Genomic DNA, 234,613 nt, shown 5'->3' with positions numbered 1-234,613 from the left:
TATTGTGTTCGTGAAAGAATGAGATTCTGAAACAGTTCGACGTATTTTCAACCGAATTTTGGAATTTTAAATATTTGACGAAAGTTAGGATTTTTCCTTTGGTCCCCCGTTGCCAATTTGGTTGAAATTTTGTATTTTATCAAAGTATGATTTTATGTGTTCAAATGTATTGTTTTGATGAAAGAATGAAATTCTGAAGCAGTTCGACGTATTTTTAACCGAATTTGGGAAATTCAAATATTTGACGAAAGTTAGGATTTTTCCTTTGCTTCCCCGTTGCCAATTTGGCTGAAATTTTGAAATTTATCAAAGTATGATTTTTGTGTTCAAATGTATTGTGTTAATGAAAGAATGCAATTCTAATCAATTCTCTGAAGAATTTTGAAGTATTTTCACCCAAATTTTGAAATTTCAAAAAATTCACGAAAGTTAGGATTTTCCCTTTGGTCCCCCGTTGCCAATTTTGTTGAAATTTTGTATGTTATCAAAGTATGATTTTGTGTGTTCAAATGTATTGTTTTGATGAAAGAATGAAATTCTGAAGCATTTTAACGTATTTTCAACCGAATTTTGGAATTTCAAATATTTGACGAAAATTAGGATTTTTCCTTTGGTCCCCCGTTGCCAATTTGGTTGAAATTTGGTATTTTATCAAAGTATGATTTTATGTGTTCAAATGTATTGTTTTTATGAAAGAATGAAGTTCTGACACAGTTCGATGTATTTTTAACCGAATTTGGGAAATTCAAATATTTGACGAAAGTTAGGATAGTTTTCCTTTGCTCCCCCGTTACCGATTTTGCTGAAATTTTGAAATTTATCAAAGTATGATTTTTGTGTTCAAATGTATTGTGTTCATGAAAGAATGCAATTCTAATCAATTCTGAAGCATCTCGAAGTATTTTCACCCCAATTTTGAATTTCAAAAATTCACGAAAGTTAGGATTTTTCCTTTGGTCCCCCGTTACCGATTTTGTTGAAATTTTGTGTTTTATCAAAGTATGATTTTATGTGTTCAAATGTATTGTTTTTATGAAAGAATGAAATTCTGAAACAGTTCGACGTATTTTTAACCGAATTTGGGAAATTCAAATATTTGACGAAAGTTAGGATTTTTCCTTTGCTCCCCCGTTGCCAATTTGGCTGAAATTTTGAAATTTATCAAAGTATGATTTTATGTGTTCAAATGTATTGTGTTCGTGAAAGAATGAGATTCTGAAACAGTTCGACGTATTTTCAACCGAATTTTGGAATTTTAAATATTTGACGAAAGTTAGGATTTTTCCTTTGGTCCCCCGTTGCCAATTTGGTTGAAATTTTGTATTTTATCAAAGTATGATTTTATGTGTTCAAATGTATTGTTTTTATGAAAGAATTAAATTCTGAAACAGTTCGACGTATTTTTAACCGAATTTGAGAAATTTAGATATTTGACGAAAGATAGGATTTTTCCTTTGCTCCCCCGTTGCCAATTTGGCTGAAATTTTGAAATTTATAATGAAACTCTAAAGCATTTCGACGTATTTTCAACCGAATTTTGGAATTTCAAATATTTGACGAAAGTTAGGATTTTTCCTTTGCTCCCCCGTTGCCAATTTGGTTGAAATTTTGTATTTTATCAAAGTATGATTTATGTGTTCAAATGTATTGTGTTCATGAAGGAATGCAATTCTAATCAATTCTGAAGCATTTCGAAGTATTTTCAATTGAATTTTGAACCTTCAAAAAATTCACGAAAGTTAGGATTTTTCCTTTGGTCCCCTGTTACCGATTTGGCTGAAATTTTGAAATTTATCAAAGTATGATTTTATGTGTTCAAATGTATTGTGTTCATGAAAGAATACAATTGTACTTGATTCTGAAGCATTTCGAAGTATTTTCAACTGAATTTTAAGACTTCAAAAATAGACGAGAGTTAGAATTTTTTCTTTAGTCCCCCGGTTGCCGATCTGCCTGAAATTTTAAAATTTATCAAAGTATGATTGCATGTGTTCAAATGTATTGTTTTGATGAAAGAGTGCAATTGTACTTAAACCTAAAACAATTCGACGTATTTTCAAAATTCAAAAAAATTGACGAAAATTAGAATTTTTCCTTTGGTCCCCCGTTGCCGATTTGGCTGAAATTTTTAAAATTTATCAAAGTATGATTATCTGCGTTCAAATGTATTTTTTTGATGAAAGAATACAATTGTACTTGATTCTGAAGCATTTCGAAATATTTTCAACTGAATTTTGAAACTTCAAAAAATTGACGAGGATTAGAATTTTTCTTTGGTCCCCCGTTGCCGATTTGCTGAAATTTCAAAATATATCAAAGTATGATTTCATGTGTTGAAATGTATTGTTTTGATGAAATAATGCAATTGTACTATCTAAAACATTTCGACGTATTTCCAAATTTCAAAAAATTGACGAAAATCAGAATTTATCCTTCGGCGGTAGGTTATTTTAGATAGATTGTAAAAGTTTTCTTGTGTCCAATTTTTTTTCCGGTCCAATTTTATTTCTTTTGCCAAAACATTTTTCATTTAAAATTTTTTTCTTGTGCCTCATTTTTCTTCGTGTCAAAATTTTTTCTTTTGCCCAAATTTGACAACTTTTTTACTTACCTTAATTTTTTTTTCACGAAAATTTGACAGGGTAATTTTCTCGAAATTGAAAAAAAATATATTTTTTCACTTCTTTAAAATTATCTTAGAGATTATAACCTATTTTGATATCAACCTCACAATATATGTGTTATTCCGGTGGCCCAGTGGTTAAGGCTACGGTTTACCAGGTTGTAAGCGTAGGTTCGAATCCTACATGGGAAAATTTCGATTTTTCCCACAGAAATTACTATTTAATTTAAAATTCGTCGAAAAGGATTAGGTCAAATAAAGAACAATAGATTTCGACAAATGATGTGGTGGTCTAGTGGTTAAGGCGTTCGTCTCTCAAACCGGGGACAGATGTTTCAACTCCTGGCAATGCACACAAATTGGCCTGAAAAATTTCGGTGTGATTTTGGAAGCCTTAAAACAGTTAAAGGACTTCTCGGCCTTTGCGAAAGACTTGTAAATTGAAAAAAATTTGAAATAAGAAAAATGAAAACAAGTTCTCGCGTTCAAAAGTACTTGAAAATTGAAAAAAAGCACAATTAAAAAAAGTTTTAAAAACACGTGTCTTCTAAAAGGCTTGAACTGAATTAAGAAAGTCAGACGGAAAAAAAATTAACAATTTCCCGCTTTTAAAAAACTCATGTTTACTTACCTTGATTTTTTTTCATGAAAATTTGACAGGGTGATTTTCTCGAGACTGAAAAAATTTAATTTTTTTCACTTTTTTGAAATTCTCTTAGATTTTTTTTTCGACGCGAAAGTATTTTGTCTTGGGCTACCTGTGTCAAGCTAGACACAGGTAGCCCAAGACAGACACAGGTAGCCCAAGACAAAATACTTTCGCGTCAAAAAAAAATCTAAGAGAATTTCAAAAAAGTGAAAAAAATTAAATTTTTTCAGTCTCGAGAAAACCACCCTGTCAAATTTTCGTGAAAAAAATTAAGGTAAGTAAACATGAGTTTTTTAAAAGCGGGAAATTTTTGATTTTTTTTCCGTCTGACTTTCTTCATTTTCAGGCTTTTTAGAAGACATGTGTATTTAAAACTTTTTTTTAATTGTGCTTTTCTTTCAAATTTTCAAGTACTTTTGAACGCGGGAAATTGTTTTCATTTTTTTTATCTCAAATTTTTTCAATTTACAGTCTTTCGAAAAGGCCGAGAAGTCTCTTTTAACCGTTTTAAACATTCCAAATCACATCGAAAATTTTCAGGCTAATTTTGTTTCATTGCCAGGAGTTGAACCGTTTGTCCTCTGAGTGAGAAACGAATGTCTTAACCACTAGACCACCGCATCATTTGTCGAAAGCTATTGTTCTTTATTTGATTAAATCCTTTTCGATGAATTTTAAATTAAATAGTATTTTCTGTGGGAAAAATCGAAATTTTCCCATTCAGGATTCGAACCTACGCTTACAATCTGGTAAACCGTAGCCTTAACCACTGGGCCACCGGAATAACACATATGTTGTGAGGTTGATATCAAAATAGGTTATAATCTCTAATATAATTTTAAAGAAGTGAAAAAATATAATTTTTTTCAATTTCGAGAAAATTACCCTGTCAAATTTTCGTGAAAAAAAAATTAAGGTAAGTAAACATGAATTTTTCAAAAGCGAGAAATCTTTTTCTGACTTTTTTAATTTTCAGTGTTTTTAGAAGACACGTGTTTTTAAAATTTTTTTACTTGTTGCTTTTTTTTTAACGCGAGAATTTTTTTCAGTTTTTAGAAGTCTTTTGACACTGTTTAAAGCTTCCAAATGACGCCGAAATTTTTTAGGTTAATTTTTCCGCACTGCCAGCAGTTTAAACGTCTGTCCTCGGGTTGAGAGACGAACGCCTTACCCACTAGGCCACCACATCTTTTGTTGAAACCAATTGTTCTTTATTTGACTAAATCGTTTTTGACGAATTTTAAATTAAATAGTAATTTCGGTTGGAAAAATCAAACCTTTCCAATGCAGGATTCGAACCTAGGCTTCCAACATGATATGCCGTAGCCTTAACCACTAGGCCACCGGATCCCGTATGATTTTATGTGTTCAAATGTATTGTGTTCATGAAAGAATGCAATTCTAATAAATTCTGAAGGATTTCGAAGTATTTTCAACCCAATTTTGAAATTTCAAAAAATTCTTGAAATTTAGGATTTTTCCTTTGGTCCCCGTTGCCAATTTGGTTGAAATTTTGTATTTTATCAAAGTATGATTTTATGTGTTCAAATGTATTGTGTTCATGAAAGAATGCAATTCTAATCAATTCTGAAGAATTTCGAAGTATTTTCAACTGAATTTTGAACCTTCAAAAAATTGACGAAAGTGAGGATTTTTCCTTTGGTCCCCCGTTGCCAATTTGGCTGAAATTTTGTATTTCATCAAAGTATGATTTTATGTGTTCAAATGTATTGTGTTCATGAAAGAATGCAATTCTAATCAATTCTGAAGAATTTCGAAGTATTTTCAACTGAATTTTGAACCTTCAAAAAATTGACGAAAGTGAGGATTTTTCCTTTGGTCCCCCGTTGCCAATTTGGTTGAAATTTTGTATTTCATCAAAGTATGATTTTATGTGTTGAAATGTACTGTTTTGATGAAAGAATGAAATTCTGAAGCATTTCGAAGTATTTTCAAATGAATTTTGAACCTTCAAAAAATTGACGAAAATTACAATTTTTCCTTTGGTCCCCCGTTGCCAGTTTAGTTGAAATTTTGTATTTTATCAAAGTGTGATTTTATGTGTTCAAATGTATTGTGTTCAAGAAAGAATGCAATTCTAATCAATTCTGAAGAATTTCGAAGTATTTTCAACTGAATTTTGAACCTTTAAAAAATTGACAAAAATTACAATTTTTCCTTTGGTCCCCGTTGCCAGTTTAGTTGAAATTTTGTATTTTATCAAAGTGTGATTTTATGTGTTCAAATGTATTGTGTTCAAGAAAGAATGCAATTCTAATCAATTCTGAAGAATTTCGAAGTATTTTCAACTGAATTTTGAACCTTTAAAAAATTGACAAAAATTACAATTTTTCCTTTGGTCCCCGTTGCCAGCTTAGTTGAAATTTTGTATTTTATGAAAGTATGATTTTATGTGTTCAAATGTATTGTTTTGATGAAAGAATGAAATTCTGAAGCATTTCGACGTAATTTCAACCGAATTTTGGAATTTGAAATATTTGACGAAAGTTAGGATTTTTCCTTTGCTCCCCCGTTACCGATTTGGCTGAAATTTTGAAATTTATCAAGGTATGATTTTATGTGTTCAAATGTATTGTGTTCATGAAAGAATGCAATTCTAATCAATTCTGAAGCATCTCGAAGTATTTTCACCCCAATTTTGATCGTATTTTGTGGAAGCGTGCCACGACAAATGATTTGGTCAATTATCGTAATAATCTCTGTATAGCATTACAGCAGATCATGCTTAGTGAATTTGATGACATTAACAACCTCTACAATTCAGTTTTTGGCAGCAATAAGAAATGCTGATTTAACATTACCAAGAGCTAAATATAGACGATTTCTGAAACCGTATTGGAATGATGAGCTGAAGCGTCGAAAAAAATTGGTTTCGGCCGCGCGATCTGAATTAATTCAAGTATCTGGGATAAATTCAAGTATTACAAATTAATTCAAGTATCTGGGATTATTATCAGGTCACATGGAGGGACAAAATTAGAACGAAGAAACAACTAGGTATCTATACGAGAGTTCATCCATACAATCAACAATCTCATGGGTGGATCTTGGCAAAAACAAGAAAACGAGTTAGAAACCCTGATGATCATTCAAGCTATTGTCCTCGATGCCAACGATGCTCTGAGAAGCCAATACATCACTCTTTGTTGTATTGCCAGGGATCGATCGACGAAAGAGAGAAACTTTGGGAATGGACTAATGACAATCTTACAACAACTATAAGCGTGCATTTAGCAAATTTATCGGATACCGACATTTTTTGCTGTATATTAGGGGAAAAACTAAATATTTTTGAGACAGACTTAGACACATGGTCAAAGTTTCTTTTGCAGTCAGCAAGTTATGTTTCTAAATGTTTTAATTCTACTATGTTAGAAATTTAATTTTATTTTTCATTAACTTGTAAAAATTTCTTAAGAAGCTCTTCAGAAAATGGAGGTAATAAAGATCTAGACGTATTTTCAACCGAATTTTGAAATTTCAAAAAATTGATGAAAATTAGGATTTTTCCTTTTGGTCGCCCGTTGCCTCGCGGAAACATGACCGGATAAAATTAAAAAAGCCACCAACGCTATTAAATATATGACATTATTAGGGAAATTTAGCAAACACGACGTGACGCCTAAAATGGCGTGGATATGGCCACGTGATCACAACCATAGATGGAAATATATCACGCCATTTTCGGGACGTCGTAGGCGAACGTCGTGTTTGTAAGTTTCAGTCTATTGTGTTCGTGACAACGTCTGAGGAACATTTGCAAGTTTCAACGCCTCTAAGCGTTTCTTACACGGATCCGATCCGCATATTTGATTGATGATTCGTGAGGATAATTGTAATTTTGCCAGCTCATCCATCAAGTTTTTATCTCATGTTGTCTCAAGTAAAGGAATCCGACCTGACCCAGTAAAATAATAATTCCTTTTATCAAAGTGATCTGTCCTTTGCATCGAGTTGTTCATGTAAACCCCTGTACATGTTTACACTACACTTAATCTATTGGCACGGCTAAAATGGGTCACCCGTACGGCCGTATCCAATTTTATTATTGCTCAGACTAACAAAAAAAAGGGTATCTTGCATTTTAGCTGTGCCGTGTCAAAAAATCGAGTGTAGTGCTTAAAACGTACTTCACATCATTTAGTCCTCCACGCCTTCACAAGTCTTAAAAGATTATATTTTCTGTCAAAGTAGAAAACCTGTGTAAAAGTGCGAAGAAATTTTGCTGATTCTTACCGGCGTTCGCGCCCAGAAAAATTATAGTAACCTGAATGATTTATGACGTTTTGCCGTTAAACATATTACTATAGATTTTTTTGAAAAGAAAACACTATGTCTTTGTGCAACACAGCAACACCATGATTTTGTCAAACAAAGATATCTGTGCATGTTCTGTTCTATTTCAATTACCACGTACGTAAATGTCATTTTCTAGACTGTAGGAGTGTTTTGAAGTTCTGAAATCATACCAAACGAAAGGAACGATGTCGAATAAGGAACTAAACCGACGGAACCAGTATCTATCATCACGCCCAAACTATTAGCCCAAAAGTGGTCCTAATTAGGCTGATAGCAGACTTAATTCATCATAAATTTAAAGGAATTTCTTGTGCAAAATTGTGTCATATTCCTTTCAATGCAGAGCAATCTCTGCATGCATGGTACTTGGGTAAAATAATATTCAGCCTGATAGGAACGTCACTATTTATATGTTCATTAGTTAATTTTAACTAATTTTATGCCAGAAAAGACGTACCAAATCTTCAAATTTTATATAAATATCATTTGAATGATTTCAAACTTTTATGTGCGTGTATGTACGCGCAAAAAACTTTGCGAGATACAGGGTGTATCAAAAGAATTGTAACCTATAGTCTGTTATAACGAGTGTTGAATTTCAATAGTCTTTTACATCCGCAGAGATGGAAATATGCGATTTTCATCATGATTTTTAATCAAGGTCGTATTTGCTTATTTTTCTCCATATGCATGGTACAAAAAATACGCCATTCGAAAGTCTAGATCTATCATAACATAAAAATCTTACACTTCAATATAAAGTAATTTATCATATACCCTTGTCGTAAAATAAAATATATTGGAATCTTGCCTTGCTCTTTCCAAAAGTGAGATAATTGCATATGGTTTATTATTTGAATTAATATAATATTGTTTAAAGATCAGTTTAGCTCCTAGCTTGGCTAGCTGCATATACATTTCCCGCCTTCTCGTATAACGAGCTTTAGGTATCTCATTACGTTTTGAGCAAAAATGTGTTTGCTAAGCATCAAAACCTGCTTTGAAGGCGTATGTCAAACTCCTGATGCAATTCTATAAGTTCATGTTAATTTGATCTCATGCAAGTTTTAAAACAGTTACATAACCTTGTGATTTTTTTCCGTCTGGGGTTTCTCGTCCAAATTTTCCCTTCTAATTCCAGTCTAAACAGACGGGTAAGTTGGACGGAAAAGGTGATAATAAAACTGTAAAAAACCGTCTGCGTGAATATGAATTGGAATGAATAAAATGATGAGTCGGGTCAAGTAATCTGCATGATTTTTAAAACAGTTACATAACCTTATGATTGTTGCTTTTTTCCAGCAGAACATCACTGAATTATTCATTTACTCTCTCATTGTGAAGTACAATAAAGGAATTACATAACTCAATACGTGATTGAAAGAAACTGGTGATTGAGAAGTTCCCGTCTGTTTAAGTTATATTTAAAAGTGAATTGACTTCGGTAATTCAGCTTTTCGGAGGTGACTGGATAGTTAAAGAGGGACAAAACTACATGTCTCCTAAAATATTGACTTGTTTTGATAACCGGATATTGAGTAAAAAATCTAGACCTCCTGTCATAATCCTTCCCCTCACCAATTTCACATCTCAGGCTTGGGACTGAGCAATGGCTGGTTTAAAAGGAGGAAGGACAACTACAACAAAGATGACATTTAAAATAAAAAGCAAATTCCGAACAAACAAGACATCTTGAGAATCAAGATATAATTCAAACAAGACACAGATTGAGACTGTAAATTTTCGACTTTATTACAAAGTCATCTTCAGACAGAATGAAATACAATACTTTACAACACATATATATACAACACAGAGAGAGAGCGCACGTGTCAGTCCAGCATGTAGGCGGAAGGCCGGTAAACCAAGCAGAGCAAAACATGATAAGGTTGTGAATAAAACTAAATATGTATGCTATATTTACAACAATATGTTAGATAGATTAATTTAAGGAAAGAAAGACCCGACAATTAGAATATGGAGAGATTAAGTGAACAGTTGTAGTTCTTTGCTGGCTTTAAGTCCAGTATTAAGGAAAGGTTTGTTGTGTTTGATTAAGAGTGCTTCAAGAAAGGCGAGAATATGATAGTTATTCGATTTAGTTATGTGTAGAATTCTATAGTTATTGAAAACTAAGTTCTCAATAGGAGAAGGGTTATTCAAAGATAATGATATATCGTTGAGTAGTGAGAACTGGTTTTGTAGTGTGGCTAAGAATTGAGCATGCTCACACTCAGAGAAATGTTGGCCTACTGCACTGGAAGAGAGCCTAGTGGAATGCTCTTTGCGTCATGCCAATATAGGTTTTCCCGCAGCCAGGGCAAGCGACTTCGTATACTAAATTGCTACGAGATAAAGAAGGAAGTTTGTCTTTGTTAGAAACAAAATAAGACAACCTTTTAGTGTTGTAAATAGTGACGAATTTCACCGGTTTGGAAAGAAATCTTTGTATTTTATTGAGACATGATTTAAGTAGAAAATCGCCCCGATTTCCGAGATAAGGTATACGGATCCAGATTTTGGGCAATAGATTATCATCCGCTTCATGAGTAACTGTATTGACAACAGGAGTGGAATTTGGAAAATACTTAGTTTTGAGTTTATTTAGCGTAGAGTATATAACATTATTAGCATAACCATTCCAAGACATGAAAGATTTGATGATTTTAATTTGACTATTGAAAAGCTTTTCCGAACTACAAATTTTAAAAGCACAGTGGTAAAGGGATTTCACCCAAGCTGTTTTGCGGTAGAATGGCTCGAAACTAGAAAAATGTGAGTACTGACCAGTGTGAGTGTCTTTACGACAAACGTCAGTACCATCGACCGTGATTTTTATGTCTAAAAAATGTGCGATACCATCGGGAAAAGTGTCAACTGTGAAATTGAGGTTAGGATCGAAACTATTAAACTTTGTTAAAACACAGGAAATATCGGAAGGCTTAATTAAGACAAGCGTATCATTAACATAACGTTTGTAAAATTTTATAGTGTTATCAGCAATTAATTCAGAAACTATTAATCTCTCAAACTCCGTTAGTATGATATTAGCTAAGACAGGTCCTAGTGATGAGCCCATAGAAACGCCGTCTTTTTGAACATAAATTTGGTCATCAAAGGAAAAGGCTGTTTTGTTGCAACAATCCAAAGTGCGTTTTTGCATAGTGGTGTTACTAACAATTTATCTTTGTAAATTCGATCTAGAATGATGTTGACTGTGCGGGAAAGGGGAACATTAGTAAACAAAGACTCAACATCAAAAGAAACAAGTTGATAGCCATCTTGAAACAAATGTTTAGGGATGTTGTTAATAGCATTCACCGCATCAAATGAATCAGAAAGAGAATAAGAGTTTAAAGTGAGAGGATTTAGTAGAGACGATAAGAATTTGCCAACGTTATAGTGAGGAGTGTTGGTAGTGTCAAGGTGTCTCCCACTTAATGCTCAAGGTCTCAAATTACCATTAATAACAACCATGAGAGTGCTCAACTCCCGAAGGAGGGGCTAATTATATTTCGGTATGTTTAAGATATTGTTTGTCTAAATTCACGGCTGCCGGATCTACTAGATAGCTTTCGGGATAGGAAGCGAGACATGCGCAAACCGTACCGACAACGACTAGATGGCGCAAACCCTTTTCCCCGACATTGCCGCTAGGTTGTTAGTTGAGAGTGCTCAACATTTAAGGAGCGAAAATATTGACTTGTTTTGATAACCGGATATTGAGTAAAAAATCTAGACCTGTCATAATCCTTCCCCTCACCAATTTCACATCTCAGGCTTGGGACTGAGCAATGGCTGGTTTAAAAGGAGGAAGGACAACTACAACAAAGATGACATTTATTCATTTAGTTCATTCGAGGTGTCTCCCACTTAATACTCAAGGTCTCAAATTACCATTAATAGCGAGCTTAAGCAAGTGACGTTTTTGACAACACGTACGTTGACCGGAAGTAAAGTTTTTATTTTTCACCAATCACAATTGTTGACCCAGTCTTTTGGCGTTACTCATGCCGTTTGTGTTGTCAAAAACGTCGCTTGCTTAAGCTCACTAATAACAACCATGAGAGTGCTCAACTCCTGAAGGAGGGGCTAATTATATTTCGGTATGTTTAAGATATTGTTTGTCTAAATTCACGGCTGCCGGATCTACTAGAAAGCTTTCGGGATAGGAAGCGAGACATGCGCAAACCGTACCGACAACGACTAGATGGCGCAAACCCTTTTCCCTGACATTGCCGCTAGGTTGTTAGTTGAGAGTGCTCAACATTTAAGGAACATTAGTTGAAACTCGTCTTATTAAGTAAACGGAAATTTTTGGTGACATACGCCCCGTGTGATATACAGGGTGTCCCAAAATAAACGAAAACTATTGAAATCACTCATTGTTAAAATTTGAAAGCCGTGTTCACGAATTTCAGCCCGTGGGGATTTAATGCAACTTATAAAATGCTAAATGCTTTGTGTTGCTAGAGAAAGGGGACATGTCGAAGTTCATGGTCCTTGAAATGCACATTTAAATAATGTTATCCATATTTGTAAATTGTAAATATTGTTAATAAATATCATTTTTGCGAACAAGCAAATTTGACTGCATCATATGCATGCATAAAAATGCTTATGGCAACCCCGATTTATACACTTGTGGGCCCAACAGAGTGCTTAGGCATTCAAACTCTAACAAAGGCATTGTTATGGGTGATTTCAATAGTTTTCGTTTTTTTTGGGACACCCTGTATAGTTTCATGCAGGTGACAAAAATCAACAGTATGTCAACAGTATGTAGTGATGTCTGCAAATTTTCATCGACAATGTTTGTTCATGTAGTATAAAAATGTTAAGTATATATTTACCTTCCCACTCAGTTTTTGGTGTGGGAAGGTTTTGCTTTATATCAAACGGCATTATACAGTGAGGGAAACGTGCATGAGTCAATCATTGTCTGTTTTGTATAAACCAGGCTACTCACAAAATAAACGTGATCCATGCTCTTGTGGGAGGAGTTGAGACGTGCGTGGGAGAAATCACGGCAATACAGGGTGAGTAAAAAAAAACTGACACCTTTGAAATTCAAATTAGCTGCAATGTGTCTGTAATAGGCTGTAATGAGACAGAGGTTGCCTAAAATATCTTATGGGTATAGGAAGCATATCAAATAAGTGAACCCATTAATTAAGTAGAACATAAGTTTGTTCCCTTTGGGAGTTAAAATGCATTCTAAGCTCTGTAATAAAAAAGAACGCGGAATTAGTTCAATTGGTTTAAACACTTTTGCATTAATTAACCACGTTTAGTTGATTGTACACAATGGGAATTGTCAAGTTCCAGCCATAAGTTCGCGGCTAATTTGAATTTCAAAGGTGTCAGTTTTTTTTTACTCACCCTGTATATAAGAAGTACGGCAATGCCAAGGACCACAGAGTTTATTGCAACTGGCTATAGGAGCAAACAGCAGAAATACGATGAATATTCTCAGGAAGATCTTGGTTCTCATATCTTGTCTAGTTTTTCTGTCTGCAATTGAAGGTATGTGGATGCTACTGCTTGAAAATATTCATCCCGCGTAACACTCATGCAAACATTTTATTTGCTTTCTCCTAATTACTGCTTAATATTAAATCAATAAATGTTCATTTTCTTACATAATTTCAACATACTATTGGCATTGCGCTCACTCCAAGCATCATTTTGTCGTTTTTCCAGTCCTAAAAAAACGTTTGCCGTACGTGTTTTTTCTACATATAGCGAAACGTCTAAATCTCGGTACTTGCATTTTTTTACAAGCCAAATTTATGGACCTGGCTATATCTATTTAGCCACGACATATTTGATAAGTATATTTATTGCTTCATGCACGCAGCTTTACTGTTAAGCAGTTGTTAATGAAACGAACTTCGTAATTATTAAAACCAGTATCGTTATTAAAAAGAGCATTAGTGCCTATAGTAGTCCCTGGGACATAAAGTTGTCCTTGTTATGCATGTTGATATGATGTTTGATGTGATTTAGTTTTGGTTCTCTAGTTTTTGCCTAGTTGCACATTGCATAGTTTGCGAGTGATTTTTTAATCTGACTTGCTTAGATCCTCGCAAGCGGCTCTTTAACCTTAGCTTAAAAATATTGATTCATTTTTTATCGATTTAATAGAAATCAGCAACTTTGCAGCCAGAGTAATTTTACAATTTTGTTTAAAATAACTTAATTATAATTTACATCAATTATATTATTTATATAATACTAAAGCCTACAATATTTTTATGTAAGAATTATTGAAACAACCTGCACATAACAGGGACAAAAGAGTTTGCATGAAACTCTATTTGTATTAAAACATTGGACTTCAAATTGACGTTGGTTTACTTCTTAGACAGCTTCACCAGCTTATGGTCCTTTCATTTTTTCAGAAATCTCTTTGTTTGTAGCTTTAGCTATCACTTTTTTTTAGTTACCTCAACACAGAGATTAATGAGCCAAAACCCCATTCAAACCCCAGGGTTGATTACCCCTCTTCCATAATTATACCTCATAATAATTCATATCCAGAAATAACTGCATGAAGTGAACCAGTTTTTGTTCACAAAGGAGTTACGACTTATAAAATTTTAACATTACAAACTGGTAGACGAATCTATTAATAGAGCAACTAGTAGATAATTTCTAGCTATATTCTTGTTCGTCGTATTTATTCATCTCCTTTATTTTAGGGAGAAAAACGAAGAGATATTCGTTCTTAGTTTCAGAAGGAATATCCCTTGTCGCATTTGGAAAGATAGATTCTCCGGAATCAAACTGTCAAACTACTTTCCAATGTCTTACGTCTCAGTCTTTTATATCTGTTGGCTTGAAAACAGGAGTTTTAAGTCTGAGAAAAAATCCTTGTTATATTCGGAAACAGTCCAACGGTATTCGAAAGCTCACCATTAAAATAAGAATCATTGCATGTCCTAAACAACAACATGATGTTTTGGTAAATTTATTTGTCTTCCCACCCAACTTTGGTCCGGCGAATACGATACTTAATAGCTACAACGAGCAGAAAGTAAGAAGTATGGTAAAACAAGACCGAATATTAGGCACAAAAAAAAGTATGGCAAACACATTACACAGGATTATGCGAATGACCAGAGAATGTGACAATCCAACAGCATATAGAACAAATATGGCATCTGCTATGGTCAGGGAGGCCTTAACACAAGTAATCGATGAGCTTGTAGCAAAGTTTGTCACAATTCCAGGTATTTATATTTATTATTCTTCCGATCGACTGTCGGTAAAAGGCAAATAAAAGACACAAAATCACTGGCGCACTAGTTGAGGTCATATCACTTGACGATTCGCTACGATTTCGCTACAATATATTATAAACACATGTCAGATGTCAGCTATTTTGGCTACAGACCATAGTATAATTTAAAATGAGGAGAAATGAAATTCTGCCACATGTATATATATATATACGAGGGTGGAAGAGATTTATTTCATGGCTTTATTGCATCGAATAAACTGGAAAATATGAGTGTTTAAGTATGTAGATATTACTGCACTGATTCATAACTACTAACACATGCAAGGAAATGAAAAAAACTATATTTTTGGTAGCAGTTATACCAAAACCTAGAAACAAAAAACTATGCTCATGTTTCCCTTTTTTTCTTATAGGCGTGGATGGAAAAGTGATATCTCATCTGTCCCTCAATACGTTATTTACAAGTGCTAGTTTGAATTCCTTGGCGAGTAAAACAGAATGTTATACTCCAAAAGCTAATAATTGCGACAGAAATTCTGTGTATAGAACGATCGATGGCAAGTGCAATAACCTCAACAATCCATTGTTTGGTTCCGCCTCGACTGCACTTACTCGCTTCTTGCCAGCACAATATTTCGATCTCGATGGACTGAATGATCCTATCGGATTACCAGGCCAAGTTAATGTCCCAGATATTCCAGCAACATTCAAAGTAGTTCGTGATTTCATTGTAAATCAGGAGAAATATCAGGAGCTAAACACTCAGTTCTCTCATATGTTCATGCAATATGGACAATTTTTAGACCACGATCTAGATCTGTCACCAGAAATTGAGAATTCTGACAGATGCATGAACACAAGGTATATACGTCGTATCTTTTGTGATATGACAGGCAGGAACCGAAATCGAATAATATAATTATATATATATATATATATATATATATATATATATATATATATATATATATATATATATATATATATATATACCAACACGTAAATCTTACATTTTTTTTTAAACTAAACCAACTGTATGTTATCACTTCAAACGTATTTTGTAGGTGTGATGGATCAAAAGGCGATTTTGTTGAGCCATGTTACACAATTCTACCACTGGAACCCTGTTACAGGTGTATACATTTTTCACGTTCGGCGACTGTTTGTCCCATTGATGGGAATGGTAGAATAACCAAACGACAACAAATCAACGTGAATACAGCATTTGTGGATGGTTCACAGATTTATGGCTCCGATGAAAAGCTTGCGAAAAGCTTGAGAGATTTGAAAAGTCAGTATTAGTAGCTAGGAATTAAGCACGTTTGCTCCCCCAGAAACCCCGTAAATTTTTGTAATTTAGGAGATTTTTATCGATGTTGAATGTGATATCTTGCATTCCCGAGCTTAAAAAACACCAGAAATGATTATTTTGACCTTTTTGAAACGAGGATTATATACTTTCAGGTTTTTTTTAACAGTTTTTTCAGGGTAGTAGTATTTGTATGTAGTATTTCAGGAGCCCTGTAAACCTCCCGCTCAGGGCACGCCCCAGTTATTAACTATTCAGTCAATCAAACTCAGGAGATTAGCCTCCTAGCTCCTGTCTCTGACATAACTGTATTGTAGAAATTATTCAGTTATTCTTATCAGTACATGCAGTTTTGAAGACCACTATTTGAAAAGGTTAATTTTTCAATGAACTAGATTTGGTCCATTCCTACCATTCAGATATGAAATGTCATAAAAACACTAGAATATTTCCATGCAGTGATATGTATGCATTTTTGTATCTCTTCAAGATGGTAAAGGATTGCTCAGAACAGGAACTCGTGTTCAGAATTTTGGTGATTTTTTGCCTGACAATGATTGCAGGCTCACGTTCCCATCTGATTTGTGTCGGCTGTTAGGCGGATGTTTTCTTGCTGGTGATGGTCGTACTAGTGAACAGATGGCCCTCGCTTGCATGCACACACTATTTCTGCGAGAACACAACCGAATTGCTGAGGAATTAGGAAGACTTAACCCCAGCTGGAATGGAGATAAAATCTACAATGAAACAAGAAAAATAGTCGGTGCTGTGTTGCAAAAAATTACCTACGAAGATTTTTTACCTATTATTATTGGCGACAGTCTTCCAACATATAACCAATATGATCCCAGCGTTAACCCGGGAATTTTAAATTCTTTTGCTACAGCTGCATTTAGATTTGGACACAGCTTAATAAGACCAACATTTGATAGATTAGATAAAGGTTTTAATCCGACGGGTAAACCTATTCTTTTACGTGAGATGTTTTTCAACAATACGTTTATAAGAAAAAACGACATCGATCAATTACTACTTGGCCTACTTGGAAACGAGTCACAAATTGTCGACCGTAAGATTGCCAATGGAATATTAAACCATTTGTTTGAACGTCCAAATTCGCCTGGTTTGAATCTTGCTGCATTGAATATCCAGCGTGGCAGAGATCACGGCTTGCCAGGTTACAACGCATTCAGAGGTAGATGTTCTTTGAAGAATGCAAATTCGTTTCAAGACACAGCAAATGAAATCCGTAACCCCCGTAACAGAAAGCTTTTATCGCAGTTGTATAAGGACGATCCAGATCTTGCTGATTTATGGGTAGCGGGTCTAGCAGAAGCTCCTATTTCTGGTGGAACTGTCGGAGAAACGTTTGCATGTATTATTCGCGAACAAATGAGAAGGGTAAGAGATGGGGACAGGTTTTTTTACATGAACAATGTGTTTTCAAACCAACAGTTGCAAGAAATAAGAAAAGCGAGTCTGTCAAAGATTATGTGCGATAATTTGAAAAACATCGTCTCCGTGCAACCAAATGCTTTTATGGCTGGTTCACAACGAAAAGAATGTAGCCAAATACCTGGTATTGACCTCAGCGCGTGGAAAGGTTGGTTTATGATTATCACTTAACCATATCGTGATTGTTGTTGTCACCATTAGTGATGTTGTTGTGGTTGTTGTTGCTGTTGTTGGTGGTGGTGGTGATGTTGTTGGTGGTGGTGCATGGTGATGTTATCTTGTTGGTGGTGGTGCATGTTGATGTTGTTGGTGGTGGTGCATGTTGATGTTGTTGGTGGTGGTGCATGTTGATGTTGTTGGTGGTGGTGCATGGTGATGTTGTTGGTGGTGGTGCATGGTGATGTTATCTTGTTGGTGGTGGTGCATGTTGATGTTGTTGTGGTTGTTGTTGGTGGTGATGTTATTGTTGGGGGTGGTGATTTTGTCGATGTTGTTGGTTTTGGTGGCGGTGATATCGTTGTGGTTGTTGTTGTTAGTGATGTTGTTGTTGGTAGTGATATGTTGTTGTGGTGGTGATGTTCGGTTGTTGGTGATGTTGTGGTTGTTGTTGGTGGTGATGTTGTTGTTGTGGCCTTTTTGTTGGTGGTGGTGGTGCTGTTCTGTAATCCTGCAGTCTAATAACCGTATCATAATAAGCAACTCACGACTAATCTTTTGTAGGGAAGACTGTGACGTCCTGTGCTACGAAAACCTCTGATGGTCGTTGTTGTGTTTTTCCATTTACTTATAAGAACAAGAAGTATACATCATGTAAACAAAGTGACGTTTATGCATACAGTAAATGGTGTGCAACTTCGAGCACATATGTTAGTGGCAATAATTGGGGATATTGTCAAGGTAATCCTTACTTCAGCAACTTTATAAAAATTATAGCTCGAATATATACTGCAGTGACATTGTGGTGTATAATATTAAATCTTAAACGATGATCATGCGTTTTATTTTATTGCTATGTTTGACATTAGTTTAGGCTTCTTCACTTAGAATGCAAACGGCGAATATTCATTTTTAAGCGACTCACGACTAATCTTTTGTAGTGAAGCCCTGTGCTACGAAAACCTTTATCTTTGATGGTCGTTGTTGTGTTTTTCCGTTTACTTATAAGAACAAGAAGTATACTTCATGTAAACAAAGTGACATTTATGCAAACAGAAAATGGTGTGCAACTTCGAGCACATATGTTAGTGGCAATAATTGGGGATATTGTCAAGGTAATCCTTACTTCGGCAACTTTATAAAAATTATAGCTCGAATATATACTGCAGTGTGGTGTAGAATATCAAATCTTAAACGATTATCATGCGTTTTATTTTATTGCTATGTTTGACGTTAGTTTAGGCTTCTTCACTTAGAATGCAAACTGCATGCGAATATTCATTTCTAATCGCGGTTCTGTTTTCCACCTAAACAGAAGCACCATTGGTGTTAAACAAATAGTTAAATGCTACCAGAGATTTAACAGACGCAGTAATTGCAATGAGGAATATATAGTTGGAACCATATTAGCTTTGTTTAATTAAACGGACCTTCAGAATACAATTATTAAGTCGAGGATTTAGTCACCGCGCAGTTTGACCCTCGGAATTCAATCTGTACATACAGACGTGTTAACAACTGCAATTAGCCCATGACGAATATGCCGCTATTTTTGGGGTATTTTTTTTCAAAACCAAGAGCGTAAGACCTCGAGTCATAACAGCAACAATCCTTATTTTTAGGCTGGTTTATTCTTCAAATGGTCTGTTGATTCTAAAAAAAGCCTATTTGAGTAAATACTCCAAAAAAGTACCCCAAAAAAACGTCATCATGAGAAAGACCAATTAAACCACTTTTCAGTTAAAACTATTTATCCTGTTAATGCATTTTTTATCACCATTTCTTTGTTCACGATTTCTTATTTTTACTCTATTTTGCAGCCACTGGTTGATATTCGTATACTTTGATACTAAAACATGAAGAATTTGTTCCGGGAAGAAAAATTATAAAACAGAAGAAAGATGAATTGTTAGAAAGAATAGAACTAATGATTATGATCCTTATACAATATAATTATTTGTACTGTTTTGTTAAACAGATGTCTAATATATATATGGAAACATCTGTTATATATGGACTATTGTCTATACTTGTATAGCCCCAAAGACACTCGCCAATTTTTAGTCCCATGACCATGTGTCAATGACACCACCAAAATGGGGGGAAACATGTTTTAACCATCAGTTTTCAGATTGCCCTGGCATTGCAATATCCAATAAATATGCTTTAGGCAACCACTAGAAATGCAGCCAACAATCTTTAAAATTGGCACAATCATCTGGCAAAAATTTCCAGACACTGAGATCGTCCAGCAACTAAAAAACGTTGGTTTTTATCAGCATTACAATCCACGGATGTTGTCTTTTTCATCTTTCATAAGTAGGAAACAAACATCTTTCATAAGTAGGACGGCAATGCACGTCACAAGGAAACAAGGAAAATTGCATCTTGTACAACAAGCACAATACTTAATCTATGAAAAGGCATGGCTAAAATTGGTGGCTAATATATACAAATCAAAGACAAGGGGACCGACTTTAGCTTCTAAATTAAGTAAACTGAAACTTAATCCGAAGCTGACAAATTTTGGCCATTCATGTATTCACCCACCTAAATAAGCCAGGAAAATCTCTCCGCGACGATTTAACAGATGAAAAAAGAGTAAACTGTGTGACTTTGTTGAAATGTCGAGAAACTTGAGTTACTGATTAAGCTTAGTTTTTGTGATCGTCGTGAACAAGTCATTTTCACCAATAAGAAATAGTCCCGTCTTCGGATGTAAAATTTGTCTTTATTTCTGGGTTCAAAACTGTCATTGTTGACTACACACAGAGTCAGAGGAATGTTCACGACAATCACGATTTAATGGAAACCAGCAGACACGACTTTTCACCAGGGCGCGCAGTCGCGGACTGGGGTCAAACCCGAGGTTGAGCTGGGGTTAGTGCGGTACCATTTGGCATTTGCAACTGAAACATGAGCAATTAGCAATAACCACTGGTAATGGGCGCCAAGGAACATAAATATGGGGACGCAACGCGATATTCCCCGCCGGTATCCCTGTGGGCCAGTCACCCACTGCTTTTCACTCCAGACGTTAGGCAACGAGATTTGTCTAGCTCACGATTTACACTTAGTAATACCTGTTTTACATTTGATCTTTGTTTCTCCTGCATCTGGTTAGCGAAACAAACGTCAGACAGTGTTATATCCAGACAGGCGAAGACTTGGCTGCTGCCTTGTTCGGCTGTAATTAAAGCGAGTGCGACTAAAATTATCGCGTTTACCGGCAGGTTTAAACTCGGAAAATATAAAAAATATTAATTTTTCTTGGCTGTGTTATTTCGATCGTAAATATTTGATAAATATTTTTCGATCAAGGCCGTCAGGGTGCGATATTGGGAAATTGGAATCCATAAATTTTATGGCCAATTTGGTCGCTCTGACGTCACGTGAAAAGCATCGATTGGTTAATTTGTAAAACTGTGGGTGGGCAAAAAAAATGGTAATGAGGATAAGCAATTTGTTGAACTGATTGGTTGTAAAACAGTGCGGACGTCTAAGAAGACAGCGTATAATGATTATAATATCATGTTACATATGCACAGAATGATCCTCTCTTGAGCATAAATAACACAAGAATAACTTCTCACTTCATTCACAAAATCTCCTCTCTCAAATCTACAAGTCGAAGTAATCCGCAAAACACAAAATGTCTGGACGTGGTAAAGGTAAAGCTAAGGGAACCAAATCTAAGACCCGTTCCTCGAGAGCAGGACTTCAATTCCCCGTCGGTCGTATTCATCGTTTGTTGAGAAAAGGCAACTATGCTGAGCGAGTTGGCGCTGGTGCACCAGTTTACTTGGCTGCCGTTCTCGAGTATCTGTCTGCTGAAATCCTCGAGTTGGCAGGAAACGCTGCTCGTGACAACAAGAAAAGCAGAATCATCCCAAGACATTTGCAACTGGCCGTACGAAATGACGAAGAATTGAACAAATTGTTGTCTGGTGTTACAATCGCACAAGGCGGTGTGTTGCCAAACATTCAAGCTGTCCTCTTACCAAAGAAGACCGAGAAGAAAGCGTAAAGTTGTTCAAGCTCAACTTAAAAAAAAAAAACGGCTCTTATAAGAGCCACCAAATTTACAAAAGAAATTAACGATATCTCGTGCAAAGTAGTCTTAACTTTTACCCGCCATGAGCCTATATTGTTCCTGCCGGCTGCCTACGAAACGATTATGTCGTTCGATAATGTATTGGTTTTTCAAACTTCATAGACACTAATTTCTGCCTGTGTCGGTTGACCCAAAAGTGCGTTTGAGGTTATTCCCGATGTTAGGTTGACTTCGGCATAAACCAATTGAACGATTCTGAAACGCTGATTCTATACTAATTTGTTCTAAGACTAAGGTGTAGAAGAATTTAATATGCAAACAGATTATTCATACATCATTTTTATCATGTCTGTTGTTTTTTAGTGTTTCTGAATAGGAATGAACTGTATCAATAAATATTTTTACTTTCTCCGGTTCCATATCCGGATATATCCCATGACCAAGGTTTGCGATGTATTTATTCGTACCAAATGAACGAACCATGCTTTTTGTTGCTCTAATCAAGTCATCCTGTAATGAAATATTGAAGGCGATCAGAGTTCCCAAAGACGCCTTCAACTCTGGCAAGCAACTCCAAGAGCCTAACTTTCCCTTGGACCTTCGTAAATAATAAACCTGATAACTTCTTATTTAAATTACTGCATATATCAAACAGTTGCACGATCGATCAATCCCTGTTGGAGGGCGTGGTGAGGAATTTGCCTTAAAGAGGCCAACGGAATACACATGCATATATGGGACTGCTTACTCAATTTTTATGTATTTTCTCGAGTTGGCCCAACATTTCATCACATGCAGGTGCTCAGTGGCTTCGCCCTTGATCTCGTTATAAAATGTAGCATGCATGCAACGTACCTTGTTGGCATATAACCCACAAGGGTCAAGATTGCCTTGCAGAACACAGTTTGGTGCCTGTAACCTAGAAAACATACAACAAATACCTTCGACGTCTTAACTAATTCTGCTGTGATGTCAATTATACACGCAGGGTTTTCTCTCAAATCACATATACCTTGCACACTATAGCTAAAAAAGACATTCACCTTGCATTCTCCACAGGAACGGTCCAATCTAATCCAATTACGTCATAACTACTTTGTGAAAGTTCTCTAATGGCATAACTTGCCCCTTTTGCAAACACAACCTGTCAATATAAAATTATAGATATGGAATTCATTGAATCAGCGCTCTGCTTGAACACAACAAGCTCCCTTGAAATATTCAACATACCATAGGCACAGCATCTTTTCCAAGACGCTCTTTTACTTTAGCAGCAATTTCTTCAAGATGGGGAAAAGCATAAAGTTTAAACAAGTAAGGACTGAGGCATCCTGCGTGTGATTCGAATACTTGAAGCATCTAGAAAAAAAGGAAATCTTTTATACCGTTTTTGACTTGGGTTATGTAAAATCTAGTGGCTGCATTCATCTTCCATGGAGATAACACTTCAATAGATATTGCCCCACAGCAGAAGTCTTTTAAAATATTTCCACATCTTAAACTACTTGACTTCAACACAAGATAGTCCGTTGCAAGCCATCCTCATAGTGTATTATCTTTTGTCTCTTGCGATAATTACGTAATGTATATATTTTACGAAAAAAGGCCCTGAGCCCAAGAATCAAGATAAGTAATTATAATTATAATTATATAGTGAAACTGTATTTCTAGTGCCAGGACCTTCACTCGTGCAACAAACCTGTGCGCCAGCCCGCACTTGGGCAACAAGATAATCAACAATGACATCTGTCAGTTTCTGTAGTAACAATGATGTAGCTTCACTGTGTTTATATAACCATTTCTTAGCAATTGACATTGTCTTACTACCGCCACCTTCGATCATGTAAGCCATTAATGTCCACTGCACAATATTCATAAAAAAGATAAGAAAACAGCAACATGTAATAAAAGAAATTTTATCGCTTTCATTTTCATCCAAATACGGCTCTGTTAGGGCAAATCTTCCAACGTAACTTTCCATTTCATCACACAAAAACTTACTGGTGCTCCCGAAAATCCAATCAAAGGTACTTTCCCTTCTAGATTATGCCTTGTCAATGTAATTGCGTCCATGACATAACTTAATGTCTCTTCAATTACTACTTCCTTCTTTAGTTTCTTCAATAAAAAGATAAAAAGTATCTGATAAGACAAACAAAGAATCTCACCACACTATTAAAAAATTTATGATTATATCAAAATTTATTTTAATCTATTCTGGCGCATTTTTCAATTCCAATTGGCAATAGCCTATAATTGAATAATTTCATAAATTCACTCACTATATCTGGCACTTCTTCAAAACATCAAGAAAATACACAAGACGGGCGATCCTATGCAACGCATGCAATATTTCCTTTTTTGCAACCGAAGTGACGAAAATAACATCTCACCTTGAGATCGTCAGGTTCTCTCAAAGGCTCTGGGAAATGAGGTCCCTATATACGCAAGAAAGATAATAATAACAATGGTATCTATGTGTAATGTTGTGAACTTACTGTTTTATTGATTAAAGGAACTATTTACTGCATGGTAGTCAAATCTGAATCTCGTTATAACTTACTTTACCCTTCACCATTTCACATGTCATTCCAAGTGCCTGAAAATGTAACATTCACTATGAATACTTTGAACTTTGAATCAGGAAATTGTACGATAAAAAAAATATAATTAGAGTTCATTGAAGTTAGTTATACCTGGGGAATTACTAAAATATCCGAAAATATAATAGCAGCATCCAATTCAAACCGTCTTATAGGCTGGAAAATACAACAATACTTGATTAGTTATTTTTCACTTCACACAAATGGTGAAGATATCACATCAGAGCCGCGGAAGAATGAAACGCTCTAAACCAGCTCCTCTTTATGAAGATTGTTAGGAGAAAATACGAAAATGATCTGTCCCTAAACCTAACATTTATGATCCCACTGATCTTCTCTTGAAAAGTTATTACCTGAAGTGTGATTTCACAGGCAAGCTTTGGTGTTTGAACAATATGAAAGAAGTTATTGCCGTGTTCTTCTTTAAACTTGAGGAACTCTAAGAAAAAAGCAAAGGTTCTTACGGTTCTCATGCATAGTGTGTTTTTACTGTCATGACGTTGCTCTATATGATTCCTCAACCCCGGCGGTGTCTCGTTTAGTCGTAATTATCGTGATCAATTCATTTTCACGGATGAGAAGAAACAGTCCGGTTGTAAGTCTTTATTTCTGTATACAAATGGGTCATTGTTGACCATAGAAATATTCTATTACATCTGCCAACTGATGTACCTTGATATGTTCACGACACTTACGACTAAAAGAAAACGAGGCATAAGCGGCCCCCCATGAGGTTAAGCACTTCCTTTTCCGGAATAATAGACCAAAAGTGAGGTCCTTTTAGGGTAAAGAGCTTGAGGATTGGGAAAACACTTGACGTCTTTTTTGCACTTTCGTCTTTGCTCCCTTGCACCTCACTTGTAAAGTTTTGAATTTATTAAAAATTTAGCTGCGAAATCATCTAAAGTCCCAAACAAATTCGTGATATATTTAATCGTAAAAGGTTTTTCCTCAGTTTACCTTGAATTAAAACATCTTAAATTGCCAAACCATGTATAAATATGATAACTATTTGATTGACGGAGGAATTATTTTATTAGTTGTACTAAAATATGCAGTTGTAAAAGTCTCATTTTAAAAAGTAAGAAATATGAATAGTTCGAATCTCTCAAAATTGACAGAAAGCAATTTCGTGAGATGTTGTCCGTAGAATCAAAGACTGCTATATAATACTCGAGAATAAACTAGTCCCAAATCTGAAAATTTCCAAAACATCACTCGCATGCTATTAATAGTCAAAAAGTCTGCGTTGTGAACTGGGAGTATATTTATAAAGATCTTAAATCTCTAGGTTTCATAGAAATGAAATTCATTTTTAAATTTTTTTGACACCGGACATTAGTCATGAGACCTGTAATCTTGTAAATCATCAAATGACCTTATTGACCTGATTCCGTTATTGGCTGAAATATGACAGATAACAGCTCGTCATTTATCACATTATTCACACCGTTGAACATCATTGATGGTGCATCACTCGCATGATTTAATAAAGCAGATAAAAAGTCATGTAATTGAAGTAAAATATGAAATGTGAAATTAAGGAAATCAATATTTCCATGTAATTGTTAGCTGTTTCCTTTCTACTGTGGTTCGCATATTTATACGATACCAAATTCTTGTATCAATATCGCTTTCGCATACTCTCCATAACTAACACAAGTGAGGCGCGAAACTAATTTATGATATGATTGAAGAACTCGTGGACAAGATTGTAATGGTGGTTGCAATTATTTTCTCTTCTGAACCGTTTCGGCAGTTAGCTTCACGTTTGGTCAGACATTCAACCAACCTGTCCGATGATGAAGATGTTCTTGATAACGCGGAAAGCTCTGAAGTATTGATAAGTGTTGAAAATCAACATCCAGTCAACACGGGTGAAAACCATGAACAACCAGGAGAAACCAAGGATGAAATACTTGGCAATACGAAAGTTGATAGTGATTATGGAACGATTCCTATCAGCGCCCTGGACGAACAACCCAAAACATTGTTCAGTTCGGGAAAATCTAGTTTGTGTATGAGTTTAACAATCACTGTTGCTGTAATTCCTATCAGCCTAGTAATGGTTTTGGTATTAATTGCAGATGTAAATACCTCGAGTATCTGTTACCAACGCGTGCTGGACAACAAATCACTTCCTGAAGAAGTTATGAAATATGTAATTATTGGGCACGATATTGAAGCTATTGCCTTAAATTTCTGGTTTCAACTAATGTTAGTCTTGCTGTTTAGTTGGAAGAGATTCAGATCATTCCTTTTAGCCACATTATTTCTTGGTTTTCTTCTTGGTTTTATAGTTGCAATATTCAAAACAACTTTGTTCCTAGCGAATGTGGACTTCACACAAATGAAATATAGGTATCCAGGCAATGCAGTTTTTCTCTTTGGAGTAATATACTCTAGTTATCTAGTGTCGAAAAAAGTATGTCAAAGATATTCTTCTAATACCAGACGGTTGAAAAAACGAGACGTTTTTGCCATTGCCTCAACACAGTTCTTCCTGGGGTCCCTAATAGCAATGATGTATAGATATGTGTTTGTTCCATGGTTCTGTAGTGCAAACAGTGATATATCACAGGCATTGATTGCAATGATTACACCAACATTAATTATTCTACCAGTTGTAATATCAGAAAATTTGGCCCTAAAAAGTTTACCATTTACTGATGCAGGTCGCATTTTCGTCTTGGTGTATTTTGTTAATGGTGTCAGCATATGGTTATACTGTATAATGCAGGCCGGAGTAGAAGATCTGAGGATTTTTATTGGACTTTCTGTATTCCGCGGTGTGTTACAGGTTTTCCAAACAGCAACAGCAAAATTTAGACAAAAAATTGTCGCTAGGATTTGGAAATGTTTTGAACATAAATGCACAACATGTCCTACAATTGAGGAACTGGAAGAATCAAGAGAACATTGTCGTTTGAAGGTTGACAAAGAAATTCAGATCATGCTTTACCAAAGTATTGCAATAATACTAGGCCAAGCTTACTTGGTACTGTATTTAACTGGCAATTACCATGTTAAAACACAAGAGATTTTGGAAGAAATTTTCATGAAAAGAGTATTTGTTGGCATTGGGATAAGTTTCACTGCAAACTTTGCATCAATATTGATACACATTCACTTTCATAAAACTAAACTGATTGAAGTATGGTATGATCATTGGAAACTTCACTTATCTGCTGTAACTTTAGGAGGAGTGATGTCAATATGTTACTTTACAGGAGTTTTACTCAGTGTTTTTAGAAGCTTTGCTCAATCAAAAAGCTACCACATCAAAGATTGCACTGATCCTTTTAAATAAATAAATAAAATGTATCTTCAGAATCAAATCATAATATGAATTATATGTTCGATGAAGTGCCCTCAAAAATCTGTTAAACTGTGAGGCAATTGTTGAAAAGTTAGACAAATGAATACAAGGGACCTTCAACCTTCTAGGCAGAACACTGTTTAGCAAAAACATGTACAGATACCGTGTTTTGTAAGTATGTCCTACTGTACGTAATACAGTTTCAGTCTCAATATAATTTATGGAGATATCGAAAAGAAAATTGGTATTTATGAATCATTATATTACCCACAATACTGTACCACCAAATAGTTTCTATTATACTTTGCAATATTTCAATGAAATTATCTTATATTAAGTATAAACAATTTGTAATTAGTTGCCTAGTCTCTGTAAATAGTTTATATTTTAAAAAGTCTGTGTATAACAAAAAAATATTGTTTTAATCTACCTTATATTTATATAACACCATATACTTTTTTGTTTACCCTTTTTTTGGCAATTAAAGTAATCTCTATTATTTTTAGCATAGTAGTGATTCAAGTGAGTCTGTGTGACAAATCAATAACAAATCAATACTACTCAGAAAAGAATAACAATGACTTTCTGAGAGTTTTTTATTCTGTGCTATATATGGCACTATTCAAAAGGACCCCCCCCCCCAAAAAAAGAAAAACCCCACAGGCAATACAGCAAAGGATTTGAACACTTCGCAAGTCTTGGAATCCTGCTCAAAACGATTGAACAACAACCAACTAGTGCATTACTTGAGAGATATTTAGCAAACAATACCCGGTACATGACATTTTAATAGATTTTAGATCCTCTATTGTTGAACCTTTTCACTCAGGTACAAAAAATTATATAATATGTTAAAACAATTTTCCCACATTTCACCACAAGTTGTGCTGCGAAACACAGTGCGGAAAAAGAGTATTATCTGCTGTGAATATATCTAAAATAAGTCAATAAAACAATTGTGTAAATTTCAATTTCTTACCAGGTAGATAACGTCCGGCCTGTCTCATAATCCATACTGGGACACGTTCAACTTTCTCTCCTCTGGCTGTGCGAAGTATTAAATCATTTTTCATTGGAGGGAAATCTTTTTGTATATCTTCATTCATTGCTGTAAAACGATTTACAGGTTTCGTACAAACGAATGAAATGTTAAAATCTTTGAATTAATGAAGTAATTCCCCTCATGAACTGAATCATCAATCATGGAAATTAAAGATCAAAGTCTTCAAAGAACTCGAGCCTGAATTTAAGGGTGACCCGGTGGAAAGCCCGCGAACAGACAATCATGAAATAAAGGGCTAAATTTACAAGTAAATAATTTATGGAGAATTGCGAATTACGGTGCAACATTCCCCTTAAGCGAGCTTCCGGAATTAGCTTTTTAGAAAAATACAAGCAGAACAGTCAAGCAACCGTCAAGGCTGCCGGAGCCACGGAGGAATCCCTGGGGCGCGGCGTCCAGGGCTGTCCCCATTGCCCGCCTGCTATGGGGGAAGGGAAGGCAGAGAAAGCCCTGTGGCTATTGCTACCATATAGCAATATCATACATTAACCATTTGGTTAACTATCGCCATAATTATTTTAATAAAACTAGGTTATTATTGCGCGTGTTCTTGAAACTGGCTGAAAATACGTTCTCCTGTGTGGATCTGCAAATCGGGCTACTTCAAATTTTTATTAGAGTGGTGACCATGGTTGCTAAAACACTTTTTCAGGTTCCCCTACCAACTTTACTTTCGACAAGTTTTCGTGCCACAACTGACAACAACTCTTCTATGAAATTAAAAATCTATAATAAGGAATTCTACATTAATCATTTAATCTAAGGAAATTTGAAGCTCCCATTAAGGAATATTGTACTTTGCTCAAAAATGGCGACTTTCAGGTTATTGAGAAAGATTCCAAAAAGTTTAGTTTCTCAACGCTTTAACGTCGCTGTACGATGTCTAGCGAGTGAATCTGGTGCAGCAACAATGCCATTAACATTTGGCTCACCTCAAACGGTAAATGAATGTGATCATTATTAAAACTGTATGGGCAAAAAATTGATGTAAGGCTGTAGCCTGTAAGCTCATTGAAATCCAAAATATCAAATCTGATTCAAATGTTTTTTAATAATATTAGGCTAGAGACCTACTAGAAACCTATGCAGGCTTTTGAGTCAATTGCCATTGATTGTAGCAAGAAATTTAAATACCTATAGAAAATCCTCATTTGTGATAAATACAACCATATGGTCCGATATGGAAACTGTGAAGTGTTCTGCCTTTGGGATAAAACCCATATAGAAAATATATTCCCAACAATTGGATTTGTATCATAGTATTCATACAATATTTATTAACTGGGAGTTCATTTTTCCTACATCAGGCATATTATCATAACGTTGATGTAAAACAAGTCGATGTTCCATCTGGTACAGGCACATTCGGTATACTCCCCAATCATGTGCCAACATTAGCTGTGTTAAGACCTGGTGTTCTCACTGTTTTTGAAGATGAAGGAACAAGGAAATTCTTTGGTATTGATATTTGTGTCACACTACTTTTGTTTTCTGTTCTTTTTTGTAGTACCAGTAACAGTTTTGCATTTCCCCCTCAATTTTATAATAAAATATCACAAAATACATTTTTTAGTAAGCAGTGGAACTGTGACGATAAATGAAGATTCCTCACTTCAGGTTTTGGCAGAAGAAGCAGTTCCATTGGAACAGCTTGATATAAGTGTAAGCTATTATTCATTGCCAAAATTTGTATTTTAATTACAGCCTATTGTAAGGTGAGGTTGGTGGAACAAAATACTTTGGAGAAAACATAATTTGTAATACAACTTATAGTATTTACTGTAAGTAATATGAAGACCCGAGTATGAAAATATTTTAGTATTTTTTATTTATTTTATTTCTTTATTCAAACAGGAAGCAAGGCAGGGTTTAGATTCTGCTCAAAATGCTGCAGCAACAGCAACCAATGAAGAAGATAAAGCAGAGGCACTAATCGCAGCAGAATGTTATGAAGCTATTATTAAAGGCGTGGAAAGTCATTGACACCCATAAACACTTTGTATGTTTATAGCTCTTTATTCCACACTAATATGCACATTGCTTATAATTGAATATTGTAATGCACAGAATATTTTGTTCGTATTACATTCTACTTATTCTTACTCCCTGACAGCACACATGATAAAAATTTTTTTTTTTGCAGATTGTGTGATCAAGTTTTTATGTTATATTAAGGATATTTGCTAAATAAAATCATATCATTTATGTTTGAATGCCTTTGTATTGTCTTAATGAAAATCAGTTGCATTGCTATAGTTATTACAGATCTTCATCCATAGTGGAAAACATAAATTTAGGCTAGCATATTGCAGCCAGATTAGTAAATTGGATAGGTCCGAGTTACTGAAAAGAACTAGCTCTTTCACGTGACATTCAATGAATAATACAAGAAATTATTAGACTACGAGCAATGGAATCTGCGTAACGCGGGACAATCCCCCCCCCCAGTTATTCTTGTGAACTGAAAAAACCTGTACAGGAGGAAAAGTCGGTTAAGGAGCTTTTGATTTGAATAATACTATAACCTCAAATATAATATTTTGTATAGAAACACAATATAATTTGAGTTAATTTTCCCACATTGTTACTCGGTTTTCTACCATTAGTTGTTTATTTGTATACAGGCTATACGCGCCACAATCATTGGGCTACTATGGCCTCGCCTGCAGCACGGCTTGCAGCTTTCACTTTTCGCCAATATATACGCCAATCGATTGTTTTAAATGCGTTCGGCGTCTGAAAAATGCAACAGTTATGATTTGGTATGGTTTAATACCAACAAACAATCTATATACACCATACATTTTATATTTCAATCTTTATAATTACGGTTATGAGATTCGCCAAAAGATATTCATTTGAAAGTTACAAGTTTCTAACATACTGTATGCAACTCAATTACTTTAGGTAATTAATTAGTTTTTACATCATATTTACATAAGCAATTAACTATAACTATGTATGAAAATATATACACAATTCATGTTTTCTTCCTGAATAACGTAACCACGGTTAAGTCTTGGTTGAATTCATTTATATACAATATACGATATACGATGGTCCCCAATGTAAACGCCGATAAGTCGTCCGGATAAGTATCATATTTAATTTATTTAGTTGGACATGATCGAGGACATGATGGCCTCTATGGTATGTTTTAAAATTTCATAAATTGGTAGCAACAGAATTGAGAACAACTTTTCTGTTACTTTATACAACCTATTAACAGTTTGTCCATTCTCTTCATTCATTTTTTGATGACTTTTCACTGAACAACAATATGGGATGACTGGTTATAACTATATCATTGCAAGTGAAATTATGTTCGCGGAGTCAGGTTATGACTGCTTACCACGTTTCTAAATGACGATACGGGAACCTATATTATATTATATTTACAATTCTGATAGAAATTCGGATCGTTGCTTGTTTGGAAGTGGCCAGCACCGTGAGACAATGATTGCACCTTTTCATTCGAAGCACGTTACTTGTTTGTTGTTCATGATGTTTGGTCCTTAAAGCGTACATAAGTCTAACAAAAACATTGAAAACAATGTACCCTTTTAAGAATTGATTGAGTTCACCTAATAGTTCTACATGTGTACCATTGTGTCTTGTATAAAATTTTTGATTTATTGAACTCATAAATCAATCGGATCGGGGTCTTTTGAAAACGGCTCCTAAAACCAAAAAATATTTTACACCATAAGGAGAAATAGTACATTTTGAACATATGTGTATGAAGAACATGCACGCAGCAGATAGTTTGTAAAGTAAAAAACAAATTCCGAATAAACAGGGCATCCAATAAGTGCGAAAATAAGCCGTAACCCTAAAACGTGGCTTCCAGGCCAAGACCGGGAGCCTCAATGGCTATTTCCATACTTATTTGTCAAAATGAAGTTATTTTTCATGTATTTAAGGTGGTCCTAAATTTATAAGATAATGTTGTGACGTAATTAGGGGCTCTTGGATCAACGGTATATATATAGTTCCACAATATCAAGCTATACCACCAACATACCTTCTGGGGTTTTTTTCTAGTTTTTTCTAGGAAACCAAAAAGTTTAACCATTCCTCCATCATATTCATCTAAGGGTTTCGTCGTAGGTGTATAAACTGGGTTCGCAAACGTCAAGCCAGCACTGAAGAAAAAAAAAGTTGTGGCGGTTTCAACTATCATCTAATACTCAGTCCTAATCCCAAAGAAGTATATTTGATAGTGCCATGCAGTATCAACAGAGCCAGTAAGGGTTTAGAGATAAAATGATTGATCTCCATGCAGCTCGTAGAATAATAATTAAACTCACTTGTGTCTCTTTTGAATTCTTTTATAAAAGATAAAGCCGACCATTCCGAAAATGATGAAGATCATTGCAACAACTCCCACGCTTATTCCAATAGTAACAGCTAGAAGTATATAACGAAATTTGATTTCTTAAACATATTACTAAATTATGACATGTAATTTATCATGCTTCGTTGATCTCGATATTTTGAATCAACATTCAACATTGCACGTACCGTTTGAAAGATTTTTGTTGGTTTTCCCGATTATTGATTCTTTTATTTCATTCTCACATCGAACCCCAGAATAGCCTTCCTTGCAACTGGATTAAGACAAAATAAATAATGCAATTATTTGACGGCACATTCTAATTCCATATTCTGTTTGTACTAGTTTGCACCTGCTATTCTAGGTACGAAATTGCAAGGTGTAAACGAGAGAAGTTAGAATGAAAACTACAAGAGTAATTACTGCCTTAGGGCTGCATGATTTCCACTGTCACGTTTCTTGCACGTACGTACACGCACGTAAAAGCTTAAAACCTTCTAAGTTGTTGTATAATTAACTTTATGCCAGAAAAAACACATCAAATCATCAACAGAATCCATGTTGCTTATTGCATTAGAAATGTTCGTCACTGATAATACCGTACACCATCGTACGGAAATATCAAAACAAGCATTAGGGCTGCTTTCTACTTATGCGTTTTTTATACGCACGTACATGCACCGGAGATTTGAAATGCTTCTAATTTTTATTATTTAACATTCAGGTCTACAAGTGCATACTAAAATATGCGGAAAACTAAGTTCTTTCGATTTGTTTACTTCGTTCTTTCAAAAATAACATATATAAGGATTTACACTTTTACGTGCGTGTACGTGCGTATGAAAAACGCATAACTGGAAAGCAGCCTTTAGGATTTCGTAAACTGATCGTACGACAACAATTGAGTATACTTACACACAGTGTGGACCACGAGCAAAATGTTGAAAAACGCATGTACCATTGTTACAGCCTCCCTTCTTACATGTGTACCCTAGAGCAATAATTAGTTAAATTATCTTATTTTTTATGAAACACTTTGATTCTTGCATATAGCGACACAAAAATAAATACGCTGACTCGCAATGATTTATTTACGCGTAGTCTAACCCTTACAGTATCATACACCAGGACATAATAAGAGATATTGCGTTTTATTTTCAAAGTTAAAATAAAAAAACTGATCTAAAACATACCTGAAACATTACAACTTTTGTTATCGGCCAACAGGAACATTCCTTCGGGGCAAGCACAGGTATAGCGTTGTGACTTACGACGTTGAGCAGATAATAAGCACAAATGACTGCAACCACCGTTAGAATCTTGGCAAAAGTTGAACGCTATACAAAAGAAAAACAGGAAAAAAAATTTAGCTTGGGAATGCATTGCTTTTTTCTAAAATTTTTTCCACTAAACTTTGGGAAATACTTATTTTGTGAGTTTACTAATACTTACACGCTGGTTGTCTCTGAGGATGAATCATGCTTATTCCCATGGTATGCACCAAACCTTCTCGTAAAACCGTAACATTCTTCCCGGTAAATTTATTAGCCTTGTATATTGCAGTTTTGTACCAATCACTCCAGTAAACGTTGTCCTCGAATACGGAGATTGAGAATGGATGAAATATCCTTTCAGCTAAAATAACACGTCTATTCGAGCCATTCAGATCACAATGTTCTATGAGATCAAGCTTGGCGTCTACCCACCAAATACTGTCAATGGTATAGTCAATAGTAAGAGCATTAGGCCACAGTATCCGTGTTGTTATTATTGCTCTTCGACTTGCTGGATCGCCATTCATTCCGCATTTCTCAATCTTCGGATTCTTCCCCCAATCCGTCCAAAACATTTCTCTGAATTATAAATTAAATATAACAAAAATATATACAAGTTGTAAGAGAAGAACTGATAGTTTACCAAAAGTTGATCAATATTAACTTATAAGTAAATTAAAATGAATGTATATAATGGCCGTTTCACTTAAACGGTGGATAAGTCAAAATTAAATAACACTCTTACATCTCTCTCTTGAATGGATAAAAAACAGCAACACTTAGTACGCTTGTTGAATAAAACAATAGACTAGTTATCTATTTTGAGCTTATCCACCGTTTAAGCTAAACGGGCTTGATACAACCGGCCCCAGACTTAAATATTGTATAGAATAGAATTAAACTAACCCAAAGTTAGGATGTAGTACTATAGCTCTAGGCATATCAATATCAGTTGTGATCAAGGCACGTCGATGTTCTCCGCGCAAGCTGGCAACTTCAATCGTTTTTTTCCAAGCATCAGTCCAGTATAATTTCCCAGTAACCCAGTCAACAGCGATGCCATCAGGCGCCTTAACATCCGTGATGATTGTTTCTTTCCTAATTTTCGTATCTCCATTTAAAGTTGTACGTTGAATTGATGTATTCTTGCCATCCGTCCAGTACATTAAATCCTCACCAAAATGATAATCCACGGCAATCGTCCCGGCCAAGTGGGGAACAATACCGAAGAATTCAGAGTTGTGAAGCATCAGTTTTCGGATTGAATAATGATCAGAAAATACCAGGTATGGCTGACGTTCTGGATAAAATAGAATACAGGATTATAGTAAAAGCGTATCACTGTATTTAAGTAAATTATATGAACAACAAAGAAATTGTCAATGATCACTGGACAGCAACTGCACATGCAATAAGGAAAGTGTTACTGTGTTAGGGCAGAAGTTGGGAGCATGGTTTAGACTCTAGTTATAGGATTAGGTAAGGAGAAATTTAACGCTTGGATCATATGGTTCAGGAGGGATTAGATTTTAAAGCTAAGAGTTTCCAAATGACTTAAAAAAAGACTCCACCTAAAATGTGACAAGTTTCCTTTTAAAAAAATGGAATTTGGAAATAACTCCAGAATGATTTCCACTAACCTCTAGCTTTACATGTCCTGTGATCCTTTGTTTCCAAATGATAACCGGCTACACAACTGCATTTGTACCTATCACCTTGTAAAGGCTCACAAATTTGACTGCACTTTCCAAATTCTTCACACACATTTATTTCTACATGAAGTATAGATTAAAAGGATGTAAATAAAACTGCCTTCTACATTTTTATGTAATTTTTATATAGTATGCATGAATTGTATCAACTGATTGTTCATTAAAGAATAATGCCTAACCAATGTCCTAATCAATTTTTATCTTTAAGAAACTTGTCTTTAAGAAACTAGAGAACAACAGAGGGAACATTTGTTACATACTTTGACAAGTTTTTTCATCATCCCCAACTTTATATCCAGCCTTACAAAGACAGCGATAGCCAATCTTTTTATCTTCACATCTGTGCTGACATCCACCATTGTTTTTTGAACATTCATTTACATCTAAAAAAAATGTATCTTTATCAACACATGCACATTGTCTACGGTTATAAAGTTCCCCCACGAAATAATATTCATCAGCTTACCACAGAGTTTCCCCTCGTCAGTATTATCACCACAGTCGTTTTGATTATTACACACCAATGAATCAGGGAGACATTTTTTTGTCTTTTCACATTCAAATTCATTTTCCTTGCATGTAGAATCTAAGGATAAAAAACATGTTAAATGCCAAATTAATGTTCGTTCACTTTACTTGTGATGGGATCACCATACCACAATTGTTTTCATCAGAACCATTATCACAGTCTTGTTTCCCATTGCACTTGAAAGACTTTGGAATACATTGGTTTCTTTCACTTTTACAGCTTATTTGACCATCAGGACAAGCTATATCATTAAATTGATGAAATTAGTAATTATTGTTATCACCACAACCTCTAAAACTGTCCTTGTTGTACCAAAATACAACTGTCAAAGTGATTTATTGTTAAATAACACCTTGGTACATAGGGGTAGAAAAGAAATCAAATCTATCATATTTACTCTTATCTGCTTTATTATTGTAACCACACCTCATCAACAACATTGTCTTGTTAGTTGTTACCAAACATCCCTAGTTGTACATTTATTGGAGTACGGGCTTCATGCACATAGTAGCCAACATGCATCTCATTCAGATCCACCACTGTCACTAATGTCTAGTTTAAACATACTTTTGCAATTGAATTCATCATCTTCAAATGGACAATCTACATCACCATCACAAACCCACTCGTTTGGAAGACAACTTCCATCTTTGCAAAGAAAACGATCACCGGGACATTTTCTTATATGTTTAGTAGTCAAAGTGCAATTAGGTGACTCATCACTGTTATCATCACAATCATAATGATTATCACAAAGTGCTTCTTTTAAGATACACCTTTCATTTTTACATTTCCATTCAAACCTTGTATCACATTCACGGAAGGCTGTAATAGTAATGTTTATATCAATGGTAATTTATTGTTTAATGAGATTATTACCCAGGACACAATTTAAATAGAATCAAATTAATATTGAGCTGACTAAGTACTTACAGCAACCCTTTTCATCAGAATTATCACCACAGTCATTATCATGATCACATTTCCAATTTATGTCAATACATTTGTTATTTGTGCATTGGAATCTGTTTGATGGACATGGATTTACAGCTAAATAACAACATTAGAAAAGCATAAGACAAAACAGATGTAGCAATCTAAAAAAATATTTGCGCAGTTAAATTACAAGCAACAAATGCCAATAACAAAGTTTCCTTTATTTCTTTTAAAACATCGTAGAGCTACTATAACCTCTCTGTCTATAAACTATGGCTCACATCATGCTAAATATAACCTACCCCAATGTATATGCCCACTATATAAATATGTGGTACCACACCAGAAAATCAATCAAGCAGGATGTAAATAATTGTCATGAAGCATTATTTTTGGATTTTTATTTTGCCTTTTAAACACTCACATAGAATTTTTTTATATAAAAGACAGTTTTGCATTCATAATATTTTAGTAATCAAAACTTTAAAGGATTTATTTTAAACTGTACTTACAACAATTTTTCTCATCACTTCCATCTGCACAGTCTAAATCATGATCACAAACCCATGACTTCAAAATACAGTCTTTGCTTTTGTGACATTTGAACTCACATGACACATTTGCTATATTGAGAAAATAACTTGACTTTAATTCATCATTCATTCTACAGTACACTATAAGCTGACATATACTGTATAAACATTGTTTCTCTCAAAGAGACATTTGGAAAATATTGCAAAATTATAAGAAATCTAGTCAAATCAAAGGTATTTGTACAGTCTATAATACTACAGTATTATATACTTTCCAAAACGATGGACATAAGATAAAACAAGGTAATAAGTTCTAATAACTAATATTTTAGAAAATAAGATGCTGAGGATAAAATATTGATAGATAGATCAAAATTATGTTGTTTGTGCCAGTAATCTGTTTACTAAATTCTTAAGGCATGTACATGATAGCTTACCACAAACTTCTGGTGACTCGTCAATTTTATCTTTACAATCTGGTACACCATCACACACCCACTGTCTTGATATACATGTCCCATTACAAGAAAATTCATTCTCACCACAAACATCTGTAATAAATGAAAGTTTAAGGAGCTAATAAACGTAACACCATGCACAATCAGCAAAGAAGTCAGGTCCTACATAGGATGAACATGAATGCTTGCTGAAGAACAGTAAAGCATTTGCAGCTTGTTTTCCACCTTAAAAAGTAGGGGGTTGTTGGGTTATGTGCGACTTTATATACATATACTGTCTTTACTTCAGGTTGTTCTGCGCATTTTATCTACTGTGGGTGAATAAATAACACACGTAAAACCATGAGAAAATCGCTCTAAAAACCCGTTTAATTATCCTAAGGGATTGTGATACGACTTTGAAAAAAAGTCCAAGTAACAAAGCGTTCTAGTCCGCCCTTGTAGACCACAATATATGTAGACCCGTACGCAAGTTCCTCTCCTACGCGACATGAATTTTTAATTTATACAAAAACACTAAACGTAAACAAATAATTCATTGCAATAAATGAAAGGTTACTACGGACTTACTACGGATCTATTTCACAAATTGAACAAATATAACTCAAGTTGAGTTCCTACTACCCTAATAGTAAACGAAAGTGTAAAATAAAAATGCACATACCACAGTTCTTCTCGTCTGAGCCGTCGAGACAGTCATCTTCCCGATCACATTCCCAATTCTTTGGAATGCATTTTCCATCTCCCTGACACTTAAATTTTACTTCGTCTGTCTTACACTCGTAGTCTGTAAAAGTACAAAACACGATATAAAATATATCACAGAAGAAACTGTTCTTGTCTTATACAGCCAGACATAAACAAAGACAGCTGATACGCAATAAAAATTTATAACGATATTGAAAATCGGCTTAAAAACAAGTGCTAGGCAATATATTTCATGATTTCTTGCCGTAATTCCACTTTAAACTTTGACAGAAAATAAATGCTGTTTGTATTTACTACTTGAAGGCTCGTAAAATTACAAATAGCATAAAAAATATACCAGGAAACAAGAAAGCAAAACAACAGCAACACAAACATATAAATTTACACACCGTCTGCTTTCGTCGACCACTGACAAACCACTGAAATAACAAAGAATATATGGAGCAAGACACACGGTCTTTTACTTCTACTGCTCATCAGCAACATTGCACTAGCGTAATCAATCCGATCGCCTCACTGGAAGAGATAAACCATTCAAACAATTAAATATCGTTCTTGTTAAAACCAACATGGCGCGAAATCTTCCAAAACAAGGAAACAGCGGCCGAAAGTAGATATTTCTCCTCCCGAATAGTAATTACTTGGTCATGTGCTCAAAACAAACGCGCTGATTGGCTAATAGGATGACGAGACGCGCGTAAACAGATACTACGTTTTCATTCATGTAACATGTAATCGATAAACCAGTTGTATTTCACGTAAACGTCTTTCAAGTTTTACTCTTCGCGTGCTTAAAAATGTGTCAGATAAAATCGAGATAAAATCTCCAGTTTTTGACCCATGAAAAACAATTCAACAATACGATATGAATTCCAATTTTTGACATTTTTGTAAATTTAAAACGTTTGTGTTCAGTGTTTATGTTAGCCTGCATGGCAGGTGATGTATGTAAGCGGTCTCGTCCTCACCAATTTTTGAAATTATAAGATAACATCATTCTATTGTACATCATTCTACAATCCCAAAGAATGAAATGAGACTTTCAGGACTTTAGAGTCTTTGTACTGCTCATATTAACGCATTTCTAAAATAAACGCCCTCTTAAGATCAGCCATCATCACGTGACGTTACTATTCTGTACTTATTTTCTCAATATACTTCGCTGTATTACACGAAATTTGTTCGATTGTGTTCAGATTTTGTGGCTTTATGGTTATAGTTATGATTTTTAACACAAACGCTTTTCTCTAATATAAACCATCTCCTTCCAAACTATAAAAAGATATATGGTGTCCTTGGGCAATCCAAGGACCTTACACTATTATTTGTCTGCCATACAACAAAAGATTAGTTTTCATCAGGTTTTAGTTGTAGTTTGTCTAATGAAGACTAGAATATTCATCACTTTGCATTAGATATAAAATATCTTTCACACTATTATCAGAATCTCTCAAAACATACAGTTCCAAATTCAAAATATAACTTACAGAACAAGGATCCTTAGTAATCCTAAACAATCCACAACCTATGGTATTAGACGTACTCGTCAAAACAAGAATGCAAGTTTATGCAAGTTAATGTGTGTTGAATGTTTTGCTTCAGTTTGACTGCTAATGACTTCCCTTTCCAATTTGTGCCAGTTTAAATTTCAGGCAAATAAGCAAGAGTTGATAGAAGTTGTCAAGCATTTGTGGCCTAACTGGCCAAACTCAAACACAGCTTACAACTTGCATCAACACACATTCCTGCTTGCCTGGGCTTCAGTCTTTTAAAAAACCAACTATACCTATATAATTTTATAACCAAACTACCGTATTCTTTCATATTCATATTTTAGTCAACAATGATTATTTTTCCTTGATACAGATGTATTCTATAGACATGTGCCAACATGCCATCCTAGGTTAGGCATTAGACAAATTGGTGTGTTAGGAAGGTTCTGCTAACCCCCCTGTGTAGAATATATATTGTATCACATATCCTTCACAATCATGTAATCTTTCTTTATTAACATATCCAACAATGCATCATGTATGTTATAATAGCTCCTAAATTCTTGAAATTTTATCAGGCTTTTTTTCCAGAATTGTTTCACCCCAGATGGTTTATCTCAATGTCTCAAATGCCTATAAAATATTTACTTCAAATGGATAAGGCCAGAGGTTCCAGAAAACTTGAAAGATTGCTCAATCTAATGAGCAATCAAAATAGAAAATGTGGGCTGGTAGAGTGGTAATGTGTTTCATCTATCAACGATTTCAAGAAGCAGATTCCTGCCCAATACCAACTGTGATGCGTTATTTGGATATTGTTGTCCACAAGCTGCCAGAAATGTCGCTCAAAGCGTTTATATTTCGTAAAATACGAGTCGGTTTTCACAAACATATAAAATATTAGAACTTGTGGGGTTTTATATTCAAGAGGATGTATATGGATATATGCACAATAAGTTACAAACTACATATTCAATTATAAATTTGCACATTATGTATGTCCTATATTCCTATTACGTTTAAAAATTCGTTCACTATATATCAAATACAGGTAACTCTGAAAATAGAATTCGGGTATATATAATATATCAGAAACATCAACATTTGACACTGCAAGGAAATGACTGAAAACGCATTAATACTTCTTGCGAAATAGCGATGACTTCGAGGAAGAAAAAATTAATTTGATATTCATAGGAAATATTCAAAACAATACTGGATACGTGGTCGACATTCGAGTTGAAAATCGCTTCGCATTCAAAGATTTCGTATCACTACTATTCAATGCAATACCATAGTATAGTATATAACAAAAGTCCGTCATCCTGTTCAGTTTAAGTGAAATAACACAAAAATGCTTTGAAAAGCTTTATTTCCCGTGTTGTTAAACATGCCTGCTTGCCATGTGGTATTAATACGACACGACAAATCCCTACGCAATAATTTTAACTTACCTCAATAGTATTTCAAATTGAGAAATCCTTTAGTCTAATGTTATCAAGTTTCTAACAAGTGGTAAAATGGTTTACAATACTAGTGTTTGAGCCAAAATCAAACTCGTCATTCAAACACGTAAATACTCCAAATCAATAGTTCGAGTGCTTCACCTTTGGCTTCTATTCCGGTCCATACGTCATCAGTCGCTGAAGTGTTGAACGTGGGCGATGTTGTAAGTCGCGGCTTACAGTATTGTATCTATGGTATCAACCAGGGGCCGGTTGTTCGAAAGGCGTTTAGTAAACGGTGGATAAGCTAAAATGGAAAACCAAATTATCTATCTATTGAACAACTGAGTTGAAATATTTCGATGTAAATAGTTTAATTGTCATTGGAAGTTATTTTTCCGTAATTAGACTTCCCAACACTGCAAAAAACTATTTTACTGGGTCTGCGACATTGAGTGAAGACAACGATCGATAATATCATCAATCAATACAATAAATTCCACAATCGATACAAATCGATTCATTGAGATAATTTTTTCCTTTATTGGATATCCCAATGATTGTCACGTTCCCCCCTTTCACGGTAATTTATACAATAACTGATGTGATGGTTGCGTATATATATGATGAGGTCCACTTTTGAACATGGCCTTGAACTGCCTCGCCCTCGGAACTTGTTAGAACTGAGTATGCAGTAAAAAATCGTTGTTAAATTGTTCATTATTTAAACGTCAAAACTTTTATTTTGCCATCAAATAGTCCAAAAATTGATAACCGATTATGGTAATCACCAGACTGACGAGATGTTTTATATCACTCACTACAATTAAAAAAAACGGGAAGAATGAAAGTTTTTCTTTCATTAATTGAACATTCACAAATCTGCTATAGATAATATGCTATATATATTTATCTACATTAAGCCACATTAGAGGAAATTTGATAAGTATCCAATATCGAATAATTTCACCGTGACATTGAAATCCATACTTTTTTTAAAATTGCACCGAACATGCTCAGCGATGGTGTTTCCACCATGTTTATACTGTTCTCAGTGTTGCAGGCATGTATGATTACCATATATGAATAACGTTACATGCAGTATATATATATATATATATACAAGCCTATTGTTTCTTGGCTGGGACAACCAAGGTCAAAGAGAAACCACATGTTCCTATGCGATGAAATGAAATAAGAAAAGCTATGTAAAAACGTGACCAGAAATGGGATGGGGAAGTGTTTATGGAAATAACACCGGGTTTTTAGTAAATAGTAGATGGAAAATCGTGCTGGCTTTTACTTTTTAAATACCTAACACTGCAATAGCTAATTGTCAGCAATTATTAGCGGATATAATAGCCCCCGTGGTTACGGCGCCCCTGACTCGACCATGGTCTAATACGCCATTTTCCGCCGGACTCGACCATGGTCGAATACGCAATTTTCCGGCGAACTCGACCATCGTCGAATACGCCATTTTTCGGCGAACTCGACCATGGTCGAACACGCCATTTTCCAGCGAACTCGACGCTGGTCGAATTAGCCGTTTTCCAGCGGATTCGACCATGGTCGTATTTGCCATTTTCCGGCGAATATGACCATGATCGTATTTGCCATTTTCTTGCGAATATATGATTATTGTCGTATTTACCATTTTCCTGCGAACTCGACCGTGGTCGTATTCGCCATTTTTCGCCGTACTCGACCATGGTCGAATGCGCCATTTTCCGCCGGACTCGACCATGGTCGAATACGCCGTTTTCCGGCGGACTCGACCATGATCGAATACGCCATTTTCCGGCGAACTCGACGGTTTCTTTCCAAGGCATATCACGATTCAGCTGATTCAAAAATGTGGTCTTCCCGCTAGTACAAACTCCAAACCTTTCTGAATATCGTTGAGACCAGCCTGTATATGATGTACTGTTTATCTGGGTGCTCAGGAACCCACGAAAAGCTTGTTTTCTAAGACCCAGGTTAAAGTTGGGGATGATATAAAAAGTCAAGCAGTAAAGCTAAAAACAAAATCACACACCCGTGGAAGAAGCATGGCGATAAGAATACCATGCATGCCCGTTCCCAGCAATGGGGGGGGTGTGGGGGGGTGCTTCACCCCCCCAATAATTTGTTCAAATCGGCCGGAGTCGGCAAATTGCTACGATAATGTTAGGCAAGTCGAACAAAATCGGCATTCAGTGAATTGTTAAAGTATCGAAGAAACTTAGCAATATGTAGGCGTTGAAGCAATAACTTCATTTTTGCCGTATTTTGAAATACTGTTTGTACAAATTGTTGTCTTACAATATTATGCTTAAACCATATTAGTTTAATAGTTTTGATTAGTTCATCTCAGTGTCAGAAGTGTCGTCATTTAGTCGTCGAAAATCGGCGGGAGGCTGAAATGTGAAACCCACGTTTACTTTATAAATTGTCCTCAGGCGTGATTTTTGTTTGACTGTCAGTTCAGCCTTCACTGAGATATTGGAACTCTAGCTCCCCTGTCGGGGAGAATTTTACAATTCGGGGAATGAACAGGAGATACATTGAGTCGCCCTCTATTGTTTTTATTTCTCCCAAATAAAACAGATAAACTGCTTCAAAATTTAACTTAGTATTTTACATTGTACATGGTTTGTAGCATAAAAATTTTCATGAAAAAGTCCGCGATAAGACTCTGAAATGCTAATTTCCAAAGATCTAGAGCAATCAAATTTCAAAAATTTTCTCGCTCGGCGCCAACCAAGGTGGCGCCTCGTGAGCATAGGCTCCAAATCTAAGGCATGGGACTGAAGCAATAAACCGAAAACTGTGCTTCCTTACCTTTCTACACGTTAAAGACAACCAGGAGCTCAGCCCCCAACCCCCTGTCGGGGAACTTAGCCCCTGTGTCGGGGAATTCCTGGCGCCACCCCTGTCTTGAATCACTCGGTATTTTTACCCCTGACACCCCCCCAATCCAAATCACTTCGCGACGGCCCTGCATCGCAGCATGTTATTTCTTTCATTTTTGTCTTTCAGGCACCCTGTAAAGACTAAGAAGCATGCAAAGAAAATCGCATTCTTTTGGTGAAACTATGATTGAAAATAAGGACGTATAAGTGTATAACACGAGTGAGAACACACAAAGACGTCAACCATTCGAACAATAGGCGGGACGACTTAATTCAAATTGGTTGGAAAGAAGAGCATTTATTGTAACATGTGAAACCTATGTCCACCCACTGATTCTACTCCATGCATTCTTGGGCTAGATCGTCAGCTTCAATGGAACGTTAACTGATTAGTTTTATATATATAGTGGCAAATTTGAATAGCAAAAGTGCAAAACAAACATTTATTGCTGACACACACCGCTAGCTGTAATGAAGCTGACAGTGCATGTGGCATTATTATATCAATGCGCGTATCAAATTACACAGTTTACACAAGACCTTGTTGCTGTTGTGAAACAGTTTAGAAAATGAATAATTAACTCTTTTTATTATAGGAAATGGTAAAGGTTTTCGTTAAGGTTTTGGAAATATTACAACTGTAGTGACTAGTCAACGTATTAATTACCTTTATTAAAAACGGCTGACGCAAAAAGTAACCCTCCTAATCCTATACTCCCCGCGAGCCCGCTCAAATTAAATATTGATTATTCAAAAATTTTTAATAAAACCACATGTTGCGACGTCGAATTCTTGTCAACAGCATGCAGCGCCCAGTAACGACAAGCATGAGAGGCAAATTGTGGATAGTAAGACGCAATGTCTTCGCTCTATTTCTACTATCATTGATTCATTGGACGAAACAGGAATCTCTTTGTAAAAGTAAGTGACTTCTATACCACTTCTTGGAAATAATTATTGGTGCTTGTCTTTGCTTTCGAGTCTCGTTGACATGTAACCACATGAAGCATGGCTTCTTTCGCTTCCACACCCGGCAATCAATGGAAATAATTTTCAAGCATCATTATACAGATATATATGGTCAAAATTATGACGCTAAAACACTTGCCACCGATTATATATGCATGTATATGTATAGTGGCTATATATGCAGCAAACTGCTTGGCCCTAGCTGTATAATCATTATTGATTCAGCTGCAAATTTGCTGAAGTCCATATCTACAATATTACACAATTTTATTTTACCTGCTTTCACTTGTGATTGAATATAAACACACCACTATATTAGACCAGAGCCAGTGAAGTGAACAAGAAGCGTTATGAATACGACCTCAGGCTCAGAATAGCTACAACAAGAGATTGTTGATATGGACTATAATTCCTGCAATGTTTCTTATATAAACAATAGAATAGATGTCAAATATGGAAGTGTTCAAACCTTCTCGACAATCTTATCTTTGTTCCAGTTATATTGGAAAACCTTGAAGTCATTTTCCACATGCGCAGCAGCACAATTCGATCAATTTCGCCTAAACTGTGGAACGATGCATGAGTTTTACAGTCAAAAAGCTGAGTAAGAGTAAGTGATGCTCGGGCAAGGCTCAAGTAAGAACGATAAGACTATAAAGGGTGTGTTCAGGGTATTTTAGCCGCTATATTTCGGCAGAGTGCGCAAGAACGGGTTCTTCCTCGTGAGGAAATACTCAATACTAAGTACTCAATCATGACGGCACTGCTTGTAAGAACCATTTCGAGCTTTAGGTACAAATGCCGGCAATTTAGTATAAACCCTCAACTCTGTCTGATATATTGGCCAAGTATGAACATTTGACACCTCAAATGTTTTAAGGTCTGCATGTGCATGTTCAGGCTGCCAGTAACCCAAGTATTCTTTGGAGTAAATAATAATTTCTATGATTTAAAAACATAATATAATCCAATCTGCCGGCTCACTATATCTACTAACTGTAGTTATGGTATCGTCAGTCGTCACAGTGTGGTATCGTCATAAAAAACATTCCGCCGCATAATCATGGCCAGAAATTGCGGACATGGAATATGCAGATTGCCGTAGCAAATTTGCATATCTGTTCAAATATTATTCGTTTGCAGAACTATAAATTATATTGCGCATTCTTAAATTTTGCAAAATTTAAGAAAATCATTGCATCTTTGCTATTTGCCCTGGTTGTTTCTTGTAACTCGTGTCATATTGAAGATCCTGAGGTAATATTTTGCTGGCAAAGGTTTATGTCGGCTCTGCATTTTTATTTTATTTCTACGCTATTACGGTTTTCGTTTTATATGGTATTCAACGTGATAAATGACCAAAACTTTGTTTTGAAAATGCAGGACGAATACTGATAAAACATTTTGAAATACTGTATAAAAATATTAAGATTAACTTGCTCTGCAACGAGCAATTAAGGCAAATTATAATTGACCTACCTAAAGGTGTATTTTTAGCGTTTAGTACTGTGCACATTACAGTTTACTATAAACTCACGAAGCTTTATTTTGACACCATATGCAAATTTAGGCGGAAGTAGAATGTTAAATATGTCCGAATTTTCTGGCCATGTTTCATGTTTCATTCAATATCGAAGACAAAGCGGCCATCACGTGTTGTCTACAACATTATTTACTGAATTTTATTTAATAACTCCGTGATGAACACCTCTTGTCTCTAGTTTATAAAAGTAGAGTTGAATAAAAATAACTTGTTAATTTAACAGAAAGAAGTACAAGTATATATATATATATATATATATATATATATATATATATATATATATATATATATATATATATATATATATATATATATATATATATATGTAAAACGATTTGGACTCATAGCCATAGAGTCACTGCCGAAATATTACAATAATCTCATAATCAGTTCGCCAGATTTGAACAAGATTATTACCCTCTAATCCACTCAGTAGCCGTTATTTCAGAAAGTAATATTGAAAGTTACCGATATATTTTACCACATGCTTACACGAAAGATATTAGAAACTATATTTCGGAAGATTTTTATTTTTATAAGACATATAATTATAACTGATAACAGCAAAGTTTTAAAATACTTCCCTATTTAATATCGCTTAATAATTTAATTTTTGAGCTTTTATAGTTATAACTGAGCTAAAATTCTATGATTGAGCTAAATTTTTACTTATACTATGATGCTCATACAAATAAGATGCCCCTCTATACACAAAAATAAAAGCTGACGACGTGTTGGTCTTTTAAAACTATTATTTTGGGGATGAAATTTATTAACCGCGATATTGATTTAACGATAAGGATACTTGAGTCTTGACATTCCACGAAGACCAGCTAAACGGAACACTTCACCTGAAAACGTCCGACTTCCGTTGTTGGCCTTCATGTCTATCATGCTGTACAGTTCATAAAAATATTCTTGTAATTTTGTGGGACGAACGTTTAATTACTACTCAGTATAATAAACTGCTTGCTTATTATTTTTACTGCAAAGTTTTCACTTCGGCTTCGGTGTTTTACTAAGCATAGTTTTACGATTTCAACGTCCCTTTGTTTTTCAGAGAAAGCCCGACCTCCACCGAGTGGATGCTGTCCAAAGGAATATTCAAGATACTGCTGTCCAATTGCTGGTGATAATGAACTAGTTAAGCCTTGCGAGAGACCAAAAAAACTGGTTAATAAAACATCACCCGTGAGACCTGTAACGCCGAAGTTTAACGCAAAAACAGACTGCGTTCACCCCTGGCGTACTCAGGCATGTGCGGGTGGGTTTTACCTGCATGCCGGTGATGGAAGCATAAAGGCTTGTCCAAAAGGTATTCACGTGTTCGTCGAGTTCCAAACTTCAGATTATTCGTCAAATACGCAGTTTGAGACCTTTAGCTCTATTTTGAACTTATTTTACTTTTCAACCCTGTAAAGCATTATTTTTTTGTAAATTAACTCTCATCGTGTTTTTGTTTTCGATGACCATCCTCACTTCTTATTCTTTCACCACCTGGATTGTAAAAACCGTGCACTTGCACAAAATTAATTCAAATTTCAAATGGCACATAGTTTACCCAAGATTGGAAAACAATGAAATAGGATCACTATTGCAATAACCGCAAATTCGGCCATTATTGCTAGATTTCTGTGTTTTGCAAACCAATGACAAACTTCGTCATCTTTGCGGAGTTAGGGCATGTAATATTTCTGTGTCGTAGCTATTTTCGCTTTGGCTGAGTAAAAATAAGCTCTCCTTTTGCTTTGTTGCGAATTGTAAAAACGTCAAGCCCACGTCGTAACTCCGTGTATATACTTTTCAGCATTGCTCAACATCATTGCGCAACGCTTATAATATTCTTTGTCCTTGATATGCCAGAAATCAATTTGGGGATTACTGTAAAAAATCATTCGTCAGGCCATCATTAAACATTCTACGTACGCGGTAGACAGCTCAATTTCATTGTTTGTCCATTTACGTCATGTTCTTAGGACTCAAACGAAACCAAACTATAAACTATATCTATTATTTTCGATACAGGTTTCTATTGTCCTCCTCAAGTGCTGTGTATTATTCCGTGTCCGTCTGGTGCTTATTGTATTCCAAAGCAAAAGAAAAATGGAACTGTAAGTTTTATGAAGTTATACTTTTTATCTTGAGAATGTGACAAAAAATATGATTGAAAAATTTGATAACCAAATGTGATAACCCTGACCAGTTGAACGCTGAATTCGGGCGGGATTTCAGGAAATGTTTTCATAGAAGCGGCATCAAACTGAGAAAATTCACCTGGTCTGGTTAAGTATCGTATGCGTGAGTGTATATTTAGTGGACAAATGTGAGGCTACGTTCACACGGGACAGGACGCGGATCGTGTCTGAATTCGTCCGGTTTAGGTGTTAACTCGGTAGAAAATGATAAAATTTTGACTGTTTCTACATGTTCGCACGAGTATACTGAACGAATTCCAATTTCGTCCGGTACCGTGTGAACGAAGCCTGAGAGCGAAGACATGGAGAATCGAGGGAACTTTGAGTAGGATGTGAAAAAATAAATATTTTGCATGCATCGTTAAGACTTACAAATTGAAAGCAGAGCAACTTAGAAATCCTTGTATCTATAAGCTAGAACACAATCGTATCTTCTACCAAGCCACGATATATTTTTCCTGAAAGTTAGGGCTAATACGTCCTAATCTTTTATTATTTATTTCTAATCGACAGAAAACAAAGCAGTGCGGCTTCGATGTCTGCTGTGGTGATAATTACGATCCCCCACTGCTGTTAAATATAACTGAAAGAACATGTAACGGTCTCAATGATTCTAACTGTATCTGTGGTGGCACAGATGTACCCAAACCATGCCCTCGTGGTTATTACTGCCCAAAACCTGATGTTATGAAACCATGTAAATCTGGTTATTATTGTCGTCCAGGAAGCACAGAACCTGATCCTTGTCCGGTAAGTAATTTAACACTGGGTAAATATATTAACAATCAAGGAGCAAGTCAGTATACTACTACTACCTTTGGAGGATGTTTTATCATGCCTGGTGAAAATAAATTTGCCTTTAACGAAGTGGATAGAAAAAATAAAGAAATTTTCGAAATAAAAGTATAATAAATTGCTTTAAATAACATCCGACCGTTACGTATCATAAATAACTCCGCTTTTTAAAGGGAGGGGAGATATTTTTGCCCCATAATATTAAAAATTGGAGGACGCTTCCCCCATGCACCAACAGCCGTGCTTGAAGGAAGATGGAAATTGTGTTACAAATATTAGCTAAGTTCCGCTTTATTTTCTTGATTTCAGTGGCTAACGAAATGCAAGGAGAACAGCTCAGCTCCAATTTTCAACTTCATTGCTCCGTTACTGGATCTCCTCGTCTTATTAATTTTCATTGCTTTACTTGTTCTTTATCACAAATGGGAGACAGCCAAGTTCTACTTCAATGTCTATTTCACGAGATTCACTGGAAGAGAACGATCTTCAACTAAAAGTTTTTGTGTAGATGCCGGAATAGCTAACACTACTGTCAAGCTTGGCGAGTTTTCAGACACTGAGGAAGAAATCGAACGAAAGTCGTATACAATTGACATAAGCTTTAAAAACCTTGGATTGACTTTAAAAGGAGTATGTTTGTATATTTTGGCAATTATGAAGGCGCTTGATTGGTCACAAGTGACAGAAGTGGTCACAAATACACTCAACTTGATTACCAAAGACGTAATTTAGGAGTGAACTTACGTCCAGATCATTTTTCAGAATCTTTCAAAACTAACGAAATCCTCCAGTCCGAAAGATTAGAAGAATAATTTCCTTCGTTTGCCTAAGAGACTATTTCATTTCTTTTCAGGGCGATCAAAAAGTTGTTTTACAAGGAGTGACCGGTCACGTGCGTTCGGGTGAGGTAACTGCGGTCATGGGGCCTTCTGGGGCGGGAAAGACAACGTTCCTCAACACATTAAGTGGCAAAGCGTACTATGGGGTAAATGTTTGGGTTTCCTGCGAAACAATCTCCTCTTTAGCTCCATTATTTCTTAAAGAAAAATGAAATTGCTGAACAATTCTGTTAAATTGAATTAAACGGTTCTGTCTTTTAGTAAAACTTTACTTTTAGTTGGAATCCAATTTTTTATGGAAGCCGAAAAGTAATTTTAACCGCAGAAAATTTTCACTTCAGGATGCAAATGGAGAAATATTGTTTAATAATGAAGTGGTAAAAGGAATCAAACAGTTCAGATCAATAACTGGGTTTGTTCCTCAGGTAGGGTATACGGAATTTGTTATCGGCTGGATAAAAACTGTTTCGGTATGCTAAATAATTTTATAGATTTTTTATATGATGTTTCAAAATAATATTACACCTCTTATTTGACAGGAGGACACGATGCACAGAAATTTAACTGTTCACGAAGTCTTGTATTATCAAGCTATGCTTCGCTTACCATCAGGAACTGATACCCGCACAATAAAGTATAAGATACGACAGGTATGAATTTAAACTGTTTCATGCAGTATTACGATGCAAAGTGTTTTTTCAAACATCCTTATTTACAGTTGGAGGAATGATTTTACAATCAGCATGGTTTGTCCTGACGTAATATAGGTTAATGCACCACTTCAATGCTTCGCTATATACAGTATACCCTGCATGGACTTTTAAATTGTTCTTTCTGTTTATTACATTTTTCTTCATCTTTCAGACTCTCAATATTTTAGAGATTTCTCATGTCGCTAACTCACTGATTGGTGATGAAGTATGCATATATTTCTGGATAATTTTGATTTTTGAGGGCACAGTATCTTAGCAATGTCTTATTTCAATGTGATATCTTCAAATCAAATCTGCCTGTGTAAACGGTATACTATGAACTGTACATGTACATGTTAAACTGTACTTAAACTGTACATGTTTATAATTCTTGGATTAATATGATTTAGGAAACAAGAGGCATTTCCGGTGGACAACGAAAAAGAGTTAACATTGGCATGGAGTTAATTGCTGATCCAACTTTGTTGTTTCTTGATGAACCTACAAGGTATTAAGCGAATGTTTACTTTTACATCATGGATAAAAGATTACTGGTAACGAAAGTGAGATTAAATATATGAAACGCGTTTCTTGAATTCAGTGGTTTAGATAGCACATCAAGTTTGTCAGTATTGAAGTCGTTGAGAGCTGTGGCTGAAAAAGGAGGATTGACGGTTTTGTGCGTTATTCATCAACCACGTTTTGAAATTTTCAGTAAGTGAAAACACGAATTAATCTATGACAGAGAAAATGCTGTTTTCCAGAAAGTATTGGCACACATGAACTACCTGCATGGTTTCATGCTTATGATTACGTGTTTGAACGTTCTTCTTTGCACAGGCTTAGTTGATTTCATAAACCTCAGGACATATCTAAGAAAATTCTGCCCAAAGTGACCTCCCCATGCATGTGTATGACGTCCTAAAACTCGTTGCTTTATGTTAGATATGTTCCACAACATCTTGCTCCTTGGCCCTGGTGGTAAAACAGTTTATCAAGGAACCGTGTCTGGCGCGGCCACTTATTTCTCATCTCTTGGTTTTAATACTCCCGCCAATGTCAATCCAGCTGATTATTATATGGATGTTATTGGAGGATCGGTAAAGACAGGAGAAGAAGACGTAGATCTGTTCGAATCCTGGAATAAAAACTCTGCTGGGGAAGGAGAAACGTCTGAGGACGGGATGAAAAAAATAGATAGTTCTGGACCGGAAGGTAGGAAATTATGTAGAATGTACGCATCGTTTTGTAGAATACATTTCTAGTATGGTGACCAGTATGAAAATTCACCATTACAGCAACCATATAGTAGCATTCACGATATATACCGTATTGAAAGCAAGATAATCTTAAGCAACAGCTAGAGCAATCGCATGATATTTGTGGTAAAATATTCAAATGTACGAAATTAACCCGTTAAACCATTTGTTTTTAGAAAAACGTGTTCTACCGAACCCGCTTTATCAATTTTTCACATTCACTAAACGAGAATTTCTGCTTCAAATTCGTCTGGTAAAAACTTTGCTTATTGACGTTTTCTTGGTATTCTTTGCTGGTGGTGTTCTTGGGGCCCTGTACCTTGAGGTAGGACGCCAATTTATTATAGTTATTTGATTTTATAAAGCACACGCATGCAGAGTTTTAAGCAAAATAGACTTGCAGTCGCAAGAAAGGTTTCACTCGTAAATATCGTTTATTGATGCAGGTGAAATTAGAGAAATTCACTGGGCTCTGTCGTATGAGTGGGATGGCAATAGGGTTAACATCGATGTTGGCATCTCTGAGATGTTTTGGGAACCATAGAACTACATTTTGGAGGTAATGTTTTCAAACTTTCCATTCGGAATACGGCATGCAGGAAAAAATAAAAAATATACGCTTTATATCCGCATCTAAAATTTCTTTTTTATCTTTTAGGGAAAGTGCTGCAGGTGTGAACCGAGTTAGTTATTTTCTGGCGGTAAATTTTGCTCAGTTGCCAATCTTGGTAATAATGCCTTTGGTTTACCTCAGTCTTCTCTACACTCTGACGTCACCACGATGTAAGAATATATTATTGCATAAACCATAAAAAAACCATTTGACATAGTTAGATATAGACCATTTGATATAGACCAAATTAGTAAATACGAGTAGAACATTTAGTTTGTTATATAATTGTTAAACAAATTTCTTTATATATTTCAGCATACTTCAGCTCTCATTATACTGCAGTGTTTTGTGCCCAGTTATGCTGTTCTGGCATTGGCTATGCTGTTTCCACGATTTTTAACCCCAAAAGTTCACAAATGGCGTCTGTTGTGGTAGTTTTGGTAATGGCTATGCTGTCAGGTCTGTATATATTGCTATAGTATAGTAGTAAAAGGCTTCATAGACTGTTGATTGGGCCGGAACAGGCGTCCTTCTCCGCCAAAACTCCAGTTTGGTTAAATAATATACACTATATACAGTTTGTTCACTAACGACCAGGCACAATATAATTGTTTAAATGCATTCTTAATTCATGCAGGGTTTTCACCAACATTGTGTAAACTTGATGATTTGGATTTCTTTGGACCTCTTGGTTACAACTTGTCCTATATTCGCTGGTTTGTGGAGGCTCTGTTTGAGAAAGAAGCTTTGCGATATCCTGACGTTGATCGTCCAATACGTGACAGAATTGCCTTCCCTGACCATTATGCTTTAGATGGAAATTTTGCTTTTTGTATGGGAATAATTATCATCATGGCTGTCGTGTTTCGCTTGTTTGCTTTAATTTTCTTGCTCTTTACCAATCGTGGAAAACAACAGTAATTCACTAGCTTTTAGTTGTAGTTTTTGAGACTGATATATATACTCATGCACACAGGAACATTTGATTTCAAGCTAATTTGATTATTAGGGAACTAATAATCAATTAATTTTCGTTATAAAAAACTTGTGCATGGACATGAAAGAAAAAATTAGAAATCTGAAAGGAATTACAGTTCAATGCATCTTGCGCTCTTACAACCTGGCTGCTTTTAATCATTTTCTTAACGTATACTGTATTGAGGTATAATAATAAAGCTTTTTAGGTAGCTATATGAGTGTTTTAATTCATCAGAGTGACACATATGCATATGTTGGTGGAACACATCAAAACTGGACCTAGAATTGTTTCACTTATATTTCTCTTTAATACTCAGTCACAAAGCCTTCCTCACCTCCTGTTGACTTGAAGTTATTCACCTCATTCTCAGCTCTGAATTCTGAAATTCCTAAAAGACTCACAAATAGTTAATAACGGAGGCCTTTATGTTGCAACGTCGAGTTGTTGGAAAACTGAGCTGCTTCGCTGCTCTTCAGTTATTTCGGAAGAATTTACTTTAAACAAGTTGTTATGAAGGCATTCAGCCTAAGGCCTAAGCCATATTTATTTAGCGAATAATAATACTTATCTTGCTGGAAAGTATGTTAATTGGCACTATATTGACTATGAATTCGTATACATAACATTTTTACGTACTTTTGCATCTGCATGATTATAAACTTGATGCAGGAAGAGGATGATATAAATGATGCCAACGTATTATGATTGGCGTGTATTTAAATAGTAATTTCAATATATGTAAACTTTAGTTCTATCTCGTCTGCTGATATATTCGTATATTAATAAGCTGTACTTAAATACTTCATCCTATAGTCCTCTCAGTCTACACGTTTTTTTATCTGGCAGAATTAACATCTCATTAGGACAGCGGCAGCTGTAATACGGAGGTCTGGGATTGAGTAAACAAAGATGGCTACAACCTTTCTTCTTTCTGCCGCAAGGATTGGTTTCTAAAATGAAAATTATTCGGGAAAAATTGATATAATTAATTGCAGCCAGAAAAGTTGTTGTTTGAAAACATAAAACACATACCTCTAGGATACATCTGTTCGTGCACGACTCTGATTCCTGTTGGTCGAAATGATCCAACGCCTTTTGAAAAATAGATTTTTCCAGCCAATTTATCTGCCTTGAAGATTTTATTAGCCACCCAGTCCGTCCATATTATAGAACTGTTATAAACTATCAAACCAAATGGATGAATTGATTCTTCTGCAACAACGATTCTTCTTAATGAACCGTCCAAATTTGACGTCTCAATTTTATCCAACATGGCGTCTGCCCACCATAACTTCTCTTCGTTATAATCAATTGCAAGTCCATTTGGAAAACCAAACATTCCTTTAACCACAGTTTCTCTTGTAGCTATATCACCATTCATTCCGCATCGTTCAATCTGAGCATTCACACCCCAGTCAGTCCAATACATGTATCTACAAAGAAGAATATCTTTAACGACAACAAGAATCACTTGCATTTAACTAATTTTCACCTCTGTAAAAAGGTTGAGAGGTGCGTAGATTGCAGTCATAGGCAATGAAAGGAAATAGAGGAAACGATGTCAGGATAGATATCTTTTTAGCCGGGGAGTTATTGGATTTTATTTCATGGCTTAGTGAAGAAAGGGCATTATTCTTGTAATTTTGCGTTAGTGAGAACGACTGTGGCATTTTCTTGTTTTAAATATATAATTTTGTCGAAAAGCTTCACCTTGTTTTTGGGTGTAAAACAATCGCTCTTGGTTTGTTAAGATTTTCATCAATCAGAGTCAATCTTGAGTTTGGCTCTTCAGGGTCGGCAACCTCAATCACCCGTCTTTTCCCATCTGTCCAGTACAACTTTCTGTTAACCCAATCATAAGCTATCCCATCCACCGACTCCAGATTATCTGAAATGATCGTTTCGACGGCACCAATATGACTTAAGGAAACACGTTTTATGGTATCATTCACGACATTTGACCAGTATAGATATTTTTTCTTAAGATCAACATCAATTGCAGCGGCACCACCAGCAATTCCGGCTAAAACTGGACTGATGTGTTGCAAATCAACATTTGAGTAGAATATTCCAACACTATTTGCAAACAATATGTATGGAGGACTGTCTGTAACAAAACAAGATATAAAACCATTTTATTTCTTTTGCGAGGGACACGATTTTCGAGACTCGAAAAAAAGAAAATATAAACAAACTAACCTTGTATTGTACAGGTTTTCTTGTCTTTCCATAGTTTCATACCAGTAGGACAGAAACAGGAATACGACTGTTTTTTGTTTGGTGATAAAAGACAAAGATGACTACACTGTCCATTGTTTAAGCCACAAGGATTACGTTCTATGTAAAAAATGCAATGACCTCACTGATTAGCATGCAGTGTTTAAAACGGTTTTTCATTTTTATAGTTTTTTTTTGTCTGCTACGGTTAAGACCGGCCTATCAACAAAGCTTGATTTGCGAAGATACGTAAACTAAACCTGACAAATTTATATAGAAGGGTTTCAGTAACGTACGAAACTCCTACCTTTGAGTTGCTGATGTGGATGTACTATCTTTATATCCATTGGAAGCAGGTCTTGTACACGTTGCGCAATTGTTATTCGTCCGTTTGAACCTTTCTTTGTTTCGTAAATACATTTTTCTGTCCACTCAGTCCAGAAAATACTTTGCCCAAAAACTGCGACAGAAAACGGATGTTCCAGTTCTCCATTCGTGCGACTAATCTCAATCCTTCTTTCTGTTCCATCGAGATTTATACTTTCAATTCTATCCATCTTAGCATCCACCCACCACAGCCGCTCCACTTGGTAATCAATGGTCAAACCATTCGGCCATGAGATATTACTACTTACCAAAACCTCTCGTGTGTTAGGATCTCCATCCATTCCACATCGTTCTATTTGTTCGGAACCCTCTTTCCATTCTGTCCAGAATAACAATCTTAAAAAGTAAATTACAGTTGTGTCGATGCCTTCTCCTGCTCATTAATAATAATAATAATTATAAGTTGTAATATATATATTGTATTATAGTTGTATATTGTCATAGCCGAATGATATAACGCCGTACAAGGCGATAAAAAATGTAAGACCAGTGACCTCAACCTAAAAAAGCTAACATCATTTGATCATCAACAACTTTAAATCATTCAAGCACCTGTCATGTGAACTTCTCTCAAAAAACTAACATCAAATTAACTGCACGCCATTAAACGCAATAATTGAAAGATGATGACTATTTTATATAAGATGTTAGATTATTTTGTGATCTTAAAAGGTCTTTTCACACGGTCCATTTTTGTTGGATTAACAACAGACTACATTCCGTGAACAGACCTTAAGTGAAATAAATTGTAATCTAATATGTAGCACCTGTATTTTGGATAAACAACGATCGCTCTTGGGTTTTGAACGTCTTCACCGACCAACACAGCACGGTTACGTCCATCCAGTTCAGAAACTTCAATCTTTCCTGGAGTTCTATCAGTCCAGTATAGCTTACTTCCAACCCAGTCCACCGCTATTCCTTCAGGACTTGCCAAATTGAACTTTATCACAGTCTCATAAGAATTATCTTCTGCTTCAATTTTAGCCCGGTGTAAACTATCGTGATGTATATCCGTCCAGTACACCATCTCTTGTTCAATGTCAAAATCAATCGCTACAGCATTTGGCAGTTCATTAAACAAAACTCTAGAACTGTAGTCATGTAAATCCAGCCTGTTAATGCTATTTTGTGTACTATACAGGATGTACTCTATACAAAAGCAAAAATCTACGTCATTTTTGAGACCCAATTCAAAAAATTAACAGCAAAAATTTGAGTAGCATATGTAAATACACTGTTTTATGGAATAGGGCCTAGCCTCTCCAGTCTTTGTCATTACGTTACTTAAAATGCAATATATCTTTACGCTTACATTTTCATCTTAGACTTAATTATATAACAAAATCCCCAGAACGTTTTGCTCCATGATAGTATAATGTAGTATAGTGTATATTGAAGTTAAGACACATTCCTTGCTGACATGCGTAAACCGCTCGTTGAAAAACAAGGAATGTGGTGTAGTTGGAACTAATAGTCAACCGTGGTCAAATTTTTTAGGTGCATGTGACGTCTCATTTATACATATTTCATACCTTGGCATGCGTTTTCATCAGACCCATCCAAACAATCAACGATTCCATCACAAATCTTATTTCCCGAGACACATTCTTCACCACACTCATGTTCATCTTGACGACATCGAGAACTCAACAGTGGAGAGGTACCTTAAGAGGATAAAATGAAAAAAACGATTTTTTATGGTTTTGATAAAGCTGACAGTTTGTCGATGCATATCAGAGCATTAATATAAACTTAACGTTATTTAAGCGAAAGGAGAATGAAACCAGAGAAGGACGTACTCAAATCGAAGTGACATGGTCAAGTTCATAAAAATGACTCATTTCGAAACCTCGAAGAGTCACAGTCATTCCAAGCTTCTTAAAAGTTAAAACTCTGGTAAGAGAGATCATGCATACGGCCAGCCCGGCTGCGGCTGCACTGCTTCTGGACTGGCACTCAATTCTTAGCGAAAACCGGATAGGCAAGGCACTGAAGGCTGTCGCAGTTTTTTCCATTGCAACATTAGATAGAATTATTACCTTAAGTTAGTCCAGACATGACAGGTTTTTATGCATACAGAATACGTTTCCATTCGCCGTTTTTTCACTTTTTAAAAATACGCACTTATTCTCTAATAAGCAATTTAACTTGCGTGTTAGCAGAGAAGCCCCTACCGCAGTTTCTTTCATCAGAACCATCTCTACAATCTCTGTCACCATCACATAACCACGAACTATGTATACACCAGACATTGTCACACAAGTGGTCATCCTTGTTGCACATTTTTGGGGGAACTTGACCTTGAGGTTCTGCTGCAAAGAAATGACGACTTACTTTGCAGTATACCAAATGACTTGGCAATTAATATGGTAAGAGAGTATGGTTGACACTCTCGTGTCAATGAAGAGATATTACAAAGTTTGGCAACTACAATATGACGGCAACGACAAACAAGGGCAAAGGGATTTAATTTTGTTTCACATCCACACACTTAACTCTTTCTAAGCTGCCGTCGTTTTTAGTGAAATTTTTAGTGAATTTCAGACATGTACACCGCATTTGCACAAGACAGGGTACTTTTATTTATCACTCTCAAAGTTGCATATTCTCTGCTTCCTATCAAATAAAATGATAAATTTGTGCCTATTTGCTATTTCTTTATACAAAACATTACCTTCGCATTCAATTTCATCTGATCTATCACTACAATCATATTCGCCATCACATTTCCATGGCAACGGGATACACTCGCCATTATGACATGGAAACATAGAACTATCAGCACCACATGCTGCGTATTCTGTAAAAAACATTTTTTTGAAACCAAAATTTAATTAATGTTACAATAAATCAATCCAGTCCATAGTTAATTCATTTATCACCTAAATAACATTAGCAGCATAAATAACAAGTAAAATATAAGTGAATATAGATTTACCGCAGTCTCTTTCATCTGATCCATCAGAACAATCTTTATCTTTGTCACAGATCCACGATTTTTTTATACATTTCTTGCTTTCGTTACATTGAAATTCGTCTGTTAGACACGATGTTTCACTATCTGCACATAATTCAAAGTTTTTAACTCCTTATCACTTAAGTATGTTTGTAAATGTATGGTGTTTCTGCATGGGGAGACTAGTCGATTCGGAATAATATGCGATACACTAATTATGTCTACCGACACCTGATTCAAAATATTCATGCAAAATTAAAATACCGGCAATTGGTCGCCAAATGTTGGCATGGTTGTTATGCCCTGCGGGGAAGGAACACTCTGGAAGACAGCTTATGTCTGAACTCACCACATCCCATTTCGTCACTGCCGTCTCCGCAATCATCATGATTGTCACAACGCCATAGTTTTGGAAGGCATTTCCAATTTCGACATGTAAAAAATATTGAACTGTTACATTTGTGAAAGCCTTAAAAAGAAAGTTGAAATGAGACCTACATATACTGCACTCAATTTGAAATATTTTGCGTCTGTGAAAAAGGGGGTGGGGGTAATATACTAAACCCCTCCTATACACCCCCAGGGTTGTTGATTTTGGAGGAGACATACAGGAATCTCGATGTTCATCTGTATTATCCCCACAGTCATCATCACCATCACATGTCAGTCTCCAGGGAATACAACGTCCATTTGTACAGGCAAAATCATAGAAAGACGAGCATGGTTTTATATCAACTGTAAAATAAGGAATTTAAAAGTAAAATTACAAAAAATAATGGAGCAAGTCCACTCAATTTTTGCAAAATTACGCATGTAAAAATTTTTAATGAAAACGCGGAACATACCACAATTTTGTTCATCAATACTATCAGCACAATCGTTATCCATATCACAGACCCACGCTTTTGGAATACATTGGGTTTGTCTGCCTTGGTCAATACAGGTAAATTCGTTGTTTGGATGACATTGGCGGTCTGAAAACATATTAACACCAACAAAAGTCCAACATTATCGTTACCAACATCATTAGAGTATAAATTCCCGCGCTCAAACATAAGAAAATATTGATTTATGCGAGCCAGGTACGTAAACCTAACTATATACTTACTATAACTTAACCTAAGCCTAGTTTAGCGACCACTGCATAAAATGTTTTGTGTTCGTTTTTTATAAAAAAATGTTTCAAATACAACAAAATTAAATTCGGCGCGAGAACAACGTAATATATTCTTCGACACAGAGAAATTATAACAACATTATATTGCGGTGAGATCTATGAAACTTTCTGAATCATTTACCTCAATGCAGTCAACATATAACTCTGTATAGTCGATAACAGATTAATTGACATTCTTTCAACATATTATTTAATAAATAGCGTTAATTCTGATTGAATTGAGGACATTATAAGTGAATGGCCATTTCCTTCATTCATACTTGATTTTATGCTGAATGATTTGAATGATTTATAATCGCGCACCCTGGTGTTTTAGTCAAGTTCCTTTAGTCATAATCAGCTTAATATGTTGTCTTTTTCATGGACTCACACAAAGGCAAACCACAAGAGTTAGAAACAGAAGGAAAAAAACAGATGTAAGACGTTGATGGCTGCAATGTATAGTTATCATTACATACGATGAAACAGTTAATTGGTCTAAGATTGAATGTATTAGGACCCTGTGTGATAATTTCCTGGCACGTGAAAATTGACGGAGTCAATTAGGTCAAAGACACGACAATCATGATTTATCATTCATCCAATAATTCATTGGCTTGCAAACAACGCAAAACTCCGTAGAACCAGGTGACGTAAATTACTAAAACTTTCATTTCTTACCTTCGACATTCACAAACAACTCTTTTCTTGCTACGCCATATTTATTTCTTGCTTCACAGATGAACCTTCCTTCGTGATTATTTTGAACGGGATCAATGCTCAAATAATGCAGTCCATCTTGTGTCATCATCTCAGAATAACGACTTTCAATATTATCTGCTGTTACCCAAGTGACAGTTGGCATGGGAGAACCTTTTACTTCGCATTGTAAAGTCAGCCTGCCATGTCTTGTTGCAGTTACATTACTGCTCATGTTTACAATGACAGGTGGATACGTCACAGTTAATCTTGCTTCACTTATCAGAGGCTGGCTCATGTTATTGGTGGCGATACATGTGTAAACACCATCATCCATGATCTGGACATTAATAACCTCTAACGTACCATCCTGCAGAACTTGAATTTTACCAAAACTTTCGCCTGGTTTTAAATACACATCGCCTCTTCGCCATAATAATTCAGGTTTAGGACTACCATCAGCAAAACAGTAAAATGTGGCAACGGTACCACGACGAGTGATCACATCTACTGGTCGTTGAACTAAGTACAAAGGAACTATACAAAAGGTAAAAATATTATAAAACCCATATTCGATGCATTTTTAAAGCCTGATAGCGTATGTATAAGCATGTATACACGTCAATGTGCACAAACTTCATCAGTGTGCAATAAAACTACAGCTAAAATATTTTTTTAAAGAATAAAACGAGTCGTATGAAAACAAAACAACAAGACAAGGCATACAGGTTGAATTTACAATGCGAAGTAAAGGGTTCTCCCATGTCCTTACAATTCAACTAGTGCAGGTATGCATCAGTATACTTGCACGGAAGATGCAAGGAACGACATATACAGAGAATATATTGAAATATTAAGTCTTACCAAAGAGGATGACAGCAACCACTGGGCTTTGTCTGAATTCTCCTTGATGTATCTCACAAAGGTAATATCCCTCATCATGCGGCTGGAATTTCATGATAGTCAATGATCCATTATTATTATCGACTACAATGTTTTCATTATCTGGGACAATCTCGTTATTCTTGTACCATATTACTGAGTTTGGCCGAGTTTTATTAGTGGTTGTGACGCAGGACAGATGCACTTTCGCATCTCTTTTATAATAACCACCTTCAGGAAGAACTTTTAAACCCTTGCCTATTAAAAAACAGATGTTAAAATATGAGAACATCGCAAAAACAAATATAGAATAGAGGCAGTGTTCAAAATCTTTCGTCCTGGATTTCTTTTTTGAGTAAGTGAAATAGCTTACGTACAATAGAAATCCGTCGGTCAAAAGTGAATATATGAGTAAATACCCCCCCCCCCATCCCTTCCCACCCAATTATCGTTCTAGTTACGCCCCTGTCTATCCCTCAATGTCTCGGATAACAACATCGTTAACTATATTGTTAAAACTATTAAATGGAAGTGAGATGAATCAAATAAATAATGATAAATATGTATTTGAATGAATCTGGTTGTCTTTATTATATTTACTGTCTTAATTACTTATGCTATATACCTTGGGCAAGTATTGCATACTGTGTGATTAGGAGAACAGCGACACTCAACCATGACCAAAACATTGCACCAAATACACTTAATAACGGCAGAAACAACAACTCTGTAGAGAAACAATAAATACCGAATTAGTTATCGAGGCTTTCTTTCATTTTCTCATTTTTGTGTTCACTGCACCACCATATCACGCCATATAAAATTACAATTAACAGTTTCATGATAAGAGTCATTGTAATAGTCGTCAATCGTCATATAGACAAATATAAACTATTTTATATCTAAAATTATTTGCATTCTGTACATTACCTACTGTACTACACTACAGAATCTATTGCCGCAATAACTGACGTAGTATTTTTGCAATTCTAGAAACGAAGTAGTACAGAAATCGCGGATTTTTCGGATTTTTCTGGTAAACCTTTATAAGCTGTGGCGTTTAAGATACACGATCTCTTTATCCAAATAATTTGATTATTTTGTAATCTTTCCTTATTCGGGTTTCTCATCGAAAACAGCGAGATACAGATTTGACATCCACTACCGCACTATTTTTTTTTACTGTGTGATTTGTCAATCTGTCCTCAATGGATCTCGGGTTTTTCAAAGCTTTGCAAGAAAGGTATGAAAGCATTCTGCTTAACAAAACCTCTCTACATTTCCCAGGAAAAAGTGTTGTATTTATATATATATGTATACAATGTACCTATGCAGAAACAGGGTGGCAGTCGTGGATATATTTATCTGTCTTTGCACTTCACAATTTCATCACCTTGAATATTCACTGAGTATTGTTAAAATAAGCATTTGAAGTGATTTCACCTGAAGGTGACGCTGTCTGAATGCCATGCAAATAATGGCTAATAATGACATTGTAAATAATTCTCGAATCATGGGGCATGTCAACAATTTAAACTATATTATAATCTATAATAAAAAACCTACTAATGCTGATGGCATTTTAAATTCTTGTATTAGATTAATCAAAAAAGACAGGATGGAGTGGTTGACATTCTTACGCGCGTATCAGGCACTGTATTAACCATATGTTAGTCAGTTAGTAGTTATATATAGCGACAGAATGTCAAGGAGTCAGACGGAATTAACATCGTTTCCAGAGCTATGCCTATCGACATTACTTCACGATAAGAATTAAAATTTTATCGACTGACCAAAAAATATAATGCTTTTCTGTATTGTTGAACTTGATAAATAAAATTTATCAAGCAAACATGAAAATAATGAACTGCTTTTAAAAAGGTTTCAAATAAGCTTTGTCCGCATTGATTTAACTGGGAGTACAATTACGACATTTTTTTTCCTGTTTAACACCTGCTACATAAAGTGTAACTGTACAGGATTTGCCCAAAATAATGTGATCGATAGTTGCTTAATGAAATGTTCTCGTAGTTGTACAATAGATTTCATGCCGTAATCAAATCTAAACGTCTTTATAGGCATCCTAATAGCTACGACGTTTCAGGCATTGGATGTTTTTGCAATGACTACATGATACGTAAATATCAACTTACATGTTTTTATCGCCCACATGCGGCTTTCTAACTTAATATTTCCTTGAGCGGCGAAATTCCAGCAAGAATGATTTCTTTCTTCAATCGAAACAACAACTTATTTGAAGCAGGTAAATACGTATTTAAATGTCGAATGTTTGGCGAAGTATAGAAGACAAGTACAATTATCGTATAACAAGAAATGATGAAAATGAGATCAAAGACAAAGAACAAATAAGTCAATGACCTTTCTTCAAGTGTAGAGCTGTGTGTTCGCACCTATGTATAATTACAATACATTCCAATACATCTTTTTAAATCATTTACCATTAACACGACAATAAACTCCGGAGCATCATCATAAGTATGTTACATCCTAATGCAAAATTTATGACCATTACTTTACTATAAATAAACGGAAATGAATTTTTGAACACATTTCGCATTATAAATACGACTGGCTATGAAGTCGATTTGATCAGCTTTAAAAATCTCACAACAGAAAGCATTTTATTCGTACGACGTGGTAAGTATACGAGGGGTAATCGCATTGTTTAGGTGAACTTTGTATAAACAAACAAAGCTCTCATGTTTGCCCTCGAACATGTGTTAAAAATGTCGAAATGCTAACACAAAATGCATGTTCGCGCAAATAATTCTAATTACATACCAATAATGACTCGCGCGATCCTCCTTTCAAGTTTGCGTAGACATTGCCTGTGCGTCCTGATATTTGTAGGTTTGACCGTCGTATAACGAGACTACAGTGAGTGTGACCAGACTGCTGTGAAAATGCACTGCGAGTATCGTAACTGTCAATTGATAAGCATCGACGCCCTGGGATAATCCGACCCAAGCCAATACTAGTCTTACCAGTCTCTTGCTCCTTGCAGTGGCAATTCTAGAACACAAATTATCGCGCAACTGTTTTTACTAGGAAGCTCATACTATTTTATCACCATTCATACAAAGTAAACCTAATTTCCTTTAATACTGAAACAATAATACAATCTTACTATGTTATCTCCAGCTATCTCCAGCGGTGAATAACTGTGGCAGCACTTGCTTGTCAGACTCACAGTCACAGTGTGTGATACCGCACTGATATATTCGTCACAGTTTCTCCGCCGTTCAGCAGGAGTTACAACGCGTTATTCTCATGATTAGAAATTGGAACTTCCTAGCAAGATCAGATCGCTGATTTGATGAATATATATATATATATCACTTTTTAGGTAATCTCATTCTGAAAAATTCACAATCAATGAGTCAATGTTTGTCATATTTTTCCCCTGTGGTGACAAGGGACGAAATATGACAAACGCCGCAAAACATGAATGGATTTACAAACATGAAAGCGTGATATCTGCGCCCGCATACCAGTGGAATTCGAAATGTGCAGCATTCAAGGACGTCGTTTATAGCAGCGAGCAGTGGGAAATCATGGAACACGCTGTTGTCATGATGCGGTATCGAGCTTTGATTAAATAACAGGATTACTTTTATTAGCAAATTAAAATTTGTGACAATGATTTTCACGCACTTTTCGTCATCCGCTTATCGTGCGGCTGCGCTCATCCGCGGAGCTTGGTTCCAGTCTTAGATAGCGCTAAATAGCTTGAGACTGGAATTATAATCCAAATACTCTATTAGTTTATTGTAATTACCATTGACCTAAAACACTCTGAGTCTCCGCCATGCACAGAGGCTTAATTAATTATTAATGCTTGAAAATTAGGCTAATAAAGATATAATGCTAATATGTGATTTATTTGCTTGAGAGACGAGTGTAACTAATAAAACCGTGATGAAAGGATCTATTAAGAAATCAGGATGCACAGTCGCATCAAAAAACCACATCGTTGCCCAACTGAAATCATGCAATAGAAGCTAGGTCACAACGTACTGCGCATGGCGTAACAATTTGAAGGAGTTCAGATTTAGTTGCTGGTGTCCTGGCCCCTGGGAAACATCTTAACTCAACAAGGCAGCTGACTGGCAGCATGATTGTATTCCTATTTATGAAGGCCCAAGAGAAATTCCGTACGAAAATCACAAGAATTTTTCCCACTAAAACGAGGTCATAAGGTCTCAGTTTATAAACACATAAAGAATGTTTATTTAGCGGTGTTTTTTGAAATAAGTCCTATAAAAGTTCATCAACAGCTTTTAGGCATGTCTCGTGCAATTTGATTCAAGAATTTTGCAGAAGCAGGACAAGGTGGTCAGTGAACTGCGAAGAAGTGATTTTGCTTACGTTGCTATCGTTGCCGTTTTTCTGAAAGACTGTCGCTAATTAAAATATTCTATTTCCGAGGTGCATGGCGCGTAAAATACAATTTACATTGTAAGTATTAAATTACAATTATTACAGTGGCGTTAATACCTTTGTCCCATTTTCCTGGATTGTTATTATTGTCTGTGACTCTTCGCAAAAAGGTCAAAATTCTCCGATGAAAGAAATGCTCCAAAATTGTACAGGCGTGGATTTGGTACTATAATCCAGAAAAAACATCTGCACAGCATCCGAATCTCGTTTCCAGGGTTAGTGAACTTTATCGCAACAAGCTCTTTATCGTGGTAAAGTTCAACCGCGCAAATTATAGAGACAAATAGACAATGTCTGATAAACGGTGTTCCTTGTTAAATTTGCAATAATTCCATCGCATTGCAAATCAACAGGAACAGGGGTATTTGGTTTGGAAAGAGCAAGAGCCTCAATTCTTAATTAAGTTCACTAACCTGAAGCACTGAGTCCAAAGCATATAAAGTTTTTTAAAAATTTATTTTAAAAATTTATGAGTTAAGCATGGTTAAATTAATCTCGCCCCCCCCCCCCCCCCCCTTCAATTATATCGTAAACACTTTTACTCTTCTTGATCTATAGCACTTCAATTCATAGACTTTCGACCTCTACATTGTTGTGGCAAAGTGTTTATATGTTATGCAATCGCATGAAATACGAACACCTCATGACATTTGGACGTAAGAGGTTGCCCATTCTGCATTCTGGTTTTATTACAGCTCATAAATTTGAACGTGTCAACCAAGTAAATTCCTGAAAAAAATTATTGAATTGAATTAAGCCGAGCGCTAAGTTCATGTTATTTACTCATTTCAATGCCTCAAAGTCATCTCACGCCTTGTTGAATCTGGGCTGAGCTGGATCATGTAAACAGCCCCTTAATGTGCTCATTTAAGTTGGGTCTTTCGGGATTTAGAAATGTTTATGAGCAAACTGGGGTATTGTTATGTTTTGCACTAACGTTGGGGAAAATAGCCTTATAAAAACCCAGTACACATGCTTGCACATACCTGTTGTTTCCTCTGCGAAAAAGGATCTATCATGACATTGATGAGCGATGCTTCATTCGTTTTTTCAAATGCTTCCTTCAGCGCGTGGTTTAGCTCTTGTGGTGTTTTTACAAAATATCCAGTACCTCCAAATGCTTGGATAATTTTTTCATATCGTGCTGATGGTGACAGTGCGGTTGGTGGAGCACTAAAAATGCATGCGATCATTTCATTATCATCTAATAAAAGATTCGCACTCAAAGGGTATTTCGTGCTAATGTTCGGGCTGAAATGACGTAATCCTATATTTGTCCCAGAGCATACGACTCACAATTATATCGTAAGCTGATTGACAAACCTTATTGCAGCCCCTTCGGATGAACTTGCAAGATCTTTCCAGCTTTCTTCATCCACGCCATTATAGATTCCGTTGTTGTTTAAAATAATGAAAACTATTGGTAAGTTGTATCTGAGAAGAAGTAAACAGAAATTATTTTCTCACAAATATTGAGTATATTTTCTCACCCACGAAGGTAGTAAAGGTCTCGGTTTCCGTGTTGTGTGATTTACAAAGACAATTTATGTCATTTATTTAACAATTAATATGCATAACATCATGGATGGACAACTATTGTGACCACGTAGTATTGTGACCGCTTGTATTGGTTTATTGATCTACCTGAAAACAGTTTCCAGTTCCATTCCCGAGAAACCAAAAGCGCTATCACCTTGGATACAAACCACACGACCTGCCGGAGGATCCAACCTTTCATCTTTATATTTCACCAACACTGCTGCAGCAATCGCAAAACCCAGACCTACTCCCATTGTACCAAAGGTTCCTGCATCCAGTCTGCAGAGGAAAATGTAACCTTATTAGGATCTCGTAAACTATGTTAAGCTTTGTTTCCATTTAGTCGTAATTGTCGTGAACACGGTCAAGGTGGCTGAGGTCAGTGAGGTGATAGAATATTTCTGTGTATGCTGTCATGATCATTATAGCGACAGTAACCTACCTATGTCGTGGTAGATAACATGGTAAAACTGTTCTGCCAATATCCATCGTATTAGCTCCTTCGCTGATAAGAATACAATCTCGTGGTACAAATTGCCGGATCTGAGGGAAAATGATGCTTTATTTTTTCCATTAATCTCATTTCTCGCTGTATCGCAAGCAAAAGAGCGAAATGTGAAATTTACCGGTCCAATTTAAGGTTTACCAATTGTATTTACTTAAAAATAAAAACAGTGTCTTTAACAGCCAACAGCATCTTTAATTAATTCGCTTGTTTACCAAGTTGTTTGCGCACAATTTCGTCGTTTGCATTCGATGTTAAGATCTGTCAACATACCTCTTTGTATGCTCTGTAAAAGTTCATCGGAATTGAATCATCATTTTCAAGTTCCTAAAAATAATGCATGTACCGTAAACTTGTGCCCATTTTGAACGTATAAAATTTGACACTTGATGGTGAAAGAGAAGACTCTGGCCTTAAGACCATGATGCTTTGGCAAAATTTATATAGTTGAAAAGATTATGGACCAAGAATTCTAGTTTTATCAGTTAAAATGGCATGGTGCAGGCCTGGTAAGGTCTGTTTCTGATATTTTAAAGTCTGACAGTGGGACTTCTCTATTTTAATTTCAAATCCAAAATATACATGCGCATTATAGGCTACTCTCAGGCGACTTTTTTGGATATTTTTTTAAACCTGCACCAATATGGCGAACTTCTGACGCCGAGATGAGAATGCGGCATCAACGCAGCTAAACCCAGTGGCTAAACCTCGTTGGTATTTCACTGAATCACTAGCTATCGACCTTTTTAGATTGAACGTTGGCAATCATCTTTTTCTTCAACTCATTTCTCCAGCTTGGTAATATTGTAAATTCAGTTTCTGTTTTGTGTTGTGTACTGGAGTTGAGCTAAAGGAAAAATAAGTTAATTTCGATTATTTCTAACAGAATATAACTTCACATCCCGAGCGTAAATTGCAGTCACTCCATGTTTTACATCTTCAAACACACAGTTTTCCGCCAAAATTGCTCGTAATGCATACAACCCCTCAAAATTGTCATTTATACCATTTTCATGACAAGTAAAATCATCTCTGCATGAACACATTATGAGGCAGAGTGGTTCTACTGTATATTTCGTACACCGTGCATTAACAACAGGACGTTAGTGTAGATGAATGAAAAACAAATAAAGAAATGTGTAAAGCTTGCCTGTTTCATAATTGAACATAGGTCACCCAACAAAGCGACAGCTGGTTTCACATTGTTTCCAAGCTCTTCAGGAGATATATCAACCTGAACATCGTAACAGAATCATTATACTCAAATATAAACAGTTATAGGAAAAAGCCCACTGAATACTGTAATGTGTATGCCATGCTTATATTTGCAGAAATAAAATGAAAAATTCGCGAGGTAAAAAGAAAAAAGCAGGCAATGCTAGATTAGCAGCTGAGAGAGAGTCTCGTCTAGCCGTCTAGTATCGACTCCTTGGGCAAATCTAGAGGCCTAATTACGAGTTACACAAAAACAAGTTTTATAAAAGTTTTATGGAGAAAGCTAGGAACCTGCAGCCTCTAGTTTTGTCTGAGGATATAAATTCTGTACTAGACTGTGCCTGAACATTAAATTCTGCATGACAGTGTCTACATTTTTAAATCACTTTCCTCAAAACTAAAACCTGAATAAGCAAACCTGAATAAGTTTGACTTGAGAATTAAATCTGGGCGGAAGACCAAAATGAAGAATCCAGTTCATTCTTGCTCCAAGTAACAATACAACATCAGCTTTTAGCAAGGCTCTAGAAAATATATCACATTTTCACGATTCTCACCTTGTTCATCATTATGAAAAATTCCAATACTTATCAATCGGCAACTACATGTAAATGTATATATATATATATATATATATATATATATATATATATATATATATATATATATATATATATATATATATATATATATATATATATACAGTAGGAGGCAAAAGTTTGAGTCCAGTGACTGTATTTCATTGTTATAGCAGCATATATTAATATCCTACAGAAAACCTTACCGATAAGTGAACTAAAAAAAGTAAATGAGTAAACAGAAAAATACATGCTGTACAACAACTATGAGATGTTATGATATTCATTTTACGTATGTTAATGTGCAAATATGCATTACATGTCAATGCTTAGTGTCCCTCTTTTTTGCTCTTGAAATGACCTTTATTCTTTCTGGCATAGACTCCATAGGTTTTTTAATGTCGCACGTTCAATACCTTGCCAGCATTCGTTGACCACTTGCCTCAAGTCATCCTGGCTGACGGGTCTGTGCCTCGCCCATTTCCGGTTAAAACGGTCCTATAAGCGCTCCATAGGTTTTAGATCTGGAATTTGAAGAGGAAAGCCATGAGAACGAGATCACCAAAACCAATTTGCTTCTAAAAGATTTCTGGCACATAAAAGATGTGCATGTGCTTAGGGGGATTGTCATGCAGTTAGACGCACGATCATCTTTGTACCAGACGAAATTCCATGTCCTTGAAGAATTGGATGATACTTTTCTTTAATTAGGATCCTATTATATCTTTCAATATTGCCAAACCGAGCATGACCGAAGCAGCTAAAAGTTTGCTTGAGTAGGATTTAGTTTCTTCGAACCTCTCCAAGGTTAGTTGCATACCACCTTTTTAAATTCTCCCTTTTTCTGCGATCTTACGAGGAAAGAATCCTTCAATACTTAATACAACTATTTGTCCTTGTGCACCATCACTTTGCTTTTTTCCCCACCCATCTTGGGCAGTGTAAAGGAATAAGAACTTTATTTTGTTATAATTTAGATCATTAGGACGAAAAAAGTGTGCAATTAATATGGTTTACAGTACTGAAACACTAGCGCGCATGTCTTAACTCGAAAACACTGCCAGGATTTAATACTGGAATTCTACAACGACTGGACTCAAACTTTTGCCTCCTACTGTATATATACATTTTTTTTTGAGGACAAGTATAATCTTTTCGGAATCGACCTTTCACGATGAGCTAAGATCCTGTCATAAACTTTGAGACAAGGTACAGGGAAGAAGGTTTGCGGGATAAATGTTTTTATGTGTTTTTAATTATTATCTGCTGCCAAGACGAACTTGTAATAAGGAGAGTAAAGATTTTCCTTTGTCACAATTTAGTTTCCCTCTCACGTCGTTTCTCAACTCGTGCATTGGGTGCGTGGGTTGGTCCTGGTTGGTCTAACCAGGCTCAAAAGAGAAAACATCATTTATCACCTTGATCTTGCTGCAGCAACACACAGGGGGTGCTCATCTGAAATCACACCTTTCCCCATTGGCGTCGGTAGAAATGGTAATTGAAATCTCTCCACAAACTTACAAATTTCTTTCTCCGCACGACCATATCCAGCACCTTTAACAGCAAAATTAACTATACAGATGAGTAACTAACCAAGTTAATTCAGCCAGCTTTTGGTGTCAATACTTCCCGCTGAAAGTTAACATTAAAATAGGACTGTTTCATTTCTGCTTGGAAAAATATTTTTCTCCGTTTTCATACGTTTACTGTAGGGGAAAAACACATTTCTTTGTAAATGGTTTAAGGCATGTTTTATTGCCACTACGAGGGGCCAATCAATCCACGCACCTTTTCCAATGATAACTAACGGTTGTTTTGCCGATTTCAAGATGGCCAGAGCGTGTTCAACATCAGTTGGATCTGCCTGAGATGTTGGCGGCGGCAAGCAATCTGGGACAGCACTAAAATTACAGCATATTTCGTAATTTATTTAAGTGTGCATTATTCCGAGGTCACCGCAGTAGCAGCCACAAAAACATGAAGTAATGAATATGCAAATATATTAAAAACTACAACACCTTATAGAGTCTCTTGTTGTACCAAGCACCATGTCACCTGGAATGTCAATATAGGATACACCAGGACGACCATAAATACTGCTACGAACAGCCTGGAAAGAATTAAAAGAACTACTAATGTCAAAAAAGATTTAGTTTGAAATTATTCAAATAAAATCGACAATTTCAAAAGCGTACAATTATTACCTCTTGATTCTGCTATACTGGTACCGGGTAGTCCCCATTCATAATGGATAATATAGCACGAAATACTTCCAACATAAGCATACTAATTTTTTTCATGAAAAAGATAACCTTTCTACTTCAACAATTACCTTTTCAATGATAAATGGAATGCTTGCGACATTGTTTGGTCGACTGGCGTACTTAGTGTACAGACGAGAGCTTTCAACCTGGAACATACATATATTAAGAGATGATCTAAGGTCTTCGGAATCACCATCGGATTTAGGTTTCACCTACTTCGTCGCATGAAAACAAGCGCAAAAAATGCACCAGGATATATACATAGCAAATATAGTAAATACAAACCTGGGGGAATTCTTGGAAGGCTCCTCTGCTCTCCTGGTCTCTATCGCTACTACCACCAATGACTATCAATGGCCTGTATGAAAAATACCAGAAGGTAAAAATTTCAGACCATCACCACTACACATTCCTAAATATTTAACATCAATATTTTCTGTGAAATTATGCTTCATGTTCTTTGCACACATCTGAGTAATCACACCATGTTAATATCTCTATGGATAAGAAAAGTTACAACATATTACCAGCAATTAACCATTGCATTTGCCATCCCACCTAGGGCATGGAGCAGACCAGGACCAGACACAACTAGACAAACTGCAGGTCTATAAAACAAACAACAATTAAGGATTTCTGTTGGTTAGAAAAATGGCAGATTTGAGATGTTAAAATTTAAAATATGCTACCTTTGTGTTAAATAGCCAATAGCAGATGCTGCATAACATGCCTGAAAAAAAATAAAAAATAAAAAAAATTTTCAGCTCAACTAATTTGTCTCATGTTGATTTGAAAAAGTCATGGAAAAAGCCCTAATCCTGTCATGTTGAAACAAAAAATTTTGAATGGAAATAATCATGAAATTGGGTCTACTTACTGACTGTTCATTTCTCATGCCAAAATATTTTATTCCTGAAGCTTGTGCAGCAATAGCAATTTCAATAACTGGTATCCCAACAACTCCAAACATATATTTGACTCCCTGTTGAACAAGCGCTTCACAAAGAACTTGACATCCTTGAATGGAATCCATCTAGAAGGTTTTCAGTTCTTTACTATAATTTATAGAGAATACAGTTGTCTATTATAATTTATATAATAACCTAAAGAATTCAAGCAATTTCATTGGTCGAGAGCCATGATCTATAAAAGGACAGACGCACGGAATGACGTCACAGCGATTTTCTTGTTTTTAAATTGCAAACAAATAATTCAATTAATTTTGGATTTTTTTCAGTTTTATTATATAAAACAAATAGATTACAATGAACCGTTGTCTGTTCAGTTATAGATACACGGTATGACGCCATATGTGATAAGAACAAAAGAGTGTTCGCCCCGGCGGCTCGTGGCCACTTTTTTTGTTCTTATCACATATGACGTCATACCATGTATCTATAACTGAACAGACAACAGTTCATTGTAATCTATTTGTTAAATAGCTGTAGTTAATAATAATATAGAGAATACAGCTGTAGTTGATAACCTGATCAGGAGCAGTTGAGAAAAATGCAGCAACTATCTAAATTTATTTATCCAAATCAAACTCCTATATCTGATAGGGAGTCAATAAAGAAAGGATGAACCTTCCCTCATTTCATTATGCAATGTAACCAGATCTGGTAATATTTGGTAATATTTATGCTAGATTCGGTCAGATGCACATAAAACAGCACCACCTGATTTTAATAATAATTAAATTTAGTCCAGTAGAGGGCAGTCTAACTAGACTTGAGCAGCTTTGCTCATAAAATGTTCATATCTGCATGGTCACACTGCTCCACAATGCACAAACGGTTAAAAACATTCATGAGGCAGGGTAAATTTGCCAATACCAGCACAGAGAGGATACGTAGCCAAGTACTGCTTTCCACTTAAAGATCGAAAAAACGCAGGGATTCGAGTTGGTGCTCCTAAATAAAATTGATTCCAATTTGCAGAATGCCCCTTGGCCTTTAATAGTAATAATTTACGAAGTGGCTAGACAGCCGGCAGCCGGCTGTATAGTTTTTACTTGTCAAGCCTAAATAACCGGCAGCCGGCCATATTGTTGCTTGAAGTCAGCTTGAAATACTAAACGGCCGGCAGTATTCTTCGTTTGCGATGGCGTAATTTCGGGATTTCAGTTGGTGTGCAAGTATGAAGAAATATATTTTTGTAAGGCTTCTAGTCAATATCGTTGCTGGAACCAAAAATTATGTAGTGCCAGGTTTGGTTAATATTAAAGTATGTATATAGACTGTATAGACGGGTTGCAATGTTTGTGTTGGAGGCGGAAGTACTTATTATTAAACTACAAAAATTAATGATTGGTCGCTTGATGTTGTTAAATCTATGTTAGTGAAAATGATTTATTGATTTCTCTTCTGCCTCCAGTGCAATCTAAACAAATTACGTCACGAGAAATCCATCTTTACATCAAAATGTGTAAATATGATTTTAGTTATCAAAATATTATTATTAAGTATAAGTGTTCATTGTCTTATATACCAAAGTCTAGTAATTAGTGACCAGTTTTATACGTGCTTAGCTTTGCATTTGCTGCAAAACCAATTCCTTGTCTTGGGTGGTCTTTTCAGTGAAGTACATTTAATATGATACCAACACAGGCACCTTTCACATGCTACACTTTCATCTTTGCTGCTGATTGTGGTTGAACATCCAGGACATATCCACTTTGTCTTGTTCTTTTTTTCACTGACATTAAGAACAACTTTCCATGCATTGGCAACAAAATATTTCTCAATCCTATTCAAATCGACATTCTCTTTGTCACGAATCATGTCTGGAAGCTTAAGAGGATTTGTTTCGACTTCTTCTGGTGGTATTAAATCACCACTTTGGATTGCGTTGTTAGCAACTGAACAACGGACAAAGCACTCTAAAAGAATCCTGTCCTTTTCTACTGCTTTCACCTTGCAAAATGGCAGCAACCCTTTCTTTGCTTTCTTTACTTTGGGTAGCCCAATGACAGTTAATTCCGCTCCTTTGGGCCTTCCTCTCTTGAGCATTTTCGGTGGCATTTTTATGTTTTTAAGCTCTTTCTGCTTGCAATCATTTTCTTTGCTCTTTACTTGTGAAGATGTACCAGCAGTCTTAGACTTATCAGCGAGGATGGTGGGAGAAGTTTTGGCAACGTCACCTGGAACATTTGATTTGTTTTTGTTTCTACTGGCCTTCTTTTGATCACGGGGAATGGGACCAAAATCTCTTTTATCATAGGGTATGTCATGATCTTTGTTACGAAAATGTTCGTTTTGGGTTTTGGTGGGCTTTTCTTCATCAATATTTGTTGTGTCTTCAGTGTTGCTGCATCTTCCAAGACTGTCTTGTGCTTGCCAAAGGTTGAGAATTTGTTGCAGATCAGCCATTCTACTGTCAAATGTCTTCATTCCGCCTTCACTTGCCAGTGAAGCCAGGGTTCGTGCCACATTCATTGCCTTGTGGAATTTCTGGGCTTGCGTCAAAGTGGTAGATTTCTCTTTACTTTCATGAAGGACATCGACGTTGCTGATGCCGCATGTGGTTGGCACATTGGCTGCCTCAGAAGCTTTATTATAGTATTCAACGGTCCATCTGGCAGAGAGGAGGGAAGGATCAAATCGAGATAACTTAAGCGCAGTTCTGGCTTTAAGGATGTGTCTACATGGAAGTCCCATTTTCACAGGATACGTGCATTGGCAAGTGTTACCTGACACTGTTACTTCACCATAGGTACAACTCTTTATTAAAACTTTGTTCTCGGACAAAACCTGTTGTACGGTTAAACGTTTGGCAAGTTCAACTTGACGCTTAAGGTGTTTGAAAGCGTATGGTGTTAGAACTTCAGCATATGTGCGGATGTCCTCCTCACACGATTCAATTGATATGGGCTTGCGTAATGTTGCCATAAATTTTCTGGTGTGTCCTTTCATTCCGCAATGTTCCAAGGAGTGCAAACATTTCTGTAAAAAATTGTAAAAGTGTTGCATAGCGAGAGCAAACACTTTTAATCTTCGCATTAGCACTCTCTAAACGATTGTTGGTTGTTTCACCAAGGTTAAAAGTTGAATCCTTAAAACAAGAAACCCATTGCTCTTTTATAGGGTGCCAATTGTCAAAGAAATAGTTTCTTACAGCTTTTGATTTGGTTTCCTTTAACAGATTTACGTTTTCTTCATAGGCTTCTTCTGTTTTGGAATAAATTATTGCGGTTAATATCTCAAGAACTCTGTCCCGTTCACCTGACGTTATCCCCATTTTCTCAACTGTTATCTCCCTTCTGAAAGTTCGAAGTGTATGATAAAGGCATATAAGTAGGGATGCGCTGGGAAAGCATTTGGCGAAGGCTTGACGTTCTGTGAAATCCTTGTCGGACATGATTACTGTGTTACATGTACATGTGAGCTAAAATATACTATACAATATGTCATATGTAGTACACTAATAAAGTAGTCTACTCTGCTAGTCCATGCATGCACATGTCATACATACACATAGTGTCCAGTGTTTATCTTCATTGATAGGGAACATGAGCAAGTCACTTAGAACTGAACTATCCTAAAAAATACAAATAAATTATTATTTTTTCATATGTAATTAACAGTTGACTATCTAGCAATATCTTGTTATTTCTCAACATAATTATAGTGTTGCAACATAAATAATGCATACAATTTAGAGCAGTACTACTTAATTGATCGAGGTATTGTCAGTCACTTTTAAAAACAGAAAAAATGTAATTAACACATGATTGTTTTATTATTTTGTTTATTGTTTTACCACCTACAGAGATGCACCATTCCTTTTTAGACTTTCGGACTAGGCAAGTTAAACAGTATAGCTTAATCCCCTACTACTTTAAAAAAAGGGGTAAGCATTTTCCACACAAATACAAAAATATAAAAAATTTGCCAACATCACAGGGCTATATATTTTCTGTATTTTACATGTTTTTTCTGCTGTACTGTTAACTTTCGAAATTCAAAAGAGGAATGGCGCATTGATATTATTAATAATATAGCCTGCAAGCAGGCTCTCCAGTTGCTACAGGTGTACCTTGTCCATCCATCTAGCAAATGAATTGGAAAATTCCTCTTTTTTAAACTTTGTGAAACAGAAGCTGTTTTTAATTGTGATTGATACATTCTGTAAGAGACAATATACATATATATACCAATAATTAATTAATCAATCAATTATAACATTAACATATACAGTAAACCTAGCAATGCTCACCTATTCTAATTATTATCAGAGAACATGCAATGGAATATATGATCAAGACACATATAAAATTCATAACACATGTACACTATTGTGTAGTAATACCATACAGTGCAATATCATGGGACACCATGGTTGCCTTGAATGTATGCATGGTTTTGCAATTGGCCATGTATTCCTCAACAGCTTATAGTATAATAGTGTGTTTAGACATAGCATCCTTGATTAATTGATTATGAAGTGCATGCATGTATGTAGCATAACATAATGAATCATATACATACAGGCATCTTCTGTGCGCATTCTTGTAGAAGATTTCCATAGAAATTTATTATCTAGAAAGGAACCAAACAATTAATGATTATAAATTAGTAACCTCTAAGGAAAGCTTGCCTTATCCTTAAGCTGCAAAACTCTCCCTTAAATGAGTGTAAGTTCATCTGTTGGACAGAGTATAAATACCATACAGTAAACTAGTAATGTGGCAATGCATTGTAGTAATCAACAGTGGGTCAAAGTACGGCCCACCATAGAACTCTGCACCGTAATGGGAAGCACCAACAAGAACAGAATGATACAATACTGTAGGGATGGTACTGGCTGGATTATACAAAGCGGATTTAATTCCTTAGGGGTATATTTAGTCAGTTGGGGAGGGGGGGGGGGGGGGGCTAGCAAATGTGTGGATGACCATTCGATGACCACTTGCACTATGGTTAGCTTTGCCATTGGGATTTGGGAAACAGTAGCCATACGCCAAATGGATTGTATAAAGCTTGTCTTACCTCGTCATTGAGCCACTGATTATTAGATACCTGTACTAGGCTTAGGTTGATATTTGCTGCGATCTCTTCTGAACAAATAGTTTAAAATTTAGTAAATAAAGTAAATATTTGAGTTTGAGCAAGATTTCTAAGTGTATTCCAATTTACCTTTACTGTTTTCAGCCATATGGATACAATCTTGGAAATTTGTATTACAAATTGACTTGTTGAATATTCCAACTTCCCGCCATCTGTATATACCGCGTAGGCGCGCAATAGCGTGTCTTTTTCGCGCGTCGCGCACGTTTTTGTTCCCAGGTTATTAGGGGCCAGACAGCGCTTTTGCAATAATACATATAAACAAAAGCTTCTGAGTAGTGGTTTTACTGGTTTATACGAGTCGCAAATATCTTGTACTCGAAACCATTTTCTTCAAACAGAGAATAACAAGTAAAAAAAGGGGAAAATATTCGGATTCCTCATGTATGACGGCTCAATTACTGCAAATTATTTATAAAACAACACGATATATATACAATGGCATTTAATAAACTTTATTCGTGCGAAAATACGAATTCTTGGCATTTTGTATTAGGATACTCGTGTAGACAATACGTGGATACTGCAGATTAGATAACTGCCGGCCGTTTAGTATTTCAAGCTGACTTCAAGCAACAATATGGCCGGCTGCCGGTTATTTAGGCTTGACAAGTAAAAACTATACAGCCGGCTGCCGGCTGTCTAGCCACTTCGAATAATTTAGTATTATGAATTTAAATCAATGTAGTTAATACCCCATAGGCCATTGAAGCTTGAATATAATAGAAGCTTGAATATAACAAATGCTTGAATATGAACAAATAAAGAAAAACTCGAGACTCGCCTTTGATTTATTAGTGAAACACCACTTTCTAGTTTTTTGTCTGTGGTTCAGTGGTTGCTGCGGAGCGAGCGAGCCTGAAGCGAGCGAGCGTAGCAGCAGTCTAATTTGTGCAGAGAGGGGGTTCTGAACTAAATTTTATTTAGCGCAAGGAATTGTGGTCGTGCGCGTTTTTTATGCGTAGAACACACAGGATCTTCAAATTTTTGTTAAATTTCAAAGCTTCTGTTCTATTTTGACTATTCAAGGTAAGATATTTTCATCTTTAGTTCATATGTTACGTTTACAGTTGTTTACAATTCTAACTGGTATATTTATGAAACGCTAAAAGCATACAATCGATCACAGCTAGATTCATGCTGTATATATACGAACTATATAAATCATTCTAGAATATTAAGATGTACTATCCAATTTGCTAATTCGCTTTACTTTAGCAGTTGAGCTGTCAGTGCTGTGAAGCAAATCAAGTCTTACATACAGATGCTTTAAAGTCTTTTTTATCCATTGACATTTGTATTCTTTTGCTGATTTCCATATTTTGCATCAAATGATGTTTTAAGTATGCGGCTTGACGCTTGCGAGTCGTGTTTAATAACATGACACAGTCGCAGATAAAATATGCAATTGAATTGATCGTCTAAATTGCCTGACTGAATCGCTCAGATTCGTGAAATGTTTGACTTATTTAAAATTAGGTTACTGTAAGCATAGGCATATGTTTTTATTCCTATTTTACAATGAGCTAAATGTTTTTGTTATTTAGTGCTTTTACCGGATCTTCACGTGGTTTCTGATTACACGTCTTCTCGAGCGCGTTCAAAGTTCAAAGCATTAAGTGATGTTTTGTTACTCTTCACATGAAGTCAAACATTTACATGGATACAACAAAGACACATAGCATATTTAAAAAACAAATATCCATGTTACCAAAAAATGTTCTATTTTGTTAAACATGTGCTACTGGGCCTGTATTTTCGCTTTGTTGCGGGAAAAATGTCGCCACGCGCGCAAAATTCTACCTAATATTACTATTAGTGTTAATACTCCTGTTGTGATTCGTATGTTAAAATATTTTTAAAACTAGCTGCTTCTAAAGACTTTGAGACGAGCTGCAACTCGCAAGGAAGACGAGCTGCAACTCGCAAGGAAGCATTGATATAGCATATATTGACCTAAATATTGACGTCATTGACAGTGTTCTCGCTAATAGGTGTTAATTCATGTACAGCCCCAGCGAGTTATTGAGTTAACGCTCAATAGAGGTTCACTTTGCGTTTTTTAAACCTGCTATTGCTATTAGTTAAAACGGATTTAGTTTACTAACATTTCATATAACAATTAACTTGGACCCCAAAAATGCTCGCAGCAATCTCTTCCTTGCAGGTAACCTAGTTATATGGGTTATATGGTTCGAAAAATTAATCGAATTTCGACGTTCTATATCTTGAATTTCACCAAATTTCACCAACACCTCCCCCCCCGGCCACTGCCAAGCCGCAACTAAGGTTTTAGCTTACAAGCGCGCAATACGTGAGGGTAATTGGTTATCAACTTTTCATTGCAATGTTTCATTGGACCATGTAAAAGCCTGCAAATAGAGATTATAACATTGAACTTGATAAAAACGATTCAAAATATGGCAGAAAAATTATAAAGGTTTGCTGATACAACCAAATTGGAAAGAGATACCGTGGAGCTACCCTTACAATTATTCCTAATTCTGTTCTTCGGACTTCAATAATCCAGGCATTTAAAAAAATATTTTTATACATAACAATCCTTTCGTACCTCTTTGAAGCTGGTGTTACTGTGTTTGTTCATGACTCTTATCCAGTTTATTGTAGCCTTGGGTATTTGTCCCAACCTTTTTGAAGGAGTAGGTGCAGCCTTTAAACCAAGAACTGGTTTTGGTGATGCTTTGTGTGCTGAGCAAGACATCAAGTGTCCAAAATGTTTGTAGAAGTATGTAATGGTCTTGGTTGTATCAGAAAAATTTCATAATTTTGCTGCCATCGCATTGGATTTGTTGATCTTTTACGCTCAGATCCATTACGGCAACTCGTGTTTAGCTATATTAATTTAAGAAGATATATTAAAAGAGCGCAAACATAACCGATTAAAGATCAATCGTACAGATCTACTATCGATGTTTACTGTTGACACTGTTCCCCTGCTCTTTGAACTCGGTTCTTGTTCAAGTATTCCACAAAACGACAACCTCAATTCCTGACATGATCTCAAATGCTCCTCCGTTTCTAAAGCTCGCCAAAGAAACATAGATTCAACGCTAACAAATCATCAAAATTGGTTGTGGCTTTAACGGCTAAGTGCATGTCTGTAATTTTACTTCGATTCAAAAACTTGTGAAATAAAAACTTGTGAAATAAATACATACAATTTAGGCCCAAAGTGTACCGGCGAGTCAAGCGGCTATACCGCTAAAACACAAAATTAACAAAACATTTTAGCAAACTAAGCCGTTCAGTCATTTATATTGAGTTTCCTTTCGAGTATGACGATTGTTTCAAAACACTAAAAGAATATCAAAGCACTAAAGTTTCTCGCTAAAAACACTTAAAAAACGTTTAGGCGTTTAAATCATGTCATTTCCAAGCGTGTGCCTTATTAGTCGTTTTCTATGCATATGCTTGTTAGAGACCGCCTCCCGAGACCAGGAAAAGCTTAAATACGTTAAATTTATCTTCGCTCTCAGGGCTAGCCACTGTAGCTGATTCGTCTATGACGCTAGGCTAGTGGCGATGCATACTCTGTTTCTCACTGAGACGTAACGGTTAGGTGCACATACATCATGGTCTGGGGGCCGTAGTGCATCTCCCCCTTAGACGGCCGTTAAGATGTGAGTTATGGGGGGGAGTTCTTCCTATAGCAACTGTCCTTGCACCTTTCGCAGTTGTAATCATGTTGGTATATTGCAGCCGGTTGTATCACCAGGTTAGATTGTGGCATGAGCTGGATGAATCTCTTTTGGGTGTTTTTAGGTTGTTTCCAAAAATTTTTTTTCTTTCCAAGTTTTTCTTTTACATGCAAAAAACACTGTTATTAAACATATATGGAACGGATATGGTTCGAAAAAAAATTATATCGACTAAAAACCACCTTGATTAACCCCTGAATACTCTCCCCAGTCTCTGCATGATATAGGAGGCAATGAATTAAACAATAGCAGAGTTCATTCATAAACATCAAACATTTACTGTATTATCAGCATTTTGATCAACCTTACAGCAGTAAAACAGCAACAAAGACATTCAGACAGTCAACTCTGCATTCTCGTTAGTGCATGCCTTCAGCGCGAGAACTGTCGATCAAAAGTCTGGATAAATCACCTGGCTTTCCCTGCGAGTTTTCAAATTCATATTTCAAAATATCTGCATGACATTGAAAACAACTCGAGATTTTCTACTAATTGTGGACTTGCTTTATTCATTAATGCTCCATGAGATACTTTGAACAAAGACTTCACCATTGTTGGGTATACCAGTGCAGTATGATAATCCAGGTAGTTAGATCCCAATGGTAGACCATGCATAATCTCGATGAATCACCCTGAATTCCTCTGTAGCTAAATTTCATTCCACAACAAGAAACACGGCATGTTTATGGCCATTTTAAGAGCACATTCAATTGTTATTCCCAATTGATTGCATATAAAATCCAACTTTGATTTAGTTTCAAATACATAACTTCGAAGCTTGGGACGGCACTTGTAGAGAAAGTGCATGGACAAACCTACTGCGACCATTCGAATCCTCGCCACAATGAATCGAACCACGCAGGTAACATAAGCTGAACCCAAAGTTATAGCCAAACTTAACATCAGCACAGGGGGTGCTTTTCAACATCTCTCCGCTCAATGAAGGCTCGTCGAGACAGTTAACCAAGACCATTACATACTTCTACAAACATTTTGGACACTTGATGTCTTGCTCAGCACACAAAGCATCACCAAAACCAGTTTTTTGTTTAAAGGCTGCACCTACTCCTTCAAAAAGGTTGGGACAAATACCCAAGGCTACAATAAACTGGATAACAGTCTTGAGGATTTGTTGATCTTTCACGCTCAGATCCATTACGGCAACTCGTGTTTAGCTATATTAATTTAAGAAGATATATAAAAGAGCGCAAACATAACCGATTAAAGATCAATCGTACAGATCTACTATCGATGTTTACTGTTGACACTGTTCCCCTGCTCTTTGAGCTCGGTTCTTGTTCAAGTATTCCACAAAACGACAACCTCAATTCCTGACATGATCTCAAATGCTCCTCCGTTTCTAAAGCTCGCCAAAGAAACATAGATTCAACGCTAACAAATCATCAAAATTGGTTGTGGCTTTAACGGCTAAGTGCATGTCTGTAATTTTACTTCGATTCAAAAACTTGTGAAATAAAAACTTGTGAAATAAATACATACAATTTAGGCCCAAAGTGTACCGGCGAGTCAAGCGGCTATACCGCTAAAACACAAAATTAACAAAACATTTTAGCAAACTAAGCCGTTCAGTCATTTATATTGAGTTTCCTTTCGAGTATGACGATTGTTTCAAAACACTAAAAGAATATCAAAGCACTAAAGTTTCTCGCTAAAAACACTTAAAAAACGTTTAGGCGTTTAAATCATGTCATTTCCAAGCGTGTGCCTTATTAGTCGTTTTCTATGCATATGCTTGTTAGAGACCGCCTCCCGAGACCAGGAAAAGCTTAAATACGTTAAATTTATCTTCGCTCTCAGGGCTAGCCACTGTAGCTGATTCGTCTATGACGCTAGGCTAGTGGCGATGCATACTCTGTTTCTCACTGAGACGTAACGGTTAGGTGCACATACATCATGGTCTGGGGGCCGTAGTGCATCTCCCCCTTAGACGGCCGTTAAGATGTGAGTTATGGGGGGGAGTTCTTCCTATAGCAACTGTCCTTGCACCTTTCGCAGTTGTAATCATGTTGGTATATTGCAGCCGGTTGTATCACCAGGTTAGATTGTGGCATGAGCTGGATGAATCTCTTTGGGTTGTGTTTTAGGTTGTTTCCAAAAATTTTTTTTTCTTTCCAAGTTTTTCTTTTACATGCAAAAAACACTGTTATTAAACATATATGGAACGGATATGGTTCGAAAAAAAATTATATCGACTAAAAACCACCTTGATTAACCCCTGAATACTCTCCCCAGTCTCTGCATGATATAGGAGGCAATGAATTAAACAATAGCAGAGTTCATTCATAAACATCAAACATTTACTGTATTATCAGCATTTTGATCAACCTTACAGCAGTAAAACAGCAACAAAGACATTCAGACAGTCAACTCTGCATTCTCGTTAGTGCATGCCTTCAGCGCGAGAACTGTCGATCAAAAGTCTGGATAAATCACCTGGCTTTCCCTGCGAGTTTTCAAATTCATATTTCAAAATATCTGCATGACATTGAAAACAACTCGAGATTTTCTACTAATTGTGGACTTGGTTTATTCATTAATGCTCCATGAGATACTTTGAACAAAGACTTCACCATTGTTGGGTATACCAGTGCAGTATGATAATCCAGGTAGTTAGATCCCAATGGTAGACCATGCATAATCTCGATGAATCACCCTGAATTCCTCTGTAGCTAAATTTCATTCCACAACAAGAAACACGGCATGTTTATGGCCATTTTAAGAGCACATTCAATTGTTATTCCCAATTGATTGCATATAAAATCCAACTTTGATTTAGTTTCAAATACATAACTTCGAAGCTTGGGACGGCACTTGTAGAGAAAGTGCATGGACAAACCTACTGCGACCATTCGAATCCTCGCCACAATGAATCGAACCACGCAGGTAACATAAGCTGAACCCAAAGTTATAGCCAAACTTAACATCAGCACAGGGGGTGCTTTTCAACATCTCTCCGCTCAATGAAGGCTCGTCGAGACAGTTAACCAAGACCATTACATACTTCTACAAACATTTTGGACACTTGATGTCTTGCTCAGCACACAAAGCATCACCAAAACCAGTTTTTTGTTTAAAGGCTGCACCTACTCCTTCAAAAAGGTTGGGACAAATACCCAACGCTACAATAAACTGGATAACAGTCTTGAGGATTTGTTGATCTTTCACGCTCAGATCCATTACGGCAACTCGTGTTTAGCTATATTAATTTAAGAAGATATATTAAAAGAGCGCAAACATAACCGATTAAAGATCAATCGTACAGATCTACTATCGATGTTTACTGTTGACACTGTTCCCCTGCTCTTTGAGCTCGGTTCTTGTTCAAGTATTCCACAAAACGACAACCTCAATTCCTGACATGATCTCAAATGCTCCTCCGTTTCTAAAGCTCGCCAAAGAAACATAGATTCAACGCTAACAAATCATCAAAATTGGTTGTGGCTTTAACGGCTAAGTGCATGTCTGTATTTTTACTTCGATTCAAAAACTTGTGAAATAAAAACTTGTGAAATAAATACATACAATTTAGGCCCAAAGTGTACCGGCGAGTCAAGCGGCTATACCGCTAAAACACAAAATTAACAAAACATTTTAGCAAACTAAGCCGTTCAGTCATTTATATTGAGTTTCCTTTCGAGTATGACGATTGTTTCAAAACACTAAAAGAATATCAAAGCACTAAAGTTTCTCGCTAAAAACACTTAAAAAACGTTTAGGCGTTTAAATCATGTCATTTCCAAGCGTGTGCCTTATTAGTCGTTTTCTATGCATATGCTTGTTAGAGACCGCCTCCCGAGACCAGGAAAAGCTTAAATACGTTAAATTTATCTTCGCTCTCAGGGCTAGCCACTGTAGCTGATTCGTCTATGACGCTAGGCTAGTGGCGATGCATACTCTGTTTCTCACTGAGACGTAACGGTTAGGTGCACATACATCATGGTCTGGGGGCCGTAGTGCATCTCCCCCTTAGACGGCCGTTAAGATGTGAGTTATGGGGGGGAGTTCTTCCTATAGCAACTGTCCTTGCACCTTTCGCAGTTGTAATCATGTTGGTATATTGCAGCCGGTTGTATCACCAGGTTAGATTGTGGCATGAGCTGGATGAATCTCTTTTGGGTGTTTTTAGGTTGTTTCCAAAAATTTTTTTTTCTTTCCAAGTTTTTTTTTACATGCAAAAAACACTGTTATTAAACATATATGGAACGGATATGGTTCGAAAAAAAATTATATCGACTAAAAACCACCTTGATTAACCCCTGAATACTCTCCCCAGTCTCTGCATGATATAGGAGGCAATGAATTAAACAATAGCAGAGTTCATTCATAAACATCAAACATTTACTGTATTATCAGCATTTTGATCAACCTTACAGCAGTAAAACAGCAACAAAGACATTCAGACAGTCAACTCTGCATTCTCGTTAGTGCATGCCTTCAGCGCGAGAACTGTCGATCAAAAGTCTGGATAAATCACTGGCTTCCCTGCGAGTTTTCAATTCATATTTCAAAATATCTGCATGACATTGAAAACAACTCGAGATTTTCTACTAATTGTGGACTTGGTTTATTCATTAATGCTCCATGAGATACTTTGAACAAAGACTTCACCATTGTTGGGTATACCAGTGCAGTATGATAATCCAGGTAGTTAGATCCCAATGGTAGACCATGCATAATCTCGATGAATCACCCTGAATTCCTCTGTAGCTAAATTTCATTCCACAACAAGAAACACGGCATGTTTATGGCCATTTTAAGAGCACATTCAATTGTTATTCCCAATTGATTGCATATAAAATCCAACTTTGATTTAGTTTCAAATACATAACTTCGAAGCTTGGGACGGCACTTGTAGAGAAAGTGCATGGACAAACCTACTGCGACCATTCGAATCCTCGCCACAATGAATCGAACCACGCAGGTAACATAAGCTGAACCCAAAGTTATAGCCAAACTTAACATCAGCACAGGGGGCTTTTCAACATCTCTCCGCTCAATGAAGGCTCGTCGAGACAGTTAACCAAGACCATTACATACTTCTACAAACATTTTGGACACTTGATGTCTTGCTCAGCACACAAAGCATCACCAAAACCAGTTTTTTGTTTAAAGGCTGCACCTACTCCTTCAAAAAGGTTGGGACAAATACCCAAGCTACAATAAACTGGATAACAGTCTTGAGGATTTGTTGATCTTTCACGCTCAGATCCATTACGGCAACTCGTGTTTAGCTATATTAATTTAAGAAGATATATTAAAAGAGCGCAAACATAACCGATTAAAGATCAATCGTACAGATCTACTATCGATGTTTACTGTTGACACTGTTCCCCTGCTCTTTGAGCTCGGTTCTTGTTCAAGTATTCCACAAAACGACAACCTCAATTCCTGACATGATCTCAAATGCTCCTCCGTTTCTAAAGCTCGCCAAAGAAACATAGATTCAACGCTAACAAATCATCAAAATTGGTTGTGGCTTTAACGGCTAAGTGCATGTCTGTATTTTTACTTCGATTCAAAAACTTGTGAAATAAAAACTTGTGAAATAAATACATACAATTTAGGCCCAAAGTGTACCGGCGAGTCAAGCGGCTATACCGCTAAAACACAAAATTAACAAAACATTTTAGCAAACTAAGCCGTTCAGTCATTTATATTGAGTTTCCTTTCGAGTATGACGATTGTTTCAAAACACTAAAAGAATATCAAAGCACTAAAGTTTCTCGCTAAAAACACTTAAAAAACGTTTAGGCGTTTAAATCATGTCATTTCCAAGCGTGTGCCTTATTAGTCGTTTTCTATGCATATGCTTGTTAGAGACCGCCTCCCGAGACCAGGAAAAGCTTAAATACGTTAAATTTATCTTCGCTCTCAGGGCTAGCCACTGTAGCTGATTCGTCTATGACGCTAGGCTAGTGGCGATGCATACTCTGTTTCTCACTGAGACGTAACGGTTAGGTGCACATACATCATGGTCTGGGGGCCGTAGTGCATCTCCCCCTTAGACGGCCGTTAAGATGTGAGTTATGGGGGGGAGTTCTTCCTATAGCAACTGTCCTTGCACCTTTCGCAGTTGTAATCATGTTGGTATATTGCAGCCGGTTGTATCACCAGGTTAGATTGTGGCATGAGCTGGATGAATCTCTTTTGGGTGTTTTTAGGTTGTTTCCAAAAATTTTTTTTTCTTTCCAAGTTTTCTTTTACATGCAAAAAACACTGTTATTAAACATATATGGAACGGATATGGTTCGAAAAAAAATTATATCGACTAAAAACCACCTTGATTAACCCCTGAATACTCTCCCCAGTCTCTGCATGATATAGGAGGCAATGAATTAAACAATAGCAGAGTTCATTCATAAACATCAAACATTTACTGTATTATCAGCATTTTGATCAACCTTACAGCAGTAAAACAGCAACAAAGACATTCAGACAGTCAACTCTGCATTCTCGTTAGTGCATGCCTTCAGCGCGAGAACTGTCGATCAAAAGTCTGGATAAATCACCTGGCTTTCCCTGCGAGTTTTCAAATTCATATTTCAAAATATCTGCATGACATTGAAAACAACTCGAGATTTTCTACTAATTGTGGACTTGGTTTATTCATTAATGCTCCATGAGATACTTTGAACAAAGACTTCACCATTGTTGGGTATACCAGTGCAGTATGATAATCCAGGTAGTTAGATCCCAATGGTAGACCATGCATAATCTCGATGAATCACCCTGAATTCCTCTGTAGCTAAATTTCATTCCACAACAAGAAACACGGCATGTTTATGGCCATTTTAAGAGCACATTCAATTGTTATTCCCAATTGATTGCATATAAAATCCAACTTTGATTTAGTTTCAAATACATAACTTCGAAGCTTGGGACGGCACTTGTAGAGAAAGTGCATGGACAAACCTACTGCGACCATTCGAATCCTCGCCACAATGAATCGAACCACGCAGGTAACATAAGCTGAACCCAAAGTTATAGCCAAACTTAACATCAGCACAGGGGGTGCTTTTCAACATCTCTCCGCTCAATGAAGGCTCGTCGAGACAGTTAACCAAGACCATTACATACTTCTACAAACATTTTGGACACTTGATGTCTTGCTCAGCACACAAAGCATCACCAAAACCAGTTTTTTGTTTAAAGGCTGCACCTACTCCTTCAAAAAGGTTGGGACAAATACCCAACGCTACAATAAACTGGATAACAGTCTTGAGGATTTGTTGATCTTTCACGCTCAGATCCATTACGGCAACTCGTGTTTAGCTATATTAATTTAAGAAGATATATTAAAAGAGCGCAAACATAACCGATTAAAGATCAATCGTACAGATCTACTATCGATGTTTACTGTTGACACTGTTCCCCTGCTCTTTGAGCTCGGTTCTTGTTCAAGTATTCCACAAAACGACAACCTCAATTCCTGACATGATCTCAAATGCTCCTCCGTTTCTAAAGCTCGCCAAAGAAACATAGATTCAACGCTAACAAATCATCAAAATTGGTTGTGGCTTTAACGGCTAAGTGCATGTCTGTATTTTACTTCGATTCAAAAACTTGTGAAATAAAAACTTGTGAAATAAATACATACAATTTAGGCCCAAAGTGTACCGGCGAGTCAAGCGGCTATACCGCTAAAACACAAAATTAACAAAACATTTTAGCAAACTAAGCCGTTCAGTCATTTATATTGAGTTTCCTTTCGAGTATGACGATTGTTTCAAAACACTAAAAGAATATCAAAGCACTAAAGTTTCTCGCTAAAAACACTTAAAAAACGTTTAGGCGTTTAAATCATGTCATTTCCAAGCGTGTGCCTTATTAGTCGTTTTCTATGCACATGCTTGTTAGAGACCGCCTCCCGAGACCAGGAAAAGCTTAAATACGTTAAATTTATCTTCGCTCTCAGGGCTAGCCACTGTAGCTGATTCGTCTATGACGCTAGGCTAGTGGCGATGCATACTCTGTTTCTCACTGAGACGTAACGGTTAGGTGCACATACATCATGGTCTGGGGGCCGTAGTGCATCTCCCCCTTAGACGGCCGTTAAGATGTGAGTTATGGGGGGGAGTTCTTCCTATAGCAACTGTCCTTGCACCTTTCGCAGTTGTAATCATGTTGGTATATTGCAGCCGGTTGTATCACCAGGTTAGATTGTGGCATGAGCTGGATGATCTCTTTTGGGTTTTATTAGGTTCTTTCCAAAAATTTTTTTTTTTCCTGAAAAATGTTTCTTTTAGATACAAAAAATGCTGTATTAACAAATATGAACGAATATGGTTCGAAAAAAAATTTATATTGAGTAAAAACCACCTTAATTAACCCCTGAATACTCTTCCCAGTCTCTGCATGACTGAGTCTCTGAATTAAACAATAGTACAATACCAGAAATCATTCATAAACATCAAACATCTTCATCAACCTTACAGCAGTAAAACAGTGACAAAGACATTCAGACAGTCAACTCTGCATTCTCGCTAGTGCCTTTAATTTCGAGAACTGTCAATCAAAAGTCTGGATAAGTCTCCTGGTTTTCCCTGTGAGTTTTCAAATTCATTGAAAACAACTGAAGATTTTCCACTAATTGTGGACTTGGTTTATTCATTAATACTGATCCATGAGATAGTTTGAACGAAGACATCACCCTTGTTGGGTATATCAGTACAGTATGGTAATCAAGGTAATATCCGAATGGTAGACCATAATCTCGACGAATCACCCTGAATTCTTCTGTAGCTAAATGTTCATTCCTCAACAAGAAATACCGCAAGTTTTTGAAGTTTAAACGAACTTAGCTTGTGTAATATCTAAAAATAGGTCTATTACATTTGTAAGGTTTGCGAAAGTGTTTTATAACAATTACAAATGGAACCTTACTCTGTGAGAAAAGTAAACCTATATAGGCGCGGTTTTCTTTTTTCAAATAACTCCATCAGTATTTTAAAACCGTATTTACAAATAACCCAAACATGAAAGAGGGCGTGACAAAACGTGCGTTTTGAAACGGCAAACGTACCTTTTGAAACATGAAAGCTTTAACGCAAATGGTAATAGTACTGATCTTGAACTCACCACTTACTTGTTCCCACGGCTTGTTCCTCTGTGCCCAGGAGTTCCCAGGAGTAACCACTGAGGTTGTAACCTCAAAATCCAGGTGGCTGATAATGCATTGTGGGACAGTTAATGATTATTCCAAGATGGCGGCTGAATACTGCGCTTGAAAATATAGCAATCTTAGTAGAATCGGTTTTACGGACAATTTCGGTAGTTTCAACCAGTACAGATTAGAATATTTGCCTATATATCATCCCCGATATCTCGAAATGGCAATAATATCTGATTTTCTTATTTTCGGGCAAGTATTTTATATTTGTTTACGTCAGGTACAAGGTTACGTCATTTTATCAGAACGGTTTTCCAAATCATGTTTTTGCTGTATTTTTATTTAATGACAGGACTCTTTTGGTGAATGCATGTGCTGTTCTAAACTTTAAATTGTGAGTATTAGTTATAAACTTATAGATTGGATATTGCACTTATAAAAAATGGTACAGCTGTACAGGAAAATACCTAAGCAGTAAACACATTATTTCCTATATAACGTACTATGTTATAACTGTCCAATCAAAACGCTTGACTTTTACCATATGATTAGGCAATTCATCAACATATTTAATATTACTAAGGATTGCAATTATATTAGGAAAAGAAAAGATCCTACAGAAAATTTTGGGGAGGAAGAACCTAGCTTGGGTAATAAACCTTGTAGTGTAAAAAAATTCATTGATTTGTGGCTTAAGTAGTTTTTATACTAATCTGACAGGTAGATTGATTTTTTACTGTTAACATATAGTGGACAAAAGTCGAGAATTTCTCCTGAACCTACGATTCTTCAGAACCTTTATTGGTATCTGGAATGTTGCAATAATGATATGCATGATCATGTGAGTGTTATATCAATCCATAGCTTATGCCTAGTCTCTATGACACTCCCTCTGTATTGAACCAGTTTTCTAATGATTATTTGCGACAAGAGAAGATCTGGTTAGAAATACTGTATTTGATGTTCTATCTTAATAGTGATCTGCAAATAAACTGGATATAGCATCTATACCAGTGTACCTATCAAGAACAAAACTGGAATAATGTCAGATCAGTGTGTCTAACCACACAGACCTTGTGGTTCTTTATGCATTTTCAATGTTATAACATTCTTTTTTTACTTTTTTAGTTTCTTTGGTTCTTGACTGTATATTATGTGTATCAAAGAATGTGTATGAACAATCCATATGTTGCGGAAAAAGTTTAATTTATTGTTGTATAGTAATATAGATACTGGAGTTAATACTAGACATAATAGCCCTTTTCAGCTTGCATGCAAATTAACCATTTCAGATGTTGTGATCATGGAATTGCCAATAAAACTTAACCATTTCTGACCATGATACTTGAAATGGGTTAATTTGCATACAAGCTGAAAAGGTCTATTATGTAAACTAATATTGATCAGCAATAACCGTGAACATCTTGCAAATATGTCGCAGTTCATATAATTGGCAAACATTCACAGTCCAATTATTTTATTATTGTATTTACAGTTCTGGGTCACTCAGTCTATACAAGATCATGAATATAAATTTAGGTTAACCTGGTCAAATAATTAGATAAAATTGTCTCCAAAATAAATAAGAGTTTTAATTATTATTGAAAGAAGAATAAAGAGAGAATGGGGTATGATGGATACACATTCAGCCTGGCTGTTCTGTTTTGTATACAATAGTGCTAGCACACAGTCTGTTTTTAGGAAAGTGTAAATAAAATTTTGCCAAGATATTTAAATTCTTTTTGCTAAATAAAAGCATGAAATTTAGCCAATGGCACAAGATGCTTGTGTGTGTTACTATGGTTACACTAAGGTGAAATGCCAGGATTCAACAGGGATGAAAATTGGTTAGGATTTTGTGGTGATAAATGGAATGCGTTGTTATAACATCTTTGGCATAACCAATAACCTGTTTAGGCTTGTAGGACAATCTGGTTCATGTCATGATTTTATTTTGGTTTTCAGACATTCCAAACTGTAGTGGTAATCTTATTCCAACTGCAGAACCCACAGCACTCAGCCAGGTTGTTAGATATAAAGTTGCATCTCTAAATAGGGAAAACAGTTGCATAAATATTTGTGTAGTTATTGTGAATTGATACCTTAAATAGTGATGTTATAGCCAGTGCAACTGATGTATGTCATTATGTATATATCCTATCACATTGAGTATACCATATCCCAGCTTCCTTCAGAATATCCAAGCCTTACTAGACTACATTTTCCATTTATACCCTGGTTGAGTTTACCATATATACTTGACACTTTTCTGTGAACCAATGGATAAGCAAGCGGGCTCTGGGAATGAGATTGTGACTTACCTTTTATGAACTGAGGTATTCATTAATATTTGCTTCATTAACTCAGCAGTATGACATGGATGAATAAGGAAATATGGTCGATGTAGAAGAGGATGTTCCTAAGAGGAAAAAAAAACAACCTTAACCATGAAAATATGTTCATCTGCCAACATTATATGCCACAATCATATATATCCTTCAAGTATAAGGTTACCTGCTGTGTTATAAATGACCATTTATCGTGATTCAAAAAATCCTGATGAATTTCTGATACTTGTTGCCAAATATCGCTTAGTGAAAGTAGTTTTCCATCTGTATTGAAAAGGAAAATTCAAACAAATCCTAAACACTATCTTAAAGACAAACTATTCAGAATAACCTTGGTAATAACCTTTCTGTCATCTTAAACTATAGGTGGATGTAATGAAGATATGTTTGACTTTTAGTATGCTGAAAATTTATAGGAGTAAATTACAAAGTACCTTGCGACCAGGCGTTAAAATACAGAACAGGTACGTTGTAACTAGAGCTGTATACCACATGATATTCAAATGTTAAAATCTCTTTCAATAGTTCTGCATGGCCTGAATATACCTATATGAAAAACATAAATGTACAAGCTAGTCTACTAGCAAAAATACCTAGATTCTAGAAAAATAGCTAAATTCTTTAAAAAGCCTGGCTAAAATAGACCTCTTAAAATTAATACAAAATTTATATACTTGTTGGTTTGACAGTGCTATGGTGGCAAGATGCAATTTCAGCATGATATAATCTTTTTTAAACTAAAATGTAATTTTTTTAGTTTCTTTTTATAAACTGTTAGGACTGACCCAGATAGCCTGAGATAGGAATGTATTTATATTGAGATAACACAACACTCTTACAGCATTATCAAACATTAATATATCATCCTCTAAATATTCTTTTGTGCCATCAGTCAGGTTTTCAGATTTCTCCTTATTTCCAACAATAGCAGCAGTCATTTGCCTTTTTACCAAATATTTTTCCGCAGGAGAACCCTACAAGATCAAATGAGCTTAATTCACTTTTGACAAGTCATTCTCTATCTTCTCAGCCTTAGCATTATTCATGATCAACCCAGGATATGCATGGCAAAAATCTCATGTCTTCAGATGCTGTGAGCAACATGCATTTAGTAGCCAACAAAAGATTTCTTGAACTACTTGTCACACATTATCTTTACCTTAGGTGACTGTTTTTTGTGTGTGGCAGACCTTAAAGGCAGATCCTGTTTTCATATTATAGGAAAATGCAACTGTCCTAAAAGTTGTGCAGATACAGTGAGACTCATAGACAATCAATCATAAGAATGAGGTTTAAGATTATCAGCATACTCTCATAGTCAAAATTTGGCTTACACCTTATCAGCTGGTGCATGCCAAACCAGGTGGGGGGAGGCAGACTTAGTAATATAAAGTCAAAGCTGTCAGGTAATTTGTACTTATATTAGACATTAAATTAGGCTTTATTTACCTCAACATGACATACACACCAGTTTTCATTAAAGGCTTTAGATTTTTCAACAAACTTATCAATACCAATGTTAAATTGTTCCCTGGTTAGACCACCATCATTCATTCTGCACCAGTATTATTGCCCAACACCAACACTACATCAATTGCAAGTATTGCAAGTCAGCAAGTGCCAATTTTGCAAACAGGAAGTTGACTGGGAACTAAGAGACATTAGACATAACCAAAGTTTATATCATCAGCCATCAATATATGTGTATTTTAATTGTGTATTTTATTTTCAGGACCGATTTTATTGTGAACAAAGTGTTTTAAATTTAGACAACTTTTTTAAAGGCAAACAAATAAACTGTATTAAACCAGCAGGGTATCAAAAAATATCGTTTGAATCCGCTTTCCAAGGATAGGCGAAGCATTTTTACCATAATTTTTACAAATGGTCGTTAAATTTTAAAGATTCTTGCAGTGTTAGAAACTCCGTTTTTACATTCCCTATTTATGCTGTATGAACACATTAACACTTGCATTCCTCTGATGTCTCTATGTCGACAGTACAAATCGTCGAGCAAATCGTGGTTTTATCGAGATGTGATAAACTTGCTCCTACTTCCTACAAGTGATTTGTAACGGTCGTCGATGTGTGGTAACACCCCAGGGTTTTGTAACAAAGAATTATTAAGCGTATACATTTTTGCTTACTTCACGCGGTGTTTTGATACGGTACACGCCGATAGTGGGCGACCTTGTGGTTTGCAGGTCAAGGGCAGTTCACGCATCTTTTCTTATCGATAATTATTGTAAAAAATCTCGGATTTTAGGTCCAGAATCAAAACACTATATTATGTAATACGTTGTTTTAAGACATTAGACAACGTTTTTCAGGTTGTTTTGTCTGAGAACTTTTTTAATACTTATACATTTTTGATATTGTGAGATATTGTTATAAAATCAGCTTAAAATAGTCACTGTTAGTTAAATATTAACAGCAAACGGTTGAAGTGACCCAAATATTCAAATATTGAAGCTTTTATACAAAATTCTCACAAAGCCACGTTCCTATCGCAATTAGAAGAATATCGATTACATTTTTGTTTAAATTTGTAGTTGGCATATCTCCCACTTGCCCGGGGAAGCCACTTGACTGCAAAGTTGTAAATTTCACACTTTCAAAAATCAATGTTTCTCGACGCTTGCCCCATTAACCCAAAATACAGCGACAAGAATAATTCGTTTAAAGTTTGCTAGAAATCAAATAGCAGAGAGCTTTGTTTTGCTGATAATAATTCGTTTTGTGTTCGTTTTTGACGGAAGCATTTTGTGTGTCTTTTGTTTCGAGATCACGATTTGTTCGAATGAACCAATTAGAATGTTTCTTTTGACAAGCGATCGTGATCGTTGTCATGGTAGATTGGCCTTGGGTTCGGCGGCGTTCGTTTCGAGCATGATGGAGCTATCAACTGATCCTACGTTGACAGGCAGGCACAGCATGTTCTCAAAAGGCAAGACGAATACAGTCCCGTCAGACGCTCAGGCGAGAGAAAAGTAAGCCGCATTGAAATTTTCTAATCACTTGAGCGAACAATTTCGATTCTGCAACATCGAAAAACTAGATGACGTGTTGTTGATAGTCTGGTTTTGTGAATTATATACTCTTGAGTGGATCGAATTATTCCCGCCGTATTGTGTATAGTTCAACGTTGCGTACAGTATTTCTTCAACAGTGTAGAATAAATATTGCTTTCTGTGTATTACTTTAGACTTGCACTGTATGTCTACGAATATTTGCTCCATGTTGGCGCACAAAAGAGTGCTCAAACGTTTCTCAGTGAGGTTAGTATGACTGCTAGTATTGCAAGCATATCTGTTTGTATTTGCTTTCTACTCACTTGACACATAGTGAATCATCTATATTTGTATTTTAGATAAGATGGGAAAAGAATATAACATTAGGAGAACCGCCAGGATTTCTTCATTCGTGGTGGTGGTAAGTTATAAATTTATTTGCTAGCTAATGTGTACAAGTGCCATTCGATATGTGTAATTGAAACATGTTTAATACTACGATTTCATACGCTGAGCCAAGGGTAAGTACTAGTAACAATGTATAACAGTTCATGTTTATAATGTGGTTTTAGTATATTGTAAACTTCTAGTAAACTTCTGGTGCAATATATTTTCATTCATTTTATTTACAACATGGCTTCTGTTTCAGTGTGTTTTGGGATCTGTACTGTGCATCGCCGGAACGGAGAGAAAGCTATGATCATTCAAGCGAGGCTAAAGCTTTCCATGATTATGTGAGTATTGGGGACAATTGCGTTTCAAGAAACCCTTACGATTCATTTATAATTTGTAATAAAATTTAAGCTTAACGAAAGGATGAATGCGAAACTACTTTACTCCCGTCCTTTGTTTGACCTGTCGGGGGAACGGAAGAGCAAAAATCCACGTGAATGAAGCAAAGCAGCTGGTTAATGCCGGCGAGAAGTATTATTTTTATTATTAAGTGCACAACAAAGTCAAAGCTTTGAAACGGTTTGGTCATTTAATAAAACAATATTATATAACAACAAAATATCACAGGTAAAAATACAGAAATGTAGTCTCGTTTATAGAGCTTTGGCCACAGGCCTATGGCACAACCGCTTTAACTTTTTTCGGGTCGTGTTTCGTACGATTAAAATCTTTCGTTACAAATGATTCAAGTAAGCGTAGCGATATTGTGGCGTTTAGAAAAGTCAGTAAATAGGGAATTATTTTCGCAACAATTTTGACAATTTCTGTACTAGTTTATAATCCGTCGTACTAAAGTACACGAACGGAAGTGAAAATTGAGATGCTCAAATTTCATTTAAGACAACCACTTGACAAACTAGGAAATAATTTATGATGCCAGCATTCTTATTAGACCATATAGTTTTCTATTGCCATATCTACAAATTAAAGACAGAAAAACCCGGGTTTTGCTTTAGTTTTGAAGCATGCATGCATACACATAGATCTATATACTCCTTGCATAATGGCCAACGCTTCGCCCTAGCTGGTTGAGCGAAAGTTTTAAAAATCTTGTCGCTGATGCACTATTAAATCCATCTGTGATTTATCTTGAAACTCAACCTTATTCACTTACTATTTTCTAATCAAGCTGTGAGTCGGTTGTAGTTCATTGTGAGCTTATGACTTGGAAATATAGTACAATAATTTTCCAATTTGCAATAAACTTTGCTTTCTTGGGCAGCTCATACTAATGCATATCTGTGCATGAGATATTTACTGGTAATATTATATTGAAATATCATTTGGCAAGTGATTAACAACTGTTTATTACAGTTTTCCCGATATATAATGTAAAATATTATGCTTAACTGGTGATAAGTTGTTGAAAGTTTATTATAATAAACACAGGTCAATGTTTACATCGTAAGTAGAACACGATATTTTGAGATGCATGCTCAAGTTTTGTTACAGTATAGGTACAATATGAGGGAATATCCACATTCCCAATTTAATGTTGTAGAGTTTTCCAGATTTAAATGCACATGTTTGATGATTTAGGGTATAATGTGTGCTTTCTTTTATATTCTTCCATTTGAATATATGTCAAAATCTTTTGTTCATAGCTTTATGTGGCAGGTGTTTGACTAGTGAAGACATTGTCTTGCATCTATTCATGGCTAGGCAGACCTTGGAATATATTGCCTTGGCTTTGCTGTATTGTTGAGTTATACAATATTGACACAAACATGATGCACAATTTTGTTCTTTAAAATATTATGAGATATAATACACATGGAAATCTCCCTAGTGTTTTTATATTCTCCAGTTCTTTAACATTTAATTATTCTGAGTTATGCAAATAGTTTAGGATGTTTGGCAGGCATTTATAGCATTGAATTCCAAGCTGGCTTTGTACATTAAAAACATGTAATACACAGTTTAATAAAATAGTTGTGTGGTAACATTAGTTTACAATTTTTACCACTGTGTCTGGTACGCATTATTGCCATGTTTCTATCGATCTAAAACAAAAACAGCAATTAATAGCAGAAAGTTTTTACAAGATTTAATTGTAGAAGAATAACACTGAGGTTTTTGCCTACCTACTGCTCAATTGTGCCAGTTTCCAAGTTAGTTTCAAGCTCTAATGTTTATTTTAAGTAATTTTTTGGTGGGATGACTTGTAAGGTGTTGACTATTCATATCAGATATTTTGCAACATCTCCCATTTTTATATAGGTGATTCCAAACCTACCTCCTGGGGCTGTGCCTTCACCTCCATTTCCTCAGATGACCAATGAAAATTCAGGAAATTTAGCAGGAATGCCTGGTTATTTTCCAGTGAGTTTTAATACCTTTCATTTTAGTGGCTGTTTCAGTAAAACAAATTTGCTAGCTGCATTACTATGTGCATTTAATTTTTCTTATTCACATATTTTTTCTAATGACCTAATTATATGTGAGTGGTGCATTTAGTGTTGTCTTTCTTTTCTATTCTATGAAATTTGTATTTCAACTGGGTCACATTTAATGGAGTCTTTTTGTTTCTATTACAAATAAATTTAGAATTTACATTCCATTTTAGCCTAATTCATCCCAAGGTCCACAAGGTCCGTCCCCTCACCATGGAGGACCTACACCACCTGGGTTTATGCCTGGACAGCCGGTATGTCGGATACATTTTCATTTCTAGGGACAGTTGCACTTATCATTTAGAGTAGTTATGACTAATTTGCCTAAATTTTAGTAGATTTATCCTTATGCTATTGTCTTTTTCTACTTTTTATTTATGCCAAAATGAAATGTTGTGTAATTTTTATTGCATGGGAATTAAGTGATATTTTTACCATGGAATTTGCCTTCTGCCTGCTATCTCTTTTGCTGATTTCTTTGTTTGTTTTAGAATGCTCCTTTTATCCCAGGACCAGGACCACAGGTAAGGCACATGCTTAATTAGCTTGTGGAAATAATAAAGAATAAAAATAGGATGCTTGTGGAAACACAATCATGTCAATCTGTACAGCTGTGTACACCACAAATTTTGCCTCATCATTCAGCTGCCCTTGTAAATGAAGAAAAATTTGGCATAGCTAAGTTAAACATAAACCATTGTTGTTAATCCAATGCCTGTTGTTTCTCCCCAAGTTGAATTTTACTAATTCAAAGAATTAGAAACTAGGATATTGCCAGTGAGTAAGTGTGTTCATTTACTGTATATACCACGTTCTGATGTTCATCAACTGTTGTACTTTAGAATTTCATACCCCAAAGATATCAATCAAGGTCATCTGTGAGAATACCTGGACAGGTAATCGACAATATATTTTCAAAAATTCTGCCATTTCCTGCTGTTAAACTGGTAGTTACCGTAATTGAACTGAATTTAAACTGAACTGCTTATTTCATATATATTATCAAAAGCACATATACAGAGAAACTATTATGCAATGTGAAATTTACTTTTAACTTGCTTTGTTTAGCCTGTTGGTGTTCCTGGGGTACCTGGTGCTCAACCTTTGTTACCAAATACAATGGACCCTAACAGATCTCAACCTTCATTTGGAGGTAAATACATTACTTTGTCTGTTTCACAGCAACCAGAACTTTGATAATCACGACAATTGCAATTTTGTGCACAACAACTGACCGACAGTAATCAAAATCCTAGAACTTTGTGGTTTATCAAAGGCCCTTTTTTTTACCAGGTCCGCCTATGTCTGTTCAAAGAATGGCACCTCGCATGCAAGTTGTAAGTCCAAATGTACGTTTTTTAAACATTCTAATGTAAACATTCTAATGTAATTAATTTGTAAACACTGAACATTCTAATATAATTAATTTGCTACAACAGCCCAGTCACCTTTTAAAATGTCAGTTGGTTTGCCCTTTATTTGCTGTCTTTATTACAATTTAGCATTTGATTGGTGGCTGTTAAGTGAACCCTGTGCATTATTTACTAGTTAAAGTTTTAAACTAGCAATAATGTTTTTCTGATTTTTTGAAGGTTTTTATATAGTTTTAGGGTTTTTATAGTCGTGATATTTTGTGTTTCAGGGTTATTCATCGATGAGACCAAATGCACCTGTTGGACCTCCAATGTCATTGTAAGTTTAAAACTCTTTCAGCTGTTGCTTTAGGTAGGGAGTTGAAAACAGCTAGGGTTAAATTTTTCTACTGTTTGTAAATACGGAAGGCATGCCTCTCAAGTCATTTCAAATTTTTTTCTTCGTGGAAGTTATTTTGCAAATTTCAGGTTTTCGTCTTAACATCAGTAAGATGTTGCGTGATGCGAGAATTGCTGAGTATTTCTTATCTTTTTGCAGGCCAGGTGGAAGAGCTTGGAATCCAACGACAAGTGCTGGGGTATGTTTGTGTTTAAGCTCAAATCCATGAACCATTAGGTTATCTATGTGAATTTTGAGTTCATGAAAACGGTTGTGAATAGTAAAGTTTTGTTTTTCTAAAATTCCGTTCATTTGTTCCTTCGCATTTTCTCTTATTTTTGTATAACCGTTTGTGTTTCAGGGCAACGGGCCTCCGGGTACTCCAATGATGCCCAGCACGCCAGGTTAGACTTAAGACACTTTTTTCATTTGTCTTAAGAATTGCTTCCACTGCACATTCTTCTAAAAATCCTGCTTAAAACACAGGCTTTGTAAAAGGTCTGTAGAGTGATAACTCTTCATTTGATTGGTCAAGATAATTCAGTGGTCTTTCGTTCTTTATCAGATACTCCGACACAAGCTGCTGATATGTATAACATGATGAAATCAGTACCAGGCGCTAGTTCCATGACACCGGTTTGTATTTTCATCGCTTTTTGTGTTTCCCTTCACGCCAAATAAAAGTAGTTTTATACACGAGATAAAATTGTATATTTTTTATTTTGATTTAGTTTGGTATGCCAGGTGGACCAGAACCTGGACTCGGAATAGGTAATATGAAATAACATGTATATATAACTTGTGTTCTGAATGGTCGAAGCCTGTGTTTGGATCAGGCCATCCAAGCACGGAAACCATAATTGTTAAAATATGCATCAGGTCAAGTTACTCGTGTATAAGTTAAGAGAACCTTTCCTTCAAAGTGAAAAATATCGTTTCGATTCATTAACCCTCCCACAACTATATACCCTCCCAACCTTAGCCGGTTGAGAAAGGACTTTACTGGAATCACATCAATGCATATTTGTTTAGATTCACAGCAAGATATAGATGGTTTACCGAAGGTAGGTTTGCTGTCAAATTATGCAAATATTCATAATTCTTTTGTCAGTTGGACTTAATAACGAAAAATAACGTTAAAAACTTGCTTTAGGAACCCCCAAACGACCACGGCCCAGGAACTCCTGGTGGTGAATCAAACGAGTTTGGTGGAATATTATCGTTTAATCAAGATGGGGTGTGTAATGTTTAAATAACTGACTACAAAACGTAAACTACAAACGTTGTGTTTGTTGCAGTAGCAGTTATATTTCATAGAAAAGTGCCTGTTACTTATCTGTTTGTTTTCGATTCTGTTTCAGGGATTTCCAAGCTAGAAATAATGCAGTATATCGCACGACCTTCTCGCGTAAGTTTGGTATATTTGGAACGTGTAGAACCAAAATTCATTTTCGACCTAGGGTGCCCTACAACGGAAGAGTGCACTAATTTCGCTTGGGCACAGCAATTCCAAACCAGAAATTGCATATTTTAAAACTGGTTACAAATGCTGAAGTTGTCTCACGAAGAACGAACACTGCTTATCAACAGGCACACGACGCCCATGCATTAATTGCTACATTATCCATTTTTGTATTGAAAAGATAAATCTGCATGCATGGCCATTTAACTTTTCAACTTTTTAGATCAAGTCAAAGACACGACAAGATTTCTGAATAGTACGTGGATAAGGTGATGACTATTGCATAGAATAAATTATTGAACATTTTATTATTATCTGTGCAAAGAACGAGAGACTTGGACTTTTTTAAGAAGATTTGGTTGGGAGAGACAGTTGGGTGAATATTCAAATGTGTTCATTCGTAAAACATGCAAGCCAAGCTTGATAATATCTCATTCGGTTAGATATGGTTAAATAGTTTTGGTTCATGGCCGATTTCATAGCACACATGCAATAATTCGTCTAAAACACAATAAGTTGTATCAGAAAGGCGAATCCTTGACCAGTGATTTAATTATGACCCGGCACATTCGTATTTATCGACTATGATGATGTATCAGGTGTGAGTCATACTGCAATAGACGATAGGTTTCATTGGTGGAGACTTGCATAAATGTTCACTGGAGTTTTAATTTAGTGAAGCAACTTTATTTTTGATCGGAAAATGTCCAATTGATAGTTGTTTCGGGTTCTACAGAAAAAAAATAGGCTTTTTTCGATAATTATCTGCAAAATTATTTAACCATATCAGAAACAAACCACTCTAGTTAAAAATCAAGATATTTTGCAAAAAAACCTCGCTGTATATAAATTTATTATACAAATTATATATCGCATAAAGTAACGAAATTTTGCCGTTGGTCTGCAGCTAAACAATTCTATAGAAGCATGATTCTCGAAACTCACGTTTACTGATTGAGAAAAGCAAAGATAAAAGCTGGAGAGAAGTGAGCTGGGGTTACCTGGTTAGTTTCTTTATCCGGGCCCGCAATCCTTGTGGACATATAACCTCCATCACTATGTTCAGCGGTCTTACTTTCTGAGGAAATGTTTACTTCCAGCCTTGACCTTTCTTACTGTAAAACAATGACTAGCCATAACGTTAGGAAATACGACATTGCTTCTGCAGGTATTTGGTTGCTTGGGAGCGACAATAATGCACATTTTCTGGACTGGTAAACGTAGTTCATAAGGCGGGAAAAGGCTTTTAAGTTTTTGTGTTTAGCTGCTGATCAAATGTATTCACTGCTCATTGAACATTCATCAGTTAATCATGGTGTGCCAACTGAACTCTCACTAAAACGAAGCAACCTCACACGGTTTTTAGAGAAATATAACCCTGTGTACAGTATGGAGACCGCCAATGTTCGTTTCAAATAAAAAGAGATGATTTACAAATATTCTCTGAATAAACACCAGATCAATCCTAAAAAAATATATTGGTAAAAGTTAAAAAAAAATTTTTAAAGAACAGCCTCTCCCGTATTTTATTTCGTAGGAAATATTATATTTATCCGCCTCTTGGCTTCAGATAACCCAGCCCCGGGGGCCAAAAACTCTCTACAACCGGACACATTTATTACTGATACTGATAATCATTAAATTCGACCGATAGACCGATTTAAAAAACTTCCGATGAAACTGATAAAAAATATTTGATTTAGAGATTAGCAATTTTCGAGGTTTCAAAGCAAAGAGGGACCGATGTAATTATGAAAAATGTGTACAATCTTGTGCATTTATTAGCGTTTTTAAGACAAGGCAGAAGTTGTGATGTTTTGTACGTCATTGTGTATCTTTGGTTTGAAACGTTTCTTGGTGTGTCATGTAAATAGCTGACTTTCTATAAACTCTGTAAATTGACTTTGTAGTGAGTCAAGTACATATTATTGTAAGGATTTCAATATAATCATTTTTGGTATCCATATTGTCTTGGTTTTTTATTACACCACGATTATACACGATCATTTGAATTTGAAGAAACTATAAACTTTGCAAGTGAAGGTTGAATATACTAAAATATGGTATTCTCGACCTTGGTAATAAGAAATTAGTGAAGGTCGATTATACCGGAATATGGTATATTCGACCCAGTATTTGACCATGGTTGAATATACCGGAAAATGACCTTGGTAAGGTCGTGTATATACCGTAATATGGAAATATTCGATCTTGGTGAGCTTGAAGATATTTTATAACTTTGATGCACGAAACAAATATGTTATAATCGAATATACCGGAAAATGGTATATTCGATTAAAATGGCACATAGCTTTACTTGCAACGGAGAATAGAAGTATGCAAAACATATTGCCATGAGACTACAAAACTTTGTTTGTTTCAACTTTCAAACGTGCTTGTCATGCGCCTAACGCATGAAAAACAGTTGCCTCCTTATGCGGTCGATTTCTAAATGAAAATACCAAATTCGGACCGCCGGTCAGGTAACCTGAAATTCAGGTTACTTTTGGAGGGTTTTTCTCCCGGGCACTCCGGTTTCCCTTCTTTTTGTTTGGCTCTAAAAACAGTGTCCATCAGTCCATGTCTGGGGCCAAATAACGTGTTGTCGAAGATGGTGAAAAGATTTCTTGGTTATTTTACAAAATCGAGAAATCCTATGTGTACACGAAGTGTTAAAAACGCAAGTGTTTGGCTTCTGGGTTCGATGCCCAGAACACTGGCGTAAAAGAACATTACATGTGAAGACCAGTTCAGTGGTTGAGACCATGGTGAGGGGAGTTATAGGTGTATATCCCCCCTGCACCACCAGCCTGGTACTGAATAAACCTTGGTAACGCCTGAATGCAGGCTGTCGGATAGCAACGCGTCACAATTTGAATTTGAAAAGCAAAAAATGTGCAGGAAAAAATATGAGAATTACGGGACAGGCAAGTAGTTTCACTTTAAACTTATTTTCCTTCAGAGATAAATGGATAAATATAATTTTGAATATAAACTTTTAGTTACTGAGGAGACGAAGTAGCAAGCCGTTGAATGAAGTACGCCATCTTGACCTTTCGAGCACCAATATCGGTAATAGAGATTAAAATTAAATAGAGATTATTGACAGGTCTAGCTTTTGTTCTTTTATTACACATACCTATTATTTGTTTGGTATATTACAGTGACATTAAATCAATTGGAGTTATGTCCGAAGTTGACAACTTTAATAGCGAGTCATAATCTTTTGGAAAGTGTTAATAATTTGGATAGTTGTCCTGAGCTATGGAAACTTGATCTTTCACACAACAAGGTAATTTTTATGTTGGAATTTGACCATGATCAAATAGATCAATGATTGCATATAAAGAGGGTTGTGATGAACGCTATGTGGGGTTTGGTGTAAAATTTAAATTATGACCAATTCAATGGTTTGGGTGTGGTTTTTTAGGCAAAGCTTTCAAAATTCATTCATTGTAGGATCAAATCATGTGAGGAACTAACCATCTACCTAGGACTCCACTCTGCAAATTATTGAAGTTTGGCACTCCAGGCCCCCGAACTGGACCATTTGTTTTACAATGCGATAATTTTTATTCCAGCTTCGAGACATAAATGGGTTGGGTCGGTTTTCTGTGCTTGGTTGTCTGATCCTTTCAAACAATTGTCTGGATTGGTGTGATCTAGAGGATATCCAACAAACACACATCCTGAATCTTAGTCTTCATGGAAACCCAAAGTTGGAGAAAGATCCTTATTGTAAGTTCATACAAACAACAAGAGTTCAGACTTTAGACCTTATATATAGTATAAATTATATAAATTGATTTCTGAGGCCTGAGATCCTCAAAACAAGTATAAATCTTTGTAGTCTTAGTCCTAGTCAGGTATATATGCAGCTTCTTTGTAGCCTGGCCTCAGATACGTGTACATGCACCGAGATGCACCATTTTTATATACATATCAGTAGCAAATCACCTATTCATAATCCTCTGTTTGACAGAGGAATATATTCCATCAACCTTTGATGTCAATGTGCTTAAAACCCTTTAATCCCTTTTTTATGGTATAGATCGAATGCATGTTATCGATTCCTTTCCTTTAGTATGGATGTTGGATGGTATACTTATTACTTGTAAGTTTGAGGATTAATTTCACTTATCCATATTTTATCATCAGTATATATTTACCAGATCAAATAATGACATAATGGTATTAAGATCATCATAATTATATACATTATCAAATTCTATAGCTGCAGAAAGACAGCAAGTTCAAAAGTTTTTTGCTGAAAGTGAATTAAAAGAGCATCCTGTGGTATTGATTGTTGCACTTACAAATAGCGTTTATAATTACCAGATCTCCAAAAACAATTACTCCACTGTTTGATTGTTGCACTTACAAATAGCGTTTATAATTACCAGATCTCCAAAAACAATTACTCCACTGTTTGATTTTTCTCACTTACCGAATGTAATTTGAAAGCATAACCATGAAATATTATTTTTTCTAGCGTCACAAAATATCAAAGAAAAAATGTTTTACTCCAACACCATTGCAGAATCTTTTGGTCAATGGTCCTTTTGGTGAAAAAGTAAATATAATTGATAATAAAGATTCTTGTTATATCAGGAGCAAGAAGTTTTGAAGCAACAAGCTGGGTTGATATATGGCCATGAGCCCATGACAAGACTTACTAATAGTGATTACAATGCATTTGCTTTTCAAACAGACGCAACATTGGATAAAAAGATTTCCTTTGCAAGAGAAATTGACTCAAGGTAGTGTAAAATTTGAAGAGTGAAATGTGTTAAATTTTGATTAAGTACTTTTATAGGCTTTAAGAGGGATCATCAATAAAATCTCTTAAAAACAACTACAAATCCCCTGTCAACAATGTAATTTAATGAGCGGGGCAGATTGTTAGGTTATTGTTGTACGTTTTTCTTTCTGCACTCAATGTGGTGAGCTATAATTTATTTTACAGAACTTGATAAAAGACGACTTTGTTACTTGGCATACAACTTTCAAGAGGAATTTCGGCTCCAGTTACAACGTTCTAAAAGTACTGAAAGGTATATAAGGATCGAAAAAATACTGGATTAAAAAAAAGTTTTATTAACTGACAATTGAAATTTTGAAAAGTCCCAAACGAGTGAAGACGTATACGCTGAATCTGTGTGTTTTACAAAAAAATGAGTCATGAATATGTTGTTTCTGCAGCGAAACGGATGAAGAATTGTTTATGGCAGTTTTTGATCAGCGGGAACGCGAGAAGGAGAAAAGTAACATGCTGTTGCTCCTTCTGGTTGTAAGTTCGAAATAATCAAATATTTTTCTTGAATATGTGTTATATGAAATACTTGACTATTGTTGTAAACAAAGCTAAGCCTATATCTCTGTCTTTAAAATAGCCGGATTGAATGTTTCTTTTTAAGGCCACTTTCGAGTTTGATATTTCTGAACACGTTTTGCAACAGACGCTAGATATCGCCAAGCTGAGCAAGATCGGGTGAGTACAAAACAATTATTAAACTATTAATTTTGTAGTACTAAATTTGTAGTCTATGGTGTGCCCAGTTTATTTGGAACCTCAATCTTTATAACTACTTCAGGTAATTTGGTTAATAACTTATTCGATGCTAAGAAAAGATATTAAGCGGAAAATCAAACTAAAACGATCGGTAAATAGTTCTCAATGATTTATATTTTATAACGCATCTTATTTACAATATATATAGCTATTTTCAAACTGATCAATTACGCTACACTTCTTGCAATAGGCAAATACCATTCTCATCATGAGTCACAACAAAGCCGGCTAAGTTTTTTTTATACTTCTGCTTATTTCCCGCTTTCTTTACTGCAACTAATGTAATTTCGTCATTTACTGCAACGGGGAAGTTACTCGAATCAACAGCGGTCTTTTGTGGTTGCCAATAATAAGGATGATAGTTGTTGAGACGTTCACCTCTCCGAAACGTTTTGCTCGTTGCTTTATTTCTTTGGAGTTGAGAAGCATTGTGTCTTCTGCGATTATGAAACCAATTCTTTGAAAAAAGAAAATAACATATAATTCAAATAAATAACTGCATATGTGATATAACTACAAGAGGTTATTGTTCATTTCCCTCGAAGGTATATAGCTAGATCACTGTTTTTTGAGAAAATCATAGTCCCGATGTATACTCACTTTTACTGTCGCTCGAGATAAATTCAATTCTTTTGCCAGCTTGTTCTTCTCCCCCGGTGTAACATATCTGCTCTTATGATATTCTTGAAGCAAGCGTTGTTTTTGTGTCGTGTCCAGTCTAGTAATCGTTCTCTTCTTCTCGTATCTTTGATTTTCATCTATAAAGAAATGAGACATCTTAGAATTTGTTTCCAAGATAGACGGGAAGAAAAAGATGCTTTGTCGATGCGATATTTATCGAAAGGTGTTTTGGAAAACATAAAAAAACAACTTACCGGGCAAACAGCAACAATCCTGATCAATTTCTGGTAAAGAATTCATAACTTCGTCAACCATTTGTCGTATGCTTCTGTTTCGTAGTAAATAGTTTGCGACGCTTTCCCAGTTATCAGCCATTTTGCAACTTGATGTGTTCACGATGGAATTTGTTCACGAATGAAACCGTAATGGTGGCGGTAGTTTTTATATGGTAGCTTGGCTATATGAATCATGTCTATTTTTAGACTTGTTTGTCAACCATACAGACCTCTAATGGAATGCCGAGAGATTCATTTGAATACCTTTTGTATTGAAGCTACCCAGAAAAACAATTTGACAGGACAAACGTTTTTGTGTAAAGCATTGCGACATGTATTTTCGCTAAATTGGTGCATCGTTTTTCAATGTCATGAAAGGAGACGTATCTATTCTGCATGTGTAACTCTATATTCAGTTACTTATATCAGTGTCAGTGAGAAGTTTAACGTAAATTTCGTTGAACGCAATTACTCTTGCTCTTCCCTATATTTATTTTTCGCTCAATTCCAATTTAAAATAAAATAAAATAATATATAGTTAAATTCCTGTATATCACGATACCAGAATCACATTGTCACTACATGACATGCACGATATCAAGTTTTATATATAACCATGTAATTTTCGAAATCGCAGAATTAACTGCGAAGCGCGATTTTTCAGGGTCATGATCGCGATAGCAACGAATTTTCTTGTGTTGTAAATCCTGACGTTTATTGGTTGAAACTAAATCGTATATAAATAGATAAACTTGGGTGAAAGTGAAACTTGGGTTCGAAGTTCCAACTTTCAAATTGTTTTAACTATACGTTGGTCTGGCTGCATCCATGTTATTTTTCTAATTCGCTGTGAAATCGTAGCCAAGTTTTAGGTGTTTTTTTAATGATTTCGTCCTATATATATATAAAGTTGTTTGTGTAAAGATCAAAATATCATCAAGGCACGCATTGTTTCGGCTTTCATTGTTTTGAGAGTGAAGTGTTAATGTTCCGAGTTGATTGTCCTGAGGAATGCATAAATTGCCGTTAAAACATAAGTAATTACACTTATTATAGCTTAGTATAAAATATATTTTAACAAAGCAAAAAAATATATAAGTAACTTTAGTTCATAAAAAATTATGTTTCCATGCACTAATTATTTTCCCACTATATCCATAATCTTCCTCTAACGGTCTGTTTTTTACATTGCCTGACAGATGTTATGACACAAAGAATATATTTCTTCTGCCAAAAAAAGAACAAGCCTCTATGGCGTCCTTACTTCTGTCCGGAGTTAAAATTGATCGCGATGCTAAGATTGTGAGTACTAGCTGCTTATGTAATACATTCAGAACGAGTCATCCCTTGAGTAATTCAGATCTGCCATACGCCTGTTGTCATATTCGCCCGCTTGTGTTTAAGAATATAAATACGAAATTAAATAGCGTGCTACAAAAAGTATTTGCCCGAAGAAACTTAGTTTAACTGTAATAATATTCTTGTAATTTTCCATGGTGACATGTAATAAGTAAATTAGTTTGTAGGTACACCACGTAAGTAGGTAAAAAAGATTTTGAAATCTTAAAAACGATTTTGATTTCTTATCATATACTTACGTGGTGTACCTACAAGCTAATTTACTTATAGTTTAAATGATTGTCGTTTATTCCTTGGTCAAATTTATATTAATAAATAACATTATTAAAGGATGACGGACTTTATGATTGCCTTTATCTGTGTTTGTGTGATCTCGTCTCTGCGTGGCATAAATTAACGAATAACCACATGGTATCGAGGTGAGCCTGAAACTGAATATTAATTGTTGTTGAAATGTATAGTTTTAAAGTTTAGTACAACCGACCCCTAACATCTCAACAACCAATCATCTTACCGGATGTTTATGTTTTAATTCAGACCAAGTGGAATAAGGGATATTCTTGCAGCTGAGATCGTCCAGTTGTTTTGTATCGTTCCCGCCTTTTTATTGCTTGTTCAAAAAGAAACAGGTATCTCAGTGGAATAACTGATCTTTTTTTATATAATAAATCCATATTTATTATGCAGCGGCGGTTATCGGAAAGACGATAGATATATTGTTCAGAAAATCAGTGTAAAATAATAGTCTAATGACACGAAATATGTTCTTCCCGTCTGTCTGCCTGTCTGTCTTGTTAGGCCAGGAACGCGTACGGTGTGGAATGTTTTTGAATTTTGTTTTTGAAACCAATGATTTTATTTAAAAGGCTTATTAGAGCTGGTCTCGTCGGCAACAAAAGAATCCGATATTGAAGAACAGCTGTACAGTGTTGTGATGAAGGCGAAAGCTAAAGGAGTAAGTCCATTTTTTACAAATCAGTTAATTTATCGCGTACCTTTAAAACCATGACTAAAATATCCAGTGTGACAGATCACGGTGGATGGGGTATCATATATATATGCTGGACTATCCAGTTAGAAATAGTTCCTGACTCTAAGTCGCCGGGACATCGATCATTCCTCGTACACATGCACATATATACATAATTGTCTCATTTTCATTCAAAGTTTCTGATCAAAAACTTTAATGATTCTACTTTTAATTCACGATAGACAAAACCCGATGAGATGTTACAAGGGATAAGCTCGTACATACTGAAGAAAGTTTACAGCAAATATAATTGTCAATTTGGCAAAGCTGCCGGGAATATCCTCCCCAAGGAACCAAACCCGTTTTTGAGGACGTCAAGTTATTCAAAACGTGTAAGTAATATAAAATCAAACAAGTGACATTTAGTTTGATGTTGCATAAAGAAAAACGTCGCGTGCATGTCTTAATGTCCGAAAATACATGAAATGCGGCTCCATATTCAACAAAAAGTTGGTTTCAAACGTCAAGACTCTCTGTCGCTCCTTATTTATCTCCATGCACTTCGGAATAATATGATTACTAATTCTTCAACTCATTTTATTTTAGATAAGCACTGGAGATGAATCACAACAATATCGAACTTCCTTTTGTTTAACAAGGACGCAAAATATACCCAAAAATAGACAGTGAGTTGATTCCTATGAATTATCAGAGTTATAACACATGCAGGGGGAGATCTGATTAGCAAGGTAATCATGGTAATCATGTCAATTGATCATGTTTGTTATAAATATTCATCAAAACATTCTGATCTGCGTAATATATCGTCGTACGTACCGGTACTTTATTTCTATTTTATGATGTTTTTTATGTCCTAGTGGCTCGACTGTGAGGAAAATAGGAAAGGCTTTGTCTCCCAGAGTAAAGTCGTTAGAACGGCTACCAGGTACGTAAGGCCTTCCAAAGTGGTCGTAGATAAAATACTTTTAGTTTAAATCTATTCATATAAATCTTTTCATCTGCAACTCTATCTATATTTTAGCTTTGGGAGACCAGTTTTTTACAAGTGACCATCAGGTAATTGTCAATTCTTTCAATTCTTTCTGCATGTACATCATGTATATATACTTTCCTGTTTTGCATACCACGTCATTCTATGAAAATCGTCACTTCAACTTCTTAGAAATATTTTTTCTATTAAGGTTTGTGGCCATATTGTGGCGATGCCGGAGAAGAACGTCGTGTTGGTAAAGTTGGATGCCGCCATTCCAGGTAAATTCTTGGATATTGTGCATGGACAAACAAGAAAACTATCTTGCTGACCTTAAAATTATTCATAATTATTCTTTTCTATAATAGTTTGTAACTCAGCTCGCGATTTGCAGCGCTCAAGTACAAGGATGAAAAGATCTGACAATGGTAATCGCTTCATTTATGTCAACACAGAAATGTTAGAGTGGAATTGTCGAGGTTACTGGAAAGTTCAGCAAATTACAAAAGGTTAGGAACATCATTAGTAACATTATACAAAGAAAATTAGGCAGTTCTTGTGCCACAATTGATGCAAAGTTGAAATGCTGTCATGCTGTTCCTTAATTCGATTTTTATAATAGATCATTATAGTACACGTCAGCCGAGGCAGTTATCAAAAAATGAAAGTAATTCTGTAAGTACAATTATACTTTTTATTTTATTCACTTTATATTTATATACGTTTTATTTTGTGGGGTACGTATTGAAAGATTTTTGCGAAGAAGATTTAGTATATGTCTTGTAGATGACAGGGCTAAAAATATATTTATTTTATCAGCTGCACGAATCCTATCTGGCCAATACAGTCAAGAAACAGCTCCCTGTCGAAGTTTGGATGTCTTTTTCTACTTTGGAAAATTCTCCTGGCAAGTCTGAAAATATCATGTCAGGTATAACATTCATTGTTGGTATCCGTACTGCGCATGAGCGGGAAGATATACGCAAAATTTGCTATATAAAGTTAACATACCAGATCACATAATTTTCTTGTGATTTGACTTTTATGATACTTGGGGTCAGTTTAGATTTAAAGAGGTAAGTTCATGCTTCTAAAGGTTTAGCATACGGCTTGTGCAGCAAATTTAAACTAAGTACCCATATTCATATGTGGTTGTATGATTTCTATATATAAGATTGTTCTTGTATAGATGGGAATGCTGTGTCACAAAATGTACGAGATTTGGTAAAAGATTGTTTAGAGCATGCGAAAATCACAAATGAAGGCTCTATTCATGAAAATCCATGCCTTCAAGATGAAATAACTATGGAATATAAAAAATCTCTTGAAAATGGAACTAAACAACAAAAGGAAGGCAAAGATTTTCAGGTATACAGTACTTGAAGTAAAAAATGATATAAGTTTATAATAATCACTATTGAGACCTGTGACAGAGGAAAATATTTCGTCTGTTAAATTGGAATTTTTCTGTATAAACGAATACAGCGATTGAACAGTTGAACTGATGATAATTTTACGTTTATAGCGTAATGGGAATACGTCAGCCCCTGAAGAAATGAAAGGTAAAATTAATTTTATAAAGCAACGCCTATTTGGTACAATTCATATTTAATGTATAGCTAAGAAACATATATACGAATACGCTACTTGCAAGTACTTTCAATAAATAGGACGCTCGTGGATCATTGTAGTCGCACATTTGTCTTTCGGGTCATTCCAAGACAGTCATGAACATTTGGGAAATTTTAAAACTCATGGACTTTTTAGAACATGCAGACGAAGTTGAAAGTGTGACAGAAAACGAAGATGATTCAAAATTGGAGTTTACAACGGACGATAACATGATATCCAGGACAGAAAACGAAAGACTTGAAGCTTGGAAATTTTTTCGAAATGTTAAAGGAGGTCTCAGTCCTGATAAAGTCACCAAGCTTTGGGCGTCTCCAGGGGTACCATGCCCTACTCCTAGAGTTGAGCCAGAACGAAATAAACATAATAATCACACTAAATCACGAAAACATCTTTCATTTCCACTGCCTGGTTGGATGGAAGATTTTCAATATAAAAACAGACAAGCCTCACGTGCGGTCGAAAGTGTTTGTTATGCGAGGTTGGTAATTCACATGACAAAGCTATGTACTGTAAGCGGGATAGAGTAAGTTAAAGAGAAGCAGACGTTTGTTTATCACTGTTTATGCAATATATGCAGGGACAGCAATTTTTTTAACATCTAGTATTGTCGTATCTATGGAATTAAAATAGATCATTTTCAAAAAGAAAATTGAATTATTTTGGTATTTTCTAGAAAATCGGAAAGAGAAAGAAGGTGGACCCCAATCATTTCAAATACCGCAAATTTCACATCTGGTAATGATATAATATTTTTGCTATTGGTTATGGATTTCCAAAGCCAATGAATATTGCAATTTCTAATGCAATTGCTTAGAGCTGTACTGTAGTAATTTATTTCAGGCTACCCTAGTCAGAGCTTCAAAAGTTTCAATGCCAATGGAGAATTGGACTTCAGTCGAGAACGTCGACCAAGACGACACCATTCTGACAATGTTCAGGTGCGAGGACATATTTGGAATGATATATTAAATTATCTGTATCAGAGATCTCTACCCTAAACCAATATAGTTATTATAGTATATAAATATGTATGTCTTTCACAAACGACGCTATATTAAAAAATAGGTATAATTCGTTTATATATATTAAACGTTTTTTCTTTTTCATGCATATAGGCTTCATTGAAATCAAATGGATATGAACAACGCTAGATTAAACCAGGAAAATGGTATTCATTATAACGCTTTATTTATTGAAATTTATTGCTATTATTTATTCATACATTCAAAGTAAGCAACCTTATTTACATTTTTACAAAAATGCATTCTCTGCTTTATTACTGCAACGTTGTCGAAGATAATGGCAACGCTGGCTGGTATACGAATTAGGTTAACCTAGAAATCTGTCACAATGTGCAGTCAATGACAAAGCGCAATGTATTCATCTCAGTGCAACAGTTTATACTTGACGTGGTAACAATTTTGATAAAAAATTGTTTAATGTTCCATCAACAACCGTAGGAAAAGTGAAGGATCCTGGATTAATAACACATTCAGTGGTAGGTATATGTGGTGTGTGTTTTTTCACTTTTACTGGGGTGCTCCATGACCATGTCTTGCAATTAAAAAGATCAAAGACTTTATTCATATAATCACATCACAGAAGTGTTTTCAATTGGTCCTGTATCACAATAACACACTACAATAGCAGTGTATCATGTACTACATAATATATAATACAACACACATACATAAATGAAACAATTCATAACACAGTAATCTATAAGATAATCTCCTCCAAATTCTAACAACCATATCCCCTTTAATAATGCTTTTACAAAAAAAAAAACAATTGAACAATACTACCTTCTAGACATCAGTGGCGTGTCTCTTTGTTGAATTATCATTTCCCTGTTTGGTTTCACTTAGTTTAGACGAACTAGCCCCTTTCTCAGTAAATGCAATGTAAGAGTATGCAATGCTACCAATAATACTAAAGGCATATAAAGAGAAAAAAGTTATTAATTTACATGCAAGTTTTTTAAAATAAATTAAGGGTACATTCACATAACATGGTTTTTAAAGTGACCTGCAATACCAAGAACACCTAACCTGATGTTAAGTCCAATAAAATTCCAAATACTGAATTTATAATCCCCACCAACAACCATACCAATATAGGCAACAAGAATATTCTAGAAATATTTCAAAGAATCGTATTAGCAAATGCTTACAACCCAGTTGTTTTTCCCGATCCAGAGACCTTAATTTTATCACCATTTGCAGTTCAAGATGGAGTGGCATATAACAGACAAAACTCACCTTTAAGCACCCAATTACAGTTGTTGTAAGAGCAGAGTTAACTGCGGTGCAAAGGACTATTGAGTACATCAATATGAACCTATGTTGATTAAGCATATCCTTTATATTGGAAATAAGCAGGATGTAATAACATTAATAATTTTATTCACATTACATCAGGAAACCAACCCCATAATACAAGAAAGTAGAAATTGAAAACAGAAAAATGGATTTAACCATTCATCGTATTCCATAGCCTGCAAATAAACAAAGAGAGAGAATTACAGTTACCTCCAGCCATTGCTATGAGATAACTTAAGAGAATGATGAATCAGTTTTGAACACAAAACAAACCTTTTCTATATCACCAGTATAATAAGCAATCAAACTTGCTGGAACTAACATCAATACTGCATTATAATACAGAAGACCATATTTGCCCAAGTCCTAATAATAAAATTGAAAGCTTTCATGTACTAGCTAAAAAGGAATATTTTAGTTTAATTCAACCGAAAACTAAACTGCATGTTACAGTATGAATGCAGTTTGTGTAACTACAAGACAATGCTTATCGCAGGTTTGGGAGAAGAAGAGATTCACCTGTACAGCACGAATCAAACCTAATTTGATCTGCTGTGACTACAGTTCATTTCTGTTTTAAAAAACCACACCTTAACATCCAATTTTTGTTTTACCACCACACCTGGATGAAATAGAAATAATATTCTAATAATCTGCATTTTTGGCAATTGAAATTTTCCCAGTACACCAAACTTACCATTAGCAGCTGTAAAGAAGTCATTAATTAACACGTAACTGTAGCCAACAATATTGAAGGATAGATCATCACTTAAAAAAAGTCAAATCAAAATTTGTTATTCTCCAGACCAATCTCAAAAAAATTGAACAAAAAAGCTTTTATGCATTTTACCTTGCAGCTACAATTGCTCCACCAATCATCATGAAAATAGTTATTTGTATTGAAGAAGAAGCAGTTTTTCTAATTAAAAATCGAGATATTACCCATTGGTACTGATTTTCTGGTATATGCATGAGCATTAAATATAAGCATGCTGCACACATGTATTAATTTATCTGCACTTACTTTAAAAGAAGCCTTTCACCAATCATTGTCATCCAAATGCTAAAACGCCTCAGGACTGTCATCATTGGAATACTAAAAAAAGTAGAAATTCTTTTAACTAAACCAGTATAATTAAGGAATCTTATAATAATTATGAAATAATACCTTAACGCTTTTGTACTACCCAAACCAAATACAAGGTTTCCAACATATATCAAAGGCAATGGCCATACCTATAAGTGAAATGCAATTACAGTGTAGTGTATTATAATATTCATGGTGTGGAATTGAGCTCTAGACAGTACAATTTACAAATGAAACAATACCTTAAATAGTACTGAAAGAGAGCAATCAGGAAAAGTAACTATTTTCAATCTCTTTGCAAAAAATAGAACAACTATTATTGCACACATCTATAAAAAATGTAAGACATGATTAATATTAGAACATATCTTCACTCTCGGCCTCCTGCATGGGTAGGCACTACCTTGCACCCCCAGTATATTTATTTCAAACATATGAAAAATATGGAATTAAAACTAAAGAAATTTGATTGCGCATTGTCATGCATGAAAACTAACCTGCCCTAGGCCAACGAACTGGAAGGACGGAAATCTGAAATCAATTAATTAACCAATTTAGCGATAATGGAATGTAATAAAACAAAAAATATGAACTGTCATCAAGCACCATACCCGTGTCCTGTCAACAAGTTCTTGTTCACAATAACAATTAAAAACGACGCTGAACCGTATAGTACAGCCGCATATATTTTGCTGGCTGTAGAGGCTTGATTTTGAGCATTCATCGTAATTTATAGTGCCATTGAATACTAATCCCCTAAAGTTCCTTCAAGAGTGATGTATCGGATTAACAAAGACTCTTTTATGCATCCACTTTCACGTTGTTCCTTTTATCAATTTTAAAGAGTGAAATTTGCTGATCTTTCATCCAGACACTGACAGGTTTGCAACGTGGACACTACGTGGAAATTTTTGTAATTTGTTCTCGAACCTTTTTTGTTTGTGTCCAAATTCCAATTATTCATAATCAGAACGAGACCGTGTATTCGTGAGTGCCCGTAACCGAACGTTCGGACATCGGGCTTTTAATTTTATTTTGAAGAAGAATTAAAAAAATTTACATTTTCTTTAAACTTGAAATGAAATTTTTTTTGCCAGTACTTGATTTCTATCATCAATGCAAATATTATCTCCAGTTTCACTGGATGGAGTCATGGAGAAAGCGCTGAGCATTTGATCTTGTGATTCTTTATGAATTATCAAGTGAAAAGGAAACTGAACAGAACAATTCCACAAGGTGGAAGCACCACTAATATTGATACACAATCATTTGTAAACAAAGAAAGTTATGGCGAAGCAAATTTGTTTTGTGTTTTTTCTCCTTGCGTTTTTCCCTTCACCTTCGCACGGACTGAGTCTCTTAACCGAAACTCTAAAATGTCGAGAATATTGTGAAAAAACCTATCCACTACATACCTATCCTACGGTAAGCTAACTATAGTTTTACACAACAAACAATGTTATAAAATATACGAATGATAGAAGTGAATATCTTTGCATACATGAATACTGCACAATGCACATGTAATTTTATAATAAACGACTGTGCTTGTCGTTCGCATTTATTTATCTTTGTCGCATTTATGGAACAGATAGGTAGTTTAAATATAAGACATGTAATGGATATTTGTTCTTTTTCGTTTCAAAAAAGGTAAAACATTTTCAAGCGTGTCAACATGGCTGTTACAGTGCAGCGAAACAAAAATCTTTGTCTAGCTTTGCTCGTAGTTTTGGAGTTCGCTTTGTTCACAATTGTTCTCAAGGTAAAGTGGCTTCACGTATTTATTATAAATTCAGCTTGGACCTGCTTGGTAGTGCATAGACTTTATAACAAAAATTGCACAGTATTATTCATTTATTCATTCTATGATAGATCATTTACAGGATGTGATTACGAAGGCGTAGGTCATCTAGTTTTTCCTGTTAAGCAGCTGATTATATTGCCATAAATTTCACCATAAACACTGCTAAAATGACTGGCAGTTTTTCAGCACACTAATCGTCTAATCCCAATTCTAACCATAATCCTCAATTCTTAATCAGTTATCTTATCCTAACCAAAACCTAACACTAGTCTTTACCGTGAAAGAATTGAAGGTATAGAAAACTGGGACCAATGATGATTAGTTATTACTCAGTGGCTAGGTTTCTAACCTCTAACTTGCCCTAAATTATTCTTTTATGTTAGAATGTAAAGATAAGTTTGCTGTGGGGAGCTATTATGCTTGCAAGTTAGGCTGTGCCAAAGGGAAAAATATTAACCTTGAAACAAAAACCCCAACTGTTGCAAGAAAGTCTACCCCTCCTGAAAATGTAAGTGTAGTAAACATATGATTGAAAATGATAAATGTAACTCGGTTCTTGAATAATTTCAATTTTTGAGGAAATTGAATTGATGTTTTCTACATGGAATGTGACTTCGTGCAATATTTTGTGATATTTAGGGACAGCATAGCACCATTGGAGCTATGATACTTCATCCAGTTCTTTTCTTGCATACTTATGGTCGTGGTATGATCAACAGACTCACGTATTACATACAATCTTCAACCTCTTTTTATTTCCGCTCTGATAATGGAGGAATGGTTGTTGTCAATATCCAGGTGATGTTATTGTATTTATAAAAACTGACAATGGTAAAACTAGTTCCTTCCATTCATTAAGTATAAGAGCATGAAGTTAGGTTTTCCTTTGCACAAAATATCCTCAATTCTACTAACTAATAAACATTAATAAGCATTCACAACCAAACTTCCATCATCTGATCCAATAGTTGTAATAGACAAGGGACATCTTCATGGAAGCAATATGACTGCCTTAAGAGATTATCTTTTTTAATATAAAAAGATGATAAGTTGGTGCAATCAACTTATGAATAGTATTTTTGTAGAGCCCACCACAGTTGTATGTTTCATCATCCAATTACAATGACCAGTATCCAGCACAATTAAATGATGAACAAGATGAAACAAAAGAACAAAAGAAAGATCAAAGTATGTTTATAGTGACAATGTTTTTTACTAAATAAAATTAAACATAAGCACTAAGATTGCATCTTTCCAATATTCTGTTCCAATATTTATAACATCATATAACTACCATGGAATGAACATACCTTGTACTTTGCTCAAGTGAATGTTTTACATTACAATTCATGAAGTCTGTGTTTGATTTTCTCCTGACAATGCAATTCCAGGCACAAACCATATTGTTGCACATTCAGCGCATTTACCAAATGTTCATGTCATTCTGGATTGATTATCACTTATCATGCTAATACATGAAGATTTGAACTCTTTTTTTTGTATCGCCAGCAGCAGATGGTTATAGTGAACAACATGAATCGTGGATAATTGTCCGTCGTGGTCACCATTGGCTTCATTGTGTGTCTCATAAATCCGGTGTTCCATTGTGGATCTTGAGCAGTATTCTATTTCTCTCTTCATTCTTCCTACTTTGGTTATGTTGTGCTGCAACAGTCACCAGTCCATCTGCAAAGAAATCTCACCCTGAAAAGAAGGTACAGTGTAGTTGTGTAGAGCTGGAACTATTATAGGTTGTAGCTAGTGACAGAGGATGCGACCATGCCCGCTCACTAATTGTTGATTACTATATTTCAAAATTTGTTGATTACTATATTTCAAAACTTGTTGATTGCTATTTTTCAAATACTATTACAAGCACTAAAAAATTCCATTATCTTTGTTTCTCAGGCATTCCTTATCAAGGAATTTTTGTCAGCATCGGAGAAAAAAGATGGTCAGGACGTTCCCTTGCTTAGTTTGGATGAGAATGAGAGACAAGCAGATCCATTGCCTCGCAAAGACAAATCTGCAGCTGTTATTTCAATTTAAATATTATTTTTTGCATTCATTTTAGTTCTGTTGTTTACTAGTTCTTAGCACGCAGGTTCTGTCAATATTTACGTATTGACTATTCAGTGTTATATTGTATACTGTTAGTTTGTTAGCGTTAGCGTAACATTTTCATTGGTTGAAGAATGAAGTATACTGACATCATTGTGTGTATGTATGCAGAAATAGCATCATGTATAGTTTCTCTTTATCTTCTTTGAGTTAGTATTCGGAGTCTGAAACACTATCAGACTATCTACATTTAAAAAAATTTTATTCTCAGCTTCATGCAAATGGCTCTTTCAATATATATATATGTATGGGGATGGTGTATGGTAATAATGTTGTACACTGTATATAAAAATAGGGATAAATAAACTGCAATATGCGCACTAATTAATCTCTTTTGTTAGTTTCAAGTGTCATTAGGACTACGGGTCTCTAGCAAAGATAAACTTTTTTTCACAAGAGTTGCGTTAATCTTTTTATCGATGACTTCGTCACGGATCTGTTTCAACTCTTTCTGAGCGTTGTCACGAAGCTACAGAAAATTAGAGAAATCCGTATTTTAGAATTTTGTGAATGTGTCCGACCTCGCAGCCGGTGATAAAATCCCTGCAACTGTATTGTATTGGCGTAATTATCTTGAAAGCAAATGGTTAGACTAAATCAGGACGCTGTAGTAGAGACCTTCATTTCTGATCCCAGTTTTATTTTTGCCTCCTCCACTCTACGTCTGAGTTCCTCAACTTCGTTTTCTTTTCGTGTCAACGTAATTCTTGCGTTTAACTATTAATTAGAAAAACATGTCAGACGTACAGTCTACAGAAAATACCACGCGGTACAATTCTGATTAGTCAATTATTTCAAGTTTACCTTTTGAGGATTGCCATCTTTATTTAAATATGATGACGCAGAGCCACGGTCTGTAAGTGAAAACAATAAACTGATATAAATAAAGCACGATTAATGATTTCATCTTATTTGCTAACATCCTAATCTTTATTTTGTTTCGTTACACCCTCATGATTGAATCATCCTCGATGAATTTTCTTTTCATCAACACAAGACACCCATGAATGCATACCAACCTTTAGCCGAATCACCAGCAGAGAAAATCTTCTTGTGAATAACTTCCACCTCGTATCTCAACTGATTACAACGTTCCTCAAGAGACACTGTCTTCTTTTTCTCTTCGAAATATTTTTTCTTCCACACTGTTTTTGCTATATAGAAGCAAAGTTGCATACAGAGTAGTCATTATCTTTGTAGTGACAGTAGACCTGTACATATAAAACGTCTAGGCTGTGACGTTTCTTTCTGATCCTTCAGGCTCGATCGGAATCACGGAAACTCCGTCATAACTAAATTCATAACCAAATTCATAGCAAATTTTATATCCCTGTTTCTTCGGGCCCAAAATATTTTTTGTTGCTTGAATTTCGCCTTTTGGCTAGAGTAACGATACCGTTCAATATTTTTTTAAAACTTGAAAATACGTCCAAGTGCTGTGAAGATATACATGTATATGCAAGCAAAGCTATTCCAATGCGTGTTTGATGCAGGCTATAACCTGATCCTGCGATAATCAAATATAATTTCAATAGTCAAAATCAAACCAGATATATATAATGCAACATACCTTGATTTCTTTTCTGATTATTGTGGTTTTGGATATTTTTCACTTTCTTTAGCAATTGCTCTCTGCTTTTCTCACTATCTGATCTAGAAACGAATCATATGGATCTGGGTCAGATGAATCTGGCCCTCTACACGCGCGCAGGGCCGTAGTTATAATTGTCTTATATGTCAGAATTATTCTTTCTACGGTCCTGCACACTTGACTTTGCGTTCCTCGCAGCAAATGCATCTATTGCATCGGCACAACTTAATGTTTTCTAAATCAAGTTTGATTGTAGATGTAAGTTGAAAAAATGAATAGAACAGACTGAGGTATATATTCCATACCTTTCACTTCTAACTGCATTCAGTTCAGCTTGTAACTGTAGTACTAAAATGATAAATTTTAATGGTAAAATATATAAAATGCATCATTTCGTTGGTAACTAGTGAATATACACTACTAGGTGGCAATCGAGGAAAAAAAGTTAGAAGAAATAGAGACCCTGATCTTGAATTCTAAAGTCAGATTTCTATCACCAAAATCAAACTCGGTACATAGTTATCTTCCATGCAAACCAACTTCAGATGATATAGTTGACATGATTATCTTACGATGAGTAATGATTTTTACTGTATGTAAAATTATTTTCTGGATTTTAACCGAATGCAATGTGTACCTAGATTCTCTTTATCAGCAATTGTGACACCGAAATCGTTTTTGCTCTTCTCTACGTCGGGCCTGTTGTTGTTATTATTTGACTGGCTTAATGATTCAAATCCACTGGATGCTACTGAATTATCTGCACTATGTTTGATGATATCTTTTGTTAAATCAACAACCACACTTGTCTCTTCGCAACCATCTTTTTCAGCGGTCATTCCCTTCTGATAACTGCAACCATCTTTTTCAGCGGTCATTTCCTTCTGATAACTAGTTTGGTTGATGCTTTCATCCTCCGAACCAGGATGATTAAAATTTTCTTTCGTCTTTTTTGCGACTTCATTTTCAATTTTGTTACTTATTCCCAAAGGATCAGGATATTCATTTGATATCAAATATTCGTTTTCTTTTCTACCATTCAAATTCTCTCGGAAGACTCCATCATTCACACTCTCGCTATTTATTTCTCTTGCATTTTCTGTTTTTTTACTATCTGCTCCTTTTTCAGTGTCCCCTTCATCGAAGTTCTTATTCTTCGACGTTTGAAATAAAGATGGAGCTGTTTTTGAATGAAGCAGGGGATTCTTTTTTGGTATTTTGTTTCTGAAATTAAAGCAACAAAAAGTTTAATCAAATTACAAATGTCATTTCCAAATTGATTCTGACTTGAAAATTGATCAATCCAGACTTGAAGAATTGTGTCCTATTAAGGCTTGTTTACTAAGTAATTGTTTATTTAAACATTTATTTAACAGAGGCATTCTCACCGTTTGTCATTTTTAGCATGATGTTGTTTATCATCAAAACTTGATGACATTTGTTTATCATCAAAACTTGGTGACATTTGTTTATCATCGAAACTTGATGACATTTGTTTATCATCCAAACTTGAAGGGATTTGTTTATCATCATGGGAATTCCTTCCGTTATTTCGTGTGATTACACCATTTACATGGTCAATCTCATCTTGGTTTCCTTGGCTACCATTGTCGTTTGGTAACTCAAAAGATATCCTCCGATTTTCACTGTATAAATTCTGATTATCTTGCCTACTGTTAGACATTGAACTCAGCTTATGTTGTGGTTCATCAGACATGTGAGGTTTTGTGTCTTGTGGTAATTCTGTTGAATGTGTTTGTTTGATTCTTCTATCAATAACAATATCATCAGGAGGATTTCTTTTCAAATCTTGATGTAGATTGTCTTTCCCTACATTGTCACTAGTACTGTGTTCAAAATGAACATGGCGTTGCATTGCATCTGTGTCAAAATGCTCATTGTTGAATCTTCCTGGTGGTGAAAACCTTGAGTTTTCATCTTTTTCTTTTGTATATGTAAGGTACTCTTGCACTATGTAAAAATTAAGGTATATTGCTTTACTATAGAAACATCTCTATGAAGTTTGCATGATCAAATCACTCCCTTGTAAAATCAAAGTGTGAAACACATTCGTAGATTGGTCCCCAATTAGAACAGCCTGAACACCTACCAGTCCCATAGTCTTGAAGATCCGAGCCAGTGTTAATAGAAGAAGCTAATGTTTGTGACAAGCTGCTGTGATTTCCATATAGAACAAAAATTTCTGGAGATGAGACCTGGAGTTAGAAACAATGATACTGCAATAAATATAATTGCTTTTTAATATAACAATCAAATAACAATAGAAGTATAATTGTTTATACATACAATAGGTGGAAGAAAGTGTTTCACTTTCAAAGACAACTCTTGGATTTTATTAACCTAAATTTATTTAAATAACATTAATCAAGTTTTTTACTGTAGTTGGCAATGATAAATGATATATAAATTATATAATTGTCATGCATTGCAAAACCATTAGAGAGGTGGCCGGGAAATTACTGGTGGAAATAATTAAAACAGACTAACAGAGGACACTCAACAATACCACAAATACTACAAAACAGCAAAGTTTATTACTATGGCTAAACATCGACCAACACAACGCAGAAAGACGTATTCATCAGGTAAAATACCACCACCATTCAGTTGTTCTCCAATTTGATTTCTCAAATCATCTAGAGTTTGTTGTGGAGGGACTCTACGACAAAGAAAACTAGCTTAAAACTATTATCCAGTTAGTTAAATTGGCATGTTTAGGAGTAGCAGATTGGTGAAATAGGGTTGGATTTTGATGATGGTACTATACTAAAGCAGTTAATTAATGGAAGCAAGGTATTAAAGTCCAAGCATTTTTTGATAATAATCTAATTATCCTTTATAAATCAAGAATGACCATCAAATACTGATATTTCAAGCATATACAACTATAATTCAATACATGGAATAATTAGTATAATCCATCCATTATTTTGCCATTTTCTATAGTCACCGTTTATGTAACCATGGTAACCACAGCTAATAAACTCTCTAAAATAAGTAAAATCTGCACAATTTACAATATTGTGAATACACGTTTGGATAGAATACTTATAGCAAAGAAAATTACATTATTATAAATAATTTTGTTGCTGCAAGATGAGCACGAGTATATATTTATTGTGTTAAGACACCGCAATCAGTCAAGTTGAGTCAACTGTCAGCGAAGTAAGCCCTTACGTTATGCCACCACCACTTACCTCACAAACCCCGCAGAAATTGACTCCAAAGTACTGCTATTATAAGCTGTTCGGTATCTCTCCATCCACAGTTCATACGGTACGACAAATACATGAAGATCAACAAACTAGATTATAAAGCGCATATTTGTACATGAGAATATATTAAAAACAGCGACAGAGTATGTTCGGTACACGCTACATACGGATACAGTTCCACTGTTTTACATACATTGTCAGACGACGGTCGTTTTTCTTGCTTTGGTTTTTTTGTCGACATATTCAAAAATCTGTAACTTTTTACTAAATATAACCACACTGTGATAAAACAGAACAGTCAAACTACAAGGTTTACGGTTTACCAACGTAACTAGTCCGCAACTTTAATACTCCATCCAGTCAATTAATCACGAAGAGCAACGTCAGTGGCGACACAGCTCGCCCAAAATATTTTAATGACAGATTGACAGTGTATACAATATCAGTGAACTGTAATAAATAACTGTTATAGAAATGTTATATTCATTTCACTACTTTTTCTATTTGCAACGCTGTTCCCTGGGGGTGTAATTACCCCCGACCCCCCTTCGACCTACCTTCGACCTTTTAATGATATTATGATAACTCATGGCAAACAAACAAACAAACAAGCAATCAAGGCGGCCAAACAAAACGGCAAACAAGGCGGTCTTCAGAATATAATAGAAAAATTTTAATTTTAAGGATGGCTTGCCCTAGATTGAATGTCAAGGCGATTCTCCATTACGTCCGCTCCGCCCGCGCGGGCGAAGCGGGGTTTTTTTTTTCAGACCCGTCATGGTCCCATGAGCCGATTTTCAAAAGACGCTTCGCCCGCGCGGGTAAAGCGGACGGTAATGGAGAATCGCCTTAAGAAAGGTTTGCCCTAGAATGTAAAGTGACAAACGAGATATACCATTACCCTATTTATTGTGATAAACACCCTGAGATTACGTAGCACTGGGTAGCACCCGTTTTAAAAGCTCTGAAGTCTCAATCACAGTAAGCTCTTAGAAAAATTAAAAAAGTACACGTGCAATGACTTTTTCTAAAGGCAAAAATCAAACTGTCCGGCATTAGTTTAGGCTTACAGTACATGAATAATCCTTATGTTGGTGACTGATTATTATTACAATGAATAGTCCTTATTTTGGTGAATTTCGGTTATACCGAACATGAAAAGTGAAGTAAAAGAAAGCCTTCCTGTCAGTGATATTAGATTCTACATATTGACCTTATACGTCCTTACTTAGAGTCTTTGATTATGGTGATGTTGCGTGCGTGTCAGAGCCTCCGACCTTGAATACCATCACGAGGAATGCCATCAAGTGATCTACTAATATAAATTATAGGAAAATGCCTGTGTCAGCGCTGTCAAAGAAAGAAGATTACTGTATTTAAGTGGTAACTTTCATAAGAAGTATCTTTCATGTCTAGACACTGTCATTTTTGGTATGTTCAACCCACTGTTTCCTCCTTAGACATTTTCGATAAGAGGACACCTGTTACGTTGGTGGGAACGACCTCTCTTTATTTAGAAAACGTTCCTTAGCTTTAGGGTATGTGCATAATGTCTTTATAATTATAAGAACAGGCAATTTCCTGGATTTTTTACAACAAACTATGTTGCCATTTTTTATTTTTTTTATTGCCATCAACCTTCATGCCATCAACCTTCATTTTTTATTTGCCACCAACCTTCATTCTGGAAAGCAATGTCAATCAATGGCTCACTGTTTAAATTGTCACACATAAAATGAATATATTATATCACACCATAACTACATAGTCATATGTTGTTATTTGCGTAGAATTATGATAATAGACAAATAGTGTATCAATCTAGTATTTCAACCATGCAACTTCATTTAGACGCCATAAGAGGAAGCTGTAATATTTCAAAAAGATAAGCCTACTGTGTTGACTGCTGTACATATATTCCGATAACGATCTTTTGGGACATGGCGCACTGCATAAAACAGAGCTATTTCTGACAAGAACATTTTTGTAGTATGATAGCTACTGCCCACTGGATGGATCTGAAGTAATGCGTGATTGGCAGGCAGTATCCTGTTGAATCAAATAGAAAATTATAGTCTGTATGATACGTCTACCGGAATTGGCAAGTCTAACAACTGCATACAATAGCTATATATGATTAATTTTATTTCCATCGGAGTAGGAGTAAAGCGAAATATTGGGGCACTTGAATTCAGCATGCGATCAGTTGTCCAAGATTCCGCTCTTTTATAATGATAAAAGAAAGACATAAAGTCCGGTTTGATAAATCTAAGGAGGCACGTGATTTTCAGTTCACTGCATCAGCCTGGGTTGTGTATTTCTATTTCATTATCCAGGATATTGGTTAAATGCTACAAGAAGGCCGCCATGCAGGGGTGGAACAACGAAGAAGCAAAAGTGTGGAGGGGGGGGGAGTACCTTCGTTAAGAGAGTTTAGGATTTACCGACGCAGTCAGCTTGACGCCACAGCCACCGCACTTTATTCTCAGTTGAAATAAATACACGACGTCGACAGTAATTTAACTGTACCGCCGCCGCCTTAATTTTCTAAAGCATATTTTGAAAACTTCACAAACGTTTCAATTATACTAAGAAAATCCGATATTGTTCAAATTACTTTATAAAACATCTCTATTGTTGCAGCTGCTTTTATGTTGTCGACACTGACCCGCGAAAATGCCTCATTTGAATGCGTCGTGAACGGCAATGTTGCGGCCGAGGAATTTTGGAACCACAAGCTATTAATGTATTTCCCCCCATGAAGTTCTTTGTTTTGCAAGCGTGTCGTCAAGCTGGCTGTAAAATCGTAAAATCCTTTTAATATATGACAAATTTGAGGCCATTACGAAAATCAAAGTTTTCAGATAGAGACTGATGCTTGTTGGGGGAGGAAATGTCGTAATCTAGTGTACTCTGTGTCTAGAACTGAGCAGATTGCAATTCTGTGTCACAGTTTACAGGCGTTATACGTATTCACCAATTTTCCAATTTTATGGATTTGGTAGTCGGTGCATGGTTTGTTTACGATTTTTTCTTTCAATTTGACCCAATCTCTGTATAAAGTGCTTTCGCGATCAGCTGTTTTCCTGTAACTAACACACTACACAGATATCTTCTTTGCGTTTTAAATTTCTCCTTAGTTTTATTCAATAATTCGGACATTAACTTCTTTCAAAGAGGTGCAATGAAATAACCACTCAAGGAAATGATTTTATTACCGCAAAAAGAACCACTAAAGAAAGAGGAATTTGTGATAGGCATTCTGATTGATAGTGCTCTCTGTGTGCATGGTAATGGCAGCACGAAAGGGATATTTTCTTCGTTGCAGCACGCACAAGCACCATTCAGTTGAAGTTTAATTTCATGCAGCATTTGGCATAGTTGAACGAGTGGGTTGTAAGCCGCGTGCACTAAAAGCTGAAAAGATCTTGAGTCAAATCAAAAGGTTTGGTATTGTTCTTAAACAGGATTTCCTTTTATCAAGTGTTTATACTCAAGGACAAAGTCAAACAACATGTTTACAACAACCGGTTAAGAGGATACTTAAAAACCACAAAACTGCCGGAGAGCCGAAGTGACTTTTAGGTAACCGCGCGCATCTTGTAAATATAGTAAGTCAAATATATGAGTCAATCAATAAATATTACTTTTGGGAGGTTCCCAGTAAGAATCGATCTATTTTATTTTCTGTAAATCTAGAGGTTGTAAACGACAGCTTAGAATCTATCAACTGAAGATGTTTGTCTTTGTTACTTAAATGGCCATATCATGTCTCTTGTTAGTCTTGCATGTCAGCAACTGACTGGTATTTTTGGAGTTTTTGCTGTTTTTACTCTGAATCCGACAAATCGACCCTGACTTAAAAAGTGGTATAAACTAAAATATACTTATATATTGCTTGTATTAATGATGTTATAAATAATATGACGAGAATCACCATTCAGTTGCATTCATGATGCACCATGCAGTATTAACATAAAAGCGTTACCATGTCCATGCCACGTGTGATGCATGCATGGCCAACATGGTCGCCAAATGTTTTTATCACATTTATTATTAAAAGTGGAGCTTAAACTGAATTACTAGCTTCTGATAGGAAGCTGGTTGATTACTGATTGCATTTTGCATGGGCAGGAAACTAAAGAAGAAAGAATTAGAGAAAAGAATTCCATGTGACATGACCGCAACTAACAGCATGGTTATATATTTTTTACTTTCTTTTGCTATTTTATCTATCTTCTAACTGTAATTGTAGCTGGGCATGTCGAAAATAACATGCACATTTGTTTCATAAAGATAAACTAGAAATTGCACAAAGTATAGATGCAGCATGACCTATGATGATGCCCTTTCACCTACAGCCTACTATATTGTAAACAATCTTATTATATTATAATTACTGCCTGTGCGGCTCGTAAAAAAATAAATCAGGAATTTCAATCATTCAATGCATGCGCCGCTGAGACCTTGACTGCACGTCGGAAGCTCTTTTAAATACAGAAGTACAACAACAACACGAGGTATCGTGTGATAGTACAAATCTACAACACAAATATCAATGTAAATTAAAATGCTGAGTATACTATATTATAGTCATTTTTGCTCACTTCAAGGTAATGGTGTAATTTATGTCATTTGGTAAAGGATGTTTAGTCTTCATGGGCCATGTTTCTTGTAATTAGCGACACATTTCATGCATTGCATTTTTTTTTAAGTCTAAACTCGTACCAAGGCACACTAGGGTTTGGCAATGATGCAGTTGTTTTGACTTGAATTAGGGTGATTCATTAAAAGGGGAACAATTGATGGGGGGAGACGCTGTTGCGAACAAGGAAAGATCACTTCATTAGAACCAATCAGGCTCATCTAAGGGGACCCTGCCCCATAATTCTGTGATTGCACATACATATTTTTAACTTCAGTTATGTACATATTTGGATATAATTTAATGTTAGGAATTTCAGTGATAAATTCCATGGAAAATCGCTACTTATAAACCACTTGTATGTATAATAAACTAATAGAAGTCCATGCATGATCATCGGGTAGCTAATATTCTCCACACCCATGCAATCACGAGATTTCTGTGTCTCTTTGCGCCAAAGCATATCTTTCTATATTAGATTCGATTTTCTACTGACCCATTCCTGACTCGCGGCAAATGCAAAAAGTATACCAGCCCTAGAAAAGTTGTTGCTGTGATTCCCAACACGTTTTCTTGCATGCATGGGATGATTTTTTCATCAACAACGCAATGTGCACTCATATAATATATTGTTTTCATGCATGAATTAGGCTTTGCCAGTTTATTCATGTGTTACGTTGCCAATAACAGATGTAAGATTTCTGTCAATGCGAGATATAAATTTAACTGAGTGTGAAGCTGGTTATTCACTCCATATCATTACTTCATTGAAAGCCGAAAGAAATTATCGCTGCTAAAATGACGTTTTATTTTTAACTAAAGGAAATGACCCCTGACTTCGGCTGCATGTAAAAATGAGAGCTTGCCGACGGAGCATTTCTGATGTGGTGAAAGCATAGCCTCGTACATGCGTGGGATTTTTAGAAGGAAAAAAAGATCGCATTAAGGCTGATTTAGGCAGTGATTACTGAGGCAGTGAATGTGATATATTGTTATTCTCATGTATTTAATTTTGCAGGATGGCTTTTTTTTGACAATCACATGCGCTTCACGATAATACAAATCATATTTCACGATCTGAAAATCAAATATTTCACATTTCTCACCAAAAAAATTTGGCCATGCAAGAAGCCCTGTACGGTTTATGAAAATATCCTTTACCAATCAAGGATTTATATCAGTAACGGTTCAGTCTGTTATTTCTGATGAATAATTATTATTTACAGTATAGATATATTTTCTCTTGGTCCTCACCAGTAATGTATGAATGTATCTGCAGAAATGCACACCCTCCCCTCTGCTAAATTATTACGCTACCCATATGTACCATGTCATTTACAGATCAGCGGTTTTTTCCTCATCCGTCTGTCCAAATATATATTTATAATTTTATATCCCCGTGAAATATGTATCCGCGTTAGTTTTAGGGATTAATTTGTGGGGGTTGTGTTGGAATTTTGTTTTGGTTTGGAAAACCACAAGCTATAATCCCGACGTACGTGTTTGGCTTACAAGCTAGGAATGGTACGATAAATCAGTATATGTGTTGAAAACCGCTAATCAATCTTCATCAGTACTACTTGAGGTGTTTTGGCTCCACTTTTGTGGCAAAGGGACTTCTTTTTTTTCATTATGTTTGCCACCAACGCACAGCTATATGATGTTCTTCCGTTGATCATGTTATACACGTCCATTACAAGTTAAAATAAATCATACTTCATGCATGCAAGCACGTCTTCGACGCCAAAGTGAAATTTAAGTTCAAATTTATGGATCGTTCATTCTTGTGATATCCAGTGAACTTATAGTCCTAGAATTGTGATAAAAAAACTTTTCTTCTATACAATAATCAACCCTCAAACCATGCTATCCAAGCAATACGCTAAACGCCAGTAAACATCAGTGCAGGAGAACGTGGAAACTGGAAAGAACTAACCAAACTCAGCATAAAAGTGTAAACTCGTGCCGCAAACTTAGGCCATGTTTGGCTATTTTTGAAATTTATAGCACTGCATGAGCCTTGAGTTACACATGTGAGAATGTGCATACATTTTTATCTATAACACCATATAACGCGTCAGTTGGAGCAAAACTAATCATTTAAAAAACGCCATGAATAAAAAATCTAATGTCGTCACGCAGCTATTTTACATAACTCGTTCAGATATAAAAAGAAATGATGTCGCATGCATGGATGACATGGCTGATGGCTGCTCAACAGAAATGAATATGAAAGAAAGTCATGCACGAAGGCACACCTAATTGAACATGATGCTATTGAAATTGAAAACGTTTTATTTTGAACCAAAATAGCAGTGACAAAAATGGTTAGCAATCAGATTGATCTTCCTCACTTCATGCCATGCACTGGACATCCAGGCTACATCTCATGCTTGCACTTAAGCACATTCGGAAGTTCCTATTTACGGAAATGCATCATTTTGAGGTAAATTTAAACTTTATCCTCAAATATATAAACGTTTGTTCCGCGTTTTGTAGGATTGTTATCATAATGAACCTTAATCCAATTCTGATCTGATCTTGAGTTCATTCCTAATGAATTAGATTGTTGTTGTCGGCTGAAACAACACAGCCATAAGCGACTAAAGAATTGGATTACCCATAGATCCGTCTTTACTCTAAAAACACAGACGCCCTAGGGTATTCTCTGCAAATGAACTCGCGATAACTCTAACTTAGGTTCGTTTTACAGTGTTTAACAGCCACATTTTATTCTTCACTCTACTTTCAAGGTGTATTCAGATTATATTCTATGAAATACGCGCCGTATGTATCGGTCCAATCTGCAAGATCTACACAACTAACGTTCGTTTATTTCCCATATTTTTAATAGCATGCATATTGGTACAAATTCACTGGTCAAAACCAGAAAAGCAATCTTGACGTTTGAGATATGAAAAGAAGAAGAACAAAGATTCATTTTAAAGTGATTGTCAAACACGATGTTTTTTTATTATTTAACCTTTATGGGTTTTTTTTGTTATTTGCACTTTTATTATTCAACGTTTGTATCTATTCAATATTTATGTCAACTATTCTATGTATGACAACAACCCCCGAGGCCTGATATCTTAGTCAGAGACGCACTGGAAAGTAATCGAATTCCTTTTGTAACTTACCTCAACATAGTACCAGTTCATTTACATTTTGAAAATGTAGAACTATCATGCCACACCGTTGCAGTAAGTGTTGCTGCATGTCAGATCGTTATACCCAACATAAAAAAGAATAAAAATATATTTTGATGTAAACAGCCCCTTGGAATAAAAGGAGACACCTCAATGGTGTAAATTATGCATGAAATAGGCTTTCGTGCAAGCGATTATTTCCATAAGGTCATATCTTATCATTGTGTATATAAATGCATGGCACTAACGCTCCTATCATTATTTTTTTCATAACAATAGTGAATAGCTATAGGCAATAGCCATGTATGAGATGATTTTTTTTGAAAATACAATTATGTCGTTGATTTTAAAATCAGAAACATTTGCTACGATTGTTTCGGAAATGAGTATCAGACACGTTTGAAATTACGAAAGGAAACTATTAAAACAATTGAAATTACTGGTATATTAAAATTCGGCTCTGCATCTACTTTGATTCTTTAAAAAAAGATGAAATTGTAAGCTTAAAAAGCGAACAACAATTGGTATATGATGAAGAGAAGAAGAGCAAATAAAACAGTGGGACAACCGACAACGAAAGGAATTTTCTTCTCGACCGGTCGACAAAGAAGACTTAATGAGGTTGAAGAGGATATCTAAACACTTATGAATTCTTAAACAACCTACTTTATGAGGTAATTTCGTTGACGCAGTTCTAACAAGATGAGTCAGTCAACTGTTGTGGTTTTAAAATGAAATTTTATTTCTCAGCAATTTAAACTCCACCCATCCTTGATGCTTGGTGCATGGCGTATCCTCATATTGTTCTGATATTAATTAACTGGTAAGGCGTGACAACACCTTATAATTCAAGTATATTCTATCCGTGCATTGTACATTAAATTTTGTTCATATGAAATCTGATACCCTCGAGAAAAGTAGCAACGAGAATACAATGGTGATATATTTTGGGAATATAATATAATTGAGAGTGATTAGAGGGCGGAATTGTCAGCGGAATGATGCTATTAAACACTGCAAACGATGCATTCAATTGTCTCTCAACAAACTGATTTGAAACTTCATTTTCTTTCTATCCCTCTTCTATTTATCAAACATCCATATCCCTTCATTATTTTTCGTTACAGGAATTTATTCGGAGCATTTTCGTTTCAAATAAATTATTCACTTGTCAGTGAGAAAGACAAATATTAAAAATAAGCATACAAAGTGTCTTTAATCTTCACTTCCGCCTTCTGTATTTGGACGTCAAAGTGACGTCAATTGGGTAACTTGATATTTAAAAGCGATCTCAAAACAACATGGTGTGACTCAATGAGACGATGCAGCCTCGTTTTCATACCAGACTATCTAGCGCCAATTGTGCACGTGATTGAGTGTTTGAAGTGAACTACATCTTTCTCGCTCAAGCTGACAACAGAGGGATAATGCCTTAGGAAAACACATCCTATGGGAATCCACAACGTTGTTATGGTAAATTGACTAATACACTTACTTATATAATCTTCGTATTTATGTAGATTTTTGAGTTCCCATATTTACATCCCTGTCACAAGTCACAAGTTTTTCCTTGTCTTGTCTTCTGTGTTGAAATGCGTGTGCGTGTAATAGTTATGACCTTCTAAACAACTTCGTAATGAGCTCGCGCCATTCACGCGTTTGTTGAGTCTGAGATTTCCCGCTATTTTCGGCAGACGTACTACCCACCGTCTCCCTCCAGGTGAATATAGTATTGTACATTTATCAAGTTTAGGCATATGTTCATAGTTTGAATGCATTTAACTGAATACACTTACGTTGTCGCGTCTTTTCCCGCTAGCGTTCGTCAAATGTTGTTTCATTTTTACCGAACAAACCAGCTACGCTGGAGCATGATTTCCAGCGCGTATTTTCGAAAATTGTGGTTATTACCTTGATATATATCAAATGTTGTATTCACCCATTCATTCTACACCATTGCACCACGCTCCTCATTCCTCACTACATCTTCACAAAAGTTGCAACAAATTATTTGATCAAAATACCTTCCACAAGCAATCTACAGAAGTCTCTTAATAGACTGAATTACTCACAATCTTACTTATATTAGATTAATTTTATTCACTCCTGCTTTCTTTGGCACAATTGCAAAAACAATCTTCTATTCAAAAATTGCCAAATCGGAAAATCAACATGTCTGGTTGTGGAATTAAAATTAAATTACATGTAAGAAGTTTGAACTGTATGCAGCGATCTAGGTTGTTCAAGAGCAGGCCCAGCGTAAAATAAATTTAACGATAACAAGAAAACTTATCGAGAAGATAGCATTTCTCAAAAGGAACGCAAGTGAAAGATAAAGTTATCAAGTAACAAGTTTCACCGCAATTGCCGGTGTAATTTGCCAAAAAATGGCGGAACAACCAGTCAAATCTGCACTCAGAAAAGTCTTGGATTGAACCGCATACTGTTTTCGTCCTGTTTAATCAGATATAAATTTTAATCATTTAGAGTACTGATTAAAACAATGAATATATAGAAAGTTGCAGTTGAAGTTTTTGAAAAGTAGGATACTGAATGTATCGATAGCTGGGAGGATGTAGACTGGTAAAATTGACATAATTTCACTATTTAACTCAGCTTCATAGGCTTTTAGACGAAGACGGAACACTGCATGAGACATAATGCTACGACGTGTCCCATGAAATCCGTCTCTCTTTCGCCCTGTTGCAGACACTTTCTAGCAGATCTGGGAAGCCTGCCATTCAGATTCGAGGAACTTCCGATGTTTATAAACAAAACTCCTAAATAATGTCGATCATTACTACCGCAATTGTATCATATTCCTTTAGCGCGGATAACCCAAAATATTTCTTCATCTTTTTAGTTTGATCACAGCAAACTATAGACGGTATTTTTATATTCAACATGGAATAAATAGAGAGATAAATGATAAATGAAAACAGCAAAATGCGATGCCAATGGTGAAATAATACGTTGTCAAATACCATATATATATACATGCATGCATCGCTACTCTACGACACTGCTTGTATGCATTCATTATGGTCAGTTACGTTTTATGCATATACTCTCCTAGATTTTGATGCCACGGTATTTTGTATGTCTTGCTTAAACCAAGAAAATGGCCGTAATTTAGTGGTTCCCTTTGCTGTTTTTGTGACTGATGATCAGTACTGATCTGAGAAACTCGTGAAAGCGCGATGAAATTTTCCCACGATTGTTGGATTAATGGTGGCTGCCTGAGTATATATGACTTAGAATTTACTATTGAACTTTTACAATTCATTAAAAATCAAGATATCGGTTCTACAGCAATACTTAACAACAATATAGACATGGGAAAAGCTTGCAAGTACGACTTGATTGTATGATCTTATTAGCTGTTATTAACCGATTGATATGATGTTCTCTTCGAAAGATAACGTTTTACGATTAGGGCAGGTCAGCAAAAATGCTTGTATGTACGTTTGTTAAACACCAGCAAAGTATGGCTACAGCCATACAGGATATATTTATATACAAATTGCTAATTCTTAAAATGACACTAGATACTCATATCATTTATAATGATGAAGAGGTCTTGTCTGTTGCTTTTACTGTGAGTTCATTAGCAATGCTGATTTTCTCAATTCTGATTTTAACACATTATTTCACTCTTAATCTTGATCTCCTTCATTTGCGGGTTTTCGTTTTAAAGAACATGTTTTTTACTGAAATTTTTCCGGATTCTGAACTGTATTACTAGCAATTTCGTATTCATGTTATATTTGACAGTCTTCCTTTTTTGTCTACTTTGTCTATGAGACATTCTACAAATTCTATAGCGACTGAAAAAATGTTGGGATATTGTTTCACAAGCATAACGATCCTTTGAAAAACAAACTCTTTTCGATTTAGAAAGGATGTTACACAACATGACCTTTGAAACACGATGTTGGAAAATTGAAAAATGAACTATCAATAAGCAAATATCAATAATCTCATAAAACAGAAAAAGATATCATGTTGACTTGTTTTTCTGTTTCTAACGAAGCCGGCATTCTTAGGTTTCTCCACCCACATTTTAACAAACTTTGATATCCGGTAGGATCAGGGAGGTGTTCAATCACACCCTTAAATCAAGCGGAACTATTCACCACAAATATGTGAACAACCTTTCATTTAATAAACGATAAAATACTGCATATCAGCGGATACCACAGAGGCTTTTGAGAATGTGATCGTTTTCTTTCAAATATCTCATCGGTGTCCGGAACTAACGAACTATGAAAAATCTTAAGATAATACTTATGGCAATCAATTCAAAGTTCGTTGTTGTGGTAAGGCAATGCATGCATGTCAAAGCTTGTATGTGCTTGTAGAGACGAGTACACGCGCAAACCTGTGGTAAATGAAACAACTAACTATAGGGCACCGGCCTCATTATTTTTAAACTCCTGTCTTTCACCTGAAAAAAAGAATAACAAGCAAAATTATCGGTAGAACCGTGACCATTAACCATTTAACCTGTCTACAAACAATAGTATTAGAGGAGATGACTGCGTTAAATAACCAGTGATGTTATGTCATTGACACCTGCTTCGTCCTAATTTTTCAAATGCAATGTCCTCTTTCTTTATTTCGGACAATGTATCTAATTACCTTGTCATGTGATATAATGAAAGAAACACCGCAAAATTATCATAACACTTTTTGTTCGCGGTTTGCATGTTTGATACGCTTGAATTCTGCCGACCAAAGACTATAATAACTTGATGATATGGCACTAAAAAGCGGCTTGTTCGTGTTGTCAGCTATGTTACATAAATGTCACGATAGAGTCTTGCTCATTAGCTGCAAAATGCTGCCGATTTAGCTTTGCGGTGTAAATTTGATGAAACTTTATTAAGTCAATAGTCTAATATTATTGACATGAAATATGGTACGCTTGTTTTTTATTCATAATGAACTTTAAAAGATGAAAATATAATGATTATAATGGCACTCAGTTGAAAATTGAATGGTCTCGATTTACATTGGTTATGCAACCTTATAAAACCGCACAATGACCGGAAAAAACACGACATGACTTGTCGCATAAACCCTGATATATTTCTCTTTTAAACATTCTGAAGATGCGGTGTATATGTTATATCGAGCTATCTTTAATATCTCGGCACATGTTTTGAAGATTGAGGGTTAGCGGTCAATTTCACTCGCACGAAATCTGACACACACAATGGCGCTCGCACTTGACACAATTTATACGTCAGTATCCGGACGCAGTGATTGGCTGGACGCTAATGACTATTAGTAGAATTGTTGTTACGTTATGAGGAGAGTGTAAACACTCCGCAATGAGCAAGGTACGTGGGCCCACGACGTAACGCAGTGAATATATCTCAGTGATCTCAATGAACGTCATTATAGACAAACCATGGTAAAGCACAGTAGTGTATCTCTGGATTGCAATCCAGCGCTGTCGTCAAATCTTAAACTATATTCTTCTTCTCTTCTCCTACAGGATGAACTTCAATTATTTATCGAGGCATTACTACCACACGTTAAGTCATTCGCATACACCTGGTTTAACCTCCAGGCACGGAAACGCAAATACTACAAACGCCATGAACTTCGTATGAGTTGCGAAGAAGAGAGAAAGTGTAAAGATGAATTGGAAGCGGAGTCTGCCGAAGTTAAAGAAAAATGGGCTTCACGTTTACTCGCTAAACTACGCAAAGACATTCGACCTGAGTGTAGAGAAGACTTTGTTTACGCCGTGACAGGACGAGATTGTTCACGTTGCGTCATTTCAAATCCTGATCAGAAAGGCAAAATGCGACGTATAGACTGTTTACGCCAGGCCGATAAGGTTTGGCGACTGGATTTAGTTATGGTTATATTATTTCGTGGTATTCCTCTGGAAAGTACGGATGGGGAGAGACTTGGTAAAACTAAACTTTGTCAAAATCGTACACTTTGTGTCGTACCAAATCATATCTCAGTCACAATCAGGGAATTGGATTTATTTCTTGCGAACTTTATATATCGACAAGGTAATGTGTCAACCTCAAGCACTTTTGTGTACAGTCTAGGTCGAAGTTACATCACGTTTATGAACGCAATTTGTCTAAAACTTTCAACAATTTATTTAAACTGCCATGTCATGTTAAAACTTCGTATCACTTCGCGAAGTATTAATTTACATACCAAGAGATCATAATAACATTCCCCCGTAACATTAATAATTCAATTAAACATTTCTTCCTTTCATAAATCTCTGTGTTATATAGAGAATAAAAAAGATTGTACAGACAGTCCCGCGAGAACAGGATCAGCCTGTCTAACCGATCAAGTTGAATTCTCAGGTACGTTTAGTATTCAACTTGTTTGTTGTTTATACGAATTATATCCTGACATTAAGATGGTCTTGAATATCAAGCGAAGGTCGTCAAGATTTTGATTAATTTCGGGAAGTTTACACAGCATTATGCCATTAAGCGCACAACGTTTTTCGTTAGCGCGTATTTTATAAACAAACGCACAATTATAGCTACGCAGAGTAACTCAAGACAAAACGTTAATATTTTCGCGTGCACGTGTTTGTCAGCTATCATGTCGCACTATCTTTTGATCTTGTGCTCCCGAAATGACAGCTTTAATAAGTTTTCGTGCCGATTCTGCTATTTTCCGCTGGCTTTGCTGTAGTGATTGTTTGTCCTCATTCGTTATTTGTTAAATATTTTTTGTGATAAAAATAATCATTATTCGCCTGCTGTTTATTTCACGTTTGTAGATGATTACCTCCCTTCCTTTCAAATGGTGCCCCAATTGTTTCACAGGAAACGCTAAGACAAAACCCACCAAACTAAAACACACCTTACATCTTAACATGCCTAATCCATAACACCACGCAGACAATGACATTGTTTTGCTTTTAGCATTTTATATTAAACGAAGTATTTTATGATTTTTTACTGTTTAAACGCGGTCACAATATGATTTAACACAACATCCTGTTATTGACATTTTCATGTGGTTTAACTTAAAAGACTTAACGTGTCAAACGAAAGTGATCATGAACCAAATCACGGTTATTTTAAACTAAGGAAACAACTCACAACAACGTTGCATGTCTCTATTATTATTACATTTCATGGCTGCATTTCGACAACTTAGTCAGTTTGAAGAGCTGGAATGGAGTGCAGGCATCAGGCGTAGTTTGTTCAATATCCCAGCATGATGTCCAAAAACCCCTTTAACGCTTTCGCACGGTATAGTTGCAAAATGAACGATTTGCGGTCAAAGTTTCAGGCCTAAACATTTCTTTTACTCAACAAAGAGAGTTAATACCAAATTTAAAATTCCAGTCATCGAGTGGCACCAACCGTAACGATTAACTTAACAGTTTAGCTCATTAGCATTGCGTGAGCAAACATTGGATAATTTAATGTGACAAACATCAACAAATACTAGAACAAAGCATGAGTAAAAATCATGTCATTTTCTGCACGCGAGGACAAAAATCATGTAACGAAGTTTGAATGCGAAGCCTTTTTTCGAGTGGTAATGACTGTGTAAAATTGAGATTAACCCTATCTTTCAAAGTGGAACGTAAAGTGAAATGCGCGCGGAAAGTGATGCCTGATGGCTACGGCTCTTGTGAATTGTATGACAATACAGTACTGATAATATTGCTGTATCAAACAGCATCGTTTATGTATAGATTCGCTTTTACTAAATCTAATTCTTTAATTCCTGAATTAGAATATCCCTGGAAAAAAAGGGATTAGTTTGAGAATGAGCGGCAACATGCAGTAACTGGCCGTCATGTGCACTTAAATTCATGCAAATGTGATTGTTGTATACAGGTCGATTAAACAATATTTGATAAGGCCTTCTCTCTGTTAGATTTAGTTGTAACTGTCTTTGTTCTAAGGTTCGTCATGAAATAGGAGTACGGTAGCGATAAAGCATACCGCTTTACTTTCAATTAAAATCAAGGGACCGATGTTAAAACGCTAAAACATATGAACTTGACTTGCGTGTTGAATTTTCGTGTCACGTTTTGATGAATTGAACTGCGCAACACAATATTAGATCTATACACTTCCGTTATGATTGTTGTTCCTGTTTCGTTCTCAGCACTCAAAGACAGTTTGTTTCTTCAAGGAGCGTAACTCCGTCAGATTGCTTTCTAAGTTAAATGCTGTAAAATATGTTATCAAATCAATGATAACAGGAACCGTCAAGTGTCTCATTGCCATGTGATAAGTATAATTGTATTTTTAAAATGCAAGTTGAGGTATTTGTATATACAAGTGTTGACGCAAAATGAGCTTATTTGGTCATTTTCTAGTGCTCCCACACCCTCGGGTGTGTGGTTTGATATGAAAATATCACAAATACAATAGACAATAGATTGGGTAGCCCTTTTATTTCCAACGGAACTTCATTTCCAATTTTTGGTAAATTGAGCCGTATATGTAAAAGATAAATCAACAGAAGCAACGGGAAATAAAAGATCTCCACCTTAGAATACATAAACACACAATTGGTTTATACATGTTGCACATTTGAAGACACACAACTTGAAGGTTTCTAGTGAAGTCATGTGGTTTGACACATTTACTGAATCATTATGATGTCACATCTATTGTTCTCTTAAACATCACACTGATCTAATTTCCGTCTGTGTTGATAGAAGTTGCAAATGTTCTGATATATTTAGATATTGTCAGAAAAACCCCAATAACACCACTTTTCTCTCCCCTTCTGAAGTTGCCAATATATAAAATATATAAGTGGTATATATTTTGGTTAATTTTAAACAGTCGTGGTAATACTGATGGTAGTTGAATTTACTGAGCAGCCGTAATTCCAGTCGCTCAAGGATTCTCGAATAGTCCGAGTTTTACACCGCAAGGCGATTGTGAAGCAAAATCAGTAGGTTTGTTGGTGTTGCAAGCTGTATTTTCCTTCACTCTTACATCGTCTACTTATTCTACTTAAATTGTGTAAAACTCTTGTATTTGTTGCTGATTTAATTCTTATTTCTATTTCAAAAATACCCAGTGTCTCGGCGAAACTTGAATTCTTTAAGATAGATTCTCTCGGGAAGCAACCTATGTTTGAATTTTGCTAGTATATATATAAGCAACATGCAATGATGCGGATAAACAGCGATGCAGGAATACTTCTATTACCTAGTTTTGTCAACAAAATCTGGTTTACGTATTTCACAATCGTTTTTACCAGAATTTAATACGTAATATTGTACATGGAATTTTAGTTGTCTCAGACATTAATACCATCCACTATGGTAATGACAAAAAGGTTTCCATATTAAGCAGATGAAGCCATATTTAGGTTTTATTATAAACTGACAGAGATGCGATAATATCGTTTGATTATGAGGATTTATGAAATGGGATTACTTGAAACATCATTTCATTCGTTGTTTACCAGATTTACAGGTATAAATGCGGAGTTGCTGATTAAATCGATCAGATGAAGGGCTGACCTATGTTTATATCAGATACACGCTGATTGTTTTGAAAGAGTAAGGACAGTTAAGGCACCTCAGGAATTACCTATTTTTGTCATGTCAAATCCACTCTATATTTGGCTCAAATTTATATAAATAAATAAAAACCAACAATGATGTCCTATTGGAAAAATGGTAAATAGTTGTGGGCGGAGAGAAATATTTTCTACAATTCTAACGAAAGTCAAACATGCGTTCATGCATTACTATTTAATATTCTTCCTTCATTGGAAGGAATGTCCAGTTACAAAATCAGTTTAACGACATATTTTTCTGTTTTACTTTTTGGGATATTCCCAGTTGAATATGTGACATACGAACAATTGTCTAGTACGTATGACGTCACAACAGGGCATAAAGTCGTACCCGGGGTTTTCAATCGGGTAAATATCTGATGTTTATATATTTTCTAATTGCGTTTAATACAATTATCACACATAAAAGTCCTAAAGTACCTGGGTCTAATCACCTCAAAAATAGGTTAATAGCAATGCTTTGTCTCCTAATTGTGATTTTCTGAATGTCTGTTGTAAACTCATGTGTCATGATCACCTCATTTATCAACATTTTAGCATTTCGTAATGTGAAGTAGTTAGTGTGATGTTATTATACATTGAGCACCGTTAATCGCAGGCGTTATTCTGTCACCAATGAAAAAGTGTCTTATAACTATATCGATATAAATATATTGATGATTTGCAAGGGCCAAGGTGAACCAAGTTGGTCCACGGTACCACATGCCGATCGTCAAAGACGATCTTGTGTCCTGCTGATGTTGTTCCGGACCATTGTCCCGGTCTTGTCTGTACAATTTCCTGATCCTCCCTCCGCGACCACAAGTCAGTGGCCGCCATCTTGAATGAATACTTTACATCCATTGTGTGCTCGTGCGGTGCACATGCATGATGCATGCAGAGTGTCTAATTCACACAGGCTTTTGTGAACATTTGTGACCGCTTTTGACATTGCACACCGCTGTTTTATGTAGTTTTAATGCATGAACTACAATCTTACAAACATGAAAGTCTTAAGAATTATATTACAATGTGGTAGTGAAATGTACCGATATCTAAATACCGATATCTAAATAATTAAATAATGCTACTACTATATATATTTAGCTATGCTATCCGTAAAATTCCATGAAGTTTTGAGAATTTTTTCTTGTATCGTGTAAAGAGTGTAGTATCACATATGCGGTGTTTCACAGTGTAATATTGAATGAAGATATAACGGTTTAGATCTTGGGATGATGATTTATAAAGAGGGACCTAAATTTGGTGTTTGCGTATAATATAGCTTTTGTCTTTTAAATTCATGATTAGCGCGCTCTTCGTGCCTTAAATTGAGTAATAAGAAATAATAATATGACTACTTTGAGAAGCGACACAATTTTCGCTCGCTAACGTCATTCAAGCCTCCTTCACTTTGAATCTACGTCATAGGAAATAACCTTAATTAATCTCCCACACTCCTCGTATGATAACAAGTCCACTGTGAGTTTTGAACATGTTGAAACATATTCATAGTCAAAGAAAGTCGTTTTGTGTATATCAATTTCTATTCTCTAACACTAACAATATAACGTAAAGAAGCTGACTAATTTTAGATTGTCGTTGAATAAGGGTGTCTTTGTCACCATCTTGTTATAAAGAATGCGTCAGTTGTTGTTTTCGCCACAGCGATTCGTTGGGATTTTTTAAATTAAAATGTATGATTGATTTTCGCTCTACCTATATAGCTACACACAAAACTGTACTACTATTTCATCTAACGTTTGTTTGCTATCTCGGGAGGGGAACATAACATAAAATATGATTGTTAGAAATGAACCAATCAGTTTTGTGAATCTTTGCGCTGAAATAGACATAATTAGATATAGAGATATCTATCATTTTACATTCATGTATTCACTAAAAAAAGTTTTGTGAAAGACGTCACAGTAATCTTTTGATGAATTAGAAGCATGCTTTATCTTACTCTCTGACAGATAACGTTCTTGAAATTTCTTTATGTTAATATATATAACTTATCCTTGAGCTATGAAGCACTTCAGTTAGGAGTATGATAACGTATGTTAGACCACGTAGCTAAATAATCTTGACCTTCAAAATATAATTAGTCGATTCTGGAAGTTCAAGTGGTCAGTAATTTTGTGTTGACGAGTGTCGAATTGCATGGCTAAATTTGAGTTTCCAACATGAAGAAAGCCTGTAATTAGGATCCACAGTATATAAGAAACGACCATGGTAACTTCAGTTTCTCTTCAGTCAAATGTGGCATATAACAACTGCGAACAATGTTTCGACCTTAGGACATTTGTCTTACTAACTATCCCAACGAATACACTTCGAAACGTCGAGAAGTTTTTTTTTGTCTAATTTAGGCAGTTGTTACACCATATGCAAATTTGATATACAAAGTGGTTTGAAGCCGACACTACAAGTCTACAGCCACGCTGCTCCCTTGGTTATTTCGAAATTCTCCATCATAATAATAAAGATCGACTTTAAATCTTTTTAACATCCTAAAATTTCTTAGTTGCCTCATCACATCTCTTCAAAATAACATTCGATATAATATTGCACACAAAATTGAATAAGTATGTTCTCAAAAAATAGCTTGTTGACCGTGTTAGAAATTGCAAATCACTCTAAATCTAGATCGTTGTGTTGGCGATGAATTTCTCCGAATTATTTTAAATATTTTCTACTTGCAATAACTACGTATAAAATATCAAAGCAGAAAATTAAATTGAGCTGAGTGATCTGTATTTCTCAAACTGTGTTAAGTAGCTTAAGGTCTGGTCAATTAAGACAGAAATTAAAATTGTTCTGGGTTAAGCACAACCTTATCCTTATTGACGTACATGAAATCACCCGATCCTGCATGAACGTGACCTTTTTACTCACCAGGAGCTGGTTGTATATAACGTAGTTAACTTTTAAGAGTTTTATACAACCAACACCAGATGTTGTCACCTTATCTATTTCTCATCACTTTCCAAAAACCGTGAGAGTGAGTGTTGCCTACCCGAGCAAGCGTGTAACCATCTGCTTTATATTTTTAACAGCGCCAAATTCATTAGAAGGAAACCTTGCAACATCAGGAGTTTTTTCAGTCAGTGAACTCTACAGATGTTCTCAAAGTAAGTTTTGATAAATTGAAGCAAGTGAAAACACATCTTGTGTAAACACAACGAGTTGTGAGGGCCATTGCATGTGACGTTTTGTCACAATATATCAGTCGCACGTGATCAGGACAAAATTGTAGAAGAGAAGTACTCTAGAAGAGAAGTACAATACTAAGACAGTAAGACTAATATCCAAATTTTATGTTTGACCACAGCTCCCATCGTATGTGGCCATTCGGGTACAAAATATTCAAGAACAGATCTCGAAGGTGTAGGGTACTGTCCAAATAGAAACAGCTATGGTCCATCCGTGGTGGAAAACTCGCCATACTTGTTTGATCAGCTCACAAGAAAACGAAGTCGAACAAACAGCTCATCAATGGACGACGACATGGAAGAAGATGACGAAAGCGGTTTTCATGGCAACAACAACCGCTCGCCTGGAAGCCAAGGGTCCGCCGGATGGGAAGTTGATCAAGGTATATATTTACAGTTTTCACCTTTTAGTGAAAACAAAGAGATTAACATAACATATAATTAAAAAAATAGTGCGAAAAAAACCTATTTTATACTTTAATTACAGCAAGTCCTTCTCACTATTCCCAAACACCTTTACTGAAACCAAAGACTGAGCCGCCGTTCGGACTGGGATGTAGTTACGTCACTACGGGCGTAACTGGGCCTCAGAAGATGGACACAGCAGCTATGATCAGGGTAGCTCAAAATGGTCATCCATGGCCTCCGTTGTACGGCCATCATACACACAACGCATTAGCCAGATCTGCACCGGCTGTTTTACAGAAGGGACCTGCCTTCCCCCACAATGCAATGTTGGCTGAGATGTCTCATATGCCATTTCGTGTTCCAACAGGTAATTACTCTTTCGAAGCTACTTTTTTTCTTCAAATTTACAGTTGAAACTAATCGGAGCATAAAATAATCGTTGATGTACTTCTTGTAGCACAACCCTTGGGAAGAAGTTGCTCTGTTCCAGACTCTACAAAGAATGGCTCGACCGGTGCTGGGTTTATCGAGAAACTTGGTGGCGTAAAACAAGATTGTTTATCGCCTCTTGCAGCAAGTAGATCATCTCCTGGTACACCAAGTGGGAATATTGCTACACATCGTCCACCACCAAGTGATCTACTTTGTAACAACACTGGAAACAACTTCAACGAGAGGACACAGGTACATACACACAACTAGAACAAGAAATTAATTTGATTCCACGATAGTTCAACAATCACTTTTTATGAGCATTGATAATCAAAAGAATCGGCAATACATGATCTATTAAGGTGATTGCGTTAACCATTTAGATAGTGTTCTTTTCTACGCAATCATTTTGCCGCAGTCGGCAAAAGTCTGTGTGAAGAGATCTTTTTTCTTCCTATGACTCAGTTTGAAATAACTTTGATGGTAAGTCAATATATTAATCCCGATATATCTTCCAGGGACAGTACATCAATGTAACGACAGCAAACAGTTTATCCAGCGGTGTTAATCCAGCAGTAATAAGCTCATTGGGTGACAGCAATGACGTTCTTTCAACACAGTGCTCCAACCTCCGTTCAGCACAACTCCAACAGCAGTGGCCCCAGGGTATCCATAATGTTCCTATTACCACCATGGCTGGGACATCTGATGCCACAGGGAATGAATACCAGTTTTTCGTTAATCAGGCAGGTAAGATACAGGTTTTGAATACAAACATTCTATTGTATTAGTTATGATATAGTAAACCCTACAGGCTCGGAAGCCACATATGACCCAGGAAACAGGGGTCCCTAGCTATGTGATCCCACTTACCCCCCAACCGAGGCATGAAATAATTTTCAAATATTGAAAAAGTTTTTATGGAACAAGGAACCACACATAAATGGCTCATTTAAAGTCAAAGTCTCGTTACGTTTGGTTCATTTCGGGTAAGCGGGATCTCTAGCATCGAGGGTCTTGACTTGAGAGTCCCAAGTCGATTTGTATATTTCAACAAAACGCAACATGCTCGATTGCAATACTTTCTTACTACAGAAAGGTTGTTTGGTATAATTCCAAATGATGCAACGGATGTTGCCGCTGATTCAACAAGAACGGCGGCGTAACTGGTCGGATATCTGGTATGAATGGTCCGCGCTGAATCTCTGTCACAGATGTATTCTAGACCATTTCTAGACCTATTCAACCTACATACATCGCAAAGACAATGGCGCAGTTAGGAGAAATCCTTGACATCTCTAGCTAGAAAAGTAGAAGAAATATTTTATATGTAAAGTTCTACTACTAGAAAATAAGGCTATTCAAAATAAGTGAATAGTATAATGTTCGTCAGTAGAAAGGTTATAAGATACAAGAGTGAACAGGTTTTTCATGTATGTTAATGTTTTTCTAAGCACTACCGATGTCAAATATCACCAGAAATTGTGCTTGACATTCGAAGCAAGAAACACTTTTTAATCGTGAAGTTTGCTGCTTCTCCCTGTTCTTCCACATTGAATGGCGTAAGCAGCCACTAAATGTGTCAATTGCAAAACTAATGATAAACTGCATAAATTTTATGACACTGGATGCAAACAATAAGCGAATTACTGCAACAACTACATGAAGTTTCGTAGTTCTTCTTGTCCTTTCAACCATGTGTATTTAAGCAGAGTCAAAATATGAACTAATATAGAGTAAAAAATAATATGAAATATTTAGAAAATAGTAATAAAGCCGCATTCGTCTTATTTTAAACCTGCCAAGCAGGAAAATATATTGAGAAAACATGCTGTCTATAGATGTAGTACTTTCAAAGTAGTTGTGTTGAGCAACGTTAGATCATGGTAGGAAATATCTCGGTGCACCTTCATCCATCTTTTATGTTGTTGGAGCATAATCAATAATCGTTTCATGACATTTCTAACGGTAAATTATAAATAATACGGAAATAATATAATATAGGATCCATTTACAATACGTGCTCTTGCAATATGAAAAAGTCCTTTTGATTTAACCGATAACTGCAGAATAAGACTTTTTTGTCTCTTTTATGACACCTCTAAAACGGCAAACAAAATTTTAAGCTAAATTAGCATTCTATATTGTTTGCTTTCAAGTAATTCTATTGTGGTTTGCCAACTAAAATGATGGAAAGCTACGTGTACTAGTTATGTCACTTTAAACAGGGTCCAACAATGACCAATTTATATTTTTGTGTTTGGGACTGCACAAATAACAGTGCTAATGCACAAAAAATTATCAGTATTAGACGCCATATTTGGCGTACCGTTTGATTATCCGTCTTCAAATAAGGGACTAGACTTTGTTGAATCTAGCTCTGCTGGATTGTTAGAGAAAGGCTTGCATGCAGGATGCAGGTGCATTGAGATTCTCTCACTATTAAACTCGCAAATATTTTGGTATTTTTAGCAGATACTCGCAGTTAGGTTGATATCTCCTATATATCAATCTATGCCTTCAAAACATTAATGTATGTCTTAACCCCTTGTACCCAGGATTGCAACCAGGATTGCATCAACATGATTGAAAAACATGTTGAATTGATGCTTTGATATATTACATTTTTCTTGCTGCGATTTATTTGCTAAATACGAATTAATATAATATCCATGTTCTATTTAACATTAACTGGTATTTTATGTAAATTTCTTCGTGAACTTGCAATGTACGTGGTATACATCAGTTATACTAGTCCAGGGTGCGATAAAACAGTCAGAGTGTCATAATTATGCTGTCGAGCGGCATATCTGCACTTAAACAAAGACGTTTTACTGAATATATCGTTCAGAAAATTACTGTACTCTTGCCCATGTTTGTACATGTTTGTTCTTTATAAATAAAAATAAACGAAAAATGAATACTTTGTCCCATCTCATCTTTAATCATTCCTTGACAACAACCAGTATAGCTATTTTCTCAAGGTAAAGTCTGTAAGACAAACATCCAACAGCTTAACATCCCCTGCCACTGAATCAGCTGCAAGAAAGACGATTACCGCTGTCGGAATCGAACAAGAGCAGAGTGGCAGCCTTAAGGCTCGTTTACACTTGCGATTTTTGCTGCGATTTTCTTCTTTTGATAGATGTGAACGAAAGACGAAAAGTGGACATAAAATCGCACATAAACGAGCCTTTAGGGCGAACTGTGATATTATATCTCCTGCATCCTAATCTTAAAACTTTTGTTCCAGCAATGGACATGATATTCTGATAACGTGCAATTCCAGAAACCGCAGATAACCTGATCTTGCACTAGCTTTTGCTATTCCCTCTATTTTTATCAATATTATTGTAAAAGCTACCAATTACCAACCAATTGCCATGATGTATATGTGTGTGGGAAGATACTTGGAACCTGATATGTTTTTGAAGGGCATTTCAGGGACTAAAATTAAAGCGTGATCATTTCGTGGAATTTTATTTACACTGTCACATTCGTCCCTATGAACCAGTGGGCCATTCGGTTTGGGCTGATTCCTTCGCCTCTTTTTCGATCTTAATTGACGTCATAAGTGACGTCACGAAAGAATGAAACACCTGCAAAGAAACCCAGGGAGAAGGTTGCAAAATTGGACGCAATCTGTGGCCTTTCACGTTGGTCATATTCGGCAAATTTTCTCCCGGTAAAGAGGGCTCAGTTTTCCAGCGGTCTTCGCATAAAAAATTAAGAGCTTTTCGTTTTACGCTCTGCTCTCAATTTTGTGTAAGTTGTCCGCTGACAACATGAGCCCGCACGAGTGGGAGAAACTTAGCTAAGTTGGACCAGCGTGTTTTCTGCCTGAATACTGCGAGAATGTAATGTTTGTCTTCGTAATTCTTGAAAGAAGCTTTGGTCCATTTGAGGATATTTGCCGGGAAAAATTCGTGCAATGGCTAGAGTTTTTTTATTCGTGCAATGGCTAGAGTTTCCACACTAGGAAGGGATGTTGAACAAATGCGATAGTTGTGTTTCTACAGCATCAGCCGGACAAAACAAAACAAAATGAACAAAAAATGTCTAAAAGTTGAAACTGATAAAAACGAGAAACCACTGATGTTAATCTCGTTTTCTGAGCCTGCGATGAAGAGCTTGATTACGATCAATGATTATCAATAATTATGAATTATGAAGAATTATGATAATAATGCTGAAGATCGAGACAACATGAATCATTGATCATTACCATATTATTACACATTTAAAGTAAAATAGTTTATATGTGTTTGAAATCATGCATCAAGATGTTAACACAAACTCTAGAGGGTCTTTATTAAACAAAATGGAAGTGGAATCGGATTCAGATGTTCCTGAATTCTCTTTACCACCAAAAAGCATTGTAAAACGGCCGAAGAAAACGATTAGGAGAAGGTATTTTATTATACGAATTCGGCTTTTACAGCTGTTTAAATTTGACTTATATTGTGACAATAATGTGCTCTTTATTTACGTTTTTAGAACTCGGTCAAGATGGAGAAAGTGTTGTAAAACGTATTGTCGTTACTGTGGTGTTGTTCTACTGGCACTCGTTCTATGTGCTTGTATCATGGCTATTGCGTTGCTGTCTTGGTCTTCTTTCAGATTGTCTAGAGAGGTGGAAAATTTAACTCGTCGCCTTACTATAGAAATAAATCTTGGTATGTAAGAATAAATATTGTGTGTGAAAGTATACAGTATTCGTTCGTAATTTGTATTAACTCTTTTATACATAATAATGTAGTATGTTTATGTATTTCGGATTCCTGTAAGTACACTTATTCTTTATTTGGGATAAGGAAAAATTGTACTGCATATTTTGAATTGCAGCTGTTGTGTTTGCCCACTGTTGTAAATAATTAATATTACATCAGTCATTTAAGAATAAAAGCCACACTATAGAGACAAGCACATGAAGATACTTTGGGAATGTTCACGGATTTACACAATCTCCATTGTAGAAATTGTGGTAGATAATATGGATGCACATTCCAATAGACCTTTCCCCCTTTTAGCTTTCAAGCGCGCAATGTGTGATGGTAGTTGATTTTCAAGGTCAATTTAAGTTGTGATTCCACCATGTTCAGGAACGATTTACTTTCATCTTTGGCATATTCACTGCTTAATTATTAAGCTAAACAGCTTTTGCTAAGTATTTTAATCACAAGCTCTACAGTCTACCTAATACCCATCACCTAATTTGTCATATTTTCAGTTAAAACAGAGCAGATGACCAATGTTCAGAAATGTGAATCAATTGAAAAAAGAATGCAAGAAAACATGAAAGTGTTGGAAAATGGTCAGAAGGATATTAAGGAATTCAAAAAAAAGTTACAAATGTCTTATGCTAAGGTAAAATGTGTGTGGATCTGCACCTGGCCAAGACAACCCTTTAAGAATGTTATCATTTGTATATCATTTGAATGTTATCATATAGATCACCAGTCTGAATGGATCATTGTTGAGAATATCCCACATGTTACATGGCCCTAATGGTAAGGTGACGCTAGGTCACACTGTAAATGCTTTGAAGAAAGGAATGGCAGATACTGGTGCTGAAATAACAAAATTAAGCGATGAAATTAAACAGCTGAATAAAAAAGCCTCATCACAAAATAGAGCCCTAAAGAGAATAGTTCTTGGGATGTTTAATATTTCAGTGAGTTTGAATCTTCTTATATTTAACTATCACACCATTGTGTCAAAATTGTGTAACTGTTCATATACGGCCGAAATATGAAATATCTCTTGTCAACCATTGAAAGATGTGAAATGCTATCAATAGGCTGCACAACTGAACTGTAATATATAGATGATGTTTCATACAGTTTTCTTAGGCATAAATATGTGAATTTCACACCATTGTGTCAAAATTGTGTAACTGTTCATGTACGGCCGAAATATGAAATATCTCTTGTCAACCATTGAAAGATATGAAATGCTATCAATAGGCTGCACAACTGAACTGTAATATATAGATGATGTTTCATACAGTTTTCTTAGGCATAAATATGTGAATTTAGATTTTTATTTATTATCAACTTCATCACTACTACCCTAAATTATAGTCAATATTGGGATGAGTTTATAGTATAGCTATTAACTGTAGGGGAGCAATAAAGGTCGTGCGTTTAATTTTTTTTTATTAACTCTGTTTTTGTCAGTCTGAGATTGCAAATATAACAGGAAAGTCATCAAAGTCATTCCCGGATAGTCAAGATTACCTTCAGCAAGAATTCAACGAACAAAATAACTTTGTTGAAGAAAAATGTAACCACTCATTGGTCAGTCTTTTTGTCAACATAAATTTTGAAATAATAGTAAACATACTAATGTGAACAAATTTATTACAGAAGAATTCAGAAGTCTATGATGTTATTGATACACTGAACAAATCATTGTCTGAACAGGTGGAACATCTGTTAAAGGTATGATGACGACTTATGTTACCAAATAAGGTCATAAATACCCCGTAGAATCGCAAAAAATCTGTATTACACACTTTTTTAACCGGTTTTCCGTTTTAAAAAGAGGAAATTCCCACTTTCTTATGGTAAAAATGAGACGTTTAACTGATTGAATGTGTTTTGACGCGTAATCCGGCGGAGCAATTTACGCGTTCCCAGGCTGGGCAACACGTCAACCCATTTAATAAGGTCTGGGTCTCTGGGTCTAATATGAGAGAGAAGGTCAACCCAAGGTAAATCATCAGAGAATGATCCAGATGAAATATATACGTATGATACGTATCACCATTTATACAAGAAGTTTATGAACAAGAAGGTCTAAAGAATAGCAACCAAACATTTTTTACTATATCCAGGACATTTTTTACTATATACTTAGTTTTGCTTCAAATACTTAGATAAAACCAGGGTTGACCAACACTCATAATGAAGATGTTGTTGATATTTCTGCTGATATATCCCGAGTTCAACGAGATATGTCCGTAATTAACCGATTAATTACAAAATTGGTAAGTAGCGTAAGTCGGTAAGTGCAACAGTTATAGTGACACAATCCAATTACAATTCTTTACTTAGCCGGGCCTACATGACATGAATTTTTTTTCTTACCTCGTAGAACATGCAAGTTCGAAACCTTACTCAATCTAACACGAATTCTTATGAAATCAATAATCAAATACAACTGCTTTGGGGAGAACTTGAGTTACAAAATCAATCTATTATTCAAATTCAAAATCTTGTAGAACAAAATACGGAGTTTAAACCAGGTAATAGCGAGAAGATGATTTGGATAAGATAATTTCGGCTTGTCAAGCCGTTGTGTTAGTTAAACTGTTTTCATTCTTTTTCCTTCGTTCAGGAGTTTCATCGCGACGTCGCGTTGAATTGAAACAGGAATCTTTGCCCGAGAATGATGGTGAGATATTTCCTAAAGATAGACAATCAGATGCCAATGAACAGAAAAGGGACACTCTTAGAACGAGATTTAAAAAATTAAATTCAAATTCAGAAAAGAAATATTCACACAAACTGAGGGACTTAATTGATGACAATGTCCAGTTAATTTAATTTAATTTAATTTAATTTAATTTAATGATTTCCACGCCCTAGTTTGGTGCTGGCAAAGTGGACCGCACAAATAACGACGTTGCACAAAAATAAGGCCACACAAATTTGAACTTTTTAGGAATCGTTTTCTGCCATTCTTTTTGTGAACTGACCTGTCTAGTCTCTACTGATAAAATGCATGTTAGTTAACTATTAAAATCAACCATCAATCAATCCATCCACTATTTTGATCAGTGAACTTAACTAAAACTGTTGGTCGCAGTCCGGTCTGTATATTCTCTAGATCCTGTGGTCCTATTGATGTAAATGGAAATTAATTGAATAGCTATATTAGCTATAGATTTAATAAATAGCAGTATTAAAAACTAAAAGATTTAAAATATATTTCACTTTTTTTGCATATTATTACATTAGTCATGAGACTTACTAGAAGTGACATACAATTCGCGGATTATCTAAATAGCTCATCCTCCATATATAAAATGCTGTGTGAAAATGTCCCTTATGTATTTAAGAGTCATTTTTACGTTATTTTTACAATTTATTAACTTAAAACTTGTATAGAACATCTGAACACCAGGGGCAAGTTCACGGTGGTATAAAAGGCTAGTTGAATATACGATTGTGAACTTAGTTTTAGAAATTTTCATGAACTCGAGCGGTTACTCGCAAAGACTGATCTGAAAGCTAATATCCGAGGAAAACCGAATTTCAAAATTCTCTCCCTCTCGCCGACCTAGATCCGCACCTTGGCGTATATTAGGGGGGGGAGGGAAATCCCCGCACTGCTATTAGACAATTATGCCACGGGCCTCTGGCCACGGGCCCTGCGTCTGGTCCGTGTGCGTGCTGTTGTGCAAACGACGGCACTTATCCGCCTGATTGCAGGCTAATGTTTTTGCCCCGAGTACTAATTTTTGCATTTGAAAAAATATATGCGAACGAAGAATGTTCTAGTGATGCATACTTGTACAGTCTGATATGGTACACACAATACCGATAACGTCTTTTATTAGTGTCCTTTGACATCAACATCATTGGTTGTTTTATTGAAGTAAAATGGCGAAGGAATATGAAAGTGACCAAGAGCAGTCACTTTTCTATGCCAGTGGATTTACAAATCACTATGGCGCAGTGAACAGTGTCGATCTTGATGGACAAAGCACCGAGGCGCTATCGGAAAAAATGAGAGCGCGTTTGAAGTGGCACTATATGAATGCTTATGAAAAATATAGAGCTGGCGGACGCAAACCATGGAAGCTACTTATTCAAATAATAAAGATCATTCTTGTCACGGTGCAGGTTAGTATTTGAAATAATATGTTTGCTATTGTCATATCATTGTCGACATTGTCATAAGACTCGTCATGTGATTACGGCAAATATTTGATCTATTTGATATACTGAAGGTGATATACCATTGTTATTACTCGTATTATTGTTATTTGCTTTGTTCTTCTTTGTACTTGCTAGTATAGCATCAATGCTCTCAAAAAAAATAACCAGAATGGGCACTAACAAATTATTTTCCCCTTGTAACTTGTAATTAATGGTCATTATTCATATCTGGTATTTAATGTTCAATATGCTGTGTGTGAATTAAAGTCATTTAATTCTATCATATTAGGTGGATGGCTGACCAGTCTTTTTATATATTGTATTTTATGAACATATGTGAATTCATTTGAATTGAGTTACCGTATACCAATTGAGTTACTGTATATCATGGTTTGTGTAAAACATGCATAATTATGCATTGAAGGAAGTTGGCAATAAAAATTAAGTTTTTCTTATTTAGAAAAAACTCTGAAACTAAATATCAAGTTTCTTCCTCAATTTTCACATTTTGCTTAGTACCTGACTGGAGTGACTTCAAGAGTTGTGATTGATGATAATTACATTTTATAGATTTGTTGGTTTGCAGAATTGAGATTTTCAGTTGTAATGTATTTGGATGAGGCACATCATGTATTTCATGGATTGTTATTCCGGAACAATGGGAATGCATTTTACACGAGGCAGAGCTTATATCACCAGATAAATTACACAACTTTTCAGGCAAGTGTGGTAACAGTTATTGAACTAAGTACTGCATGATAGCAAAAAAACATCAAAAGAAAACCTGTATTTATAAATCATGAATAATAAACATGAACAAGTTTGAGCTTTAAACATTTCATATCACAGATTAGTGAAGGTTATTTTTTCATATTTTAGTATGAGCATATAGAAGAACTGGCATTGGGACCTTACTCCTTGCCATGTGAAAATCCTGGTGACTGTCCTGTTGTATTATGTACTCACTCATATAACAATTCAACCATTAAACCACGTACATTGTATTATGAGTTTGGAAATGATGAACCAGAAGTCAGTATCCTTTTAATTGGGGTTTAACACATTTACATTGGCCTTTGCAAGGTCTGCAATAGTTAAGATTTGTGCGCTATTTGTAGTTTTCATGTATATAGCAAATCCAACTATTTCATGTATTTAGCATGTAATTAATGTAATTACATGCTAGAGTCATCAGATTTTTTTAAAAGTTTCTGTAGTTGCTTTTATAATTACAAACTAGGTAGGCAAATTGACCTTTCTGAAAATTAAATCATTTAGCGTAATATAGTACCTCCCACTCATGAACTTGAAGCTGTTCATTGCATTCCATTCTGCCTTTTGGGAGCTTGCACATTATGGAAAAACGTTTATCCAACTAAGGCTGTATTGTGTGTATTTAAGATCTATTACAGCAAATTATTTATCTGGTAAAAATTTGTTTGGTGCCATTAGAGAACTATTCACCTTAAATCATTTTAGAATGCATGAACATTACAACAATCAAAAACAAGAATATTTCTGAGTTTGTTAGACTGAACAATATTCCCCAGGAGTTTTACTGGTAGGTTTAATTGTGATGTCTAGACATGTAGGTCAGTCCATTGTTGCAATTGCTAGACAGTGACTATAAGCAATGAATAACGTCACCCAAGTATGCAACAATTTTTTTTTATCTTTTTCAGCATTGATGCTTTCTCGTTAAGACTAACTTTGCAATCAATCAAGATTGGTCAGCTAAAGTTTGGAAATAACCCTGAGTGTGTTAGGTTCAAAATTAAGGTATACAAAATGTTTTGGAAAGACATGAAAAGACATATTTTGAAAAGGCAGTAAGCTAGTAACCACTTCAAGCAAAAACAAAACAAAATTCTGGATAAGCATTCATGAAGAGATCTGGATGCATGATGATTTTGTTTTGTCTCTTTATTAGATTAACTTTCATAATGGACACAACACAGGAAAATTTAAATCTGAAATGGAAATAACACAAGAGTATATTGACTGCAAAGTTCCTGGTGGTGTAAAAGGTAACTCTTGCACAGTCTTCATTGTGATATTTATAACTGTATGCTTGATTTTGTTTTCATGTTTCAAAATGGCATTCAGAGATTATCCGTGATGGTAATTTAAAGAGCTTGATTTCCAGTGTTTTGCCTTAAATCTTTCCATTGATTATTTGAGAAAGAACTTTCTCATTAATCAGCAATAACAAGATTTCTATGACGCACTCATTAAGTGTTAGTGTGAGTGAGCTTTTTGAATACAGGCGTAGTATAATTTGCAATCCATGTCCTAGCTAGCTTCTTCAGGTTTGGGTAGGTTTAGGATATTAAATTTTTATATGTTCATTGCCGATCCCAACTCATCATTTATCCAGCAGTGTGTGCAACACGTATAATCAATACCTATGTATATGACTATGTATGTATCTATATGTATCTATATATATCTATATGTATCTATGTGTATCTATATGTATCCATGCGACTTTTACCAGATGAACTGCGTTCCAGTGAAGTGATATACGACATTTTTGTCATTGTGGTCTGTTTCTGGTCCCTGTTGCTCACAATACGGTCTCTTTACAGGAATTTCAAACTAGCGAAGGTATGAAAACGTTTCCGGGAAACTGCCAAGGGAGGTTATCAAAAGCCAGTTTATCAAATTTGTCGGAATTTTTTCCTTTATCATTGTTTGACATAAATGAAAATCTGATAAACATAATACAATAGTTCCAATGAACTCACCGATTTGAGGGTCTCAGCCATAATTCACGCGTAACAACCCCAGGTCCTTGTTTCATTCATTACTTCCCGTGTATTGCATGTATTCAAGAAAATGTAGCATAAAAATGAATTTTTATTCTCTTCTTTTTTCGCTAAGTTGACGTTCAAGTTTTTCAAACGTCATAAAAAAGAAAAATTATCAATCATATCCGATGGGTTGGAGCTTGTGAATGCTTGGTATATTATTATTGTACTCACGGACATATTAACCATTGTTGGTTCCGTCATCAAGATTTATATCGATATGAAAAACCTAAAGGTATGCATGTTGTTCATCCTTGCACTAAACCACGAGAGTGCATCTACTATACGGCTGAATATTAGAGAAACCATGCAGTGATGTGTTGTGAAATAGTATTACAAATTGATATATCTTTTAGGAAACATATTTCTACGATGAATGCAGTCTCTGCCTTGGTATTTCTGTTTTGTTCATTTGGATTGGTATTTTGCGTTACGTGGGATTCCTAAAGAAATATAATGTAATCTAATTTCCATTTAAATTCCTTCTAATCTGATTTAAAATATTCTTAATTATAAAATAGTCGATTGCAACAACTTTGCTGTTCCAATATGCTGCAGAAACGCACGACGAAAGTTGCAAGCTGCTAAGTAAGGTCAAATGTATATATTTCAATAGTTTAATCTGACTTCTAGGTTTTGCTGATCACAATTGAAGCAGCTATGCCAAGTGTTCTAAGATTCCTAACTTGCGCGGCAGTTCTTTATTTTGGTTTCCTGTTTTGTGGCTGGATTGTCATTGGACCATATCATCCTAAGGTGATGAAAATTTCTCTTTCCTTCAATAATATTCCTTGCTAAAATACTGGGTGTTTTATTTCAGGAAATTTCAAATCTCACCTGGGTGTTATAGCATAGTTATTAGACTAGTTTCTTAGAACGACATCTGCGCGCGCGTATCAAACATGCATTCAAAATATTTCGACTCAGCGAACGCCGTGCAAAAAACATGCGCGTAACTGCATGTCAATTATTCATTTTGTTTCAGTTCTCAACACCCCTCGAGGTGTCGGAGTGTTTGTACTCTCTCATCAATGGCGATGACATGTATACAACATTCCACGAAATGTCGAAGGATAATTCTCAACTGTGGATTTTCAGCAAGATTTATCTTTACGTGTTTATTTCACTTTTCATCTATATTGTTCTCAGTCTGTTTATTGGTATCATCAGTGACACGTATGAAAGATTGCGGGTATGTTTCAATTTTACTTCATTTGTTTTTTCAATAGTCCGTTATCTCCCAACTTACACTCCTCTCCATTAAGTATACTAGAAACAGGAGAGAACATGAGCTATATTCCCGAGGCAAAGACAATGCTATTTGCAATTTCTGAATTGTTCTGCCTTAGAGAAAGGGATCTTTTTCAACTTATTTAACACTTTGCGATCAGGTGTAATATTTTTGGTGTAATTTTTGAATTTGGTGTGTCAAAGTGGAATGTTTTGCTTGTGTCAATCCAAAAAACATGCTGTGTTGGAGTAGACTCCACTTTTTAGTGGAGTAGGCCTTCAGGGCGCTTTTTTCTAACATTTCCAATGTTTTTCTACTAAATACAAGTTACTTCTGGTATCTCAACTTTCTCAACTACATAACGTACAAATATAAGTCCCGAAAATTCACCTTTACTGCAAGCTAATTTATATTTTGAAGTACTTTGACAAAAATTATTTTGTTTGTTTTGCTTTTGTTTTAGGATGGCCAAGACATCGTATGTTCAAACGTGCTGAAATTTATTCATGGACCAGAATGCCCTTGTTTCGACCGTTCTGAAATGACTGATTCATATGATGGATCACGTTCTGGACATGATAGTGACACACCACAATTACCTCACGATCTTTAGATCTGGTTTAAAACATTTCATTTCATTGTGGAAGTGCAAGTAACCTTATCACAGATTTTGTCGGCATTGACCTCATTATATTCCACTGTATTTGGCGCATAATATAACTAGTTGGACTCAAATTTAATAATTTATTTGTAAACCACAAATTGTCAGAAGAGATATGTTACAAAAGTTATGTATAAAGCTTCTAACAGAAATATATGGTAAAAATATTTAATGAATAAAGATAATATTTTTTTAGTTATAGAAGTGTGGAATTTTTTTGTACATGAACATTTTGCCAATATATTGATATTATGCATCAAATATATGCATATATACAGTCAAATTACTTGTTTGAAGTTATTCTCTTACGGATTAATTGTTTAAAAAGAAATAAAATGATTCAGGTCGGTTGTTTAAAAAAGATACATAACAACAAGACCACCTCCTCCTCTTTCTTTTTTATTCAATAATAAAGGGCACGAATGCGAATGTTTGTTAAACCATTAATACCGCCTATCTACCTCTCTTCACCTATCCATCTTTCTCCGCCTGTCTACCTCCCTCCGCTTATCCACCTCTCTTCACCTATCCATCTTTCTCCGCCTGTCTACCTCCCTCCGCCTATCTACCTCTCTTCACCTATCCATCTTTCTCCGCCTGTCTACCTCCCTCCGCCTATCTACCTCTCTTCACCTATCCATCTTTCTCCGCCTGTCTACCTCCCTTCGCCTATTCACCTCTCTTCACCTATCTATCTTTCTCCGCCTGTCTACCTCCCTCCGCCTATCTACCTCTCTTCACCTATCCATCTTTCTCCGCCTGTCTACCTCCCTTCGCCTATCCACCTCTCTTCACCTATCTATCTTTCTCCGCCTGTCTACCTCCCTCCGCCTATCTACCTCTCTTCACCTATCCATCTTTCTCCGCCTGTCTACCTCCCTCCTATCTACCTCTCTTCACCTATCCATCTTTCTCCGCCTGTCTACCTCCCTCCGCCTATCTACCTCTCTTCACCTATCCATCTTTCTCCGCCAGGGCCACCGAGAGAAACTGTGGGGCTCAGGGAAAAATTTTTTTCCGGTGCCCTATGACGTCATGGTTTTAAATATCTGCAAAGCATAATGTACCTTAAAGCGTTGTGCAAAAGTTTTACAAACAAACTTTTTTCAAACAATCTCAACCAGAAAATGGCGTATTCGACCATGGTCGAGTGTACTGGAAAATGGCGTATTCGACCATGGTCGAGTCCGCCGAAAAATGGCGTATTCGACCATGGTCGAGTGTACTGGAAAACGGCGTATTTGACCATGGTCGAGCTCGCCGGAAAATGGCGAAATCGACCATTGTCGAGTTCGCTGGAAAATGGCGTATTCGACCATGGTCGAGTTCGTCGGAAAATGACGTATTCGACCATGGTCGAGTCCGCCGGAAAATGGCGTATTCGACCATGGTCGAGCCCGGCGGAAAATGGCGAATTCGACCATGGTCTAGCCTGTGCCCCAGTCCATACAAAATGGCATATTCGACTATGGTCGAGCCTATCTCCCTCGCATGGGTTACGGGATAGCCTTTGGGAAACGTTTAAAAATTTTAAAACAAAAAAATAATTTTTCTGTTTAGTTCACGTCGCTCTCTGAAACGTCGGAGTGTTTGTACTCTCTCATCAATGGCGATGACATGTATCCAACATTCCACGAAATGTCGAAGGATAATTATCAGCTGTGGATTTTCAGCAAAATTTATCTTTACGTGTTTATTTCACTTTTCATCTATATTGTTCTCAGTCTGTTTATTGGTATCATCAGTGACACGTATGAAAGATTAAAGGTACGTGGTAAAAAATTACCTACCCGGTCGGTAAAATCTCTTCCTCCCAGTGGAAACCTTAAAAGAAAATAAAATAATAGAAATTGCACTTTTTCGAATAAGGCAATATTTAGCGAATTAAAACATTTTTAATTCCCATGTGTCTAGAAAAGCACAGAATAAGAAGTATGCCATTTGTCGCCAAAAATGAAAAGATTTACCTGTATTAGCTAGTTTGATCGTGTGTGTCAAGGTAATTTAACCTTTTGGTGTTTCATCTGATGTTTTAGAATGGTCAACACATAGTATGCTCTAATGTCAGGAGGTTTATTCATGGACCAGAATGTCCTTGCTTCAACCGTTCTGAAAGCACCGCTGACTCACGTGGTCATCATAGTCATGCGCGCGCCAGACAGGATGATGATGAAACATGAACACGTGAAGTTGTATCAAAAGTCAAAACAAGATTTAAAAAAATTGAGTGTGAATATCAGGGATTTTAGAAAACACAATGGAAATTAAAAAAAAAAACTCAAGATACCGGGTATTTGGGTGGCAACTGGCAATAATTTTCGTTCAGACGATTTCTATTATCCACATCAGGACGTTGTGACCCTTTCCTCAAAAATGAGCTTCAATGCGACAACCTCAGTAGCGTTCTATGCTTCGTTGCTTTGAAAATGGCTGTTTCTACAGGCAAGGCACGATCTATAACGTCACTTGCAAGAGTTCAATGAGGTGATAATTATGAACTGATTATCAATTGTCATACAAGGTGCACTTTATAACCGGGGCTTGACTTACGTTAGTTACCTACAACGATTAACACATGTAATTACTTTGCGAGTTACTTATACTAATGTAATTAAGTTATAATTTATTACAGCAAAAGGGAAGATAGATAAGTCGATTATAATTATGATGCTAAATATTTATTTTATATATAAATTGTATATTTTGAATAATTAAAGTACAATGTGTGGATTAATTTTTAGTGCAATATCTGTTTGAAGTGCTGAAATATTCCGGTTTGCGACTTTTGACGATTTCTGGCTGTGCATTTTACTAGAAAGGGATTTTTTTCGAAAATACACTGTTCCTTTGAAATTCGCATTTACTAATGCAGTTATTTTGTAGCGTTATTTTCATTTTCTTAATAAAGATGACTACATCTTTGTGACACAAATGCGTTAACTAACTTTTACAGGCGAAATTTAAAGTAGCACAATTAGCGTTTCACAATTTTATGTTGCACAATTTCTCTATTCACAATTTTAATGCATCACAATTTGATGTTGTTTTATTTAGCTCTTTACAGGCGAAATTAAAAGTAGCACAATTTAGCGCTTCACAATTTAAAGTAGCACAATTTAGCGTTTCACAATTTAAAGTAGCACAATTTAGCGTTTCACAATTTAAAGCAGCACAATTTAGCGTTTCACAATTTAAAGCAGCACAATTTAGCGTTTCACAATTTAAAGCAGCACAATTTAGTGTTTCACAATTTAAAGCAGCACAATTTAGTGTTTCACAATTTAAAGTAGCACAATTTAGCGTTTCACAATTTAAAGTAGCACAATTTAGCGTTTCACAATTTAAAGCAGCACAATTTAGCGTTTCACAATTTAAAGCAGCACAATTTAGCGTTTCACAATTTAAAGCAGCACAACTTAGCGTTTCACAATTTAAAGCAGCACAATTTAGCGTTTTACAATTTAAAGCAGCACAATTTAGCGTTTCACAATTTAAAGCAGCACAATTTAGCGTTTCACAATTTAAAGCAGCACAATTTAGCGTTTCACAATTTAAAGTAGCACAATTTAGCGTTTCACAATTTAAAGTAGCACAATTTAGCGTTTCACAATTTAAAGTAGCACAATTTAGCGTTTCACAATTTAAAGCAGCACAATTTAGCGTTTCACAATTTTAATGCATCACAATTTGATGTTGCATAATTTAGCTCTTCACAGTTTATTGTTTTCAAATTTACGACTTTCACCATTTAGGGTATCACAATTGCAGAATATAGTACAACGTGACGACAATGTATCACAAGTCAATATTTCACAATCGAATTTATACAATCGATTCTTCGATAATGGCGGGGACCACGCCATAAGTGAGAAGCGCTCCTTGAAATATATGTTATATAGCTCAGTGGACAGACTCGAACCCGTGGCGGGAAATATTCGCGGAATAAAATCAAGCAACATCTTCAACATGGAGGATGAGACAAAAGGAAGCGAACAACAAGCGAATATTTCACAAGAAGGAAATGAAGAGAGAGTTAATATTTTTAAATCTACCAAATTTCCACAAACTAGAGTTCGTAATATGATGAAAATGGATGGTGATCTACATTTAGCTAGTCAAGAATCGGTGTTTCTCGTATGCAAAGCTGTGGTAAGGGGGCAGATTGTTCATTGTTGTATATATTATTAGCAACCCTACTGACATTACTGACTTGATTTGTAATAAATATATATTAATTATGCAATTCAGGAATTGTTTGTTGAACACTTGGCAAAGGAGGCATATGAAAGAACTGCACAAGGAAAAAGAAAAACAATACAAAAGAAAGATCTTGGTATGTAAATTACTCTTTTTAATAAAAGTTCATTTTACATGTAGCTCACTGCAATTCACGTCATCTATAGTGTAATGTAGTTGTAACATTTTTATTGTTAGAATTCTGTAAATCTTCTCCCAGGATGCAGGATATATGGCATTTCAGTGTTTAGGCCATGCCCCTGTAACCTCCTAGAAAGGTGCACACATTTGGCAGGCACTTTGCGGACCCTCTCACTTCTGGCAGTTTTCCGATGCCCCTAGGCCAGGGGGAGGGAGACTGCAGCCTCTGGGCAGAATTTGTTGACCATTTTGCACTCTGTTTGCATTTTGGCATCATTCCATCTCTCATATAAACCATGGAGAGACTCCTACTTCAGTCAATAAGGTGGTGGCTTCTGCAATTAAGCTTATTTATCATGTGAGGCCTTGGCAGAATTTACAGTAGCTTTGCAAGCAAGTTCTCCAACCTGAGCATTAATCAGCACCTCAAAGACATTGTTTCTATTTGTAGATAGTTGTGTAGATGAAAATGATGAACTAGCATTTTTACAAGGTACACTACATAAATTGATATTCATTTCAAAGACAAAGCATGTACATGTTTATATAATCTAAACAATCATATTCATAAATTGAACACACGTGTCAGTATGCATTCCAAGGCAAGATTACAACAATTTTTCATTTTTTCAATGCTGAAACAACTTGTACAGTACTTGTATAGTACTTGACAGAAATAGTTAAAAACTAGTTTTTCAATCCCTGCATTACATTGCGCTTCTGCATGTTTAGGATTATCAATTATGTTCAGGCACACAAATTATTCTAAAATTATTCTTAAAGGTATTGTTGTTTTTGATAATTTAAAATTAACCTTTGATTTTTAAGGAGTGTTAGAGTGATAATTGCAGGAAAACACCAAAGCTCTCAAGAGAGAATCCAAGAGTACTGCGTAGTACCTATTTGTTACTGTAGTCTGTCATCCTAATGTTTATTATAGTCACTGTTTAACCTTTCAAGCAGCAACTGAACTTTGAATTTTGAAAAAAAAACGTTTGCATTTCTGAGAACAACTATATATGAAGAAATTAGAATTCAAAACCTAATCAAGATGGCTTATTTGGATCATGCAAGAAATTTTTGTATCATACTTGTATCATACTAGGTAAAGCCTTCACAGAGTGCAACAAAAACGGGAATAGATATAATTACGACACTCCACATTCCAAATTGCTGGTTAATGCAGCGTTAGACTAGGCAATGCAATTCTACACAATCAAAATTTTTCATGGGTAGATCCTACATACAGTAAATCATAGAGAAATTCATGACAAGTGACAGGGGAAAAATGTAAATACAGTTTTATAGTTTTCCCATATTCACATACAGTATGTAAGTGCAGTTGTACCAATTGAAAAATACTGTCGAACTACAGTAAAGAATAATTCATTCGACACAATTGCTTAAACTTGTATATTATTGATATTCACAATTGTTTATATATATATAAAATATTGCTTACTGTATATTTTAAAGCACTATGTTTAGTATATATTATTGTTAATATTAAATACAAGATATCAACAAAAGCTGCAAAATTAGTTCTCAAGAGGCCTGCACTATATAAATAATTTTCATAAAAAAGCATCTACATATGTATTCAAAGATGTAAAAATGGCATACTTCATTTTTTAGTAAATATTATAACAAACTATATTAGTGTCTTATATTAGTGTCTCTTTCTTAGAAAGAAAGTTCACATGTCTCAAAACATGCACATAAAAAAGATCTATATTTACTATGCTAATGATATATACACAATATGTATACATTTTATGCATACATAAATTGACTCTTTACTCACATAAAACCTATGTGTATTGTACATTAAAAATGCAGTAGATGTTTACAATTGAGAACTGTCACATCGTGAATGCATATCCAATGCACAATAATATGCTGCACAGTTTTAATACTGAATTGAGTGAAAGGAGTCATGGTTCAGGTTTTTTGTGAATAAAGAGATAGAGAGACTTGGAAAGATGGCAGATACACTTCAGGCAGCTTAGTGTTGTTACGTGCGTTTTGGGTATCCTTTTTTAGGTGGTAACGACCCAACACAAACTGCAACACAGTCCCGTGGCTGACTTATCGGTGCTGAAGCGTACCACTTGTTGGATAATGGATCATACCTAGATAAATATTTTAAACTTAGGATTCAAATTATGTATTGAGACGTATATAGATTACGGTTTGTCTCTCTAAACAGTAAGCTTGTGTGCAAAATCAACCCTAATGTTTACACTTACAGGATTCTATTAGACATTTTGCTCACCTCTCCACAGAGCTAAGATACGATGTTCCATCATAACCTCCAACAGCATAAATAAATCCATCAAGTACAGCAACACCGCATCCACTACGGGGTACACTCATGCTGCATACTTCAATCCATTCATCCCGTTTTGGATCATAACGTTCAACAGATTTGTATCTAGTAGTATGATCACAACCTCCAATAGCATATATGTAGCCACCAAGGGCAGCCACTCCAACCTGTTTTCTGTATAGCAAAGAATATTCGATAAAATAAATTTCAGATATTGTGCTATGCCATCGCCAATGAATCACGACATGAAAACCAGGCTTCAATAAAGGGAAAAAAATTAAACGCAAGGTGACAGTTTCATACCTAGCTGTCACCATTGGAGCCAACAACCTCCAGGTATTTGTATCAGGGTCATATCTTTCAACTGTCCGGAGGTTTGTGCCATCTGAACCTCCAACAGCATAGACATTACCATCCATGATACAACATCCAACACCAAATCTGGACTGGTTCATCGGGGATATCTTTATCCACTTTGTATAACGACCACGTGTGTCATAATATTCAGCCGTATTCAGTGGCATTGAACCATCAAATCCACCTGTTCAAAGTATAAATGTTCACTACATGAATTTTAGAGGAGAAGACAATCTTAAATGAGATTAACAAAAACATGTGACAGTTGTTGATTTTCATATTGGTACTTTATAAATAAATGCATTGTACCATACCTATAGCATAGATCCTTCCATCACCACCACACACTCCAACTCCATTTCTGCTAGAAGACATAGGTTCTGAATGCACCCACACGTCATTATATGGATCATATCTTTCAACAGTATCCAGACGAGATGTATCATCACTACCACCACAGATGTAGAGATATGGACCAACAGAACCCATACTTGCTCCCCAGCGACATATACTCATTGAACCTAAATAAAAAATATGAATTTATACAGTAGCTCTCTTGTTGAAAGTTGACACTTTGCTGTAGCAAATTATTGTAGCAATATTATATAATTCACAATATTTTTGGGGTGCAGCACAATATATGTAGTTCACTTATGTTTTTTTGTTTATATTCCATGGATGGTATCATTGTTTCCTGATTTATTCACTTACATATAGGACTCCACTTTCCCTCTTTAGGATCAAACTTTTCTCCACTTTTACTTGCCTCTCTTCGACTCATTCCTCCAACAGAATACAATACTTGATGATCTGTGGTTGGCCTTCGCTGTCGTGGGCTTTGGTTTTTGTTTAGAAAAGAATTTCTTATACCATCCAATAAATAACGTCTGTAAGATACATTTAGAGTGGATAAATTATATGTGCTTGATGTTTGGAAGCGAAAGGCTTGCAACTGTAAGCTTAACATAAAAGATGAAATTGGAGTAATGATATGTAACCTACATGCATAATCTGTCACTAAGAATTAAATCTTCAGTCCCAGCTCGTTCCAGCAGGAACTCAATTGACAGAAGATCAAATCTCACTCCTTTGAAAACATCACTTGCATACTCCTAAACATTGGAGAATACAGTTTATGGAGAAGGAAACCAACTAAAATTGAATGAAATGGACCCATTACACATCTAAATTTCCACAGTCTGTCCGGACAAGTAAAACACCAACATTCCTTTAGAAGTCATGAGAATTAACTGAAGGATCACCCTGTAGCTTAGTAAAAGCTTAATTGAAGTGTTAAATAAAAATAACTTACAAGTCTGGTGGTTGGATCATGTTTAATCCAAGCCAGAACAGCTTCAAAAACTCGTTCTTCGCCAAGGACATTCAAGTCATCATCTGCTATCAACCTTGATAACTGTCGTGGTCTTAATGCCATAAATTCTTCATTTTGTAAAACATCTACAAAGTGTTTTCTTGCAAATGTTTCAGCATCATGAAGAAGTTGAGTGCATGCATGCTGGTCAGCAAAACATGCAATGCCTGTAAATAAAAAGGAAATAAATTTTACACAATATTGGATATTAATGCAATATTAGATAGTGAATTATGTACTCAGTACATGGAAAATCATAAACTGTTTACAATATTGCAATTCATGAAAGAACATATTTGAAATAGAAGATATATACCTAGACAATTTTCATCATTAAGTTGCCTTCTCAAAAATTCACAACAGGCATCAAGTACATTTTGTACTTGCAGAAGACTTGCAGTGGACAAAAGATCTTGCACATTTCTTTCATTAATTTCAACCTCTGCAGTGTAAAAAAACTGAACAATTTGCTGTAGACTATTCCCATCCATCTGATGTATTGATATGGAAGTCTGGTTGCATTCTGAAAGACCACCTAGGTAAATAATAAGTAATGTAATTAATTTGAGTGTTCCAACATGGTGTTGTATGGTTTTAAAAAGCTCCAATACAGTATGTCTTTGAATATATATATATATGTTATTAAACTTGAGGTGGTAGTGAGGTGTTTGTTGCATTGCTAAAAATTATTATATCCATTACCTGTAAACATTGCCTTAAAGTATGGGCTAGCTGCTGCCAAAATTATTTTATGAGCATGTATTTTTTGGGTGTCAACTACCAATGTAACATCGCACAATTCATCGTTCTCTCGGAAACAGCTAATGGAATGGCCAAGTGCTTTAAAATGAGCAACATCAGTGTAGTCAACATAATCACAAACTGACTGTCTTGATGCAGCATTGTCCACCTTTGATAAACATGAGCTGGCCATTTTCCTAGTTGAAATAATCATGATACAAAATTAGGTATTGGTAATTATTATTTCAATGAAAGTACTACATTGAATTGTGAATATTTACAATTATTGTGGTGGATCTTTTTCTATCCAGTAGTTTGTTACAAGGAAGACTTATATTGGCACAATCCTCTTCTAGCAGTCAATTCTTTTCTAGCGGTTAATCACTGGCATTATTATTTACAAATATACCTCTGAGGTAAAAATGATCTAAACGAAATTGTCTGGGATCATCAGTTAGAAATGACAATATTATGTCAAATATGCCTTTTCTTTTGCGAATAAATTTTTAGGATATTATTCAGACCAAAAATGTTTATTTCAAACTTGAATAAGGGATAGATCTATATTGAAATAAACGTGATAAATATAATTTACTGGTCTACATAATCCAAGAGTGGATCAAGACTACAGTAAAGAATAAAACAAACATTACATTATATTTCCGTATTTTTAACAAAGAAAATTATATATTTTTCTAATTATAAGCATTAGTATACAAACTGATGAACGCGCTAACGAGTTGTGTTTTACACCCATTTTGAGTGTTTCATCCCAAAGGCCCAATTTTATATAAATTATAAACACGGCCATAAACATCAGACCTTTGTTCTATTTATCGCTCGCATATTCATAGTAGAACGTATTAAAACTTTAAGAATAACTCCTGTTGTTAAAGAAGAATTTCACATACCATAAAAATATACGACGAAAACAATGGACTAATTCAAGATAATAACTTATATAAGACTTTATAATAAATATTTTTAGCTGCCATATTTAAATTTTATTTCTTGTATTAAAATACTACGATCAAAAGATCAAGCCAAGCGATTTTTCGTTTGCTGCGTGATACCGTTTAACACTTTGAAATAAGAAAAGTTAGTTTATTACCTTTAATTTGAACTGACGGAAAGGCCAAATGTAACCATAAAATGCCACGAAATATAAGTAAAGATGCGAAATGAAAGGAGGACCACAAGCGAGGCAGTATTCCAAATTTGGGTTACACCGGAAACTCTATTTTCCGGTTACTATGGACCGGTTTAATCTCGCCTAGGCCTCAGTGATGGATGTTTTTGTTTCATGTATAAATACAAATTTTGTTAAAACAGCCAATCATTTATATTAAAGACAGAAAAATTTTATACGCTCTGACCACTATGAAAATAGTTGTGAGAAAGAGAAGATAGGTCGCTGCCGAAACTCAGTGTACTTCTATAAAGTTGTTTTGCATATTCATATCCTTGGACTCAAGTGCCTCCCAAAGGCCAAAACAAGTGGAATTTTATAGCCTAAATTAATCTGTTGTGTTTAACTGACCATGTATGAAACAAAGAAACAAATACAAAAAACAGTTATTGTGAATATTATTGACAAATTCACATGAACGTTGTTATTGATCCAATCAATCGCAATTACCACAAATAGTATTGGATCAGTTTATCCGCGCTATTGCTATTCAAAATTGCTTTTCCTTTTCACATTGGCTGGTTTTCCTTTCTGCTTACAAGTTACAAAGATAACGTAGGAAATAGGAATATTGCAACCGAAGCAAAATACTCAAGAGCCCTTAAAGGTAAATACTTCAGTGACTGATGACCGGAATCATTGGAATGTGTATCCTGTATCCTGGTGTATCAGATAACTAATCCAGTTATAAAGTACCACTTGCATGAGGGCAGTGGGTGTTGGGGGCCGCAGCCTCTCCACTATAATCTAGATTTACACTTGTGAGTGCGCCAGCGAGAGGTCCCCATTTGGTAATGCCCCTCCCCTCCACTTAAAAGAGGCCCTGAGATTACAATACGACGTTACCGGTAAGTCAGTGAGGCCATTAATACAGTACGAAAAAAAATTGAAACCTGCCAACTATTCACTATTGTATTTATTGTTTACGGGTAGGCTGATCATGGCATAAGCTGTTTTATCCATTTTTTTATTTTGACAATGTTGAATTTAAAAGTCAGTCTGCTTATTTTACAGATTATTATCAGCCACGGCAATTCAGGTGGGATGAAATTATATGTGTGTGTACGAGGCGGATAGTTTCCTTGCAATACCGCCAATGTTGGCAATACTGAGATAAATATTGTTATTATTGTTATATAATTTCATTGTGAGATTGTGTTGTCTCAGTGATTATTTTATGACTACGTGCCAGAAATAAGTATGTTGGAATTATATATCGATCTCAATCATAGATAATCGAATATAAAAAAGATTGATAAAAAATTGAACATGAAATTGCTAAAATGTTAAATTAGAAAATTTAGAAAATTTGTTGAAAAGTTGTCCGCTTCTGTTACCTTTATTAAAATTGCACTTCACTTACTGCGTACTAAATGTGGTTAGAAAAGGTCTACTATAAGTCTATATATGTATGTACTACCTAAAGTTCAATGATATGTACGCGAGTGTCCAATTAAATCACACGAACACCTATAAAAACTGATGGAATTTTGACCGGACAAATTCAAGCACGTTCCCTGAACATTGTTAAATTTTCATGCAAGCAAGGCCAAGGGGTTGAACTAGTAACTGCATGCCAATTCTCACCGGTTCGTTACAAACCTGAAATGCCATTGCTAGAAAAGGTAGTTGCAACTGTTGCATGGTAAAGTTTCAGGAAGTGGTCGAACCATGCACTTTTGCATGAGGTTTGATATATAACAAAAATGAGGGTTTCTCAAAAAACCCAAAATGAAGTTAACTGCGATATCGACCTTTTTGAAGGATATATTCAGTGAATTCGATGATTTATGCGCGGTATGAAAAGGCAGTTATTTAGTTTCACAATGTCAGTCAATGATATACATTAATTTCTGTGGTTCATAACAGCAAGAAATGATGATATATTTTTTAAATGAAGATTATTGACAGAGTGATTTTGAGTGATTCAACTGAATTGTGAGTTGAAAAATGAAAAATCCAATTGATACATTCGTTTTCATTCCAAAACGGTTTCAAACACCGCCAATTTACAATAAAAAGTGAAGCTAACATATATTTCCTCAGTTGGATCGTGTGGACAGAGCGTCTATAAAAAGTAATATAGACAAAAACGATTTTGAAAACGCTCCAAAACGACGGTCGTGTACACAGCCTATAGGCTAATGAAGTTCTATATTTTATGCTTGTGCTTGTGCCTGCGTGCTTGTGAGGTACTGAAAGAATTTTTTTTCCAATTCTAGGCTCATATAATGAAAATAAACATTTTTTCAGGAGAGGTTGCATTGAAATTTTAAACTTATTTCGACTCATGTTTCATGCTCCTCCGTTGGAATGGGACGATTTCCTTGCAGAACGTGCGCAATCCTGGGCATTGTATCTAAGTAATAGACAGGTATATATTTATATATAGTTAACAAACGATCTTTACCTGCAATTAGGTTTAGCCATATATATAGATATATATCTTTCCTATATAGGACAAAAATCAATCAGAGATCAAACGTTCGAAATATGGGGATACTGTATATTGTACTGAAGAAGTTGATAAAATAGACGCTGTGTGTTTTAAAGCGTTTGCTTCTTGGTTCCGAGAAATGGACGATAATTATATGGAGCCAAGCGTAAAACGTGGTAACGTACCGCATCACTGTAGCTACGAATATAGGGTTAAATACTTTTTTGACCACTGTGTCTTTCATGTGTTTGCAAATTGATTTCAAAATCATTTAGGCTAACTGATGTGCAATAAAATGTAATTGTAAGAAATATCCAAGTAACGTTGTATATACATTTTGTTTGTCTTAGTCAAGTCATTATAGCTGCTTTATATTTTTTAGAACAATTTACCCAGATGATATGGAGAGGCAGTAGGAAGATAGGGATTGGTGAGGGCGGGCGAGCAACTGGAAAGTTCTATCTCGTTGCGTCATTTTTTCCTCCAGGAAATATACCTGAATATTTTACGGAAAATGTTTTGAATCGCAGTAAGTGACCGAACTTCAAAGCATTGCTCTCTCGACTGGTGTAATATAAATTTGGAAGAATACATGCATTCAGAATATGGGCCAAAAATAGGCAAAAGAATCAATTAAAAAAATTTCAGCTTTGCCCTATTATCTGAAGGTTTACAGTTTAAATGAAAACAACATCATCCAACGTTTAATCATGAAGGCAGTCGCTCCAGGCTGTGGCTTGAGTAAAAGCTTATAGTTATATAGTTCACATATAATTCATACTGTATTCGCATGCCCATGGAATTAATATATGTATTATATACTATAATAAACTAAATATATCCATATGGGTATGCATATATATATTCTACTGAAATCCCTGCATGAACACTGACCTTCGTTTAGATATTTTCTACATTGGCTGATATAGCTAGCTATATTATGTGGCCTATATAATAGGAGATCTCAGTAGAGTCTTGATGCATTCGATAGATGAATGTATAACAATAATATAGCATATATACATATATGCATGGTATTGCTTAATTCTCTAAATAATTGTACTCAGAAAAGAAAAAGTTTCCAAAACATTAAATGTAATATTTTTTATATAAGCCAAAATTCCCTTATCTTGCATCTTGAAAATCTGCAAATTGGCACAACCTGGTACTGGACCAAAAGATCACTCTAATGCAAAACAGGAAGCTTCTTTGCTGACAAACCTATTGGGTGGAAATGCAAATTTCTTTTCCAACAGTTCTGAACCATGTGTCTTACCAAATGCTACGCTCAGTCGCAGATGTGAATACAGAGATGAAGGTAACTATATTTATATAATATAAACAGGGACACCGGGACAGGGGGGCGCAGGGGCAGCTGCCCTTCTTTCCTTTTACACCATCAGGGGTAATTAAGTACAGTCTGGCCTTTTCAGACTTTGTGCATGCGAGCAATATTATCAAATCTTAATGATTTTTTTTGTACTTGTAACATGAGTAAGTAAAAGGCGACTGCACTTCATTTCATTTCACCAACTTCTTTTTTAATTCCGCCAGCGATTGAAGGAAGTTTGCTACAGAGGCAGAAAGAAAAAACAAGAGATGGTACGGGACGTGGTACCAAAGGTTAGACTGTTAAAAAAGTAGCTATCATGCATATTTGCAAATGCGTGTGATCATTGTGATGTGCACATGCAAAGTGATGTGATTGCAAATGCATGTGATGTGCACAAAGAAATGCAATTTTTATTACTTCATTAATGGAGATGTTCGTCCGGTGCATGTCAGTTGGGTATAAAAATAAATTATACTGATTAAAGTTCGGTGAAGTATATAAATTGTCCGGACAGAATTTCAATTCAAACGACAAATTATACCAATTGCAAATGAACTGAAAAATCTATTTTTGATATATTTCTCCTGCAGCAGTCCGAGAACTTTTCGTGCAAGCTCTTGGAAGGATAGTAAATAGCACGAAATATTTTGGAAGAGAAAACAAAGAAGTTGATAAACTGATTGAATCAAGAGGGACTGAAGTTCATGCGGACATCACAAAAAATAAACTGAAACTGAGTAGTGAACAAAGTCAAAGTAGCAATGTGCAGAGACCATCGTTTAAAAACCCGAATACTTTGTCTGTGAGTATAATGGCCGAGAATACTCATATAGCCGGCACACAAGCAGGTAAGATTAATGATCTATTAGTGTATGCCTGTGTCATGTGGTCTGGGTATATCGATAGTCAGCCCGGTTGATAGAAGCAAAATTTACTTTATTTATAGCTAGTAAAGTACTACGAGGAGAGATATTTGTAACCGCCATTGAAGCACTGCGGGGCACATTGAATGATGTAATAAGTTGATCAAGTTCTATTTTATTTTTCACAATTCACATATCTGATGTTTTTAAACATTTTTGCCTCCCAAAAAAAAAAGCTCAAAAATGTATAATGATGTCTCAATTCTTCAACATTTCTAAAACAATGTAATACAATGTACTGATGCAGTAGATAACGCTTCAGTTAACTCTTGGAACGTATCCTCAGTTTGGCGATTTAATATCCGGTTAAAGTTTGACTGACGGATTTCCTTCTAGATCTTTAAAGCTTCATGTCCATTGATAGTTGGCACTTGGCAGTCAAGTTTTTCTTTTCAATTTAGGGATTGAAGAAGAAATTGAATTGACCCCAAGCACAGCGGGCGATGATACGTCGAAAGTAATGGTAGTTTCTGTTCCTGAGCCCATAACGACACAAGACTCGCCTTCAGTGCCAGAAAATCCAAAAGTAGCCGTTCCTTGAGATTCTGACCAGAATTAAATGTGAATGTTTGTACGTTTTAAATATGTTACAGTGCAGTAATGCACGCCTTTAATCGTGTTCAGCTTTCCGTTAAAGCGGATCTAGCGTATGGATGTTGCTTTTGATACGTTTTGCTACTACAATCCTGGTACTATTGGCACAGTACTTGTGACAATTAACCAAAACTTAGTTTGTTGCTTGATAGCCTTGATTGGCTGATCAAGTTGTCTTATCCGCGAATCATAAGTACGTATGGGTCTTAGTTATAGAGCTGGGGATCTCACTCCCTCCCCGTTCTTCATGAGTTTCATCTTACCTGACACAGGCATGTGGATTATACGCTACAATACCATAGACAATCCAAATAACATGTTTTGTCTATGGTTATACGCTACAGAACATACAACTATCCTCAGAAACGGTTCCTAACTGAGGAGGTGTTCCTGACGATAATAGCTTGCTCCTCTGCCTCAGTGCCGTAATATAGCTTTTTGAAATCTGGGCAGGGTTTTACGTTTACCTGAAATTGTATTAGCCCTAAGTAACATAATCATGATAACAGAATAAAAATGTTTCGTTTGGTTTGGCTAGATTACTCGACCTGATAACGGCGGCGATGCTGTCATCACTGCTGTCAGGCGACATCTTTTGAGGACCTTGAGGTCTAATAAATAATGCATGTTTACTATAATCAGGCCTGGTTTAAAGATCATGTCGATTCAATTTCTTCGCGACAGTTTTGGGAAATGGTTTAAAGATTTGCGTTCATTAACCAAGTTGGTTGATGAATCATTTGTAAATAAATATTGGGATGTCGCCCAAAACTCCTGGAAGAGAGCCTCGTGTAACGAAATATTATTGCAGTTGTCTGTGCCACTTTACCACTTGATGCAAGAACAACAACGGTATGTTGCACATATTGGTGTTGATTTCTCTCACGTAACAAGAAAACTACACAGTTTTATAGAAGAGTGTTTGCTTCGTCGTGCAGACGCGGAATGTTTACAAAAGGTGGTTGAATATGAAAGTGTAGGCGAGCTATATACAGCTTTCATCGGCGCTGCTCAAAGATTCTCAACTGTTTACATAAAAGATGACAGCGATGGAAATCTATATTTTGTCTGCAGTAATGCATGGGAATTCTTGAAAGTAAGTGGTGTCTTGTAAAACTGCAGAGGCCTATAAGGATGTGTTAACTGTTAAACGTTTAGGCTGATAATTTTTGACTCTGGAAGAAGACAAATATCCAAGAATAGTTAGAATAGCCGTCTACATAAATGTTCAGCAAATATGATAACGAGCTGATTAGTCTGGACTTTGGACTCGTAGACCAGCTTACAGCAGCCAGTTCACACAGATAAATTTGCTGCAATTTTAGGTGCAAATGGCTTTTAAGTTTTAAACATATAAACCAGTGTTACAAACAGGCAGCCATTCATTACATACTAATTCACATCACTCAAAGGAAGAAAGTCAGGCCTAAACGTGCATCAAGAATGAATGGCCTGTGCTATGTGTAAACTTCCCTCAAGGCTTCTTTAATAGTAGTAACAGGAAGTGTAAAGTAAGGTATGAAAGTTTTGATAGAACCTGATGTTAACATGATATTCATGGTATCATTTTTTTTCATACAAATCAGACAAATAGTACACAGTATTCAGCACATTTTGCCCATTTGATTTCACTACAGAAACAAAACCTCAACCAAAGAGTATAAAATCTATTTTAATATTCATTGTATAAACATAGCATATACTAACGTTTTACTTTTATATTTCAAATGTAAATAAGTATTGAAAAGCTCTAAGCTATGCAGAATTGTATAATATATAGTAATAATAATAAAAACCCCATTCCCATGCAGGTTATTTCATTTCCAGTTGTAAACCCCATTTCAAGTTGTAATAGGTTTGTTGGTAAGACATTTACATAAATGGTTTATATATCTTCTTTCCCAGGAGGCTAACGCTTGTCTATTTCTTTCACAGAATCTAGCCCAAGGTAAAAGTAATGTTGCAACTTGTAATGCTGCGACAAATGTTCAAAATGCTTGCAGAGCAACAAATGATTGGGTTTGTTCTCAAATAAAAGAATTAACTTCACAGTTCATGGATAATGCTGAAAAAATCCTTGTTGCAATGTTTGATGTTTGCAGCAACAAAGAATATTTGCAAGCGCCATGGTCAACATCATCAAACCTGGCATATCTCCTGGGCAAAATTTTAGAATTTGCTGAGCAATTTTTGGACTATATAGCTTCGTTGACCGCTTTGGACATGGAATTTGAGTTGGAGTTGGGTTGGGTAGATATTGGGGTGGATGAATTTGTGGTGATGGATGTACCAAAGAGGAAGAAAAGAAGACCAGTGGGACAACTTTAAGAATGAATATCATTATTGTAAATAGAAACATTAGGGGGTCTAAGTAAATGGTCAATTGCATGTGTATTTTGAATAATGTACAGAGCTTAATATAAAGGGGATAAAATACGGTGTTTTGCAGCGGGAAATATTATGTAAAATATGTTATATTACTATTAGTAATATAATTTTATTTTTCTTGGCTGGTTATGGTCTATTTTTAATTGAGTCGCGTTTAATTGTTGGCGGCTAATATTTTCACGGAGATCAGTGGCGCATCTAACCAATCAAAACGATCAAAACACTGCATCTGGCGTACTGAAAATGGCGGCGAGTGGCTTCAAAATTTTAATTCTGAACAACTGAAATATTTGCGCTATCCAGGTTTATTTAAATTTGGTCTATATCGTGGTGATTACTAAGCAGATGTAATCAACCCCCTACTTCCTCAGTCTTCCCCTTCCCCAACGATAGGTGTTCAGAACGAAATTGAGTAAGATCAAATCTACCATCGTTCCACAGACTACAACATACACAACCTTGGGTGAATGGGTGGTGCAGGATAAGGGGGGGGGAGGTTTGACATAAGTCTGCCGACAAAACATACCTCATAAAAAACGATTGGAATTGCTCGTTGCACTATAAAACATTACTTGCGTTCGAAAATAAACTCACAGATATATACAGTAACAATGAAGTTTCATTACAGACATATAAGAAGTACATAAAAACATACAATCATATCAGAAATATAAAAACAAGAATTGGCAATTATAACTTTGTGCCTTACGTCTATAACTAATCTAAATCCTCGTCAAGATCTGGATTTTCATCTTCTAAAGGTATTAAAGAAGATTTCATTAAAATTATTAAATTCGTGAGTTAAATCTGCACATGCACGCTACTTGAAATATATATACGAAGTTTTTCGTGATCTGATATGTTTTGCTAATCAAATCATTTCCATTTTGACAATCAATCTTTTTACATTCAGACTCGGATAAGAAGTTGAGATTACTGCTAGGCTTATTAAAGTTCGTCATACACGTTTCACTGCCAGGCGCCTTACCATTCATCACGGCCTGTACACGGACCTGTGATTAGAGTTGGAAGACACACTTTCCTTTACCATTCTCTACAACACATTTCTGACCAGGTTGACATATGGAGAACCGACACGGGTTTGGCGGCGGCACTATAAAATCAAATTAGAATATGGCAATATTGCTGTAATATTTCAAACGGCAGCGTGCGCAGGTTTCAACAGTATTGCAGACTGCAGAGGAGCAAACTTCAGAAACTGCAAAATGGCCCACTACGGTGGTGGATTCTTACGTGGATCTCCGCATTTCACTTTATGACCACGATAATAAAAATCGGCGAAGCATCCCCCACAGTAATTATTAATACATTTTGCGATCGGATTGTTAAAACAAACTTTCCCGTCACAAGGAGCCTTTTTACACTGATGAATTGTCAGAGGCGGAGGACAATCTGGAAAGAATAACAAAACGTGATGATGATTACAATAACATAATGGATGATTATCAAATATCATAATAGATGATAATCAGACAACATAATAGATGCATGATAATGATGTTACTCAGCAGCCTCATTTGGTTCCACCGCGACTCATTTGCTGTATTTTTTGTAATTCCTATTTTACGTTCAGTGCAATATATTATTAAGCTGGATGGAGATTACGATTTTATTCTTACCACAGTTGACTTTTACATCACCAAGGTAGAAATCAGCGTTACACCCACCACAGTAGTTATTAACACATTTTGCACCAGGATAGAGTGAGCATTTTGCATTCTGACAGGGAGGAATGACGCAATAGTGTAATGGTTTGTTATAAGGGCACGGCGGTCCTATATATGAAAATATCAGGATAAAAATATCTATACTTGCATGTCGTCGAACAGCAAACTTCCGATGATCTTCACATGGTAAAGTTAAACTGTGTTTTCTTGATTAAGGTTTAGTAATGATCCTTATTAACTTTTACCTGCATGGGTATTTTTTTTATTTCAAGCAATTACATTTTTACCTGGATCGTCACATTGACGTTTGCAATCTACTTTATCAACAAAATTATTTTTGTTTCCTCCGCAACCTCCGTACACGAAATCATCACATCTTTTAGACGCTGTGTTGTAAAAATATCTTACAAAGTATGCCTTACACAATCCAGTTTCAGCTGGCAGTGAACAAAAAACTGAAATTGAAAGAATAAAAAATATAGATGAAGAGTGAATGCAAATAATAGTTTTTACAGATGATGCGAAATGAGTGTCAGGAGATGTTCGAGGAGAGGATAAAGTGAAGTAGAATACTAATAATACAGGGTGTCCCAAAAAAAAGTCCCCGCTATTGAAATGAAGCTTTTGTTGGAATTTGAATGCATGATCAACGCAGTAGTGTGTAAATAGCATAGTTATTAGGTTGAGGCATTCAAATAAAGCGTCTTGCTTTCAATTGGGTTTATCATAATATTAAGGCAATCAGATTCTAACAAAGGCTTGATTTCAATAGAGGGGACATTTTTTTGGGACACCCTGTACTTTATAAATCATCCATCCTTGTATTGATGATATATTGTACTGATCACCGTACCTGGCTGACAAAAAGGCCTTCTATTTTTCACAATGCACTTTGTTCCTTTTGGGCAATTCGATCTTCTGCATGGGTTCACTGTATTAAGAGAAAAAATACTGATATTTCATAGCATTCATTAACACTCCATGGCCACGATCAAAAGTACAGACCATGTATGCACCCAGTTCGGAATTTGTTCACTGAGTTAGTCCTCATATAACCGGGTATCAAGGTCACATGCAAGCATATCTGTGTAACGTACGTAACTAATTCTGCAGGCTTTGCATGTTTTTTTGTGTCTTGTTTTCGCCGGTTTAAACTTTCTGAATTTAAAGCCCTGCTTGCATGGGGACAACTCGAATGTCTTTGAAAATTTTGTAACGGATATTTTGTGTAGGGTGTATAATAGCTGATGCAGGGTCAATTTTTCGCGAATATTTGCAGCAAATTCCAAACGCGGAAATTGTGCATCTAGCTAGTAAAATAAAATAATCCAACATGCTTGCATAGTAACATGAATTTTGAGTGTGAACTTTCTTTCTACATATCATGATATTTTACCTGGTTTTGGTGGCCAGATCCTTAAACTCTCGCTCAGCGCCTATGAATGAAAATATAGGTCGATTACGCCATAAGTTAGGCTTCTCTTTCATGAGAATATTATGATACTGATACCCTCACCCATGCATGCAGCTTATATATGAATAAAATAGGTTGCATGCCATGTGGTTTAGATTAGTTTTAGACCCAAAGTTAAGTGTTTAATTCCTCAAGAATACTTACCCTGCATGCATGGGCATTTAAGACTCTATCGTGTGATGAATACCTAGCTGTATAGTCCGCCAGCATGCATATTCAAATCGAGTCATTTAAGTGGAACAGGCTATAACAAGACTTTTTTCATCACAGATTCAATTCCCTTCGTGTTCGTTTCTATCATGCAGTAAAATTGTAAACCCTATGTATTAATTAATGCAAGGAATATAAAATATAGCGACTTACCATCATCGCAAAAACCACCAGCGTGATGTGCAAAATCGATTGCATTTTTTCTCCAATAAACTAGCAAGCCGTCTTCTTTATAATATTAATATTCGAGATTGTATCTCCTCTTTACAATCATGCAACCTAAAAGATGGTTGATTTATCATTATCAGAACAGTTTTAATCATGTCCTTGATGACGTAGATATTGAGTCATTTGAGTGTGGGGGAAGTGTAATTCTATTGGAGGAGTAGGTATGTTTAAACTTATTTACACCGCGGGATTAAACCGCTTGGAGCACCTTGAAGCATTGACGTATGATGTTTGTGTCGGAAACGGAATGTTGCTTGAAAAATCACCTGTCAATCAGAAAAACAAAACTCAATCAGTCTCACTTTTGATGCTAAATTTATACGCATATGCATGTATATTGGTTATCGATGACTTGTACTACCAATCCTTCTCATATTTGCCAAGTGCTGAATGCATGTGATAATTGTCAGTGTTGAAACGATGATTACAATTATAGAAACTTTAAAAGATTAATGACGTTTACATATACCTATGTTCTAAAGAAAAAATACATTGTATATACATGCATCTTAGGAAGTCGACATTGAGCACACAACAAGGAGGGGAAATGGGCAAGAAAGAGAATAGGGGAAATAAAGGAAAGTCCGGAAACTTACACTTAACAAACGGCTGCATGGTGTTGTTATCTTTGCAAGCAGTTTATAGACAGGCTCTCGTAAAAGTACCGAAGAAGAAAATTGTATTGCAAGGGTTTAAATATGTATAGTTAAAGAAAAGACTCATGATATCAAAAATTATTTTCGCTTATATAAGATGTGACTATTATTACATGTGATGCCATTATACTTTCTTATTGAACGAGCTATACAGGGTGTCCCAAAAAACCAAAATTAATGAAATCAGTTAACCTATTGTTAAAATTTGAATGACTTGTTCACTCATTTTTGCCCCATGAGATTGAACGCAACTTATAGAATAGAAAAGTTTAGAAGGGAGACATGTCGAAGGTCATGGTGCTTGAGTTGTAAATATATTGTTATCCAGTATATTTGTAAATTGTAAATATTGTCAATCAAAATAATTTTGGGGTATATATGCATGAAGACGTTTTGCCTGTCATCAAGATTCCTATACGGATGAAACAGACTGTAGTGGACGATTTTTGGTAAGAAATACTTCAGTTTATTCCTGCTCTACTTATATGAAATTGAGCACTCTCTATAGTATTTCGTAAACCTTGCAATGAGAAACAATAAAACAAAATACAACTGCATGTATATAGCTAGGATCAAAGATTTATTGTAATTCAGTTAATTTGTTTACTCTTTAGTTATGATTCTTAAATTAACATGGAGCAGAAAATATTGTAGTGTTAAACACGCTGCGGCCTTGTCAAGTTCACATTGATTGCTATAGCTACTTGATTTTCATCTGCTGGATCAGATCACTGGTTCACAGCTTGCTATTCCATTACGTACAACACATTTAAAGCCGATGAAACATGATATTGCAGCACATTCAGGAGGAAGTGTTGGAGAGACTGGGACACATTTAGCTTTCCTTCTATTCACTGGTACACATGTTGTATCTTGTGGACAAAACGTGAAAGCACACGGGTTGGTGTAACCTGAAAAAAAGGGGGGAAATATTCATATTTCATTTATATAGAGTATCTGGTTTCGATCAATATATCTTTTTAAATGCTTATTGCAAGTTATCGTTTCGAATCTTTGTACATTGCAGTACATTCTAAGGCGGTTTTCCACCAGGCGGAATTTTTTGATCGAACGAAATTTTTCGCTGGATTTTTTTCGAATCTCAATTGTGAGAATTCGACCGTAGTGGATTCCCTTCACAGGTAAGAATTGCAAAGAAAATCGAGGGAAAAATTTCCTTTGATCGAAATTTCCTTCGATCGCCTAGTGGAAAACCGCCTTAAAGTGGGAGGTAGAATCAAGCATTCTCTTAAAGCATTCTCCGGGGCTTGCATTTATAATTTATTTGCTAACTTTCTTTCTACTGATATTAATACTTTACCTGGTTGTGGTTGCTTTATCCTTAAACTCTCGCCTAGCGCCTATGAATGAAAATATATTGTCCCATCATAGTTAGGCTATAATGAAGCACTTCAGTGAAAATACTTCAGTATATATTTTTAGCGACTTACCACGATCATAAAAACCACAAGCGTGATGTGCAGAATAGATTTCATTTTTTTTCCAATAAACTAGCAAACTGCGGCTTCTGTGAATCTCCTCAATACAGTTAACTCAAATGGCTTATTCATCATTATCGGAACAGTTTTTATCATGTCCTAGTGACGTAAATATTACCATTGCAGGGGAAGTGTGTATATAAGTAATTCTTTTAGAGGATGCTTGTAATGTGTGGAGTTATATTCACACCGGAATTTACACTGCTTCGCCTTCCAGCATCTTAAAACTTTGACGTATTTATATGTTTTTGCCGGAAACGGAGTGTTGCTTGAAAAATCACCAGTCAATCTGAAAAACAATTCCCTGAAAGTGTAATTATAGTCAGTACATGCAAATGCCATTGATTTTTACTATTGCTGTATTGCATATGCTGGGATTCGATTGAGAATCGTTATTTCCTCTTCATGATGTGAACATTATAATCTTATCAAAATAAATATCATAAGGACGGTTAATCTTTTTATGCATGGAAGAACTTATTAAATAATATAGTACGTGCACATGTCAACTACTCAAATCCGGTTTTTAAATAACCATTCATTTAAATTTTCTTACTGGCTATGCTATATGTTTTAATTTATATTATCTAATCTGCGATGTCCATTAGGAATGACAATGATGTATCAATTTATCTCATCATTGCCAAATATTGTCTGAGGCAAAAATAGAATACATGTAACAGATCCAAGGAGGTCATTGAGCACACAACAAGAAGGGGAAATAAGCTGGGAGGAAATAAAGCAAAGCCCCACACCTAATTTTAGTGTGCAGTGATAAAAGTAGATAAAATGAGAAATGTGCAGTGATAAATGGTAAATATATGGTTTTCTCAAAAGAACTCACTCTGCTGAGATGGATTCGTCAATAATTGCCCCCTAAAAATGCTGGAAATCAAGTCATAAGGACTCAAAAAGACAAAAAATTTTCTGTGAGAGGCACTGCAGAAGCCCTAAAACGTCCCCATCTTTAAATGACCAATTTCCAATTAGTACCCATTGTATCATGCTCCGCCCCTCTGCTATACTATTGCGATGACATGTGCATTGTCCAGTGATAAAAAATTCTTAAAATTAGCTATGCCATGTGTATGGAGAGTCCGGAAACTTACACTGATAAATTAAGCATCACCAGGGGCTTGGGAGATGATATGTGAATTATTTAAAGTCAAGGATGTGCATTTTTTCTTTATAACTTAAGAGCCATATACTGATATAGCCATAGAGTATTGTAGTATCGGCTTCCCTGGGTACTTTTTGATAAATAAATGTATGAAGGACTGCCGATATTTGTTGTAATTGAAAGAAGATCCGCTCTCTTATATTATGTGCATGACTGATATCACGCATCATTTTTTGAACGCTCTGTGTATGATAAATGTTTGTGACTGTATATATCCAAGATAAACGTATATAAATCTCCCCTTGGCCTTGGGTGTTCTATTGAAACTTGCATCTGGCTGAAGTCATTGGGTGGGTTGTCCATGCAAGTGTGATTTAGAGAGTTCTGAAATGTATACAATTTTTAGGTAAATGAGCTAGAAACGAAAATAAGAAACTATATATTCCGAGAACAAAGGTTTATTACAATCTGGTATTTAGTTTACTCTTTACCTAGTATGTATTTTACATGGAACAGAAAGTATTGTAGTCTTAGATAAACACGCTTCTTTATCAAGTTCACATTGATTGCTATATTGCTTTCCATCTGGAGAACATACTGGATCAAACAGAGCAAGACACAAAGAATTACATTCACAAACTCCTGTTTGCGTATTACAGAAAGAGCCTTGTTGCTTGCAGTCGGTGTTGGATTGACATACTGGTTCACAGCTTGCTTTTCCATTACGTACAACACATTGAAAGCCGGTGAAACATGATACTGCAGCACATTCAGGATGGAGTGTTGGAGAAACTGGGACACATTTAGCTTTCTTTTTATTCACTGGTACACATGTTGTATCTTGTGGACAAAACGTGAAAGCACACGGGTTGGTGTAACCTATAAAAACACGGAAAAACTACTCGTAGCCTGATGGAATTTATATACTGACAGTATATTTGGTTTTCATCAATGTATCGTTACTTTTTTAATGCTTATTGAATAATCATTTTGAGTTTTTGTTGTTTGTATACTGTACCTTTGGTGGGAGGTGGAATAAAACATTCTCCCAATGCCTAAAACGGCAACAACAAAACAAAATATTATAGTGGTGTTTTGTAATCATCAAGGAAAGCAACCTAATTCAATGAAAGCTATCTATTTCATATAAATTGCATGATTATAAATAATTATTACAGAAAGTATATTTAAATATAATCGGCAAAGGTTTAACTTACCAAGAGAGTAAAGCAGAACGCAAGTGGTAAAATAATTTTCATTTTTTCTCGTATTTTGTATTTAATTGCGGGGGTTATTTTCAGTGTCACAACGTTGACTAACACTGCTGATGTATCTTAAGTTCAAAACTCCTTGTTTTATACACTTAATAATTGCAACACAGAACGCATGCTCTTTATTTTTGGTTGTACATTAGGAAAAGGAAGTCCTGCCTCGTCAACATCGGAAGCAACATCGGAACACTCTACAAATAATGGGAGTAACGATCGATGGCTTACGTCAAGATAAAAAACGTGTGTGATGCAAGAAGGTTATTGAAGGACAACTATTAGTAGTGAGCCGTTCGAGTACATCCGTTTAAAATATCAAAAAATTAAAGAATATTATTCGAAAGCAAATATAAAGATGATTTGAGTGAAATCAGTAACAATCGACAACAAAATAATCTAAGGAGGTCATTCAATGAGTCACACAACATGCATGTGGAGGGGAAATAAGCTAGAAAGAGATTGGGGGGAATAAAGGAGAGTCCAGAAACATACACAACAAATTAGGCATCGCCAGGGGCTTAAGATATTATGTGAGTTATTTAAAGCCAAAGGCAAAGATGTGTATTTTCTCCTTCAATAATTTAAGAGCCATAGAGTATTGTAGTATCGGCTTCCCTGGGTACCTTTTGATAAACTAATGTATGAAGGAATATTTGTATATCTAAGATAAACGTATATATGAATCCCCCCTTGATTGTTCTATTGAAACTTGCACCTCAAGTCACTAGGTGCATGGATAATTATTAGTGAGCCGTTCGAGTACCGTTCCATTTAAAAATCAGAAAATTGAAGAATATCATTCAAAAGCAGGGCGCTGTGTTTTACACTTCAAAAGCAAATATAAAGAGTGAAATCAATAACAATCGGCAAAATCATGTTTCAAAGACAAAGGATCTATTATTGATATTGATCTATATTTCAATATTCTAAGACCAGGCAGGACAAAAGCCCGGTCTTAAATTTTCCTTTCGCTATAATTATCGCTACTCTGTCAGTGTTGACGTACCCTTACCGTGTACGGATCACCGATTTGTATATATAATATTTGTTAGGCATCATGCATCAATCATTCAGGTTGCTTCACTAGTGAAAATAATCGCGTTTTCTCTTCCTTTGCAGTAGAATTTATTTATCACTGACAATCAGGTGATTTACAATTACATACGATAACTATTAACCTCCTATATAAGTTCCTTTTTTTCTTTCAATATTCTTTTTTTCGTGATTTCGTTGATATAACAGAGACTAAAGAGAAACGTTTGTGAATAGAAATAATTAGAATTGTACGTTCTGTGGTTCTGACGCTGTGCTGCTCATGAATCAAGCGTCATGCATGCTAATGAATTAAGTCTTCGAAACTCGGCGGCTCATGACTATAACAAGCAAGACAAATTATTGAAAGGCAAAGCAGTAAAAATATATACTGACCTGCGTTAGATATACTTGTGCCTCAGAGCCTCATCCTACAACAGTAAAAGAAAACATACAATAAAATATGTGACTAAAGGTGGCGATGTGGGCCATGCATGCATGTGGCAGTGCATGTTACACGAAATTTCAAGATTTTAACAGATTAGGAATGAATTAAGATCAACGTCGTTTAATAATTTACTGATTATTGATGTACAGACGTTACAGACTGAACGCGACTAAGTATGCATGCTATTGATCGTCATGGATGTCGATATTCATAAAATAACCAGCTATATATAACCTTGTATATGACACTCGAACAAACCCTACTCATCTCACCAGAATGTTTTTATTTAAAATGACTTCGTACCGCGACATGGAACATTAATAATGGTAGTCTTCTTTCTACATGCAGCAGCATCAAGATTACATTGATTGCCGTATCGTCTACCATCTGATCCACACCTAGGGTCGTGTATAGCTAAGCAAAACCGTTGGCATTCACAAACTCCGGTCTTCTGATTACAAAACGACCCTTGCTGCTTGCATCTACGACTGGATGAACAGGTCGGTACACACATCAGCCGGTTATTTCTTACAATGCATTTCGTCCCACGTAAACACGTGACAGCGGCACACAACGGATGAACGGTTGGCAATGGTGTAATGGGTACACATTTTCCTTCTCCATTTTCCACAATGCATCTTGTACCAACCAAGCACAATGTGGCGATACACGGGTTTGCTAACACTATATATAGAGACACTATTGTTTAATCGCTTATTTCTACTCACACTTTACCCACGTAAATTCATATTTTCGTTTTTTAAAATAAAAAAAGCTTATGAACAGTACATGTAAAACTGTTGTGGGTAAACTCAGTTTGAAAGTAAACACTGGGTTGAGGACAGTCTTTAATACATTGCTCTCACCTGGTCTACATATTGCCTCTCCTAGGATAACTTTGCATTCCATGCTTGCATTACAACTCACGTTTGCACAAAGATCTACAAGACAAACATGATCAACCAAACACACTGGCAGACAGTGTAAATTCTACACTGTAGAAATGTTGTGAAATGTTGTTAAAAGGTTATAGAAAATAAAAGACTAGGTTTTTAAGGTGTGTAATTTCCGGACATGCTGTAAGTTGTTGGGGTTCTTCGACCTTTTATTCCAAAATTTTGCAACAAAACAAGTGCTTATCCATTAACGTTTGGCTGAACTTAACGTTTCCATACCATTGCACTCTACTTTCTTATCATTCACATAAAAGTCAGCATTACAACCACCACAATAGTTATTTTTACATCTTGCTCCCGGATAAGCTTGACACTTGGCATTTTGACACGGAGGAACTAAACAGTTAACGAATTGCTGTCCTGGCGGGCAGGCGCCTATATATGATGATAATTTAGTAAATTAAAATTTACAGTCGACTTGTAAATATTTAATATGAGAAATGGGACGATGAAAATGCAGAACGGAAAAGAAAAGAACGTAGAAAGTAAACACAACCTTGACGTCTGCATTGATTATTACATTCTTCTCTTGTCAGAAAGTTGTTTTTGTTGCCACGACAGCCGCCGTAAATGAATCCTTCGCATCTTCCAGTTTTCCTGTTATAGAAGTAGCGTGGCTTTCTTGCTCTGCATGGTCCGGTTTTACTCGGTAGCAAACAAAAATCTGTGCCAAAATAGCCATGAATAAGTAAAAATGACTGCACGGAGTGAAATAATACCGAGCTAATTCGGCTAAATTAGATTCTCTGCACAACACTACGTCTTATTATTCCACTAGCTACTCGCTATTCAAATTGCAAATTGTTTTGTTAAAATATATTTGAATATTACCTGGCCTGCAGAAAGGTTTGTTGTTTTCTGTTCCACATGTTGTCCGTGGGCTGCACTTCACAGCAAGACATGGATTTTCTATTTTTATTCAACATTACTATTATTATAAAGACTAGAAAAAATTTCAGGTGAAATTCAGACTAGAAATAATTTAAGTTGAAATTATTTCTATTGGTATTGGCAAGTTATTTTGAGGCGAACAAAAAACGGTAATTATATGAAGGGAAAGTAGGAATTTTCTGACTCATCGCCCTCTCTCATAGCTTGCTCCCCAGCGATTTTCTTCCATGCATTATTTTGAAAAGCATGTCTTACAAAGACCTGCTCCTCCCTCTTTACCACTGTCAATACAACCCAGCAGGAACTAATCTCAGCTTGTCTCCCCATGCTTCCAATCATCTGGGCAACGCCCTTACTACATGCCCATACCAAGGGGTTCGTTCTAGTTGATGTTTCAAGGCGACGTATAACTAACCACCATACCTGGTGATACGCATACAGGTTTTCCATTTTCAACTTTACATCTTCCATTACCTCCGCATAACACCAACGCACATAGATTACCTACACCAGGGTAATAAAAAAAGCTTCATCTCTCCCCATCTCTCGCCTAAGACCGGCTAAGGAACATGCATTAGAGGCAAATGGAATAAAAGCTTTTTTTTGTTGAAATATGTGACCATGCATGGACCCGAGATAAACCATTGGTTTAGTCATTAATACACTATATCAAATTAAATTAAAAAAATTGAACCGAGTGAAAAAACAATTTATCGCACGTGCATGGTATACAATTAAAGAAATATTCTGCGTACCCGTGGCAGTATGTTTACAACTCTTTTTGCATTGCATTATCGTCTCAAAGTTGTTTTCATTTCCTTCGCAACCTCCGTAATAAAACTTTTCACATTTTGAAGTTGAACTGTTGTAGAAATAACGTTCTATATGTGCCTCACAAGGGCCTGGAACAGCTGGTAAGGTGCACAAGTCTGCAAAAAACATTTTAAGGCAAATCTTGTCATACAAGTCAATAGATAATTCTCAATTTAAATATGTTCTGTTTAATAGGACCAGAGAGTGTGGAAAGAAGCTTAATTAGGGGGTCTATATTAGTGTAATCATGTTCAAATAAGTGTTGAGACGTTCGCCATCAAAATAGATCATTCAGACATATTAATATACGCCCCAAATTAAGCTTCTAACGACGGTCATGTTCAGGACTGCCGCAAGTCAATCGTTGGTTTTGTAGTTTTGCATCAACCCGGGATTGGGCTAACTGCAGCTTTTTAACAATTCTATCAGTTTTATTTTCATCAGAATTGTATATTTGGAATAAAATGAATGAAATTAGATTGATTACCTCTGTCAGTTTTGCAAGTTTCTTCGCAAAACTCTTTTGTCTTGAAATTATTTCTATTACCACGGCAACCGCCATAATAAAACCGTTCACATTGTCGTGTTTGTGAATTGTAGTAAAATCGTAAAATTCTGGCTCTGCACGGACCAACAATTTTTGGTAAAGAGCACGCAACTCCTAAAGGTGGAGAAATACTCATAAAGACCGAAGGCATATTCTTCACGCATCTCAATCTTTGTTTTCAAGACTGAAATGTTTTCAAGTCATACTAAAAGGACCTTTACCTCTTAATACACAAACAGCTTTCTGTTTCACAACTTTGCATATACCTCCACTTCCACAGGATTTGAACTTACAAGGATTAACCTTTCTAGCTGTATAAGTCGAAAAAGTCACTTTGAAAGCCACATTTTATTGGTATTAAGTTAATAATTTGGGGAGAAAAATGCCTTTTCTTTTCAATTATTTCTCAATCTAAGGAAATTTTCATGGAAAGTTACCCCATTTTGTTAATAATCGGCCCTGAGCCGGGTTATACACTACAGGAAATGCAGAAACACTTACCTTGGTTGCAGTCAACTTTTCTTCCTCTGTAAAAGTATTGAGAATCGCAGCCACAAAAGCTAACACAAATGGCTTTAGGATAGGCTTTGCATGACGGACGGAAACATCCTGGGACTAAACAATTGACCGGTTCTTTTATTTGACATGTTGGACCTACATTTGTAACAGAAAACTATAACCGTTAAGAGCTTGCAGCATAGGTCTAGGTGGTGAAAATATATTCATAGCAGGATAGATAGTAACGAGCTCCCTCACACCTAGACCCATTGAGTGGAGGGTCTTAATCTTCTCGTTTCAAATGAAACGTTTCCGTGACGGTATTTGTACATAAGAGTTTGATTTTGAATATTTTATCTTAATTCTTAAATACTGAATTCCATTCATTCAGAACTTTCTCATTGATGAGAAACATACGAGAGGGACAAAATTTAAATCCTACATAAGCACTGTTGAGTGTGAATGAGCTTTTGATCACAGGTTTTAAGGGAAGTGTCCGGGAGGGAATGGTAAGAGACAGAAATTAAGTTCAAGTTAGGGCTCCATTTTCCTCCGAAAAGCTCTGCCTAGTTTTTTAAGTGAGTTGTTATACCCATATAAGACTTTATATTCTTACATTTTCCGAGCTTCACAATTTTAATACTCTTCCTGCTTCTCAATCTTGCACGATTAAGCTCACAGACACCCCGATAGGTTTTTCCATCAGAACCACATATGATTGGGAACTTGATACGACATGGTCTGTACCTTCGTCTTAATCCTAAATTATGCATATATTTTGAATTATTAAAGGCAATTACCCGCCACAATAATAGATGATTTTTCCAAGTAGAGACCAAAATTAAGGACATCAATCCTCAGTCGAAGGAATATTCAGGTGCGTCGCATGCATTTTGGTAACCAAAATTTGAGTTATCATACTAAATTTCTTATTAATTCTTCCTGCATTCTCAAGAAACATCTTACATGTGCATCATCCAAGCAGTACTGAGACCTAATTTTCGTTCAATGGGGTTATATACCAGAACAAGCTGAGAACATTTCTCTGATAACGCACTAAAATAATACGCGTTAATAAGATATATGAACGTGGTCGCCTCATGGACTCGCTGGTGTCACTGCGTGCTCGAACATGATCGGAGTCACGATCCAGCCATGCGGCAAAGGCACGACTCACGAGTATGACAGCGTTAAATGGCTGTTACAATGATCCATTTTTTTGGCACGAACTCTAAATTATGCTGTGTGAGGACGCGTACTTAAAAATTTCCGGCTGCGAACCGGTTGCGTCTTTGCTATTCAAAATACGCTGAAACACTCTTCTTCGTGCTTAATCCGGTGTTTGTCACATTGCCGGGATGACGTATTTATTTAAACCTTGTAATACGTTGGTGTTTTTCGTTACCCTAATGCATGGTGATCGCAAGCTCGCAAGACCCACATTACACAAATTAATAATTTTCCTGCACTACACAGCCTATACTTGAATATATCTAAAGTAGGAAACAGCTCGGGATGATTATTCAACGTTAATGAGGTCCCCTGTGGAGTTATGATTGCTATAGCTCTGTACGAGTAACCTGAAATGAAGATTTTCAAGTTTTTTAATTTAATCAAGACTATAAAAATGATTTCGTTCTTCGTGTAATATAATGATATTGAACACTGATCTTGTGTTGATGAAAGCAAGTTCATATCCGTTGCATCAGGATAGTTGCTGCCGGCATAGCCTATAGCTGTTATTTAATTAATAAAATGACTATCGAAACTGCATGCCATAAACTTACCAAAACCTAAACCTCCTTTTCGGAAGCCATAACATTGTGTGAATGTCTGAAAAAAGGTGAAATAGTAAATTGTACGTTTCTACGTTGCATAATCCGGTTGAACTGAAATACATCAGATCAGTGACGCTACAGACTTCACTGAATGACGTCGTTAAAAATTTCACTGAAAGAAACTTACGAAGACAATCAAAACCACTGTGATATGAAAAAGAGACTTCATTTCGTCCTCTGTCAGGTAACTAATAAAACTTCGCCTTCAGTGTCTTGACCTTATGCCTGGGTTCAGTTTTATGACTTTAATTTCCGTCTTTTGTTAAATATCTGATTTTCTTTGTTCATTTTTCTCTGGCACAAATATCCGGATGTACCTACTTGTTGTCCAACAATATTATTTTACCATAACAGATATATCGTTCAGTGTTCATACACCGTACAAAATGCGGGGTTAGGGGAATTTTAATTGTAACTGGAACCCATTTTTAACTATAAATGGCCTCTGTATGCAAGTTACGAACTGACTTATACGAAAGATCTATTGCCTGCTTGACAAGAAATAACTATTAACAATGCATATATGTGTTTTGTAGTGACATGTGTCAATAATTCTAGTTTCCCCTGTGTAGATTTTCTTTGCTGACGCTCTTAAATGCGCTGATTACTAAATGAATGGAATCCGCTGCTTGAGAAACTCTTGTGAGTCATTGCGTCAGCAATATACGTTTTGTCGATCGCTATAACGAGACAACGGAAATCATGGAAGAACGATTTTTAACTTCCCATGATAAGAATGCAGATGTTACTATTTCCCCCCTTTCATCGTGGTTATTATAAAAGCATTGATACAGTGTTAATACATCACCATATATACCTGCAACATCTCACTGGCAACAACAATAAAGAAAGACAGTTCAAAAATGAAGCTTGGTTTAGTGATTCTCATCGCATTCGCCTTAATGGTATGGATATTTTTTGCTTTTTTAAAATCGATATGCTGCATTGTAATGTCATAAACGAGGACTGTCCTTAGTGTCCTTTTTCTTGATTTGGCATAATGTAAATGCATAATTTAAACATGCAGGGTGACATTGCGTGTCTCTATGATGAAATTTGTTTACTTTTTTCTTGCTGTTATATTATAGGTTATTATTCAAAATTCAGTATTTATTTCTTCTGCCAGACTTAAGACATAATTTTCTCATTCAAAATCTTTCCACACACCAGGCTGAAACAACTGTAGCGACACCAATCAGACCATGTCAGTTAGTGTATTGCTTCATTAATCCTTGTCAGAACGCCTCATGTCCAAACTATCAGGAGGCGATTTGTAAAGCTGATTACTGTGGTGGTTGTTACGCTCGTTTCTATATTGGTAAAGCGGATGTGACGCATCTTTGCTCACCGAAATCATATCCTGAGCATTCCTAACTTCTACCCTAAATAAATTTGGTAAGGTTTTGTTTTGCGTCTAATATACTACTACATTTACATAAGTTGATCTTGGCATCACCTCTGTACTTTGTGTACTTAGTCTAATACGATTTCTTGCTTTTCTTCTCTTATAGATACAGATAACTAATCTTGTGCGTCAAGACTGAAAAGGTCTACACAGAATATTATAATTACAATAGTTGTTTCTTGTGTATAGCTTACTTTTGCTGGTACCATTTACTGTTTTATTACTAGGAGATAAATTAGAAAATATAATTATGATATGTCTTGTGAACTTTGCAATTAAACTATTCGCACCTGCAGTTACTCTTTCATTGACTATAGTTTGAGTCAAAATATCATGCCTGTTAATACTGCGACTTGGCGGCTTACTGCAACGTAATTTGCGAAACAATTTAGGCTCTACGTTTTAATTACTGGGAACTGAAACCCACGTTTTTCCTCCCTAAAAATACATTGAATTGACCAACAGCCTGCTTTCCCCCCCTTGCCTAATTTAGTCTGTAAACACTGAACAGGCCCTTTCGCCATTTCTACGGGATATTTTGACATTCCACGCAAAACGTAGAAAAACACACAAGAAAATCTAGGTATGAAATACCTCTTTTAAAATTGTTTTAGCAAATACTCGTTGTTATGGTTAAACGTCGTATTTCGGTCGCGTCGAATGCAATCCAAACAATAGATAATGAGATGATAATGAAGCTTAATGAGGTTTATCATCTCTTTATCTATTGTTTTAATTGCATTCGACACGACTTATATGTACAATATACAGGGTGTATCAAAAAAAAGGAGACCTTTAGAAATCAAGCTATTGTTAAAATTTGAATGCTTTTTCAATTGCATTTGCACATATGCTAAACCGTAGTGCGTGAAATATTGATGGCATGCATGCATACATTAGAAAAAGGAGACCTTTAGAAAATGAATTGACGTTTGTACACAAGATTGTCTGCTCCTGGGAATTTGAAAATAACTTTAATAGCATAAGGAAAAATAACGACCCAAAAATATTCAAATGACTAAGCACAAACGACTAAGCACAAAAGCGATAACAGTATGCGTGGTAAATTGCTTTAGCTGTTCCTTCAAAACACGAACAAATCATTTGTTCATTAATTTTTAACACTGCGTGCGAGCATTAGGGCTGTTCACATGAGTTAGAATTGACTTTGAATCCGGAATGGCTCAGCATCTCATTTTACAAACTTTGCCTGTTAAAATGTTTACATGAGTCAGGAATGAATTACAACTTGATCTGACACAGATTCACTTGACATTTCGATCCGGATTGAAAATTACTGATAAAATTGAACATCAAAAGAACTGAATGTCATGGACCATGTCCTTCAACGTGGCCTCAATTTCTCTCAACACAAACTACCGTACGCTTGAGCATATCGCGAACTGCTTTTCTGATGCCGCGGCTGGCTGGGTATAAGTTAAGACTACAAAAACTCTTTGCTCCGAAGTCAGTTGAACCATTTTTGTTCTGGTAGTGTGCTTAGTCATTTGAATATTTTTGGGTCGTTATTTTTCCTTATGCTATTAAAGTTATTTTCAAATTCCCAGGAGCAGACAATCTTGTGTACAAACGTCAATTCATTTTCTAATGTATGCATGCATGCATGCCATCAATATTTCACGCACTACGGTTCAGCATATGAGCAAATCCAATTGAAAAGGCATTCAAATTTTAACAATAGCTTGATTTCTAAAGGTCTCCTTTTTTTTGATACACCCTGTATACAGGGTGAGTCAAAAAAAAGTCCCCCCTATTGAAATGAAGCCTTTGTTGATTTGAATGCATGATCAACGCAGTAGTGTGTAAATAGCATAGTTATTAGGTTGAGGCATTCAAATAAAGCGTCTTGCTTTCAGTTGGGTTTATCATAATATTAAGGCAATCAGATTCTAACAAAGGCTTGATTTCAATAGAGGGGACTTTTTTCTGACTCACCCTGTATAACCTAAGCCTTTGTCAGTTAACATTATGCTAGTTTCAGACGTCGAAATTTTCATGTGCCAAATCGAATGCAAATGAACTTAAACAAAGTCTTTAGTTCATTCGACGTCTGAAACAGGCCTTATTTTATTTTACCTGATGTCTTCATCATATATGCAACTTGGGATTCAGCATGCATATAGCCGGCTCAGGCATTGAAATTATGACAATAGGAAACTTAATATACCGTAGTATCACAATTTTGCATGGGGCACTCATCACATGTACATGCATATATCAAATTGTCAGGCCGACAACCCAACTGAGCATCTGAGTATTTGGGTGCACAATCGTTTAAGAAGACAGTGAAACACAAACATATGTACAAAAATAATGAATCAGCAGCTTCCTGGTCCAGCCAAAACGCTTGCACTGATCGCATCTCGGGCAGATCACAGATGTTCTAGATCATCACATAACTCACATTCGTACATTCAAAGTGGCACGCCAGGTAAGGTATATAAGATGCATTATCGATTTGAAAGAGCCCAGGTTTGACATGATTAAACATAACATGTCCGTAAACGTGTCCTGTGTTCTTACTTTTTTAATTCAAAATTTGAATTTTGAAATATTGTTGTTCACTTGTTCTACACTGCGGAATTTCATACTTAATTGCTTCCTCATGCGATTCCTCATGCGATCGTTAGGCCATGGATTACTTTAAAAACATGCATATGGACATTTGTATTCTTATATATTTCGACCGGAGTTCATGAAATATAAACATGAATGCACGACCATGTCTAGGTATACTCATGCCAATAACAGATCAGTTAGAAGTATTTGGAAAGTTAGCTTTCTGGCAACTAATAATAAATTAATAGCAAGTAATGCTGATAATGGGCCCGATTTATACCAGAGACGGACTGAGAATTCCCATAACTGCATGGCATTATAATTATAAGCGGGAAAATTTGATTTCAATTGGCGGTTAACCATTTTTGGCTGACGATAACTTGGTCATTTTTGGTCGTATTGATATACCAAAGATATGATCGGAAACCTAATAGGCTAGTGTTTATATTGCCATATAAAAAAATATCGTTTACTGTAGTATCTTATATACAGCAGATTCAGCAGTCTGTCAAATTTGGATTCCAATTTTTTTTTTCACTATATTTTCGTATCATATTTCTGAAATGTTTGCACACGTAGGCGTTTGTATGCATGCGTTGTCGGCTATATATCAAATTACGTTGCTTCTATAGCTTCACTAAATATGCATGCTTTTGGATGAATATCCTGATGACTGTGCTAATGTTTACTGACACACAACTAAAAAAATGACGTTGAAAAGGAACTTTATTTGGCTGCTAGTGTTGATTATTTCAGTGTTTTGGATAAAGACTGAAGGTAGAGTATTATCAATCGCTTACAGTTATATATACGCAACATGCACGCATGTGATGGCCAAATGGATGTAAAGTTATATACTGTATTAACTTGTCAGGGATTAAGTTTGAACATACAGAAATGGATTTTATTACGAACTGTTCGATTACTTCAAATCATGGAATGAACTATGCATTGATCTCTGCAACAGTTATTTTGTAAATTAGTTAGGTCACTGCATGGTAGTTACACTACGGACTTTAGTTTGCAGCTATAGTTTAATTTGTATTTCTACTTCCTTGTTCGCCTTTCTAACCGTTTGATTTATTTGGGTTCTGGACCGTACATCAAAGTATAACTTTCTATATATATTAGATAAATTTAGCTTGCCTTATGCCTCTATATAATGATGTATGAGATGTACTGCTCTGTAATATGATTGCTGAATTTTTATGAAGACACTAATATTTGATGCGACAAGATGTGACCTTTTTATACTCGTAATCAGCAAAACTAAAAACATGCATGGAATTTACAAAACAACTGCATTGCTAGTACATAGCAATAAATACATCGAAGGCGTTACGGTTCTTATTAAGTTCTCCTGACCCGTATATCTACATCATTTTGTAGCATATATGCATGTGCCAATAATTTTTCTTTATAAATTGGCTACGTAAACGTAAAGTCGTAAATATGCAGCCGTGTCGGTACAAGCGGAAAATAGGCATGCAATCTTAGAAACTCGTTCCTAGAATTTCAGTGCTAGTCGGGATTTTTCAAGCAAACAAATGCTTTTCTAAAAATTGTTTACTCTGCCATCTGGTTTCACGGTTTCTACTGCATGTCTGCATTTGAAAAACTATAAATTTCAAAATTTGTTTCGGGGCATTTCACAAACTGCATGGGGAATATTAACATCAAGCTAATAATCATGATTCATTTACCCTCACCTATCCCGGCATTACCATCATATACGTGCACATTACAACGCTTGTCAGCCACCTCTTTAGCTCAGTGGCAAGAGCATTGCACCGGCATCGCGAAAGGCTTAAGCGTAGGTTCGATTCCTGCCGGAGGACCGATAGTTGACTCATTTTTCCATCAACAGTTCCTGGCTTGAATTTGAAGTGTGTATAATTCGGTTAATTCCAGTCGAAATTAAGCCCTTTGAATACCCTTTGACCCTATAGAATTTACCTGCTTCGAGTGCAGTGCCAAAAATCAAAATCGATTTACTCTCAAGCTAATATTTATAATTATATTTATATCATGCAAGTAACTTCATGGATTCGAATGGCGTTCAAGTAAACATTATAAGCGTTGAATTGAGGCAAACGTTAATCGGATTTCGCCGCGAATGCGCATGCGTGGGTTATGTATTTGCCGTAGTCAAAATATGGGGAATTTTGTATCATTTTGTCACTCATGCGTACAAAAGCCTTAATCTTTCTAAATCATTTAATGTAATAAAATGTATTGTAATTAATGTAATGTCGACGAGAAGACAGGAGGATTTTAAAATATGTTACGGTTACCATGTTTCACCGATGAACAACGCCCAGTAGAACTTTATTTTTGTGCTAGCCTTAGTTGTGACCTAAATCATTGCAGGAAAATATTTTTGAGCTGGTTTGGATTAGAAGTTTTAGGTAAGGTCTTGACTTTGCCTTGTAAACAAGCTTTGTTTAAAATGGCTACCCTTTTTTTACATAAGGAAAAAGTTTTGCAATTTTAAAATATGTTTCTCCGAAACTAGATGTTATTAATCCCGTTTCCCAGCCTTTTAAAAGAAATTGAAAATCACCAATTTGTGGCCAGACACTGTTTTGTTCGAAAAATACACAGACGGGAACGGGGATGAGAACTCGAGGACAACAAATATAACAATGAGTATATAAGATAAATTAACATTCGCGCACTAGTATAGAATTGGCGCACGAATAAATTCGCGAAATTTATTTTTTTTAAGTTAATTTTTTGTAAATGTTAATTTAAATACGAAATAGTATTAATATGGTAATGTAACAACAGACTAAGGAATTTTTCGGTGAGAATTAAAGAGTTAGTGATGTAATTGCAGTTAAAAACCAAATTACTGAAGTTAGTACTTTTTAATAAATTACCCAAAGCGACAACGAAGTCTACAACAAAAGCTGTGACGACAACTCCACAGTCGACAAAAGCGACAACACAGTCTACAACAGAAGCCGTGTTGACAACTCTACAGACAAACACGAGAACGAAGTCTACAACAAAAGCCGTGTCGCCAAGTCCACAGACAAACGCGACAACGCAGTCTACAACAAAAGCCGTGTCGACAACTCCACAGACAAACGCAACAACGCAATCTTCAACAACTGCCGTGTTGACAACTCTATCCTCAGGAACAACCCAAACAGAAGGTGAGTCAATCATTACATGACACAGTCTATTTTGATCCAAACTACTCTAATGTCTTGCATTTATACACTGGCGGTCAAAAAGAACTGCTCAAAACAAGTCTAAATGCTCTCAAATGAACGTAACTGTCCCTCTAACAATATATACGAGTAATATAGACTAGATTACATGCTAAGCTATATGAAATATTATTATTTTGTTGACCCTCCTTTGGCCTTACAATTGATGACGGCCTTACACCGGCGTGGCATACTTTTTGTTAAAGTGCTACTGCAACGAAATTTTCGACCCTATTTTTATTAGCCTAAACACATATTCCGTCTTTTAGATAGATAGATAGATAGTTTAATAATTCACACACATTGCAGTTACATATGACTGAATTACGTGGTGATTACAGGTGAGAGTAAGCTAAAAACTATGTTTATATTTGCAATAGTTGAGCTAGTATAGCTATAAAAATTTACAGTATAGTATATAGTTTATATAATAATTTAATTATTTATTTTGGCAACTACTAACAATAAAAGAGTTTTTGTCTTTTTGAACCGGTCGGTAAGAAATTTGGGGATGTAAAAATGTTTCTCCGTACGCAACTCATACGTTAAGGGAGATTCCGATTTACACACTAACTCGTTCAATTTAAAGCTTGGCTTATTTATTGGCTTATCAGCTAAAATTTGATTAAAAAGTTTCTTATATGCGGATTCCCTTTCGTGCGTGTAATGTTTCCAACCCACTTTCGATCAATCCATCCTTGCAATGTGCAGACGGATAAACAATTCGGAGAGCTCGTTTCTGGACGCGTTCATTTCATCACTGAGGTATTTTGGCAGTGCATAATGAAACACTGTTGAAGTGTATTCCAAAATAGAGCGAATACAAGTGGAGGATTTTGAAATAATGTTATTGACGTGTTTATTCCATTTCAAGGTCGGTGTGATGGTAAGACCGAGTAGTTTCGCCTCTTCTACAACTTCTAGGGGTTCCCCATTGACTTCAATTGGGGGGAATGAGCTCCTGACTTTTTTAAAATCAATACGCAGTTTTTTACACTTTTTCTGGTGAAGTTGGAAGTGATTTGCCTCAGACCATTCCTGAATATCCGTGACAGCGTTCTGGATATTACTTGGGGCGGATTTCGGTACGGATTCTGATATTGTGACAATGATATGATGTATGTGCGCGCGAAGTATCTTCGCATTGATGATAAAATCAGCCTTTGCCTATATATCTGTTAGCTTTCAACTTTTGCTACGATTTTTCAGACATAAAATGTATGCACAGAATCTTCTTTCAATACTCTTTTGTTTAAGGGATCTTGCTAAACAAAAGTGATGTACGAATCTTTGAAATCGACTTAGCCGCGCAAAGAACCGCGCGACGAGGTCTTCGTCGACGAGGCTACTTAACACTAGTATTTTTACGCCATGCTAAGAATCGGTACTCTTTTCTACGTCACAAACCACAATATGGCGGAGCAAAAGTTCGCACAGGAAGTGGCAAAAATCGCGACTTTGGAGAGCTATAAAAATCTTTTGAGAAAGCCAATTTTGATTCTGTTTTCAGAAATGAAATCAGGAAAGTGAGCACTTTAAATTGAGCCAATAAAAAAGGGGTGGAAAATTTCGTTGCAGTAGCACTTTAAGGTGGTAATCGTGAACAGTCAAAAGAAATTCATCCTATGGACAGTCTTTACAGCAAGCCATAAATCATGGACGCTTTATGTATTAATTCCTTTCTTGCACTATCCCCTTGACATTATCCTACAGATTTTCAATAGGGTTAAGGTATTTTGACTGTGCAGGCCAATCCATTTCTGTCACTCCCTCTTCCTGAAACCATTTTTGACTATCTTGGAAGTGTAGCAGGTTGCATTACTGAAATATTTCTTGAAATAACGGAATTATCCAAAATGCCTATGAAGCTCTCTCCTATATTCGCTTCTTCTTTATGAATTTGCATCTAAACAGTTCTTTTGAACCGCTAGTTTTCAATAAAAGATTGATTGTTACGATTCCTGTTACATACGACAATAGCAACATTTGAGCAGTTCTTTTCGACCGCCAGTGTAATTGTGCGTACATGTTACAGCTGCTTCCGCGCATGTGGGAACTTTGCTTACATTTTTTGTTTTGGCCTTAGTCCCTTTTTTTTTATATAAATTTATTAAGATTTTTTTAACTTGAATCCGCGAAATTATTGCTTTTTTATTTTGTCTGAACCGTTTCTTCTTCTGTAGACATTAATGAATGCGCAAACAAAACCAAGAATAATTGTGATCAAAATGCTTATTGTAACAACACGGCTGGATCTTACTACTGTACTTGCAAGAATGGATATAGTGGTAATGGCACAACATGTACTGGTGAGTGTGTTTCCGAGAATTTGTTTGGATTTTGTTTGTGAATTAGAATTTGTGATTTTTTATAATTTTTGGTACACTGTAGACATTAATGAATGCGCAAACAGCAACTTGAATAATTGTGATCAAAATGCTTATTGTAACAATACGGTTGGATCTTACTACTGTACTTGCAACAACGGATATAGTGGTAATGGTACAACGTGTACTGGTGAGTGTGTTTCCGAGAATTTGTTTGGATTTTGTTTGTGAATTAGAATTGTCATTTTTTATACTTTTTTTGGTACACTGTAGACATGGTGAGTGTGTATTCTGCGAATTTGTTTTTATTTTTTTGTGAATTAGAATTTGTCCTCTTTTATACTTTTTTTGGTACACTGTAGATATTGGTGAATGCGCAAACAGCAACCTGAATAATTGTGATCAAAATGCTTATTGTAACAATACGGTTGGATCTTACAACTGTATTTGCAACAATGGATACAGTGGCAATGGTACAACATGTACTGGTGAGTGTGTTTCCGAGAATTTGATTTGATTTTGTTTGTGAATTAGAATTTGTAATTTCTTATACTTTTTGCTACCCTGTAGACATTAATGAATGCACAAACGACACCTGGAATAATTGTGATCAAAATGCTTATTGTAACAATACGGCTGGATCTTACTACTGTACTTGCAACAACGGATATAGTGGTGATGGTACAACATGTACTGGTAAGTGTGTTTCCGAGAATTTGTTTGGATTTTGTTTAAGAATTAGAATTTGTGATTTCTTATACTTTTTGCTACACTGTAGACATTAATGAATGCACAAACGACACCTGGAATAATTGTGATCCAAATGCTTACTGTAACAACACGGCTGGATCTTACAACTGTACTTGCAACAACGGATATAGTGGTAATGGCACAACATGTACTGGTGAGTGTGTTTCCGAGAATTTGTTTGGATTTTGTTTGTGAATTAGAATTTGTCATTTTTTATACTTTTTTTGGTACACTGTAGATATTGATGAATGCGCAAACAGCAACCTGAGTAATTGTGATCAAAATGCTTATTGTAACAATACGGTTGGATCTTACAACTGTATTTGCAACAATGGATACAGTGGCAATGGTACAACATGTACTGGTGAGTGTGTTTCCGAGAATTTGATTTGATTTTGTTTGTGAATAGAAATTTGTCATTTCTTATACTTTAGGTTGTTGTATATATAAATATATTTTCAATCACTTTAGAAACAAAAATGTCACTGGAGAACTTCGCGAATTTCTTCCTATCTTGTTTGTGTTCTTACCTTTTTCATATTTTGAAATTCTTGAAATCATACTCGTCATACCCAGAAGTCGAGTTTGCAAGCCCGATTTTGACGGTATTAGCCCTGGTATTAGCCCCCTCCCCTCCTCCCCTCCTCCCCTTCCGAGATAGTTGTAAAAATATATAAAACGAGTAATAAGATTTTTTGGCCTAAATAAATCCAAATTTGCTATGGTATACTGTATTGCTATTTATTTTATATGAACTGAATCTTTTATAACAAGTTTCGCATGTCAAGAATTACGTCTATAATTCGCAAATATTGATTGTTTCTTCGTCTTTAGAAAAGCGTCATTTTTAACAAGCAGCTAACAATTTTACCTTTTCATTTCTGTAAACTTTTGTTAAAGCCAAAAATATTTTGGCATTTGATAAATCCACACATGTTTTCTGTTAAATTTGCATGCCAGAATGTGTGAAAAGTGGATCATATTTGGCCTAAGCGCCGTTAAACAGGCAGTGGCGTAGCCAGCCTGACGATTTTGTCTGACGAGTTATTATAATTATTCATGTCTTTAGAAATTCATTGTTTTCACAGTCAATGAACACTAAAATATTAGCATAGCGGGACAAATCGACAAGCTGGCTAGGCTACTGTAAACGGGACTGATACAACCGGCCCCAAGTGCAATCATAACTTCGATTCTTTGTTGGACCAGGAACTGGTCCCTAACCGCTGCTAATCTTCTTGTTGTTGTTGTTGTTGTTGTTAGGGGGCGACGCTCTTTAAAAAAACCCTAAGGCTCTAGCATTACTTGTTTGATCGGAATGAAACTTGGCACAATTATTCTAAGCAATATTCCGCATCGATTGACGGAGTTCGAATTTTTACTTTTGACCGTTAAAGCAAGTTATAAGCAATTCTTGACTATATGTGCAGCAAATAATATATACATATCATTAATATTCAGCCTATATATCATTAATATTCAGCCTATACAGGGTGTATCAAAAAAAACGCAACCACTTAATATTCATGAATATCCTCTTTGTTCTACAACACAAAAGACGTTTGGCCCCTGGAATGCGAGAAAGCTTGTAATCATATTCTAGCGGCACAATCGTCGGTAAACAAAGTCGGGTGCGTAAACCAACGAGCTGAATTGAAAGTATTTAACGAGTAAAATTTCATTTACAATTTATTTTACAAGGTCGACAGTTAGCATTCAAGTTATCATGCACGACAATAAAAACTCGTTGTTCGGTTGTTAGCTGCACCATTATTAGTTTAGCTGATTTGACTATTAGCATGCAGTTGAACTGTACGATTAAAATCCCAGGGGCATAAAATCTATTGAGCTTATGAACAATATGAATTTTAGAATATTAAGTGGTTGCGTTTTTTTTGAGACACCCTGTATATAAGAATACGCAAACGATTAGAAATACATTGTTCTTTCTATTGTTGTAAATACAATGCAGTTCAGAAACTCGGTCATGCAGTTCCTGGTCCACTATACAGGGTGTATAAAAAAAAACGCAACCACTTAATATTCTAAAATTCATATTGTTCATAAGCTCAATAGATTTTATGCCCCTGGGATTTTAAAATGGCTTCTAATCGTACAGTTCAACTGCTAATGGTCAAATCAGCTAAACTAATAATGGTGCAGCTAACAACCGAACAACGAGTTTTTATTGTCGACCTTGTAAAATAAATTGTAAATAAATTTTTACTCGTTAAATACTTTCAATTCAACTCGTTGGTTTACGCACCCGACTTTGTTTACCGACGATTGTGCCGCTAGAATATGATTACAAGCTTTCTCGCATTCCAGGGGCCAAACGTCTTTTGTGTTGCAGAACAAAGAGGATATTCATGAATATTAAGTGGTTGCGTTTTTTTTGATACACCCTGTACAGGGTGTCCCAAAAAAAACGAAAACTATTGAAATCACTCATTGTTAAAATTTGAATGCCGTGTTCACGAATTTTAGCCCGTGGGGATTTAATGCAACTTATAAAATGCTAAATGCTTTGTGTTGCTAGAGAAAGAGGACATGTCGAAGCTCATGGTCCTTGAGATGCACATTTAAATAAGGTTATCCATATTTGTAAATTGTAAATATTGTTAATAAATATCATTTTTGCGAACAAGCAAATTTTACAGCATCATATGCATGCATAAAAATGCTTATGGCAACCCCGATTTATACACTTGTGGGCCCAACACTTGAGTGTTTAGGCATTCAAACTCAACCGCATAACAATGGCATTGTTATGGGTGATTTCAATAGTTTTCGGTTTTTTTGGGACACCCTGTAGTACGATCGTACTTGTTATAAACGTATTATTGATCACTTTATACCTAGCTATATAAGATCACTGAGCTGAGCAGATATTTTTCACATTGACTGTAGACATTGATGAATGTTCAAAAAATCCTTGTCATAAAGATGCTTATTGTAACAATACGATTGGATCCTACAACTGCACTTGCAACAAAGAATACGTTGGTGATGGTAAAGTATGTAAGGGTGAGTGCACAATTTCATTATTCTCATCAGTCCGTAGCTCATTTCTACAATTTTTAGAACCTTTATATTAAGGTTTTCCTACAGCGTATATCTAGCTGGCTGAATGGATATAATATATTTTATTTTTTCCTGACAGTTTAATATGTGTCCTTTTTCTTCAGTCGAATAATTTCGTTCATGCATTCATTTGCATTTAAAAAAATGTAGCTAAATTTTGCAAGGTGAATTATAAAATATCATTTTGTTATAGAAAGTTTGATAAAGTCAGTTCTAATAAAACAAAATCAAAATTTATAGAAGAGTAAAATAATATGAGATCACGTTTACTCAGTTCTCTAATTTTCATTGGACAATTTTCATTTTTTCTTAATGTGGATTTTGTTTCCTGTGTGTGAAAAAATTTACTTAATCATACATGGGAATATATTTACAAATTATCGTTTTTCACCGACCCTACTCATTTTCGATATGAAGGAAACTGCAATAACTTGCAACTACAGTATAAAAGTAGGTTTTTTAAGTCTTACATTATATAACTTTTTATGCGTAGTGTTTTCTAAGTGTAGGCATCTTACTGACGTGCGCAAAACAACGATATATATAGTTTATATGGTCATCATGAAAATGACCGAATTATGAAGCAATGATTATGAAGCAATGATTATATGAGCAGGCTCAGTCATGAATGAGCCAATCTACAAATCACTTTCATGTACATAACAACAACGACTTTATGACCTTCAATTGTCACTTCCGTATATTAAGTGACGTACAGATTATTGCTCAAAGATAAAACGCGAATGACAATGAAAAATTAAGTTTAAATTTCATCGAATTTATGGATTTATTAACTATAAAGTTACGTCTAACTACACTTATTGGTGGCCTAGTGATATTTTCCTGTATAGCTTGGTCTGCAGCACAAGGAGCCAGAGGTACTATATCTGGTTTTATCAGTGAGATTTTTTTTCATGATATTTTTTTTCTATGATTTTTTATCTAAGCTTGTATAGATAAAAAGCTGTATATGTTTAAGCTTCGTATAATTCGCATGCAATAAACTCTTCAGTCACACTTCTTTAAAGTAAAATAGTGCCATGCAAGTAACCTGCCATATATCGTATATATATTTTATACTTGGCATTCTAAATCAGATCAAATCGAAATAAATTTGATGGAATGAAAATTGAATGAGTCTAGCGAATCATGTTTTCGCCTGTAAAAGCGATCATGTAGCTGTTGATAATGTCTGAGAGGTCTTTTAGTGCGGCTGAAAAATTTTTGCAAGGCATTTTGTTTTATTTAGAATTTTATTCAATATACAGCTCAAAATGGAAGCTATCTACTTCCTGGTGTAAAAATGTGGCAAATTATAAACGATAACTATATTAATGCAAATTAAACCCGGCGCACACTACAGTCTACAGCTTTATGCTTAGCCAAATGTCAGGAGTGCCCAATTGCGTAAGGAGATAGCTCTTATATCTGTGCAGGTGCCTTTATACGAACGGCTGTTGTCACTCGTGCCACGTACGGCAAATATTAAACACGTTTATATAATAGTTTATTTTTCGTCTAAAGTATAGACGCAACCGCTGTAGTATTTTCGCGTGCGCTGTAAGGCCCATTTTTCACTGGGCGAATTTATTCGGGCGTTTTGTTTGTTTCCAATTGTGTAAACGTTTTGGTTTAAAAGTTACTAACAATTTATTATGTTTAAAACGTAATGCAATGTTCACCGCCTATTCACGCATCAAACCGCAAGGAAATAATATAACTTTTATACAATATTAACTATTCCAGTCCTATATCAACGTGACTACGCAGTAGCTTTTTTGCCAATTATCGTACTCTCATTTATTTTCTTAACGGATTTTAGCTGACTCTGTGGTTTCGTGGATAACTTGGGGGGGTGGGTGCATGGGAGGTGACGTTCCAAGGACCATACACGCTTCCTCGAGTCTCAGCTAAACGACCAACTAAAGAAAAATCTCACTTCTCTTTATCAAAATCTATATAAAATCTTCATATTTTGTTCCACTTTCAGATGCTCCTAATGTTATTCTCTCGCCAACACCCAGTCAGGAAATACCATACAAAAAGACAGCAATATTCACCTGTATTTTTGATGGAAATCCTGCCCCAAACATTTCCTGGAGTTTTGCAAACAATCCTTTACCAAATTCTGCAAACATTCAATTACCAAATTCTACGAACACTTCTTTAACAAATTACGCAAAACATGTGATATACACAAATGGAAATAAAAGCATCTTGTTGGTTAGAAATTTAACAAGCAATGATTCTGGGAATTACACGTGTCTTGCAAAAAATTCTGTTGGAAACGACTCAAAAACATCACAATTGATAGTACTCAGTAAGTAGAAACTGAATCAGTCAATTATTTATTCAAATTTGTACTGGCTGGTAAGGTCGGTATGACTATATTCCAAATCAAGGTTCAATACAAAATTGTTAATATATTTAATATTTTCTATCACAGGTCCACCTGATGCACCTATCAACCTGACAGTGATTAATAAAACGAAGAATTCGATATCCATTCGCTGGAGAGAAGGTTTATTTAATGGCAACCGTCCTATTCAAAATTTCAGTGTAAAATTATTGACAAAAACACCAAGAAACAAGTCCCTTGCTTGATTTCACCCACTGAAAACTCTACATTGTGTCTTCGCTTGTATCCAAACTTTGCAGTTGCCCGTCTAAATCCATTTACAACTTATAATTTTACCATATGTTCTATTAACTCCATTGGACAAACCTGCACGGATGGAAAATTCAGTGTGACGACCTCACAAGATGGTTAGTTTGTTAGATCTTTTATTCTCGATTATTTTGAATTGTTTGTTTAAATATTTTTGTAATGAGAAGATGGGGACATGCAGTGACGTAGCCTAATTTCTGATTTAATTTCTTCCAGCACCTGGAAAACCACGTAATCTTACTGTTATGCCCAATTCGTCCGAAAGTCTTTATATCTCTTGGAAACCACCAGTAATTTTAAATGGTATCATCACAACATATGAATTGAGATTGTGTCTAACTCGCGATGGAAATGGAAATGACTTTGAGCCTTGTGTCCACCATTTGTCCAACATCGCCTTACCAGCAAACGCACGTAACTTTAATGCCACTAAACTGTGTAAGTGATTCAGACGTTCATTTTCAACTATACAAGAATTTTTTTCTTAAAAGAATAGTTATCCCGCCTATGACGAATGCGGCTCTTTGTGCATGCTGAGGCGTCTCGCGATTGGTGTTCGGCAAATTTATTTTATTTCCTTTTTTTTATTGTATCCGTTATTCAAGCAAATATTTATTATTTTAGCAATTGCAATAAAAACCTGTACAAGTGTACCTACCTCTACATTTCTTTGTTTCATTAGGTGCTTTTTGTAAATACCGAATTCAACTCAGAGCAAAAACAATCAAATTTGGAGAGTTTGTGTCAACAACAGGAAGAACTAAGGAAAGCGGTATGATTTAAGTTGTGTTGTTTAACATGGGTCATGATTGGATACGTTTAGGAATTGGTAGGGCCAGAATAGTGTTCTCTCAAATAGTGATGCTCATTGAATATAGGAAGTAAACAGTAGGGCTAATGTAAGTCCCGCAGACAAGACATTGAACTAAGATTCACGAGTTAAGATTCACTTGGAAACATTTCGGGACTACCACCCAATGTAATATGGACACTAGTTTTCGACTTCAGTAGCCTTACTATTTATTTCCTTATGACAGATAAGTATTTTGCTTAAATAACGTTTCCTTGCTTTTTGCTGGTAATTTAGTGTCCAGTGAACCCACGAAGGTCAGTTTAACTCCGTTGTCACACCATCAATTGCGACTTTCTTGGAAAGCACCGTCCAATAAGAATGGCAATATAACTGGTTATAAAATCACTTGGAAAATCGTGGGCAATGACACTAATCATCCTGTTGATGGTGAATTGAAAACGAAGATTGTTAGAGATGATGTGTTATCATTTGATATAACAAATCTGAGTAAGAATACCTTCAAATAATCTGAGCTATATATATCTGAGCTACATGTCGTTCTCTTCATTACCTTTAATTTTCACGAAACTTGGGACATTGGACAAATGGGACAAATCTACCACTGAGGAAATAAATACCCAAATTTCTGCAAAATCGACCTGTCAATATATGAAGTACAATTTTTGCCATGAAGTACAGGAAAAGGCAAAAGAAATACCGCTGAGATTGTAGGTTTGTTACGAAGAAAATCGGGTGAACTAGGTTGTGGAGCCCCCTTCAATAGTTCGGTCAGATCCTCAAATGTGAGGTTCACATCTTTTCCTGTATTAAAATACTGTAAAGATTTCCTAATGCTGCTTCTGTAATAATATCTTTCACATTTTTAGCGGCCCATTCCGAGTACATTGTCACCGTGAATGCTATAAACGGCGCTGGAAATGGTTTAATTGTAACCAAAATGGCTTGTACTAACGAACACGGTTTGTTTCATTGTCTTCGTATATCTAAACACCGATCTACACGATCTACAGAATTGATTTATTTAAGTGGTCGAAATTCAAAAGAAACAGGCGAAATATTTCGCATTTCGCCAAGAAAAACCGCCCGTGGAATTAGGCCCTTAGATCACCTCCAAAAAGAAGTCATAGCTATAAGTTTAAATATACACAGATTTCATGCTCACCTAACTTATCATCCAACCATAGAACCGAAATGTTGTATTGTCAAATTATCAAACTATATATTTTGCTGTTAGTTCCTAGTGCCCCCACCAATGTTAAGATAATTTCCGTGTCGTCATCTCAACTAAACATCACGTGGCAACCACCAGCCGATCCCAACGGGGTCATCACTGGATATTATATAACATGGAGGATGATTAAGAACGACTTGAATCAATCTGTTAGCGTTTTGACTCGTATTTCGTCTGCACTGAGCGCAAAAACCAGGATGCACTCGATTCAGAATTTAGGTAAGAATTTAACATTTCGATGCATTCGTAGACCTTCATAGTATCGTCATTGGTATGAATTTCTAATCAATAGAGTGCCTTCTTGTGAAATTTGAGAATTTGAGTTTAAAAAATTAGTTTTTACAAGTACTTCGCTTAATTCTTTTTTAAGGAATGATTAAATATGAAATGTTGATCCAGGCATTTTTATTTAAATATAACAGACAGTTTATATGATGTTTGACTCGCGTCGTCGTTGTCTTCTTAGAACCTTATTCGGTGTACAACCTGTCTTTAAATGCTCAAACACGTATTGGAAATGGTCCTCAAGTTTTTGTCAAATCTCGAACAAAACAATCACGTATGTATGACCAATTGATCACAGACTTTTGAATAATAAAAACAACATGCATGGGTAGGATATTTGCCGGAAAGCATTCCTGCGAAATATCTGCACAAAATTCATTTAAAACCATTTCATTGCATGGATCAGTGACATTGTCAACAGATTTTTAGCAAACTAAATTACTAAAAGAGTATTAATCCATTAAAAATGTTTTTACCTGTTAATGACTAAAAGAGTTGTTATCTCATGGTTTTCATATAGTACCTGGTGAACCAGGAAGTGTTCAGCTGATACCAGTTTCAGAAACTGTACTCAATCTAACTTGGAAGTCACCGTCTGATCCTAACGGGATAATAATAGGATACCGTGTTATTTGGGAGATGATAGAAGATGACAAAAACATGTCCGTTTCTCAAAATTCAAGAGTGAGGGTTATAAATGATGGAACTGCAGTATCGTATCAAATAGAAGGACTGGGTAATGGAAATGGTGCAAATTATTTCAGTTTTCACAAGACTCGTTTTAATATATATTCCAGTATAACAAAGCTGCGTGTATTCATGGCGACGTCTTACTTGAATGACTTCTTATCACATATGCACCATGCAACTGTCCAAAGAAGATAAAAAACTTTTCCGTTGCATGGTTATATGAGTATTCTCGCAAAATGTTTTTAAAACCACGCGTTATTGTGTGATTCTGCACATCACATCTTGAATATTAATATTTTATTCTTTTGTCTTTAGCGGCTTATTCGGTATACAACGTGTCCCTAAATGCTATAACTAGTATTGGAAATGGTTCTAAAGTTAATGTCACATCTCGTACCAATGAATCACGTATGTATATGACCATCGATCTTTGATCCCTTTTATACACACAAAATTCCTTAGCTTCCAAGTCAATTGTTGACATTCATGACTTTGAAATAAGTCTGAAGTATAGAAGGCTATAAATTTGTTTGATACTTTTTCCTTTTTAATCATGGATTAGGGACAATGTGAACGGATTTTAACAAACTAAAATAAATCCTATTAATCCTTTAAAAATGTTTTAACCTGTTAATAACTAAAAGAGTTGTTTATCTCGCGGTTTTCATATAGTACCTGGTGAACCAGGAAATGTTCAGGTGATACCAGTTTCAGCAACTGTACTCAATCTAACTTGGAAGTCACCGTCTGATCCTAACGGGATAATAATAGGATACCGTGTTATTTGGGAGATGATAGAAGATGACAATAAGAACACGTTTGTTCCTCAAAATTCAACAGTGAAGATCATAAATGATGGAAGCGCAGTGTCGTATCCAATAGAAAATTTAGGTAATGAAAATGGCGCAAATTATTCTAGTCATCATAATACTCTTTTAATATATTCCCATATATAATCAAGCAACTGCCCAAAATTGAGAAAAACAATGACGTTCTGACCTAATGCCCTTCGTTAGGGGAGTTTATATGATAATCATTTTGATATTGGTGCATGATATTTCTGGTAAACGTATTTATCAAACCATGTTATTGTGTGATTCTGTGCATGCATCATATCTTGAATGTTAATATTTTATTCTTTGTCTTTAGCGGCTTATTCGGTGTACAACGTGTCCCTAAATGCTATAACTAGTATTGGAAATGGTTCTAAAGTTCATGTCACATCTCGTACCAATGAATCACGTATGTATGACCTATTAACAACAGACGTTTTAAGAATAAAATAACATGCATAAGTATAGGTAATATCTGCAAATATTGATGCGAAATATCTTCAGAAATGCATTTAACACCATTTCATTGCATGCAGATACCCTTGTAATTTGGCATATTTAAAACATAAATATTCAGTTTATTTAGGTACACCAGGGTGTATTTATTACTCCAAAGCTTTTGGTCCGTGAACCACGGTCTTTCTTGCATGGTGCCATTAACTTTTAAATTGAAATGCCAGAAATCAAGTCACGACAATCTGTAATAAAAGGCAACGTGAAAGATTTTGAAAGTTAATTGCACCACACATGAAGGATGGATAAACAATTATTTGTTGCTCACGGACACCGTACCGTTTTTACCTTTACCGTAAAATGTTCAATATTTTCCATCACCATGAAATTATAGTTAAATATAAAGAGATTTCATACTCACCTAAACTATCATCCGATCATAGAACTGAAACTTTACAAACTATTTTGCTGTTAGTTCCTAGTGCCCCGCCAGTGTTAAGATAATTTCCGTGTCGTCATCTCAACTAAACATCACGTGGCAACCACCAGCCGATCCCAACGGGGTCATCACTGGATATTATATAACATGGAGGATGATTAAGAACGACTTGGATCAATCTGTCAACGTTTTGACTCGTATTTCGTCTGCACTGAGCGCAAAAACCAGGATGCACTCGATTCAGAATTTAGGTAAGAATTTAACATTTCGATGCATTCGTAGACCTTCATAGTATCGTCATTGGTATGAATTTCTAATCAATAGAGTGCCTGCTTGTGAAATTTGAGAATTTGAGTTTAAAGAATTAGTTTTTACAAGTACTTCGCTTAATTCTTTTTTAAGGAATGATTAAATATGAAATGTTGATCCAGGCATTTTTATTTAAATATAACAGACAGTTTATATGATGTTTGACTCGCGTCGTCGTTGTCTTCTTAGAACCTTATTCGGTGTACAACCTGTCTTTAAATGCTCAAACACGTATTGGAAATGGTCCTCAAGTTTTTGTCAAATCTCGAACAAAACAATCACGTATGTATGACCAATTGATCACAGACTTTTGAATAATAAAAAACATGCATGGGTAGGATATTTGCCGGAAAGCATTCCTGCGAAATATCTGCACAAAATTCATTTAAAACCATTTCATTGCATGGATCAGTGACATTGTCAACAGATTTTTAGCAAACTAAATTACTAAAAGAGTATTAATCCATTAAAAATGTTTTTACCTGTTAATGACTAAAAGAGTTGTTATCTCATGGTTTTCATATAGTACCTGGTGAACCAGGAAGTGTTCAGCTGATACCAGTTTCAGAAACTGTACTCAATCTAACTTGGAAGTCACCGTCTGATCCTAACGGGATAATAATAGGATACCGTGTTATTTGGGAGATGATAGAAGATGACAAAAACATGTCCGTTTCTCAAAATTCAAGAGTGAGGGTTATAAATGATGGAACTGCAGTATCGTATCAAATAGAAGGACTGGGTAATGGAAATGGTGCAAATTATTTCAGTTTTCACAAGACTCGTTTTAATATATATTCCAGTATAACAAAGCTGCGTGTATTCATGGCGACGTCTTACTTGAATGACTTCTTATCACATATGCACCATGCAACTGTCCAAAGAAGATAAAAAACTTTTCCGTTGCATGGTTATATGAGTATTCTCGCAAAATGTTTTTAAAACCACGCGTTATTGTGTGATTCTGCACATCACATCTTGAATATTAATATTTTATTCTTTTGTCTTTAGCGGCTTATTCGGTATACAACGTGTCCCTAAATGCTATAACTAGTATTGGAAATGGTTCTAAAGTTAATGTCACATCTCGTACCAATGAATCACGTATGTATATGACCATCGATCTTTGATCCCTTTTATACACACAAAATTCCTTAGCTTCCAAGTCAATTGTTGACATTCATGACTTTAAAATAAGTCTGAAGTATAGAAGGCTATAAATTTGTTTGATACTTTTTCCTTTTTAATCATGGATTAGGGACAATGTGAACGGATTTTAACAAACTAAAATAAATCCTATTAATCCTTTAAAAATGTTTTAACCTGTTAATAACTAAAAGAGTTGTTTATCTCGCGGTTTTCATATAGTACCTGGTGAACCAGGAAATGTTCAGGTGATACCAGTTTCAGCAACTGTACTCAATCTAACTTGGAAGTCACCGTCTGATCCTAACGGGATAATAATAGGATACCGTGTTATTTGGGAGATGATAGAAGATGACAATAAGAACACGTTTGTTCCTCAAAATTCAACAGTGAAGATCATAAATGATGGAAGCGCAGTGTCGTATCCAATAGAAAATTTAGGTAATGAAAATGGCGCAAATTATTCTAGTCATCATAATACTCTTTTAATATATTCCCATATATAATCAAGCAACTGCCCAAAATTGAGAAAAACAATGACGTTCTGACCTAATGCCCTTCGTTAGGGGAGTTTATATGATAATCATTTTGATATTGGTGCATGATATTTCTGGTAAACGTATTTATCAAACCATGTTATTGTGTGATTCTGTGCATGCATCATATCTTGAATGTTAATATTTTATTCTTTGTCTTTAGCGGCTTATTCGGTGTACAACGTGTCCCTAAATGCTATAACTAGTATTGGAAATGGTTCTAAAGTTCATGTCACATCTCGTACCAATGAATCACGTATGTATGACCTATTAACAACAGACGTTTTAAGAATAAAATAACATGCATAAGTATAGGTAATATCTGCAAATATTGATGCGAAATATCTTCAGAAATGCATTTAACACCATTTCATTGCATGCAGATACCCTTGTAATTTGGCATATTTAAAACATAAATATTCAGTTTATTTAGGTACACCAGGGTGTATTTATTACTCCAAAGCTTTTGGTCCGTGAACCACGGTCTTTCTTGCATGGTGCCATTAACTTTTAAATTGAAATGCCAGAAATCAAGTCACGACAATCTGTAATAAAAGGCAACGTGAAAGATTTTGAAAGTTAATTGCACCACACATGAAGGATGGATAAACAATTATTTGTTGCTCACGGACACCGTACCGTTTTTACCCTTACTGTAAAATGTTCAATATTTTCCATCACCATGAAATTATAGTTAAATATAAAGAGATTTCATACTCACCTAAACTATCATCCGATCATAGAACTGAAACTTTACAAACTATTTTGCTGTTAGTTCCTAGTGCCCCCGCCAGTGTTAAGATAATTTCCGTGTCGTCATCTCAACTAAACATCACGTGGCAACCACCAGCCGATCCCAACGGGGTCATCACTGGATATTATATAACATGGAGGATGATTAAGAACGACTTGGATCAATCTGTCAACGTTTTGACTCGTATTTCGTCTGCACTGAGCGCAAAAACCAGGATGCACTCGATTCAGAATTTAGGTAAGAATTTAACATTTCGATGCATTCGTAGACCTTCATAGTATCGTCATTGGTATGAATTTCTAATCAATAGAGTGCCTGCTTGTGAAATTTGAGAATTTGAGTTTAAAGAATTAGTTTTTACAAGTACTTCGCTTAATTCTTTTTTAAGGAATGATTAAATATGAAATGTTGATCCAGGCATTTTTATTTAAATATAACAGACAGTTTATATGATGTTTGACTCGCGTCGTCGTTGTCTTCTTAGAACCTTATTCGGTGTACAACCTGTCTTTAAATGCTCAAACACGTATTGGAAATGGTCCTCAAGTTTTTGTCAAATCTCGAACAAAACAATCACGTATGTATGACCAATTGATCACAGACTTTTGAATAATAAAAACAACATGCATGGGTAGGATATTTGCCGGAAAGCATTCCTGCGAAATATCTGCACAAAATTCATTTAAAACCATTTCATTGCATGGATCAGTGACATTGTCAACAGATTTTTAGCAAACTAAATTACTAAAAGAGTATTAATCCATTAAAAATGTTTTTACCTGTTAATGACTAAAAGAGTTGTTATCTCATGGTTTTCATATAGTACCTGGTGAACCAGGAAGTGTTCAGCTGATACCAGTTTCAGAAACTGTACTCAATCTAACTTGGAAGTCACCGTCTGATCCTAACGGGATAATAATAGGATACCGTGTTATTTGGGAGATGATAGAAGATGACAAAAACATGTCCGTTTCTCAAAATTCAAGAGTGAGGGTTATAAATGATGGAACTGCAGTATCGTATCAAATAGAAGGACTGGGTAATGGAAATGGTGCAAATTATTTCAGTTTTCACAAGACTCGTTTTAATATATATTCCAGTATAACAAAGCTGCGTGTATTCATGGCGACGTCTTACTTGAATGACTTCTTATCACATATGCACCATGCAACTGTCCAAAGAAGATAAAAAACTTTTCCGTTGCATGGTTATATGAGTATTCTCGCAAAATGTTTTTAAAACCACGCGTTATTGTGTGATTCTGCACATCACATCTTGAATATTAATATTTTATTCTTTTGTCTTTAGCGGCTTATTCGGTATACAACGTGTCCCTAAATGCTATAACTAGTATTGGAAATGGTTCTAAAGTTAATGTCACATCTCGTACCAATGAATCACGTATGTATATGACCATCGATCTTTGATCCCTTTTATACACACAAAAAATTCCTTAGCTTCCAAGTCAATTGTTGACATTCATGACTTTAAAATAAGTCTGAAGTATAGAAGGCTATAAATTTGTTTGATACTTTTTCCTTTTTAATCATGGATTAGGGACAATGTGAACGGATTTTAACAAACTAAAATAAATCCTATTAATCCTTTAAAAATGTTTTAACCTGTTAATAACTAAAAGAGTTGTTTATCTCGCGGTTTTCATATAGTACCTGGTGAACCAGGAAATGTTCAGCTGATACCAGTTTCAGCAACTGTACTCAATCTAACTTGGAAGTCACCGTCTGATCCTAACGGGATAATAATAGGATACCGTGTTATTTGGGAGATGATAGAAGATGACAATAAGAACACGCACGTTCCTCGATATTCAAGCGTGAAGATTATAAATGATGGAAACGCAATGTCGGATCAAATAGAAAATTTGGGTAATGATAATGGCGAAAATTATTACAGTCATCATAATACTCTTTTATTATATTCCCATATATAATCAAGCAACTGCCCAAAATTGAGAAAAACAATGACGTTCTGACCTAATGCCCTTCGTTAGGGGAGTTTATATGATGATCATTTTGATATTGGTGCATGATATTTCTCGTAAACTCATTTTTCAAGCCACGTTATTGTGTGATTCTGTGCATGCATCATATCTTGAATGTTAATATTTTATTCTTTGTCTTTAGCGGCTTATTCGGTGTACAACGTGTCCCTAAATGCTATAACTAGTATTGGAAATGGTTCTAAAGTTCATGTCACATCTCGTACCAATGAATCACGTATGTATGACCTATTAACAACAGACGTTTTAAGAATAAAATAACATGCATAAGTATAGGTAATATCTGCAAATATTGATGCGAAATATCTTCAGAAATGCATTTAACACCATTTCATTGCATGCAGATACCCTTGTAATTTGGCATATTTAAAACATAAATATTCAGTTTATTTAGGTACACCAGGGTGTATTTATTACTCCAAAGCTTTTGGTCCGTGAACCACGGTCTTTCTTGCATGGTGCCATTAACTTTTAAATTGAAATGCCAGAAATCAAGTCACGACAATCTGTAATAAAAGGCAACGTGAAAGATTTTGAAAGTTAATTGCACCACACATGAAGGATGGATAAACAATTATTTGTTGCTCACGGACACCGTACCGTTTTTACCCTTACTGTAAAATGTTCAATATTTTCCATCACCATGAAATTATAGTTAAATATAAAGAGATTTCATACTCACCTAAACTATCATCCGATCATAGAACTGAAACTTTACAAACTATTTTGCTGTTAGTTCCTAGTGCCCCCGCCAGTGTTAAGATAATTTCCGTGTCGTCATCTCAACTAAACATCACGTGGCAACCACCAGCCGATCCCAACGGGGTCATCACTGGATATTATATAACATGGAGGATGATTAAGAACGACTTGGATCAATCTGTCAACGTTTTGACTCGTATTTCGTCTGCACTGAGCGCAAAAACCAGGATGCACTCGATTCAGAATTTAGGTAAGAATTTAACATTTCGATGCATTCGTAGACCTTCATAGTATCGTCATTGGTATGAATTTCTAATCAATAGAGTGCCTGCTTGTGAAATTTGAGAATTTGAGTTTAAAGAATTAGTTTTTACAAGTACTTCGCTTAATTCTTTTTTAAGGAATGATTAAATATGAAATTTTGATCCAGGCATTTTTATTTAAATATAACAGACAGTTTATATGATGTTTGACTCGCGTCGTCGTTGTCTTCTTAGAACCTTATTCGGTGTACAACGTGTCTTTAAATGCTCAAACTCGTATTGGAAATGGTCCTCAAGTTTTTGTCAAATATCGAACAAAACAATCACGTATGTATGACCAATTAATCACAGACTTTTGAATAATAAAAACAACATGCACGGATAGGATATCTGAAAGTATTCATACGAAATATCTTCACAAAATTCATTTAAAACCATTTCATTGCATGGATCAGTGACATTGTCAACGGATTTTTAGCAATCTGAATTACTAAAAGAGTATTAATCTTTTAAAAATGTTTTTACCTGCTAATGACTAAAAGAGTTGTTTATCTCGTGGTTTTCATATAGTACCTGGTGAACCAGGAAGTGTTCAGCTGATATCAGTTTCAGCAACAGTACTCAATCTAACTTGGAAGTCACCGTCTGATCCTAACGGAATAATAATAGGATACCGTGTTATTTGGGAGATGATAGAAGATGACAATAAGAACACGCACCTTCCTCGATATTCAAGCGTGAAGATTATAAATAATGGAAACACAGTATCGTATCCAATAGAAGGACTGGGTAATGAAAATGGCGCAAATCATTTCAGTTTTCATAATACTCTTTTAATATATATTCCAGTATAACAAAGCTGCGTGTATGCATGGAGACGTCTTATTTGAATGACTTTTATCACATATGCACCATGCAACTGTCCAAAGAAGATAAAAAAATTTTCCGTTGCATGGTTATGTGAGCATTCCCGCAAAATGTTTTTAAAACCACGTTATTGTGTGATTATGCGATTAATATCTTGAATATTAATCGTTTATTCTTTGTCTTTAGCGGCCTTTTCGGTGTACAACGTGTCCCTAAATGCTATAACTAGTATTGGAAATGGTTCTAAAGTTTATGTCACATCTCGTACCAATGAATCACGTATGTATATGACCATCAATCTTTGATCCCTTTTATACACACAAAATTCCTTATCTTCAAAGTCAATTTTCGACATTCACGAGTTCAAAATGGCTCTGAAGTATAGAAGGCTATAAATTTGTTGATAGTTTTTCCTTTTTAAGCATGGATCAGAGACATTGTGAACGGTTTTTTGACAAACTAAAAGAGTTTTAATCCTTTAAAAAATGTTTTTACCTGCTAATGACTAAAAAAGTTGTTTATTTCGTGGTTTTCATATAGTACCTGGTGAACCAGGAAATGTTCAGCTGATACCAGTTTCAGCAACTGTACTCAATCTAACTTGGGAGTCACCGTCTGATCCTAACGGGATAATAATAGGATACCGTGTTATTTGGGAGATGATAGAAGATGACAAAAACATGTCCGTTCCTCAAAATTCAAGAGTGAGGATTATAAATGATGGAACTGCTGTATCGTATCAAATAAAAAAATTGGGTAATGAAAATGGACACTTAATTATTGCAGTCTTTATAATATACTTATTTTTTAATTATTCTAATTTAACCAAGCCCTATATAGACAGACTATTATATAATATTGTGTCACTATCCTTGCCTGACTGAATGATTGGTATGTAAATTTGAAAACTCCAAAATGACCTCTAACCAAACATGCAACAAAACTCTGATGTTCCAGCCTTCGTTGGGAGAGTTGAAATATTTTATTCTTCATAATACTCATTTTGAAATAAATAGGTGCATGATGTTCATGCATGAATGTCGTTTTTCTGAGCTTCCTTCAGCGTGATTTCAAGTATTATTCTTTGCTATTTGCTGCTTATTCTTTGTTTTCAGAACCTTATTCGGTGTACATCGTTTCTATAAACGCTATAACTCGTATTGGAAATGGTTCTGCAGTTTATGTCGCATCTCGAACCAAACAATCACGTATGTATCATCGAAAGTGTAACATGTGCTCATGAGTGCATGGTACGTACTGATATAACGAAACATTATGAAATCCGATGCATAATCAAGTGTTTTTAGTTGTTGAAAGCAACGAGTTCGCTAAGCTTCACTCAGTAGACGCTAATAATGCAGTATATATATTTAATAATTGTTTCTCTCCTAATTTTTATACAGTACCTGGTAAACCACAAAGAGTACAACTTATATCAATTTCTGAAAACGTCCTCAATCTATCTTGGGATTCACCGTCTGATCCTAATGGAGTTATAACTGGATATAGGATTGGTTGGAGGATGATAAAAGATGATAAAAACGTGACCAGTATTAACGTTTTAAGAACAGAGATTGTAATTGATGGAACCAAGAAATCGTTTCAAATAGATGAATTAGGTAATGGAAATGTTGCATGCAATTTGCGTCACTCTTCATCCTACTTATATTTTGAAATGGATGTATAATATTTCCACTATTATCATGGTGAAATAACGTTATTGCGAGTTGGCTTGCATTATCTTGAGTATTTATTGCTTATTCGTCGTTTTTCAGAACCTTATTCGGAATACAACGTGTCTTTAAACGCCATAACTAGTATTGGAAATGGTTCTAAAGTTTTTGTCACATCCCGAACTAATCAATCACGTATGTATGGCTCAAGTTTTTTGCGGCATATATATGATAATGACAGACGATATTTGTTTTGCCTGATGCTAACCGTTACAATAACATGAACGATTGAGAATTTGATCTCAGCCAGTATATAACATCAGAGTTTTACTGTTGCATATCTTTAAAAACCGGGCTCATATAACAGTTCTACTGAATAGTTTTTTCTTCTTCTAAGTAATTCCGCGTCTAACATCTAGATGCATGTCGACGATGTCGTTTATTTACCGTGCATGTATATACTGCAAACTGAGCGGGAACCAACAATCCAACTTCGCGTTTCCTTTCTAGTATGTCAGCCTGGCCTTTTCACTAACTTTGAAATAAGCGTTTAACTTTCATTTATCTAGGACCTGCATACTTATTTGTGACACCTAAGACTCCAACAGTTTTTGAAAACAGTTCTGTTATTCTGTCTTGTAATTGTGGTTGTAAAATCCTGCCATATTGGTTTAAAGAAAATCAACAAATTCATTACGATGAACCAGGAACTCCATACGTTTTGCTATCAAATGGAAGTTTGTACGTCAATGTTTCCAGAGATACGGCCGGAAACTACAGCTGCGAAATAAGAACTTCTTTTTGGAGTGTAGCATCGATGAAAGTTGAGCTAAAAGTATGGTGTAAGTGACTATCATTAATAAACTGTTTTATCGGCGACACCAGAACAAGGTAGAACAGTAACGAAATGTGGTGTTGTTGTTGTTGTTGTTGTTGTTGTTATTGTTGTTGTAGGTGTTCCAAACATTTCTGTAACTCAATTAATGTGTTTTATGATTGTAGATCTAGATGATTGTTATGTAACGGGTGACAGAAATCTTCACCAAGGAGAAAATATAAGCTTGAGCTGCCATACAGACGGAGTTCCATATCCTGCAGTTACATGGTATTTTAAAGGTGAACCAATTGCGCAAAATTCTAGAATATTAATAAAGGGAAATCATTTGAAAATTTTCAATGCTTCGATAAATGATGATGGTGATTACTCCTGTGTTGCGTCCAACCAAGTCGGCAAAGTTTCGCAACTAATTCACATCAGAGTTAAAGGTTTGTATGGTATATTTTAAACATACATTCAGGGTATTCTTAAAGTAAATATTCGAAATATCTCAGAAGCTTACTGCCTTTTCCTGACATGAATGTATAGTACTTATATATAGCTATAGTACCATTGCTGTATTACAGGTATACCTTCTGTTAAAATCTCGACATATATTTCCAAGTATATTGTGGAGGGTACAGATATGCAGTTTACGTGTCATAGAGAGGATTGGATTTCTATTCAGCACATCCAAATAGTCGAACTCGTTAAAGACGGTATTCCTTTATTTAAATGGCGTTGGCGAGGATCAAATATATCCACCCCAGTGATTAATGCAAGACAAAATTACACAGGAAGATACCAGTGTAAGGCAACCATTGGTGCTGCATCTCGTTTCTCTGCACCCTTCATTTTAACAATTGGAAGTAAGTAAGAAAACCTTCCAGATGTGTCATGGAGAATTCTATGAAAATATATAGAATGTATTTAACCGTATAATACAATGTATAGGGTACATGGGAGGAAGGTATATCTAGGAGATCTATTCTATCATTTGTATGATAGAATTTTTTGGCATACGCAAGAGCTGTAAAGGAGAGAAAACTTTTTTTATATAATTAGCTATTTTCACTTCCTTTAAAAAATGTCTAGTTTCATCTGGACCTGTCGTTTTGGAAGAGGACCCAAAAACAAGTGCAACAGGAGTCAAGATCTCATGGAAACCTATTTCAAAAAGGTTTTGGAGTGGTGAGCAAGTAACATTTGAAGTAAATGTATCTTCAGTGGATCATATCTTGAAGAAATCTCATTTGACGAAAACAACCGGTGCAATATTCTCTGGTCTACGCCCCAAAACAACTTATATTGTGTCTATAACTGGAAGAACAGTGTTTGGTCGTTTTCAAAATGTAACGGTTATATTTGTAACGACTAAAGAAAGTAAGTTTGACATATGAAGCTGTGTTCATATTAATGTTGTTCGAGAACGTGTTATTGAAAAAACACATGAAACGACATTGGCTTCTCCTCCTATGAGGACGTTTTCCGATGATGGTATAGGATTCAGTTGATATACCGTCTCAAACCTGGCTATAAAATCTTTGTTGTGCATAGTGAAGACAGTGCATGTCAATGGGTTTCTTGCATGATGAAGCGATCGTCCTGTAAACACAAGTTATAAGAGTTAACTTCACCTTTTTATACAACAGCGGCCCCAAGTCACTCAAACATAATTTTCAAATAGAATACTGACCCTAAAACAACCAATTATCACAATCTATAATACATATTTTGCAGATAAGAATAATATGAAATACCAGCTGAGTATACGGTTGATCGATTATAAATTTTCAAACAAATTATTGGATGAAACGTCGAGTCAGTACAAGAACTTGAAATTTAGACTTGAAAACTCGGTAAGGCACAGAAAAGTTTCCTTTCCTTCGTTTTTTATATGTTGTTCTAACTTTCGGGATTTTTTTTTGTTTATAAGCTCACGGATATCTTCAAAAAGTCTGAAATTGGTTTTCATTACATAAGTTCATGGGTTTTCAGTTTTCAGTAAGTATGACAGCGCTATATTATATAAAATTCTGAAATTTTTGAACTGAAACGTGGCTTGTTATTTGTATTCTCAAGCGATACCTCATTTTGAGGAAACATTTCATAGAATAATAGTTCAGGATTGCAGTGCTACCGCAGTTGCAGGATTCAATAAATAATGACGTTTCTTAAAGAAAATAATTAGTTTTTGGGGCTGGAATAAATCCAATGCTCTTCTGCATGGGTATTCTTAAAACAGAGTAATGAATCAATATTCTGTAATTTTAACATATAGGAAGGGAAGTGTTGTGGTGCTGGTTGTCGTCTCGTTGGACACTCAATTCAGAGAAGATCCAAAAAAACTTGTGAAAGAGTTAAACAAAGCTAACACAATTGCTGGATATAGATTTGACAAATTGTATACAAGGGAGAAAGGTATTATTGTGTCCGTACACTAGTATATCAAAGTATGTATTATGGATAAAATTACTAAAATAGTTTATAACTTTACTATATCAAACACAAAGACGTAGCAACAACTGATATAAAAGCAATTGATATACAAAATATGTCCGCGCATATATTATAGATTTTGATGAATGTGCGAAGAAAGAATTCAATTCCTGTCACGAGTACGCCCATTGTGAAAATGCAGTTGGAACCTACCTTTGTGATTGCTTCAAAGGATTCTTTGGTGATGGGAAAGAGTGTAAAGGTACGATAATATCTATCATATCCATGCTTAATTTACTGAGTAGCATTTAATTAAACCCTAATCGTTTACCAAATTTCAGGCCCTCCGCAAATAACATCAAGATCGCCTTCAAATATCACACAGTTTGTCGAAACCAACGTGACCCTAGTTTGCAACGTGATCGCTGATCCTCATCCTATCATCTTATGGAAACGTGCTGCTTCGGATGGCAAGTTCGTGGAATTAAAACGTACATCAGAGAAATCCGATGGAAATTTTACAATTTTTAATGCACGGTTAGAAGATTCTGGAACATATCAATGCCACGCATCAAACCCACTTGGTTACGACTCCTACACAACAAAAGTAATAATCAAACCAGGTAATCTTGACATTTAAATGATGAATATAGCTTTGAACAACGGAATACAGTTCATTTCTCAGCATACTCTCTCTCGATCTTCTCACAGTCATCGTTGATATTGATGTGGAGATAAAGCTTTCTAACAAAACATTCGTGGAAGATTTGAAAAACAAGTCCTCTCCGACGTATAAAAAACTCGAAAATGACGTTTATACTGAGGTATTTTGTTATAGTAAAAAAAATGGAAATAATGTGCAGGCAGTGCAGCATTGTCTTCATCAACCTAGCTTTCTCCGAGTAGCTATACTTGCATCGTTTAATTAATTGCATCAAGAATCGTTTTTTGTTTCAGCTTTATAATTTTTTCAATAACACTCCTGGATTCGAAGACATAGAAATTCTTGGGTTCACGTACGTAGCCATGCATGCCAAAGTTTGTTCACGATAATTCAATTGCAATGAATTGCAAAGCTATGCAAAAGATGCATTTTCCATGCATCCAGTGTTGATCCATCCATTTGATTTTCCCTTATACAGCAACGGAAGTGTCAAGGTAATATTTCGAGTCATCGTCAAAGTTCTAAAACCGTCAAAAGAATCAAATGATGTTGTTGCAGTGAAGATTGGCCGTAAAATAAATAAACAATTGAAGACAGGTCGTATTGGAAACATACAGGTTGTCCCTGGCGCAATAAAACTTAAAGGTAATTTCCGAGCTACAACAGGAAGCGCTGTGCGGTGAACATGCAGAGTTTACTTAATATTCTCTACGGGAATTAGTTTCATAACACCCGAGTTTTGTGATCGGTTTATGCGAAAAGTTTTTCAGTTTTTTCTCTATCAACATCCAGTGCCACCTCCTCCACCAGCCAACGTCACATATTCCGATATTAAAGAAACAAGGGTTCATATTTACTGGGAACCTCCGGAACTTCATGAGATGTTTTCTATCGAGCAATATTACATCACTTATTTAAAGTATGGTTCGAAGATCTGGTCTAATAACACTATCAATGCTGAACAATTAACCAATACTCAATTGGATAACCTGGAGAGTGATACGTTCTATATTATAATAATAATTGCTGAGAACGCGTACGGCCTTGGTAAAAAAAGCAGCAGAATGGAAATTAAAACTAAAAAAGTGGAAGGTTTGTAGTATTACATGCATGCAATACAAAAAGAAATAAGAGCCATATTATCCATGGTGTCCTTTTGGGCCAGGGACAAATTAAAGTGCGCGGACCCCCATTTGTTCCAGACCTTATCGTCTCCATCGTTTTTGTTTTTCGTGTTTACTTAGCAAGTCCTTGTGGCTACAAGGCGATCGAGCGACATGGGCAAACTTCAACAAGAGCATTTCTTACGCTCAGGCCCATTTTGAGCAGTCTCGGGCATTCTGCTTCACCTCTTTCCTCTCCACTCTCTCGCCTGCTTTGGATACAAATAAAATATCTTAAGAGTTATCATGCACGATGTCAAATAAGTCGTTCAATGATAATATATAACAATAATTCTAATGTTCTAATAGATACTATGATGTGTGATTATTTTAGTTATCCCCCTATGGTACTATATTGGTCCTATAATCGGCCTCGCTGGTGTTGTTGTACTGTTGATGATAATCTACGTTACAAGACGAGTTTTTCATAGCGATGTTTGGAAACTTGAAGATAGGAAATCCGATTCGAACAGAAGAGAAGTGAAAGTAAGTTGATACCTGAAGGATAAGAAGAAGAGCACAATTAATATGCATAGAAAAATGAATTAAAGGAAAAAGTTTATATTTTGTTCTCCTTCATGTTCTCTGAAATAATACCATGCATCTTTAGACATCTTTTCAAATGATCGAAAGGGAAAATGAAAAAGAAAATACTTATCAAAACGTGGCATTCTCAGACGGTGAGATGAATTCAGCATGGAAGGAAATTCTCAGAAACTTGATTCGAATATCCGATGAAGTCCTAATTCCAGGAAATTTCAACTTTCAAGTTGTACGGGGAACTATTTTTTCCCCTCTTGAGGAAAAAAGAACGGCATGTTCTGTTAAACTGCTAAAAGGTGACTCATTATTCAGTTTCTTTTTTAAACATTGTTGTCAGTTTTATATTGTCACATCACATGTGCATGATTGTGATGCAGTTTGGGATTTTATCACTTTGTATTGTGTGAGTATGCGACACTATGGGACAGTTTTGCTAAATATATTGCAATGAACATTATATATATAGAGTGATAAATGATAAACAAATTAACACGCTTTTACCATTTGATGTTTAAGAAAACGCGAAAGTGATTGACCACAATGATCTAATGAATGAACTGACCACCATTTCTGCAGTAAGCGTCCATGAAAATATTATGAACTTGATTGGTGCTTGCACAAGTAAAGATGGTGAGTTAATTATATATAAATATAAATAAATTATTTAAACTGGTTCGGCGTTCTTGTACCGAGTCGTATTGACGTAATTAGTAGAGCCATGCACTGACTTCGTTTGTCATTTGCCTGCGTAAACTTTATTTTTCTCAATAATTTATTTGACAACTGATTTGGATAATTTGCTGATAATTTGTTATGAGTTGAACAATAAAAGAAAAACAAAAAAGTTACTTTCGGCCTTAACTTTAGAGCCTACAACTTGTGAGAATAGTTTCTAATATATTGATTTATAGTCTGTTCTTATTTTCTAGGTCCTTTACTTTTAGTTCTAGAGTTTTGTTCTCGTGGGACTCTCGAGAGTAATTTGAGAGAAAAGAAGAAAAATAAACAAATGTTGACAAAAAAGACTAAAATACAAATAGCTAAAGAAATTGCAAAAGGAATGACACATCTTACAAATTCAGGGGTAAGAGACGCTATTCAATAGTGATTTGCATGCATGCCATCATTATTTTATCATCGTTAAGTATATATAGAGATGGCTGACTAACTCGCAGGTAGAGGCATTTTTCAACCTCACAATAATGGGCTGCATGGTGATTTTTTTCAATAACGCTAACATTTTTCGCTCGAAACAGGGCCTTTTTAGCAGGCTATAGGCAGAGCAAGTGCCTCCCCCCCCCCAACTGCCACCTATGAATTGCAGTTTCTGCCCCACTAGTGAAGGTATGAGTATGTCATTAATCTATGTTTTTTAAGATTGTCCATCAGGATTTAGCAGCTAGAAACATTCTTTTGACTGATGATTTTACTCCAAAAATATCGAACTTCGGTGTTTCGCGGGACACTTACAAACGAGGATCGTACCACAACATTTCTCAGGTAATTTGCGTATAAAGGTGTTCTTAAATATTTCCTTTTAAAAGAAGTTAGACATTTAAGAGTGATCCCAATTTTCGTATGAATTAAGCTTGATGGTTATATATAATCTCTTTCTAGCAAAATTTAGCAGTTCGATGGTTGGCCATAGAAGCTTTAACTAATGGACTCTACACAACAAAAAGTGATGTGTGAGTTGAGAGGAAACGACTATATTTAGCTACCATACTGCATGGACTAAGTAATATCTCTGCCGAGAAATTAAATTAAATTAAATCTGCCGAGATTTAGTACATGCACTGGTTACCGACCCGATATGCAAACGCATTGTTTATACATATACATGGTTTATGTCGAATACCTCTGGCTCTTGATCAAATCCAGAAAGTTCAGAACGCAGTAGCTCGAATTTTCACACCAACGAGTGAAATAGATCTTATAAACAGCAGTGTTGTTTTACCTACAATGGTTGCCTTTCAAAGAAGGGGTTGAATATAATGATAAAAGATGTTATTTATCACAGCCTTTTCTGGCATCGCGATATATATATAATAGATCTTTTGATGTTTATGTACCTATGAGTGAAATCTAAGATCATCCATGCAACTTATAACTTAATTCCTGACTTCCCGAGCCAATCATTGTTTTATTCTTGAAGGTGGTCATTCGCTGTTGTCATGTGGGAGATTGAGACAAGGGGTCAGTATGCATTATGAATTTTTTATTTTATTCCTTTTGTTTGGTTAAAACGAGAAATTTTTGCCATCATGTACGATTTTCTGCGCTGATTTATAATTTTCTCCGTCTTATGACTCTTATCTTAAATATTTTATGTAGGAATATCTACGCAATCATTTAACCAGGTTTATGCATGTGTCCCTTTTATCCCACATTGATCTACATGCGTCTCTTTCATCCCTCATTGATCATGCATGCATGCGTCTCTTTTATCCCACATTGATCTACAATCGTCTCTTTTATCCCACATTGATCATGCATGTAAGCATGCGTCTCTTTCATCCCACTTTCAACTCCTGGGATTTCTTTCACTTTCAAACGATTTACGAAGGTCCACAACTACTTATTGAAGCCTTAATTTTCATAATATTTAATGACTGGTATTATACTGGAGGTTGCTGAAGAGAGTTTCAATAATGATACCTTGTCCACATATTTTAACGTCACAGGCTGCACTCCATATCAAGAATTTGATGTCGAAGATTTTGTCAGCCATGTACGAGAGGGATATCGTTTGTCACAACCGGACGAAACATCAAGTGAAACGTAGGTGGATTTTTATTATTTTTTGGCAAGTATAGAGCTGGTGTACAGGAATCACCATGTATGCAAGGAAATTTTGGCAAATCTGATGCTAACAATTATATTTTTTATGTTTTGAGGTATAATTTTATGCTCCAATGTTGGGACGCAAATCCAAATCACCGACCAACATTCCATGAAGTTGTTAACATCTTGGAAGAGCTTCTTCGAAACAACAAAGTGTGTTAAGAAACACAAGACAAAGCTTTCCTCACATGTTCATGTACATTTTCCTTACATTATAATTAAAATACATTTTATTCGAAGTGAGCTAACATTCAGTTTGCAGAAATCACATACAGTTCACTGCAGAACACAACGTTTCTATGCAATGAATATATATAATCAAACAATTTATATCAGTATTTCATAAACTTTAATGGCATATGATAGTAATCTCATTGGCCATGTTTAGTCAACAGGAGTAAAACGCTACAAAAATAACAGTATTATCGAAATTTCAACGCTAGCGCTAAAGTTTCCTTACAATCATCGTTGAGCTAGGACGCTAAGGAACAACAATCGTAACTCGTAAGCCCTAAAACCAGCAGTTGTTATAATCCAACTCTCTTGAACAACAGCCAAATCGCTAAACAATTAACAATTTTTGCTCAATAAATTGAGCACCCTTTGTTCTTCTCTATTAAGGGAATGTACTAATTATATATAGTTATGCAAAATCTTTGCGATGCATATACGTGCAATACACTATAATTTTACCAGTCAAAATTAAAAAGGAATGATTTTCGGTCACTGATCTCACATGGCTATTGTCTTTTTTGTGTGATAAGTGTTTGCCTATCACGTCTGCGTCCAAGGTGAGTGCTTATTCAAATTATCGTACAAGTTCAGTGTATAATACAAGGCTCTACGATACTGTTTGTTCGACAATTGTATTTCAGAATAGAATGGGTGCCACCTACCCACCAAGTCTTGCTCACCCCCGTAGTGCCCGAATAAGGCCGGCTTCGTTTGCTGTTAAATATCTGACTGGATCAGTATTCTGAACTACGACAGTGCGAAAGTTTGCAAAATCGCATCGCGAAAAACAGGATTTCAAACCTTCATTTCAACACGGAAGTTTTTCATGACAATTCACTGAAGTGAAACCGGAATATTTTGAACCGAACGAGACCGCCTACCCACAGAGCGACGAATTAT

General features: G+C 35.5%; 29 protein-coding genes and 2 long non-coding RNA genes across 53 annotated transcripts; 18 read left to right on the top strand and 13 right to left on the bottom strand.

The window, feature by feature from the left end:
* The first annotated feature begins 14,601 nt into the window (after positions 1-14,601).
* LOC114536336 (lactoperoxidase-like) lies at positions 14,602-19,773 on the top strand. The gene is made up of 7 exons (XM_028557696.1): positions 14,602-14,827; positions 15,252-15,699; positions 15,903-16,129; positions 16,638-17,750; positions 18,323-18,499; positions 18,700-18,873; positions 19,579-19,773. Exons 1-7 carry the CDS (start codon positions 14,680-14,682, stop codon positions 19,587-19,589), a joined length of 2,298 nt encoding a protein of 765 aa, XP_028413497.1. The 5' UTR covers positions 14,602-14,679; the 3' UTR covers positions 19,590-19,773.
* Positions 19,774-21,334: 1,561 nt separating this feature from the next.
* On the top strand, positions 21,335-22,176 carry LOC114536298 (histone H2A). The gene has a single exon (XM_028557633.1). It carries the CDS (start codon positions 21,411-21,413, stop codon positions 21,783-21,785), a length of 375 nt encoding a protein of 124 aa, XP_028413434.1. The 5' UTR covers positions 21,335-21,410; the 3' UTR covers positions 21,786-22,176.
* LOC114536297 (uroporphyrinogen decarboxylase-like) lies at positions 22,093-28,950 on the bottom strand. The gene is made up of 11 exons (XM_028557632.1): positions 28,714-28,950; positions 24,769-24,854; positions 24,509-24,571; positions 24,376-24,411; positions 24,206-24,250; positions 23,814-23,930; positions 23,512-23,673; positions 23,043-23,171; positions 22,856-22,956; positions 22,668-22,731; positions 22,093-22,322 (listed from the first exon to the last, which is right to left on the bottom strand). The coding sequence occupies exons 1-11, from the start codon at positions 28,838-28,840 to the stop codon at positions 22,140-22,142; spliced, it is 1,113 nt and encodes a 370-aa protein (XP_028413433.1). The 5' UTR covers positions 28,841-28,950; the 3' UTR covers positions 22,093-22,139.
* Positions 28,951-29,596: 646 nt separating this feature from the next.
* On the top strand, positions 29,597-31,002 carry LOC114536326 (ATP synthase subunit delta, mitochondrial-like). Its single transcript, XM_028557681.1, has 5 exons — positions 29,597-29,737; positions 30,105-30,255; positions 30,371-30,459; positions 30,652-30,796; positions 30,941-31,002. The coding sequence occupies exons 1-4, from the start codon at positions 29,606-29,608 to the stop codon at positions 30,778-30,780; spliced, it is 501 nt and encodes a 166-aa protein (XP_028413482.1). The 5' UTR covers positions 29,597-29,605; the 3' UTR covers positions 30,781-30,796; positions 30,941-31,002.
* Positions 31,003-31,582: 580 nt separating this feature from the next.
* On the bottom strand, positions 31,583-42,377 carry LOC114536340 (very low-density lipoprotein receptor-like). 4 transcript variants are annotated; one of them, XM_028557704.1, is made up of 19 exons: positions 42,231-42,377; positions 39,673-39,799; positions 39,240-39,362; positions 38,555-38,668; positions 38,097-38,207; positions 37,582-37,698; positions 37,216-37,473; positions 36,776-36,889; positions 36,586-36,705; positions 36,380-36,502; positions 36,048-36,179; positions 35,314-35,707; positions 34,586-34,986; positions 34,327-34,470; positions 34,049-34,124; positions 33,322-33,407; positions 33,108-33,207; positions 32,822-32,942; positions 31,583-32,477 (listed from the first exon to the last, which is right to left on the bottom strand). In XM_028557704.1, the coding sequence occupies exons 2-19, from the start codon at positions 39,767-39,769 to the stop codon at positions 32,439-32,441; spliced, it is 2,670 nt and encodes an 889-aa protein (XP_028413505.1). In that variant the 5' UTR covers positions 39,770-39,799; positions 42,231-42,377; the 3' UTR covers positions 31,583-32,438. The 4 variants fall into 4 exon arrangements, with proteins under 4 accessions (XP_028413505.1, XP_028413506.1, XP_028413504.1 ...); XM_028557705.1 differs by lacking the exon at positions 42,231-42,377 and having other exon boundaries at positions 31,583-32,329; positions 32,403-32,477; positions 39,673-39,899; XM_028557703.1 differs by lacking the exon at positions 42,231-42,377 and having other exon boundaries at positions 39,673-39,899.
* A 3,527-nt stretch (positions 42,378-45,904) lies between these two features.
* On the top strand, positions 45,905-55,256 carry LOC114536342 (ABC transporter G family member 28-like). Its single transcript, XM_028557707.1, has 17 exons — positions 45,905-46,036; positions 48,688-48,942; positions 49,653-49,738; positions 50,336-50,572; positions 50,927-51,247; positions 51,471-51,602; positions 51,798-51,881; positions 51,996-52,106; positions 52,321-52,374; positions 52,559-52,656; positions 52,750-52,862; positions 53,094-53,363; positions 53,584-53,732; positions 53,854-53,966; positions 54,066-54,190; positions 54,336-54,479; positions 54,658-55,256. Exons 1-17 carry the CDS (start codon positions 45,943-45,945, stop codon positions 54,939-54,941), a joined length of 2,670 nt encoding a protein of 889 aa, XP_028413508.1. The 5' UTR covers positions 45,905-45,942; the 3' UTR covers positions 54,942-55,256.
* A 60-nt stretch (positions 55,257-55,316) lies between these two features.
* On the bottom strand, positions 55,317-66,670 carry LOC114536339 (low-density lipoprotein receptor-related protein 4-like). Of its 2 annotated transcripts, none has more exons than XM_028557701.1 (18): positions 66,448-66,670; positions 66,102-66,332; positions 63,925-64,026; positions 63,282-63,557; positions 62,400-62,954; positions 61,408-61,536; positions 61,172-61,297; positions 60,912-61,031; positions 60,545-60,667; positions 60,281-60,406; positions 59,781-59,918; positions 59,139-59,270; positions 58,371-58,755; positions 57,524-57,939; positions 57,199-57,336; positions 56,710-57,106; positions 56,032-56,432; positions 55,317-55,949 (listed from the first exon to the last, which is right to left on the bottom strand). In XM_028557701.1, exons 3-18 carry the CDS (start codon positions 63,986-63,988, stop codon positions 55,807-55,809), a joined length of 3,669 nt encoding a protein of 1,222 aa, XP_028413502.1. In that variant the 5' UTR covers positions 63,989-64,026; positions 66,102-66,332; positions 66,448-66,670; the 3' UTR covers positions 55,317-55,806. The 2 variants fall into 2 exon arrangements, with proteins under 2 accessions (XP_028413502.1, XP_028413503.1); XM_028557702.1 differs by having other exon boundaries at positions 59,781-59,915.
* A 1,605-nt stretch (positions 66,671-68,275) lies between these two features.
* Positions 68,276-80,890, bottom strand: LOC114536270 (2-hydroxyacyl-CoA lyase 1-like). Of its 5 annotated transcripts, none has more exons than XM_028557601.1 (18): positions 80,714-80,890; positions 74,739-74,916; positions 74,551-74,591; positions 74,389-74,469; positions 74,147-74,219; positions 73,930-74,007; positions 73,616-73,707; positions 73,386-73,498; positions 73,016-73,151; positions 71,438-71,543; positions 70,955-71,038; positions 70,547-70,651; positions 70,078-70,131; positions 69,742-69,842; positions 69,405-69,578; positions 69,084-69,194; positions 68,747-68,933; positions 68,276-68,489 (listed from the first exon to the last, which is right to left on the bottom strand). In XM_028557601.1, exons 2-18 carry the CDS (start codon positions 74,892-74,894, stop codon positions 68,457-68,459), a joined length of 1,725 nt encoding a protein of 574 aa, XP_028413402.1. In that variant the 5' UTR covers positions 74,895-74,916; positions 80,714-80,890; the 3' UTR covers positions 68,276-68,456. The 5 variants fall into 5 exon arrangements, with proteins under 5 accessions (XP_028413402.1, XP_028413405.1, XP_028413404.1 ...); XM_028557604.1 differs by having other exon boundaries at positions 74,739-74,894; XM_028557603.1 differs by lacking the exon at positions 80,714-80,890 and adding an exon at positions 80,625-80,690.
* On the bottom strand, positions 78,243-80,317 carry LOC114536271 (sentrin-specific protease 1-like). Its single transcript, XM_028557605.1, has 5 exons — positions 79,999-80,317; positions 79,852-79,919; positions 79,351-79,401; positions 78,899-78,988; positions 78,243-78,400 (listed from the first exon to the last, which is right to left on the bottom strand). The coding sequence occupies exons 1-5, from the start codon at positions 80,015-80,017 to the stop codon at positions 78,305-78,307; spliced, it is 324 nt and encodes a 107-aa protein (XP_028413406.1). The 5' UTR covers positions 80,018-80,317; the 3' UTR covers positions 78,243-78,304.
* Positions 80,891-92,860: 11,970 nt separating the features above from the next.
* Positions 92,861-94,519, top strand: LOC114536335 (small integral membrane protein 7-like). The gene is made up of 5 exons (XM_028557694.1): positions 92,861-93,030; positions 93,131-93,172; positions 93,379-93,428; positions 93,529-93,619; positions 93,907-94,519. The coding sequence occupies exons 1-5, from the start codon at positions 92,999-93,001 to the stop codon at positions 93,920-93,922; spliced, it is 231 nt and encodes a 76-aa protein (XP_028413495.1). The 5' UTR covers positions 92,861-92,998; the 3' UTR covers positions 93,923-94,519.
* A 25-nt stretch (positions 94,520-94,544) lies between these two features.
* Positions 94,545-97,337, bottom strand: LOC114536334 (ubiquitin-like-conjugating enzyme ATG10). 2 transcript variants are annotated; one of them, XM_028557693.1, is made up of 7 exons: positions 97,274-97,337; positions 96,576-96,711; positions 95,966-96,100; positions 95,561-95,672; positions 95,293-95,390; positions 95,100-95,197; positions 94,545-94,826 (listed from the first exon to the last, which is right to left on the bottom strand). In XM_028557693.1, exons 2-7 carry the CDS (start codon positions 96,678-96,680, stop codon positions 94,715-94,717), a joined length of 660 nt encoding a protein of 219 aa, XP_028413494.1. In that variant the 5' UTR covers positions 96,681-96,711; positions 97,274-97,337; the 3' UTR covers positions 94,545-94,714. The 2 variants fall into 2 exon arrangements, with proteins under 2 accessions (XP_028413494.1, XP_028413493.1); XM_028557692.1 differs by lacking the exon at positions 97,274-97,337 and having other exon boundaries at positions 96,576-96,820.
* Positions 97,338-97,903: 566 nt separating this feature from the next.
* LOC114536313 (single-stranded DNA-binding protein 3-like) lies at positions 97,904-106,125 on the top strand. 2 transcript variants are annotated; one of them, XM_028557662.1, is made up of 19 exons: positions 97,904-98,116; positions 98,332-98,404; positions 98,497-98,558; positions 98,787-98,871; positions 100,811-100,912; positions 101,157-101,237; positions 101,475-101,507; positions 101,826-101,879; positions 102,052-102,136; positions 102,277-102,320; positions 102,626-102,675; positions 102,895-102,934; positions 103,097-103,139; positions 103,301-103,371; positions 103,467-103,506; positions 103,768-103,799; positions 103,889-103,972; positions 104,097-104,143; positions 104,421-106,125. In XM_028557662.1, exons 1-18 carry the CDS (start codon positions 97,941-97,943, stop codon positions 104,109-104,111), a joined length of 1,170 nt encoding a protein of 389 aa, XP_028413463.1. In that variant the 5' UTR covers positions 97,904-97,940; the 3' UTR covers positions 104,112-104,143; positions 104,421-106,125. The 2 variants fall into 2 exon arrangements, with proteins under 2 accessions (XP_028413463.1, XP_028413462.1); XM_028557661.1 differs by having other exon boundaries at positions 102,277-102,332.
* A 928-nt stretch (positions 106,126-107,053) lies between these two features.
* LOC114536318 lies at positions 107,054-116,879 on the top strand. Its single transcript, XM_028557675.1, has 29 exons — positions 107,054-107,124; positions 107,200-107,269; positions 107,362-107,489; positions 107,779-107,935; positions 108,249-108,311; positions 108,432-108,493; positions 108,690-108,770; positions 108,909-108,957; positions 109,164-109,251; positions 109,400-109,487; positions 109,615-109,688; positions 111,865-111,967; positions 112,355-112,443; positions 112,562-112,653; positions 112,891-112,979; positions 113,237-113,386; positions 113,601-113,680; positions 113,873-113,940; positions 114,037-114,071; positions 114,197-114,266; positions 114,354-114,494; positions 114,608-114,660; positions 114,805-114,916; positions 115,175-115,353; positions 115,511-115,547; positions 115,753-116,095; positions 116,291-116,352; positions 116,458-116,555; positions 116,733-116,879. The coding sequence occupies exons 1-29, from the start codon at positions 107,107-107,109 to the stop codon at positions 116,766-116,768; spliced, it is 2,715 nt and encodes a 904-aa protein (XP_028413476.1). The 5' UTR covers positions 107,054-107,106; the 3' UTR covers positions 116,769-116,879.
* On the bottom strand, positions 116,803-119,971 carry LOC114536319 (UDP-glucuronic acid/UDP-N-acetylgalactosamine transporter-like). The gene is made up of 14 exons (XM_028557676.1): positions 119,637-119,971; positions 119,523-119,556; positions 119,268-119,354; positions 119,107-119,174; positions 118,963-119,034; positions 118,789-118,857; positions 118,636-118,706; positions 118,529-118,560; positions 118,212-118,304; positions 118,047-118,114; positions 117,879-117,957; positions 117,669-117,751; positions 117,423-117,549; positions 116,803-117,171 (listed from the first exon to the last, which is right to left on the bottom strand). Exons 1-13 carry the CDS (start codon positions 119,747-119,749, stop codon positions 117,426-117,428), a joined length of 993 nt encoding a protein of 330 aa, XP_028413477.1. The 5' UTR covers positions 119,750-119,971; the 3' UTR covers positions 116,803-117,171; positions 117,423-117,425.
* Positions 119,972-120,223: 252 nt separating this feature from the next.
* LOC114536320 (transmembrane protein 59-like) lies at positions 120,224-123,196 on the top strand. 2 transcript variants are annotated; one of them, XM_028557678.1, is made up of 7 exons: positions 120,224-120,450; positions 120,676-120,787; positions 121,213-121,337; positions 121,469-121,627; positions 121,915-122,017; positions 122,342-122,544; positions 122,738-123,196. In XM_028557678.1, the coding sequence occupies exons 1-7, from the start codon at positions 120,313-120,315 to the stop codon at positions 122,876-122,878; spliced, it is 981 nt and encodes a 326-aa protein (XP_028413479.1). In that variant the 5' UTR covers positions 120,224-120,312; the 3' UTR covers positions 122,879-123,196. The 2 variants fall into 2 exon arrangements, with proteins under 2 accessions (XP_028413479.1, XP_028413478.1); XM_028557677.1 differs by having other exon boundaries at positions 120,258-120,450; positions 122,339-122,544.
* Positions 123,197-123,216: 20 nt separating this feature from the next.
* On the bottom strand, positions 123,217-135,681 carry LOC114536316 (spermatogenesis-associated protein 1-like). 4 transcript variants are annotated; one of them, XM_028557668.1, is made up of 14 exons: positions 135,563-135,681; positions 129,006-129,092; positions 127,760-127,866; positions 127,101-127,221; positions 126,849-126,902; positions 126,652-126,757; positions 125,930-126,512; positions 125,179-125,765; positions 124,847-124,889; positions 124,521-124,603; positions 123,970-124,104; positions 123,755-123,804; positions 123,569-123,667; positions 123,217-123,419 (listed from the first exon to the last, which is right to left on the bottom strand). In XM_028557668.1, the coding sequence occupies exons 3-14, from the start codon at positions 127,822-127,824 to the stop codon at positions 123,294-123,296; spliced, it is 2,052 nt and encodes a 683-aa protein (XP_028413469.1). In that variant the 5' UTR covers positions 127,825-127,866; positions 129,006-129,092; positions 135,563-135,681; the 3' UTR covers positions 123,217-123,293. The 4 variants fall into 4 exon arrangements, with proteins under 4 accessions (XP_028413469.1, XP_028413470.1, XP_028413468.1 ...); XM_028557669.1 differs by lacking the exon at positions 135,563-135,681 and adding an exon at positions 129,673-129,715; XM_028557667.1 differs by lacking the exons at positions 129,006-129,092; positions 135,563-135,681 and adding an exon at positions 127,971-128,087 and having other exon boundaries at positions 125,179-125,383; positions 125,423-125,765.
* A 1,122-nt stretch (positions 135,682-136,803) lies between these two features.
* LOC114536317 (nuclear factor 1 C-type-like) lies at positions 136,804-152,024 on the top strand. Of its 4 annotated transcripts, XM_028557673.1 has the most exons (10): positions 136,804-137,044; positions 140,686-140,916; positions 141,075-141,606; positions 141,844-141,918; positions 148,171-148,245; positions 148,446-148,709; positions 148,814-149,101; positions 149,192-149,418; positions 149,685-149,916; positions 150,262-152,024. In XM_028557673.1, exons 2-10 carry the CDS (start codon positions 140,908-140,910, stop codon positions 150,330-150,332), a joined length of 1,773 nt encoding a protein of 590 aa, XP_028413474.1. In that variant the 5' UTR covers positions 136,804-137,044; positions 140,686-140,907; the 3' UTR covers positions 150,333-152,024. The 4 variants fall into 4 exon arrangements, with proteins under 4 accessions (XP_028413474.1, XP_028413472.1, XP_028413475.1 ...); XM_028557671.1 differs by lacking the exon at positions 140,686-140,916; XM_028557674.1 differs by lacking the exon at positions 136,804-137,044 and having other exon boundaries at positions 140,901-140,990.
* Positions 152,025-153,344: 1,320 nt separating this feature from the next.
* LOC114536338 lies at positions 153,345-157,092 on the top strand. Its single transcript, XM_028557700.1, has 9 exons — positions 153,345-153,576; positions 153,664-153,842; positions 154,397-154,533; positions 154,619-154,840; positions 155,346-155,465; positions 155,535-155,609; positions 156,047-156,157; positions 156,265-156,415; positions 156,508-157,092. The coding sequence occupies exons 1-9, from the start codon at positions 153,440-153,442 to the stop codon at positions 156,714-156,716; spliced, it is 1,341 nt and encodes a 446-aa protein (XP_028413501.1). The 5' UTR covers positions 153,345-153,439; the 3' UTR covers positions 156,717-157,092.
* A 502-nt stretch (positions 157,093-157,594) lies between these two features.
* Positions 157,595-165,490, top strand: LOC114536312 (mucolipin-3-like). 2 transcript variants are annotated; one of them, XM_028557660.1, is made up of 12 exons: positions 157,595-158,018; positions 158,625-158,774; positions 158,934-159,090; positions 159,534-159,615; positions 159,737-159,833; positions 159,985-160,081; positions 160,552-160,661; positions 160,938-161,099; positions 161,221-161,322; positions 161,498-161,620; positions 164,317-164,523; positions 164,793-165,490. In XM_028557660.1, the coding sequence occupies exons 1-12, from the start codon at positions 157,776-157,778 to the stop codon at positions 164,934-164,936; spliced, it is 1,674 nt and encodes a 557-aa protein (XP_028413461.1). In that variant the 5' UTR covers positions 157,595-157,775; the 3' UTR covers positions 164,937-165,490. The 2 variants fall into 2 exon arrangements, with proteins under 2 accessions (XP_028413461.1, XP_028413460.1); XM_028557659.1 differs by lacking the exons at positions 164,317-164,523; positions 164,793-165,490 and adding exons at positions 161,850-162,056; positions 162,559-162,967.
* A 1,184-nt stretch (positions 165,491-166,674) lies between these two features.
* LOC114536290 (DNA polymerase epsilon subunit 4-like) lies at positions 166,675-168,493 on the top strand. Its single transcript, XM_028557624.1, has 4 exons — positions 166,675-166,905; positions 167,005-167,089; positions 167,585-167,626; positions 167,962-168,493. Exons 1-4 carry the CDS (start codon positions 166,723-166,725, stop codon positions 167,973-167,975), a joined length of 324 nt encoding a protein of 107 aa, XP_028413425.1. The 5' UTR covers positions 166,675-166,722; the 3' UTR covers positions 167,976-168,493.
* Positions 168,494-168,829: 336 nt separating this feature from the next.
* LOC114536289 (kelch-like protein 20) lies at positions 168,830-173,689 on the bottom strand. Of its 2 annotated transcripts, none has more exons than XM_028557623.1 (10): positions 172,214-172,688; positions 171,894-172,129; positions 171,508-171,726; positions 171,132-171,358; positions 170,822-170,931; positions 170,531-170,706; positions 170,134-170,340; positions 169,766-170,003; positions 169,409-169,636; positions 168,830-169,265 (listed from the first exon to the last, which is right to left on the bottom strand). In XM_028557623.1, the coding sequence occupies exons 2-10, from the start codon at positions 172,123-172,125 to the stop codon at positions 169,148-169,150; spliced, it is 1,755 nt and encodes a 584-aa protein (XP_028413424.1). In that variant the 5' UTR covers positions 172,126-172,129; positions 172,214-172,688; the 3' UTR covers positions 168,830-169,147. The 2 variants fall into 2 exon arrangements, with proteins under 2 accessions (XP_028413424.1, XP_028413423.1); XM_028557622.1 differs by lacking the exon at positions 172,214-172,688 and adding an exon at positions 173,044-173,689 and having other exon boundaries at positions 168,831-169,265.
* A 115-nt stretch (positions 173,690-173,804) lies between these two features.
* Positions 173,805-175,728, top strand: LOC114536291. The gene is made up of 3 exons (XR_003688418.1): positions 173,805-173,969; positions 174,136-175,495; positions 175,581-175,728. It is a non-coding gene; the product is annotated as an uncharacterized LOC114536291 (long non-coding RNA).
* Positions 175,729-175,950: 222 nt separating this feature from the next.
* LOC114536337 lies at positions 175,951-180,914 on the top strand. Of its 3 annotated transcripts, none has more exons than XM_028557699.1 (6): positions 175,951-176,087; positions 176,673-176,876; positions 177,113-177,181; positions 177,482-177,739; positions 178,216-179,260; positions 180,344-180,914. In XM_028557699.1, the coding sequence occupies exons 1-5, from the start codon at positions 175,955-175,957 to the stop codon at positions 178,353-178,355; spliced, it is 804 nt and encodes a 267-aa protein (XP_028413500.1). In that variant the 5' UTR covers positions 175,951-175,954; the 3' UTR covers positions 178,356-179,260; positions 180,344-180,914. The 3 variants fall into 3 exon arrangements, with proteins under 3 accessions (XP_028413500.1, XP_028413499.1, XP_028413498.1); XM_028557698.1 differs by having other exon boundaries at positions 178,216-179,504; XM_028557697.1 differs by lacking the exons at positions 175,951-176,087; positions 176,673-176,876; positions 177,113-177,181; positions 177,482-177,739 and having other exon boundaries at positions 178,353-179,504.
* A 483-nt stretch (positions 180,915-181,397) lies between these two features.
* On the bottom strand, positions 181,398-184,473 carry LOC114536300 (uncharacterized protein ZC84.1-like). The gene is made up of 8 exons (XM_028557635.1): positions 184,322-184,473; positions 183,881-183,920; positions 183,338-183,415; positions 182,772-182,939; positions 182,437-182,592; positions 182,051-182,209; positions 181,785-181,910; positions 181,398-181,551 (listed from the first exon to the last, which is right to left on the bottom strand). Exons 1-7 carry the CDS (start codon positions 184,364-184,366, stop codon positions 181,816-181,818), a joined length of 741 nt encoding a protein of 246 aa, XP_028413436.1. The 5' UTR covers positions 184,367-184,473; the 3' UTR covers positions 181,398-181,551; positions 181,785-181,815.
* A 1,140-nt stretch (positions 184,474-185,613) lies between these two features.
* LOC114536303 (probable spore coat protein DDB_G0283555) lies at positions 185,614-186,647 on the bottom strand. Its single transcript, XM_028557637.1, has 3 exons — positions 186,504-186,647; positions 186,374-186,413; positions 185,614-185,963 (listed from the first exon to the last, which is right to left on the bottom strand). Exons 1-3 carry the CDS (start codon positions 186,546-186,548, stop codon positions 185,776-185,778), a joined length of 273 nt encoding a protein of 90 aa, XP_028413438.1. The 5' UTR covers positions 186,549-186,647; the 3' UTR covers positions 185,614-185,775.
* A 1,486-nt stretch (positions 186,648-188,133) lies between these two features.
* Positions 188,134-189,196, bottom strand: LOC114536301 (WAP, Kazal, immunoglobulin, Kunitz and NTR domain-containing protein 1-like). Its single transcript, XM_028557636.1, has 3 exons — positions 188,889-189,196; positions 188,690-188,726; positions 188,134-188,550 (listed from the first exon to the last, which is right to left on the bottom strand). Exons 1-3 carry the CDS (start codon positions 188,928-188,930, stop codon positions 188,159-188,161), a joined length of 471 nt encoding a protein of 156 aa, XP_028413437.1. The 5' UTR covers positions 188,931-189,196; the 3' UTR covers positions 188,134-188,158.
* A 688-nt stretch (positions 189,197-189,884) lies between these two features.
* LOC114536299 (papilin-like) lies at positions 189,885-196,184 on the bottom strand. The gene is made up of 15 exons (XM_028557634.1): positions 196,090-196,184; positions 195,912-195,957; positions 194,741-194,884; positions 194,128-194,280; positions 193,848-193,937; positions 193,567-193,740; positions 193,022-193,195; positions 192,690-192,770; positions 192,207-192,284; positions 191,872-192,039; positions 191,595-191,750; positions 191,286-191,360; positions 190,723-191,103; positions 190,368-190,402; positions 189,885-190,184 (listed from the first exon to the last, which is right to left on the bottom strand). The coding sequence occupies exons 1-14, from the start codon at positions 196,129-196,131 to the stop codon at positions 190,398-190,400; spliced, it is 1,767 nt and encodes a 588-aa protein (XP_028413435.1). The 5' UTR covers positions 196,132-196,184; the 3' UTR covers positions 189,885-190,184; positions 190,368-190,397.
* Positions 196,185-196,692: 508 nt separating this feature from the next.
* LOC114536321 lies at positions 196,693-197,709 on the top strand. Its single transcript, XR_003688421.1, has 3 exons — positions 196,693-196,867; positions 197,133-197,357; positions 197,474-197,709. It is a non-coding gene; the product is annotated as an uncharacterized LOC114536321 (long non-coding RNA).
* Positions 197,710-205,616: 7,907 nt separating this feature from the next.
* Positions 205,617-206,529, top strand: LOC114536255. Its single transcript, XM_028557581.1, has 5 exons — positions 205,617-205,682; positions 205,855-205,980; positions 206,063-206,188; positions 206,271-206,396; positions 206,481-206,529. Exons 2-5 carry the CDS (start codon positions 205,900-205,902, stop codon positions 206,508-206,510), a joined length of 363 nt encoding a protein of 120 aa, XP_028413382.1. The 5' UTR covers positions 205,617-205,682; positions 205,855-205,899; the 3' UTR covers positions 206,511-206,529.
* Positions 206,526-211,943, top strand: LOC114536277 (immunoglobulin superfamily DCC subclass member 3-like). The gene is made up of 5 exons (XM_028557611.1): positions 206,526-206,545; positions 206,584-206,606; positions 209,153-209,269; positions 211,317-211,646; positions 211,773-211,943. Exons 1-5 carry the CDS (start codon positions 206,526-206,528, stop codon positions 211,928-211,930), a joined length of 648 nt encoding a protein of 215 aa, XP_028413412.1. The 3' UTR covers positions 211,931-211,943.
* Positions 211,944-212,005: 62 nt separating this feature from the next.
* LOC114536309 (titin-like) lies at positions 212,006-233,722 on the top strand. 2 transcript variants are annotated; one of them, XM_028557656.1, is made up of 50 exons: positions 212,006-212,092; positions 212,211-212,432; positions 212,677-212,766; positions 213,082-213,294; positions 213,675-213,767; positions 214,043-214,258; positions 214,506-214,598; positions 214,845-215,060; positions 215,330-215,422; positions 215,687-215,805; positions 217,694-217,790; positions 218,060-218,152; positions 218,417-218,635; positions 218,894-218,986; positions 219,506-219,721; positions 219,969-220,061; positions 220,308-220,523; positions 220,793-220,885; positions 221,152-221,370; positions 221,629-221,721; positions 222,241-222,456; positions 222,704-222,796; positions 223,040-223,258; positions 223,523-223,615; positions 223,877-224,092; positions 224,452-224,544; positions 224,740-224,955; positions 225,112-225,204; positions 225,579-225,851; positions 226,012-226,275; positions 226,414-226,695; positions 226,922-227,209; positions 227,567-227,685; positions 227,763-227,830; positions 228,108-228,247; positions 228,402-228,527; positions 228,607-228,888; positions 228,977-229,089; positions 229,223-229,281; positions 229,408-229,574; positions 229,722-230,021; positions 230,427-230,578; positions 230,703-230,931; positions 231,152-231,265; positions 231,565-231,719; positions 232,013-232,135; positions 232,253-232,323; positions 232,791-232,831; positions 233,320-233,416; positions 233,533-233,722. In XM_028557656.1, exons 2-50 carry the CDS (start codon positions 212,240-212,242, stop codon positions 233,639-233,641), a joined length of 7,569 nt encoding a protein of 2,522 aa, XP_028413457.1. In that variant the 5' UTR covers positions 212,006-212,092; positions 212,211-212,239; the 3' UTR covers positions 233,642-233,722. The 2 variants fall into 2 exon arrangements, with proteins under 2 accessions (XP_028413457.1, XP_028413458.1); XM_028557657.1 differs by lacking the exons at positions 222,241-222,456; positions 222,704-222,796; positions 223,040-223,258; positions 223,523-223,615.
* Positions 233,723-234,613: the final 891 nt, after the last annotated feature.

This window comes from Dendronephthya gigantea, unplaced genomic scaffold (genome assembly GCF_004324835.1).
Source record: "Dendronephthya gigantea isolate DGI-Jeju-01 unplaced genomic scaffold, DenGig_1.0 000133F, whole genome shotgun sequence".
Taxonomy (NCBI): domain Eukaryota; kingdom Metazoa; phylum Cnidaria; class Anthozoa; order Malacalcyonacea; family Nephtheidae; genus Dendronephthya; species Dendronephthya gigantea.
This window is presented reverse-complemented; position numbering and strand designations above follow the sequence as displayed.

Excerpts from the sequence above, each read along its gene's own strand:
- LOC114536255 (XM_028557581.1), top strand. The coding sequence starts at position 205,900 with ATGCTTATTGTAACAATACGGTTGGATCTTACAACTGTATTTGCAACA. Across the intron at positions 205,981-206,062 it reads CAATGGTACAACATGTACTG|ACATTAATGAATGCACAAAC; the intron begins GTGAGTGTGTTT and ends GCTACCCTGTAG. Across the intron at positions 206,189-206,270 it reads TGATGGTACAACATGTACTG|ACATTAATGAATGCACAAAC; the intron begins GTAAGTGTGTTT and ends GCTACACTGTAG.
- LOC114536316 (XM_028557666.1), bottom strand. The coding sequence starts at position 128,018 with ATGTCGACAAAAAAACCAAAGCAAGAAAAACGACCGTCGTCTGACAAT. Across the intron at positions 127,867-127,970 it reads AACGACCGTCGTCTGACAAT|TTTGTTGATCTTCATGTATT; the intron begins GTATGTAAAACA and ends TTTATAATCTAG. Across the intron at positions 127,222-127,759 it reads ATTTCTGCGGGGTTTGTGAG|AGTCCCTCCACAACAAACTC; the intron begins GTAAGTGGTGGT and ends TCTTTGTCGTAG.
- LOC114536320 (XM_028557677.1), top strand. The coding sequence starts at position 120,313 with ATGGCGAAGCAAATTTGTTTTGTGTTTTTTCTCCTTGCGTTTTTCCCT. Across the intron at positions 122,018-122,338 it reads AGAACAAAAGAAAGATCAAA|CAGCAGATGGTTATAGTGAA; the intron begins GTATGTTTATAG and ends TTGTATCGCCAG. Across the intron at positions 122,545-122,737 it reads AATCTCACCCTGAAAAGAAG|GCATTCCTTATCAAGGAATT; the intron begins GTACAGTGTAGT and ends TTTGTTTCTCAG.
- LOC114536298 (XM_028557633.1), top strand. The coding sequence starts at position 21,411 with ATGTCTGGACGTGGTAAAGGTAAAGCTAAGGGAACCAAATCTAAGACC.
- LOC114536289 (XM_028557622.1), bottom strand. The coding sequence starts at position 172,125 with ATGGCCAGCTCATGTTTATCAAAGGTGGACAATGCTGCATCAAGACAG. Across the intron at positions 171,727-171,893 it reads CTTTAAGGCAATGTTTACAG|GTGGTCTTTCAGAATGCAAC; the intron begins GTAATGGATATA and ends TTATTTACCTAG. Across the intron at positions 170,707-170,821 it reads CTTAGTGACAGATTATGCAT|ACGTTATTTATTGGATGGTA; the intron begins GTAGGTTACATA and ends TGTATCTTACAG.
- LOC114536317 (XM_028557670.1), top strand. The coding sequence starts at position 140,988 with ATGGTAAAGCACAGTAGTGTATCTCTGGATTGCAATCCAGCGCTGTCG. Across the intron at positions 141,607-141,843 it reads GAACTTTATATATCGACAAG|AGAATAAAAAAGATTGTACA; the intron begins GTAATGTGTCAA and ends TGTGTTATATAG. Across the intron at positions 149,419-149,684 it reads ACTTCAACGAGAGGACACAG|GGACAGTACATCAATGTAAC; the intron begins GTACATACACAC and ends TATATCTTCCAG.
- LOC114536290 (XM_028557624.1), top strand. The coding sequence starts at position 166,723 with ATGGAGGATGAGACAAAAGGAAGCGAACAACAAGCGAATATTTCACAA. Across the intron at positions 166,906-167,004 it reads TTCTCGTATGCAAAGCTGTG|GAATTGTTTGTTGAACACTT; the intron begins GTAAGGGGGCAG and ends TATGCAATTCAG. Across the intron at positions 167,090-167,584 it reads AATACAAAAGAAAGATCTTG|ATAGTTGTGTAGATGAAAAT; the intron begins GTATGTAAATTA and ends TTCTATTTGTAG.
- LOC114536335 (XM_028557694.1), top strand. The coding sequence starts at position 92,999 with ATGGCAATAATATCTGATTTTCTTATTTTCGG. Across the intron at positions 93,031-93,130 it reads TCTGATTTTCTTATTTTCGG|GACTCTTTTGGTGAATGCAT; the intron begins GCAAGTATTTTA and ends ATTTAATGACAG. Across the intron at positions 93,429-93,528 it reads GGAGGAAGAACCTAGCTTGG|TGGACAAAAGTCGAGAATTT; the intron begins GTAATAAACCTT and ends GTTAACATATAG.
- LOC114536336 (XM_028557696.1), top strand. The coding sequence starts at position 14,680 with ATGGCAAACACATTACACAGGATTATGCGAATGACCAGAGAATGTGAC. Across the intron at positions 15,700-15,902 it reads GACAGATGCATGAACACAAG|GTGTGATGGATCAAAAGGCG; the intron begins GTATATACGTCG and ends CGTATTTTGTAG. Across the intron at positions 17,751-18,322 it reads TGACCTCAGCGCGTGGAAAG|GGAAGACTGTGACGTCCTGT; the intron begins GTTGGTTTATGA and ends AATCTTTTGTAG.
- LOC114536270 (XM_028557600.1), bottom strand. Across the intron at positions 73,499-73,615 it reads ACAACAAGAGACTCTATAAG|TGCTGTCCCAGATTGCTTGC; the intron begins GTGTTGTAGTTT and ends CTGTAATTTTAG. Across the intron at positions 68,934-69,083 it reads TCCGAAGGGGCTGCAATAAG|TGCTCCACCAACCGCACTGT; the intron begins GTTTGTCAATCA and ends ATGCATTTTTAG.
- LOC114536318 (XM_028557675.1), top strand. Across the intron at positions 109,689-111,864 it reads GCCAAGCTGAGCAAGATCGG|ATGTTATGACACAAAGAATA; the intron begins GTGAGTACAAAA and ends ATTGCCTGACAG. Across the intron at positions 116,556-116,732 it reads ACCATTCTGACAATGTTCAG|GCTTCATTGAAATCAAATGG; the intron begins GTGCGAGGACAT and ends TCATGCATATAG.
- LOC114536277 (XM_028557611.1), top strand. The coding sequence starts at position 206,526 with ATGCTTATTGTAACAATACG. Across the intron at positions 206,546-206,583 it reads ATGCTTATTGTAACAATACG|TGGCAATGGTACAACATGTA; the intron begins GTTGGATCTTAC and ends CAATGGATACAG. Across the intron at positions 211,647-211,772 it reads ATCACAATTGATAGTACTCA|GTCCACCTGATGCACCTATC; the intron begins GTAAGTAGAAAC and ends TTTCTATCACAG.
- LOC114536340 (XM_028557704.1), bottom strand. The coding sequence starts at position 39,769 with ATGTTGCTGATGAGCAGTAGAAGTAAAAGACCGTGTGTCTTGCTCCAT. Across the intron at positions 38,208-38,554 it reads CGAGTCACCAGAAGTTTGTG|CAAATGTGTCATGTGAGTTC; the intron begins GTAAGCTATCAT and ends TTCTCAATATAG. Across the intron at positions 36,706-36,775 it reads TTCTGATGAAAACAATTGTG|ATTCTACATGCAAGGAAAAT; the intron begins GTATGGTGATCC and ends TTTTATCCTTAG.
- LOC114536313 (XM_028557661.1), top strand. The coding sequence starts at position 97,941 with ATGTTTCTTTTGACAAGCGATCGTGATCGTTGTCATGGTAGATTGGCC. Across the intron at positions 98,405-98,496 it reads CTCAAACGTTTCTCAGTGAG|ATAAGATGGGAAAAGAATAT; the intron begins GTTAGTATGACT and ends TTTGTATTTTAG. Across the intron at positions 101,508-101,825 it reads TCCCAGGACCAGGACCACAG|AATTTCATACCCCAAAGATA; the intron begins GTAAGGCACATG and ends GTTGTACTTTAG.
- LOC114536338 (XM_028557700.1), top strand. The coding sequence starts at position 153,440 with ATGCATCAAGATGTTAACACAAACTCTAGAGGGTCTTTATTAAACAAA. Across the intron at positions 155,610-156,046 it reads AGGTGGAACATCTGTTAAAG|ATAAAACCAGGGTTGACCAA; the intron begins GTATGATGACGA and ends TCAAATACTTAG. Across the intron at positions 156,158-156,264 it reads ACCGATTAATTACAAAATTG|AACATGCAAGTTCGAAACCT; the intron begins GTAAGTAGCGTA and ends CTTACCTCGTAG.
- LOC114536297 (XM_028557632.1), bottom strand. The coding sequence starts at position 28,840 with ATGAATGAAGATATACAAAAAGATTTCCCTCCAATGAAAAATGATTTA. Across the intron at positions 24,855-28,713 it reads GGCCGGACGTTATCTACCTG|AGTTCCTCAAGTTTAAAGAA; the intron begins GTAAGAAATTGA and ends CTTTTTTCTTAG. Across the intron at positions 24,412-24,508 it reads ATATTTTAGTAATTCCCCAG|GCACTTGGAATGACATGTGA; the intron begins GTATAACTAACT and ends TTACATTTTCAG.
- LOC114536339 (XM_028557701.1), bottom strand. The coding sequence starts at position 63,988 with ATGTTTTGGTCATGGTTGAGTGTCGCTGTTCTCCTAATCACACAGTAT. Across the intron at positions 62,955-63,281 it reads GGTTGCTGTCATCCTCTTTG|TTCCTTTGTACTTAGTTCAA; the intron begins GTAAGACTTAAT and ends CCTTTTGTATAG. Across the intron at positions 59,919-60,280 it reads AGATGAAATTGAATGCGAAG|CAGAACCTCAAGGTCAAGTT; the intron begins GTAATGTTTTGT and ends ATTTCTTTGCAG.
- LOC114536334 (XM_028557693.1), bottom strand. The coding sequence starts at position 96,680 with ATGAATGATGGTGGTCTAACCAGGGAACAATTTAACATTGGTATTGAT. Across the intron at positions 95,391-95,560 it reads TTTTAACGCCTGGTCGCAAG|ATGGAAAACTACTTTCACTA; the intron begins GTACTTTGTAAT and ends TTTTCAATACAG. Across the intron at positions 95,198-95,292 it reads GGTCATTTATAACACAGCAG|GAACATCCTCTTCTACATCG; the intron begins GTAACCTTATAC and ends TTTTCCTCTTAG.
- LOC114536299 (XM_028557634.1), bottom strand. The coding sequence starts at position 196,131 with ATGAAGTCTCTTTTTCATATCACAGTGGTTTTGATTGTCTTC. Across the intron at positions 193,196-193,566 it reads AACTTGCAAAACTGACAGAG|ACTTGTGCACCTTACCAGCT; the intron begins GTAATCAATCTA and ends TGTTTTTTGCAG. Across the intron at positions 192,285-192,689 it reads ACCTGTATGCGTATCACCAG|AAAATCCATGTCTTGCTGTG; the intron begins GTATGGTGGTTA and ends GAATAAAAATAG.
- LOC114536319 (XM_028557676.1), bottom strand. The coding sequence starts at position 119,749 with ATGAATGCTCAAAATCAAGCCTCTACAGCCAGCAAAATATATGCGGCT. Across the intron at positions 118,561-118,635 it reads CTTCTTTACAGCTGCTAATG|GTGTGGTGGTAAAACAAAAA; the intron begins GTAAGTTTGGTG and ends TATTTCATCCAG. Across the intron at positions 118,115-118,211 it reads ATACTGGTGATATAGAAAAG|GCTATGGAATACGATGAATG; the intron begins GTTTGTTTTGTG and ends GTTTATTTGCAG.
- LOC114536309 (XM_028557656.1), top strand. The coding sequence starts at position 212,240 with ATGCCCAATTCGTCCGAAAGTCTTTATATCTCTTGGAAACCACCAGTA. Across the intron at positions 213,295-213,674 it reads ATTTGATATAACAAATCTGA|CGGCCCATTCCGAGTACATT; the intron begins GTAAGAATACCT and ends TCACATTTTTAG. Across the intron at positions 223,259-223,522 it reads GTATCCAATAGAAGGACTGG|CGGCCTTTTCGGTGTACAAC; the intron begins GTAATGAAAATG and ends CTTTGTCTTTAG.
- LOC114536337 (XM_028557697.1), top strand. The coding sequence starts at position 179,034 with ATGTTTACTATAATCAGGCCTGGTTTAAAGATCATGTCGATTCAATTT. Across the intron at positions 179,505-180,343 it reads ATGCATGGGAATTCTTGAAA|AATCTAGCCCAAGGTAAAAG; the intron begins GTAAGTGGTGTC and ends TTTCTTTCACAG.
- LOC114536300 (XM_028557635.1), bottom strand. The coding sequence starts at position 184,366 with ATGCAATCGATTTTGCACATCACGCTGGTGGTTTTTGCGATGATG. Across the intron at positions 183,416-183,880 it reads GATCTGGCCACCAAAACCAG|TGAACCCATGCAGAAGATCG; the intron begins GTAAAATATCAT and ends CTCTTAATACAG. Across the intron at positions 182,940-183,337 it reads AAGGCCTTTTTGTCAGCCAG|TTTTTTGTTCACTGCCAGCT; the intron begins GTACGGTGATCA and ends TTTCAATTTCAG.
- LOC114536342 (XM_028557707.1), top strand. The coding sequence starts at position 45,943 with ATGAGAGGCAAATTGTGGATAGTAAGACGCAATGTCTTCGCTCTATTT. Across the intron at positions 52,657-52,749 it reads TTTCTTGATGAACCTACAAG|TGGTTTAGATAGCACATCAA; the intron begins GTATTAAGCGAA and ends TCTTGAATTCAG. Across the intron at positions 54,191-54,335 it reads CACTCTGACGTCACCACGAT|CATACTTCAGCTCTCATTAT; the intron begins GTAAGAATATAT and ends TATATATTTCAG.
- LOC114536301 (XM_028557636.1), bottom strand. The coding sequence starts at position 188,930 with ATGAAAATTATTTTACCACTTGCGTTCTGCTTTACTCTCTTG. Across the intron at positions 188,727-188,888 it reads CGTTCTGCTTTACTCTCTTG|GCATTGGGAGAATGTTTTAT; the intron begins GTAAGTTAAACC and ends TTGCCGTTTTAG. Across the intron at positions 188,551-188,689 it reads TATTCCACCTCCCACCAAAG|GTTACACCAACCCGTGTGCT; the intron begins GTACAGTATACA and ends GTGTTTTTATAG.
- LOC114536312 (XM_028557659.1), top strand. The coding sequence starts at position 157,776 with ATGGCGAAGGAATATGAAAGTGACCAAGAGCAGTCACTTTTCTATGCC. Across the intron at positions 160,082-160,551 it reads AGTTCCTGGTGGTGTAAAAG|ATGAACTGCGTTCCAGTGAA; the intron begins GTAACTCTTGCA and ends GACTTTTACCAG. Across the intron at positions 161,621-161,849 it reads TTGGACCATATCATCCTAAG|TTCTCAACACCCCTCGAGGT; the intron begins GTGATGAAAATT and ends ATTTTGTTTCAG.
- LOC114536303 (XM_028557637.1), bottom strand. The coding sequence starts at position 186,548 with ATGAAATCTATTCTGCACATCACGCTTGTGGTTTTTATGATCGTG. Across the intron at positions 186,414-186,503 it reads TTGTGGTTTTTATGATCGTG|GCGCTAGGCGAGAGTTTAAG; the intron begins GTAAGTCGCTAA and ends TTTCATTCATAG. Across the intron at positions 185,964-186,373 it reads GATAAAGCAACCACAACCAG|GTTACACCAACCCGTGTGCT; the intron begins GTAAAGTATTAA and ends CCTTTTTTTCAG.
- LOC114536326 (XM_028557681.1), top strand. The coding sequence starts at position 29,606 with ATGGCGACTTTCAGGTTATTGAGAAAGATTCCAAAAAGTTTAGTTTCT. Across the intron at positions 30,256-30,370 it reads AGGAACAAGGAAATTCTTTG|TAAGCAGTGGAACTGTGACG; the intron begins GTATTGATATTT and ends TACATTTTTTAG. Across the intron at positions 30,460-30,651 it reads TGGAACAGCTTGATATAAGT|GAAGCAAGGCAGGGTTTAGA; the intron begins GTAAGCTATTAT and ends TTATTCAAACAG.
- LOC114536271 (XM_028557605.1), bottom strand. Across the intron at positions 79,402-79,851 it reads ATCAGTGGCTCAATGACGAG|ATAATAAATTTCTATGGAAA; the intron begins GTAAGACAAGCT and ends GTTCCTTTCTAG. Across the intron at positions 78,401-78,898 it reads TTGCTAGATGGATGGACAAG|GATAGTTCAGTTCTAAGTGA; the intron begins GTACACCTGTAG and ends TGTATTTTTTAG.